This window comes from Pagrus pagrus (assembly GCF_965226575.1).
Source record: "Pagrus pagrus genome assembly, chromosome: 7".
Classification (NCBI taxonomy): domain Eukaryota; kingdom Metazoa; phylum Chordata; class Actinopteri; order Spariformes; family Sparidae; genus Pagrus; species Pagrus pagrus.
The window spans coordinates 10,848,044-11,091,836 of record NC_140191.1 but is presented as its reverse complement, the minus strand read 5'-3'; the positions used below and the strand labels follow the sequence as shown (position 1 = coordinate 11,091,836).

The following is a 243,793-nucleotide window of genomic DNA, read 5'->3' as shown; positions in this document are numbered from 1 at the left end:
TCTTCTCAGAGGAAAATAAGGTCCCCAGAACCCTGATTGAAGCCAGAGAGATGGCAGAGCCGCCCCATATAATCACATTAAAATCAAATCAGCTTTACTTATACAGCCCAAAGTCACAATCACATCGCCTCAGTGGGCTTTACACAACATCTTCTGCTCTTAGACCCTTGATTCAAGTGAGGAAAAACTTGCCATATTGAGAAAAAACCTCAGGAAGGAGGGATCCCTCTCCCAGGACGCAACAGATGTCGCACGTACAGAGCAGAATAACAAAATCAAATTATAAACAAAGTATATAAACAAAGTAAAAACAGTATGAAATTGTGTTGTCCTTTAAGATCAGTTTGTTAATGAAGATCCCCAAAACTACATAGTGCACCTTTAATGCAACAGTCTCAAATTGAGTTAATGCCCCAAATTGGCTTGTAATCACCAGACCCACTGTTCTCTAAAGTGCAAATAGCACACCCTGGAAAATTTCAGATTAACTAATGTGCTTTTTTTGTGCAAGAAACCCTGTTAGACTTACATTTGAGGCTCACTGAACACTTCAGTTGCAGGAGTGGGGACGGAATACTGTGTGACACCGTGCGGAAACCAGCCTTTAAAACTGTTAACTTTTTTAAAAACTCGTCGATATTTGACGTATTAAAATAAACAAATACGTAACAAACAAAAAAATCACGTGTTATCAGACACGTAGTCCTCGCTGATTTTTCTTTAAACTTTAAATCTTTACTTTTTTTTTCATCCGCCGTGTGATGAATCGACCCCGAGCCCTTTTTTTTTCTGGATGTGTACTTCCGCGTACAATGTTTTTTTCCCACTGACACACGACAACTTTCGAACAGGAAACCTATTAGACGCTCCGACTGTCGTTTTCTCTCTATTTTCGGGTGAGTAAATTATCTTTACACCATGTTGGCGAACACTACGAGGAGCTTGAAGTTTTCACGGCTCCGTGTGCTAATTTTAAAGTCGTCATGGATATTTGTTTTACCGAGAGAAATGGCTTATCTCCCCCCACCTCCTCCTCCTCGTCCTGTAGCCCGAGCTGCAGACGGTCTGGTCCACATACAGGAATGCTGCTGCTGCTGGCTGCACTACATCGTCCTCTCTGGATTAAAACAAGAAACAAACTAGTCGATGATACGCTTTAATTAACATTTTTTTTAGCGACAAATACTCGTGTTTAGCGACGCAAAGTGTGTCAGAAGTCGCGTGGAAGTAGTTTTTGTAGGTGACTTCAGGTAGCTTCTGTTTGTATTTCCTGACAAAACCATCTGGGGTTTTACGACCAGACCTGTTTTTAGGTCTGATCCCAAAGTACAAATCACTTTAATATTCTCCAAGGGAGTTGTGTTGTGTCATTTGTAGTCAGCAGGGAGTTTTATAGCTGGTGACCTTGTGAAAATTTTATGTATTTTTGTCTTCTTTGCAAGAGTATCCTCCTGATATTTATCACACGAGGGCTGTTGTTGTTTGTCATAAAGACAATACACATATGTAATGTGTTTTTTCCTTTTTCATTGCCCTTTTTTGGGGGTGGGGTTTGTTTTCATCTACGTCCAAGCCTCTCAGACAGCAGTGGAATTACAGAGACTGAGATAATTAGTGCCAAGTCAAGCTTTTCAACATTTAATCTTATTTAAAGTTTTTGTAGATAAAAAAGAGGCGACAAACCTGCACAGAATGACACTACCTCCCCCCTTCCTCCCCTCTTCCTATACCCCTCGCTCATCTGACCGGCACATATAGAGTGGAGGGGGGCTTCCACTGCAGACAGTTCAGTAATTAGTGTCTGGATATAATTGATTACCCATGATGATTTTGCCTTGTGAAACATCGCCTGTGCAGTGTAGGCGAGAGAGTTTCCTGCGCTCACAGGAAACTGCAATTACTGTACATCTAGTGCGGCTTCATTATCTCACTGCAGTCATTAACTAAAGATAGGGGGCTGGAACAGTGTGGGCTGTGCTTGCCAGTAAGCTGATATATTTTCATTAATCACTCCTCCAAGAACAACAACCTGTCTTTTTTTTTTGGAGCCAACTTGCCGGGCCAGTTTGTCTCACTCCTCCAAGGTTTGAATCTGCAAGCGAGAGCCACGTCTAAACAGACCCGCTGCACGTTAATGACGATCGTTGATTATTAGACTGTGCCATGTGTGTGTTAAGGGCGTTGCAGCTGGCGGTTTCGGAGACTGTGACGTGTTCCCCAGCCAGCCGCTGCACCCCAGAGGCCCCATGTGAAGCAGGCCCTGCCACTTCCTGTTACGCTCTGCTAGACCAGAGGAGCACCGCACTTGTCATTTCTCTCTCTCTCAACGTTTTACAAGTGCAGGCTTGTCTGGAGCCCAAAGGCTACCTTCTCTTCCTTTTAAAGGAATGTTGGCTATAATCTGAGTTGCTGTGCCGCTCTCTCCCTCCCTGTCTCTCACACTCTCTATTGTCATAGACCCTACGTAAACTCACCCACATCCACTGCCTCTCAGAGGGTAGGAAGATAAACTCGGATAGGGCTACAGCGAGGCGTAACAGTGGTTGTTAACCTGTGTGAGAGATACCCAGCAACTGGAATGACAGGTAATGGCACCGACAGTGGAACAGCCAGGGGGTGTCCTAAGGGCCTAGAGCTGAGTACAGGGCAAAGCTAATAATTTACTGTAGTCAGGCTCGGACTTCAAAGGAAACACAGGTATTCTTCTCTGGCTGCAGTTGGATTGACGCACAGGCAGCAGATAATGAGAGACAGAGCGGACTGGGCCGCTCTTCTTCTCTCTGCGGGGCAACAGTGAAATCTACTGATTCCTCCTGAATGAGCGCAGTGGGAGAGGTCGAGTGAACTTACAAAAGTCTTTGTGTGTGTGTGTGTGTGTCTGTGTGCATGTGAACATGTGCATAGGAAGGGGGTTATGCTGCACAGCACCTCTGACACAAGTATACCTGAAACCACAGCTAATCTCAGCACTGAGCAAGGCGACACACTGTAAGGTGACACTGTTTCAGCACTCATGGGCATATGTAACGTGTTATTGTATACAGTATATGAAAAGTGAGAAAATAGAGTTTCTATTCCTTCAGTATCTACAGATAAATAAGTGATCAGGATTTCAATTTGTATTATTTAAGGTACATCATCATGCATCAGTGTGTCCAAAACTACATGGCGCCCCTTTACAGGGTAGTCTAAGACACAGATTCAAAACTAGTCAAAGAGGCCAAGATATCCCAACTTTTAGTCCCTAGTATTAGTGCAGCTTGGAAAACATTTGATCCTACATTTCCCATGATGCAACATGTTAAATCCAGATCCGTAGCTTCAAACACACATCTTGGATAAAGTTTAAGTGTCCAATAGAGCATGAGTAGAGCTGGGCACGGTGCAGAGAATAATGCGGAAATGCTGTCCAGGTTGGTTTTGGTTACGTCAATTGACAAGTTCTTTAATCGAAAATATTGTGTAAAAATAGATGCGAACAGTTCCTTTTCACAGTTCTCTATACTGGACATGTCTGTAGGTAGTGTTAACACAAACTCAGTGCTGCGTCAGGGTTGAACAGAACACCTGTCCTGTTCGGGTCAGGCTCGGTAACTACGCTCTCGGACAGAAAAATGCAGCCTGAGTTGCACTCAAGTGTCCGAACACAGGCCGAGATAACCCTGATGACATCACTATGAAGTCATCAGGGTTATTTTCTTATACTTTAGAAACTTTGCTGCAGAGCCACTGAAGATGTTTTGCAATTGTTATTGCAGGCAGAGTATCAGAATCAGAAACGGTAGGAATTTACCCTGATATTGTGGTGCATAACAGTCAGAAAATATACAACATAAGAGAACGAAAACAAGTACTGTTCAAGTCAAGAAAAGAGTCATACATATAAAATGAAATTTTAGAAATGAAATATGTAAAATATACTGTATATATTCTAAATGCAGACTTGTTCAGTGTTTAAAATGAAGAGGAGGAAACGTGCAAAATGTTGACGCTAGACAAAATTGGAGATGGGGACTTGATGCTAATGTAACGTGTAGTGTAGAGTAATACTTTCCATAAGAAGTAAACTAACCAATATGTGTACAGTTGGTGGAATACCCCTTTAAGAATCTAACATAATATTATTCGGGCCTTGCAGCTCTTCTGGCCAACAGAATCCCACATTGACGCTCATCTGCACTGACTCGTTCTGCCTCTTGTCATAGCTCACAAAGGGTTTTTAATGCAGACAAAACAAACATTATACAGCTACAACACATGTGCCACTGTACTCGTATGTTATCAGCCGATTCACAGGACAGTGATTTTTAAGTTAAAGCAGCTCACACAGGCAGCTCAGTGTATTCACCTGCCAATCTCTCTCTGTCATCTCTCTCGCCAGACCAGGCTCCCTACTCGCAGTATGTGCAGTCAGAGTGTGTGCATGTGTGAGACATATGAGTCATGTGTGTGGAGCTGTCACCAACCCCCAACAACTGAGTGACCCCTGAAATGAATGCAGCCAATCTCAGTTTGAGTGTTTACATGCTCTCAAATGCGATGATGACGAGGGTTTTGTGAAATTATAACCTGGGCTGCAGCCGCTTGTTCCTCACAAGGTAGAAAATGGAAAGAGTTACATCCGTCCGTCCAAATGTGAGTCAGAGAGAGATGGCTGGAAAACTGAGAGCGAGAGAGAGGGAGGAAACAGAGAATGAGCTCTTTCATTTGAGGGTCGGGGTGGAAAAAGCGAGAGTAGACTCCATAGATGATGTTTACTCTTGAGGAGCGTAAGATGGGGGGTATGGTGGGGTGAAAGGTCCTCCAGTCTGAGTGAGTGTGTACAGACAGCGTGCTGGCTGTATGTCAGCACTCAGGCTTTTAAAAACAAAAGGAATCTTGTATTTGTCATATTGTAATAACACTACAGATACATTGATAGTCACACTTTTATAATTGTACTATAACTCATGATAATTTCCATTGCTATTCTGAATAGAGTAAATAAAATACATCATTAAAAACCCCATGTTTGAATTATAAAGTGTTTATGTGTGTCTCAAAAAGGTGGTTGCTAACAACTGGCTAAATGCAACGACTGAGTTTGTCGGGGACATTAACGTTATAACACCAAATGTGGAGACTCATCTACTCAGTAGTTCATCTTTACAGGCGGGCTTTAGTTGCAGACTGTTCTAAGTCTACAGGCTCCAGGTCGGACATGCACCCAAAAATCTGTCAAGTGCAACTAAACATTTTCATTGGTCGCTCCGGTTTTACATAGTTTGTGAAGTAATCCAATTTAAATGAGTTATTGGTCGCACCAAAATGAAAATACATTGCAGACAAGTGCAACCAGCTTAAAAAGTAAGTCTAGACTAACTCTACTCTTGAAGTAAAAATGCCCCAAATTTGCTGCCCCCAACTTTGTAATTGTGAAGATTTGCAGTATGTCTGTGTACGATGTGATAGTAAATTGGCTGTCTTCAGGGGCTGAATAGCTTTTTTGGGGGCAGAAAAAGCTATTTGAAAATGTTAACTTGAAACTGGCATTTTAAACCATTTTCTGACATTTCATTTAATGGAGAAAATAATAGATTAACTGATAACAAAGAGAAGAGAAGCACAATTTACTTTTTTTCATCTTGCATATCAAGTCAATTTGTTTCTATAGCCTAATATCACTCATTTGTCTTAAATACAATCTGTGCAACATAAAAAACCCTCTATCCTCAGACCATAGAGAAAAGATAAGATTAACAGGAAACAGAAGAGAGAAACCTCAAGAGGAACAATCAAGGGTGAATCTTGCTTTCAGGATAGCCAAAGTACAATAGATGAAGAGTTGTAAATCTGCACATGCAGGAAACGTATGATATTTTTTTTGGCACAGCATGTACAATCATCTTTCTCTTGCATTTCCCAGTGCAGGTTAGTATTCAAATCTTCCCTGTGACGTGCAGTAGTACATTACAAAATGTGTTCTATCAGTGTGACATACCAAAAATAATTTGGATGCCTCTCGTGATGGATAGAGTCTAATTTTAAAGCAGCCACCAGCTGGTGCTGATAAGTGTACTAATGCTACAACTAGCTGTTATTTTCATTGGATAATAGATCATTGGTCAATAAAATGTCCATCAGTTTTCAAGTATTCACATTAGGGTGTTAAGGATTACTGCATATGTGAAAAAAGCTAGTGTTTTTCGTGCATGTCTCGAAACAGCCAATCACCAGCATTATTAGATCTTGGCACAACAAGCATGCTGCATGCTTATTGGCTCACTGACGTGGATGAGATTAACTCCTTTGGTTTGAATGACGAGACTTTTTTTGATCCTCAACAGTTTGGAGGCAGTTGGGTCAGTGCCATAAAAGTATCAAAGTTCAATACCCAGTTATAAATAGCTGCTACTAGCAAAACACACCTGAATCTTTTATTGAACTCTTTGTGGTTCAGTTGCATGTTGGGAAATGTAGGCAGCAGGTTGTGACAGGCAATGAAAAAGACTGGGATAAAACCGGTCGAGTACTCTTATAACTTGAATATTATGACTGTACACTCTTAAATATTGATTTTATCAGCTCTGTTGTTTACCTTATCTTGACTGTTGGCTAACCAATGTTGGAGTCATTACTGTATCGTAGATATGACTCTAATTTTTGTAATTTAAGACCATCTAGGGCTGCACAATTAATCAAAATATTATCAAAATCACATTATGGCCGAGTAAAACATCCAAAACGCAATGATATTTTCTGTTATTGTGCCGCCCTAGGCAGATCCTTAAAGACAGGGAGAAGAATGTTGCATGTCTGGATTGCACACTGTTGGCATGAGGTTAACATTATGAACCAAGGTGTGCTCGTGCGCAAGTACAGAGGCATTTTTGGCCTCCGTGACTTTCTGGGCAGACTAAATTCCTTCCAAACATATTCAGTATCAGCTTATTGTTGCTGCTTTGTTTGGTAACAAAAATCAGAAAGCTAATGGACATTGGACACACATAACCACAACAACAGACTTGTGAATGAATGAGATGTGTTTTTTGTCACAAAATCAGAGGTTTCTGTGTTTGGCCTCAGCAATTACTGCTCCATCAACACACACACACACACACACACACACACACACACACACACACACATGGAAGCAGTTAGGCCAGGCTGGAGGTTCACTGTGAACTGCCAATCCATGCCAGTCGATTGGCCCCGACCTATCAACTGTTTCCATGAAGCCAATGACCTCTATATGGGGACATGGAGCAAGCGAGAGAGAGAGGAAGGATGGTGGGGGTGGGTTTGGGTGGGGGTGGCACTTTTTTTAGCAAGAGAATGAAGTGTACTTTGGCTCTGAGGAGAAACTAGAGAAAATGAAAAGACGTTGTGTTAAATGTCGGTGAATATGCATGGCCGTATGCACGAAGAAGGAAGGAGGTTAAGCTGTAGCTTGTTATACCTTGTTTAACATCATCCTCGATATGCTCTGCCGAGGTTGGGGTGGGGGATGGGGATTATCCAACATCGTTAAAAACCTCTAAAAGCAATGTCTACTCAAATGAAATCATATGATGAGAAGGTCAATGACTCTACAGTGTTTCTTTCCAAATAAAGTCATATCAAGAAAAGGTCATTGTAGTAAACAAGGTTTTGTGGGTCCTTAAAAGTCTGAAAAGGGCAATTTGTTAATATGGCCAGAATTTTTAGTTTAAAACAAAAAAAAAGAACTACGCAAGAGGTGATAGTTAGAAATCAATACAGTTTCAGCCGTTGGATGTGGTGAGTATGTGACAAGAAAGTATTTTTACACATTTTCCTTACTAAACAGAAAAATACCTCCATACACCTTCTGAATTCAAATTTCTCTCTTTTACTGAACCAAGATGAGCTTAATTGCCTTGTTAACACATTGTAAAACACACTTTTTATCTCGACATAAAGTAGATAAAACTCACCAAAACAGTCATGTACATGCAAACTATCTACTGGAGCACTGCCACATTAGCCCACACACCACATCGTGACACACGATGTGGTGTGTGGGCTAATGTCCAACATCTCCAAATCTCAAAGTTGTGCCAAGTTGAAGCCTGTTGAATAAAACGCATTTGAAGCCCACCAGACCTTGTGCAAAAAATGCTTGAATCAGGGTATAAAGGCATTGGGATTGCATGGGATGTCAGAAATATGTAAAGCTGCCATGACAAGCCCTCAGCAAACGCCTGCTACAACCTAGTATTGTTCTGTATTCACATCGGGAGCATCACCAGAGTCTTGCTCCAGCACTAACAACTTTAATTCATGCAACTCTGATAAGCGATCTCCTGTAAGTGGGTAGGGGTTGGTCCAATTCTGTATACTGTATCCTAAAAAGCTGGAATATGACAGCTATGGATGTACCTATCCGATACCACGAAATGTATTAATTAGAAGCGCGACCCTGCTACTTTTCCAGCAGTGTGTACCTGTATCAGGATGGGAAAAGTATATTGGTACATCTCCATTTAGGGTTCAGGGTTTTTATTGCCAGTATGGACATGAAAAAGGCCTTTAATTGCACCAATATTGGTCTTAAAAAGGCTTAAATTTAACTTGTTGAAACCTGCAGTGAAAGCCTGAGTAAAACTCTCAGAAGAGACATGTAAGTGGTGCAACAAGTCCTTTTGAAATCAGAAAACCCTGAGGGCTTCAACAATATGATTCCTTTGGACTTATAGCTGAAAACAATGAACAACATGTAAGGTGGGATCCAGTGAAGCAATGAAAAGACCTGCCTGTGTTTTCCCTTCGCTGTTGGCCATAATCTTATTTTAGCCACTACGTAATGGTCGTTAAATTACATAATTGGCCCTTGTCTGCCGGCCATGAATGCACTGGCTGTCTTGGAGCGATCGCACAAGGGGCCGCTTTATTTAAGGCTGAAGGTGAAGGGAGACGAAGAAGGGAGGTTAAGAGAGAGACACAGGAAAGCGAAACAGAAGATGTGGAGAAATGTAATAGACAGAAGAGAAGGGATGTTTAGGAGAAAAAAGGATGTGGTAGTCAAAAAGAGGCGGAAAACAATGTTTCAGAGGGCATGTTTCTTACACTTTCACCGCAGACGAGCCTCTGCCTCTCTCACGCATATGCTGATGTCACTTCCCTTGTACACACACTGTGCTGTGCTGCACTATCTTCACTATCTCACAGTGCAGCTTTGCTTCTGTTGTTTGCTTACCGTCAGTGCAGTGACAAGATTTCTGGGATAAGTTTGCCCTCTGTAATGCCCAGACCGCTGTTCTGTTGCCCTTTTACCTTGTAGAACTAACATGCAGACATTCAGTCACGTTAAGCCGCGTTATCTTGAAATGTCTTATCTCTGTGAATTGATAAAAGCCTTATCTTTAATCAAGTCTTTGTTTATAGAATAATTTAAGTTATACCTTTGATCCAGCTTTCTTTTGGTTTGTTTTGCACATAAAATAAGTTGGTGTGCATACAAAAAGACAGATTTTCAAAAAGATTGGTCAAAACTGAAGCAGCAGAGGTTGAGATGTCTTGACTTTCACCCACTAACATGGGCAAGCACTTCCCACAATGCAACACCATACCCTCTATCTCTTGTAAATGCTCATAATGCAGGCTTTTTGTTGAGACTTTTAAAGTCTGGAGCCCAATCCATCATAATCCTGATGACGCCATTTGGGTTATTTTCACAGATTTTTAGAAAGCTTCATCCCAAGCCACATTATACATCTGTTTTCACAGCCTGAGTCATGTTTCCCATGACGTGTAAACTGAACTTTAGGTATTAAAGTGACATTTCGTTTGGAAAGTATTGGTGTATTAAGCTAGGTGATGAACTGCTGTGGAGGGGGACAGCAGCAAAACGTACATTAGCCACCTAAAAGAAGGCCTACCTAAAAGTATTCATATCAATTTGTGTGCTTTATTTAGAGTATTTTCACCGCTTTATGTTGCTGTCAGACGGTCCTTTCGGACAGGAAACTGGAGCCGTCGTATCCGTCATTGACAAAATCATGTTTTACCTCACAGAATATGATAGTTGCTGGTCTACCGCTGTCCCCATCGGTTGGTTTATTTGTGTGGCTTCATTGTTTTAAGGAGTAATTTAAATTCACGGAAGTCACACACACACACAAACAAACAAATCGATTGAGGAAGCTGTAGACCAGCCACTCCCAAGTTCTGTGAGGGGGTGGGGTGGGCCGTCCACTATTTACTGTAGTCGGGCTTTTCTGTACACATTGGCCAGCTTGGTCTGGTTTGACTCAGCACATCAGGGATTTGTATTTCCACTACAACCTGGGCCACCTGCTTGAAGGTGTGTCTTTAACTGATAACACGCTTGTCTTGGGTAGAGGTGAAAGTATACTCCTCCTCCCTCGGTACTATTGAAGAATAGACTCTAAAAAAAAGCTTCATTAATTCGCTTATAAACATGTTTTATTTGCTGTATCTTCTTCACAATAAAAATACCCTGTTATTAAGTTAATAAAGAGCTTATGAAGCAGCAAAATCAGGAAATGTTGGGTGTTCACCAGCAGTAACTTAACACGACTTCTGAAACAGCTGAACGCAAACATGATGAAACAGTAAAACACATCAGAAAGTACAAATGTCAATACAGAAACTAAAGGGATGCAATTAGCGGGAGCAGAGACTTTTAAAAACGTCTTTCTCTCAGGTTTTCTGCACAGACATGAGTTGAGTATCGCATCACATGTTTGTTTGAGGGGTAGATCGGGGGTCATCAAGGGTTGGCCTCAGCCACAAAACATCACAGCAGCCCACTTGGAAGTGGGGCGGGCCCACTTTGGACCTACTCCAGAGATGGTCCATCTTCGGTGCGGCTTGGCTCAACTTGGCACGATAAAACGGGTAATGGGACTACAAATCAGCTCGGCACGATTTGACTTTGCGCAGCCAAAAGTGTAGTGGAAAAGCCCCATAGGTAATACACTGGATAGGATATGGATAGGTACCTCATACACCCCACTTCAAAAAACCTGAACTATCCCTTTAAATCAGTCCACTGTCCTTTTAGAACAGAAATTTGATGGTGTGATTAAAGTTTTAGGTCACAAAATACTTGTAACTCCAACAATTCATGAGTTGTGCGTTCAAACAAATGTCAGAATATTAACATTTCAGTTCTACAAACTCATTCTTGTTGTGTAATTGCAAAAAGAGAGGCCTGACTAGTTACTTCTGGATATTTGCAGTCAAGAAATTGGTATACAATGCCTTCCTGTACATTTTAAAGTTGAATTTATAGTGAAATTAATCATACTACAGAACATGTTTCCACTGTTTTCACTGTCAACGCTGCCAGCTGCAGCCTAAAACAATTTGGTCAAGGCTGTAACCTTTCAGGTGTCGGCCGTTGCTCAAACAAAGTTTCTGGATGCTTTTATGCCTCTTAGAATTTCCAGAGTTTCTCACACTATTTTCCATGGCCTGTTTTTTTCTTTCTTTCCACTGTTACTGCCTTGTTCTTCATTTCCTGCTGCAGTGTGTCCCCTCTTTTAATTTCATCTCCACGCTCCTCCTCCTCCTCCTCCTCCTCCTCACTAGGCCCTTTCCTTTTTTTCTCTGTTTAGTCTATAGGGTTCATATAGGCCAATGCTTGCAGCCACCACTCCTAGTAAGTCCTAGATGTGTATGAAGGTAATACACAGACTTTGAAGTACAACAAATTAGTAAATTTTCTGGTTTTGGAATATTTATAGGTTCTGTGAAAATTGTGGAAAAATAATTCGCTGAGGTACAAGTATGACCACACTTTCCATGTTGCTGAGGATCACGTGTTTATTTCATTTCTACGTGTCCTGGTATAACCGTCTCAGAGCCATTATACTATCAGAAAGATGTCTCTCTGGCATTCAGAATGCTAATGTTTGCAAAATGTGCATGTACACCCTGCAGTTTTAGGCCACCCTCTCCTGTTCACTCTTTTTGCATGAGCTCTCTGTTCCTCATTCTTTCATCACTTGGTTTGGGTCATGCTGCGCAGTCACTTCCTTTTCTGGTTCCCACGTGAACTCAGAGCCGAGTGGCACAGGAGGTTTCTTTGATGCACTTTAGTCCTGCTTATTTTTTTTATTTCTCACTCGTGCTGTCTTTCTCGCCATCTCTCCATCTCTCTGTCTCGCTTTCTCTTTCCCTCTCCCTCGTTTCATCCGATAGGTCATACAAGAAATCGCTTTGATAGCTTCCTGAGGAAATAACACCCACTTCCTGTCTATGTGCCTCCCCATTTGCCACCTTCCACTCCCCCCGTTTTTTTTTCTTTTTCTTCTTCTTCTGTGCTTAGTGCTGGAGATGCAGTGGTGCTCTTAGGAATCCCCCAGTCACTGCTAATGAGTCTGTGGCCTGATGAGAGTGCCAGATAAACAGCAGTACAAACACAGCAAGCTATAGCCATTAGCTGCTGGGCTATTTTTGGAGGCTGCCCTCATAGCATATAGAGGACAGGACGCAGCCTATTGTGACCGAGTGTAAGAAGAGAACCGTGACCTATGCTTATACAATGGATTCTGTAGCCAGGTGCATGTAGAGATTGTGAATGAGAGAAGCTCTAATTTTAGTGTTTTTTAGGACAGGAAGATATATGCTGGGTGTTCCTCACCAGCTGGTACCTTTTTTCTGTTTTTTTTTCCCCTGCTTGGGTTTGTTGCTTCTTCTTTGGCGAGCTGATCAACAGCAGAATTGCTTTACACTTTCTTGAGACATTGTTTTCCTCTTGAGAAACCATTCACAGCATTATTTTCTTTTTTAATTTTATACCTTGTCGCTGCACTTCTAATATTTGAACTTTTTATGACCTATGCTGCTGACTTTTTTAAAGATGTCTAAGCAAATTATCATTGACCAGGAAGCCCCAAGAAGTTTTCCGACGTATTAGTCCATTATGAAGCCGCTATGTGTGCAATTGGTGCACGGTTGTCACATCCTTAAGATAATACTGAAGGTTTTTCCTTTTTGTTGAAAAATTAGACCATCTTAGTGAAAATAGAGTGAAAGTACTGTCTTCTATGTGCTGAAAGCAACACGTTGATTTCATCTGTCTTTCTTTTATAATACAACTTGTGTACTAAAATCAGACATTTTAAAATTATACACTGAGCTGCTTTTAAAGACAGACTTAAAACAGTTGGGTGAAAAGCAGACTATCACTGCCCTCTTTGGTTGAACTACACCCTGCATCACTGATGGATGCTGTCAGAAGTGCGCTCTTTCTGTCTGCACACACCCAACAGTTGTGAAGTGTGAATAATGGCCGCTTCATTGAAATAGGACACATCTTGTGTCCAGCAGTTAACCTTTTAAAATAAAATGGATTAAAGGTATTAATATGTAGCTGCATCAATGAGTCAATTAATCGATGAGTTGATCAAAAGAAAATTAACTATTTTGATACTTGATTAGGGTTAACTGAACTGATTTCTGTCATTTTAAGCAAAAAATCTGAAACATTTGCTGGTTCCAGCTTCATAAATGTAAGGATTTGCAGCTTTCTTTGTCATTTATAAAAGTAAATAAAGAGTCTTGAAAGTTGGTTGGACAAATGACGCAATTTGAAGACATCACTTTGGGCCTTGGGAAATTTTGATGAGCAGTTTTTTGTAGATCAATTAATTGTGAAAATAATCTGCACATTAATCGCTAATGAGAAGAATTGGTTAGTTGCTGCTGTAGTTGTGTGGAAAACGTCTCATGGTTCTGAATCTAACATCATCTTGTTTTCATGTCATTGTGTACTGTACTTTTGATCCAAGTATGTGCAATGATTTGCTTGTTTTAGATACCACTGTTAATGGCACTCGTGTCATCTGCCTGAAGAAGACGATATAAAAAAACAGGTTTCAACTGTTGTGCAACAATAAGCTAACACATTGTTGGCCAGTCATCTAAATGATAAACACTCTGTAGCTGCTTCTGAAAAACATGATGGTGGCGCACTTCAAATCATTGATTCAACACTTTGTGGTGCCCACTGCATGATACTGATATTGCCGTGTTGAAGTTGTTCCTGAAACATCACAATTAATGTCTTTCTAGGACCTATCACTGAAGCGAACAGTGAATGATTTAATGGAAACAAACAGGATATGAACAGCTTTCTCCTGAGTGAACACCCTGTACTTAACCAACTCAGCCTTTGTCGCTGTTTCGTAAGTTGAGACATTGTTCCAATTATTTTTATTGAATGTAACACAATAAACATAAACCCTGGAGCAACAGTAATTATGATGTTGTTGGAGCAACACCAACACGGTGAATACAGATACACTGGTGCCCGTTGTGGAGCATCTGTATGTAAAGGTACAGTATCATCCGACGTGATCTCGGTGCACTAAACTCATCACACTCCCCTCTGACAGTCACTCATCAACAGGTCTGGACCCCACTGGTGTCGCTATGGACGCTGAAGACGCCCACTTTGGGGTGAGGCCACAGCTCGACTCGTCCTCTCTTCTTGGTCTGAGGGGTTTCACTAAAACGGCTGATTGTTTTAATGGTTTCACAATGGATGTGGGGTTTGCATAAGAGCTGATGTAACAGTGACTCAGTTATTATTAGGCTGCTGTGTAACCTCTTAGTGACCTGGTGGATATATGAAATGCTAAACTGTGCTGCTGCTGCTCCATCTAAATGTTCAAACAGGTGCAGTTTTTTTCTTTTGCTTATGTACAGTATTAGAGCCCGGCATGGGCGGCCGAGAGAGGAATGCTGCTGTAAAGACCAGTTGTCATATAACACACACACACATTCGCACACGTATACACACATATACACACACGTTCACTGGCAGCTCCCCACAATCACATAGGAATGGCCCCCTCCCACATACGTGCTCAGTCTTAACCCACACACACACACAAAGGCACGTACGCTTGATGGCTATCATTGGATTGATGCCACCTGACACTTAGTTAGTACTGGAATGTGATGGGAGGGAGGGGGGAGGGCAGGGTGGGGGGCAGCTGCCGACTCTCAGGAGCACCGGAGCTGATCTCTGCACCTCTGGGACGCTCTGTTCAAATACTCAGATCCTCGTGGTCTTTCTCCCTCTGCTAGTCTGTATCGGTCAAGAAAGACCCTCACAGTTCGGAGCTTATGCCAGCAGCGATCATGTATTAATGGAGGTAAAGGGTTACTGTTGAGACTCACAGACTGTCTCCATCTGTTGTCTGAACTGTGCCATATGCTGGAATGTACCACTTGGCTCCGTCTGGGGCAGAGGAGGCGCCCACTCCTGCCCCTCCACACAGTCCTATGCGCTTTAAATGCAGAGCAGAGTTGACCTTCCCTACTTCCCTCTGAGTAAGCGCAATTAGCTTCCTCCTGACCACTTCAATTTATCTCAAGAGTATGAACATTTATTACAGTGACTCTGATCTCAAGGGATCTGCTTCAGCATCTCCTGTAATGAGGAGGCTGAGATCACGAGTGCAACTTAGGGGCAGCAATGCTTTTACAGGGTTTTACGAGCATCTTCTGCTTTTGCATCTTAATGGAAGTGTGTCAATTTATTGAGATGGAAACAGAAATCATTCTATTTTCTTTTAGAGCTGCAACGCTCAGTCAGTTAACCGATTACTCAGTCAGCTGTTTTCGCTATAATCGATTGATCATTACTTTCAAGTCATTTTTCAAGCAAAACTGCTTGAAGTTTGACGCTTCCAAGCCCTCAAATTAAAGAATGTATTACTTTTCTTGGTTTTACGTTATCGTAAATTGAATATTTTGTTGTTTTACACAAAATATTTAAATTCAATGACATCAGCTTGAAGTCTTGGATACTGTGAAGGGCTTTTTTTACTGTGTTTTGAGATTTTATAGATCAAACAATTGATTAATCAAAAAAGTAATCAGCAGATCAATCAATATAAAAATAATCTTTACTCACTCAATTTAGTATTTAGTTTACCCTCACACTTAATGTCAACAGAGAATTTATCTGCAACTGATATTTGACTCATTTATCCAAGCAAAAACTTTTACAGAAATTTCATTGACATTTTTCAGACATTTCACAAACCAAACAACAAATCAATTAATTGAGAATGGAAACAGTCGTTAGTTGCAGCCCTAACTTCTGATTCCTTCTCAGTTGTTAATCTTACGCACCTGCTGTTAAGTCCGTATGTTGTGAAAGAAACCAGTTTTCTCTTCAGCCGTGACAGTGCAGCATTTTATCTTTCCACCAGGAAATGTCTTGATCTGCTTTTGCAGCATTAGTCAGTTATCAGTGTTGTTGTTGTTGTCATGGTGACATAACTGTGTTTGTTTGGGTTAAGGTGGCGTTGGCGGGTTTCATTTTGGGAAGGTGCTCGGTGGCCAGTTGTGTGTGCGGTTGTGTGAAAAAGAGGAGGTGTGTCTCGGTGTGTCTGTCTGTGTCCCTGTGAGTGTGTATGTCCTGTGGCCTGTGTCTCTGTTTGTCTAACCCCTCCTACGCATGTTGCTCCAACACTGGTCTTTCTCAACCCGCAGCCCACTGGATATGACCATGAATGAACACATTCTCTCTCTCTGTCTGTCTGTTTCACACACTGTCTTTCTCTCCCTCGACTATCAGCTCCGCTTCTCTCTTTACAAGAACTCACCTTGACCTCACAGCATTTATCGGCTCGCCTAACCACTGAACACACACACACACACACACTAGCACAGACTGTGTTCAGGCCATGAATCGTATCGTGGTTGTTTACACAGTCACATTTCCTTAAAAAAAACCCAACCACTAAGTGATTTTTCAGTTGTACTTAAAACAGGTCGATAATACATAACCACACATATGATTAAACACTCAGTGAACATGCAAACATTCACAACAGCGCTCTCACAGTTTGAACGACGAAAACAAAAGACATAGTTTGTTGGTGTCGGGTAGTTGTGTGGGATCATGGGAGATGTTGTCTTCATTGTTAAACAACCACCGTTATGGATGAAAAAATCTACGTGACTGAAACAGAAAAGCTCATGGAGTCTAGTTTTATTCACGTTATGTTTAGTCACATTCGCCGACTTCCTCCCTCACTCTCGTCGCACCTTCTGGTTTTTCCTCCCTCAAGTTATAGCAACGGGCGACTACATAAAATGCATCATAACTGTTAGTAAAATCACTGATTTTTCTAGTTTTGAGCATTGTAGGAAATATTTTTGATGATTTAAGTACACAAATCAATAAAATATATAATAAAGATCTAGACATTTAAATGCTGGAATGTTACTTAAAGGCCAAAACACAATCACAATAGGGCGATAAAATAAAAGAAGAATTAAACAAGACGGACTGGAAACATGGTGGTTAAAATGATAAAGGATAAAGCAATAAAGAACTTAATTAAACTGGCAGTAGAATAGACAAGTTTGTTGATGGCACAATGTAATGGATATATAATAATAAAACCAGTAACAGTGACACCAACAATAATACCACTTGGAAATGCTAGAGAGGAAAGTTGTATGTTGCCACTTTCACTAACATCAGGGGAGGAATATTACCTCTTTCACACTGGCCAAAAAAATCCACCAACACCTGCTAACATCTGGCTTTTGTCTTCACCACTAAGAGTACACAGACTCGGCTCAGCGCATCTTTTCAGGCAGATCATTCCAGGTTTTTGAAGTCTTTACAGAATAAAGACTCACCCCTGATCTTTAGCTTTGGGATAAATACGGTGAGAAGACACCGCTCAGGGATCGTATGTTACGTGGAGCTTCACATCGTCATGCCGCCCAACCCTGTGCTTAATGATGACCTTGAGGTACTGTGATTCAATACCGTCATACAGAATATATGTCAAGCTACTTTAGAAACAGTATTCATAACCCTGAATCTATAAAATAACTCTTCACAAGGCTCTTCTTAAGGCTTTTTTTTCCCTCCACTCACTTTTTCCTTTGACTCATACTTACACCTCTTTGACCCTGTACTCACCCTCTGTACTCACCTAGCAGGGGACAATGGTTAGTGTTGCTGTTGGGCTTTCAGATGTGTGTGTGTTTGTGTTTGTGTGTGTGTGTGTGTGAGTTTGGGTGTTCCCTGGTAGCGTCTCTGGGTCTGCAGCCTTCAGAGAACTGAGTACAGTACATGAGCTATGTGTTATTTGTGTGTTTTGGGTGTGTATGCGTGCAGGGGAAGTGGTGCGGGGTGTAGAGGGTGGGGGTAAATTGGTCACCCGCTCTGATGCATTTTTTTCCCATTCATGGATTTCAAAGGCAGGGATTGGCATAAACCTCTAATTTCAGATTAGTTGAGTTACATTTTTAGACCTGGAGGGTTTGCATCATGGTAGCTGGAGGAGATTTTTCCTCTTGAGCTTGTTACTAAATCAGAAAAACTATTTGCAGTGGCAGAATTTGGCCAAACTTCAGATCGAAGATGTTGTTTTGCAGTGCATGTTAAACACATTATTCCCCAGTGATTTCAACACCTAAACTAAATGTTTAAGTGTGGCCTGAGGGAAGAGGACTCCAGCATTTCAGAGAAAAACCCTCCAATCTTTATGAAAAACTAAAACTTACTTAGTTAAAAAACCTTTTTAATTGCTTCATTATCAGTTCATTATCATTTTTATCGGTGTCCCTTCCCCAGTCGCCTCATGATTTATTTCAAGAGAGAATAAGCTCTTCTGAACGCAAGTAAATATTGTAAATAATGCATGCTTTGTCATTAGAGCAAAGTTAGCGCAAAACTTTAGCATTCGCTTTTTATTCCTTTGCCTTGCTTGGCTCATATTAATGTGATCTTACTTACTCCATTATGACACATCAGGCCTGAGGAGGTGGGATTGGAAGCTGGGACGTTTTCCCTCTTTCCGCTTGGTGTTATTTTGCACATGTAAAGTTCACCGTGTCCAAACCCTAATCTGTCGTTATGTCTGGCTCTGCTCAGCGGGGGCTCAGGATGTCAAAGAGGTAGCCTACCGGTTCAAAGTTATAGCACATAATGTTTGCTAATTGTCTTGTTTTCTTCCTCCTCCCCCCACTTTTTCCCTTTTTCCATAGCAGGGCGTGTTTGGGGCTCAGTGCTCTAACCCAGCCATGAGCATCATCGGGGCCGAGGATGAGGATTTCGAGAATGATCTGACTGATGTGAGTGAATAAGAGTGGCAGCTGAAATTAATGTTATCATCACTTCTTACATTTCTTTTCTGTTTCACTTGTTTCTTGGCTCTATTTGTGTATTCTCTCTCTCTTTCAGGTGGTTGATGACCAGTGCTCATGCTTCAACAACATAGAACAGCTGAAGGAACGGCCGGCCCACCTGCTGGTCTTCATGCAACATGTCATACTACAGTTTGACCCTGCTCCCCTGGTGAGATATACAACTTCTATAATGCAACACACGGTCGATACAAAATGTATGGACAGTCCATCTCATGCAAGTCTAATGGATCAGATATGCCTCTGTTTTAATCAATACAGCCTTAAAGTTTGAGCTGAAGTATGTTTTCACTGCACGGTGAAAGCAGACTGTATTAATGAGAGTGTGTTTGTGTGTATTTCTATACTACTGCTGAAACAACACTCAACTTAAATGTTGTTTAAGTGACAGTTCACCCCTAAATGTTTTCCTCTTACCTGTGATGCTGCTTATCCATCTAGATTGTTCTGTATCTGAGTTTTTTTGAGATATCTGCTGCAGAGATGTCAGATGATTCTCTCAAATTTAATAACGAGAGGCACGTACTCGAGACAGAACGGGATGTAAACATTAATGGCGTCCTTCTCGGCTCACCTGTACCTTTAGCCAGCTCAGTAAGCTATCTAAGTTAGCTTGGCTCTTGTCCATGAGTAGATGCGCGCTTTCTTCTGCATGGTGATGCAGTTGGTGGGGGGAGTTTGGTAGACAAAAAATGTGTTCCTCCGTGAAGCTGCTCGCAACAAGGTCTATGGATTATCTAAAGTAACCGGGTTGTGATTTATGGAAAGAGGGGTTGCTGTAATACCAAAACAATCTAGATGGATAAATAAGACTATATGTAAGAGGAAAAATATGTATTATATGATTTTGGGTTGGAATTTCCTTTTTAGGTGTTGTTCAATTAGAAGATTGGCAGAAAATCAATGACAATGTTGAAAGACATTAAAATTATAAAAGATATCAATCAAATAATCTGACTTTTGGTTCTGGTTATCTTTATTTTTGACTTTGTATATACTTAGCAATTTATTAATTCATGAAAATATACATCTGTATGTCAGTTGATAACAAAAATAATTGTTCCAGCCATATTATATATGCATTTATACAGAAAGATGGCCTGATAAATTTAGTCAGATCAGAATTAGTCAGTATACAGTATTTTTTTTCTAACAAATAACCCAAAAATGGCCATTTTCCTGTATTTGATAGTAGGGACGGTTATATGGTATTTCATGTGGAAATTCACAGAACTGATATCCTAATTATTTGATTGTTTCATGCCATACGAGGAGTCAGACAGATTCTAAAGAGGTCCTAGTTTGGACTTTTAAACTCAAGCTACTAAAAGTAGAACAAGTTGTTCATGTTCCACGCCAGATTTTATGTGTAGTGACAAAGCTTTGCCTACAGCCACCCATGTTTGGGACACGAGTTAATCACAGCTTGCTCAGAACAAATAATCAGACCGATAGTTGAACAGAGAGTGCTTGATTCGATGCATTGAGAAGAAACTGTAAATACAAAGAGTTATTATTTCACCTAATAGATATTATCTAATCATGAGAGCCAAATCATGATAACATGACAAGATTTATGAGATAAGGCAAGGCAAGTTTATTTGTATCGCACCATTCAGACACAAGGCAAAAAGTAGAAAAACATTAAAAATAAGACATTGAAGTGATAGTTTGGGTCTTTTGACGGACATTGTATGGTTAAGGGAATGTAGTGCCAAAGGTAAAGGCCTTTTTGACGGTGATGTAAAGCCTCAAAAATGTTCAAAACATAGTGTACACCTAAGCGGATATATATGGACTAGGGATAAGTATCTCATACAACCTCACATCAAAATACCCAAACTGTCCCTTTAAGCTAACATTTAAATTGCTTTAAAAACAGTGAAAACAAAACAAAGATGAAAAAGATATAGTATTAAGAGGACATAAACAACAAGAGCAAACAAAAAAATAGCTACAGATTAAAAGGAAGTTAGCATCACAAGTAACAGCCTCCTGACTTTGACGCACCAGATGAGTTTGTGACCTTTTTTCATAGTGATATCAAATACACAGAAACTTTGGAGTGCATTGATACAGCATGCAGGACATTAACGCAGTCACTGACCTTCTGTTCGTCTCCCTCCTCTCTCAGCTGTGTTACCTCCATTCTGACCTCTTCAAGAGCTTCAGTGCCAAAGAGACCAAGAAACAGTTTGTGGAGTTCAACAACACTTTCTTGGACAAGGGTGCAGTAAGTAGAACACTACACCACATTGGCTGTAAGAGATTGACTGTATACCAGTTTGAGGTGGATGCGGACGGCACCCTGATTATCACGAACACATGAATACATTTCTGATTAATTGTAAACTTATGGTAGAATAATGTTCACTCTTTAGGATTGTGGCCTTGATTTTTCCACTTGCTGACAGTTTTTGGAGATCACCCACCAAAGCCCCAGATTGGTGCTCGATTTGATCGCTACCTGTGAACTGTTCAAAGACGATACCCGAGAGCTCGCCAATGCCTCGCAAATGGCCCAAAGATTAAATATCTGATGGTTGAGGATGAGTTGGGGAGTCATGCAGGGAGCTTAAGCTGATTAAGAGCAGAAACTCCTCTGCTGTCATTTGCAGCAGCTCTTTGAACCCGGTCTTGGCATGTCTATTGGTAGGGAGGGGATGCAATTATATAGTTTCTATCAAAATTCATTAGCCAGCACACAAGCTTCTCAATATTTGTAACCTTGTTGTCCTCTCCGAACCACAATATGAGCTGCATATGGCAGCTATGTTTTTATTGCAAAATATCTATTTACCTCCTACTCTCACCTATAGTCTTTTCTATTTTTACGTCATTTTTCACTGCAAATCAATGCACAAAATACTTGGACTGCTTGTCTTTTATGTTACTTGTCGCTTGCGGGTTGGAGACCGTAATACTTGTCGGGGATTCTTCCTTGTGAAAGATCTTATAATGTGTGAATCCCTGTCACCGATCCATCGTATAGTGCGCAAACCACAACGACTTCCGATTACAAGACAGAAAGTTAGAACAATACAGCGATCTGATCTGATCTGATCTGATCTGATCTGATCTGATCTGGCGACTTTGAAATTCAGGTCAGTCAAGAATACTGATGTGAGTCAGAAAAAGGAAAGGAAATTGTCTGATGCTCGGAAACAAAAACACCACCAAGTTAGCGGGCAGAGAGGGAGGGACTTCACACTGATAACATGCCGACACATGCAGTGTGTTATTCTTATGCAACTTAGATTATTACGAACGCTATTTGTGAGCATGCACTATATAGTGATCGACTTGTAATGGTCACTCACTTCTTTGTTTTATATCAGTGATTTTAAGCTTTGGAGAGTCTTGTCGGTTGATGGTGTGCATCATACAAAAATCAATTTAGAAGAACACAGCAGCCTTTGCAATATAGATATAGATCTGAGACACTGTACAGCTGCAGTCTGCACGAATGTGTGTCGGCTCTGTTAGATCTGTCTGTCCTCTGTGTCTGTGCAGCATCCTTCAGTTTCTGCCTGTCCTCCCTGTGTTTCCCTCCCTGTACACCTGGCCTCTGTCTCTCCTCTGTTATATTTCCTCTCCACAGCTCATCCTCTGTCCATGTCTGTCACTCGCTCCCTGTCTTTCTGTCTGTCTGTCTGACCCCACTGCTTCCTGTCAGGATCGTGGGAAAGCCCTTTAGGAGGAGTCTTCCTCTATTAGTGTGTGTGTGTGTGTGTGTGTCTCTCTCTCTCTCTGTTGTAAACCCATTGACTTCAAGTCAGCCCATGTGGTTATTTTCATGTCAGTGTCAGAGCTGTGTCTCTTCCCACTTGGAATATATGTGTTTTTTCTCTCTTGGTCTGTTTATTTCTGATGTTTAAATGACCCCTTGTGGTGAGATGTAGTTACTGCACTCTTTATTTGGATTCTTCACCACTGATACCGGCACACACTGCTTTCTTGGGTCAACACATAACAAAGAAAGAATACTCTATGTAGGTGTAGAGCAGCAACGGTTAGTCGATTAAACGATCCGTTAATTTACAAAAAATGATTTTTGATAATTGATTAATTGTTTCAGTCAAACATGTGTTTGTCCCTGCTACTTAAATGTAAATGGTCTGGTTCATTTTTGATTGTTAATTGTAAAGTCTTTGGATTTTAGACTGTTGCTTCACCAAAAGCAGCAACTTGAAGATGTCACTTTGGCCTTTGGGAAATTATGAAGAGGAAGTTTCTGACATTTTATGAACTGAACAATTTATCAATTCACAGAGGTGTTGATTGGACTTTATGGTCATTTTGGAGGCTGTAGTTTGTGATGGTGTTAAACTGTACCACATTTTGTAGAGAGTTGTTCCTGTTAGCCTGCCCATTATTGACTCAATAGTGTGGACAAAATAATAGAAACACCCTGCCTCAGTATAACAATTAAACAGCAGCACAATCTGACTCAAAAATGAACATAAAGTGGAATAAACACCTCTTTGAAACAGATTCAACAAGAACTTAACCTTTGGTAAGGTTTACTACAGGACTGTTGTATTAGACTTTATTACTTTGAAACACTGATGATTGATGTTCCTAATAAAATGTCAAAGTAATAGATCTAAGCTAAAATAATATTCAGTCTTCAGTTGTAAATTCTTAACATAATTTCTGTTTCTATTTATCTTTTTCTCCACAATATAGATTCTCAGAGTGGTAGCACCAACTAATATAACCTATGATTTGGGTAAGTTATTTTCATGTGGTGTATTAATTAAATATCATTCTATATTCTAAGCTATATACACACACAGACATCATCCTCACATGATGTCTTCTTCCCTCTCTTTCACTCACTTCGCCTGTCCCTCCCTTCTCTAAGACCGAATCCGTCCAGATCTGCTCTCCGAGGACACCCAAAAACGTTATGCTCAGGAGATTCAGGCCCTGCAGGCGGCCGAAGTGGCCAAACAGCTGGAAGATTTCAAGTGAGAATCCACATTCAGATTTCCATTCAGCCAGTCAAGAATACTCCCTATAACACCCCAAATATTTATTTAGTAAATCCACTAATTTTGTGTCAGTGAGTGTGTTTGAGATTTGAGATTTCATTTTGCAAAAAAAGAAAAAACGACACTAAGTACCTTTAGTCTTTACATATATTATAAGTCTGGAGAGACATTGATGTAAATTGCCTCTTGAAGATTGTATTGAGGCAAACAACCGTGAAGCAGTAATTCTAGTTTGCTTTGAGTTGTCATTAAGAGGAAATCAGAAAACTAGAGTACTAAAGCAATAGTGTGGTGTTTCTCAACACAGTTTAAATGACCAATGTCTCAATTTGTGCATGCATTTCTACTTTCAAGACATCATTTGGCTTCAAGTCGTAGGAGTGTGTATAGAAATAAACCCATAGACCTTTGAAACTTGCTTGAGATGAATAACTTTTCCCAGAGAAGGATTATTTAAGTGTTCATATTTGACACATAATCATGATTTCCGTGTAATTTTAACATTAACAGGCTTTGGAAGTGAAGAATTTCCCAGATTGAGGGATCAATAAAGTCTTATCTTGCTAATTTGCTTCATAATATATGTTAAACATCTGACTTTCATCCCTTGCAGCTTCTCAACTAACTTGTAATTATTGCTATTGTGTGCAAATAATGCTCAAATTTAGATTTATACAACTTTTTACATCTGCTAAAATCTAATTACCCAACCCTACTTTTCTTCGAGATTTACTTTGGCTCCTTCAAGATTAAAGTCAATAAACATTTGTCTTTGCTGGAAGGCTTTTACTGTGATTAGCAGGAGCATGAAGACAAGAAAAGGTCATCTTGATCTCTTTCTTACTTTGTTTTTCAATAGCACTTTGTTTTAAATTGTACAAAATAACTTTTAGGTGGGCTGCCTTTGCTTTAGATGCCCAGGGAAATGACTTGATCGTAGATTTGAGAGTGAGCTGCCAAAAAACTAGGAGCAATATTTTCAGTTAATCAAACCTTAGAAGGCACAAAATAAGCTTTTTTGGTTATCATGGAGAGGATAATGAGACTTACGTTGTTTAATGAATAATGAAGGTTTGTTCAGCAGCTGCTCTCTTGGAGCCGTCATGAATAACCATATTTTAGTCATGGTAATGCACTGAGCAGCCCTCCTCATCTACAGTCTGCTCGTAGAATTTCGGAAAAGCTCATCAGCGTACTGTATCAGTCCTTTGTTTTCATTATTAATTTAGCCAAACGCCAACTTCCTTCTGCTTTGTCTTTCACAGGCAGAAAAGGATGATGGGTATGACCCCCAACGAGGCTGAGCTCCTGGACGTGGAGAGTCACTATCCCACCGACCGCATCCCGATGGAGATGAAGGAGAAGTCTGTAGCTGAAAATCTTCTGGACAAGATGTCTGAGACACAGTGAGCGTTCCTCTTTTCTTCTATGTCTCATTACACCAAAATTAAGCTTTTCAATGTTCACACCAGGAAAAGCTGCTATAGACACTGGCAGGAATATTGTCGACCGACTAACAGATTAGCAATGAGTTACTTTGAGTGCACAGGGTTCCTGAGGTACAAGTCAAATTTCTTTCTGCATAGACATTGTTCCCTCTCACGCAGGCGCAGACCGTACAAGCTCGTTGACCATCGGCTGCTGTCTTTGTGGCGTGCTTAAGTGCAGATTTTTGGTCGAGACACAGGCGACAGTTGGCTTTCATTGCCACTGGTTTTTTGACGTAGGTCTGGATCTGTCTGGGCCCATAAGTGACTCACTGTTGGAGCACTTTAAAAGCCTGCATAGACATAAAACGTACCTAGTTTACTTATATTAGCAGAAAATTAGCTGCCTGAGAAAATAACTTTCTCTTTGATTAAAAAGTCAAAGGTGTGCAGGCTTTTGTGCATAAATACGTACTGCTAAAGGTCAGCTGTGACTCCCAAGGAACATTTTTGTTGCTTACATTGCTAACAGAATTTTGTAGAAACCTGGTACTGTAATACATTCAGCAATTTAAATCAGTGCATTGTGGGTCAGTGTTTGACAACAGTGGCAGCCTTTTAAATTTGATTTGCCAAAGGAATAAAACCATGAACTATAACTCCCTTTTGTGCGTTCCTGTTTGCATTTCCACCACATCTGAGGAGCTGTGGAAATCAGTCGAATTAGACCAAGGACTGATCCAATCAGTGCAATTTTCACACTCAAGAAAATGACAGCAGAAATGTCATGAATATATTAAAAGAAAACTTTCAAATAGTGACTGGACAGTGATGAAAAAACACTTCAGTCTTGTCTATACGACCTGCTGCTCTATGCTTCTAGCTGAGAAGGTGGTTGATCTAGCACATAAGTCTGAAAAGCAGCCAATTTGGATATGTGTCCTCTAAAGTTGGCACTACACTTTCTTTAAAGCTCTATAGAGAGTATATTCAACGTTAGCTGTGCACATGACCAATATAGTGCAAAGCGAACAGAGACAAACGCAGAAGGAGAAGGATAAAATCAAGCTGAGTGGACTCGAGAGCCGGAGAGGGAACCGTGATTGGAAGAGAGCACAATAGAGCAAGAAGGAAATGAAGAGGCAGAGAGGAAAAGATGGAGTCAGCAGTGCCACGCTGGCAGGAAGGCTCTCCCCTGGCATTTTGCCAACCAGCGGGAGGGATAGTGGTGGTGGTGTTGTGGTGGTGTTGGGTGGGGGGGTTACACAGCGGAAGAGAGTAGGGGAGAGAAAGGGCCAGAGGGTTATCGATGCTGGATAGCTCCTGCCCTGGACGCGGTTAAAGAAAGAAAGCAAGAGATCTGGGGGAAAGTTAATCTATCCTTGACCCCGTGGCCAACTACAATGTGTTATCCCCTACACGAAGTGAGTCAGACAGACAGAGAGAGAGAGGAGAGGCCAGGGAGAGGGCAGAAGACTGTCTAACTTCATCTTGTCAGAAGAGAGAGGAAAAACATGAACACCAGAAATGAACGGAGATGCACTCATCCTGTGGATATAACCGCGCTGTCAGTGAAGAAGACACAAAAAGCCTACAAAGCCGACTGTATCAAAACGATGATAATTCAGCTTTTGTCTCCCTCAATTACGATCACACAGTTGGATCTGTATCTCAAATGCACAAACGATTCATTCAGTTTCTCTCTATTCACTCGCCCTGACAATCATCTCTCTATTCCCCTCATCTTACATTCTCCCACACTCTTGCACCCCGTCACCCCCTTCAAACGCCCCCCACCACAGTGACCTCGCCCCAGCTGTTTCCCATTGGTCTCTCTGGTGATGAGAATGAGGCAACCGGACCTTTTGATTGGATTATGCAGGGAAATCCCGGGGAAACCCCTCCCACCCTTTATGTTCAAAGCAAAACATGAGTATCCAATTTCCAGTCTTGCCTGTGTGTTGCATCAGACAAAAACAGAGTTAAATAGACATTTCCGCTGTGCTGGAGCATTTCTGACTTTGCAGACAGCTTACTACGGAGACGAACCAGAGCAGAGAAAGTTTTAGGAAGTCCGGAGACAATAGACATTTAGTTTGCAGATCTTAAAGAGTGCAAGTTGATTTTAAAATTGATAGAGCGTGCAGAGGTGCAGCTTTTGATGCATCTTTTACTTTTTTGATCTTTTTTGTTTTTATTTTTTTTTTTTCCACTTTTTTGTTCAAATTTTGGAATATGTTCAATAGCTTCTGCTCTGAACACAATAACACAACAATCAGCTTTGAGTTGGATCAGGAAAAGCTTAGTTGCTTCAGATTCCACCGGCCCAAAACACACTTAACAAACAGTCGAGCAAGAGAGAGGAAAAATGCTACTTAAAAAGAAGAGGTGAGCTTGATGCTGCAAGAGGAGTAAGTCTGTTTCTGCTTTTGTATCTTTCTGACCGTAACACCACTAACACCTGTCTCTTTTCTTTCAGACCGGCAATTGTCTCGGATGAAGAAAAATGGTGAGTACAGTTTTTTGTCGATAAAGTTTAAAATATTTGCATTAGAGTTCTGTTTGAGTCTTTATTTGTGGATGTGGACTGATTTGATGTGCACGCTTTTTCCAAGCCTGGGTGTGGTCAAACCACAGGAATTTTGCATACTGGCTCACATGCACCAAATACACAACACTTATTTCAGTTGACTTTTCTATCGGGAAAAGTTCCTTCTATGTATCTTTTATACTTTCTTTTAAAAATTGTCACTGCACTCCATAACAGTATCTTGCAAAGTGACCGAGATGCATTCTTAAACTTTTCCTTCTTGATTAAAGTGTTCACGTATAGAAAATGATTTCTCTGCCTTGCCACACATCAGGTTTTTCATTATTTTCTCTTGGCAGTTCCGGTCCTTTGTGATTCAAGTTCTTTATGTTGCAGTCGATGTATTCAGACAGCATGCTCTGCAAAACTGTGCGCTGACTGGTGATGCGAGACACTTGTACTTTTGTTGTGTGCACATCCCGGGAGGCTCCTCCTGTCTTTTTTTTCCCCTCTTATTTTCCTCTGCTCCTCCTTTGTCTCTTTCTGTCATCCTTTTTCTCTCCTCCTTCAACTCCTCCTTCTCCTCCCTTTCTGGACATCATCAATGCTCCACCTCCCTATTCCCACATCTGCATCTGCACACCCCCAATTTCAACCTCACACTCTTCTCTCATTTCGATATCAGTGATGCCAGAGACTATGCAGACACTTTTATGGCAGCCTTTAATGTGATGCCTACTAAGGACATATGCATCTATATAAAAAATATGACCATGAATTTTAAGTTTAATTTATTCAGATAAAACAAGCCTGCATAACAAAACATTTCCATATACTGTGAGTATTAAAGGGACTGGAAGCCAGTTAGTGAGCTCCATATCTAAACGTTAGCTACTGTTGCTCTCTGTAAGCAGAGTGGAGAGATGCACTGAGACGAGACATTTGAGAGCAGCAGCATTAAACAACTTAAATCATCCGAATGGCTTGTATAGGAAACCAAGAACGTCACAATCAGCTCACATATGCTCAGTAAAAAAGTGATTAATACATGTAAATTGCTACATAGAGCCCCTTTAACGATGATTAGATATTATTAATAACTTAATCATTAATACCTTTTTCTAACTTCTCCCATAGCCAATCCATCTTCACAGCGGTGGCCTTCTACATGAAGCACCTCGGGGTTAAAACCAGGGCAGTCGACAGTAAGAAGTCGAGGGGAGGCTTCTTCAGGAGACAGCTGGTCAAGGTAAGCTTCCACCATCTATGTAGAAGGACTACATACACTGCATACTGCACTGTCCTCATGAAACTTTTAAGGGGATATTTGTGTGTTTTTGCAGCACTTAGATTGCATTCGTATTTACATTAAACTTCTCTCTTACTCCACACCTGTGTTATCTTTCCAGAATAAGAAGGATGAATCCACAAAGGGCAAGCCCAGAGGCGTGTTTCCTGGCATCCCCAGCTGGATTGCAGGCAACAGTATGTATTTGCTTTTGAGCCTCATCATGCTGACCTTTTTTGAATGATATTTTCAAGTTTTTACAATCTTTAAATCAATATTATAGTGGCTTATAAAAGAGCTATATGTTGCATCTTTAAATATTCATGCCCATGGATGCTCTGGATATGAGAACATGTTGTCCTGCCCTTCTTTCCTGTTACAGCTGAGGTCAAACCTAAAACGGAGGCTGAAGGTACTAGTCGTCTAGAGTCCCTAAACCCCCCTTTTAATTTGTAGAATGGTCACATCCCTACTAATCAACCCATAAGCATGTTTGCATGTCCTAAATCAAACTGGGAGGGGAGGTGGGTGGGGCATTGTTTAGTTGATTTTGTGTTTCAGGGTGGTCGTGAAAAATTAGAGGTACTATATACTTTGTAATCACCATAAACCCTCACACATTGCATACTCATCTGCAGGGTTGTGGGTGTTCACTTGTACCAAACTAACCCTTTCATTTACTACAGATGATTGCACCGTACTTATCCTGTCTGTTTGTTTGTCATAGTCTTTGTCCCTTTTTCACTGACTGAAGTGCCTTTGGGTCATTTTTTCTGCGTCTGTATGTCAGTAGATATGTTCTGTAATATTGGTTGCACTTTTCCCATTCTTCAGCGGAAAAGGAGAAACCGAATCCAGAGCGTAAGGGTCCAACACCGGGCAGAGGCTCTTTGACCGACCCTGCAGCCCCGTCCCTCCCCAGCAAGAAGTCTGGTTCCATTGGAAGCCCCGCCTCCCTGACTGGGTCAGAGATCAGCGATGGCTCCAGCAACAACATCAGCACCAGCAACAACCCCGAGTCTTCACACATCGATGGTGAGACTTATCATTGTCTAGTCTGTGTTGAACAGAGTCTGACTTCATAGACATCATAATTAGTTGATAAACTGATGAACGAAATAAGTCAACTTACACACTCCTAGCCCTGTGAGGTTGAACTCAACTGTTTTGAGGTAAATGCTAATGTTAGCACGCTGCTTTGCTTACAGTAAAAATGCTAGCATTGCTATTTAGCAGGTATAATGTTTACTACATTTACTACTGTGATATTTAGTACTGTATGAGTTTAGCTTTTTACCATGCTAACATTAGCTAAATATGGTACATTTCATGGCAATCTGTCCAACATCCTCTGGAGACCATGAATTTCATGACAGGCCATCTAGCTGTTATTTAGATATGCATTATTTATTATTGTAAAGAGATATACATTTGTTAATTTACTGGAAGTAACCAACTCATTGTCCTAAGCTGAAAAAAATAAGATACATAACCACTCATTTGTTCTCTCGCCCCCTTCTCTAATCTTCCAGGCCTGTTAAGCAATCGCTTAGAGCCACCGACCTTCTCAGACGCGGGTGATATGTCCCCTGTCGGGTTGGGAGGAGGGCCGACAGTTGGGGAGCTGGCCACACCCAGCGACACTCCCACAGAGGAAAATCTGGAGAAAGACAGGTGAGGAGGATAGAGGTGGTAAAAGACCATTAGCTTCCAGGGAGTGAGATTATAACTCCAATGTAATGACTCAGTAATAGAGTATAAGATATTAACAGGATTAGAGACTGTATCAGATTATAATTAGACTGTATGGGAGGTGCACAGTGTAAAGACTGTATCGATTCAAGGGAAAGAGGGAAGTGAAACGTGTCTGAAGTTGCTCCGGCTGAGGGAGCGTGGTAAAACTCCCCCAGCAGTCTGTCCCTGCTGTGTGCAAGCTTTTGTCGTGCTGCCTGTTGCTCGCTAGCTAACAGAGCCTGCAGTTTTGAGAAGAACCCTCGCCAGGTGAACTCCAACCCAGTTCTCTCTTCCAGCCCTTTGCCTTACTTCCCCCTCATGCCCTCTGTCCTCTCTCTTCTCACAATGGCTTGTGTGCTCTCTTCCTGATATCATTCTGTCCTGTTTGTGTTCTTTGGTGTGTGTCCTGTTGTGCATCTCTTCTTGTTTACAACAGAGCTTCATTGCAGTTTTTGTTGCATATAGGCAGCGTTTTTGCAGTTCTGACTATACTGTGTTTTTTTTTATTGGATTCAGGTTAATACACTGGTGATTTCTACTAGATTTGAGACACTTGTAACTCTTATGGTTATATGGCACTGAATTATAGATGAGCCTTGCTATGCTGCAACTTTCTATCCAGTAAACATGTTTGGCATTTAAGTCAGAAATGTTAGGATAACGTAGAAATTTGTCGAAATTAGATTGTGGATGCCTTCAAGAGTCGTCAGATTGCGCATCCTCTGTCTAAACTTTGGCTAAAGCTTTAAAACCTTTGAAGATTTAGTCAACAGCTAGGTATTAGACAAAGTCACTAGTTTGTTATTTAGTGTAATGATATATTTTAGTTTTTGTTGCTCATCCCATGTGCTTCTCAAGATGTCTGCGTCTGTCGTGGCCAGGGCCAGTCCTCTGTCCTGCTTGTCTCAACAGTGTGTGCGGTTACATGTTGTGCCAGGGGGCTTATTTGGCATGCTCTACTCTGATGGTGGTTAACTTGTTCAGTTCATCATGTTGGGGTTTGCAGTTGCATGTTGTGGTTCTTACTGTGGCTTACAATAGCTTGTATGAAGGCGGGCGTGTAACAATGTGGTGTCCCGTGTTTTTACAGACGGAAGACAAGGTGGGTGTCAGCGCCTTGACAGCGTCACGGACATACTTCAGGCCTTATACTGATCACACAACAAACACGTACAAACACTTGACCTGATACATAACATAACACACTTCATGGCTAAGTATCATGTACCTGTTTGTGAAGGAATTAGCTTGATTGTTGAGATCATTTGGATTATTTTTGGTTGGCGTGAATGCACATTGTGTGGATTGAGAGAAGTGTTTGTTGACATAACTTACATTAAAGTTGTCTTACTGAAATCTCATGGTACAGACATTATGTAGAAGCAATGCATGGCGACTTTCTTAACATGTAAAAAGTGTTGGCATTCAAGTGCTACATTACATGAAGCATACGTTTCATTGTCTAACCAGTATATGCATGTCGTACGTCATGCATTTTCACTTTGTACTCACTGATTTTCTCTATCTTTTATTGATGTCATTTTTCATTTTGAACAACTCTCTTTCTTGTATGTATCCCCTGCTGCTGTACCTTTTTAACCATCTGTCCTCTTTACCCTCATAATAAACACAAATGTCTGTGCACACTGACTGCACATGACTTTTATTCTTTCTCTCCTACTGTCCTTTCCTTAAAAATATATTTTCACTCCCTTTGATATCTCTATCTTTGTTTCTTCCTTCAATACTTTGTTCCCATTTTTCTCCTTCTTATCCATCTGTCCCTTCTTGCATTTGTTCCTGCCTTCTATTTCTGTCATCCCTCCCCCATCCTCTCCCACCTTCCCTCCCTACAGTAGGAAAGTGGCACGTAGCGAGAGTGCCCGCGTGGACCGGCACTCCTCTCGGCGCCGTGGCTCATCCCGGGCCAAACAGTCTCGCTCCCGTAGCGATGTGGATCTGCAGCCGCCCTCTACCATGACAACAACACCTACCCCGTTCACCCCCCAGCACCTCCATTCGTAAGATGGACACAATCCCCTCTTTAAGGGTGCACAGCAGGGACAGACTGTCAGATCTGACAGAGAAAACAGAATGAGTGCAGCTTTCCTCAAATAACCAGAAAGCAGTTAAATAGAGTAATTGGTAGAATATTGATGGATCAGTCCCACACGGCTCATTCAGAACTAGGACATAGGAATTAATGTTTGTGTAAGTAAGTTATTTTTTAAGGCTCCATTGTCTCCCGAATCAATCTGACTGACCGGTTTACTGACTCATTATTGATGGATCTGTCTCTAATAGTTGACCTGTGCTGTGACTGACGGGGACTGACTAACAGTTTAACAGCACTCTCATTCTCAGTGACATTTGGCTCTTTAGGGGAATGATTATTGGATGAGGTCACTGTTGACCGTTGAGTAAGCATTAGGTGCCAACCCTTTACTAATGGTTAATTCACTTGTTGATGGTCAACTATAGATCCCAATGCAGTCAGTTGTACTGTCAGGAACCAGATGGGGATGTCTTTAAAGTCCTGAGTAAGACAACAGAAGTCCAGTTCAGTCAAAGACATTTCCGTTTGTAATTTCTCTTGTATAATCCTTACAAGGACAGCTGCTGTCATCATGGAGGTCCAGTGGAGAGCAGCTTTGTGCTGTGGATTATTTTGAGTAACAGGCTCATGATTACTGGCTTTGATAATGCTTAGAGTTTTTCAAGTGTATTTATTTATTTTTTGCTCCTTGAGCATCTCAAGCCGATCACCATGTAGTTCCATTATATTCAAAAGAAGGCAGTTATCTCTACAGCCAATATCTCCAAAACGTTACTCATACCAAGACAATCTAGACTTTGATTTTGGAGTGAACTGTCCCTTTAACATGCAACTACTTGTTGCTATTAATGTGAGGCTCTACTTGTAGCTAAGCTAACATGGCATTGACAGATAGTTTATCTACTAGATACTCTCAGTAGCTATTTAACACCCTCACCTTATCTAATGTTGAGAAATCCCTGGTGCACATTTAGAAACACAACCAGCTGTTCACAGTTACTGTTGTTCCACAGCCAACAGCCTCCACTAGAGCCCCCAGACTGTGTCCCATTACCTGATAGCCACCTGGGTCATACTTGAATTATGTTGTAGTAACCAATCCAAATGAATCACCCTGCTTCCTTCGTTCTTCAGTTTTGAAGGACCAGTTTTGGCTCCTGAAGTGCCCGGCCTGTCCCCCACCTGCCCCTTCCCACAGCTGGAGGAGATGGACCCGCGCCTCCTGGAGTTTGAGCAGGACTCGGCCAACTGGAGGGAGCTGGCCTCCCCTGAAGCCCTGTCCAGTCTCGGCAAGAAGGAGACCAAGAGGCAGGAGGTCATCAATGGTGAGGAGAAGGAAAGATGAAGCAACATTTTGGGGTGAAATTGACTCTCTTTCTCATTTCGTGTCTTCTCCTTCTCCCCTTTCCAGAGTTGTTTGCAACTGAGCATGCCCATGTACGGATGTTAAGTGTCCTTCAGATGATCTTCTCAAAGCCTTTAGAGAGAGAGGAGCTCCTGACTAGCACTGAGCTGGCCGCCATTTTCCCCAACCTGGATGAGATCATTGATATGCACCGTGAGTGCTGCTGCCTTTCTTGACTTGTGTTTGTATCCTTCCAGAGTCAGACACATGAGGAAGTGGTCTCCTTCCACACAACAAGCAACTCTGATATTCCCTCAGTGAATCTAAAAATAAACAGTTTAAAGCTGCTTTTTTCCGTTTATTGTCAGTGATAAAGGTAACTGCACACACAACCTGTCTATATAAACAGGATGTCACTGGATGCATAGACGAGGATAGTACAGAAGTAAAAATCAATGGCGTATCTCACAAAAAACATCCTTTTTTTATTAATTGTCCATGACAGAGAACAATGTTTCTTAGCTTAATACATGTATTGTGTTGAGAAGAGTTGCTCACTATAATTTATAAGTGACTTGTTTGTCTCTGGCTCTGATTCCAGATAACTTCTACGAGAACCTGAAGAAACTGCGTTTGGATGACTCCTTCATCGTGAAATCCATCAGCACGACGGTGCTCAACAGAGTGAGTCATCATAATCTTTCTCTTTATATCATCCTGTTTCTCTTTTCTCGCCGTATTTATGTTGCTTTCAGGAAATCCCTGACTGATATGTGCTGACAATCCAATTAAACATAAATTGGCAGTAATGGTGCCAAAATCTGATTTTGTTCATTTGACGAATGCTTAAATGTGTTTATCTAATGAAAGGGAAATATTGGTTGTAACAGCTACACCATCATATTGTCTGTCTTTACTCTGTACCTTTTCCAGCTCTTTCTCCATCTGCCAATCTCTTTATTCCTCTCATTCTTTACTTCTGGCTAGAACAACACAGCGCTGATTTTTGTGTGTGTGTGTGTGTGTGTGTGTGTGTTTATGTGTTTGTTCCAGTTTGGGGGCACAGAAGGGGAGTGGTTCCAGAAATTGACAGCTCGTTTCTGCAGTCACCAGTCGTGGGCCTTGGAGCAGATCAAGAGCAGGCAGAAGAAAGAGCCACGCTTCAACTCCTTCATACTGGTACCAAAGACACACACACACACAGATAAAGTGTCTCATAAATGAATTCTTAAAATTTAACAGAAAAACACACATGGATGCACTCACAGATGCATTGACGTACAAAAATTTCACATAAGTGGTCCCATACATGAGCTCCCATTCTGACTTTGTGTGTTCGTGTGTTTTAATCCCAGGAGGCAGAGAGTAAGCCCCAGTGCCGCAGGCTGCAGCTCAAGGACATCATTCCCATAGAGATGCAGAGACTGACCAAATACCCGTTGCTGCTGGAGAATATTGCCAAGAGCACAGGTGTGTGTGTGTGTGTGTGTGTGTGTGTGTGTGTGTGTGTGTGTGTGTGTGTGTGTGTGTGTGTGTGTGTGTGTGTGTGTGTGTGTGTGTGTGTGTGTGTGTGTGTGTGTGTGTGTGTCATGGCTGTTTATGGATCACTTTTTGTGAAAGTCATAATTGTAATCATATTAATGACATTTTATGTTATTACTGATGCCAGGTGACTTGATTCTGCTAAAATGTGAAAAGGAATGACCAAAGTTGACAAAATCCACAATTGTGTTATATTTAACTTCAAATCACATTAGCGTTATACTGTATATTGTGATATGATACTTTTTTTGGCATTTTTCAAGACATGGGTAACTTTGCCTACAGTAGTCTAATACATCAACAAATATATATAGGTATATTTTTTTATTGTTTCATGGTATGTTAGAGCTGCACTGATTAGTTGTATAATCAATGAGTAGATCAAAAGTTAATTGCCAACTGTTTTGATCTTCAATTAATCGCTTCAGTCATTTTTTAAGCAAAAATGTCAAACGTCTGCCGTTTCCGTTAAATGTGAAGAGTTGCTGCTTTTCTTTGTTGTTTAAGGCAGCAAATGAGGAGTTTTGGGGTTTTGTGACAAAAGAAGCAAATTAAAAACGTCACACAATCTTTTTGACATTTTATAGATCAAACGACTAATCGATTGATCATAAAAATAATCACTATGAATCTATGATGTAAGTAATCGTTAGTGGCAGCCCTATTAAATATCATCATAAAGCTTTATATTTCACATATATATCTGGGTTTGTTACAGAGGACAGAGGACCATCGACTCCATGTCTGGTGTTATGTAGATTCTGTAAGCTGGTACATGGCATATATTTGATATAATGATCTATGTTTATGTAAATTGTGAGTAAATTATTTTAGGTCAAAATGCAGAAGATGGTTCATCTGCGTCAGAACAACGTGGACAATATTTGCACAACTACCTCAAGCACACCAGCAAAACACTTAAACGATCGATCGCTGTCCATCCCGGATGTTTGTCCACACTCGTGATTTATGGCTTTTGTTTGGGCTCTGCTGTGAAAGCTGTATTTTCCTCAACTCTGTGTTTTCTGTCTCTCCACAGACAACCCGACAGAGAAGGAGAGGATCCAGCAGAGCGCAGAGTGCTGCAGAAAGATCCTCAACCATGTCAATGAGGAGGTCAAAGTGATGGAGAACCTATTGGTGAGAAACACACAATCCATCACTCAACACACTGTTATGTAGTGATTGAGCACCAATTGGAGTCGAGTAAATTCATTTTGAGACCTCTGAAGGTCTCTGCTTGTTAGACGACTTCTACTTCACTGTCCGTCCTCAGTCTGACCCCCGAACCTTTCTCTGTGTTCCCAGACTCTGAAGGACTACCAGCGTCGATTGGACACATCAGGGCTCAAACCCAGTAATGAGCTTTATACTGAATATAAGGTAAAGTTATTTTCAACAAAGTTTGCTCACACTGTTCACAGATTTTAGTTCTTTGATGCCTTTACTGCAAGAAATGTGCAAGAAATGTTCTCATTATTCTGCTTCTGTCTTTTCTAGAGCATAGATCTGACTCAGAAGAAGATGCTTTATGAAGGCCCTGTGACCTGGAGAGTCACAAAGGAGAAGGCAATTGGTAAATAAATGCTTGTGTGTACATTACATGCATACAAACTGCCCAGGGTCATCAGGAGAGCTTCAGCGATCAGTTAATTAAACGATTTGTAGATCGACAGAAAAATAATGGACAACTATTTTAATAATAGATCAATCCTTAAAGTAATTTTTCATGCAGAAGTCGCAGAAAAAGTTTTTTTTCATTCTCTCAAATGTTGAAATGTTCTGCTGCTTTCTGTCTTATGTCATATCAAACTGAATCTTTGGGTTTTGGACTGACTAAACAAGACACTTAAAAACATGATCTAGGACTTTAAGAAACTGAAATTGGACATTTTTCACTATTTTCTGACATTTTATAGATCAAATAATTAGATACATATAATCAACAGATTAATTAATGATTGTTATTGTTTATTTATTGTGCCCTACTTGTTCTGCTTGAAAAAAGACAAACATGCCACAGACATTTAAACATCTGCTCATCCCTTTATGAACATTTATAAATAAATCAAATATTTTTTCAGGCCAGTCCTGCTAAACACAGTTAAACATTTATTATATTTATGAGATAAAATGAACTTTGTATCTGATTCCAGCATGCAAAGTCCGTTTTATTTGGGGATGTTGAGATAAATAGTATCACACTTGTCTGTTTTCAGTTCCCTTTTTCAAATGTGTAGAATACATCTTGCTATAAAGAGGAAACCCAGCTGCAATGCAGATGGTTTTTAAGACCTAATTGGCACCTTAACTTCCTTTTTTATATCCAGTTGAGTTCAATAAACTAACCGTTAACTCAACTGTATTTATACCTATCTACATCTGCATGCAGCAGTTCGCCGCCTCTTTAAACAGATAGAGATGAGAGAAAAAAGAAGTACTAATGTTTATCACAAAACTAAAACAATCAAGGCTGTAAGCTTTAGAAACTATGGGGAACTGGTAATAAATACATTAGTTAATAATTATCTTAAAGAAAATAATCTAAAGTAATGAAAACGCATTAAAAATGATCTATGAGGAACTGAGAGAACTCTTTATCTCACTCTCTCCCGTCTCGTCCTCCCTGTCCTTTCCACTTCACTGTCCTCCCCCATCTCCTTCCCGTCTCTCAGAGGTGCAGTGTGTGCTGCTTGGAGACCTGCTGGTGCTCCTGCAGAGGCAGGACGACAAGATGGTCCTCAAATGTCAGAGCAAGAGTAACATAGCCATGCAGGAGGGCAAGCAGATGCTGAGCCCTATTATCAAGCTGGACTCGGTCTTCCTACGCGAGGTGGCCACAGGTCAGTTGCGCACCGTAGTTTCACAGGATATATACGATCACTTCTGTTGTGAGACCAGTATCATTCAACCTTCCGATTGCTGTTTTTTCCTTTTCCGTCAGATCGAAAGGCCTTCTATGTGATTTTTACCTGGGATAGCGGTGCTCAGATCTATGAGCTTGTGGCTCAGTCTCTTGGAGAGAGGAAAATGTAGGTGTCGGAGAGAAATACATGGACCAAACATGTTTGTTTCAGGCGGTTAATCATAGGATGAATTGTAATGTGTAATTGTAATTGTGTGTGTTCACAGCTGGACTGAGGTGATAAAAACAGCAGTGGATGATCTGAAGAAGAGTGGAGCACCCATGAGGTTGACACTGCCTCCTGGAACTGGAGGAGCTCCCTTCAGTCCCTCCGCGTATGTATCAGCTTGTGCGACTGTGTGTGTGCTTACTTGCAAGATATATTCATCGCCTGCCAAAGTTCACCCATCTCCAAATATCTAATTTCTTTTGTCATTTTCTCTCCATCAGGCTGGCCCCATTGAGCCCGACAGAGAATGGGAGTTTGAAAAGCAGCAGTGGTGAGATCGCAGTGTTTTATCAGCTGAACACTTAATAAAATAATACAAAACTGTAATTGTTACACATTTCTGAAAGCCCGAGCCAAAGTTAAGCCTTGTGTCTGTCCGTAGATCGAGATAAAGACAGCTTGACGGATGAGAAGTCTTCAGACCCGAGGCACAGGCTGATTGATTTCCTGTCAGAGAAAGGCTTTGACGTGATAGGCCACTCCAACAGCTATCAGGAGAAGGTGGCAAACAGTGCTTTGGATGAAGGTGAATGAGGGTCTTCCATGTACTTCTATAGATGATTTTTATGTGATTATCTTTCTTTTTCAGCAGCTTGACCTGTCCTTCTAATGAAACCACCGTATCTGTCTCCTGTGTTAGTCATGTCGCTGAAAAGGCTGTTGGTCGGCAGCATCAGTCTGTCAGAAGACTCACAGGACGATGAAGAAAACGGAGAGGAGCAATCGGAGAGGCCCAGTCAAGAAATGGACAGCTGTCAGTCGACGGGTAGGTTTAGGAATAGTTTGACAATCAATCATTCAATATCTGGCAGAGAGTTAGATGAGAAGATTGATACCACTTCCACATCTTTAAGTTAAACATGAAGCGAGCGCCAACATGCTGTTAGTTTAGCTTAGCAACAGCTAGCCTGGCTAAAGGCAAACATGTTATATCTTGTTTGTTTTATCTGCAAGTTAGCATAAAAAAGCCAGTTTTTCTTTCACCGCCGTGATGTTAACGTTACCTGGGCACAGCTCACAATCAAGATGTAGTCCAGCGTTTATCTGTAAAACTGCAACATCTTTTCCCCCTTTTTTTCTGCATGGATAAAACAAACTAGATACACATGTCAATCAGCTCCTTCTATTCTGTTCCCAACACACTGCCTGCGTGTGCAGCGCTTGTGCGTGGCAGGAACGTGTTGCTTTTCATTTCAGTTTCCATGTAAACTGCTTAGGAAGACACACTGCGAGCGAGAATAGCGCGTCTCACACGGGTCAAGTGAGGCTGCAGCGGCGCGTCATCAGTCTCGCCTATTTTTACCGCGACACACTTGCATTGCTTGGTAAAAATAGCAGTCATATCGACATCATACCACCATTTCACAACAGTTTTTTAATGTCTGTATCTGTAGAATATGTCACAGACATAAGGAGAATACACACAAGGGCAGCTTTTCCCAGTGCACTCTCTTTTTCTTTCTTTCTCTCGCTCCCTCCCTATTTTTTCCTCGCACTTTCTTTCTCTTTCACTGGAGTCAAGTAAAATCACATCATCATTTTTATTGATAATTATCAAAGGCAAACTCCATGTAAAAAGATAGGGTGCTGCAGCAGCAACACTGCCTGTGTGGCAAAAGACACACGAGTGAGCTGCAACAGTTCAGCAGCGCAGCTGTCATGCACTACACAAGCAGACGAGCGTAAGCTAAGCTGACAGTCTCCTAGTTGTAGCTTCATATGTAACGGAAAGGAGTGAGAGTGGTGTCAATCTTTTTATCATATACTAGGCAAATAAGCGAATGGATGTATTGAAACATTTTGTTTAGTTCTGGTTGTATAGCTTGTTAGCCTCGATAGACTTTCTTCTTAAACCCGCCTGCATGCATTCCCACACTCAAAATGGTTATTAAACGTGAATAGTGCACTTTAACATTCCCCCAAAAGAATGATTATGACAATGACAGAACCCATTTTCTTACTGTTTATTCTAAAAGTAGGATTTTTAGACCTATTTCATCATAAAATGACATTACAGAGAAATTAATCATAATTGAGAAGCTCTAAAACAAGGTTTTACTCGTTACTAGTTACAGTTTTGCTGGTCAGAATTTACTTCAAAACGAAACTGACTCATGACACGTCTAAATTGAGACTTTCCTTCCACAGAAGAAAGCCAGAGCACAGACAGGGGAGCGGAGGAGGAGAACGATAACTCTTCTGAAAAAGAAGGTGCGGGGATGAAGGGAGAGGAGGAGAGGAGCATCAGTGCACCACTGGTGCTGTCCCAGGAGAGGATGGAGGAAGTGTGCAGGAGGCTCCACAGTCTGCAGGACCACCTAAAGAGACTACAGGTGAGGGGGAGGCGAACAGAGGGAGAGAGAGATGAGAATATAGAAGAAAAAACTGTGAGCAGGGAGTATGACAGGGGCAGATAAAGATGAGAGACATAACAAAAGATAGGAGCCGACTGGAAAGAGACACACGGTTGGGCATCAAGGATTTCAATGAGGATAACTTAAGTAAGGAGCGAGCTGCGGTATACTTTGGACAAATGGGGCCAAAATGGCACAAAAGAGAAACTAGAGAATAGAAAACCATTTAACCACTGCTGTTATTGCTTGGCTGAAAATTGCCTTGTGAAATTGGACTTTTCTGAAAATGGCTATTATGTCCAGCGCTTGCAATGGGATGTGTCAGAGAAGCAGCGAGGGAGACGAAGAGAGGATGTTAAGAGGAGGTTGAAGTGTGTGTGTGTGTGTGTGTGTGTGTGTGTGTGTGTGCGTGTGCGTGTGTGTGTGTGTGAGGGGGTGGGGATGTGAGTGTCTGTCCTCGGTTCCTAAGGTGATATTGATTTTGTGTGTTGCAGACTGTAGAAGATGAGCACCACAAGCTGCAGGAGGCCCTTTCCAAGTTCTCACTGGAGGGGGGAAACTTCCAGTAAGACACCATCACGCCACCTGCTGGCCACTAGGTGAGAACATTCAACTAGAGGTTTAAATTGACACTCAAGTATAATTTAATCTAAGTATTTGATTCTGTATCATTATTTGTTATCAAGCGCGTAGGTTCAGTTTGAGACGTGGGGAGACACAAAATGTTTTTCCACAGCTAATGTAATAGCTATTTCCTGCATCCATCGAATAAATAAAACATTTCCATGATTTCCAAAAAATAAAAACAACAATAATAACAAATGCAGAAAATTAAGTTAAATGATAAAGTACCAACAGTAAAACAAGTTAAAAGGGGTTAAATAAATAATCAGTACAGATAAATCATATAGGAACTAAAATGTTAAACATCCTGTACATGATACTGAAATTATAATTGTATTTTTCTGGTTTTAAGTGGGTTTAATGCATTAATAAATCAGAAATGTACATGTTTAGTTTACTTGATAGAGACTTCTTGGTCACTTTTTGCATCTTTGAGGAGAATATCAATTAAAAATATTGATTGGATTATTTGTTTAACCTAAAAAACATGCACAGGAAGTGGAGGGCTGCATGTATGTAGCCTGAGAGGCGAAGCTCAGAGTAAAAAGGTCTTTTTCTTTGCTGTGACTGTAAAGACTATTGAGACTCAACCTTTTTGCAGCTCCTCTCTAGTCCTACCTGGATTTCAGTGGCTGTTAAATCAGAGGATACAGCTTTAGAGATTTTTGTAACTAAGGTCTAGTCCACAAGTACACTTATTATTTAAATTATTTTGGGAGATAGGTTTTTTGAAAATACAATCCCAATCTAGAAGAGCGTTTTATCAGTGTTTCAGAGATAGTTTCTGCCCATTGATAAGTGCTCAATGGAAACAGACTTTCTGAATATTTTCTGCAAGGTTTTTTCAAAAAGGTTCATTCGCAGTGACATAAAATGCTGTTTTTACTTCCAAATCACATAGTAAAAGCTTCATTTTAAGAAATACCCATGTCTGTGGGGACAGGGCCTAAATCAACTTGTCAGAAAAAAGAGGGTTTTCAAAAAGTGGGAATTGTGCGCTTGCAAGTCATCATCTCATTACTTTTGCAAGTTGTTATCTAACATTCAAACTTTCCCTCGTCTTTTCTTCTGTTTTTAGATTTTTACTGGTGCTGGTTTGGAGTGCAAGAGTTACTTTGAGAAGCTTCCCTGGAAATTCCCGAACCCTTGTGCCTGAGCCCTCGCTGCATTAGCGGGCTTTATGCACAGTGCAGTGGTTCAATGTTGGAACATGGGAGGTGTGTGCATGTGTATGTGTGTCTGTTTGCGTGTGTGCGTGCATGCTTGATAGAGAGGTATACAAAGAAAAAAAAAAAAACATCCTACTTTTGAGTGGGAGGTTGTTTTTGCGGAGAGGTGCCAAAAACAAAAAAATGAAGCAATATTTTGCTGTGAGAGAGATGCTGCCTAACAAAATGTAGTGATTGCAATCTGCTGTAACACACATACGCACACCAGAGACATGCACGCTAGAAAATAATTTACATTGTTGCCAATAGCAGATGTACAGTAAAGGAGAAATCCTGTGTTTGCCTGCCAAGTTAGCTTTAACCAGGTGGAAGCCTTGGGGGGCCAGTGTAGCGTTTGAAGATGTATTGAAATACTACTGCTGATATATAGTGTTAGTTCTATTACGCCAAAGTACCACAGAGATGCACTTTTTTCTCATCAAAACAAGTTGAGCCCACACTGTTTTTGCAAAATTTATGACATTTATTCTCTATACAGTACACTTTTTGAAAAGTTGGGCTTGTTATTGAAAAGATTGCATGCTAGAAAGTGTGTGTATGTGTGTTACAAAGTTTTTAACAAAGGATGTGCTTTTTTGGAGGGTTCTTACTGTCATTAGGTCGCATAGAAACATTTATAAATAGTGGCACTATAGGTAATCATGCTGTTAATAATGGAGACTTGTTATTTACCGCTTTTATTTATTCTTCTGAGTTCTGTCGGGTCAGTGAGTTGCCTCACCTGCGTGAAACTGCTACAGCACTGGGCCCCAGAAGAAGATCAGCAATGTGTTTGAGAAACAGAACAAAACATAAGAAGGCGAACATAGAACGTGTAGCAGAGATCAAGGTAGGGAGTGAAGAAGAGAGATGAAGGGATGGGGAGTGAGTTCAGAAGTTGTTGTTGTTTGTTTGGAGCCAGCCCAAACCAGACGGTCACGGGAAGATGTGTAGAGAACATGAGACGAGGATTTGCGCTCGATGTACGGAAGAAAAATGTAGACACACCATAAACACACACACGTATTCACCTACAAACAGGGAGAGCCCAGTGCTACAGCAGTCTGTGTTCACAAAGGTCAATCAGTGCCAGCGTCATTTCCACCACCAGATGTCGTTGCAAAATTGTATTACACAGCGTTAGATTCTTGTTACATTAGTAAAAATACTATTCTTCCCTGGTAGCAATATTTGTATCAAAATTGAGCTCATCTTTGTATTTTATTCAGCAGTTGATTGTAATTATAATTATGATGATTTAATTTCTGAGTAGTGGCATAACTGTGGCCGTGCGCACAGGACCAAAGACGTAACAAAGCACCGTTAGATCCTCATACGAGCTGTAATTTTCTTATTGACACGCTTCATCTGTACAGTGTAATAGCATGTTACTTAACGCTGATGCTTTTAAGCTGCTTTTCCTCTCCTCAAACTCCAACATGTGGCAACTTAAGTGAAGGGATTTCTAAAGCACATAGAAGAATGAAGCATTGTTTGTCAATAAACAACTCATGGTTTTGGACTAAATGTACAAGTAAATACCGAGATGAAGAATGTTGGACCAAACCCAAACAGAATCTTTCGATCTGAGATTTTTCTTGCGTCTTCAGAGTCTGTTCGGGTCAATAACTGTACAAGTGTAAGTAAAAGCCAGTGTGACTGCCACAAGCTGTTCTTTTCTGACCTGGACAGAGGACTGTTAACACCTCTGGTGCTAAATCGAACACACGGGACCTGTTCCAGCAGCAGAACAAGGACGAGAAAACAATAGAGTGAAGCCAGATGAGGACACAAAGGAAGCGCTGAAGGCATAAGAGGAAGGAAGACTGCCGTCTCATTCCAGCGTCGCTCTCACCAGTACTGTAATCATTATCACTTCCTGATATGCATCCTCGTAGTTGTTGCTACAACAACAAACTCTCCCTTTGGCTTACTGAACCTCAGTATGAAATTATGCAGATGTTGGTTCCATGAGTCGCAAGTGTCACAAGTTGCTAAATTATGTACGTTTGTGTTTCACTGCCTTTACTGCCCGTGTCTTCCTCATAGAAATTGTACATAGATGTCAGCTTGAAGGAAAAAAATGTAGAGTGCATAAATTCACCTCCCCTCGCCATTTTTGTGTTTATTAAGCGTATTAGCTCCATGCACCTCTTGATAGCACCCTCACTTGTTATAGCATGATCACCTTTTCCTACTGCACAGTTTTACCATATGTTGTTGTGTATTTCATTTGATTTACTTAAACGGGTCGGGGAGGTTTTTTTGTTACTTTTTGTTTCAACAAGCTCTTGTAATTATGAACTTTGCATTTGGCCATAACGGTGAGAGAGAGGGGACGTGTCTGTAACTTGTCTATGCATGAATGGATCGAGCAACTATGCAAATATGTTTGTGGTGTACACATCACAGCGCAAACTAGCTCTGGCAAAGCGATGGGAAACATTAAAGTGGATCATCTAAACCAGAGATTATTTTTTTTATTATCAAATTGCAGGTGAAACCCAGTTAACACCGGCTAACGGTGATGCCTTCACTGACTGGCTGGACGACTGCTACAGGCATTTCTCTTGCTCTCTCTCCTCCAGATGCCTTTCCTCATGCATTCTATATACAAATACCTAGATGTATAGAAAATGTATTTATAGAGTGGTGCCTTGTTTTGACGATCAAGTTGTTTTCTTCATAAAGGGCAAATTGTCTGGGCTGTCTTTATTGGAGGACTGTGACACCGAGAGACAATAAGCATTGAGAGATCATCCCACGATTCTGCTTTTGTGTCCACCTCCACGACAGCTTTAGATTTGAGCCCCTCCACCAACTCAGCCAGCCAGTGCCCCGTATAATAGAAAAGACTTTGCTCCTTGTCATATACAGGCATCTGCCTTCTGGTCTATATATAAACAACGAATATGCAAGAACTATACTGTGTATTTGGCTTTTGATTTTTATTGTATAAGAGGCTCTTTAATGATGTATACTTCAGGAAATTTGTGGTACGTTGTTTTTTTTAATTCTTCATTTTTTAAATAAATTGGGGAAATAAATTCCTGGTTTGTCATTTTATGTAGTGTTGAGCCAGTATCTACTTTAAAATAACTTGTGGACAAATGGTTTTGGAAATTAAGGTTTGTATATATACACGGGGTTTAAGAGTGAATGTACTAGGTTCTTACACATGTTCATTTCATAAACCACAGAAACTAAAGCAAATTCTTGCGTCTGTGCTCATGGAATAAAAATAATATTCTTCATGAAGAAATCAACTCAATGTTTCGTCTAAATGCATCCAGATATAACATAAATGCAAAATGTGGGTTTGTCCAAATTCATTCAAGCGTAAATCCTGACTGACAGAAAAGAGACACCTTTGTGTTTGTGCAGTGACGGCAAAGACTTGGACCAGAAGTGTATAAAAACTTCATCTGCATTATTTCAATACGTTTTTGATCTCTGGACTAAAACGCAATGGGGACGATTACAAACTTGCTCCTCTGCAGCTTTGTTGGTGAGTCAGATCAACTTATTTAAAAATATAATTACATCTTAAATAGTCATTATATAATAATTATATATCATTTTAATCATTTATATTTATGTAGTTGTAATTATCCTCAGACACTTGTGGAAAATAGGATCTTTGTATGTTTAAGCAAACTGTGTATCTACTTTATATCTTTTTTTTTATTTTTTCAGCATTTACAGTAGCTCTTTTGCGTTCTGCTTCAGTGAACCATGTCTCCTGTCAAGGCAGATGTCAACATTTTTTCCCAATTCATTTTGGTTGATTATGCTCTGCATTTACAGTTCAGTGTATTTCTTTTTTGTTATTCAGCTTTAAGACCTTTTATGTCCATTGATAATACAGGTTAGCGATTATGATATAAGCAATCTTAATTTAATAATTTGACAAATGATTCTTGAGACTTTGGCAAAAACATGTCAGTGCTAATTCCGTTGAAAATAAATAACATTTTGTTATTTAAAATAATCAGGGTTGATCTTCAGAGGGTCTTTTGCAACGGATGTAGCATCTTAACACGTTTGTTTTTAATTTAATGAGTTATATGAGTATATTCACGCCCAGCACCCACAAAACCCTCAGACAAGAGATTAACATTTAATTTGATAATAACTGTGAAAAAATAATTTAAAAGGTAGAATAGATATTCCAGATTGAAAAATATATTATAACACCTCTATAAAACCAAGTCTTTTTTCTTTCTTTTTTAAAACAATATTTATTGTTATTTTTGTGGTTGCTGAAAATGTATACTAAGTTTCTGTCAACACTGTCATATAAAAAAGCATTAAAATCAGGCATCCACATGGTCATCTATATTCCAGAGGACCCTTTTCCACCATCCACATTAGCTAAATGTAACAACGATGAAAAAGTTCCTATAAGTTTGCACTTTCTTCAATAATTTCTAATATTTTGTTGATGTTGCTACTGTCACAACCATGATGAAACAATTTAATAATACATAAACATACATAATAAATAATAATGTACAAGCTCTAAATCTATGTAAGGCGTTTATTACGGTATCGACAAAAGTAATGACAGGAAAAAAAGCATTTAATGAAAGATGCACACAATCAGGAGGTTACACAGAAATATTGGCTGATTGTATAAACATATGACTTTAGATTTCTTAATATTTACATTTGTTCTTTTCGAAATGAAAACCTGTTTTATCCAAATTCTCAAGAATCAGTTAATCATGATAATATATAACAACATGCTATAATGGGTGCTTCCTCCACAGTGGTTGTAGCTCCTAATGAGGTGGATTTAATGCCGGACATGCCCTTTTTGAGGGTGGAGCTCAATAAACAAGCTACCCTGGAATGCTGCACCAAAACGGAGCCACTGCCATTCCAGTGGATCAAACGCAGTCATGTTCACAACGTCACCCTGCCTCCAGAAAATGTGACGTCTACAGATCGTGTGAATGTACAAAAAGAATCTGACCAGCTCTGTGGCACCCTGACGATCAAGTCAGTCGAGCTGGGAGACTCTGGGCTGTACCAGTGTGTGGTGCTGAACCGCAAATCCATCACACACGGCACCTACCTGCAGGTCTACAGTGAGTGGTTATGTGTGTTTAATGGTGGGATGGGCCCAGTCTGCACTGTCCAGTGGGAGTGGGAGTGTGTGTTTAACATGGAGAGATGGAGTCAGGCGAGCTCTAAGCACTGCTAACGCCTCATAAGCCATAAATCCTGTTAACCTTAGTCTACCTAAGAGCTGTGTCAGAGGCAGCATCGTTGCCTATCGCAGCTTAGTTAATCTTCACATCAACAGGATGGTCTCATTACAGTCTGCTGCCCAGCCAGCCTTGTACTTTAAATAGCACAGAATTAACTCGCAGTCAAGCTAATGTGTGGAGGAGCTGAAATGTTGTTTTGCATCATAATCTCATTAAATACAGACGCTAGATGTGGAAATGTAAAACACCCACTAAAGTCCTGTGGGGATTATGTGTGAGATAACCTGCATTAGTTTACAAGAACACCATTACTCACAATCAAATCAATTGTTAATTCATGTATTTTATACATTAGGCCGTGTTCTTTATGCAAAAAGGTACAGTTATATAAGGAAACAGTCCATCTTAAAAAAAAATCTCCTAAGAAGTCTGTTATGTAATTATTTAGTTAGCTCGATTCTTCCAGATAATTCAAATATATGCTGTCTCTTGCTGGAAAAACAAGATCTGTCTGTTTGTCTAGAACCACTGGAGAAGACAATAAACCTCAGCGAGAAAACCAAAAACAAGATCCTGACAGCAGAGGGAATCCTACTCTTACTGTGTGTGCTTCTGCCTGCTACCACTCTTCTCTGCCAGGTCAGAAGGTCACATTATTATGACTGAATGAACATGACTACACACTGGTCTGTCAACTACATTCATAGCATTCAGGTCAAAGCGATGATTACTTTCCAAATTTTCTCAATAGTGGTATTTCCTTATCACATGTGTCACCGGAAATGATGCAGTCTAGAAGCCAGCCCTTCTTTGACTTTTCCAGCCACCTTGAAATTTCTAAATCGGTTATTGTTCATGGTTTTTCTTGCCTCAACAACTTTTTTGTTCCCCCACACAGTCAAAGAAACTCAATGACCTGGAGAGGAAGAAAGGACAGAGGGAAGAGGAAAACATCTATCAGGTTACCTTTAAATGAGTCAAGTCTGAGTCAAACACATGTCATGGCAGAGATAAAAGAAAAACTTGTGCAAGTCACTTTGCTGGAAGCACAAGCAAAGATGGTTCTGTGCCACTAATCAATTTACCATGAATATGTTCAATTGATTTTTTGAATGTTTTCTTGATTTCCATCTTCCTTATCTCTCACACCAGGGGCTCAATCTGGACGATTGTTCCTCCGCATATGATCAGATCGAACGCTCGCAGGCACATGGCCCTTATCAGGATGTGTGCAACGTTATAGAGGAAGAGGAGGAGATCCAGCTGGAGAAACCTTGAAGGACAGTGGAAAGAAAGGGAAAAGGAAAGGAAGAGAGGGAGTGTTGAGTGTGCTGAAGTTTAAATGTGTGATATCTTCATATATGGTTCATCCTTTGCCACACGCATTTTAAATTTAGAGCTTTGTACACTGCAATTACAGTTGTTTTATTAGCTTCTTTGAACATTAATTTTTCACCTTGGAAACAGCAGTTGACAAACTAGTCTTACCACCAGGTCCATTCAGTCAGGGCTGTAGCCAGGAATGTAGAAACACTGAGGTTAGAAAAGAACAATTCAGTGTGTTTTGGCATTTTTATGATATTCCATATTTCTCTGAGTCCTCTCCTGACAACGTTAGTGAGCCATGCTGTTTACTGTTTGTGTTTCTAAACTAGAATAATGACAAATAATGATATATGATTTTAAACCTCATATGATACCCTCCATAGCTGTTTTGAGCTTTTAAACGTTAACACATGCTCCTTCTAATGTCCAGAATGAACCTGGTGGTGATAAAGTTTTGTTGTCAGCTACTTTAATGTTTTGGGTTTTTAAAAAAAATGTTTTTTATCTGTTCTGCTGAAATTTTGATCAGAAGAGAAAAATCTTTATCGTGTGAACTTTTTATGCCTTAACAAACTGAATAAACAAACTGACCTTAAAGGACAGCACAGTTTCATACTGTTTTACTTTGTTTATATATGGCAGACCCTGCCACCTTTCTAGCTTCAAACAGTGTTCTGGGGACCTTACTTTCCCCTGAGAACAGCATGTTAATCAGTTAAAGAAAAGATTAATATTTATGAGTTTGCATTATTACCTCATTAATATTGTAAATATTAAAATTCTGAGTTTGAATTTCTTCTCTATAACTACATGCTGCCGCTTTAATGATATGTCAACATTTCTATCCTTTCTGTCATTTCTGTGAGTGCTCAAAGAATAAAGTTGTGTTAATAAAAACGAAATGCCCCTTTAATCTGTCCTGAATAAACCAGGGCTCACTTTTCCTTTGCCAAGTTGTACAGCAAAGCAACAGGGCGGGCGCTTATCGATTTTCGAGTGTCGTGATTGGCTACTGGACCGCGAGGCCGTCATTCATTGGCTTCCATTTTTGGCATGGGCGGGGCCTCGGGCAGGTATGAAGGAGCGATGTGAGAGGCGGTGCGTAAACAGAGGGGGCGAAGATGGCGTCGAACAAGAAGAGTAGTGGGAATAGCAGATTTGAGAAAAGTGTGAATGGAAGACGCTCGTCGAAACACAAAGAAGGTCCAGTGGGTGAGTTTATCTGTCGCGGTTAAACCTCGTCACGACCCCTGCTGTCGCTTATCCCTTTAATAACGTCCCTTTTTTTTTTTTTCTTGACGCTCCTGAACTGTCAGCCCCCGCTAGCGGGCGTTAGCAGCTACGCTAGCTTGCCTCGGGCAGCCGAAGTGAACAGCTAGGATTTAAGCCGCTGTTGCTCAGCTGCCCTCAGCTGCTTACAGTAGGTCTTGTGATTGTTCAATGACTTGAAAACGACGAGGCACTCAGGAAGCCTATGCATAGACTGCCTACACGTCCGCTGTTAACCTCCTTCGCTTGGTTGTTCAGAGTTAGGAGCATCCCCTGTCACAGCCGTTATGTGTACCGTCAGTTAGTTGTAGCGTTAGTAATGCCCCCCCGTAGTAGACTTTAACCACCAATATATGTCCACGATGTGTATATGTTTACGTTTTCACCTTCTGCGCCCCTAGTCTCAGCTGGAGACACTGACAGGAACCACCTGAACAGGTACTCCAAACACAAACAAGTGGGCAGAGGAGGGGGAAGGAGTGTGATTATTAGATTAACCTTTAAGAGTGATGTATACGGAAGTGCTGTGCATAAATGGGTTAAACCAATTCAAAGGTTTAGTTGTGACTCATGATGGGCAGCCTGTGAAAGAAGGCAGCAGACCTGAGAGGATGCTGCCTGCAGGCACTGTGGACCTACTCAAACTCCCTCTTTTGCTCTATTGTCCTTATCATCCAGTCTCAATGTCACTGGATCATGTATTCTCCTTGTTAAGTAGTCTTAATCTACCTGGGACAATCCATTTAGTTCCAAACCACCACTACTTTAAAAAGGCTTAATTAGCTTTGTTAGGAGCCTAACATTATCCCATGCATTGTCTGTGTTGTTGCTACAATAATGAGATATATCTACATACCTATTTATGAATACAGTCTCGAATTTTTACCTAATCTTACTTATGATGCAAGGTTGCCAACACAGTTTTCATCAAACCTGAAAATCAGATTTAATTTAAGGCCATATATTATAAAACTGAAGGGAAGCTTTACAGTATGTGTCCCATTTCTTTGTAGGGGGTGTGGAGGCTCATTGTTGCTAGTTTCCTGTTGTTCGGTTTGGCCTTGCGTGCATGAAGGTGCTCTGTCTGGGAGAAGGGTCAAAGCCTGCTAAAACACAACACCACAGATCCCCTGTTGTTGGCGCTTCCTCTTGCCCGTGCACTGCACAAGTTTGCTATTTTTAAAGCCTGCTTCCTATAGACATGACATTTTGGAGGGTATCGGATATCTGGCAAAGTTCAAAAGACTGACCTGATACCATATCTTGTAGAAGGAAACAAAAGACCTTTAACTTTAGTACTGTGTGGTCTCAACATAAAATACATTTTCAAGACTTTCTACTTGCACAGATAGATGAGGTCATCCACGTGCTGTTTGACTTCAAGGAACAGCCACAATGTTTTTCTATCCTTGGAATTATATTTACCCAGACATGAAATTTTCTCAGAATTGGTCTGTTTAGGCTTGATAAAACAGATAAACATCACGCCATGAATTAGAAACGACCTACACAAGATCAGCACAGTTTCCACACTGACTGTTCTGTACCTCTGTAGCTCAGTGGTCTCGACCATTAGGGAAGACAAAAGGACAACCCTTCACTTCTCTTTGTACAGAAGTTACACTTTGGAGCAGGATTGATATACAGTATAGTGACAATAAATGAGCCTGACTTTTGTATGTATACTAAGTAGTATAGTATACTGGGAACAACAGAAAGATGGTATGAAATTGAATCAGTGTCAGATTGTTTTTTAGCACTGAACCTTCCTGGATCACACAAAACTTAAATTGTCAAAGATATGTTTCAACGACAGACAGTTTTATAAATACATTTTTGACCCAAACTTACCTGCGTGAGATCGCAACAAGTAAGACTCGGTCCATATGGACTCATAGACAACAATTGGATACAGGTGCCCTTTAACCGGCAGACATTTTCATTGGTCATAGTTGTTGTTACTGATAACAGTAACGATTGCGCTGCTCTGTAGAGTTTTCCAGTAAGTTATGATAGTGACAGTGAGCCAGCATGCGCAATAGCACCATCCTGAAATAGAAGGAATTCTGTATCATTAATTTTATGTTGTACACCTTTGCATTTCCTTTTGTGGCATATCCAATTGTAGGCTAGTTCATGAACCTATAGAGCGGTGGTTTTCAAACTTTTTGTGTCCAAGGCACATAAAGGGCAAGCAAAAGCTCAAGGCACACCATGCGAAATCGCCTCTATAACGTGTTATCTAATCACTTTGTATTAGGAAGTGAATGTGTACATAAAGAATATAGTAAATTAAAAACTCACTCAGTACTTCTATAGTTGTATATTTCAATAATATTCTATGGTTGTATCTTGTAGATGGAAAACAAAAGAGTTTTAAGTTGTATACTGTCTGATCTCAACATAAAAGAATTCTTGAGACTTTCTACTTGCAACCATGTTTTTTATACTTCGAGGAACAACCACAGTTTTTATATGCTAGAATATATAATATCCTAAAGAGTCACATTTACCCAGACTCCCAATTTTCTCAGAATTGATCTGTTTAGGCTTGATAAAACAGATAAACACCACGCCATGAATTAGAAACGGCTCAGACAAGATCAGCACAGTTATCACACTGACTGTTCTGTACACTGTAGCTCAAAGGTCTCACCATTAAAGTAGACCATTAGAGCAGACAAAAGGACAACTCTTTGCTTCTCTTTGTACAAGAGTTGCACTTTGGCGAAGGATTGATATACAGTATATTGACAATATATGAGCCTGCCTTTTGTATGTATACTAAGTAGTAAAGTATACTGGGAACCACAGAAAGATGGTATGAAATCTGTGTAAGATTGTTTTGTAGCTCTGAACCTATTTGGATTACACAAAAATTCAATTGTCAACAATATGTTTCAATGACAGAAAGCCTTTTAGTACATTTTTTACCCAATCTTAGCTGCGTGAGATTTCAACAACTAAGACGGGGTCCATATGGACTCATAGACAACAAGTGGATACAGGTGACAACAAGTTCTTTACAGATAAGTGTACAAAAAATGTGTTCCCTGGGTTTTACCAACTTTCTTTAAGGTATATTTACAGGTTATCTTGAAGCTAATAGGCCCTTTTAGATTGGTCATAGTAGTTGGAAAAGCACAGGTGGTACTGATGAAAATAATGATGGCGCAGTTCTGTAGAGTGTCCCAGTGAGTCACAACAGGCTATTTCATGAAGTAAGCCTATAGCAACAAGTGGGACTGAAAACACTCATGGGGGAATTAATAACAAGAGAAACAACAACAAATGTCCTTAGTGAAAAGTCTTAGTTACATCTGTGTCTCAGTGTTCCTGGGTATGTTTGTCTATCTCTCTGGGTGAAGTGTCTCAGTTCCTTCGGGTTATGGGACTGTCATCTGTGATATCAGCCAAGAAGTCTAATCTAAGGTCATATTTTCCCCTAAGAACATTTTTCTGAGTTTTCACCCTCTATTTTGGGTGTGCACACTTTGTCCATGATCTGCAGTCATTGCCAAACAAAATAATATTTCTCAACAGTTGGCACAGTACAGTACATTCCTGCTCTATACACAAACAACAAATAGATGTTCCAAAGGTGCTGCTTAAACTTTGTTCAAAAGTCTCACATAGCCACCCGTTGGCAAATGAAAGCAGTTTAGTATTAGTTGCAGGTGCAGGACTACCTAAGTAGGTTTAATTGAATTGATCAAACAGTCGATTGTGACGGTTTTGATTAGCTAACAGTTGGGGTTTTCCAAACATTTGCTGGGCTGGTTACAGCAATTCATTAATTTTTTTGAATACTGTTATTGCAAAAAATAGAATAATAGATTCAGTATCACGTAAAAACAGCCTTTTTTTGTGACTGTGAGACGAAGTAAGGTCTTTTTAAGACATCATAGTCGGCTCCTATAACTATTGCATTCAGGTTTTTTTTTTTACCCTTGTCTCGTGGTCTTATACTAAATTAAACGAAGAACTCGATGTAATAACAGAAAAAGGCCACAAGTAAAATATTGTTATCATCTCAAAATCTCACAGTTGAGACTATGCCAATGTCTGCTCAAGTTCTGCCAATTAGGTTGAAGGTCACAGGGAGGTGCAGGCTGAACCACCAATAGCAAAATAGCCCACTGTCACAGGGAGAAAGTCAACTGGGCTGGGGTTGTCTGTAGCTTCCCTTTTTTAAAAGAGACATGGGAGGGAAGAGCAGAGAGGAAAGAAAAGGACAGCAAATTGCCTCTGAGTAGAATTGGCTATGACAGGCTGACATACCGAGGTTGACAGGGGAAGAGCCACATCGTGAAGACGAGGGGGTGACTGGCAGCGAGAGGGAGAACAAGACCAACTGGAAAACCCTATCTCTCCTCTCTCCCTCCCTCCCTCTGTTTCTCTCATTCTCTCTTTCTTTTTTCCCCTCATTGCTGTCGTGGAAGAGAGGAGACAGACAAGGACAGAGCCTTGAACTCAGACACTGGTAAACCCTTTTACTTTCTTTCACTTCCAGCTTTTAAATAGTTACTCCATGGCATCAATTTTATGCTACGCAAGAAGCAGCCTGCAGGTATTTTTATACAGACGCTCGTTTCACACTGTATGTGGGCCCAGCAGGAGTCATTATATTTCTGTAATGTCACTGGTGTTGCTTGTTGTACATAACTTATTAATGCCCACTCTCATCCATTTTTAATGTGGAGAGACAAGGTGCAACTTAATGGTTACAGTGGGCTTACTGTCACAGACACGGGAGGGGATGATGCTGAAACAGGTTGCTCGGTATTGACATAGCTAGAGGGGGCCTATTGTAGATATGTAGAACACTTGCTGATGCACAAAAAGCAGAGGAGATAAGGCGAGAAGGTGAGTTATGTTTTGTCCTTTGGATGTTATATGAGAGCTGTAGTGGTAGCTTTTATTGTTTCTCTGTTTGAGGCTTTATCTTTATAGTCAAACAAAGGTGGGACCCTCACCGGGCCATGCCATGTTTGAACTCTGAGTGAGCTCTCGATAACATTGTACTGGTTCACATAAGCGTATTCATTAGCATTATATTTGCATATGCAGTTAGATAGGGGTGTAATGTTCCCTGGCTTCATTATCATTAAGCAAGTTTTAGAGCAGCTTATGCTGATCCAGGGGTTCGTAAAGTTCACGCCTAGCTTACTCTGTCAACATAAGGCCTATTGGCCTGCCCAGCTGAGAGAGTTGTAGCCCCCGTTCTAATTAAGCAATGTAATTTTAATTTTGGCTGTTCGCCCAAACTGGTTTGGCTGCTATATCTGGTCCTGCAGCATGGTGTTTGGGTGCCTGCTTGACCAAAGCAGTCATTGTGTCCCTGAAGGCAGATGAATGTGTATTTATAGACGTTCTTTGTGTGCGTCTCTTTTTGTTTCCAGTTTTATTCTCACATAATGTGCTGAGTTGTTGCACATTGAGTAACTGTTTCCTGTGTTGTCAGATTCAGAACATTCACACTTAATGTGTAATCCACTTGTTCTTGGCCAAATCCTGAGATGGAGCAACAATCTCAGAATTGTATGCGTGTGTCGTTAGCTGTTGGATTATTTTGACATCTGACACGTGCACATACTGTATGCTTCCTATAAAGATCGTTATAATGCTTTTGTTTACATATCAGGGTGAGATTGGAAAACTAATCATGTTATGTGCCTCCCTGATCCTTCTCTCCTGCTACATTTTTGCAATCTTTGAGACTTGAGTAAAGGTAACATCCATTCACATTATATTCAAAATCCTTTTTTGTTTGGAAGTCTCTTGACGATGTATTGCAGAGGGACAAACTATTGCCATGCTGCTTCCATGACAAATCCTAATGCTCTTTCAGAGACAGTAAATGAGAGCTGCAACAAATAATCGATTAGTTGTCAGCTATTTTGATAATTGATTAATTACTTTGAGTAATTCTTCAAGAAAAAAAAATAAAAATTTTCAGTCTTCAGTATCTTCAATGTGAATATTTTCTGGTTTCTTTACTCCTCTATTGCAGAAAACTGAATATCTTTAGGTTATGGACAAAACCAGATACTTCAGAACATCATCTAAAGAAGTCAAAGAATCAACCTAAAAAATTAAAGTCTTGATGCCCATGAGGCATCTTTGGTGGCGGTTTGCTATATTTGCAGATTATAACCTCACTATCCAATACCATTCGAACAGCACAATGTAAATTCTGTTTTAGTGTGGAGTCATGGGACAAACTCATGTCAGAGTATTCTCATGGTTCACATGGTTGAATTATTGTGAAATTAGGCCCCAAGCCGCTTCATCAAACTTTGCTTTGGCCTATCTTGGGCCTACCTCTAAACCCTGAGCTCAGAGTGCCTGAGGAAATGGGACATTCATAATGGATTTGATGGCAACATCACACATGTGTACACACACACTTTGCAGATAATGTGAACGATTTCCTTTTGGCAGAAATTGCGGCCATGTGGCTATGTGACACAACAGCATATTTCTGAGTGGTCATTGATTTTGAGTACGTCAGAAAAACCAACACCGTAACCATTTGGGTTTGAGGTTGGGTTTGTTCAGATTAGGCACTCTTTCAACAGCTCGAAAGCATGCCACACTAGATTGGTCATGCTTTCTCATCCAATTTTTAATGCTAATGCTGAAGGTGGCAGTAATCAGCTTTGCCAACGCTATGGCTGGGTGATATGTCCTTAAAATAATATTGCAATATTTTAAGGCTTTGTCACAATACACAATTTATCACTCAATGTTTTTAAATCTCCTGGAAAGCACTTCATACATGCTAGGACTGGACGACAAATTCAAATATCACAATATTTTGACCAAATACCTAGACATCAACATATATATATACATATACAACATACAAAATATTCACACAATAAGATTTTTGATAAATAATCATTAGCAGTATTAGTAATGTGGATATAAGGGCTGTCACAATATCAGATTTTCACAGCAAGATTATCGTGGCCAAATGAATTAACAATAACGATGCAACCACAATATCTGTAGGGAATTTTAAAAGAAAGAAAGAAAATGTCAAATGTAGCTTTCACTTTGTTTACCGTGTTTTTTTGTCTCGTTTTTGGCAAATAAATTACACTTTGATATATGTGTAGGGAGGTAGTGAGAGAGTCTGTAACCATAACTGTACAAAAGTAAAAAAACAACAATTATACTTACACAAAGGTGACTAGATGAACTGATTTAAAAAAAAAAAAAATAAAAAAAAATCCACTGAGCCTTACATCTGTGCTTGATTATTATCATTTGTGTTGTATTAACATCACATCAGTGTTTAATTTTCTTTTATCACGGTTATCATCAATATCGACATGTTGCATCACCCCAAGTGGATATAATGACTCTGTGGGTGAATCAAGTAGAACATTCCGGTAAGGTCCAGAAAAAGTTGGGTGCACTAGTGCAATGAGTGTAAGAACTTTGCCTGGATCCCTGCTCTACTGTCATGCAGCCTTTAAAACCAGGAAAAGATGACACTTAAGCATATCACGATATAACAATATCCAAAATCTGATGTATAGTCTCATATCCAGATAATGGTGTAATATCGATATAATGCCCAGTCCTAGCCAAATCTTTGCATCAGGATTCCACTATCCCTTGCTTAACCTTTATCCAGACAAATTGGCATTCAATATGGAAACATTTTCCTATAAAGGGGCGTCTTGCCTTGTAGGGCATGGTTGAAAAGAAAAAAGCTCTCGCTGAAAAGAGAAATGGAGTGCGAGGCAAAGACAAGATGGGAAAATGAGAAAACGGCCAACGGCTGAAGTGATTCTTCATGCAATATGTGTGTGCGTTACAAGTCGTCTGGCTGATAAATGTCTCTTCCCAGATGTCAGGGGGTTGTGATTCCTCCCAGCAAACTGAAATTGCCTCTCCCATTACTCTTCCTGAATGGCATGGAATAGCAAAATAATTGTACGATAAGGGCTCCATTATATGATTGTTCACTCTTTAGCAGGCAACCTCTGCTCCACATCCCAAGATGTGGCTCGGGGGCTCTGTGCTGTTTCTTGAAATGTATGTATTTTTATTGTATTGATTTATTGAATTAACCTTACTTGAAGTTCTAATAGCAAAAGTTTGAGGTGTGCTAATTCCAAGTGCCACTGATGCCATTTGGGATGCCCGATAGGAAAAATTGGTTGAATTAAATATGATTTTAACACAGCAGAGTCTTTCTTTAAGAGTAACTGTGAGCTTATCATCATCTATTCTCCATCTGTAACTGATAAATGTGCTTCAGCCCTGCAAGGTAATTGGTTAACACCCATCCATAGCAAGGAAATTATGTTCCTTCCCCCATGTCTGCATTGCTCCAAAGATGATCCTTTTCTCATCTGTTGGGGAGGCACTGCTGTCTCTGTTCCTTTTATGTTTTATTCTCTGCATGTCCACCATCTCTTCTCCTGTTTCCTCTATCTCTCAGCATGGCAGTCACCCTATACAGTAACTACCAGCAGGCTCCCAGACTGAGGTGTTGTGGAAACAAAGGTCTCAGGTGACTTGGCAGAAGAGTTCAGTCCAACAGCTGGAGTCCAACTGGGACATAGCACTGAATCTTTGTTTTGCTGCATTAGGGCACACTTGATAAACACACTCAGCTGTGTGTTGTCAGCTATATACCTCCCTTTGGGAGTCTTATGCGAGTGGGTTTCTGTGTTTTCGTCAGTGTATGACTCATCTGTGTTTGTTCCCAGCAGCATGACGTTAGCAAAGGGGCCTCTGCCTTCTCCTCCTGCTCCATGTATCTCTTCCTAGATCTCTGTGGATTTTGGCTGCTTAGCTGGATTTACATCATTTAATTTCAAGGCTTGCTTAACACGTCTCAATCAATGGACTTCTATGCGCCAGGCTATGGGGGATTAGTTAATAAGAGTAAGAGAACATTATGTAGGATATATCCAATGATATCCCACCTGATACAGTCTACATGCTGATAACAAGTGTGAGAGTGGTGCAGAATAGAGATGCTGCTTTTTATGGTGGCAGGACCAGATGCTTAGCTTTCATTCAAGTTTGAACAACTATAGAAATAATGTCTTTTAATTCGATATGGGGTCAGCAAGGTGGCGTAATTAATAGTGAGATCAGTGGGTGTCAAAATACAAGCCATATCAGCAATCCTCAGACAAATGAAAAAGATAATTTATCCACGGAGAATACATAAAGAATCAAATAAATAATTTCACTTAAAATATTATTATACTCAAACACTCTTTCTTCTCTGTCTCGCTGCTCTTAGTGATGGACACCAAGGCAGTGTTCGCGGCCCTGTACAGCGTGTGCGAAGAGAATGCCACTTTCTTCTCAGGGGGAGCCAAGGGGTCGCAGGGTGATGCGGCGCGGCGGCTGGTGGATGTCATGAAGCTGATCCAGGAGCATGCTCGCAGTCTGGAGCCTGTTATCTCCGGCTTTGCTTTAGTTTACCACCATTTCGACTTTGACCCGCACATACCTGCTAATGGATATCGTTCCCTGGTCAAGGTAGGCTGTGGGTTGTTTCGAAGTCTTGAATCAAGCTCTTTATCGATGTCAGTGTTTTTTCAACCAATTGCAGCTTTGAGGATAACAAGCCCGCATACTGCAATACATTCTTATCAGTATTCTCTGCACACCGTGAGAAACTGCTCACCAACCCCTGATATTTCTTTGTTTCAAGGTCAGTCCATTTGTTTTACAAATTGATTTTATGTTGCAAATCAGGTTAGATAAATTCCTCCAGCTGCAGAGTATCTCCACCTACTGTACCCACTGTATTTTATCCTCTACAGTTATTGATGAAACATCATGACCTTCAGTGGCTGCAGCCCACCACAACTGAACGAGTCTAGCCGAGCAGCAAATAAATGCTGTTCTGTTTTCCAGCCTCTCGATTGCAACATTTATAATCCTTCTCCTCCCCACAGTGCTACTTTTACCAATCTGTAACACCCTGGTAAAGCGCCGAGCTTTTCACGTGATTGCATCCAGACATGCTATCAGACATTGTAATTTTTCCCTCAAGCTTACCACTCTCATCTTAATTACAATTTAAGCACACACAGAAGACATTGCCCTTTTCAATGACTGCACAATTAGAAAAATACATTTTCTGTGGTATAACACAAAATGCTATGTATTAATTTTTAGAAATGAAATGATAGCCAGAAGTTCATCATTCAGTATCTCAAAAGTACATGTAATTTCACATATCATTTTGTTAAAACTCTGTCCTTTTATTACTCAGTGATTTGCTTGTAATTTAATTAAACTGACCTTGCTTTGTTTAGGTAAGCACGCTCATCTAGAAGCTGGCATGGCGCGGTAGACACCACATTTTAAAATGAGACTCACCAATTTTCCTTAAAATTCTTTAGACATATTATTCTTCCTGTTTTAGGTCGTGCGCTGCTGCCTTCTCCACATCATCCAGAAGGGTCGCTACATCACCGCCAATCGCCGCAGCATCTTCTTTCGAGTAGCACACAATGCGGGGGAGATGGAAGCTTACTGCAACGCTCTGTGCCAGCTGCGGGCCTTGCTCTACCTGGCTCAGCGCATGCTACATGACAACAGCCACGGCAACCTTTTCTTCCAGGATGAAAGCGGGCTCAGCGAGAGCTTCGTCCGCGAATACTCCTCCATGCACAAGGGCTGCTTCTACGGCCGCTGTCTTGGTTTTCAGGTGAGATGAGCTGGGTGGAATGGGCATAGGTAGTGGGAATGAAAGAGGGTTAGAATAAACAGCACAGCAAGTTTAATGGTCTGTAGCAGAGTTGTTGTAGTTTTTTATTTTTCATTCGTTTTTATTTTCATTTTTTTTGTCCGGGGCAAGATTTAGGAAGTTCAGAAAAGGCTTCACGATAGAAACACAACACTTGACTATACATCCACATACTTGTGTTGACGAAAAAGACTAAAACTTAAGACATTTCCTGTATTTATTTTAGTTTTGTAAGTACACAGTTGAAATAGAGCCACTGAGAGGGTGACTAAGGGGCAAAATATAGAGTGAAACAAAGTCATGTCATGACTTATGTAGGCAAAATAGTTTGTTGATGGTATTGTGCTGTCCTTTATTTAACGAAAAATCAACTAAGATCCTTTTCTATTAGCTGTTTCCCCTTTTTAGATTTTTAAAAAGAAAAATTGTTGGGTGAATGTGAACTTTTTAGGCTATTGAAGAAGGGGAATGCCAGAAAAGTTTGAGAACCACTGTGCTGTTAAAAGAAGTGATCGGTTAGCGTTAGAGGACCAAACCTGTGCCAAAGGCTAGTTTGTCACCAGGTGCTCATACACTACTGACATCTTAAACTAGAGGGACTGACCCTGAAAAGAGAGCATGGTGAGAGTTGTTCTATGCAAAAGTCAGGAAAGCAGGAAAGGAATACAGAACTGCAAATGACTCCTGCTGGTCAAACCTGCAGGTAAAATCAAGTGAGCAAAGGATTTGAATGGATGGAGGGAAATGCTCCTCTCTACAGGGAGAGTCTCTGTTCTTAGTTGAGCTTAACGAGACGGGCTGAACCCCAAGCAGACAGAGGTCAAAATCAAACTAAAGGGAAAAAATGATGAAACCTCTCTAGTACTGTCAGCATTAATTTATAATGTCTAAGACTGATCTGATATTCTGGTATCCCATCGTCTGTGTTTTACTTTCTCTGGTTGAATGATTGCAGTTTTAATTATATTGTGTTTCTTGTTGAATATGATTTAGAATCTCAAGTCTGTCTCTGTCTTTGTTCATCCCTCTCTCCAGTTCACTCCAGCCATCCGACCCTGTCTCCAGACCATCGCTATCGGCCTTGTGGCCTTTGGAGAAAACTACAGGCGCCATCAGTCAGGAATAGGTCAGCATCATCTTTTCTGCAGCTGTATCCTCTCATCATCCACCCACTTTATTCTCATTCAGAGATTGTACTCATCCACATGCCTCTTCTACATTGCTCCTTGGCCCCTGACTGTGTACCTTTTGATGTTGTGTGTTTGTATTGTAGATGCTCTTTCATCCTTTTTGAATCTTGAGGGCTAGCTGGCGTGCTTCTTCTATATTTCAGAATGTTTTGAACATGCTCACTGTTATGCACAGAGGCAGAGAAAGAAAAACATGCACCATCATATTCAAATGTTTGCCATGCTCGCACCCACACACAGACACGCACGTAAATATTTAACATTCAAAAAGGAATCCTTCGACTCTCATGGTTTCTTGTGCTCTGTGCTGCATCACAGTGGAGGCAGGCGGTATTGCACCATATGGTGAGTGTAAAGGAACTCCCTCACCCTTTCATCCTAGTCCTCTGTGGTGACCTCAGACTATATGACTATGTGAAGAAGTTGCTTCTGTCCTACAGCTCCTATCATCCTATATAGTTCTGTGCATTTCGCTGTTAGCTGCTGTAGCTGCCCTGTGTGTTTTTTTTAGTTTGGATTGCTGTTTGAGGTCATGGTATCTGTAAGTGCAATTCCGTCCCTTATTCTTTAAAGCCCATTTGACTCCTTGCAGAGCAGTGAAAACATAGTAGAATTTAATTGCAATACCATGAAATGGTTCTGCTTCAACATCGAATTGGCAATAAGAGAATGAGTACCGGTACATACAGTCCCGGTCAAAAGTTTACATACACTTTTTCTGTGATGGAATGAGAGAAACACATACTACTTTGTCACAAAAAACTTTCATTAAGTTGGCTTCAAATCTGAATTTATTATAGGTCTTCTGAAAATGTGACCAAATCTGCCGGCTCAAAAATATACATACATTAACTTGAACAATCAATTTTGGTGATTATAGAAAGTTGTGTGAATCAAATTTTCTTTGCAGCATGGCCTCTTAACTTCTTCCTAGTGGTTATGATTGATAATGGCTGATGACTTTTCTGGTCCCATTTTAAAATGGCTTGTCTGATAAACCCATTAGACTCAGCCACATACACTGCAATGTGAAAGTCTAAAGAGCTCAGCATTGATCTGAAAGAGCCCATTATTGATTTGAACAAGTCAGGAAAGTCACTTGGAGCCATTTCAAAGCAGTAAGAGTCCCAAGATCAATTGTACAAACAACTGTTTGTAAGTATAAAGTGCATGACAAAGTTTGTGTCATTGCCACGATCAGGACGAAAACGCAGAGTATCACCTGCTGCTGAGAGAAAATTGGCCATGATGATCAAGAGTCAACCAAAAACCACTTAAAAGCAAGTCTGTAATGAATTAAAAGCTGCACGTGTCATGGCCACAGTCAAGTGTGTTTTGCAACAACATGAGCTGATGGGCTGCTATGCAAGAAAGAAGCCCTTGTTCCAGACATGGCACCTTTTTTTAAAGCTCTTCTGAAGTTTGCTGCTGATCACATTGACGAAGATAAAACCTTCTGGAGGAAAACTCTGTGGTCAGATGAAACAAAGGTTTAGTTGTTTGGCCACAATGAGCATCAATATGTTTGGTGGCGAAAAGGCGAGGCCTTTAACCCCAAGAACACTGTACCTACTGTCAAGCACGTGGTGGTAGTATTATGCTGTGCAGCTTTTGCTGCCAGTGGATCTGGTGCTCTGAAGAAAGTAAATGGAATAATCTGGTGCTCTAAAGAAAGTAAATGGAATAATGTAGAGGGAGGATTATCTCCAAATTCTGTAGGATAACCTAAAATCATCAGCCAGAGGAATGGCTTTTGGAATGGTCTTCCCAAGTCCTGACCTGAACCCCATCAGAAATCATTGGAGCTGGAGACTGCCTTGATATACATTTTCTTTTCAAGTGTATGTAAACTTTCGACTGTATAAGAGAATTCACTCTGTTGACTTTGACGATTGTTCTCAGGGGCCACATCTTTGAGGTTTGCCATTTTTCACTACTCTATTTCCTTCTTGACTATCTGTCTTTTCTTCCGTCCTTTCACCTACTTTCTTCAGTGTGTTTTCAGTAACACCTTACATTCAGGTGTGCATATTGAAGGGGCTCTGTGGAACTTCTGTGTTGTGCTGGAAGCCGGTTGTTTGATCATGTTAGCGTTTCATAAAGTCCGGTCAATCTCCCTTAATAACACCTAATGTACATGGTGTGTTCTATAAAAACACACAAAACCAAAGTGTTAATAGAGTCCAAATAAAACTTTGACACTTAATAACCCTCACAGGTTGTACTAGTTATGGGACCTCACAACAATGTGGGACAAACTCTCAGTTTAGAAATTAAGACCTTAATTTAGAGTTATTTGGACACTTTTAACACTTTCTGAGTTCTGTTACAAAATAGACCATGTATATATTATGTGTAAATGAGGGAGCGAGAATCATCTCATAAGACCACTACTGAGCAGAGTATATGAAAACTGTAATACATGTACAACAACTTGCTCATTTACCATCAATAAGCAGTAATTAGGAGGTAATTGAGGGACCTTATAATAACCACTAAAGAGTAGATATGTTACAAATATGCATTCTAATAAGTGACTAGTTAATGGTTATTATGTGTACCCTAATATAAAATGTTTTTCTAATGGTGTTGTTTTATGTGCCAGGGTCCTGTCTCTTACTGGAGAGGTGATGTTCCTGCCCTCCTTTCTGCTGTTTGTGTTTTTGTGAAATTACTGTTTTCATTCCAATGATCCTGAGCTTTTGTCTGCCAGTCACAAACACATTCTTCCTTCCCTTTAACTCAATTACTCAGTACTCAATTTCTTTTGTTGCATTACACTGTCTCTGGTGTCTCCTACCCATTATTTTACCCATCTCATTATGTCGTCCTTCCTCTGTTCCCCAGGTGTTGCAGCCAGCTCTTTCTTTACCTCAGGGAAGTATGCCATCGACCCAGAGTTGAGAGGGGCAGAATTTGAACGAATCACGCAGAACCTGGACGTCCATTTCTGGAAGAGCTTCTGGAACATCACAGAGACCGAAGTCCTGTCGGTGAGTAGACTGTTAATGGTCCTTTTCTCTCTCTCACTCTCACACACACACACACACACACACACACACACACACACACACACACACACACACACACACACAGACGAATATGCCCCTAAGACGTCTGTAATCTACCCCTGCTGTCAGCACTAACACACCACACAGATAAGGGTGCTGTTTTTAATTTTAAACCTGTATCGGTGATATTTTACTTTCCTCTGATAGAAATACCTTTCTAACATTATGCATGTCGGCCTACAGGCCGTTGGTAATAATAGAGTGGAATTCAATTTATTCAATAGGGTTCATGATTTATTCATCCGGTTTCTCTTACTGTTCAGTGACCTGGCTCGCTCTGTAACTTGCACTCTTCTCTTTCTCTTCTCTCTCCCTTTCTGTCTCAATTCTTTCTCTCTTTTTCTCTGTCGTATTTCTTTCCTCCAGAGTCTTGCCAGTATGACATCCACTCAAGTAAAGGTGAACCGGGCTCTTTCTGTGCCCCCTGTGCCCTTTGACCTTCCCCTGGCAGCCAACCACAGAGCATCTGTTACTATAGCTCCTCCATCAGCGCACATCGGCCCAGCTCCGGTTCAGATGAGGCTCATCTCTTATGACTTACGTGAAGGACAGGTATTTAAATCATTATTCTGTTCACACTATAATGGCACAGTGGAAAATGCAATAAAAACCTTCATGATCTCAAGTTTTGTGCACAATTAGAGAGTATGAAGTATTTGTTGTGACCTAGTTTATAGCCATTTCCCTCTACTATCTCTTTTAAAACTACTTTGCATATACCAGTCATACAAATTCTTAAAATATTCTAGCAATGTGTAATAGCATATCTGGTATTTTTCCCGAGCTAGTAAACTGCTTCTTCGGCTCATCCTCATGGACATAATCCCCTTCATTATGTCTCTCTCTATCTATTTCTCTGTCATAGGTATCACTCTCACTTTTTCTACTCCTCCTGCCTGCCTAATTCTCTCCAGACACTCACTCTCTCCTTCCAAGCTTGTTCCCCTCCTTTCTTTGTAGCCTGGCACTTAACCAGACGTGCTATCAACAAACACTTTCAGCTATTGATCATGCTCCAACGAAACAACAGCTTCCTTTTTAATGTCGCAAAATACAAGTCTGCATCAACGGAAGTCCTCCCTCACAGACGCAGCTTCCCCTCCCTCCTTGTCTGTTAATGAATGGGAGTTAGTGTGCGTTCATGCAGGCGTGGGGAAGGCTGGCAGCAAGCTGCTGCAGAGCAGCTAGTTAATTCCTCTCTCAAAGGAGCCCTGTTGCTACCACTCGCAATAAATATATTAACAATGAAAACAAGGCTTTGTTTGCAATGCAGACAGTCTGTGGGCAGTAATGCAAACATTACGACCTGTTATCATGGGATTTTTTTTTTAACTCTTAGACCAGATCAACTGATTTTAATTATTCTGTCATTTTTTCTCTCTTTTAAGAATAAGAATATATATAATGAATCTTTAATTCATTCCTCTTTCTCCTCCTCTCCATCTCACTGCCTCCAGGACAGCGAGACTCTGCTATCTCTCTGCCGCTCTGAGGGGGGAGCCATCTCTCTGTCGCTGGGGCTGAAGACCAAGCGCCTCCCCTCGTCTCCCTGCCTCCTGATCCACTTCCACGGGGGAGGCTTTGTCGCCCAGACCTCCAAGTCCCATGAGGTGAAATGGTTGTCTCCAACTAGTATATACTTTACACTGACTATAAAAGCACTGGACTAGTTGTACTTTGCAAGAAAATCTGACTCCAAAATACTATATATTTATATCATATAGTATTTGGATTCATGTCTCTATGTAACTGTATTTATAATGAAAAAGTTGGTTTAAGTGCAGGATACAGTGGTGTAATATGTCATGTGGCACCTACATATGCAAATACTGACACCACTACACCTCCACCATTAGACACCTGGCTCAAATTTTGTTTTTCCAGGATTTGAGCCAGCGGTTATCCAGCTAAGTTCACCTTCTCATCTCTTCAGTGCTTCAGCTTCTGACTGTGTTTACTTAAACAAATTGTAATGGAACCCAAGTTAATTAAAGTGTTGAGGGGTAGTTGACAGCACAGGAGCAGAGGGGGTTACCAGTCTGAGTCTCTTACTATGTCAATAGTGTGGCACTTAATAAGCCGTTGAACTAATTATATTGTAATTAATCCCTAAAAACTTAATGGAGACAGTTTGCCCTCCCTCCATGCCCTCTTTACCGGCAAGGTGCACACAAAGCTAGCTCTTCTCTTTATGTAAATCATTGCTTCCTGTCATTCACTTCATCCTCATCCCCGTTTCTTTATTATAGAGGAGGAGCCCATGTCCTAGATTTAAGATCTACATCGCTCTGATGGAATAAAAGGGACTCCAACACACACACATAAGCTTGGAAGTCATGTCTTAAAATTGTGTTGGCTCTTTCTTGTCATTGCTCTCAAATGAAAATCTTGTTTTGTCAACCAGTTTTGTTGTAAGCTTATATAAGAACCACGATATGAAATAGCAACTGGAGAAAGAAATCAACCTGTTTTCTTAATCTTAATGAGAAAGCTTATTTTAACATGGTTTGTGCCCACTCCTCTCCCTGTTCGTTTATACACTCATCTGGTCATCTGTGGCTGTGTTTGGTCTTTATGTGGCATCAAGCTACTTATAGCTACCACAAGACAGAACTCTGTGAAATCGCCAAGGACATGGGCATCCTTGATCTGCAGCTGCGTAGCAACCAGAGGATGAGAGGGAGCAATCAAAGAAGGGGGTGAACAGGGCTGTCATGTTGAATTAACGGAGAACTGTACAACCCCGCAGAGAAAGATTACCCGGGGCACTAATGGAAGACTTGTCAGACTATCCTTCTCTCTTCTTCTTCTAGGCTCTCCTTTTTTATTACATCCTCCCTCTCAATCGTTCTAATATCTCACAAAATCCTTTTTGCTCACTTAGTGTCCTTCACTGGAAGGAGCCTCTGCTCTCTGTGCCCAATGATGTTGAGATCACAGGAATGGATGCGCTGGCATCTGTGCATTTAGCAACTTGACCACACACACACACACACACACACACACACACACACACACACACACACACACACACACACACACACACACACACACACCGTGTTTAGCCAGTTGAGGTATAAGCTTGCAGATTAACTGTGCCTGTCTGAGAATGAGTGGGACTGCAGCTCCCATTAATTCCTACTTTGAGAACAGATCTGGAACCCTCTGTTATGGTGTGTGTATGGCTTTTTCTTTGTAAATATGATATGTGTGTCTATGACAGGGTTTTCCTGTGTCATGTAAAATGAACCAGCCTTGGTCTCAGCCCAATAAAAACACACGCACAACATGTGCACGTGTACTTCTCTGCCAGGTGGGCCATTTGCTGTATTTCCGTTGCTCCTTTTACTCGTGTTGACATTCATTGTAGCCAGACAACAATAGCTGTTATTTACACACAGTTGCACACACATGCATACAGATTGCAGATTTGTACAAACCCACACCGACCTGAACAGTGCTTGAACTGAATGCACACTCACTTGTCAGCAGTCTCACTCTAAGATTTCTTGTGACGGGTAGGGCTTTGAGAAAGCACAGCTGACTGCTGGAGCTGCTACTTTGTGTTTTCTTCATACTAATTCACGGGTCGGTGAGGCGACATGCAAACATACACACTGTGTGCTTTAGCTGGTATTGTGAACGGAGAGCTGTTGCTTTCGCCGCCAACCCTGTCATAGCAATGTATAGGGTGCTGGGAGAAGATAAAGACAGAAGAGGAAAGGACGAATGCTTTGTGGACAGAATATTTTGCCATGACAAGTTTTGATTCCTTTCTCACATTTCAAGGTCACTGCACTGCAGTTTGAAAGTACAGCACTTGCCTTAGGTTGGCATGAGAATAGTAAACACTTAACCCGACTGTGGCAACAAGGAAAGGGAAACACTCAGCATTCTGACAGTGAGTTTGTTTGTGCAGTCAATCTCTGAAAATCCACACCATCCCTTTGTCTTTATCTTTTTCCTTCATAGCAAACTAGGACATGTGGGAACCTTCTTGTTATTACTGTATGAGACGGGAAGAAAGGAAATGGAGGTGACCGTCAGAGCAACGCTCATTCTGCCTTTGTCTAGACACTAAGCCAGAAAGCAGACAGATGACATCAGAGGGACACATTATTTTCATAACTTTTCATCCTCGCTTCTTAATGTTCACCCCCACACGTCTCTCTCCCACCACATTTCTTTTTCTCTCTGTCTCCGTGCCACTGCGTTTTATTGTGGCTGCTGTTGTTTCTCATAAATTTTACAACATAGAATATATTCACTGTGAAATTGTGAGTGTTTTTCCATTCATAAATTCAACCCGGCATACTCTTGTCTTCTGTCTTGTGCAGCCCTATTTGAAGAGCTGGTCCCAGGACCTGGGTGTCCCCATCCTGTCAGTGGACTACTCTCTGGCCCCTGAAGCCCCTTTCCCGAGGGCCCTGGAAGAGTGTTTCTACGCCTACTGCTGGGCTCTGAGAAATCACCACCTACTAGGTACACAGCATTGTTTACTCCAGAGCATTGACTTTTTATCTCCTCTGTACATTTTCTGATTCATTTTTTACTGTCGTGGGAGAAGTTGCAGTTGAAATGATGTATAAATTAGGCAGGTAAAAGAAAGTAGTTGATTAGAATTAATGCATAGGCACAACTAAATGGGTAAAACTCACCCTCAGAGTGAAGGTGTCCTGTGGACTGCTTCTGCAAATCCTCTCCCACAATCCCTATATCTCTCAGACAGATTCATTCATTACTTTGAAAGTAATCATGCTGCAGCAAGGTGTCTGGCACTGTACCTATTGTTATGCATTATCACACATGCTCAATATTCAGGCAGAAAACAAAACAAAAGACGACCGGTCGGTCTGGGGTACATCCGACCGCTGAAGCACACTGTGTCAAATTAACAGTGATGACAATGTAATATGTCTGTTGTAGTACAAGAAAACAATATCACAGCCTTGAGGCAGACAGTAAGACAACAGCCCCTCAAAGCAGCCACATATTCAGCACTGAAGAAAAGAAATTCTGTTACTTGATGTCTGTGACACTTTTTTTTTTTTTTTTTGCATCTCAGTGGATTTCTCTTGGATGCAGAAAAAAGGCTTTTTTTCTCGTCTCCTTTTGTTTTGTGTGTTCCATTTTCCCCACTGAATTCTGTTTTGTTTTCTTTCCCTCTTTTTCTTTAGTTTTTTTCATCACTGTCCCATTTCTATCTTTCCAGGTTGGACTGGAGAGAAAGTATGTCTGGCCGGCGACAGTGCGGGAGGCAACTTGAGTGTGACGACATCTATGCGCGCTGCTGCCTTTGGTGTGCGAATGCCAGATGGCATCGTGGCAGCCTACCCGGCTACCCTGCTGACTGCCTACGCTTCACCCTCCCGTCTGCTAACACTTATGGATCCCCTGCTGCCGCTCAGTGTGCTCTCCAGGTGTCTCAGCGCCTACGCTGGTAGGCGTGCGTGTGTGTGTGTCTGTTTGTGTGTGTGTGTGCGTGCGCGCCTTTTTTAAAAAGAGAAATCAAGCCAGGATTTTTTTTCGTGTTTGGTCCAAGTTGAAAATTAAGTTTAGATCTATTTTCTTTCTGTCGAGCATTTCTGCATGTCTCTGCTGACTGCCTCTTCACATCATTCATACTCTGAATATAATGGTCTGGACTGTAGTTGCAGGTCTGTAAACAATAATGATTAATAACCTAATCATGTATGCTACTAGTGTAGCATAAATTATGAGGTTGTTACCTGAAGTTAAGATGTTGTTTTTCTTCATCCATTTTCATTATCAACTAATCTATTCTATTCCTATTCTATTGATTAGCGTGTACAATCATGGAAACTTACTTACTTAACTTCTTACCATGTCTGACCAGCAGCTAAAACATTATTCAGTTTATGATGAAAAGCAAGCAGCTCTGACAACAGCTCACAGCTAATAATCAATTATTCAGCTAATGTCTGCTCTGCCGATCTTTTGATTTTAGTACAGAAATAAATGACCATATAAATCATCTTGGATTTGACTGTGGTCTAAATTTCTGATGTAAGACATAAATCTATAAAGATGACCAACAAGCCTTCAGTTGTATATTTATTTAAGAATGAACTAAATATTCACAAAGTACTAACTCTCTGAAATACTTGCTCCAGTATCATCCAGCTTGTATTGTGTATAACAACAGCTCAACTTATCAGCAAATGGATTTTTTTTTCATATTGTGTCTATCCTGTTTCTTTTTCCAATAACTGAACTAAAACACTAACAGTTTTCTATTCACTCCTACTGTCATCACTATGTATCGCGGTCAGTGATACAAAATGCTTTGTGGTAGTATTGAACCCACTGGCCGTGGTTTTCTTTACTTTGCTATTATTCATCTCCTATTATCTGTTGTTACTCATTCATGCTTATAGAAGAATGACAAAAACACTTGTAGTAATCTCTGTAGTACATCTTTTTTTCCTTGCTAACCTTTCATCCATACCTCCTTCGGCAGGCAATGAGCCGCAGACAGAGACACAGGTAGAGAAAGTGAGTACACTGAGCCTGGTGAGGAGAGACACGGCGCTGATGCTCAGAGATTTTCGACAGGGAGCCTCCAACTGGATCCACTCTCTGCTGGATTCCAACAGAGCCTCGGCCTCCCCCAGCACAGCTGCAGAGGCACCACCAGGAGCCACTGGTATACCACCGACTGCGACTGAGTGCATGAGTGTGTTTGTGCGTGTGTGTGCAGTCAGGTGTTAGCTCAGATGTGGGTGGCATAAATGTGTTCTGCTTGGCAGCTATTGTGTTCAAAGTTTTCTATAGATGCAATCTGCTCGTGTCTACAGCTCAGATCTTGGTGTGTGTGTGTGTGTGTGTGTGTGTGTGTGTGTGTGTGTGTGTGTGTGTGTGTGTGTGTGTGTGTGTGTGTGTGTGTGTGTGTGTGTGTGTGTGTGTGTGTGTGTGTGTGTGTGTGTGTGTGTGTGTGTGTGTGTGTGCGTGCGCACGTGCGTGCGCGCGTGTGTGTGCCACCCTCGTTTTCAGTGTGTTCATTAAATCACTTTATTTAAGTATTATGAGTGCAACAACATCAACAGCCCCAAAGTTCATTACCATATGGAGGAGTTTATTGACATGGATCCCCTTTATTCAGCATTTAACTAACCAATTATTGCTTTATCCCGCCCTGTTGTGTAACACTCCTGCTGCCCCATTCATATCAATTCACCTCTTTGGAGCAGCCGGGCTTTGACAGTAATTGTTAATTGTAGCCACCGTAAATCTGGTGGCGAATCGTAATTTCCCTGGTGTCCCCTTAGCTAAGGTGACACCCCCACAGCTGCAAAGCCCAAACTAATGAGAATGTCATTGGTGGGTGTACATTATTAAAAGGCCATCATGGTGCTGAGATGGTTCATTATTAAAGAGATTGGAGATAGGTAGCGCTTTGAGAAGAGACCAGCCAAGACGTCTCTTCCAGCTATGTTTTGACGGCTCGGGGCGGGCTGATGATATCACCATGACAGCACCATTTGAATTTCCCCCACCCACTTCTCCTCTCTCTTTTCTGATACATCCCAATTTGCATTTTAGGCTTTTAACTGTTGGCTGTCAACCAGAGGACATATGATAAGTAGAAACTGTAGTAGAATAAGTGAAAGTGGTTGTGTACTGTTTGCTTATTTTTTCCTGTGTCCTCCAGCTGCTATCAACCCAAGTACATTTGAGTATCCTCTTTATCTTATATAAACTATCTAATGTACTTTGTGTGGCTACTGGTTATTTTTTAAAACAGGTCATATTATGCAAATGTTCAGGTTCATACTTTTATTTGGACGTCCTAGTAGAATAGCTTTACATACTTTAATTTTCAAAAACACATTATTTTTCTCATGGTGCATTGCTGCAGCATCTCTTTTCACACTGTGTCTTGAACGCTCTGTCTTAGCTACAGAGTGAGACATCTCGCCTCTGTTCACTCTTTGGTGAGAGTTGCATATGCAAATTACTTAACGGGCAGGATGTAGCCAATCAGAGGCAGAGTAGGGCAGGTCATGCTGAGCAAGGTAGTGTGATATAAAATTACGCTACTACAGCATCAGCAACTGTTATATAGCGACGCACATAAGTCAAGGAAGTAAAGGCTCCACAAATCAGGCATTTTAGAGAGAGAGTTACTCCCTTTTGCGTGGACTTTGGGCTTTTTTACTTTTCAGACCTTTTACATGCACAAGAAAGCTACATAAGACAATAAAGGAAAGGCAAAAACCCGAAAAGCACAATATGATCACCTTAATGCCTTTATTTTGTATTTATATTCTGTTTTCCCAGTTGTCTCATTCATCTCTCTATGTAATTTCTTAGACACAGTGAGGAAGAGCATTTCAGAGGCATCCATCTCCTCTCCTCACGCTGACCCCCCTGTACCGTCAGAGCCTTCAGAATTCCCCAGCAGGAAATTATCTGTGAAGAGCCAGACTTGCCAGGACTTGGGATCCCAGCACAATGCCACCTCTCACAGTGCACCACTGCTCTCTGAGCGCACCGTATGTCACGCTTGAACATGTTTACATTGAGATTAGCATGCTCTCAGCTGATGCTCTTATCCAGAAGTAGTTAACAGTATTAAACAGCTCACGGTTGTTGCTGCTTAAAAGAACACTGGATTGTTAGTGGGGATTGCCGTGGGATTTAAATCCTGTGATTTAATTCCCACAAGGTCTTTAAATGTTTGTAATTTGATGATTATTATTTGCACCAATGCCATGAAGAAAATTCAAACCAGCCTCATCTTTGAGCACGTTATATCTACTTTCATACCACGTGCTTTAAAAAGATTTAGCACACAGTTGTTGCCTTTGTTAAGAGGTTGAACAGTTTATAAGCGTGAAGATTTTGGCCCTCTGTCATATGATGCTATATGCCCTGCAGTGATGTGAATGTGTCATCTTGTTGAACTCAGCTGAGATTATGTCACCCATGCTTCGCAAACAGATTTACTCATAAAATGCTGACTGAATATCAAAAATTTTTGGTTACGTGGATACTGTCAAGGTAGTTCAGATTATCCCTTGCATGTGTTTTCACACAGGCAGACTGGATTAGTGGAAAAATAGCAAGCTGAGGTGATGTAAGATTTTAAACATGCTTTTCCTCCTTGAAATGGGAATCATTCAGCCAAGACTCAGGCAGTGAGCCAAGTTTTTTTAGAAGATTTTTACAAGGACAGTGCCGGTGTGTGTATTTCTAATCAAGTTTGTTTTATTTCCCTGCCATTAACCTCTCCCTTGACCACTCAGTGCTGTCTAACCTCACCTAAATATTTTCTTATCTCTTCTTTTATGTAGCCAGAAGATGTGAATTTCTTCCTCGCCAAGGATGCAGATCCCTTCATGTCCAGCAACCTGTCTTCGGTGGCCATACCACCCCCTGGTGGAGAGGAGGGTTCAGAAAATGAGCACCCAAGGGAGTTTCCCCTGGGGTTTGAGCCGCTGCGTTCAGTGCAGCAAACAGAGATGAGGTTGCAGAGTTCTCCAGTGGTCAAGGATCCTTTCTGCTCTCCTCTGCTGGCTCCTGATAGCATGCTGAAAGGGCTGCCACCTGTACATATAGTGGTAAGAAGTAGCTACAGTAGGATGATATTAAAGGGCCGTCCACACCAAGATAGTGACAACTATACATATAAATAGACGGATCACTTTAGCTCAAGTGAATGCTGGAAGACGAAGACCACACCTCAACTTTAACGAATGGCGAATAATATCATTGGGATCACTGTTGGAGTGATTTGACGACTGATAGAAATATTGAGAGCCAATCAAAATCCTTCTGAACTTACAGGGCGTCACAGTCACAATTTATAAAATGCTTATATAATCTAATATCAGGCTGCAAATTACACATAAAAAATGTCCTTTTACCTGAGACATGCTGCCATTTGGGTTTTTTATTTACTGATGTCCCCAGGATAAAGTATGAAACGACGGCTCTTGTAACAGAGTATTGGATTCCCCTAACTCCTCTAATCTTTGAAGAATTTTGTAAAACCCATTTCCTTCCTTTCTTTTTGTCTCTCTGCCCAAGTTACAGCAGTAACTGGTCATCGATATCCATTTTCCTAAGCAGCTGACACAGCTAGAGCGTGCAGTGCATGCTTGGCACCACTGTTTACAGAAGGTTATCTTTAATCAGTATGGATGCTCACATCATTATAGTTAACTTTACAGTTATTGTTCTTGGTGTGGACGACCCTTTTATACAGTTAAATACACTCAGGTCAAAGGTTGATCTCAATTTGAGTTTTAAGCTTGAGTTTTTAAGTCCTTGTAACTGACTGCATTTGGTTGCATGTACGATCCTCTGTAAGAAAGCTGATTGTTCAAATGTTTCTTCCACATGTTTTAAAATGAGCAGATATGATAATGTGCGAGCATGCAGACCATGATTAGGAATGCTAATGGCGATGGGAGGAGCAGCAAGGGGGTTTGAGAAGTAAAACAAGGCAGCCTCAAAATGTCAAGGGATAGAGTACCAAGACTTTACACTGCTTACATTGTTGTATCAGAGTAAGACAGAGTGTGATGGGAGAGATGGGGAGGGGGGGATGAAGCCTGCCTGCTCTCTCATGTGAGAAGGGTGTTAATATGAAAATGGGGAAATTGGTGCTGATTTTAAAGTGGCTGGAGTGAGTCAGCGAGAATGTAAAGAAAGCAGGGACAAAAGCGAAGCTGGGACGCTTGGCTTCCTTTTCTTCATCCCTTAATTAAGATTCTTGACATGTCTGAAGGGAATCCTAATTTGCTTTTCACCATACCCCCCCCCCCTCTCTCTCTCCCCCTCTCAGGCTTGTGCATTAGACCCCATGCTGGATGACTCTGTGATGTTTGCCAAGCGTTTGAGGAACATAGACCAGCCTGTCACTCTGTGCGTGGTGGACGACCTCCCCCATGGCTTCCTCAGCCTATCGCAGCTCTCCAGGGAGACGAGGGAAGCTGCCAACGTCTGCGTGGAGAGAATTCGCGCTGTCTTCACCCAGTCCGACACACCCCCTGAGCCACGCAAGCACCGCAAGCTGGAACGGACCGATAGGGGTGTGTCGGCCTCTTCTGGGGAAGCAGGTACTCTCTTCGTCGGCCCCATTGAGGGAGTCGAGCTTACAGCCGGGAAAGGAGCTAAAATTGCCGATGGGGAGGACTTAGTTGCCGTGGCGGCCCAGAATAACACCGACTCTGGTGGGCCTTTAAATAAGGTTTAAAAAAGAAAAGACTGCAGTCACCCAAGGAGTGAAGAGAGAAAGAGTAAATGAAAGTCAGACAGATTTAGGCAGTGCAACGCCTAAAAGGGAGAGAGAAAGTATCCTGAAAAAAAAAAACAGAAGGCGGGAGGAGGAGGGGGGTATTCTAGGAGATTGCCCAGATTTTGAGTGACAAAAAACAGAGGAGCAATGCAATACAACATCATCTGCTTTACAATTCTTGCTGCTTGTCAGTGCACCATCCTGCGCCGATACAAATCTGGCAGACAAAACGAACACACCCACAAAAGACAGTCATGTTTTAGAATAAAATGGTAATTTAGCAGCTACTTAGATCAAAGCACTCACCCACACACGCAGCACACATACTTAACAGAGTTGCCGTTAGGCAGCTGAGGCTCGGACATAAAGCAGCGCAGAAGATTCTTGAGACGAGGCCTGAATGGGTGATTCATCTAGGCCATGGCAGTCATTTGAGGCCCCAATCAGACAGTGGTAGGAACACTATATGCTTCTGTATAGAGTCATCCCAATCCAAATGGCCACTTGTCCTTTACGGAGCACTCTAAATCACACTTAATAACTCCACATTGTGTTCTCCATTACGCCAGTTTGGCAGTCAATACAGCCCGCTTTGTGGATAGTAACTCTGTTGACTCTCTCCCAAATAGAATTACAGAGCTAAAACACAACAGACTGACGGGCCCTAAACTGGATGAATTGATTCACTTATCTTTTGAGATTCTGTTACAGTTTTTAATCATATTATAAACCTATGCAGTAGTATTACTTGTGTTATTTATATCTTTTTTTTTTTTCTATTGCTGTATTTTGATCCTTGAATCATGACACGTTTTTTCTGTTGGTTTGTACACTATATTGTTTGTTTAATGTAATCTTATGTGATTTATTCCACATTTGTCAATGTGTTCAATATTTACCTCTGCTTCTTTGGCACAGCTGCTCCGACATACCTGGCCTTTCCAATTAATCTCGTATCCTACTCGTAGTAATGCATACCGATGGGATTAAGTGTAGAATATTATACAGGAGCGCAGCACTCCATCTAGATGCCGCCTGGTGTTTTTGATAGTGTGGATAGTTCTAATGCAAACATTGCATTTTAGTGATTGTTAGTGAATTTTGTGACGATGCACTGAAATACATTATTTTATGAAGACAAGTACATGCTTGAAAGCCTGGTTCCCACCTAAATAAGTCTTTTTATAAACACTTATATCTCTCAGATGTCTGAAAGAGGCAAAATAGCTTTATTATTTCAAGACTGGAAACACTTGCTCTCCTCAAGAATTGAGTGAGAGAGAAAGGGGCAGCCCACCCTGAGCTATCAATACACATTTTAAACTCCACTTCGCTGATTTCCTCCCAGGTCGTCCCTGCTCCTCGCCAGGCGTTATTGCTCACTTTCTGTCTCTGCACAGTATGCAATGTGTCAAAGTACCACTTCTCTTCAGCCAGGGTCTTTCCTCCCAGACAATCTGTTACTACAAATCGGAGGCTTTTAGGCAAAGCTCCAGGACCCTTAGCAAGAAAAGATTTTGTATGAGTGCTGCTGTGTAAAAGCCACTGAACTTGTGTTTGGCCGATTGAAAGTGGCCGGTGGTCCAGATTTCTTTGCTCCCCACCATCACATTCTGGACTTTGTTTTGGATAACATGAGGACACTCCTCTGAGCATGTTGCCACTGAAGCACTTTGAAGTACACAAAAATGTCCTTTGGAGGGTCAGTTCCTCGAACAGGTCCAACTAAATATAGATGCCAACAATGCTGGCACTGTCCTGCCCTTGCCTGGTAACAGGGCCAGGGTTGCCAAGTCTGTAGAGAAGGGATGCTGTGTGATGAATAGGATTTAGCTGAAGCTCCGAGTGCGAAATCCTCCCCCCGTAGAAGAGCAGGATTTTCAGCAGCAAAGTCATGCTACAGGATTAGCCCATGCTCAGTTCTGTCAGCTCGCAGTACTTACTGCAATATTTTTAGTCAGATTGATGGAGAGAACCACGGCTGTGAAGAGGAAGAAAGTAATACACTCATCCTCTCGGAGATGCTGGGCTGAAGTTTGTACTTGCTTTACTAGCCACTGTTTATGCTCACTCTGCACTTTTGCAGGAGTTGAATTGTCGATCCATGCAAGTGTATTTTAAGCTTGAGCTTGTATATTTTTATTTCTTTACTGGTGCCTGTGTGTGTGACTCAAGTGGAGTTTGCATGTGCTCATTCACGTGATCACGCCAGTCTCTGTGGTGCGTGAGAAACATGAGCTCACACAGGGGCGTGTCCTCATTGTTTGTGTTCACATAAAGACAGGAACGGCACTTTACAGTCAAGAGACTATTCAGAGTGTTAATCAGCTGTCATCCATCTGTTGTCTTTGATATGCATCGACTTCTTCATCAGCACTGAAAACACCACCGCCTATGAAGCCCTGCGGGGTTGACTGGTCATTTGCACTTTGTTGTATAAATTATGAACGACTAGAAAACTTAAAAATTCACCAACTTGTTTTTTATTGACCTCCATATGCCTCTCATCCTTTATGACCACTCATGCATCAGCCTAACCTGAGTGCAGGTGATTGACCCAGCGCTGCAAACTCATCTGTGCAAAACACCAGATGGGCTCTCTGCTCAGTGTTATAGTTTACCCGACCCAACTGGCAGTTTCGTGCTTCCATCTCTGCTTATATGCTGCCTTCAGTTCAGAGCTGAAATGTTTGATTTTTTATTGTTTTAATTAGCGTTGCTGCCTAATTAGAGTGTCTATTTCTTGACCATCCACAGAGCAACTTTATAATCACAAATTTTCCAAACTTGTGTAATCATTCAGTTTAATGCTGCTTTTCTTTGATTGTTGAATTATCAGGTTGTACAGCATACCTCCACAGATTTACTCATCGAAAACTCTTCTCATTGGAGCTCTTCCTTGCTCCATGCTGATTTTGGTGAAGTGCAATGCAAAGTGCAATGCTGCTACAAACATGAGCTTGCTGCTTTATTGATGAGGTTTTAGATAAAACTATGCAGTTACACACCAGCATCATGCCATTTTTGTTTTCAGTTTTCAGTCTTCAGTCTTTTTATTATTGTACTGCTTGAATCATCTCAAGGATGGACATGATTCTTTCACAATTGTGTCAGTGAGTTCAACTGACATGAGCTGCTCCTCAGAAATGTTTCCCAACCAGCAATACTTTTATCTATCAGTCAGACATCCCATATGTATGGTAAAATGTTGTTTATTGTTGTATAGTTATGTGTTTGAATCACCTCAAGGATGGACTTTGCTGTTATCAACCAGTCCATATACCACAACAGCTGTTTGAAATGAAACATGATTCCTGGAAACGTAATTCTTTCACAGTTGCGTCACTGTCTTCAATGATGTCAGCTGCTCCTCAGAAATGTTTCCAAGTGAGATATACTATATTTAATCTATCATTTAGACTTCCTACAGGTATGGTCAACGTTTCAAGCAGAACCAGAGACTGCAGCCAGAGTTTTGTAACGAATGTTTGGAAGCAAATGAGGTTCATTGATATTTTGAGCTTGTTAAATGATGCTCACAAATGATTTGACAGCCTGCGGCTGTATCTCATCTTTTGTGTGCAGTGAAAGAAAAAGTGCGTCCTCGAATCTGAAAAATTATCACAAATTCAAGTTTGTGATGTGCAAAGTTTTGTGCACACATATAATGTATATTTTGTTATTTTATCTTAATTCACAAATTTAGATAAAGTACATGTATGTATTTTATCACATGCAAACAAAAGGTATTATACAACAGCAGGGTGTGAAAGAAAAAGAAAAAATATACAGTATATGTATATATGTTAACAGCCCTTATTTGCTTCCATAAAGATGTGCTGTCCTTGCTGTTTAGTGTTTGCTGTTAACTGGCATCATTGAAAATGCAGGTGCTACCCAGTGTCATAGCCCGTCTGCGCTCCGTATGCAAATCGCTCCGCACTGTAAAATGCATTTCTGATGTAGAATATGATTAGCCTTTTAAAAGAAAACAAGCCATAGACTGGAAACAAAGCTGTTTTAAGTTTACTTGTTTTTTTACTTTTGTTCGAAACACCACAAGTGCAAACCTGTGAATAGAAAAGAATGTATATGAAACATTATATGATTCATGTAGATATTTTTATTTTCAGATGTGTTAATCTGATTGATTGATTGATTGACTGCAGAGTGATTGATTTTGACTGCATTTTCTTTGCAGGTTTCATACATAAATGTAATTTCAGAATCACTGCGAGTAGGCTGGTTTCTTCCTTTGTTGATTTTTATCTAAATAAATATATTCTCCCATGAGTCTGCTGTTCTGTTGTGTTTTTAGCTCATGAATTAACCTTTTCTTTGCATTGATCAAACTAAAGGTTAACTAAAAGTCACTGAGGATAAAGAAGAGAGATTGTCAGCAATCTATCTGGCCAGATATTCTTGGTATATCTGATGGTTTTTGATTTTTTTTTTTACGATTTGTGATTGCATTTGAGAATCTGAAAAACTCTTAATTGAATTTTACCAATATCTTGATTCAGTCAGGACTCAGGCAAAGGTCAATAACAAAGCTGACCTTTTGTAAACATAAAAATGTCAGATCAAATTAAAAAAATACACAATGCAGAGACCTCTCTGTATTATTATTAATTTATCACTGTTCGTCTGCTCAGAGGAGTGGAAAGTAACCACTTTGATGCTATTTCATACTCCTATCCTGCCACAGACATTTCAGAGGCAAACATTTATTTACGCTCCATCATATTTTATCTGACAGCTTTAGATACTTTGCAAATGAAGATTAAACACACTGAGGCTATAAAATATGGTTTTGTGTGGATTAAACTACCCAATGATATAGATATTGTAAAACTGCCTCCACTTTGAGCATCTACAGCAATAGGATAACTAAAATCCAGTGATATACATAAAAAATATAATACTTTTGATATTTAAAGTAAATTTTGTTGATATTTCAGTACTTGCTTTATTTTGAAAGCATATATTGTACTTGTATTACCTATGAGTATTTTACATAGTGCTAATAATAGCTTAAAGATGCAGTAAGTAAGAATTGGCCACCTGTTGAGTTCATACTCCCAACACATGGGGGCAGCATATCACCAGAGTAGCTGCTAATGTCTTGTTCATCCAAAACCTGTAACTTAAACCTTGTAGAGCTGCTCCTGCATATTAGCAGCTCACAGAACTGACAAATTCTCCTTTCACATAACCGCAGTTGTCAATATGAGCAGATTTATTGTGGTTTTCATCTTTGTTAGTACCTCTTCTGAGCCGAGCTGGCGGCCATGTTGGTGTTGGTGACCTGTGTTGTGCGAGACGATGAAGTTCACGGAGCGGTTTAACACAAAACCAGATGATATTTTACTTTAATTACGGCAGAATTGATTGACTTGGAAAACTATCTTTTAAATTGACAATTGTGTGATTCATGGCACAATTCAAGCGGGATCAAAATGTGTCTTTCTCCTTTAACTACAATACAAAGTTTTTCCTAAATAAATTCCCATGGAGTCCATCGGAAGGGCCGTGACTTCAGCTCTCTTCAACATTTAAAAGATAATTTTCCAAGTCAATCAAGTTGCAGTTTGTCATAATCAAAGTAAAATATCATCTAGTTTTGTGGTTAAGGTCACCAACACCAACACCGCCGCCAACACGCTAAAGCTAAAAAAGATGAAACTAACAGTATATCTGCTCATATTGACAACTGCAGTTATGTGAAAGGAGAGTTTGTCTGTTCTGTGAGCTGCTAATATACAGGAGCAGCTCTACAAGGTTAAAGTTACAGCTTTTGGTAATGGATCAGTGAGTCGACGTCACTAACGCGACTGTTGGCTGTGTAGTCTTCATCTGAAATAAGGTCCCATGAGGGAAACTGGAGGGGTCATAAAGTTGTTATTTCTTCACATTTTAGTTCATTTTTCAAAATCTTACACATTGCACCTTTAATTAAAGCTTCTTGAGTACTCCTTCCACTGCTGCGTTCACATCCACAGGACAGGAGTGCAGAAAAAGTGACATAGTTTCAGAAAAGTCAGCATTGATGCGGCAATTAGATGCCAACCCTGCTGATATATACCCCGGTGATTAGTGATGCAATAATATGAGCCAGGAGGCCAGGTATCATCTGTCCCGGCGCTACTTCATTAAAGGTGTGTGACCTCTAATGAAAACATGATTGCAATCAGTGATGGCATTTTTAATGTGTGGACGTGTCGCATTCTCAGAGGCACGAGCGGAAGCGGGAGCGCGCACTCTGTTAACCCTCCCCAACCACAAACACACACACACACACACACACACTGCATCGTCTATCCAGCACCAACTGCTGGAGGGGGCCACAGGCAGTGAAAGCACCGTCGTGGACGCGCTCCGTGGCCGAGCCGTTCCTCCGTGCGCGCTCCCGCCTCAGAGACAGGGCTCGTGGAGAGCCCAGAGAGCAGACGAGCGACAGCGGGGGAGAGAGAAAGATGGAGGTGAGGGTCGGGGAGAGACTCCTGTGCCTGGCCGTGCTGTCCAGCGTCTTCTTCGTGGACTCGGTCCTCGGGAAATACGTCAAAGGCATCGTCAACACCAAAGAGGTGAGCGCTGCCGGCTTCATTTCGCTCTTTTGATTAGTTGCGACAATGACACCGTCACAGACCGAGAGCAGCGGGGAAGGGGACTCGACTACGCAGGTGTCTCTGTGACAGTACCGCGGACAGACGGACACACAGACGGAGAGCCGGTACCCAGAATCCGGCGTTAAGTTGCCTCGGATGTTCACACGCCGCCGTGTGAAGCGCACTCACCTCTGTGCCGCCGTGCAGTTGCGCGCCATCTGCGTGTGTGTCATCTGCGGCGTATATTTCACCCTCATTATAGTCTTTGGCATCATTGTAGCCCCACTGAGCGGCATCCCACCAGTCCACCGCAAACAACCCAGCACCCCAGTTGCGGTCTCACATCACGTATTTTTTTTAAACGTGCGTGGTGTTTTTTTTTTTTTTTTGCCACGCTTAAATGTAAATGAGATGCGTGTTTATGATGAGGAGCCGTTACAGGTGTGCGTCATATGGCTTCTGTTCTGGGGCGCAGCGCTGGATGTGTGGCGGTCCTCCGAGAGGACAGACACACCAGCATCCGACATCACCTCCGAGTTGAAAATGTTAAAACTGTGCAGCTGGGCAGATACACGGAGCTCTCGTGCTTCAGGAGGCTACCACCTGCTGTTCCTCACACCCCCCCCTGCTGATATTCTCTCGAGTTCGTGGATCAAGTTTGTATAGTGCCGAAGCTACCATTTTTTCTTGTGAGTTCAACAAGACAGGCCACTGTGCAGACAAAGTAGGCTGCATAACAATACCGTCAAACGAGCCTGATTCATCCTCGTTTAGGACATTGGGGGTAATTCTGGTGGGATTTCTGCAAAAACACATGCAGCAGAGGTCTCATTTGTCTCTGTGAAGCAACAGGGGACACAGCTGACCTCTCAGTCTGTGAGGTCAGCTGTGCCCAGAGATTCAAACCCTGGGGTGAAAAGAAAATTAATTCAAAGTGCTATGTCGTAGGCAAATGGACTTGTGAAGAAGCCTCTTGGATGGGAGCTGAAACGTCTTCAAGAAAGTCCAGTTGCCTTCGATATAGCACTTAGGATTGCCATGACCTGGTTGACTGCGAATCTTCATCAAACATGAAAAAATATACATATGACTCAAACTATTTCCCACAGCCAAAGTTGATGTGCATAGATTTCTTTGTTTGCCTGACAAGACAAGTCAGTCGAAAATCATGTGAATCATAGAAAAGCAGGGAGAAGCTAAAACCAGCAAATGTTCGGCATATAGGTGAAATCCCGCCGCCCCATGGGACCTTTTTTGGGGGGAAAAAAGTTGGTGCAGTAGTCAATGACATGTGCCATGAATCACACGTGATGTTTGTCAGTTTAAAAGATATTTTTTAAGTCAGGAAAATCAAGCAAAATACCATTTAGTTTTTTGTAAAACTGCTAAATTGTCTCGCTCAATATACGCTGTTTCAATCCCCCCCAGATAGACTTCAACCCAAAAGAGGTCTAACATAATCAACGAGTTCAGCTGCAGTTAAAATAATGTTTAAAGTTCATTAAAGGGACCATAAACCAACTAAAAATAACCCAAATATTCAAAACGATAATACGGCCAGAACGCACCAAAGAAGGGCAGCCATCCGTCGGAGCGGTGGCTAACCCTCTACCCTAACACATTACCAACAAACTAAACTGAACTAAAACAAAGCTGCAGAAATAGCCCTACTGAACCCATCGAATAGCCCCAAAAGAAAACAAAAACTCAACCACTGTTAGGTCGGAAGCTGGAAGAGAGAGAGAGAGCGAGCCTAGTTCCTGTCTCCTCTTATTGCTTTAGTGTCGATGAGCCCGGAGTAGTTACACCTGAGAGAAAGAAGGACAAGACATCATTCAACATTCATTCATCATAACCAACAGGGAGGGAGGGGGAGAGCATATTACAGCGTCACCGACACTGACGTGGCCGTCTCCTCGGCACAGAGGAAGTTTGAAAAATAGGTGGAAATCACAACAAGTCTGCCACACTGACAGCTGCGATTATGTGAGCCAGTGAGTCAGGAACGGCTCTACAAGGTTTTTGGTTATGGGCGTGACAAAATGACGTCACTGTTCTGTTGGGTGTGTCGTCTTTCTAGTCCAACACTTGATTTATGACAAACTGACATCCTCGAGTTGCCTCTCTATTGTTGCTCCATAACTGAATTATACAATTGTTATTATTGAATTGTGAAGGAGACATATGCTAATTTTCAGGTTCATCATTTTATTTTAGGTTACTACTAGAATAGATTTACACACGTATTGCTCAAAAAATGCATCAGTTTTCTCATACTGCCCCGTGCTGCAGCTCTGTGTTCCCCCTCGGTCTGTTTTAGCTCCTGTTTCTTTAAGGCCCCTCCTTCTGAATACCCAGTCTGCTCTGATTGGTCAGCTCACACACGCCTGAGCCAACAGAGGAGTCTCTCACCGTGTCTCTGGTCGGCTCTGCCACGTCTTTCGGCTTCCAGTTAGCTTCACCTCCACTGTGAATATAGATACAAACTATGCAAATGTGTGACATGGTGACGTGGTGTGATGTTAAGATGTCACACTTCAGGAGCAGTGTTTTCTGTGGGAGAGAGGAGCTCCCATTGGTGCAGACGTTTTACCTTTCAAGACCTTTTGCATGAACAAGAACATGTAAAGGATACGACAAAGCCGAAAAAGCGTAATAGGTCTCCTGTAAAATCTCTATCATGAGCGTCCTCAGGTGTTGATACCTCCTGCTCTGTGACCAGCATGATTGATGAGGAGGTGATTATGTTGTTTCACGCTTCGGCTCAGGTCGCATTGTGATGGTTGTTAAATGTTGTTGTTGTAAAAAAAAGAAAAGGAGGGTGGCACGTTTAGAAATCTCCCTCCATTGAAACACAGTGGAAACATTTTGCGCCAACATGCGCACTCAGGTGTTTGGTGCACCACAGATTTTTTTGTGTTGCCAAAATGCAACTTGACAGCAAAAACAATGAAAACAATGACACTCTCAGCCACTGAGCACCACTATATCACCTTACTTGTAGATCACCTTACTTGTCTTCCCACCCCAGAAAACGGAAACCAGAATCTATCAGACACCAGGCAGTTTGAGCCAACAAGCTTTAATTCCCGCTCCTGCTCACTGACTTGTTGTGCTCACATTCCCCGAATTGTGACGACAGTAAATCTAAAAAAAATGCGTCAAGAACTGAGAGATTGAAGTCACCGGTTTGAATCCCCAGGATGACGACGGGGGATCTGAATGGATAAATTGAACAGGAGTCACTCAACCATCCATCACGGCTGTTCAGATGCCCTTGAAGGCAGCGCTGAATCTGCACCTGCTCCAGTGGAGCTGCTCAGTGGCCGGCAATAGGTTGCACTGGGCAACTTCCAAGTGTGTGTGTGTGTGTTTGTGTGTGAGTCTCCTGCTCTTGAGTAGGAGTGTATCAATTTATCGTTACCTCTGCAGCAAATAAGAATATAGCTTTAGTCAACCTGTCCTGTTATATAAGGATGCAAATAATAGGTTTTGCATAATAGGTTAATCGTGCACTTAAACTGTATCGTAGGCTGCAGCTGACAATTATTTTCATTGCTTATCTTCTTGATTATTGTTTTAGTTTGTATGTCTTCAAACTTGGGCTGCAACAAAGGATTACTTTCAGACGTGGCAAAAATACACACAGTCTTTAATTTAGTAGAACGTAAAAGTAATCCAATTACAGGCTCTGACATGCACTCAAAGTATAAAAGTGAAAAGTATAACTCTGAAGGACATTCCTACCAGCCAGTTATGTGCAAAGCTAACTGAACCTCCCGTCATATTAACATAATTCAAAGACTTTTAAACTTAAAGGTAGAATCAGTGGGATTTGTCCGAGCTGTTCGTAAATGCACCAGAAAGATAGTTGATTGTTCATTTTTCATTCCCAGGATGTCAAATACTGACATTTTGGATGGTAAAGCCTCCCAAGCAGCAACGAATTGAGAAAATAAGAAAATCCAGGCAGATGGCTGCAGGGTATCTGCATATACAAGACACTAACACGCCATTCGAGTCTCCCTCTCTGTCTTTTTTCTGTCTTGTTACATCTTTTAAGTCGTTTCTTCTTTGTACGTCTGCTGTACGTGATATGCGCTGGTAGGTTTAACTCAGTCTTGTGATGTTAGGAAAGGGGCCGTGTAATGACACCAAAAAATGATTCCCGTCAAATGCATTGAAACTAAAGTAACAAGTCTGTTTTGAAAATGGAAGGAGCAGTAAGTTCAGATATTTGCATTAAAATGAAGGGAGTAAAGGTCAAAAGTTGTCAGAAAAATAAATACTCAAGTACAGATACCTGAGAAATCTACTTAAGTATCACCTCTGATTATTTTCGTTTCATTAAAGATATTTGGCTCATTATCATAAAAGGCTAAAAAAAAACAGTTAATATGTACATTTGAGAGGCTGATGCTGGTGGATTTTGGCCAATTTTCCTTGAAAGATTACTTAAACCATTGCCAAAATAGTTAAAGATGGATTTTCTATTGATGGATTAATTGATTAATGGAGTCATTGTTGTATTTTTACTGTATTTTTGGAAAGAAAATGCGTATTTCTTGCCTTCATTTTTCTTGAACCTTGCAGTTGCTTTTCTTACCTTGCTCTTGTGCTTTTGAGCCGCTCAAGGATCATTTGACAACCTAAGCAAAACAACAGAGCTCACAGAATGACATCAGGCAACACCTGACTTGACATATTGATATTTTGTGTCAGTGTGTCTGTTTGTGTGTGTGTGTGCGTGTGTGTGTATGTGTGTGTGTGTGTGTGTGTGTGTGTGTGTGTGTAAATCTGCGTGAGAGGGGATGTGCATTAGAGTTGGGGGACAACCTTGGGGTAGAAAGGCACGAGCACGAGTGATGAAGTGTTAACAGTACACACCGAGCACACACACACACACGCGCACACGCACACACACACACACACACACACACACACACACACACACACACACACACACACACAAACACTCCCCTTCAATCCCACGATGCTGTAGCTTTCGGTGTCTGCAGAGGTGAAGGCAGCGTTAGTGCAGAGCTGTAAATTGACAAATGTAATTTACCACACTGGGAGGGATGAACTGCTGAAACCTGTGGTGAGGCTGGAGCCAAACAGAGAAACACAAGCAAAGTTATCCAAAGGCATCAGTGCTTCAGACTGGTCAACAGCTTTATTCGGGCTGGTCGATGTGTACAATTGGCTTTAGTGGCTCGTGTGGAGTCACTGATAAAATGTCCCTCGGTAGCGGCTTTAAGGTCAGGGGAAGGTCGGCGTATTGAATCCAGCTCTGGGAAACAAAAAATATAACGTTGCAGCTGACAGCACAGGACCCCTGAGCAAGGCAGTAAATCCACACTGTGCTTCAGCCTGGCTCCCCTGTGTCAGTGTCCATAAAGCTGTGCTAGTTTGCCGCAGACTGATGTTAAACTTCTACAAAAGCAAAGTCCTTGTCTGACCTCAGGATGGCCTGAGCTGTTGCTCAGTAACATGCATTCATACATTTGCTGGTTTGCTTTAACAGTTGTTAAACCTCTGTTTCCAATTAGGGCCGTAACTAATGATTATTATTATCATTGATTAATCCGTTGATTATTTTCATGATTAATCTTTTAGTCTATAAAATTTATTCTGCTTCTTTTGCTTCTTTTGTCCAACCAGCAGTCCAAAACCCAAAAATGGTTCACCTACTGTCATAAATGACAAAGAAAAGCTGCAAATTCTTAAATTTAAAGGGGCAACATGTAAGATTTTCGGTTGAAAACATTCAAAAACTAAATTTGTAAGCAGAATGTAAATAAATAGCAGTAAGGCCAATATGATGTTGATGTATTGTGTTGCACAGATGCTAATGAAGTTGGCATGCTAACGAGCTAGCCCCTGTCCTACCTGCTCCAAAGCTCCTGTGCTAGCAATGTAAACACTAACTCCCCCGGTCGGTCTCCAAGCTCTTTTTGCTGGAACAGTGACTGACACGATTAATCCATTATGAAAAATAGCTGGCAACTAAATCGATTTATCAAAATATGTAATTGCAACTTACATTGTGATATTGTGATTGCAGTTTAAATTGTAGTTATTTTGTATAAATCAAACCACATGGCTGTACTTGGTTGACATAGTATTAAATAAGGTCCAGAGATGCACGATAAAATTCAGCCTGATAAATTATCCGATAATTATCTGGCCAATAAATAGAGTTGATAATATGATGCCAGATTGCTTTCATTGACTGAGGAAGTGCAGCATTTTCACACTTTGTTTGTGATCTGCCAATAAACTTAGAGAAGAAGAAATGCAGCAGTTGTGTTGTGTTGTGTTGTGTTGTGTTGTGTTGTGTTGTGTTGTGTAGAGACACAGTGTAGACCAAACACGATTCCAATTTCCAATACATGTTCTGCAAGTGTTAAGAGAGGACGGAAAGTCTACGAGTTTAAGTACAACAAATCTTAGTAGAGCTGTGGAATATTAAATCATCCATCTTCACTCAATTCATCGTAGCCTTTCCTGACCTCAGGTGTGCATGAACTATAGGTTATGAACTTCCTTTAAAAATACAAAATGTGAAATCTATGGTTATCTGATTGGTATCGGCCGTGACAAGCAGGTTATTGTCAGTTATATATTGTGAATCCCTAATAAGGTCCCTTGTTTGTGCCAAGTATAATCCTGATTTGCTGTTGTTTCAGCATGAATAGTCACATAAACAAATAATCATTAATGCAGTTGCTAAATGTTTAGGTTGTCCCAGACTTAAAGTGAAATTCTAAGGTAAACTTGAATAGTGATCTATAGAGAACGTAAGCCCATGTAGTCTCCCACATGCTGTCCAAGTGTGAAAGACATCAGCATGCAGAGAGTTAATTTTACCAAGATGAAAGTTTCCTTTTTTGTTGTTCAGCCAACTCAAGAATAGACATCTGCTTAGTGAAATAAGTCAAAGAAGTGCATTCGCCCGCTTCAACTTAGTTTCTGAAGCTTGTTAAGAAACTTTTGGGTATATAATTTATACTCAAAATTGGAGCTCTTTTAAATTGCGCTGTTGATATTAAAAATAATCAATCACTCAGCCCTAGTTTTCTGCATTTTCTTGGGAATTGATGACATAGAGAACCAGAACTGAACTGTTACTTAGTAAAAAAATGTGGCTGTGGACAGGTTAAAGTGTCTTTGGTCTGTGGTTTCTAATGAAAATTTGTGGATTAGACCAGAGAGGTCTTTAAACTTCTGTCTTTTGAAAATTAATGAAAATGAACAGATGCCCTTGAAAGTTCTTTTTCTAATTTAAAAATCTAGAGCCCATAATTCATCAGCGTGCCCCAGCTCACTGGGCCCTTCTCCATCCTAAAATCAACATCTGACGTCCTGAGGTAAAACACAGTGATGGATGTTGGCGTTGATACAGCTGCCGTTTTAAAAAATGAAAGATTTCACCAGGATTTCTGGACCTAATAGGAACCTGAGGTATCGAGGCCTTGTAAGAGATGTCTTATTTTAATTAATGTCATGTCTTATCTTAAAATATGCCTGTTCTAAATTCTTCAATTTCAGCAAACAAGACTTTGAAAAAGTCGCTGTTAAATACTTCAAGTTGACATTGACGCTTCTGGGAACCCTGCATGCATAGAACTTCCAGCTCAATCAGTTTCCCTGCATCTCTTTTTAATGAGGACATTGTGATTAGATACGGGCAGCGTGTGTGTGCATGTGAGGGAGTGTTTTCATGTGTCCGTATGCTAGCTTCAGTGTTTGTGTTTGTGTGCGTTCGCATGTCTACAAAGTCTGTGTGTACCTGTGCGAAACACCCCAAGAAAGAGAGAGAGAGGGGGACAGAGTTTGAGTGTGTGTGTGTGTGTGTGTGTGTGTCGCTGTGTGAGTGTGTTTATGTGTCGCGGCGTTGTGTAACCCCGACTAATGAATCATTGAGAAGCCCAGCGGTCCAGGGGTGACTTGACTAGCTGATTGGTAATTAATTGTTAATGAGGCTTAGCAAGCAAACAGGGATCTGAGGAGAAAGAGAAAAAGACAGAAAAGCTTCAGAGATGAAAGGACCGAAACTGTGCAGAAGAAACAAAGAAAGAGACACGGAGAGAATGAGACGGAGAGATGCTGAATTGACCGGATACCGCAACAAGGCATAGAAGTTGATTAATGGGGTGTGCGCACACACACATACACGCACATGTGCAAGCACGCACACACTGCTGGCTAGGAGGCTGAGTGATTCTGCATCACAATGCAGCGGCCATGGGGAAATAAGAAGACTAAAAGGGGATTAAGGTAGACACCTCATCCACTGTTGCTGTTCTCCAGGGCTCAGTCTCTTTTCCACCCTCCACTGACACCTGACACACACACACACACGCACACACACACACACACACACACACAAAGCTGCAGAGGGCTAACCAGCGGTCCACTTGGTTTAGTTGTTGACGTTGGTGGAAAAGCTTGAACCTAAAGGTGAATTGTGCTAACAGCTATGTGAGCGCCATGCTGGCTTGTTGATGCTGTCTTGGCCTTGTTAGACTCAGTTATCTCTGGAAGTGTGTTCACAGGTGTCTCGCAGCACATCATCTCCGTTTAGCCCACTGATGTGTCATAGTCCGCCACGGCAACACGTGTCATCGGGTCCTCCAGCGCGAATTTCTGGAAGAAGAGCGCTTGTTTCCTATCTGTTCATTATCATGTTAACATTTAAACCCAGCAGGACTTGTTCAAGTAGGCTAACTGCATATTAGAAACAGTACATTCATTGTATCATGTCATCCATTCAAAATAATACACACACACACACACAAATACCATCATATACTATGTACCCCGATGGAAGGTCAGAGGGAGCTGCGTGAAATCTGATAATTTGCCTTAAGTGATGTCATTTGAGTTGGCGTTCATGGGAGCTGGAGACTAAAAATTAAAATGAAGAAAAACTAAAACAATCTGGATGTATGTTATGTGACTAGCATAACACACTAATATCTCAGACCAAGCTGTTGGCGTCAGGTTGCATTGTGGGGAATGTAGGTGCCAGGCTTGGACAAGGAATAAGAATGGACAATCAGTTTTAACTGTTCATTTTAGCTGTCCATCATGAGTCAATGCTAAATCAATGACAAACTCATGCTTCACATGCTACTGACTTGTGTCAATTGTGCAGAGATGTGTGTTTTATTCTGTAGGGCTGCAACTTATGATTATTTTCCGTATCAGTTAGTCTGCCCATTATTTTCAAAATGTAAGTAGAGGCTGGATTTGGAGTGTATTTGGTATGTTTGCTTCAAAAATGATAAAGTCGCCGACTGTTTAATCGACTTATGTTTCTTCTTTTTTAGTATCAATGAATCCCTCAGTTATCTATTCAATAAATTGATTATCATATAAAATGTCTATAATAAAAGAAAGTGAAAAATGCCCATCACAATTCTCTGGAGCGCTTGTCTTCAAAAAGCTTGTTTAGCATTTTTTATTAACATTTTTGACAATCAATAGGACTGGGGGATATGAAAATCTGTATGCAGATAAATCAACAGGTTTACCTGTGAGGATAAATGAAACAATGTTTTTACTTTACATCAGGCAATATATGGTCTGTTTTGGTGTTGCTTTCACTGACTATTTGCCTCCCAATTATTTTCTCAATTAATTGACTCGCTGACAAGTGTGTAGATGTGTGTGTGTGTCACATTTTCCATGAACACTGAACACTGAACACTGAAATACTCAGTTCTGTTTGAACTCCTCACGTTAGAGAAGCTGAAAGTAATGAATGTGCAGCTTTTTACATTGAAAATGAACCAAATGAATAATCAATGGTCAAAATAGTTGGCAATTATTTTTCTGCCGATCAACTAATTGGTGAGCTAACATCAAGGCAACACGTGAGAGTTTTCCACTCATCATTTCAGCTCAAGTGTAGATCCCTTCAAGGGAAGCTGTGTCTGATATTTCAGACGTTACTGTGCTTCGAAGAACAGTTTCTGGGGAAGACCCTCTTCTGTTTCAACATGACAAAGCCCTCCATGAACACAGCCAGCTCTATAAAGAAATTGTTCTCTGAGTTGATTGAATACTCCACTGGCCTGCACAGAGCTCTGACCTCAACTCCACCAAACACCTCTGGGATGAACTTATCACCCAACATCTGCTCCTGACCTCAGTGATGCACTCGTGGCAGAAAGGGAGAAAATCCCTGCCGCCTGGTTTGAAAGTCTTGTGGAAAGCCTTCCTGGAGACTGGAGGCTGTTACAGCAGCATATTAATGTTCACGGGTTGGAAATGAAATTTTCCACCATCTCATTTACAGTTCTTCTTCTGATATTAGCTAGTGCTGTTTAATCACAGTCCTGTGTGACTAGTAGAGCTGTGACAATTACAAAATTAGTCGATGAAAGAAAAATTATGTGCCAACCGTTTTGATAATAGACTAATCATTTCAGTCTTTTTTTAAGCAAAAACCTCAAACATTTGCTGGTTCCAGCCTCTTAAATGAAGGAATTTGCTGCTTTTCTTTGTCATTTGTGATAGTGAATAGAGTCTTTGAGTTTTCGACTGTTTCTCGGATAAAAGAAGCAATTTAAAGACGTCGCTTTGGGCTCTGAGAAATTGTGATGAGAATTTTTCACAATTTGTTGGCATTTCATTGATCAAACGATTATTTGATCATTCAAATACTTGATTTGAATGCGATATTTAAAAATGAAACATGTATATTGCGTTAAACATACACATCATAATATCTTGTATATAATCTAGGGCCTCTTAGATAATTTCTGTTTCTCTCTGTTCTTGCTTTGTCATAATAGATGGCAGTAATGGACCTTAACGCTGGTTGCCACCCGCCATAAAACAGAAAAACTCATCAAATGTAATTGTTTTTATGTGCAGATTTGAACAGTTATGGTTATAGACGCTCTCTCCCTCCACTTATTATTGAAGGTTATTAATGTTTTTACTAATTTGTCAAAAAAGAGACAATAAACAAACTGATGATATCGCATAAAATCGTTATCGTGAAGTCTTTATGCCATGGAAATCTAATATCGTGATAGCCCCAGTACTAAATATTACTATATTGTTTATTATGATGATGTTCGGCGTTTTCTTTGTTGTTTTCTGGCAACGCTGTGCTGCGCTTCTCTTGCGGCCCTCTTCAACTTTATCAACCCTAGTTTTTAATGTCCATGTTTCGACAATTTTGTATGGGTGCAATGTTTGTGTGTCCGCATACTTTTGGCCATTTACATGGATTTCCTCTCTTATGTTGGCTCACTTCTGACAGTTTGCTTGCTAAGTAGTATAAGATCATGGACTTTTGGCAGACATGTTGGTTGAACTTCCGGTTAGATGTTACTGGTTGTTAACTGAAAATTGTGACATGAACAAACTTGGTTCATTAAGAGATTCATAATGTTAATAATTAATCCAATTTGTTTTGAAGTCCAGCCCCACTGATTAATTTCCTTTCTGTTTCATTAATCAGCTGTTACCTCTTTACCGAACGCGCAGAAAGTTTGTCCAGAAACTAGTCTGGTGAACGCTCTGGGCTCACAATCAGCAGCCACATGTGTCCTATTTGGTGTGTGTGGAGCTCTAATAATTGGCTCATATATCAGGAAGGAAGTCTGACTAATTATCTGCTTTGAACACCATTGTTCACTCGGAGCTGTATACTGCTGCTGGGATTGTTAGTTGGTTATTTGAAGGCCGAAGGTACGAGACCGGGACAAGAGTGTGTGTTTGAATGAGCGACTTGGCCTTTTGATGTTTCTATGGCAGCTGCAAACTAAGGCATGCTCTGGTTTCTATGACAATAATGGGGGCTGCGGAAAGGGGGGGAGGGGTGAGTGTGGATATGCATGTGTTTGTTTCAAGAGTGTGAAACAGATGCTCATGGGTAATTGTGTTTGTGCGAGTCCAACAACAAGGGGGTCTTTTACAGTCCTAGCCGGTAAGTTAAATGATACCTCCCATCATCCAAAGCAGACCACCCCTCTCTCCTCTCTCCAGGGATTCATCTCTGGGTCAGCGCTCCCCTCCGCTGCCCCGGTTGTCATGGTCACCCGGGACGACGCACACGGAGGCGGGAGTGAGTCTCGAGCTTCAGTGACTTTTGGAGTTTGCCATGAATTATAACCCAGAGGCTCCGGGGGATGAAGCTGGCTGGCAGCGTCTGAAATATGGCTGCGGTTTTGTTTGCTGTGATATATGGAGGCAGCGCTGCTAGCCACGCTACACTGCTCTGGTTGCATTTTATTCCTCAGCACAGAAATTACTGTGCTTGTTTATGTAGGGAGAACGTGGGCCAGAGGTAATTACAATATAATGGCGCACGGGGAGTTTTGCTGGTTGGGTGGAGATCAAAAGTTCATAACAAACCAACCTTAAGGCCCGTTTTAATAAGAAAGAGAGGGATTGTGCATGAATGCTTGAAGAGGCTGAAATGTGCAACAGATTTGTGTGTGTGGATGCAGTTGTGGTTACGTTTTGGATCCGCTTGTTTTAACATTTGAAAAGTACAATTGATTTTTAAGGGAAATAAACATTACCTGATGTAATAGAACTTGGAAATACATCAAAATATATCATATCCTGTTAGGAGAGAATATATCGTTTCCTTTTTTCTACACTTTGTGATTTCCTGGCCTTAAGAAGCTACATTGCAGTGGAATAAGTTACTGTCCAACCGACCGTTCTATGTGAAATGATAAATGAATGCCTGTTTTATCATCATTTACAGATAAAGTATAGCACGCCAGTTAGGACTGAGAAAACACGAGAAGTCATACATCATTATTACAGTCACGAGTAGGGCTGAATATTGAAGCTCAACACATCCTCGTTCTTAAACGACTGAATAGGTTGATTGGAAAAGTGACCCCTAAAACAATAAGGTTAGTTTTAGGCAAGACTTGTTTAGGTCAGGAAAACATCATGGTTTAGCTTAGAATAGGTTATGTCTGCAATTTACGTAAGTTATGTAATATGTGTTTCTGAGTTTGCGGCGGTGTGTAACCCTAACGCTCAGTCCGTCAGGCAGCAGTTGCTCATTAGCTCACCACTGACTGCAACCTCTAACTGTCTCACCCAGGAGAGAAAACAGTCTCCAGGCACCACAGACATCCATCCCTGTGCCAAGTTTAAAGGTCCTTTTTGGAGGACGCTTTGGGATTGTAGGTCGGATCGGTCGGCATTCTTAAGTGTCACTATTTGAGTAGAAAGTTCGGGAAACCAAGTGTTTGACGAGCTGGGAATGAATCTCAACTTTCTCACAAATAGCACCTCTCTGTCTCTGCACCACATGTCCGTAACATAGCTGTGTTCAGCCACGAAGCTTGACACAAAGATGGATTAGTAAGAAAATAATAAACGGGATATGGAGACGTAATGTTAGTGCGCTGAGCAGCAACAAACTTCTTTTCATTTCCTCTCCCACATGTCACAAACAACAACAACTCCTGCCCCACGGCAACTCTGAGGGGGCAAACTACTTTATCGTGCTCTCTGCTGAGGGACGTTTTAAATCACAGTGTTACATTGGTCAGGGCTCAGTAGACGATAGCTGTCAGCCACCGGCGATTGACTATGGCATTGTTCATTGGCCCAACCCCAGTGCTTGTTTGACCCAACCATCCATCTCCAGCCTCCTCCCTGGGCGGACTTGTTGCTGTTCATCCTCCATACAAACATAAATATGGGTCATAATAAGCTGCTTTCACAGTCGCCCGATATGGCCGACTTTCTGATGAGAATGGCCTGACTTTTAGAGCACTGACCAAACACTGCCTGTAGCTTGTACGCTTGTTCATTTATCATCCATTTTCTGAGCCAAACCTTAAAAGGAGGGCAAGTGTTCATTTGCATTTTATTTCCTTGATTAATTGTTTTTTGTTTTGGTCTGTTAAATGTCAGAAAATAGAGAAAAGTGCCCATCACGGTTTCCTAAAGCCCTCTGGGAAGTCTTCAAATTTCTTTCCAATCCAAGCAGCAGTTTAAAACACAAATATGTAAAGTTGCTCAGACAAAAAAAGCTGTAGATCATCGCATTCGAAGGCAGGAACCAGAGAATGGCTGAATGTTTTAATCAATTATCAGAATAGTTTGAAGATTATTGTTTCGTGGTTTATTGATTGATTGTTTTAGCTCTACTGTAAAGGCTTATTGATCGTATTCTTGGTCTTGTTTAGTGTAATCCGATATTTCCTCATCTACAGTAGAAAGATAAAGTACTGAGCCCATGTGCAAACTTACTTAGTAAAAAGTATTGATTATTTAATTCATATATTAATATACCTCAACACTTGTTGAGTACGGACATAATTGTATCAGCAGTATCAAAAAAATTTCATTTATTTACTTAATTAAAATCAGAAAATGATTAAATGTCATTTAGTTTTAATCCGGCAAAGTTCTTGTGTGGCTGTTTGCTGTAGAGGTTTGGGGCATTTAATTTATTTCGTTCATTACAGATGAATATGTGATTTTTCTTCCTGGATTAATCGATAAATCATTTGTTCTATAGAAAATAGTATAATGGAGCCAAAGCTGACAGACACAACTGAGAAAAGCAGCATAAATGCACCCACGAGAAGAAGCAGGAATTTTGGCATTTTTTCCTCTCACAAAACAATCAGTTAGCAAAACTGTTGCTGATAAATGTTGGGTTGTTTCCTGTTAACTCAAAGGCATTTACCCCAAACCTCCAGTATTTTAGATTGTAATCCAGCCTCGGCCTCTCTCTACTGTCATTTGTCTACATAAGTCTTGTGTCATTAGTTTCCAATTTGCGAGACTAACTATTACTTTTCCTAAAGATGTGATGTCTCATTCTGGGTTAGGACTCTTCATTTACTCCAGCTCCCTCAGCAGGGCCTGCTCACACCGGGCGGCCCTCCAGATAAGAGAAGCTGTGTGTAAACAACATATAAGTAATGTGGTGTTAGTGCTGTGTTCAGCACTATGATCCATATCTACTGAATGTGCCTGCCCACAGCTGTATAGAATATATATATATATATATATATATATATATATATATATAGACCACCACTGACTGATCTGTCATGCTGGTGCTGCTGCAGTGCCTTATGTAAGCTGAGTGAAGTACACCATCAGCACTATTATCTGGTCTCATGCTGCCAAGCTTATAGCTGAATAATATTAAGGCCAGATTTTCTCTTTTTCTTCACCTCTTTCCCTTATTAAAGTGTTCAGCAGCCCCTTAATGCTCCTCTGTTTACCCTCTCTAGAGTTAACCTCTTGGCAAAACTTCCCTCCTCTCTACCTTTTCTTGTTTTTTCCTTCCACCTAAACCAGTTTATAAAATTTCTCCCCCTCCTCCTCTTTTTTATTGGACTTTTCTGAAACTCTGCCCTTTTTTTCAACTCCCCTTCCCCGTCGTCTCTCTTTCTCTTCTTTATTGCCCCGTTTATGTCCTCTCCAACTTTAATTTTCTTTCTTCTCTTCCTTACTGCTCTATCTCCCTCTTCTACATCTTTAGCTTTCATGTGCTTCTCCAGAACCTCTACTTATTTGCCAAGATGTCATGTTTGTCGGTCTGTCGTTGTGTTGGTCAGCTAGTTTACCATGCGGCCCAGACTTAAATATCTCAACATCTACAGGATGGATTTATGTTACATTTTGGTACGGATAACCATGGTACCCAGAGAATAAATCCAAATAACCTTGTTGCTCCTGAAGCTCCTTTTAAAGTTTTCACTTATCTTGAGCACTATCTCGGTGTATCTTGATGGATTGGCACAAAAATCGGCATAGACTTTTGTCTGAGGCAATAACTGCTACTGACTTTGGTAGTCCCCTGACTTTTCCTCTTTTCCTTCCACAAGGCTGCTATTTGTGGTTTTTAAGTGAAATGTCTCGACAACCATTAGATGGATTTGAATGGAGTTTGGCACAGGCATTTTCTTTTCAAGATGAACTGCAATGATGATTTTGACCATGACTTCCATCAACCTAAAAATCAGACTTCAGATGTAGAAATTCATCCGTTGGACAACGATGTTTAGTTGTTGATTATCGCATGATTGATTTTGATCGGCGCATGAAGGTGCAGCGGCCGTAGCTTCTCCAGCAACATTTTTGTTTTTGAACCATGATTTTTTTCAGCTTTGTTGCTGAATCATGTTGCCCAAAGAAGAAATTCTGTCATCGCCATTGGAGAAGAAACTGGGTGTTTTGGATTAAGAGCAGTGGACCATCACGCCCCACAGCATCTTTTGACCATCCAAACTGACCGTTTGGACCATCCCAGTGAGGAAGAAAGTCGGAATAAGAGCCATGCTAATCCAGCTTGGTTCACAGCTGCTCCTCACAAATGTCTGGTCACAGGAAAAGAAAATGGACAAAACGGGACGGGGGTGGTAAAACAACTTGAAATCAGAGACTGTCGTGCCAATAGAGACCTGTCTCCACTCAAGCATCTCGGATCAAGCTGTCGCACTCGACGGGCGGATTGTACTCTGAGTCGACTACAGCAGGACAAGGAGAGATGGACTCTGTGTTTACGCAGATTCATGTATATTTGTATTTTAATAACGAGTTTACAAACTTTCCTTTTGTTACGCATCCCTGTGTTGTATGATGACGAATAAATTACCTTGTACCTTGTACCTTTACCAAGACTACCTTTCCTCTTCAAAGAATTCAACAGTTACAAGGACATTTTATTTGCGAAAACTGGCAAAGAGTCCAACAATACCAAAGTTTAGGCCTTTTGAAAAAAGCAACACTCATACTTCTACTAACTAGTTTTTTCCACTTTGCTTGTTAAACATTGAAACATGGTAGTTCTGAGTTAGCCTTGAGGTTGTCTGGCTAACTTTTTAGAAATGATGTATTATGTTAGGCTGTCTAACTAAATATAAAGGCAAAATTGCGACTGGCCTTACACTACAGACCAGTCTAAAATATCTCTGTGACAGAAGAAGAATCTTTTTCATGTCACATATCATACATTGTACAACATGGTGAAATTTGTACTCTGCATTTAACCCATCCCGAGCGAGCAGTGGGCAGCGTACAACCTGGCAGAAACCCCTGTAAACTCCCAGTGGGTTACACTTCGGGCTAACCTTCATTGCTAACAGTGCTAACCACTGCACCACCATGCTGTCCAAAGGCTGGCCCAAGTGGGAAAATTGCCTACCTGCAAAACAAACAACTTTTCCATCAGCCACAGCTGTACTTTTGCTCAAAACACCATTGTTCTAAGCACACCCGCACAGATCTGCTAGCATGACTGTAGACTCTTTTTACCTTGCTTCATTGGTGTAATCTTTTTTGTTTCACTTTTTTCCCTTCTCTCTTCTCTTTCTTGACTCCAGGACTGGGTTTTCCTCACTCGCTTCTGCTTTCTCACCGACTTCGGACGCCTGGACTTCCGGTTCCGCTATCCAAAGGTAGGACGACTTATTGTCGCTGTGTCATGTCATGCGTTTGTTTTACATCTATTATTTTAAATCAGCTTTCTCCGGCAATACAAGTTTTACTTTCCTTCTTTCTTAATCCTTTTTTTTCTTTACTTCAGTGTCTTCCTCTCAACTACTTCTCTCTCTTTCCTTCCTCTTACCTTATCTAAACTGATGCCATCGCTCGTTCTCTCCTCTCTTCTTCCTCCGGCTGTTCTTGCTGAACACGCCTCGTCCTCTTTTTCCATCTCCTCCTTCTCCTTTGCTCTCCCCCGCTCTATCTTTCTACGCATCTGTTTTGTTCTTCCGCTCTGTCTCCTTTTACCCATTCCTTGCTTTGCTGTCGTTGCCTGCAGTCTTTGGAAACAATTTTTGTCTTATAAATCTCAAACCGTCTCTCTGCCTCCTCTCTGATCTATGCACTCTCTATGCTCTCTCCCGTTCTCTGTCACTCCTCTGTGCAGTCCCGCTGCTGTCAGAACATATTGCTCTACTTTGATGACAGTTCTCAGTGGCCAGCCGTGTACAAGAGGCCTGAAAAGGTGAGATACCGACACCCTCTGCATCATGTCTTGCGACAAGCCGTTATTAAAGCAAAACACAGCTCCATTTACTAATTCTCATGTCACCGGTGTAATGAAAACGCCCTGTGACTCCAATTTAGTTAATTTTCACATTTTAACCTGAGCTAAAGGATCACACGCTGCTCATGCTGCTCAGAGTAAAACAAAACTGTCTTTTCTCGGTTCCTGAAAGACTTTTCACTCTCAGGCATTGATATTTTATTGATGATACATGCAGTGATCAAGGATGGTACGATCCATATTTGCGAACAGAGGGTTTTGCCTGAACAGGAAATGGCAACAGGAAGATTTTCTGCAGATACTTGTCTATTTTTTATTTTATAGAAAATTCTATAACATATTTTTGTTGTTTTGGCTCAGTAGTCCATCGAGTAAAAGGGCTTACAATCAGCCTTGATGTGAGGATTTTTACATCCATATTGGATGCGCTGTTCAATATCAGGCGAGTTGATGTATAAAAAATGCTGTTATCGATATTGTTCACCCAACAATATCATTGGATGAACAATACATGAACACCCTTGAATCTGATTGTCAGCACTTTCGCCTCGAGGTCATTGTTTTATTTCAAATCCAATTTGAGCACAGAGCTAAAACATCAGGAAATTATGAAATAATGGCCACGCGTCACACAGATGTCTTTTGAAGGTTTAGTTTTTGCTCTCTCTTTGTGTTACTTCAACCGTGAAAACAACAAAATAAAATACATAAAAGTTTCAGAACATACATCTCCCACTCATTGTTAACGTGTCTCAAGGTAGTGTCAGTTGATAAGTCTGAAGCACATTATGCATTTAACAGAAATGTGCTGCAATCAAATAAAATGGCCATTGTCCATGTAAGGGCACATTAACAACATTATACATTAATATGAAACAAATAAAAAACAATTACCGTGTGCGCATCTTGGACAACATGTAGAATAACGTTATTTTGGAGCTGTATGGTCTTCCTCTGCAGCCATGTTGGTTCTGACCCATAAAGCTACTGACCCATTACATCACCACACAGCATCATTTCCCACAATGCCCTCAACTAAATAAAGACCTTACATAAGATTAATACACTTTTAACCAAACCAAAGTACCTTTTTACCTTTATAACACCTTATTTATTACATTTTAATGACCTTTTAACGACTTTATGAGCTCAAATGTTTATGAATCTGTAGCCCTATGTAGTATTATAAGGGACTTCATGTGATTTAGAAATTACCCTCACACCTGTGTTTCATTTGGCACATTCAGTCTGTATTTTGCTCATATTTACTGACGCGGTCTCCTGGGTACGTTGTCAGCTTCAGTAAAGAAATGATAATCACAGATGTTAACTTCGAGGATCAAATAACTTCTAAGCAAACGATGCCTCATTCATTCAAAATAGACGATGAGCTAAAATCAAATTTTCATCCAAACAAGCTGGACAAAAACATGGGGACCTTCTGCAAAATGCAGCACCGAAAAACGAAAATATTCACTAACTTTTACTAAAATGACCTCACACATCCGTGCTCTCACGTTGGCTATATTACAGAACTTGGGGGATTACAGTGTTTTGAATTTGGAGTGATTCGTAGACCATCTCTGCACACTTCCTCGACAGCTGGCTGCATAATAACCTTCGACTGCTTCTAACACTGTCTGTCTTATCTATTAAACATCAGTTTAGCCGATCACACTGCGCAGCTGCCGACTGCTATTAAACATGTTATGAGCTGCTATCGAAGTCTATAACAGTTTAGTTGTCTGACAGCAGAAAAAAGCGGTTTGAAAAGAAATAGACCCCTAAATTGAAGATATGCCACTTCACAGGGACTAATATTATCACAGGACCTTGTTGTTTGTTGAAAAATGATCGGTAATATTCCGTTGAATTTGTACTTTCACAAATTATGATGATCATTATGAAGGCAGATTCACATGGAATTAAGATCACAGATCCACAGGTAGCACTAGTTCTGCGTTCATAGAGCTTATGACTGCAAAATACACAATAAACATTACGATGACACTGCCTCTGTCTGCATTTAGAGTAAGTCCTACATTCCGTGGGTCAACACACTTATTCTCCCATCCATGTTCTATGCAGTGTACATTTAGCATCTCGAGTTTTAGTCTTAGGTCTGAGATCTTCGGCTTTTAGAGTAGAGAGAGTGGACTCGTATTAGCTTCTGCTGTACATACTGTAGTAGTAGCGTGCATGAATTCTTAATGTGTGTTGTATTCCTCTTTATATACCATGAGATACAGTATAACATAATGCAGTCTATAAATTCAACATTAAATAGCTTTCACAACCAATGAATTATGTATAATGCGACCATTTTACTGTGGGTGGATGTCCTTCACTCACACATTTTACAGCTTAACCAGCTCAGGCTTATTTTATCAACACGCAGCATCTCATTTAATAGAATCCTGTGTTGAGTTTCTGTGTTACAAACTGTTTACAACAGCGTTATCAGGTGTTGTCTTTATAGGAAAATCCATGCCAAAATAGTCTAGCACTTTAAATAAATACGAACACTGACCAAACAACTTTCATGTGTCGGCCCACGCAGTCATGTGTTGGTGTATTCTCCTTGCTGGCATGTTTTCAGACGCAGATGTGACGTGGTGTCGAGGTATTTCCAGCACAGCTACAAACGGCACACTATTTCTCAGCTCTCGGGCAGACTTTGGTGTCACTTTCACAGATTCAACTAGTACGGCCTTCATTCTCCACTCACCGTTCTTGCACTAATATTCAGGAGTCCCAGAGAAAGAAATCCATCACAGCAGAGACAAAACATATCAATTTGAATTCAGCTTACAGCAGCTTCAATAGACCAGAAGGCAATGTAGCCGTGATTTCAATTACATTTTGATGAAACACATTTAATTTCATGCATTTTCCGGACTGGAAAAATGGTCTCTTAGGCTTTCACTGCCGCTCTGTTATTAGTTAATATGCATACAGATGAACGTAGTTGTAACCCGCAGCTGAATGCAACAAGTTTGGGTCCTTCTTCTAAGCTTTATTGAAAAAATATTTTGCAAAGACAGAATTAGATGGAAAAAGCCTGAGGGTATGACAAAAAATGTAGTTCTGAATGTTTAAAACATTGTTCCAATTTTGATTTTACTGCGTCTTCTCCTGCCAGAATTGCTACCAGAAGGAAGCGGTGCTGAGGCCAGAGAACAATCAGGTCATCAACCTCACAACACGGTACACCTGGTCAGGCTGTGTGGTAAGGGCAAACAAAAACACAAATATACACACACTTTACATACTGAGCTGCACCCTGTCTGTGATGGACTGAAACTGCCAAAATAAAAGAATAAATGTATCATTGATGTACCGTTAAATGCACAGTATGTCATTTCTGCTGCTAAGAGTCTCTCAATCAAAACAAAACAAAAGAAGTGGGATCATTGGAGTTGTTGTCTTCATCGTTAAACAGCCACCATTGCCAATGAAAATCTATCACTGTGACTCATGCAGAAATGTTTCACGGACGAGGTAATGTTTTAAAGTTGGGAGTAAAAAATATCCATAGCGGATATGATATATTTGGGTTCAGGGATAGCCTTAAATGGATATTCGTTCTGAGGGTTAAATAGTCACAGATCGAGAAGTGTCCTGCAGAACTGGCATGACATTACACTACTCAACTTAAGGCATCACATCTCTTTTCTCACCTGGGTTGATCAGATGACCGAAAATTCAGTTACAACAGCTATCTTTCAATAAAATTATGGATTTCTTTGGGTTTGAACATTGTGGATAGTGTAAGTGTACATTACTCAACAAAATACAAAACAAAGGATGCAGAAATGTAACAAATTCTAGCCTTAAATAATATAGAAAATCAAGAAGCAAATTAAAAAAGGAAATATCTGTTCACTATAAAGTAAGGAATCTCTGTCTGTCTGTGTGATTTGCATGTCTTCAGAACCGTTCATGCGATCTACTTCACACATGGCAGGTTTGTTGCTGAGGCACCAAGGAAGAGCAGTGTCAAAATTGAGATTTTCTGTCAAGTTTCTGTCAACAGTTGTATGCTAGTTAACTTGCGCCTCAGGAGCCAGGATGTTTACCGATGCTTGGCAGCACCGTCAACTGCTCCGGGACACCTCTCCCATTGATTGTTGTGGTCCAGCTTTGAAAACACTGATGTTGTCATCCAGTTTTTAAATCATAAATATCAACATGTTTGATATTATCGGGGCGGCCCTGATGAGTCTGAAAGCTTGAGACTGGATCTGTAAACCCCTCACATTAGCAGGTAATATTTGCCGGACAACATATTTTGAACAAGCACTGCGCTCGTTTCATAAATTAATTAATGCCTACATTTATTTTTAATATTGTTTTTGGTGCATTTAAGGGCCTATTTATTTATCAGACACATGATTTATTCATTCCTTTGTTTATCTTTGGTGGCTTCAGTCCTCCATACCAGTCCCTTAAGCACACACCTAATCTAAAGCAGGGATATTTTCCTGTAACTACAGTTGACCTCTGACTTCTCTGTGTTGTGATATGTACTGTATTACAAAGTATTACATTATTCCTTTTTATCATTAGATACTTGAACTTATTTTAATCTTTCTATTGCATATTCTTTTGTAATGCAAAAAAGAGGAACATAAATATGGAAAAGAGATAAACAAAAACAGAGGGAGAGGAAAAGAGGCAGTGAGAGCTAATGGTCTGTAATGTGTTTTTGCAACATTTTACTGATTCACACATTTGAAGGTGTTGATGATGCTTCCCAGTCAACCAGAAAAGGTCCAAAAGATCGTTTTCTCCTGTAACACCTTTTTCTTTTTAGATATTCCTTTTGCCTCTTTTTCAATAAGCAACACATCGTGTTTGTTTATCACATTAGGAAGTGTGATTGCCAGCATGACTCTGTTGTTGTGGCGGTTAGTGGATCTTGTTGCCACATTTCAGGCTATATTGGGGTGTGAAATATGTTTGTATCTTGATATATCAGGCTCTCACTCTAGTGTGATAATTCAATGTGTCTCTGAGGTAAAAAGCGCTGCATTTTTCGGATAACAACATCCTCTGCGCAGACCCCCCTCCGTTCATTTCTCTCTCATATCTCTCTTTCCCAGGTGGAGGGAGACGGGGATGAGGAGGTTCTCAGCTGCGTGGGTGGCCGTAGTTTCCGCTCGGTGAGGGAGAGATGGTGGTACATCGCTCTCAGCAAGTGCGGGGTAAGCACTGACCCCTGATGGCCCCTGACCCCATTGGCTTTTCCTCTCTTCAAGGGCAGGTGTACCAACAAACAAGACTCTGAGGGCTCAAACATACCCGTGTAGTCTGTGTTTGTTTCTGCTGCTCTTCAGATAAACAACATCATCATCATTAACGTCATCGTTATCGTCATCTGTCCATCAAAACTGATTAATTACTCCTCAGGTGGATTATTAATACTTGTTTAAGACGTCTACAAATGTATTGAAAGCAGGAAACCAAAGGAAAGAGCTATTTTAAACCATATTCTTAAAGTTTTTGCAGTCAAGCAAAAAAAAAAAAATTCAGGTGCAAGCAGCAGCATCAGATATTAAAATGTGAAGGCTGAGGCAAAAATATACCCAGCGCACCCTGAGGAAAGATCCGTGCAACTCTGGATGTTTTAAGGCTACTTTTTGTGCTGGCTCCCTTTTTAAATTTTTAAATCAACTTGGGCTTAATTTTTGTCCCAGCATGTGAGCTTTTCCATTCAAGGATTTTGCACCAGGCTACCTTTCAAATTCTAGGGATAAATAGGCAAAAGTAAACCCTGTGATTCACAGCACTTATCCAAATGAGATAAAGATTGCAATTTAGAAAACTGATATTCTACTCTGAGACCAAAATGGCCCTTGTACCCCCTTTCCTCTACCTCCTTCACACGCTCTAGCTGATCTTGAATCTCTGCATCTCCCTTTTAATTGCCCCTGGACACCGTGAAGCGCTTTTATCTCTCCACCATGCTACACGGCTTTGTTCAACAAAGACTCTTAATATGCGACTCTGTTCTTAAACTGTGCTAACCATGCCTTACAAGAGCTCTGCTGTTGCCTATTGATTAGCTAGCTTCAGGGACTTTTAGGCATTGTGTTGTTTTTTAATGGGACTCTGTTGCGGTAATGGTGTGCCGGAAGGAAAAAAAGCAAAAAGTGGTCGCTGCTGTCGTTGTGTTTGTTTGTTTGTTTGATGTGAGTCTGGACTGGGGTGCTCGTTGGAGAAATCACAAGTTCGTATAATGATGGCTCTGCTCGGTGATGATACATCCTCCCACACCGAGGGCTTCAGTCAAGGACGAATCACAGAAAGAGGTGTTTGTGTTGTGTTTTGTTTTTTTAATGCGTCTAGTGTTTTCATGTTTGTGAAAGTGGTGGAGGAAAAGGGTGAATAAGTACGATTTCTCTCTGTATGTGAATCACTATGTCTGCCTGCCTGTCAGTGTCATATGCTGGGTAACATCAGTGTCATGCTCCTGGTCATGATCCTGCGTGTATCTGTGTGTGTGAGAGATTTTTTCTCTAGGTTTGTTTTCATGCAGTCGGTGGAGAGCGCTCGCTGAAGAGGGATATGATTAGAGCGGATGCTTCCTGCGGAGCGTGGTTTAGTGTCACGCCAGCGTCCGCTGATAGACACGCTGCCTAATGCTGTTGGACTAAAGTATAAAAGCTCGTCTCCGCTCCCGGGGACATATGCACACCGTGCCCCGGAGCCAATTTCCCGCCGCTCGCCTTCTCGTCTCCCTTTTGCTTTCACACCTCTCTGTCTTTCCTACCTCTGTCGCTCACAATCTTTGGCTGCGTCCTGCTCTCTTTCAACTCTCTGTCACCAAGCTGTGACTCGCCCCACGCCATTTCATATCTATTTACCTCTCCGTCTCCTGCTCCTCTCTGTCAGCCTGTCACTAATTGTGTTTTTCCTCTCCATCTCGCCATCTTGCTGGGCTCATTTCTTCTTTGCCTCCCACTCATTCCATGCATTTTTCTGCGCACCATCACTTTTATGTGCCACCATTTTCCTCTCTTTGTCCCTGTTTCTCACCTTTAATGCACTTTCCATCTCAGTCTTTACCTGTGGGTTTAAATCTATATCAGCTCATAAACCCTTAAAATCAGAGGACGTCTGCTCTCAATCTCCAGATGTAGACTCTCCTGCATGAAATGGTAAAATGTGAGGTTATTTAACATTTCCAGGCAATTACACTTGATTAATTTTAGCAGGGAAACCTCAAGGCAGTAAATAACCATTATTTCATCAGTGGCAAAAATAATAGACAGTCATTATAAATAAAATTCAGGTCATCGCAAATTACAGAGTAGAGGACCTCTGGCGGTCAGCATAAAGGTTTTTCAGACAAGTAAATTGCAGAGAAACCAAAGTTCATTGAAATCAGCAGGCTTAAATGCTGTCCTTTCTCCTGCGGATGCACACTGATGGTATTTTCCTTGATAATATATAACATCAAAGACTTTTAAAAGCTGCCCTTGTCACACACACTTTACATTCCAGCTCTAGCTGCATCTGTGAAACCTTGTGCAGCTACAAAGTTTAGAAAAAAACACTTATTTCTGTAGTATTGCCTTTTTTGATGGGTTACAGTGATATAATTCGTAGGGCTGAGCTGATTGAACATAAACAGAACAACTCAATAACGTGGCTTCATTGCCTGCCATTGACCCCAGCAACTGTTTTCTGTGCATTAGTTTGTGAGGCATTCATCCTCATGGTGTTTCAAAAGGAAGTGGACTAATGGAAAGTTTTGAATTGCCGTCATCAACCTCTCTTTATTATGCTGAGCAAAACTGTTGTTAATGAAACAAAATTTCCTCAGCAGGGATCCAAGAAAGCACTGAAATTAGACCGGCTGTTAATGGGCGCAGGGCGGGCCGCTAAAATGGCCAAAATTTCTCACTTGTCAGCTCGGCCAGGTGACTCATCTTTATAAAACAGACGGTGCAGAAACACACCCGTATCTGCTGTGTTTTGTCCAGGACTCACTCGAAAAACTATATTTCTCATAAAGACCTGTAACACAGTCACATAAAGAAGAAGGATATTCACTGTAGAGCCAGTTTGGACTTGAAACACTGCACTTCTTAAATGTAATAAATAAGAAATAATAACAGGAGTATTCGACAGTGTTGCAAGTCTTTTGGGAGAGGTGCATTCCTTTTATGGGAAATGAACAGGCCTGATGATTTGTCGTTTGTTTTTCTCACAGTGTGAACTCCAAGTACAATACTTTAGTGTGTGATTCTGCTGGAATAGTCGTATTTTTTTTGTATGGCAAAAATAAACTTTGTTAGGGCTGCAATTAACAATTATTTAGGGTTGGGGAGGTTTTTCCAGTTTTGCCGTCCTTTCCAGCTTCAGCCAGTTAGATTTTGTGCCAACCGACTGAACTAACGTCAAGTGGAGAGAACTAGCGGCATGTGGCTGGATTTCAGGAGCCCGGGGATATCCGAGTAGCTCAGCTTATGTCTTGTTATGATGTACAAAAACTGAGTGTTGTACACACAATGCCACTATGCTACTCAGACCAACTTCCACAAGAGAGAACTCTTGTGGTGGTGCAGGTTATGCTGCGTTAAAAACACAGTTTTTGTAGCCTGCAGTACGAAGCCCTGGTTTGATCTTCTGCTCCTGTTTGCGCTGAAAGTTACTGCATTATGCTGTTTATGCAGTGTTTCAAATTAAAAGCCCTCTAGCGTTAAAGTGGAGAGAAGCCCTCCATTTCCCTACAAGGCTTTTATTGTGAAACTTTATCAGGAACATGTTGTGGGAAATTCTCCAGTTTCACTCAGCCGAAGTCTTCTTTTATTTATCATTTGATGCTCAACTTTAGAAGAGGACAAGTTAAGATAAATGATTGTGAGAAATGAAAACACAGCGTGTTGCAGTTGCCCTGATGGACTGTAGTGCTGCTACACTCTCAATCACTGTGGCTCTCAACAGTTATTGTCATTATCAGGTCAGCAGACCGTGGAGGAAAGTCCATGACAGTCAGCACTCCTTGGTCTTCTTTGCTCCTCAAATATTTCTTGCAAAGCTTTGAGGCGTGTTTGGGCTCAGTATCCTGCTGCAGTATGACGTGAAGTCAAATAATGGATGCACTAAATTTTTCTAAGGGGGCAGTGCACTCTAAAATGCTTTGCAGAGACTGAATCAGTTGTATCCAAAGCGTGACCACACCATGAGAAGATCAATACTTTGAGTTTAGTTCCCTGAGAGTTAGAAAAGCAACATTACAGATACATCATTTTCTAACTATAAATGCACGACTCCAATCAGCAGAAATCCTGTTAAGAAAAGGCTGTCTTGTAGAGTCCTCAGAGGACGAGTAGCAGTTTCTAAACCACTTCACAGGAGGTGAAACTAGGCCAAAACACTTGAGGTGGGCTAAGAAATACCAGAATTTCTCAGTGGATGAAAAAAAGTCCTTTTTACTGATGAAGCCACATTTGAGATTTAAGTTTCTGAAGAAAGGTTTATGTAAGGAGACACATAGGAGAGGGAAAGAAACCACAGTGAAACATGGTGGTGGGGATATTCAGGTACCACTCCATTCTTCAGTGGCATGCTACACCCTCTGGCACTGCAGCATGATCAACTTTTCACTAAATGTTAAGCTGATATTATCATTTATAATGAATGCATTAGGCCAAAAGTATGTGGAAAGCAGCATTTCTTCATACCACTGGTGAAATGTACTAATGTATATTTACTCAAGTACTATACTTACCATAAGTAAAATTCTAGGTGCTTGTTCTTTACTTGAGTATTTCATTTTTATGCAACTTTATGCTTCTACTCCGCTTTACTGCACCACAGAGCGAATATTGATTATAATTTTACAACTTTAGTTCCTTGTTACTTTTCAGACCCTTTAGGCTTGACACAGTGGTCTGTGTTCCCAGTGATACAACGTAATCGGACATTACGTTTACTCATATCAATTAAAAGGGAATCCTGACTATGTTACTGAGGAAAAAAAGAGTTGGTTACCTCACTGAGAAGTTGGAGGTGTGCAGCCTGTCGCCTGCAGCTCTTCATCCAACAGCTCCGTCTTGCTCCGTTACTCACGAAGGCTGAATAAAACTACTCCCTATTTCAAACTTATCGCCGTCAATGATGCGTCTACAGAGTGAAACAATGATCTCTTTCAACATTTGTTGACAGCAGATAAGTGATGTGTGACTGTGACGAGCCTACTTCAAAATAATAATGATAAGACGACTTGTTTCGCCAGTTAAATGCTATTAATGTGAAGCAGCAGCAGTATGTCCAAATTTGTTGATTTTGAATTTTCATTTTCTTTTTTTATAAACTGAAGTGTTCCTTCAAGGTACAAGCTAAATTTACTGTCACTGTCAAGTGTTTAAAAAACAAAATTATGTTTAAAGTCCTTGTGTCCTGCTACATTTCTTTTTACTGGCAGTGGATTGTTGAGGATGAGTTCAGGAGTCTCACAGCCTTGAGAATGAAGCTGCTCTGTAGTTGTGATGGTACGGAAGCAGATACTTCTGTATGTATGTAGGGTGAACAGACTGTGGCTGCGGTGGGTGTTATCTTTTGATATCCTTTGGGCTCTGTGCAAACATCTCACTTCACCAATGTCAATGATGCTCTGTAGTTGTGCGTCATCGTTTGAGCGAAATAAATGATATATTACTATTTATTTGGATTAGTGGATTAGAAAATGCGTCATCACAAAGCTGAAAACAGGACTGTTTCTCTGAGCTCACGGAAAGTCGATGAGAAATTTGGCTCTCACAGGACCGCAACACTACAAACAAATTATGATCTTATAGAATACGATGTGTTGCTGTAGATTAAACTGAACTGTAAGCTACAACCGAACACTTAATGTTTCAGAGACAGGATCCACACTCTCTCCAAAGACCCTAAGAAGTCCTTTTTAAATGCAGTTATCAGCAGCCCAGGGGAGCGCAAGACGTACAAGCCTGTTTGGGAGAGAACCCCTTCAGTGTGTGTCATATCAGTACAGTACATCAGACGCGGATGCCTTTTACACCTGAAACCAACAAGCAAACCCCCAAAATCATCCTGTCAGTCCCACAGAGGGAGAGAATCCCCGCTGTGTGAAGTGCCACCTCATCGCTCCTTTCTCTCCTGCATCCATCTCTCTTTCCCTCTTTGCATTTGCTCCTTCTTCTTCATTCTGCCGTCCTCTGTACCTGTTTTTTTTTTTTTTTTTAAACTTTCTCCGTCTCCACATCTATCACTCTCTTTATCTCTGTCTCCTTGCTCTTTGTGTCTGTATTGATTTTGTGGCAGTGCACGCTCCATGCTTCTCGCCCTTTTTGATGGAGGGAGTGAGATGGAGTCTCGGGCTGCCAAATGAAATCAAAGTCTTTTTTCCCTTCCCTCTCTCTTCTCCCTCGCTCCACCGCAACAAGCGCGAACTCCATCGGCTTTGAACTTGTGTGTGTGAAATGAGCTCTCTGTGCTCTGATTGTCAACCCATCTCTGCCCCCCCCTTGTTCTGTGTTCCCCCGTCTTTTTTCTCACCTCCCAAATTCACTTCAGTTTGTCACTTTTCACTTGTGTCGCTGCCAAAAAATTAACAGCATCATCACCAGCTGTGGTTTACCACACATGTGTGTTCATTTTCTCTGCGGTATTTTCTACTTTTCTGCATGTTTACCTAGCCAAATATTCCCTTTCATGACATTAAAATGGAGAGCAATTATATTTGATCAAATTTTAATGAGCCTAACAAATTATTGATGTCTGTCACACTCTTAATAATAAAAAAAAAACAAGACTTCTCTGTATCAAAGCAGAGAAAACTGTTGCTATGGATATGATCCACATCCTGCCTGCCTGTTAATTTGGGTCATCTTCTCATTGGCAGCACAGGAGGCTGAACAGCCTAGATATTTTTTATTTCTCTACCAACTTCCTCCACACACCTGAGGGATCCCGAGGCACTTTTCAGGCTAGCTGGGGGACTGACTCGCAATATGGCACAATTACAATGAGCAGCTAAACCAACAGTGTGTCCCTCCCCAAGGAAGATTTGGATGTTTTTTCTTGTAAAAGGAAAAGTTGGATGAAATCTGGGCTCTGTCAAGAAAGTTGTGATACAGTAGGCAGCAATTTCATGTTAAAATACAAACACAGAAGAGCAGCCCGTCCACTGGTTTGGTACATTTGCAGTGAACCTAAAGGTCCTGTAGTTCTCCACTTACAGACTTTTAAAGAAAAAGCAAAATGTCACAAGAATAATGTTTTAAAAAACAAGAGTAACCTCTCACTGACATTTCAACCTGCAGAATTGTCCAGTGCGGCTTTAAGCAATAATGTATATTTTGCACGGATCACAAAGCTTGTCAAACTGTAAGAGACGTCTCACCTGCCTCCTCGCTTTCTCTTTTTCTCTCTGTGTACTTTGGCTCCCCTCCCCTCCTCTCTCGCAGGGCGATGGCTTGCGGCTGGAGTACGAGATGAAACTGACCAATGGCCAGTCTTTCTGGACGCAGCATTTCTCTGCAGATGAGTTCGGTAAGAGTGATTAGACAGAAAGAGAGAGATTATGGAACGAATCGCTGATGGCACGAGCCAACACCACTTAGCACGGCCAATAAAGCACACTGAACTGAACAAATTACAATAATGAAGGGACGGCTGAATGAATTAATGATGATAGATGAACTGAGAGGAAGGGATGAAAAGAAGAAAGAGACCCGAGTAGCTTCTAAATGAATTATTCCTACATCTCCAATGTTCTCCCCTCTCTCTTACTGTAACTAACTAATCCAATATCCTCATCTCCCACCTGCCTCTCTGAATTTTTCATTTGTTTTTCTACTTTTTGTCTTCCTCTTTCCTCCCCCTCTCTTATTTTCTCGATATTCTCTGAACTTCTTTGAATCCTTTATGTTCTGGTCCTCCTCTTTTGTACATTTTGTTTCTCTTTTCTCACCTTCCCCTGTTTCTTTCTCATCAATTATTCGCTCCCACCTCTACTTCCTCCACCTTCCTTTTCACAGGAATCCTGGAGACAGACATCACGTTCCTGGTCATCTTCTTCATGGTGTTCCTCCTCTCCTGCTATTTTGCCTGTAAGTACTGCCTTTTCCACTTACTCCATCGCTCTGTCTCCATCTTCCTCCACGAACAAGCCACTTTCTTCTGACTTTCAAAGCCTGCAGAAGTCATTAAGTGCCCTTCTCCTCAGATCCATTTTAAAATCTACATGTTTTCTTGATGGGATGCGAGTAACTCTTCATGTTTCCTCTGATAAGTAAAGGTGGAGCATGTGCCTTTTTTCTCCTTGGGGCCGGGGGTTTGTCAGAACAGAGCATGAGCAACATGGCGAAAGCGAGGTCTGGTTTTTGTGTAAAGGTGAATGGTTGAATGGAGAGCCTTAAGGTTAGTGAAGCGAGTTTGTCACACGAAGGTCACAGCTCAAATAACCGGAGGCAGCTGAGAACAAAAGCTCTGCTGCAGTGGTTTATAGCCCCTACAAATTAGCCAGTGGCCACGAATCATAAGTTCAGACTTTAACGTTGTAGATGAGTTATGAGCGGTTCAACCAAAGATCGTGAAACTGAACTTGGTGTAACCGAAATATTTTTTCTTTCTCGTTCATTTAATCAGCATTTGAGGGTTTTCCAAACCTTCAGATTGAGAACTACTATGCAAATAGTGTTGGTTTTATTAGTCAGGACATTGAGAAACCTGCATTTTCTGCAGCCACCGCAACCTACATAATGTTTTTTGTAGTTGTTTTACGTTCATTAATTTAAATGAGTCACAGATTGCAATTCTAAGGACTTAATCTTGCAATCAAGAATCAAAGACCCTGAAAAGACTGGAAGAGTCTAACTTTGTTTATTGGCATGAAGGCCAAAATCTTACACGTCTAAAAATCTGAGCGAATAAAGTCCATTTTATCTGCATGGCTAGATGCGACAAGAGGTACATGAGGACAAATGTAAATTTGGTAAACTTATTTTGTTGAAGTGAGAGGAATCTGGATATTGAGCTCTAAAATTGCCCTAAAATATCCTTCAAAATCCTCAAATTGACTTCTGTTGTTATATTTATCCAAAAATGAGTACATTGGTTGGAAATGGAAGATGGAGCTGTTTAAATAGAGAGGGTTACGGGAAGGTTATTGCTTCGCTTGCCACATTGCAGGGGAATAAAGCCACATAATGAGGTGCAAATACGTCTTTTGACTGGTGGATTCTGCTGAAATCTTATTGTGATTTTATGCAGATTGGGCGAAGGCCGTGAATGAACTGCTGTATCTTCTTCTCCATGTGTATGTTGCCTCTGCCAGCTTCAGTGGAATATTCTAGGGATGTATGATATGACATTTTTTCAGTCGGTGCAATGACTGATAATTACCTGCTTCCCATTGGCTGATACCAAATAAGATTACGGATAATGTCATATTTAAGTTCCTAACCTGTAGTTTATGCGCACCAGAGGGTATAAAGGCTCAGATGTAGTTGGCAAAGATTGATGATTTATATTCTGTAGCTCTAATAAGATTTGTTGTGATAAAACTAAAAACATGTAAAAAAGACCGTTGTTATTCTGCGCTTCAGCTGCCTGATCGTTACTGCACATGTGCAGCACTCAACAGAGATGAGAAAGATGCAAGATGTCTCGCTCAGCTCGGGAAAAATGATATGTTTAATTCAGAATTTTATTGATTAAGACTTTCTAAACATGTTTAAAGTCTTCTGTACCCTGTATTTCTACTGTTGCCTCTCACACAAGGGGGAAAAAAACCTGAAAGGCAGACTCCTGTTCTGGCAACACCTATTTTTAGCAGGTTTACCTGTGTTTAAAAAACTGCCTAGTCATGCAAATTTTGGTGTGAAAGTAGTATTAATGCTGGGTCACGGGCCAGAAGACTATGCCCATTGTATTGTATTATATTACCTCACAAAATATAAAACTGCATACATTACAAACACATTTTTTGAAATTAAAACACCCGGCAGGCCAACTTATGGCCAGTGATATAGAGGATCCCTAATTGTTCATATATTTTTATAATCTTAAAGCACGACGGGCAGAGTGACAATAGACACTGATGGGATTCTAGTACCATTTCGCATCTTAACAGTATAATTGGTGTTTGCTTTTGGCCCGCCAGGGGAGAAGGTGTGTGCCCCCCTCTTATAGACAGTTGTACAAGGAAGAGGCCGGGCGAATAATACTCCTATCCTGGAAATCGCTATCTACCCTATCATTCTCTGCCTGGCTGAAGGATATGATGTCGTTTTTGCACCTAGAAAAGATAGCGCTTTCTAAAGAAGTGGCAACCCTTTGTTTCCTATTTTAATGCCTTATCTGTTCTCCCTGCTGACTGATGGCCTGATGTGTTTATACATTATCATCAGCCTGCAGCAGGCCCCTGAACAATGTATTCCTTAACCCCATGGTCAGTTATAAACAAGTTGAAGCTGAGTTTTTTTTTTTTTTTTTTTTTACTTTGTATTTTGCTTTTCTTTACCACTTTCTTTTTCCTGATTTTTTTTTTCTTTTCTTTTTCTCTTTTTTTTTAGTGTGTGTTGTTGGGTTTGAGTGTGGAATAGAATTGGAAAGAAAATGTGAAAATGGTGACGTGGCGTTGTGTTTTTTTGTTTAATTTTGCTTTTCACTAATACAAACTATTAGTGAGTAAGGGAGGAAAGAAGGAAAAAAAGACCTTAATTGATTCATGACAGAATTAGGACAATCTTCACAATGTCCTATGCAGATTATGAATTATTTCTTAACCTATACAACACTGAAACCGGGAGAAGATGACAGGATTTTCATTTTCGGGAGGGATGTTTGTTTGACAGCCATCATTACCTTTGAGGGGAAACCACAGGAGGATCCAGCAGCATTTGTCTGGCCAAGCCTGTGTTACACAGGGCAGCAGTGAGAGTGTGTGAACGTTTATGGCCCTTTCTCCCCTTGTAAATTTTCCCCTGGGTGACTGCTGTTTGTAGGAGTGTTTTGGCTGTAAAATTGCCTGCTTAAATAGGCATTAAAAATATTTCCTCCCAGATTAGGGAGAGAGGATGGAGAAGATGTATACGGCGTCATCAAAAGACGGATGCATACTAATGGTTGCTCCCCTCGTTTATCTGGCCCGTTCCCTTGTTATTATTTTTTTTTTCCCTCTCACTCTCTGTACCTCTCTCACTCTCCTCCGCCATCTGTTAGCATATCTCCATCCTTTTTATCTCTATCCCCACCAACAAACACACACACACACACACACACACACACACACACACACACACACACACACACACACACACACACCTCCATCACCTCTATCTCATTCCTGTGTTTTTTTTTCCTCCCTGCAGATAATCTAAAGGGAAGACAGCTTCTTCACACAACCTACAAAATGTTTATGACGGCGGCAGGTGTAGAGGGTGAGATCATCTGTCCCGAACAGACACACACAAACCATAACACACACACACACACTCACACTCAAGATAACAATGAGCCTCTCGCATGGCTGCAGCATCTCATACCTTAATCCCAACTTCAAGAGCCAAGATATTATCGGCCTTATTAGCCTCTGAATGGGAACTATTGCAAACAGCCGCGCTGCGTTACAGTGTTCAGTGGAGCGTGCTGTTACCGCCTAACACCCCCCTCACTCCTCTCGCCCTCACCCCTCCCCAGCGTTATCTCGATGTCTTCCTTCTCGCCTGCTTGTCCCCACTCCAAATCCCTTCTCGATTCTCCTGCCACCTCTAAATTCTCGTTCTGCCTCTCCTCTCGAGCCCTCTGCTCCTTTCTCATCTCCTTTTATCAATTCTTTTCGGTCTCGCTGCTCTTCTCCCCCTCTCCCGCCCCTCCTGCCCTCTCTTTCTTCCTCATTATCATCTCCCTGTCGTCTTTGCTATTTATCCTTTCTTTACCTCATCTCCTTGTTTTTACTTTTACTTCTTTCTCCTCCTCTTCTCCAACAACCCTCCCTCCCCTGCTCCTCTGCTGCTCTCCCATCTCATCCCTCCCCTCTCTTCTCCTTCTGCCTTCCTCTTATTTATCTCCTACCTGCATCTTTTTCACTTGGCAGTGCTCAGCTTGTTGTTCCATTGTGTCTACTGGGGCCTGTATGCCAGAGATGGAGTCGGCAACGGCAGCCTGAAAATACTCGGTGAGTTCTTCCCCTGCAACGGCCACTCACTCACTGACTGACTGACTGGCTGAATAACTGACTGACTGACTGACTGACTTGCTGACTGACACTAGCCTCTGCACCGGAAAATCGCTCACTACCCGAGCAGAATGATTGAGTGGATGATGATGGATGTGTGCGCAGGGGTGAAGAAGTGCAATATAAGGTTTGATGGGCATAGGCAGGATCATGCATGAGTTTGTGTGTCTGTGTGTACCCCTCTGATATTACAATTTGGGAAACCACAGTCTAATTACCCCCTCTGTCTTCTCTGTCTGTCCCCTCTTCTCTCACTCTCTCTCTCTCCAGGGAAATTACTGTTCTCCGTCAGTTTCTTGGTGTTCCTTCTGATGCTCATATTGCTGGGCAAAGGTTTCACTGTCACCAGGTGGGGGTTCGCAGGTCTTGCAGCTTGTGTGTGTGTGCGTGTAATTTCTTTGTGTGTGTCTCTGTTTATGCCAGCCTGTCACCTTGTGCCGGTGTGTTTGCGAAGCCACTGTCTGTCTCACTGTCAGGCCTCGCTGTCACACTCATAACACGTTGACATGACAATGTTAGGTGTCAGTCAACAAATCCTTTTGTACGCTCCGTCTGATAGTGAGGATGAGCGCCTGATACATCTGGGGATAGATGGATGCTGCTCTGTTGTGAACTAGGTCTGTGCGATATTATACCAATTTAATCATTATATCCACATCACTGATGACTGAATACATATTTAGATTGGATCCAAGATATTTTAAGGCTATATCGTGATACACAAATATATCTTGATATTTTGAAATCACCTCAGAAATGCTTGCACCGGGTGACAGAATCAAATATTGCAATTTCTTTTTTTTTACCAAATACCTCGATATAGATTTTGTAACAATATTGTAGGGATGCCTTTCAGAAAATACAATAAGAGGATTTTTGAGAAATAATCATCAGTAATGTGAATGTAATGACTAAAGGTTGGTGGTTAAAGGCAAGTATTAGAACAAGTAGACAGTCTGGTAAGTTCAGAAAATGACATCACTTTACTGTAACGCAGCTTTTAAAATCAAGAAAAGACGACACTTATGCCATATCACGATATGATGATATTCGTTAGACTCTATATAATCTCATATCACGATAAGGGTATAGTTTGATATATTCCTCAGCCCTACTGTGAAGATTGTTTTTGTATTTTGTGCGTTGGCTGGAGGCTTGTGTTCTCGCTGCTGACGAAGTTTTGGTTCGCTCACAGTTTTTTGGCAAAATAGCCCACACAATGGATGATTTAAGAGTGTTCTCCTTTGCTGGAACATCAGCTTGTATCCATCTCACACCTGACTGGACAAAAGCCCTACTCGCCTGACTGTCAGTGGTCTTTCCAGTTGTCCAATTCCAATTTGAAAGTCCAGTTATCAAGCGTGCCAGCTGTTTCTGAAATGTGGTGAAATTTCTGCCAGAAGTGGGTTTTCTTCATTTTCATGCGAGAAATTGGCACAATGACGATTTTTAAAAAAAAATACAAACAGCTAATACAGCCCGTTCACGAGGATTTGACTCACCGTGACTCATCACCTCAACCGCTGCTCATAGTATGAAGATTGATCCTGCGTCTGGCCCAGTTGAATCACTGTGGATAATTTCCAGACTGAACTCTTGTTGCGAAAACTGAGCTTGCAAGATTTTTAAGCAGGCTTTTTCGACTCCAGGATTACATCCTCCTGTGGGTTCAGGAGATTCTGTGATCTCTCTCACTTACTAAATCCTCTTAAAACCCCGGTGAATAAACTTAAAACTGCATCACCATCAAACCAAAAACACATCTGTTTATCTGGAGGAACTGATAAGTTGACAGTTTGGAGATAACTACCCCACAACCTTGATATGTTTTCTCTGGTGTGTGGCGATGAATTAGTCTGAGCAGAAGGATGTTTGAAATGCTGATGAAGGCTTAACGCGGAAATGCTTCCATTTGTTGAATGCCGCTGAGCAAATAAAGAGGCATTAATTTTTGCTTTTGTTAGCGCGGACAGCCTTTTTCACAGCCTGCCGTGTCCGCGAGTCTGCAGCCAATTTTATATATAGAAAACTCAAGAGTGGAGCACACCAGTCCTTTGTGCCGGTTCGGGTTGAATAGCCGCTTATAGATTAAGCTGTCTTTGCTCCGAGTGTAAAAAACCAAATGCATGATTTGTTTTTGTGTGTGTGTGTGTGTGTGTGTGTGTGTGTGTGTGTGTGTGTGTTTGTTTCTTATCTCTATCTAACGTCTGTGTGAACTCTAACCCTCTGTACGTGTGTGTGTGTGTGTGTCAGAGCGAGGATCAGTCACAGCGGGTCGGTTAAACTGAGCATCTACATGACCGTCTACACAATAACCTACGTCATCCTCTTCATCTACGAGGCAGAGGTACAGCACCACACACACACACACAGACAATACATTACCCGCTAGGGATTGACCAGTATGTTTTTGTCAGTGCTGATAACAATTGTTAGTAACCAAGGTGACCGATATGTACTGTACATCACCTGGCCAAAAAAAAGTCAGCATCTGGATTTAACTTAGCAAAAAGGTAAGAGAGGTGGATGAAGTGATGCACCCATCATGCCTAGTGCCTACTGCACAAGCCTGTGGGGGCAGTGTTAAGATCTACCTGAATATACTGAATGACCAGTTTTTTCCATCAATTACACATGGATTGGCCACCACAGAGTCCAGACCTTCACAGATTCCCCAGGTGCCGAAGTTGACGCCTTCAAACCCAAAGAAACGCTTACGGTTTATTTATTTATTATCAAAATTGTTGTTGATTCATTTCCTCACCAACTGTCATGTGCCACATTCTTGTTTGGTTGTTTTTCCTGTAAATATGAGCTGCCAACTGGGAAAAAAAACCCTGTCACTCATAAATACAAGTAGGACCAACAACATCAACAACAGTCTTGATAATAAATTATTTGATTCCACTGGTTTCAGCTTCTCAAATGTGAAGATTTGATGTTTTTCTATCTGTTATATCACATCTATTATATCTTGAAAAATTTGACTATTCAGTTGACAGAACAAACAATATAAAGCCTTCAGCTTGAGCTCTTGGGGAATTATGATGGGCATTTTGAAAACACTTCATAAGCTGTGTTTCCAATAACTTTTTTTATTATTATTATTATTATTATTATTTTATGCATGTTTGAAGTATTGCATTAAAAAATGGTGATGGAAACAGCAGAAGTTGAAAAGAAAAGTTTCTCAGTTTGGCAAAAAGTTTTTACGCTTGCTCGGGGTGGTTTGGGCCTTTTAAGGAAAAGAGTGAATACAATTAAAGGGAGTTAATGACTCACATGACTGATCAGCTGTTTTTGCGTTGACTGAAGAAAAGAAAAATAGCGTCAGATTAAAATAAACATCTCCTTATCCCTCCACACAGATCTGATGTTACCTTCCTCACATTAATACATGAAACAAACAGAAATGTTATATTTCCATTGTGTTTTCTACAGTTTTTCATTGTTTGAGGTTCGATCCTAACTCCCTCGTCTTCTGCAGTGATTTCATGGTTTTCTGACTGGAGACCAACCTGTTTCTTATCTCCACTAACCAATTACCAATAATTGCATAACAGTACCTTGTGAAAACAAGCATTCATTTGTATTTTCTTTTGCAGATTTTCTTGAAATTTGGTTAAAATTTGCTAAACATTTGGATGGGAGCCTGGCTGTAGACAAAGATTAATCAATTAACAGGGGGAAGTAACTGACAGGATAATCAGCAGTGAAAATAATCTTTAGTAGCAGCTTTAATTTCACGTTAAGAAAATCATCTGCAGAGTAGTTACTACAGTAAAAGCAAAATCTACTGCAGTTTGGTTAATTTACATTCAGATCGCAGCTAGTTAAACATGTGAACAGTTCAGAGTTCCTCCTCTTCAGATGTGACTTGAAAGCAGCGTCTGATATTACACCCAGGATGACGGGGTGTGAGATTTCTGACTTGACGATGCTTGACGCAGTATCAGCACTTGTATTATTGCTCTCTTTGGCTCTTTTTTATTAATAATTTCATAATGATTCATGGAGGAGTTGGTCCCACAGATCAACGTGGGCTTTAATGGCTTTTTCCTGTCAAATTACTCATTACATTGATACACTGCTAATTATGAATATGCATCAAGCTGATTGTTAAGGGAAACAAATCCTTGATGAGTTACAAATTGCAAATTATGGATTCTGACAGGCTAAATCCTGAATAGAAACACAGCTACGGAGGTCTGCAGTACTTACCACTGTACCTGAGATCATAAATCTTAAATCAATGACTGTTTCTTTAAGGTTTCCAGGGATTGGAAAGTTAGACCTACTAATCAGCACACTGTGAGAGCTCCACTCTCATTAATTATACTGTGTCTCTGTATGTGTGAGGACGGAAACAGATTTCACCAGGTATGATGTCGAGCATACGAGCTTATGAATTAATAACACACTTGGGAGTGTTACAGTTACATACATCTCTGCATACTGCAGACGCTTCCGCACAGGCAGATGTAATGACGGCACATTCAGGGCCAGTGGATTACAGTCTTTTGAATACAGCGCGGTAATGACCAAGTGGGAATAGTGCAGTGGCAGTATCCGTGCTATATTTAACGCTGGAGCCTATAGCCATCTCTCACACTGCAATATGTGGATCTGAAGCAGTGTAATTTATCTGCAGCCTGCCCTCTTACATGGTCCCTGCTATTAAAGAGCTCCAAACTCAAGGGAGCAACTGCTAAAAATACGCCAAACTGGGTTACAATTGAAACTGAAATAAAGACCTGGAGAGTGCTCCTGTTACTGGGCCCGCAACTGAGGGTCTGACAGGCCAGTTGGCTGGATGGATCCCAGGAAGCTCCACACCGAGCCGTCAGACCTATACATTATGTAGCAAGGGTAACCCTGTATGGTGGCCAATGCTATCCAGCCGCTGGACTGTGAAATAGAATCTAGTGTCCGCAGATGCAACACACACACACACACACAACCTTGTGCACACACATCCAGGATGACCTAGTTGTGGAGAAAAAGTGTCAATGTCAAAGACTCGCGCAGAATGCTACAAGCTGAGCTTTGGCTCGGTCAGCGCAGCGCGTCAGCCGAACCACGAGCAATCCATCTTTGTAATTAGAGCAAAGACTACAATGTGAAGTCAAGCCAATAGATGCTTGGTTTCTAATTTGTGTAAAAGTTTAGCTTGTTCAAATGTGTGTGCCTTCTTTTTGGCATAACGTCTCGTGTTCCTGTGCCAGTTCTTTGACCCAGGTGAGGTGCTGTACGCCTACGACAGCCCTGCAGGATATGGACTGATGGGCCTGCAGCTGCTGGCCTACGTGTGGTTCTGCTACGCCGTGCTGGTCTCTCTGAAACACTACCCAGAGAAACAGCCCTTCTACGTCCCTTTCTTCACCACGTACACACTATGGTGAGGGCCCACACAGATTCCCCCTCTGTGGCCTCGCTGCGGGATAATAGCACCTGAGCGAGAGATTGCAGGAGTCAGAAAATACACAATTCTCTGTTTGAGGTCTCTTCAATTTGAATAATTTATGCCGCTCTGTAAAAATGTGCACGAGCTAGCTGATGCTTTAGTGGTCCGGGAATGAAAAGTTGTTTATTTTACACTGTCCTTTTACAACATTGTGTGCACGACCTCTGCGCTCTACCAACACTACAGATAATTGTATTTGAGCGAATGATTGCTAGAGGAAAATATCTATTTTTACTCAGCTGATGATGAGGTTTCTTCTACTAGAATAATTTATGGTCCCACGTGCTTGATATTTTAAAGCTTTAGACTGGAGAGTAGCGCTTTTAATTCACCAACCCTGAGCAAAAAAGTCCTCTACGTACACAGCTCAGCTTCTCTGCCCTTCACTCACTGTGTATAATAGCTTGAGCTTGAAATAAAGAGTCGATTACAAAGACTAATATTATCTCTGTATTTCTCTCTCATTGCTGCCTCTATCTCCCGCCTCATTATCTACGCCTCTCCTCTCATCTCATCTTTATCATTCCCTGTGCTTTACATCTATTTCTTCTCTCTCCGCCTCCCTCTCCCTCTCTCTCATCTTTCCTTTTAATGTGTTTTCTCCGCGCCATTATCCTAAATCTGCTCACTTGTCTTCCTCAGGTTTTTCGCAGTGCCTGTCATGGCTCTGATCGCCAACTTTGGGATTCCACGTTGGGCCCGGGAGAAGATCGTCAACGGCATTCAGCTCGGCATCCACCTCTACGCTCACATCGTCTTCCTCGTTCGTACCACACACACACACACACACACACACACACACACACGCCCATGCAGACCCTTGCACTTTAACACAGTTCACATTATTCAAGAGTCATTATTGCCACTGTCAGTCATACATTATTCACTATCCTCGAGTCATAACTGCCTCATGCTGATTGTCTCCTCCACACATCATTATCTACCTCCTCGTCACCTTCGACACATTGTTCTTTACTAATGGGCCATACTGCGCACGCAAACTCCTTTTATATTCCTGCTCACTGCATGCATTGCAAGTCCCACCTTTCACTTGGACCTTATATTCACATATATCTGTGTTAGCTACTATATATACTGTTGCACATAGATTATATATGTAAGAATCTGCAGAGATCATCAGGTCTTTTCATCCTTTTGCCCTTCAGATTATCACGCGACCTTCTGCAGCCAATAAAAACTTCCCCTATCACGTTCGGACGTCCCAGATCGGGATCTTGCTGTCCAGTCCGAAAGGAGGCGAAGGGGGGGAGAGTTTCCCGCATCACGCCTATGGAAATAGCTCCTTCCTGGGAGACTCGCAACCAAACTTCACTGAGCTCTTCTCCATCCAGTCAGTAAGTTTAAATGTACATGTTTTTGGATGCAAGCTTCATATCCTGGATTGAAGTTGTTGAAGCTGAAGGCGAGGCAAGTTTATTAATATAACATCATTCAGACAGCAGGCAAGTCAGAGGGCTTTAGAGAGACTTGTAAATGCATTAAAACTAAGATAACATCATCTAACATTTTAAAATTGCATTTAAAAGACAATAAAAACAAAGAAAGCTATTATATTTTTAAAGGAGTTAAATATCTAGCTTTTTGTAAAGCCACAGTAAACAATATGTTTAAGCCTTGCTTTAAATGAGCAGACAATTTTAGCAGAGCTCAGGTAGTCTGGAAACTAATAGCTGCTTCACCTCACTTGGTTTTGATCCTGGAAACACTGAGGACCAGATGACCTGAGGGGTCTGGATGCTTCTAACGTACACGTAAATCAGAGATGTATTTAGGCCCATTTAGTGTTTAATAGACAAGTAGTAAGATTCTTACTACAAAGTCTGTGCTTTGACACACAGGAAGCCAGTGCAGATATTTAAGGGCCGATGTAATGTGCTCGACCTACTTAGTTTTAGTCTGTGAAGAGACAGATGAGCAAATGCTGTGTCTATGCACATGAATGAACAGACAAATGAATGTGAAACAATCATTATTAATCATTAATCTCTCGTGGTGTCATGGCTTTGATTCTTAATCAAAACTCGATTTAAATTAGCTTAAAAACTCGATCAACAAAATCAAAAGCAGGATCTGCAATTCTCCCAGTATTTTTGTTTTCTATCCACCCTCGCCTACTTGTTCATGTCTTAAGAAAAAAAAAGAAACCACTTCAAAGATTACACAGCTAGCTTAGGGGTGGCCTGCAGCCGCACTTCCAGACATATAACGTGCGTGGAGATGATCAACCGGCTGGTACCAGAGGTACCTCCGACAGCAGAGGTGTTGTTTTTACTAAAAAACTGAATTTCTATCTTTTGTTGTTTATTGTTGAGTCACTTAATGATGGTACTTTTTGTTGAACTCTGGAATCTTTATTTTTGGTGAATATTATTTGAAATTGCCTCACTCTAACCTGCAAAAAGCCTCCAGGAAGGGGTGAAGTTGTTGTTGTAAATTACCAAAGTGTTTTTTTTTTTTTTTTAAAGGGGATTTTGAAAGTTGTCTGGGGGAAAAAAACATCCATCTCAGATGTGATAGTCAAGGAATTGCATAGCTGTCATTGCTGGGGGAAAAAAATAGTTTAAATCTAATCCATAGAAAATGGAATTGAATCGTGACCTTGACTTGGAAAGCCTAATGGAGTCAGGGATTTGGAGAGTCGTGACACCTCTATTAATATCTATTAAATCTGCCCCATTCGTGAACAAGTAAATGAAGGTGCAGGCAGAGGTTAAAGGTAAATCAGGGCAGTACTGCACAGTATAAAGTCTCCCAACCATCTTTCAGCGCTTGCTATATGTAATTAGATTCATCTAAGTTGTACTCGTGTTTTTGATGCTTTTAAAATGCAAAGTATACGGTGTCAAACCTAGCTTGAAATTAACCGCTGTCTCATCTAACAAAGACGCCTCAAATTAGAAGGCATCAGTGTAACGATGCAGATTGCAAGGGGAAATGTTTTTTTAAGGATTATTTTTTTGGCGTCTCTTCCTGTGGGCTTCGGGTTAATGACAGTGAGCACAGCGTAACATAGCGCACGCGGTGATATGAAAACACTTGGGCACCAGGAAATAATGATTAAATGGAAACTTTGACAAGACCAAATTAAGGTGTCGTGTTTGCCGTGATGAATTGTCTGGCGCTGGGGAACTTTCGAGTTGGTAGAAGTTGCTTTTTTTTTCACACTGCACGGAAATGAGTGACAGAAGAAGAGCTGTGAATCTCTGCTCTGGTACAATGTGCAGACACTAGCAGGAATAATACAACACGAAGAGGCAACCCAAATACTGACAAGGAAAAGACAAGTTTACAAGTTGCAGCACCTTTCAAACATGGAGAGAAAATGTTTCTTGCATAAAAAAGCTTTAAAACTTAAAGACAGTGGATTTAATTAAGTTACATGGCAGTTATTATCAGCCCAAAATGTGCAGAAGAGAAAACAAACATCTTTTGAAGTTGAAGTAGGTTTGGTTGTGATGATGTAAGCCGTTATGTGTTTTACAATGGAGTGCTGGCAATCAGAAATTAATTGTCTAACTTCCTGGAAGCCAGTGTGAAGAGAAGTAATCTGCTTAGTTCTCCTGGTTCTTGTTAGAAATCGAACACCAAAATTGCTGCATTTGCTGCAGACATCGAAATGGAAGACATTAGGGAGACTACACAAAGAAGTACAATGAAACACCTTGATTTTCAACATTGCTTTTAGTTTCTTACTCTGGAATCAAGGTGGGGAATAAGAGTCTCAGCTCTTTTTTGCACTGAGTGAAGGGAATGTCATTACTTGCATTGTCACAGTGAGTCTATTGGAGGGTCGTTTGGTGAAAGAGCAAAGTAAATCTGAGGGTGGCGCGCACTCTTTTTGCAGTATTTGGCCCGAAGGATGAATTTTGAATGCACCAGAGCCGTCTGTGTGCTATAAAGTGTTCAGAGGCCACATTGAAAATTGTCTAGCAAACAATTTAGTCTTTTCAAGATAAGCACAAATCTCAGACAGTATAAAATACCGCTTTTAATATAAAATCATCTAAGCTGGAGGAGCTGAAATCTGTAACTGCAGGTTTTAATAACTTTGAGTAAAAAAATGCCTGATAAGCCACTCGCGTGTTGCAGCACATGAAATGATTGTTACTGAAAACAAAGACATCTGATTACATTAAAGACAAGTGAGAGACTGATATGGACACTTTCCAAATGATGTGGATTGTTCTACACAATCCACATCATTTGGAAAGTGTTTCTAATAGTTTAGTTTACGACAGGAAGCAATTACTCAAGTATCGTTTATCAAATTTCAACAGAATCACAATAAAGTAATCTTATGTTGTATCTCAGAAAGTCGCCACTTGCAGCCCTAGATTTTGCGTGATACACATGTATATTGAACCTGATTGTACTGAATAATATGAATATATTAAAGCTACTACATAAAGGCTCTGACCCCACTGAATATTAGTGATTACTGTATTGCAGTTTCTGTAGAGTGAAGTAATTGAACTGGAGGTCAGGAAACTTGGTACATGTGTAATTTACCCCGACCTATATAACCTCCTGAGCATCTGTGAGCTGTAGAGGAAGCTGTCAAAAAGTGATGTATGGTGTGGTGTTACTGACACAAGGACCCACTTTCTGGCAAGGGCAACACATTTCCGTAACGTACTGAAAGGAAAATTACTTAAGCCGAGGGTCGGAAGAAGTTGAAATCAATCAGGCAAGAAGTTGTTTCTTAGTTTGGGCTGGTTTGTCACACGCGTGGTCAGAGTCAGAGTGGACAAAGTACAATCGGGATCTAATAAATCTGCCTGAGCTGAGTGTCTTTATCTCATCTCAATCAATTTTTTTGGCTGTCTAGACCCTTGTAGCTCTTCACATACACATGAAATGGAGTCAGTCTTGAGTACAGTACCAACATATGAAAGTGTATTGAAAATCAAAAAGCTGATATGGAATAATTATGATAATACAAAATATAAAACATATTAAATGTGATTATCTCAGGTCAGCATACAAAAACCAAGTATCACCTTCATTCAGAGGATCATCAGACCGGGTCGAAAGTGTAAAACTATCTTCTTCTTTCCAGGACCCGGTGAAGACGGTGGAGGAGACGGTGGCACGTAAAGGACCCGAGGTGCCGAGGAACAGCGAGCAGAAGATCATCACCACTGCTGCTGACCTGACAGCAATATTGCCCCCTCCTCCGCCTCCGATACCCCCGCGTCCGGCCGCACGCTCACCCCCGCTGCCACCCCGGCTCCCGTCTTTCACCGAGTATTTCAGCATGCAGAGCGGAGGAGGAGGAGGAGGGTTCGGGACGAAGGCATGAGATGGAGATTGAGACGGAGGGCAGGCTGGAATGGACTGAATGACAATACAAAGTTAAGGAAGAGTCAAAGAGGAAATTCAAGGTGTTACTGTTTAAAGACATAAGGGAAAAAGTTTGGATGGATGAAGAAAGGTGAATCCCTTTTCACCTGTGAATGGAAATAACCCGAATGGAGGCTGTGAGATAAGAATGCTGAGCTTGTTAAAGAATAAAGAAGCAATAAATATTTGATGTTGACCAGTAAAAAGGCACAGAGGGAGAAAGATGACAAAGTGGATGTAGCCAGAGCAATAGAATGATAGCTGTGCACGAGGCGGAAATGAACAAAATCCTTGAAATACTTTTATTCAAAAATTCATGAGGCGTTGATGGTGTGCCTGGAACGGTTTGTAAATAGCTAAAACTGGAGGGGAGCTACGGCTCTGTATACTTCTGATTCAAAGGGAGGAAATTTGTTTTCATGTTTTCTTTTTTCCACGTCATTTAATTCCAGTTGGTGCTGTGACCATCAGAAGAATTTCATGCCATTACATTTATCCAGTTCATGTAAGAAAAAAAAAAAAAGGGAAAAAAGAAAAACTTTTTTATGTTTGACACATTTTGATAAATGATAGATATTTACTCTATATGGAGTTTGATGGGTTAATTTATATTCTTATATGCCTTCATCGCAGCTGGTTATTCTGGATTGATATGCTGATGTGTAAATGTAAAATGTCACGTTTACTGTGGGCACTTCTAGGTACTCGTAAAAACACGCATGTTTGTGTTGTATTTCCCGTCCGAAAAGCTGATATGTGTACTCCACGTGACCATAAAATATTCGCTTATTGTGTGTATTGAAATCTATACTTTTGTAAATACATACAATAGGCTTTGGTATATTTTTGACTGGATAAATTCTGTTCCTTGTTACTCCAATCGAAACTTGCGCTGTCTGTCTACGCAATATAAGACCAATATCTATCGGTTTCAGTTGAATTTCCACTGGAGTGCAGAATATGCCTGCTGACAAATGTCATTTCTGTGTATGTAGACGTTGGTGAATGTACTGATGCAATACAGCACAAGGACAGGGGTGATTTTCAAGTTACTGCAATACTAAAGCGCACCTTTTTGTCGAATTTCATTTTCTAAAGCTGCAACACATCCATTTAAGATTCAAGAACGGGCAGTTGTTTCCAACACGAGTAACTTCATCCTCACCCCTGTCTAGTACCCGAAACGTGAATATTTGTCGACTTTATCTCACTGTAACGTTCGAAGCGTGCGAAAAGCCGAACAAATGTCACTAGTTTTGTATCCCCTACCATTGAGCTATGACAAAAACAAAACAAAAAAAAAAAGCCTTTTGTCTGTCCTGCATGGAGCACTTTAATGTTCCTGGTCTTAGTCTGTTTATTCGTGATGATGTCACCTTATAAGACTGCTTTGAAACCTGTATTCACACCACATCGAGTAGTATTCCAGATGCATACGCCTGTAAATACAGTCTGAAAATGTCATCCGACTGTCCGGGACATTTTTGGGGAACGTGTCATGCTTAGTCAATGTAATTTAACATTGAGTTACTGACGTTGTAATTCACTGAAACTGAGTTTACCACCAGCTTCCTGAAAAAAAGGACACTGACGAATTCTCCAGTTTTATCTTGTTGTTTTATTGATTTCTGGTTCATAAAAGTGGTGGTACTCGGCTAATAGTCCGCAGATTTATCAATGGCAATCTTGCTGTAATGGAGTACTTTAGGATGTTAGGACCGTGGTGTGTAACTTGTAAGAGTGTAGTCAAGAGGTGTAACTTAGTCTGTGAAACAGAATGATACTTGAATTAGAGTACTAGTCGTTATTTCTGATTATGTGTCTGGTTTATATTAAGGCATGTCTGCCATTTTGTCTGCTGTTGCCTATTGTTATGGTTGCCATGACTTGACTGAATAGATGCTGGGTGACTCGACTAACAGACACGGGCCTACTGATACTGTATCACTGCTTCAACCTTGTGTATATTGACATGCAATTACAGGACTGAGACACACACTTGGGGGAGAGAAGTTGAAGAAAAAGAGATTATGTATGCATGACAGAAAACAGCACAGCTTTTAGGCGACTCAGAGCGATCTGGTTAAGAGCACATCACTGAAGCACTGTTCAAATGCATTTTAATGGTGTCAAATGACAATTCTAAATACGCTGTACATATACACTTTTTGCCAAAATAATAAAAAATATGGTTTTATTAGAGGTGTGTGGATTATTTCTCTGCTGCGTCTTTGTTCCAGGTAGGACAAGGGCATGTGTCCAAAGGAGTCGATCTAATATCTGTAAATCACATTTAGAATTTGTTCTCATTACACGAGTCCATTAAAGTAAAACACCGCAGGGACGGAGACTCCAGGCCGCTTACAATCTGATGTAAGCTAGCCTAATTATTTCACAGTCACTGCCAGTATCCTGCTCTGCTGGAGTGCAGAGTCACAACAAACTGTGCCCCGTCTGTGCTCGTTCTCCAGCGAGGGTCTAAATCTGCAAGCGGCTTTCAGCCTGATCGCTGCCAGAGTCTTCAAGAGAAATTCAAGATTCTTACATTATTTGGTAACAATCTGTGATGTGCAGTTCACGACATACTTTGAGATGATGTGACAAAATAATTTGGCCACTTGCTCTTTTTCATCCGTCTATATCTGCACACAGCATAATAGAGCTTTTTCATTCCTGTGTCACAAAGGATTTCTGCTGTGTTGATTAAATTCACAACCCTTTCCGGGACCGCGCTGAATGCAAATTAGTACCTTTTTCACAGTCACACCATTCAAAGAATGACTGAACGCCAGTCGGGACGAGTATTATTTGTCAAATACATGAATGTCTTGACATTTATATAAAAGTTTTGTGAGAAGTCCCAGATGTTTATAACAATTCCTACTGATGTTATTAATCAGTTAACATGACCTGGACTTAAACAAGTAGCAGAAATAAATGGATTGGTTCTCAAGAGTTGATTAGCTACTGTAGCAACCAGACATAACAGATTGTACTTCTCTGCTGGTGCTTATGGAAGCCCACAGAGGACTAAATTAAAATAGTTAAAATGTAATTCTGCAATAGCACTATGATTATCCACATATGTATGTTATTTGATTAAAAATAAAAATGTAATGATTCAATTTGCATCATCGCTTTCACATACTTGCATGGGCATTCTGTGGCTATATTAAAATGAAAATGGAAAAACTGTTCGGCATTTAATTTACAAAGACTTAACCTGCTCTACTGCCCAGCGTATTACATGTACATGGTGGTGCAACAGGGCAGACTCCCTCTGTAGAAATAAAAGACTGATTCTAAGGTAACAAACACCCAATGGTACTTAGTTTAAGGTTATGATATGGAAATTAAAACATAATTATAAATATTTAACTTTCCCCTAAAGCCGACACATTGGACCTTTAATGTGTACTGGGGCTGAGCTGTTAACGTGTTTAAAGAAATGAAGCAAAAAATTGTTACTTTTGTTAAGAAATAATATTTATTAATACATAATTGTCATAAATTTCCTTTTACAGAACTTTTCTTCCCATCAGTTGACTCCGGAGCTGAACTGTTGTTTCTGTGAACATATGTATCAGTCTCTGTAAGCCATAATCTGCAGCGTCTGCAAGTGACTCATCAGAAGCGTCTCAGCACCCAGCCATCACCCTTCAGGGACCACTATCACTGATCCAACACCAGGATGGTTTTAATTAAGCTCTAGCAGCTAACTGTTGTGCCCTGTCCTCTCTGTAGCCTTTGAGCAGCTGGTTAATGAGAGACAGTTCATTCTCCTTTTTCACAGGATAGAGAGGCGGGAAGGGGTTGCCTTTGTACTCCAGGACGGCCATCTTAGCTCTGTCCAGGTTCTGTCTGTTGGGGATGCGTGCCATCCGTGTGTAGCTATTTGAATGAGTTTCAAAGCGTGGAGCGAGGACCTTGAAGAGCTTTGGGATTAGATCCTTTTCCTGTAGAGAGGAAGAAGACTTCACTTAACACTCGCTTCACAGACTGTTTAATATTCAGAGGGACACAGCGTGAAACAGTGCACAGTTGAGAAGAGCTGCAGAAACGTACCGTCAGCCAAAAACTGGCCATTTTCATCGCCTTCTCATCGGTGTCTCCCTTTTTGGCGTAGTCAACGAGCTGGGAAAAACAAAACAAGAAAACACAGACAGTCAGAATGATGTGCCTGGAAGACAGAGAAGTGTTTCATATCTTTATCTTCACATAAAAATATTTTTGGTGAGTGCAAATACATAAAGTGAAACATTGTGGGATGAACATTTTGGGACGAAGCTAAATCAAGCTGACACGTGGTCCAGTGATTGTCACACTACGTCCCTAAAGCATCCTGAAGGAGGTCCTGGGGGTTCAGAAGGAATATTTAACTTTCCATTCATTGAAATCAATCAGAGTTTGTACCATGCAAAAACATTTACACGGTGTACTGTAAAATGGCACTCAGTAGAGTGTATACCTCGAATGCCAGGCGTGTAATTACTTTGTCACGTGCTGCACTGCAGCCCAAAAAGACTTTGGCCCATAAGCCAACATTGTGAAAGAAGGGTCTGTAAAGCGGCGGATACATTTTTTTGAGCATCACAAATCCAGTGAAATGACTTGTTTCACTGTCATAACTGGAGCCATTCGGTCCAATAACATTTGGAAAGTCTAGAAGAGCCGCACAATTAAATTATTTTATCCCCATTAAAGTTAGCCATGTGCCAAGTCTCTAGTGTGCTCACTTCAGAAACACATCCAGGCATGTCATACGTCTGCAGATAACAATAACCAATCAGAGGGCTTGTTACATCGGCCAGTTTGCATTGTTTTACCAGCTCAAGGACCAAAATGTATGAACTATTTATTGATGGATTTATATTTCATTTTTAAGCTCTATTAATTCCTCTTTTTATTGCCTATTAAAATATCAAATAATGAATTAATTTGTAAATTAGTCTATTTATTAATAGATTCATACATGAATTTGTGAACTAATTTATTAATGCCCATATTTATTGTACAATTAGTTAAATACTTTATTACTACTTCCGTGACACTTGTGGTCCTCCACAGTCATGTGATCCAGCGACTCCAAACCAATGCTTTTTTATTTTCAATTTTTTTAATCATAATTTTCACTTGTATCATCAGTGAATGTCCAATATCCAACAGAAAACTAACTTCACTTCACCACCACCTGTCTGATATATATCGTGCATCCCCAGGTGAAACACTACTAACACAGCTAATTTAGAGTAGTCTATAACTTGATACAATGAAGATTGACTGTAGATGCCTTTTATCAGTCCAATACATTTGGGGAATATATAATTTACAATGTATTCTTTTGTAACTGATCATTTGTATATCTTTTTTCATATATTATTTTCAATGTCAATATGCACTTTAAAATAACTATCATTATAACATTAAACCATGATGAAATATTAACCAGACTCTACCTGAAGTTTCATACATTTATATTCATATTTAATAGCTTTTCTTCGACCACTCTCACAACTCAGAAGCTTCACCGCAACAACATTTCAGCACCACAGATGTAGTTTCACACTGTTTTCATTAGTAGCATTAGCTTTCTGTTAGCTAGCTAGCTAGCAGCACCAGCAGCAGGTCTTCGTTACCTTTTCAGCGTAGAAGCGGACCTCATCTGCTCGGGCCTGCGTGGTTTCTATCCTCTCGTGTCGGACCAGTCCTGTCAAGATGTTCCGTAGCATGTTGATTCGGGACTGCGGACCCAGACCCATCCTCCGGGCCACCCGGCCGTGGGAGATCAGCATTTGCAGCGTGAGTCGCATCTTGTCCGGTTAAATTCCGCGACGGACGAACGGAAAACCAAACTACAAAAACGGGGGAAGGTTTCCGAGCGAAGCGTAACAACTCATTAAACTCGACTATACGTCGATAACAGAGCAGTTACCTTCATATAAGAAACAATCCTGAGGTCAGTTGAGTCAATGCGCTGTGGTTGACATTGGTGGTGCGTCGTCTAATCTGTCCGACTTGCTCATGGACCGAGGGAGCGACAGTTCCGCTAAATCCACTTCAACCAGAAACAAGAGCAAACAATAAAAACCAAGAAGAACTACAGCAAAAAATATCAAGACATTATTTTTATTTTTATGATTATTGAAAATAAGTGATAGAGGCAACTGACGTCCCTACATATCTTTATGACGTTGTTTATTGGATTATTAATATCATAAACAGCTCTTTTTTCAGTGTTTCCTAATTTATACAGACCTATTTCTTGATTCTTTTGAACACCATTTCTTTATGATTTTGTTTTATTTTATCTCTTAGGCCTATTGGTTAATTACAATTGCATGTTTTATAATTGAATCAAAGCTCAGGTTACGTGAGACATCAGGTAAAGTGGGACAGATATGAATTGTGATTATTTAAGTTTGCAAAATCAACAACCAATCACCAAAACAAATCTTGAATTATTGCCAGAACACTTCATGCCACTAATCAATGGTTTGGATTGGTCTGACATCATCAGCGTGGGCGCGGTCTGTCTTTACAGGAAGTGTGTTCAGTGCATACACATGTGGCAGATAACATTATATTTCTCAGTGAATACATTTAAGCAACAACCTTCACTACGGGGTCATAATGAGGTGGTTTACCCATTGGTTGAAGCTCACAAAAAAGTGTAAAATGCCCAAACATTTTATGTAACTGTCCCACATTACCTGAACATATAATGTGGGACAGCTTGAGGTAAAGTAGGATGCCATTTTATGCTATACGGCTATAATATAATCAGCTGTCATCAGCTGGCCCCACACCTGATTTCTACCACACACACCGCAATGTAGTAGGGCCTCAGAAACCCATGGGATAGAACCAATCCAGGACAACATTGCTGTCTTTAGAGGCTGTGGCCCACTCATCTTTTAAGCCAGTGCGAAGATTGTGATTTCATGTTAGACAAGACAAGCACAGGCATCCATTGATACCAACCATGTCATGTTAGCTTGTCGGGAAATAGGGCTAAATAATGAGAAACAGAGAGATGAAGTGACAAAAAACAAAAAATGTGGGTATTACACATGATTTATTTCAACCTCCATTACAACAGGCACAGCTTCGTTGACACAGGATTGTGCAGTAAAGAAACAGCTGTAACAGGTGTGATTGGACTGAACTCAGTAAGTGGCCATGGTGCTCTGCAGCCAATCTGTGAAAATGCAGGTCTGTTGGAAGAGAGAGGGAAACATAAATGTAAAAGGCATATTGAAAACTTTACGTCACAGGCTTTAAGGAAATGTTCTTGCTATGAAAGAGAAATACATGATTGCTGTAAGAAACAGTTTTTTTTCACCTTGGCGTAGACACCGGGGTGGTTCTTCTCAGCGCACCCAAAGCCCCAGGACACGACACCCTGCAGCTGACCATCACACACGACAGGACCACCAGAGTCACCCTGAGAGTTGGGAAGCAAAGTCAGTCGTTCGCTCAAGTCTAAACTAAGTGCTGAGGATACAAGATAAGTAATGAAGGCTTTGTGCTGAGGGAAAGCAGAGAAACAAACCTGGCAGGAGTCCTTGCCTCCCTCCAGGTATCCGGCGCAGAACATGGCCTCGGTAATCATGCCAGGGTAGGAGTTGTCACAGTCCTCATCAGACAGGATGGGGACGTCCAGGCACTGCAGCTTGTTACTGTCAGCAGCTGTTGAGATGCAGAACCAAAGATGTACAAATGTAAAGTGAATCACAGGAGCTTTGTGTGTGTTGGATACTCACAGGAGCTCATAGTAACACCCCATCCAGAGACTGTGCACATGGTGCCAGCTCGGGCACAGCTAGTTGGCAGAGCCACAGGCTGCACGTACTGGTTGATGGTGGCAGGTTTGCTCAGCTTGATCAGCATGATGTCGTTGTTGACCAGCCAGGACTCGTAGTTGGGATGAGGGATCACACGGGCAGCGGGAATGGTCTGTTCGTTGCCATCCATGAACCAACGGTTGTGATCGCCAAGGACAATGTCCATTTTGCTGAAAGAGAGGGAGAGAATGGAGGTTGAGAGGAATGGCTTGTGAGAGATTTTGTGTTGTTTTTTTTTAGTTTTGGAGATTATGTTTAAGGAGCACCCACGATTTGTAGCAGTGAGCAGCAGACACAACCCAGTTCTCGTTGACCAGGGAGCCACCACAAAAGTGGTAGCCAGAGTTCAGAGACACCTGATGGGGCTGAGAATGAGGCTTGCACTCATGCCCTCCAACAATCTTGTCATCCTCTGTGGCAACTGTAAAAAAAGGATATATTTATATTTCTAAATGTTCAACATTTAGACTCTTTTCTGCCTTGTTATGTGCCATACACTGCATAAAACTCATTTTGTTTTACATACTTTTGAAGAGGCATTTTTTCCAATGTAGATTTTCTATGGCAGATAATTAACCCACAATCTTTAAGACATTGTATTCCCCACACAAAACACACTCTGAGCTTGTTTCTTAATGTTGATACTTTTACTTACATACAGCTCCAAGGAGCAGAGCAAAGACCAGAGACCTCATGATTGGATAGAGATGCAAGACTTTTCCTGGACCCGTGCCGGGCTTTTATTGACTGCTTCAACCTGCGCCAGCTGTCGAGATACACCCCTGGTGCTGCTGACCAATCAAAACCCTCAAAGTGTGCTGATTGGAAAACTTTTGTATACTTACTATGATTATAAAATTCTGTAAAGTTTTTATGTGACCCCGGTTGTACAGCCATGTCCTAAAATGCCCCATGAAACCGTGTGCATGATTTGTGTTTGCTCTGATGTTGCTCCTGCCTGGTTTGAGTGCAGCACAGTGTGTTTTGTACAGGTTGTAATCAGCATCCTGACCTTGACGTGGCCCCTTGATGCAGCGCCAGGTGTAGCTTCTCTCACAGACTCACTCGCAAATGGAAAACTGCAGGGAAAGCTCTCTCGTACAGAGCAACCGCTTCGAAATGTACATATTAATTATTTCTCTCTATTCAGATCAATACAGTTCGGTTCAGCAATTTTATTGACGAGATAATGTTTCATGGCAGGAGAACACAATCATCAAAGTGCTGAAGTGAAGAATGAAGTAAAGAATAATGACAGTACTTAATACAACAACTCATAAAACAATTCAAGCAAATGCACAAAGATTAAATAAATAGATGAATATTATATCTGGGGGGAAAAAAAAAAAAAATGTTTTTAGCGAGCCAGTTTTCACATTCAGTGAGATGTTCTTACTGTGGCTTAGTTTATGACATACTATACAGTCACATGTTGTGCATCTAGATATGCTATCAGATAAGTTTTCCACAGTATTTGACTATAAAATAATGATATCTGTCACATTCTGAAAGCAAAAGTGTTTCAGCCTCAGTCCAATCTCTTATGATTCTCTCTCTCGCTTTTTTTTTTTCAGGTTTCTTGTACTGCCTGTGTCTTCTCGTCTTGTTGTCCAGACTGTGTTTACTCATACTTTATTTTTATCCACTCAGCGTCTTCAGATGTCTATCAGAGAAAGGATTTTCTGCTACTTTATATTCTCACAATTATCAACGTAACGACGGTACGACAGTTTTCTTTTCTCCACTCTACTGTCTTGCAGAGCTGATTATGTTTGACAATGTTTCTGGTAATTCTGACCAAAGAAGGAGAAGACTCAGATATACTGTAAGTTTTTTTGCAATTTTAAAATGACAATGCATCAAAGAATAGAGAAACAAAAAAACGCCCCAAAATTGAGTGTAGAAGTGCAACATTAACACCAATAAACTGCTACATGCTGCATGTTATATGGTATATTTTTTTTGTAATATTAAGTTTGGTCATTTCACCAGTTTGGATGTCAAAATGAAGTTGATGCAGGAAACCAGTAAATATTATATTGACCATCATTGATAAACGGTAAATTTATAGTTAACACCATTTTAGTTAATAGTTATTTCACAGACAATGAAATGCTTTATAAACCATTAAATAAGCAAGTGTAAAGGTTTATAAATATAAGCTGCATCTTTATAATGATCATTCAGATAATGTCTATAGATGAACTACACATTATTTATTAACTATTTAGAAAGTATTATAAACATCAGTTGCAACTTCACAATAAACAGTTGATTGTGAAATGAGCATTTCAGTGTTCCTAACTGTGAAATAACTATATAAAGTTTAACTGTAAATTTACCGTTTATTAGTCTTATCAAAGCATAGCTGTGATCACACTGTGGTGACACTGCCATGATGTAGAAGGACACAGGCAAAAAACAGAAAAACCTGAAATTAATATTCAAGACTTTATTGACTCAGATGGAAAATGGCTGCACATTTACAACAATGCTGTTGTTTGAATGATAGAAGAAAGGCAGCAGAGTGAGATGGTGATCACAGGATCAGACTTAATTGCTGGCCATGGTGTTCTTCAGCCAGTCGGTGAAGATGCAGACCTAAAAACGAAAAAAAAAAAAAAAAACAGTGTTAGAACAGTAAATAAGCATAACACTGCAGTACAGGCTGACAGAATTAACGGGATGCAGCATGTTGATTTAATATTGTCTACTTAAGGTTACCTTGGCGTAGACACCAGGGTGGTCCCTCTCAGCACATCCGTAGCCCCAGGACACAACACCCTGCAGCTGACCGTTGCACACAACGGGGCCACCAGAGTCACCCTGAGAACAGAGAGGGTAGAGAGTGTTAAATAAAAATGTAATCCATAACAGGGCCATTTTATTCCGGGCATTAACTTTGAAATACATACCTGGCAAGAGTCCTTGCCTCCCTCCAGGTATCCAGCGCAGAACATGGCATCGGTGATCATGCCGGGGTAGGCGTTCTCACAGTCTCTGGTAGACAGGATGGGGATCTCCAGGCACTGCAGCTGGTCGCCGCTAACAGCTGGAGATCAAGAGAGAAAAGAAAGACATTGAACTGGAGTTTACTTCAGTAAAACATAGATGTTGAGAGCACAGTGCAGGAGTTATGACTCACAGCTCATGGTGTTGCCCCAGCCAGAGACCAAGCACATGGTGCCAGCGGGAGCACAGCTGGTGGGCAGAGCCACAGGCTGCACGTATGAGTTGAGGGTGGCGGGCCTGCTCAGCTTGATCAGCATGACGTCATTGTCGATGTTCCAGGAGTTGTAGTTGGGGTGACGGATGACACGGGAGGAGTCGATGAACTGCTCGCTGTTCTCGTTGCGGTAGATATCATGCTCTCCAAGACGCACCTGAACACGACTGGAGAGGACAGAGAGGATTAGTGGCAGCTGAGCTTCATGTTAAAAGCAAATGAATCCCAAAATGCAAAACTTTGTCTTTATAATATCAAGGAGTGACATACGACTTGTAGCAGTGAGCAGCAGACACAACCCAGTTCTCGTTGACCAGGGAGCCACCACAGAAGTGGTAGCCAGAGTTCAGAGACACCTGATGGGGCTGGGAGTGGGCCCTGCACTCATACCCTCCGACGATCTTGTCGTCATCCAGGGCAACTGAAAACACACAAATCAAATTATCAGCAAACAAGTGAACATACAGTGATCAAAACCAATGAATATGAGAAGAGAAAAGTGGGCTTACAGGCAGCTCCGATGAGCAGAACGAAGACGAGACACCTCATGGTTGCTGTGTGATCCTGTCGATGAGAGGACTTCACCTGGAGCCCTGGTTTATATCCACACTCAGGAGAGCTGCCCTGCTCTCCGCCCGTTCTAATTGGTCAGTGAGGAGCCAATCACTGTAGGTAGATGCTGGGATTAAGTTAATAATTTTCAGAGTTAAAGAACAAGGTGACGATGCCTTTCCTTGTCAGCAAATTTGGAAAAGGATAAGGGAATGTATGATGAATCATCTTTGCTCCTGGATTATGCTCCTATTTACTAAAGTTGAATTAACTTTAAAATTACCATTAATTAATGATATTCTTGTTCTCTTGTTTCGGCTCTATTTTTTTTGAGTGGTAAACTGTCGAAAACACTGCAGTGCAATATAGTCTTAAAACTGTGATGTCAACAGCATGATGTAGGAAGAAGACAGAAAATCTTGTTGAAATGAATTTGTAAAACTTTATTGACTCAGATGGAAAATGGCTGCACATCTACTAAAACACAGTTGTTAGAATGATAGAAGAAAGGCAGCAGAGTGAGATGGTGATCGCAGGTCCAGACTTAATAGTTGGCCATGATGTCCTCCAGCCAGTTGTTGAAGATGCAGACCTGTGGATGGAGACAAAGCGAGGTTTATGAGCACAGAGAGCAAGTGGCAAACATGGTTAAATTCAATTGGGCATGCACAATGTGAAAGTTTAATTTCAGATAGCTATATATTTTTAAATTAATTTTATGAAGCTACTTAAGGTTTACCTTGGCGTAGACACCAGGGTGGTCCCTCTCAGCACATCCGTAGCCCCAGGACACAACACCCTGCAGCTCACCGTTGCACACAACGGGGCCACCAGAGTCACCCTGAGAACAGAGAGAATAAGAGCAATAAATAGGATGAAATAAAAAAATATTATTTTACTGAATTTCAACCCTGAGACCAGAGAGGGTGAATGACTTAGAAAATTACAATTATTCTTAAGCCATAACAAGGCTATCCCATACCATAATTGCAATATTCTTGCATTTACAGTGAATGGCATACCTGGCAAGAGTCCTTGCCTCCCTCCAGGTATCCAGCGCAGAACATGGCATCACTGATCATGCCGGGGTAGGAGTTCTCACAGTCCCTGGTAGACAGGATGGGGATGTTCAGGCACTGCAGCTTGTCGCCGCTAACAGCTGGAGATCAAGAGAGAAAGATTGAGTTAAACTGGAACTACACTGTAGTAAAACATACATGTTGACATGTTGACAGTACAATACAGGAGTTAATACTCACTGGAGCTCATGGTGTTGCCCCAGCCAGAGACTTTGCACATGGTGCCAGCGGGAGCACACTTGGTGGGCAGAGCCACAGGCTGCACGTACTGGTTGAGGGTGGCGGGCTTGCTCAGCTTGATCAGCATGATGTCGTTGTCTGTGTTCCAGGAGTTGTAGTTGGGGTGGCGGAAGACACGGGAGGAACTGATGAACTGCTCGGTGCCCTCGTTGACCTTAATGTGGTGCTCTCCAAGACGCACCTCAACACGGCTGGAGAGAACAGAGAGGATTAGTGGCAGCTGAGCTTCATGATGTCGGTTGAAAGCAAATGAATCCCAAAATGCAAGGCTTTATAACTTTATAATATCAAGGAGTGACATACGACTTGTAGCAGTGAGCAGCAGACACAACCCAGTTCTCGTTGACCAGGGAGCCACCACAGAAGTGGTAGCCAGAGTTCAGAGACACCTGATGGGGCTGGGAGTGGGCCGTGCACTCATACCCTCCGACGATCTTGTCGTCATCCAGGGCAACTGAAAACACACACATGACAGCAACAAGTTAGTAGTTTACTTAAAGTACTCTCTACCAGCAAAACAGATATTGCTTTGAATGCAGAATGTCCTTAGTCGAGCCCCAAAGTCTTCATTCGATACTGAAGATTGTTAGAGATCAATCAGCCATGCTCAGATTCAAACCCCGTTTTAGGGAGATTCTTTGGTTACTCTGGACAAAGTTCTGGGATAAAGGCAGACAGACTGTCAGCAAATAAGATCTGCTGGAGAAGCTCTTCACACTCACAGGCAGCTCCGACGAGCAGAACGAAGACGAGACACCTCATGGTTGCTGTGTGATCCTATCGATGAGAGGACTTGACCTGGAGCCCTGGTTTATATCCACAGTCAGGAGAGCTGTCCTGCTCTTCGCCCGTTCTCATTGGTCAATGAGGAGCCAATCTCTGTAGCTGGATGTATAGATTAGGTTATTCATTTCCAGAGCTACAGAAAAAGGTGAGGATGGCTTTTCTTGTCAGCATATTTTCGATAAGGAAACATATGAATAAGGATCATTGGCTGCTGGGTTACTGATTCATTTATTTTGCTAAAAGTAAAAAAAATCTCTCATGATCTGTAATAGCCAAACAATTTGTTAAGTTAAACCTGTTTTTGTTTTGGTATTTTATATTATCAAGCTAAAATAAAGCATTCATGTCAGATGAAACATTGCATATCTCTTAATGGCCACAAATTACTTTTTGACAGAAATGTTTTTTAATCAACTTCATTTATCTATCGGCTGTAGTAACTCAACTGAATTATGGTGTCGAAGCAAAATTAATTATATATTCTAAAATATGATTTATAGCAGTTTAACTTAGCACCACTTTGTCCAACTCATCTCTTTATTCATACATTCATTCATTCATTCATTTAACCTTTATTTTAATTTTGAGAAATCATTGAGGGCAAGCCCTGATTTTCAATGATGTCGAGACAGCAGAAACAACAAACAAATCACAGAGTGAAAAAACAGAATGGGTATATAAAACACCAGTGCACGTATACCAATGTGTTAATATCACATGTGAGTTTCTGATCCAACCAGAACCCAAATATGTGTATTCAGAAAGCCATTCCATACTGTGTCCTGTTAGAGTGGTAACATGCAGACAGATGTCTGCAATATCTCTGGCTCCAGAGCATATAATAAATGTGGTTTTGTTTACATTGAGGACTTATTTCAGGTTAAAAAGAGAAACTTGCAGTTTGTCAAAAGCTCGCTGGAGAATTGTAATGGCTTTCTGTGCTGTTTTAGCACAGTAGTACAGGACTGTATCATCAGCGTATAGACGGAGGTTACTGTTTATTATAGAAGATGTAATATTGTTAATATATGTTATCAAAAAAAACAATTTTTTAACAGCCTGCAAGAGAACCATCATTCACAATAATTACTTCTACTACTACTTTTTTTACTTAAAGATTTGAATGCAGGCTTTACTATTCTTACGTTTTTTGTAAAAGTTTGACTCCAACCCACCACTGGTTGAAATGACTTGTGTTTATCTAGTCACATAAAGTCACCTCTATATTGAGAGGTTCAGGTAATTCTGATTAAAATGAATGGAAATTAAAACATTTGTTTTTCTTAAAATCTTAAATCTTAAAATAAGAATTTATCATAAAACAAACAAAAATAAAAGTACCCAAAATTGTGTGTAGTATTACCAACATTTAGCATTTAGCCACATTATCCTATGAGCATATCATTATAATAGCATGATGTATAATTTAAGTTCAGGTACTACCTGACAATTTGCATTCAGAGTTCTTTTCCTGTGAGGCTTGTAAACCAATTTTAACACGAGCTGCAGTATTTTAGTATTAAAGTCACACACTGAATCTGTAAAAAGATGAGGTTTTATTGGATTGCTTGTTGGTTTGTGCAGGACTGAACTGTGCAGCTGAACAAGCTATTCTGGTTTGAATGGCATCAGTTAACTCTGAACTGTTACATGCTGCAGCAGCACAGTTTATGGCCTATTTTCGGAGCAACAAAGTTTAATTTCACCAGTGTGGATATTAATATTATGAACAGAAGATACAGGATGAGCAGTAATCCCCTTGTTTCTACTGTATGTTTAAGAGTGGTAAACTATTAACACTGAAGTGAAATGTGGTTGTGAGCACTGTGATGACAATACAATGATGTTGGAAGACAGGCAGAAAACAAAGACAAATGATGTTGGAATAAAGATGTAAAACTTTATTGACTCAGATGGAAAATGGCTGCACATCTACTAAAACACAGTTGTTAGAGTGATTGAAGAAAGGCAGCAGAGTGAGATGGTGATCATAGGTTCAAACTTAATAGTTGGCCATGGTTGTCTCCAGCCAGTCGTTGAAGAGGCAGACCTGTGAGTGGAGACAGAACAAGGTGTGTTAGCACCGACAGCCAGCGGCAAACATGGAGAACTTTAACTAGTATAAATATAATATTGTAGGTTCACCTTGGCGTAGACACCAGGGTGGTCCCTCTCAGCACATCCGTAGCCCCAGGACACAACACCCTGCAGCTCACCGTTGCACACGACGGGGCCACCAGAGTCACCCTGAGAACAGAGAGGGTACAGTGTGTTAAATGAAAATGTAATCCATAACAGGGCCATTTCATATCTTGCATTGCCTTTGAAATACATACCTGGCAAGAGTCCTTGCCTCCCTCCAGGTATCCAGCGCAGAACATGGCATCAGTGATCATGCCGGGGTAGGAGTTCTCACAGTCTCTGGTAGACAGGATGGGGAGGTCCAGGCACTGCAGCTGGTCGCCGCTAACAGCTGGAGATCAAGAGAGAAAAGAAAGACATTCAACTGGAGCTGCACTTCAGTAAAACATAGATGTTGAGAGCACAGTGCAGGAGTTACTACTCACAGCTCATGGTGTTGCCCCAGCCAGAGACCAAGCACATGGTGCCAGCAGGGGCACACTTGGTGGGCAGAGCCACAGGCTGCACGTACTGGTTGAGGGTGGCGGGCTTGCTCAGCTTGATGAGCATGATGTCGTTGTTGATGTTGTAGGAGCTGTAGTTGGGGTGGCGGATGACACGGGCGGATCTGATGAACTGCTCGGTGCCCTCGTTGCGGTAGATATCATGCTCTCCAAGACGCACCTCAACACGGCTGGAGAGGACAGAGAGGATTAGTGGCAGCTGAGCTCCATAATGCCTGGTGAAAGCAAATGAATCCCAAAATGCAAAATTTTGTCTTTATAATATCAAGGAGTGACATACGACTTGTAGCAGTGAGCAGCAGACACAACCCAGTTCTCGTTGACCAGGGAGCCACCACAGAAGTGGTAGCCAGAGTTCAGAGACACCTGATGGGGCTGGGAGTGGGCCGTGCACTCATACCCTCCGACGATCTTGTCGTCATCCAGGGCAACTGAAAACACACACATGACAGCAACAAGTTGGTAGTTTGCTCAAAGTACTCTCTACCAGCCAAACAGATATTGCTTTGAATGCAGAATGTCCTTAGTCGAGCCCCAAAGTCTGCATTCAGTACTGAAGATTGTTAGAGATCAATCAGCCATTCTCAGATTCAAACCCTCGTTTTAGGGAGATTCTTTGGTTACTCTGGACAACGTTCTGGGATAAAGGCAGACAGACTGTCAGCAGAAAAGATCTGCTGGAGAAGATCTTCACACTCACAGGCAGCTCCGACGAGCAGAACGAAGACGAGACACCTCATGGTTGCTGTGTGATCCTGTCGATGAGAGGACTTCACCTGGAGCCCTGGTTTATATCCACACTCGGGAGAGCTGCCCTGCTCTCCGCCCGTTCTCATTGGTCCGTGGGGAGCCAATCTCTGTAGCTGAGTGTATAGAATAGGTAAATTATTTCCAGAGTTGCGGAAACAGGTGAGGATGACTTTTCTTATCTGCAATTTTTTGGATAAGGAAACGTGAATAGACGTGGCTGCTTGGTACTGATTCATTTATTTTGCTAAAAGTAAAATAAATCTTTCATGATCCATAATATCCAAACAATTTGTTAAGTTAAACCTGTTTTTGTTTTGGTATCACTTTGTTTATATATTTTCAAGCATTTATCTCCTATCAAACATTACATGTCTCTTAATGGCCACAAATGACTTGTCTCATAAGATTAACACTCACAGCCCAGTTATTGTTTTAACATCAGGAGTGACTTTTGTGTTGACCAACATGGTGACAGAGAGGATTAAACATCATGATATACTTTTTTAGAAAATTTCTGGTTAAGACCTAAGAATAAGTACATTGTACTTATGTGCAGTCTTGAGGTGCAGACACTGTGCTAAAATACAGTGATAGTCACACAGTCTTTATACTGAGAAATGTTTTTTTAATCGACTTCATTTATCTATTGGCTGTAGTAACTTGACTTAATTATGGTGTCGAAGCAAAATAAATTATATATTCCAAAATGTGATTTATGGCTATTATGCAGTTTAACTTAGCACAACTTTGTCCAACTCATTTCTTTATTTATTCATTCATTCATTAATTCAACCTTTATTTAAATGTTGAAAAATCATTAAGGGCAAGCCCTCAATTTCAATGATGTTGAGAGCACAAATAAAAAAACAGAATAGGTGCAAAAATGTGACAACAAACAGTAACAAGGAACAAAATCACAGTGCTAATAAACATAATGTGTATATAAAGCACAAGTACAAGTGTACAAGTATGTTAATATGAAATTCAAATGTGAGTTTCTGATCCAACCAGATATCCAAATATTCGTATTCAGAAACCCTTTCCATACTGTGTCCTGTTAGAGTGGTAACATGCAGACCAATTTCTGCGATAACTCTGGCTCCAGAGAATATCATGAATTTGTTTTTGTTTACATTGAGGACTAATTTTAGGTTAAAAAGAGAAACTTGCAGTTTGTCAAAAGCTTGCTAGAGAATTGTCATGGCTTTATGTGCAGTTTTAGCACAGCAGTACAGGACTGTATCATCAGCGTATAGACGGATGTTACTGTTTATTATAGAGGATGTAATATTGTTAATATATGTTGTAAGAACATCAATAATTAAACAGCCTGCAAGAAAACCATCATTCACAATAATTACTTCTACTACTAATTTTTTTACCTAAAGATTTGAATGCAGGCTCTACTATTCTTACGGTTTTCGCAAAAGTTTGACTCCAGCCCACTACTGCTTGAACTGACTTGTGTTTCTCTGGTCACATATAGTCACCTCTATGTTAAGAGGTTCAGGTAATTCTGACTAAAATGAATAGAAATTAAAACATTTGATTTTCCAATCTTAAAATAGGAATTCGTCATAAAACAACAAAAAATTACCTAAAGTTGAGTGTAGTAGTGCTTACATTTAGCATTTAGCCCCATTATCCTCTGAGCATATCATAATATCATGATGTATAATTTAAGTTCAGGTACTACCTGACAATTTGCATTCAGAGTTCTTTTCCCGTGAGGCTTGTGAACCAATTTTAACACGAGCTGCAGTATTTGATCATTGAAGTCACATACTGAACCTCTAAAAAGATGAGGTTTTATTTTACTTATGCAACACATGATTGATGCTTTTTATTGGATTGCTTGTTGGTTTGTGCAGGACTGAACTGTGCAGCTGAACAAGTTATTTCTGGTTTGAATGGCATCAGTTAACTCTGAACTGTTACATGCTGCAGCAGCACATTTTATGGCCTATTTTTGGAACAACAAAGTTTAATTTCACCAGTGTGGATATCAATATTATGAACAGAAGATACAGGATGAGCAGTAATCCCCTTGTTTCTACTGTATGTTTAAGAGTGGTAAACTATTAACACTGAAGTGAAATGTGGTTGTGAGCACTGTGATGACAATACAATGATGTTGGAAGACAGGCAGAAAACAAAGACAAATGATGTTGGAATAAAGATGTAAAACTTTATTGACTCAGATGGAAATTGGCTGCACATCTACTAAAACACAGTTGTTAGAATGATGGAAGAAAGGCAGCAGAGTGAGATGGTGATCACAGGTTCAGACTTAATAGTTGGCCATGGTTGTCTCCAGCCAGTCGTTGAAGAGGCAGACCTGTGAGTGGAGACAGAACGAGGTGTGTTAGCACCGACAGCCAGCGGCAAACATGGAGAACTTTAACTAGTGTAAATATAATATTGTGGGTTCACCTTGGCGTAGACACCAGGGTGGTCCCTCTCAGCACATCCGTAGCCCCAGGACACAACACCCTGCAGCTCACCGTTGCACACGACGGGGCCACCAGAGTCACCCTGAGAACAGAGAGGGTACAGCGTGTTAAATGAAAATGTAATCCATAACAGGGCCATTTCATATCTTGCTTTACCTTTGAAATACATACCTGGCAAGAGTCCTTGCCTCCCTCCAGGTATCCAGCGCAGAACATGGCATCAGTGATCATGCCGGGGTAGGAGTTCTCACAGTCCCTGGTAGACAGGATGGGGAGGTCCAGGCACTGCAGCTGGTCGCCGCTAACAGCTGGAGATCAAGAGAGAAAAGAAAGACATTCAACTGGAGCTGCACTTCAGTAAAACATAGATGTTGAGAGCACGGTGCAGGAGTTACTACTCACAGCTCATGGTGTTGCCCCAGCCAGAGACCAAGCACATGGTGCCAGCGGGAGCACACTTGGTGGGCAGAGCCACAGGCTGCACGTACTGGTTGAGGGTGGCGGGCTTGCTCAGCTTGATGAGCATGATGTCGTTGTTGATGTTGTAGGAGCTGTAGTTGGGGTGGCGGATGACACGGGCGGATCTGATGAACTGCTCGGTGCCCTCGTTGCGGTAGATATCATGCTCTCCAAGACGCACCTCAACACGGCTGGAGAGGACAGAGAGGATTAGTGGCAGCTGAACTCCATAATGCCTGGTGAAAGCAAATGAATCCCAAAATGCAAAACTTTGTCTTTATAATATCAAGGAGTGACATACGACTTGTAGCAGTGAGCAGCAGACACAACCCAGTTCTCGTTGACCAGGGAGCCACCACAGAAGTGGTAGCCAGAGTTCAGAGACACCTGATGGGGCTGGGAGTGGGCCGTGCACTCATACCCTCCGACGATCTTGTCGTCATCCAGGGCAACTGAAAACACACACGACAGCAATAAGTTACTCGTTTGCTTAAAGTACTCTCTACCAGCAAAACAGATATTACTTTGGATGCAGAATGTCCTTAGTCAATCCCCAAAGTCTACATTCAGTACTGAAGATTGTTAGAGATCAATCAGCCATTCTCAGATTCAAACCCTCGTTTTAGGGAGATTCTTTGGTTACTCTGGACAACGTTCTGGGATAAAGGCAGACAGACTGTCAGCAGGAAAGATCTGCTGGAGAAGATCTTCACACTCACAGGCAGCTCCGACGAGCAGAACGAAGACGAGACACCTCATGGTTGCTGTGTGATCCTGTCGATGAGAGGACTTCACCTGGAGCCCTGGTTTATATCCACAGTCAGGAGAGCTGCCCTGCTCTCTGCCCGTTCTCATTGGTCAGTGAGGAGCCAATCTCTGTAGCTGGATGTATAGATTAGGTAAATTATTTCCAGAGTTGCAGAAACAGGTGAGGATGGCTTTTCTTGTCAGCAAATTTTTGGATAAGGAAACGTATGAATAGACGTGGCTGCTGGATTACTGATTCATTTATTTTGCTAAAAGTAAAATAAATCTCATCTCTCATGATCTATAATATCCAAACAATTTGTTAAGTTAAAGGTGTTTTGGTATCACTTTGTTTATGTATTATCAAGCTGAAATAAAGCATTTATGCCAGATCAAACATTACATGTCTCTTCATGGCCACAAATGACTTGTCTCATAAGATTACAACCCAGTTATTGTTTTAACATCAGGAGTGACTTTTATCTTGACCAACATGATGACAGAGAGTATGCATATTTCAATATTCTTAATTTCCCTTGAACAAAAACTTGTGGCTAAGAATAAGCACATTGTATTAATGTGCAGTCCTGAGGTGCAGGCACTGTGCTAAAATACAGTGATAGTCACACAGTCTTTATACTTCGAAATGTTTTTTAATCAACTGCATTTATCTATTGGCTGTAGTAACTTGGTTGAATTATGGTTTCGAAGCAAAATTAATTATATATTCTAAAATATGATTAATTGGTATAAAGTAATTTGACTTAGCACCACTTTGTCCAACTCATCTCTTTATAAAAACATCAAAAATTAAACAGCCTGCAAGAGAACCATCATTCACAATAATTACTTCTACTTTTTTTACTTAAAGATTTGAATGCAGGCTTTACTATTCTTACAGTATTTCATAAAAAGTTTGACTCCAGCCCACTACTGGTTGAACTGACTTGTGTTTCTCTGGTCACATATAGTCACCTCTATATTAAGAGGTTCAGGTAATTCTGACTAAAATTAATAGAAATATAAAAATTTGTTTTTCCAATCTTAAAATAAGAATTCATCATAAAACAAACAAAAATAAAAGTACCCAAAATTGAGTGTAGTAGTGCTAACATTTAGCATTTAGCCCCATTATCCTCTGAGCACATTGTTATAATAGCATGACGTATAATTTAAGTTCAGGTACTACCTGACAATTTGCATTCAGAGTTATTTTCCCGTGAGGCTTGTAAACCGATTTTAACACGAGCTGCAGTATTTAAGCATTAAAGTCACACAGTGAATCTGTAAAAAGATGAAGTTTTACTTTATTTATGCAACACATGATTGATGCTTTTTATTGGATTGCTTGTTGTTTGTGCAGGACTGAACTGTGCAGCTGAACAAGCTATTTCTGGTTTGAATGGCATCAGTTAACTCTGAACTGTTACATGCTGCAGCAGCACATTTTATGGCCTATTTTTGGAGCAACAAAGTTTAATTTCACCAGTGTGGATATCAATATTATGAACAGAAGATACAGGATGAGCAGTAATCCCCTTGTTTCTACTGTATGTTTAAGAGTGGTACACTATTAACACTGAAGTGAAATGTGGTTGTGAGCACTGTGATGACAATACAATGATGTTGGAAGACAGGCAGAAAACAAAGACAAATGATGTTGGAATAAAGATGTAAAACTTTATTGACTCAGATGGAAAATGGCTGCACATCTACTAAAACACAGTTGTTAGAGTGATTGAAGAAAGGCAGCAGAGTGAGATGGTGATCGCAGGTTCAAACTTAATAGTTGGCCATGGTTGTCTCCAGCCAGTCGTTGAAGAGGCAGACCTGTGAGTGGAGACATAAGGAGGTGTGTTAGCACCGACAGCCAGCGGCAAACATGGAGAACTTTAACTAGTGTAAATATATATTGTAGGTTCACCTTGGCGTAGACACCAGGGTGGTCCCTCTGAGCACATCCGTAGCCCCAGGACACAACACCCTGCAGCTCACTGTTGCACACGACGGGGCCACCAGAGTCACCCTGAGAACAGAGAGAATAAGAGCAATAAATAGGATGAAATATAACTTAATCATGTCACTGCTGTAATTGAACAAATGTGTTAAGTGGTCCAGTATAAGGACCACTGCAGACTCCTCTTGTTACACACCTGGCAAGAGTCCTTGCCTCCCTCCAGGTATCCAGCGCAGAACATGGCATCGGTGATCATGCCGGGGTAGGAGTTCTCACAGTCCCTGGTAGACAGGATGGGGAGGTCCAGGCACTGCAGCTGGTCGCCGCTAACAGCTGGAGATCAAGAGAGAAAAGAAAGACATTCAACTGGAGCTGCACTTCAGTAAAACATAGATGTTGAGAGCACAGTGCAGGAGTTACTACTCACAGCTCATGGTGTTGCCCCAGCCAGAGACCAAGCACATGGTGCCAGCGGGAGCACACTTGGTGGGCAGAGCCACAGGCTGCACGTACTGGTTGAGGGTGGCGGGCTTGCTCAGCTTGATGAGCATGATGTCGTTGTTGATGTTGTAGGAGCTGTAGTTGGGGTGGCGGATGACACGGGCGGATCTGATGAACTGCTCGGTGCCCTCGTTGCGGTAGATATCATGCTCTCCAAGACGCACCTCAACACGGCTGGAGAGGACAGAGAGGATTAGTGGCAGCTGAGCTTCATAATGCCTCGTGAAAGCAAATGAATCCCAAAATGCAAAACTTTGTCTTTATAATATCAAGGAGTGACATACGACTTGTAGCAGTGAGCAGCAGACACAACCCAGTTCTCGTTGACCAGGGAGCCACCACAGAAGTGGTAGCCAGAGTTCAGAGACACCTGATGGGGCTGGGAGTGGGCCGTGCACTCATACCCTCCGACGATCTTGTCGTCATCCAGGGCAACTGAAAACACACACATGACAGCAACAAGTTAGCTTAAAGTACTCTCTACTGGCAAAACAGTGTAAGAAAGATATCTCTTTGATTGCAGAATGTCCTTTTGTGTATTTTTAATTAAACTCCAAAGTCTGCATTCAGTACTGAAGATTGTTAGAGATCAATCAGCCATTCTCAGATTCAAACCCTTGTTTTAGGGAGATTCTTTGGTTACTCTGGACAACGTTCTGGGATAAAGGCAGACAGACTGTCAGCAGGAAAGATCTGCTGGAGAAGATCTTCACACTCACAGGCAGCTCCGACGAGCAGAACGAAGACGAGACACCTCATGGTTGCTGTGTGATCCTGTCGATGAGAGGACTTCACCACGAGCCCTGGTTTATATCCACAGTCAGAAGAGCTGCCCTGCTCTCTGCCCGTTCTCATTGGTCAGTGAGGAGCCAATCTCTGTAGCTGGATGTATAGATTAGGTAAATTATTTCCAGAGTTGCAGAAACAGGTGAGGATGGCTTTTCTTGTCAGCAAATTTTTGGATAAGGAAACATATGAATAGACGTGGCTGCTTGGTACTGATTCATTTATTTTGCTAAAAGTAAAATAAATCTCTCATGATCTATAATATCCAAACAATTTGTTAAGTTAAACCTGTTTTTGTTTTGGTATCACTTTGTTTTTATATTATCAAGCTGAAATAAAGCATTTATGCCAGATCAAACATTACATGTCTCTTCATGGCCACAAATGACTTGTCTCATAAGATTACAACCCAGTTATTGTTTTAACATCAGGAGTGACTTTTATCTTGACCAACATGATGACAGAGAGGATGCATATTTCAATATTCTTAATTTCCCTTTAACAAAAAAATGTAGTTAAGACCTAGAATAAGTACATGTACTAATGTGCAGTCCTGAGGTGCAGGCACTGTGCTAAAATACAGTGATAGTCACACAGTCTTTATACTTAGAAATGTTTATTAATCAACTGCATTTATCTATTGGCTGTAGTAACTTGGCTGAATTATGGTTTCGAAGCAAAATTAATTAAATATTCTAAAATATGATTAATTGGTATAAAGTAATTTGACTTAGCACCACTTTGTCCAACTCATCTCTTTATAAAAACATCAATAATTAAACAGCCTGTAAGAGAACCATCATTCACAATAATTATTTTTACTACTACTTTTTTTGCATAAAGATTTGAATGCAGGCTTTGCTACTCTTACAGTATTTCGTAAAAAGTTTGACTCCAGCCCACTACTGCTTGAACTGACTTGTGTTTATCTGGTCACACATAGTCACCTCTATATTAAGAGGTTCAGGTAATTCTGACTAAAATTAATAGAAACGTAATCATTTGTTTTTCCTATCTTAAAATAAGAATTCATCATAAAACAAACAAAAATAAAAGTACCCAAAATTGAGTGTAGTAGTGCTAACATTTAGCATTTAGCCCCATTATCCTCTGAGCACATTGTTATAATAGCATGACGTATAATTTAAGTTCAGGTACTACCTGACAATTTGCATTCAGAGTTATTTTCCCGTGAGGCTTGTAAACCGATTTTAACACGAGCTGCAGTATTTAAGCATTAAAGTCACACAGTGAATCTGTAAAAAGATGAAGTTTTACTTTATTTATGCAACACATGATTGATGCTTTTTATTGGATTGCTTGTTGGTTGTGCAGGACTGAACTGTGCAGCGGAACAAGCTATTTCTGGTTTGAATGGCATCAGTTAACTCTGAACTGTTACATGCTGCAGCAGCACAGTTTATGGCCTATTTTTGGAGCAACAAAGTTTAATTTCACCAGTGTGGATATCAATATTATGAACAGAAGATACAGGATGAGCAGTAATCCCCTTGTTTCTACTGTATGTTTAAGAGTGGTAAACTATTAACACTGAAGTGAAATGTGGTTGTGAGCACTGTGATGACAATACAATGATGTTGGAAGACAGGCAGAAAACAGAAAGACAAATGATGTTGGAATAAAGATGTAAAACTTTATTGACTCAGATGGAAAATGGCTGCACATCTACTAAAACACAGTTGTTAGAGTGATTGAAGAAAGGCAGCAGAGTGAGATGGTGATCGCAGGTTCAAACTTAATAGTTGGCCATGGTTGTCTCCAGCCAGTCGTTGAAGACGCAGACCTGTGAGTGGAGACATAAGGAGGTGTGTTAGCACCGACAGCCAGCGGCAAACATGGAGAACTTTAACTAGTGTAAATATATATTGTAGGTTCACCTTGGCATAGACACCAGGGTGGTCCCTCTGAGCACATCCGTAGCCCCAGGACACAACACCCTGCAGCTCACCGTTGCACACGACGGGGCCACCAGAGTCACCCTGAGAACAGAGAGAATAAGAGCAATAAATAGGATGAAATATAACCTAATCATGTCAGTGCTGCAATTGAACAAATGTGTTAAGTGGTCCAGTATAAGGACCACTGCAGAGTCCTCTTGTTACACACCTGGCAAGAGTCCTTGCCTCCCTCCAGGTATCCAGCGCAGAACATGGCATCGGTGATCATGCCGGGGTAGGAGTTCTCACAGTCTCTGGTAGACAGGATGGGGAGGTTCAGGCACTGCAGCTGGTCGCCGCTAACAGCTGGAGATCAAGAGAGAAAAGAAAGACATTCAACTGGAGCTGCACTTCAGTAAAACATAGATGTTGAGAGCACAGTGCAGGAGTTTCTACTCACAGCTCATGGTGTTGCCCCAGCCAGAGACCAAGCACATGGTGCCAGCGGGAGCACACTTGGTGGGCAGAGCCACAGGCTGCACGTACTGGTTGAGGGTGGCGGGCTTGCTCAGCTTGATGAGCATGATGTCGTTGTTGATGTTGTAGGAGCTGTAGTTGGGGTGGCGGATGACACGGGCGGATCTGATGAACTGCTCGGTGCCCTCGTTGCGGTAGATATCATGCTCTCCAAGACGCACCTCAACACGGCTGGAGAGGACAGAGAGGATTAGTGGCAGCTGAGCTTCATAATGCCTGCTGAAAGCAAATGAATCCCAAAATGCAAAACTTTATAACTTTATAATATCAAGGAGTGACATACGACTTGTAGCAGTGAGCAGCAGACACAACCCAGTTCTCGTTGACCAGGGAGCCACCACAGAAGTGGTAGCCAGAGTTCAGAGACACCTGATGGGGCTGGGAGTGGGCCGTGCACTCATACCCTCCGACGATCTTGTCGTCATCCAGGGCAACTGAAAACACACATGACAGCAACAAGTTAGCTTAAAGTACTCTCTACTGGCAAAACATTGTAAGAAAACGATATCTCTTTGAGTGCAGAATGTCCTTTTGTGTATTTTTGATTAAAGTCCAAAGTCTGCATTCAGTACTGAAGATTATTAGATTATCAGATTCAAACCCTCGTTTTAGGGAGATTCTTTGGTTACTCTGGACAAAGTACTGGCATAAAGGCAGACAGACTGTCAGCAGAAAAGATCTGCTGGAGAAGATCTTCACACTCACAGGCAGCTCCGACGAGCAGAACGAAGACGAGACACCTCATGGTTGCTGTGTGATCCTGTCGATGAGAGGACTTCACCTGGAGCCCTGGTTTATATCCACAGTCAGGAGAGCTGTCATGCTCTCCGCCCGTTCTCATTGGTCAGTGAGGAGCCAATCTCTGTAGCTGAGTGTATAGATTAGGTAAATTATTTCCAGAGTTGCGGAAACAGGTGAGGATGACTTTTCTTATCTGCAAATTTTTGGATAAGGAAACGTATGAGTAGACGTGGCTGCTTGGTACTGATTCATTTATTTTGCTAAAAGTAAAATAAATCTCTCATGATATATAATATCCAAACAATTTGTTAAGTTAAACCTGTTTTTGTTTTGATATCACTTTGTTTATATATTTTCAAGCATTTATGTCAGATCAAACATTACATGTCTCTTAATGGCCACAAATGACTTGTCTCATAAGATTACAACCCCGTTATTGTTTTAACATCAGGAGTGACTTTTATCTTGACCAACATGATGACAGAGAGGATTAAACATCATGATATACTTTTTTAGAAAATTTCTGGTTAAGACCTAAGAATAAGTACATTGTACTTATGTGCAGTCTTGAGGTGCAGACACTGTGCTCAAATACAGTGATAGTCACACAGTCTTTATACTGAGAAATGTTTTTTTAATCGACTTCATTTATCTATTGGCTGTAGTAACTTGACTTAATTATGGTGTCGAAGCAAAATTTATTATATATTCCAAAATATGATTTATGGCTATTATGCAGTTTAACTTAGCACCACTTTGTCCAACTCATTTCTTTATTCATTCATTCATTCATTAATTCAACCTTTATTTAAATGTTGAAAAATCATTAAGGGCAAGCCCTCAATTTCAATGATGTTGAGAGCACAAATAAAAAAACAGAATAGGTGCAAAAATGTGACAACAAACCGTAACAAGGAACAAAATCACAGTGCTAATAAACATAATGTGTATATAAAGCACAAGTACAAGTGTACAAGTATGTTAATATGACATTCAAATGTGAGTTTCTGATCCAACCAGATATCCAAATATTCGTATTCAGAAACCCTTTCCATACTGTGTCCTGTTAGAGTGGTAACATGCAGACCAATGTCTGCGATAACTCTGGCTCCAGAGAATATCATGAATTTGTTTTTGTTAACATTGAGGACTAATTTCAGGTTAAAAAGAGAAACTTGCAGTTTGTCAAAAGCTTGCTAGAGAATTGTCATGGCTTTATGTGCAGTTTTAGCACAGCAGTACAGGACTGTATCATCAGCGTAAAGATGGGCGTTACTGTTTATTATAGAGGATGTAATGTTGTTAATATATGTTGTAAGAACATCAATAATTAAACAGCCTGCAAGAGAACCATCATTGAGATTAATTGCTTCTACTTCTAATTTTTTTACCTAAAGATTTGAATGCAGGCTCTCCTATTCTTAGGGTTTTGGTAAAAGTTTGACTCCAGCCCACTGCTGGTTGAACTGACTTGTGTTTCTCTGGTCACATATAGTCACCTCTATGTTAAGAGGTTCAGGTAATTCTGACTAAAATGAATAGAAATTCAAACATTTGTTTTTCCAATCTTAAAATGAGAATCCATTGTATAATGACAAAAAAGTATCCAAAATTAAGTGTAGTTGTGTGAACATTTAGTATTTAACCCCATTATCCTATGAGCATATCATTATAATATCATGATGTATAATTTAAGTTCAGGTACTACCTGTCAATTTGCATTCAGAGTTCTTTTCCTGTGAGGCTTGTAAACCAATTTTAACACGAACTGCAGTATTTTAGCATTAAAGTCACACACTGAAGCTCTAAAAAGATGAGGTTTTATTTTACTTATGCAACACATGATTGATGCTTTTTATTGGATTGCTTGTTGGTTGTGCAGGACTGAACTGTGCAGCTGAACAAGCTATTTCTGGTTTGAATGGCATCAGTTAACTCTGAACTGTTACATGCTGCAGCAGCACATTTTATGGTCCATTTTTGGAACAACAAAGTTTAATTTCACCAGTGTGGATATCAATATTATGAACAGAAGATACAGGATGAGCAGTAATCCCCTTGTTTCTACTGTATGTTTAAGAGTGGTAAACTATTAACACTGAAGTGAAATGTGGTTGTGAGCACTGTGATGACAATACAATGATGTTGGAAGACAGGCAGAAAACAAAGACAAATGATGTTGGAATAAAGATGTAAAACTTTATTGACTCAGATGGAAAATGGCTGCACATCCACTAAAACACAGTTGTTAGAACGATGGAAGAAAGGCAGCAGAGTGAGATGGTGATCACAGGTTCAAACTTAATAGTTGGCCATGGTTGTCTCCAGCCAGTCGTTGAAGAGGCAGACCTGTGAGTGGAGACAGAACGAGGTGTGTTAGCACCGACAGCCAGCGGCAAACATGGAGAACTTTAACTAGTGTAAATATATATTGTAGGTTCACCTTGGCGTAGACACCAGGGTGGTCCCTCTGAGCACATCCGTAGCCCCAGGACACAACACCCTGCAGCTCACCGTTGCACACGACGGGGCCACCAGAGTCACCCTGAGAACAGAGAGAATAAGAACAATAAAAAGGATCAAATACAACTTAATCATGTCAGTGCTGCAATTGAACAAATGTGTTAAGTGGTCCAGTATAAGGACCACTGCAGACTCCTCTTGTTACACACCTGGCAAGAGTCCTTGCCTCCCTCCAGGTATCCAGCGCAGAACATGGCATCGGTGATCATGCCGGGGTAGGAGTTCTCACAGTCCCTGGTAGACAGGATGGGGAGGTCCAGGCACTGCAGCTGGTCGCCGCTAACAGCTGGAGATCAAGAGAGAAAAGAAAGAGATTCAACTGGAGCTGCACTTCAGTAAAACATAGATGTTGAGAGCACAGTGCAGGAGTTTCTACTCACAGCTCATGGTGTTGCCCCAGCCAGAGACCAAGCACATGGTGCCAGCGGGAGCACACTTGGTGGGCAGAGCCACAGGCTGCACGTACTGGTTGAGGGTGGCGGGCTTGCTCAGCTTGATGAGCATGATGTCGTTGTTGATGTTGTAGGAGCTGTAGTTGGGGTGGCGGATGACACGGGCGGATCTGATGAACTGCTCGGTGCCCTCGTTGCGGTAGATATCATGCTCTCCAAGACGCACCTCAACACGGCTGGAGAGGACAGAGTGGATTAGTGGCAGCTGAGCTTCATAATGCCTGGTGAAAGCAAATGAATCCCAAAATGCAAAACTTTATAACTTTATAATATCAAGGAGTGACATACGACTTGTAGCAGTGAGCAGCAGACACAACCCAGTTCTCGTTGACCAGGGAGCCACCACAGAAGTGGTAGCCAGAGTTCAGAGACACCTGATGGGGCTGGGAGTGGGCCGTGCACTCATACCCTCCGACGATCTTGTCGTCATCCAGGGCAACTGAAAACACACATGACAGCAACAAGTTAGCTTAAAGTACTCTCTACTGGCAAAACATTGTAAGAAAACGATATCTCTTTGATTGCAGAATGTCCTTTTGTGTATTTTTAATTAAAGTCCAAAGTCTGCATTCAGTACTGAAGATTATTAGAGATCAATCAGCCATGCTCAGATTCAAACCCTCGTTTTAGGGAGATTCTTTGGTTACTCTGGACAAAGTTCTGGGATAAAGGCAGACAGACTGTCAGCAGAAAAGATCTGCTGGAGAAGATCTTCACACTCACAGGCAGCTCCGACGAGCAGAACGAAGACGAGACACCTCATGGTTGCTGTGTGATCCTGTCGATGAGAGGACTTCACCTGGAGCCCTGGTTTATATCCACGGTCAGGAGAGCTGTCATGCTCTCCGCCTGTTCTCATTGGTCAGTGAGGAGCCAATCTCTGTAGCTGAGTGTATAGATTAGGTAAATTATTTCCAGAGTTGCAGAAACAGGTGAGGATGGCTTTTCTTGTCAGCAAATTTTTGGATAAGGAAACATATGAATAGACGTGGCTGCTTGGTACTGATTCATTTATTTTGCTAAAAGTAAAATAAATCTCTCATGATCTATAATATCCAAACAATTTGTTAAGTTAAACCTGTTTTTGTTTTGGTATCACTTTGTTTATATATTCTCAAGCATTTATGTCAGATCAAACATTACATGTCTCTTAATGGCCACAAATGACTTGTCTCATAAGATTAACACTCACAGCCCAGTTATTGTTTTAACATCAGGAGTGACTTTTGTGTTGACCAACATGATGACAGAGAGGATTAAACATCATGATATACTTTTTTAGAAAATTTCTGGTTAAGACCTAAGAATAAGTACATTGTACTTATGTGTGGTCTTGAGGTGCAGACACTGTGCTAAAATACAGTGATAGTCACACAGCCTTTATACTGAGAAATGTTTTTTTAATCGACTTCATTTATCTATTGGCTGTAGTAACTTGACTTAATTATGGTGTCGAAGCAAAATTAATGATATATTCCAAAATATGATTTATGGCTATTATGCAGTTTAACTTAGCACCACTTTGTCCAACTCATTTCTTTATTCATTCATTCATTCATTAATTCAACCTTTATTTAAATGTTGAAAAATAATTGAGGGCAAGTCCTCAATTTGAATGATGTTGAGAGCACAAATAAAAAAACAGAATAGGTGCAAAAATGTGACAACAAACCGTAACAAGGAACAAAATCACAGTGCTAATAAACATAACGTGTATATAAAGCACAAGTACAAGTGTACAAGTATGTTAATATGAAATTCAAATGTGAAGTTTCTGATCCAACCAGATATCCAAATATTCGTATTCAGAAACCCTTTCCATACTGTGTCCTGTTAGAGTGGCAACATGCAGACCAATTTCTGCGATAACTCTGGCTCCAGAGAATATCATGAATTTGTTTTTGTTTACATTTAGGACTAATTTTAGGTTAAAAAGAGAAACTTGCAGTTTGTCAAAAGCTTGCTAGAGAATTGTCATGGCTTTATGTGCAGTTTTAGCACAGCAGTACAGGACTGTACATTAAGCGTATAATCGGATGTTACTGTTTATTATAGAGGATGTAATATTGTTAATATAAGTTGTAAGAACATCAATAATTAAACAGCCTGCAAGAAAACCATCATTCAGGCTTTACTATTCTTACGGTTTTCGCAAAAGTTTGACTCCAGCCCCCTACTGCTTGAACTGACTTGTGTTTCTCTGGTCACATATAGTCACCTCTATGTTAAGAGGTTCAGGTAATTCTGACTAAAATGAATAGAAATTCAAACATTTGTTTTTCCAATCTTAAAATGAGAATCCATTGTATAATGACAAAAAAGTATCCAAAATTAAGTGTAGTTGTGTGAACATTTAGTATTTAGCCCCATTATCCTATGAGCATATCATTATAATAGCATGATGTATAATTTAAGTTCAGGTACTACCTGTCAATTTGCATTCACAGGTCTTTTCCCGTGAGGCTTGTAAACCAATTTTAACACGAACTGCAGTATTTTAGCATTAAAGTCACACACTGAAGCTCTAAAAAGATGAGGTTTTATTTTACTTATGCAACACATGATTGATGCTTTTTATTGGATTGCTTGTTGGTTGTGCAGGACTGAACTGTGCAGCTGAACAAGCTATTTCTGGTTTGAATGGCATCAGTTAACTCTGAACTGTTACATGCTGCAGCAGCACATTTTATGGTCCATTTTTGGAACAACAAAGTTTAATTTCACCAGTGTGGATATCAATATTATGAACAGAAGATACAGGATGAGCAGTAATCCCCTTGTTTGTACTGTATGTTTAAGAGTGGTACACTATTAACACTGAAGTGAAATGTGGTTGTGAGCACTGTGATGACAATACAATGGTGTTGGAAGACAGGCAGAAAACAAAGACAAATGATGTTGGAATAAAGATGTAAAACTTTATTGACTCAGATGGAAAATGGCTGCACATCTACTAAAACACAGTTGTTAGAATGATGGAAGAAAGGCAGCAGAGTGAGATGGTGATCACAGGTTCAAACTTAATAGTTGGCCATGGTTGTCTCCAGCCAGTCGTTGAAGAGGCAGACCTGTGAGTGGAGACATAAGGAGGTGTGTTAGCACCGACAGCCAGCGGCAAACATGGAGAACTTTAACTAGTGTAAATATATATTGTAGGTTCACCTTGGCGTAGACACCAGGGTGGTCCCTCTCAGCACATCCGTAGCCCCAGGACACAACACCCTGCAGCTCACCGTTGCACACGACGGGGCCACCAGAGTCACCCTGAGAACAGAGAGAATAAGAGCAATAAATAGGATGAAATATAACCTAATCATGTCAGTGCTGCAATTGAACAAATGTGTTAAGTGGTCCAGTATAAGGACCACTGCAGAGTCCTCTTGTTACACACCTGGCAAGAGTCCTTGCCTCCCTCCAGGTATCCAGCGCAGAACATGGCATCAGTGATCATGCCGGGGTAGGAGTTCTCACAGTCTCTGGTAGACAGGATGGGGAGGTCCAGGCACTGCAGCTGGTCGCCGCTAACAGCTGGAGATCAAGAGAGAAAAGAAAGACATTCAACTGGAGCTGCACTTCAGTAAAACATAGATGTTGAGAGCACAGTGCAGGAGTTACTACTCACAGCTCATGGTGTTGCCCCAGCCAGAGACCAAGCACATGGTGCCAGCGGGAGCACACTTGGTGGGCAGAGCCACAGGCTGCACGTACTGGTTGAGGGTGGCGGGCTTGCTCAGCTTGATGAGCATGATGTCGTTGTTGATGTTGTAGGAGCTGTAGTTGGGGTGGCGGATGACACGGGCGGATCTGATGAACTGCTCGGTGCCCTCGTTGCGGTAGATATCATGCTCTCCAAGACGCACCTCAACACGGCTGGAGAGGACAGAGAGGATAAGTGGCAGCTGAGCTTCATGTTAAAAGCAAATAAATCCCAAAATGCAAAGCTTTATAACTTTATAATATCAAGGAGTGACATACGACTTGTAGCAGTGAGCAGCAGACACAACCCAGTTCTCGTTGACCAGGGAGCCACCACAGAAGTGGTAGCCAGAGTTCAGAGACACCTGATGGGGCTGGGAGTGGGCCGTGCACTCATACCCTCCGACGATCTTGTCGTCATCCAGGGCAACTGAAAACACACACATGACAGCAACAAGTTAATAGTTTGCTTAAAGTACTCTCTACCAGCAAAACAGTTATTACTTTGAATGCAGAATGTCCTTAGTCGAGCCCCAAAGTCTGCATTCAGTACTGAAGATTGTTAGAGATCAATCAGCCATTCTCAGATTCAAACCCTCGTTTTAGGGAGATTCTTTGGATACTCTGGACAAAGTTCTGGGATAAAGGCAGACAGACTGTCAGCAGGAAAGATCTGCTGGAGAAGATCTTCACACTCACAGGCAGCTCCGACGAGCAGAACGAAGACGAGACACCTCATGGTTGCTGAGTGATCCTGTCGATGAGAGGACTTCACCTGGAGCCCTGGTTTATATCCACAGTCAGAAGAGCTGCCCTGCTCTCTGCCTGTTCTCATTGGTCAGTGAGGAGCCAATCTCTGTAACTGGATGTATAGATTAGGTTATTCATTTCCAGAGCTACAGAAAAAGGTAAGGATGGCTTTTCTTGTCAGCAAATTTTGGGACAATCACAAGGAAACACATGAATATGGACCATCTATGTAAACAATTATGTTTTTTTTATTTTTATGCTTATATATAGTATCCCCCTCTCTCTATATATATATATTTACACACACATTACCATGATGAACTAAAACATTCATGTCCTTTCCTAACATTACCAAACTGAATTACCACATCATTATTACATGTCTCTCAATGGCCACACACAACTTGTCTCGTAACACTCACAGCCCAATTATTGTTTTTTTAACATCAGGAGTGACTTTTATCTTGACTAGCACGATGACAGAGAGGATGAACACTTTAATATTCTGTTAAGAACACTTCTGGTTAAGACCTAAGAATAAGTGAATTGCACTTATGTGCAGCATTGGGTTGCAGACACTGTGCTGAAATACAGTGATAGTGATACATATATTTCAGACAGGAATGTTGTTTTTTTAATAAACTTAATTCATTGTTCAGCTGGCGTTTCTAAAATTATACCTTCTAAAATATGATTTATTGCTATTAAGCAGAGTTTGACTCATCAACTCATCTCTATGTAAAAACACCAGTTTTTAAAAATCCTGCAAGAGAACCATAATCAAAAATAAGAACTTCTACTACTTCTTTTTTAAATTAAACATTTAAATGCTGGCTTTAGTATTGCAACTTTTCTTTGGTGAAGGTTTCTCACTGCACAGGTACAGCACAGCGGTACCTCTTTCTATATTTAGAGGTGTGTGAACACAGTGGGCTCTATCTTACACACAGCTCAGCGCAAGTGTTATTGTTAGTTTCAGACTGAAGCAGGTGTCATTTTCACGCCCAGCACCCACGTTGTGTGAGTAACAAAAGTACTCGGGCACCCCTGGATGTGTTGGTCTTAAAGTGAGGTGTGGTCAGGTGCACTGATGGTGCATGCAGCAGAAAGTGACAGTGCCGTATACCAACACAAAGCTGGTCTAAAGGCAAAGGCGCAGTATTTTTCCAGCTATTTAAAGGACTCATTATTCAGATAGTTAGATGGACCTACATAGACGGGGTCATAACGTGCCTACACTCAGCTTTGATAACTAGAGAGGCTGCTGTCAGTTGTTTTCAACATTACTATGCGCAGTAATGTCACTGCAGCAAATAACCTGGCACATGTAAGCAGCTAAACTAAAAGCGGTTGTTATAAACCTGACAGGACAGAGGAAACTCTCCACAAGGAACAAAATTAATTAAATTTTTGTCTTTTTTTTAGACATGATTGAACTCATGATATACACTATCAGTTTATTTAATGTATGAATCTGGATTGTGTGTGCGTGTGACCTTTTGATGTGTAGAAAAACACACAGGACATTTATTGACATAAATCTTTGCCGATCCTGTCTGAGTTTTAAATACTCAATGAGATTATCTGCTGTTCCTCATTTGTAAATGCGAATATTAAGCGAACACATTGCTTATATTATGGATAAGAGAAGATTTATTTTAATCTAAAAAAAAGGGACAAGCAGTGAATGAAATACAAAAAAGGCTATGACAGTTCAGAGTTACCTGATGTCCAACAAAGCAGAAAGAATTTGTTCAGCAGCTCAGTTCAGTCCTGCACAAACCGACAAACAATCTGAGAACGGCATTGATCATTTGTGACGTAAATGACATACAAATTCATCCTTTCAGGCACATAGTGTGTAACCTTAAGCTTAAATACTACAGCAAGTTTTAAAAAGCCTCACGTGAACAGAACTCTGAATGTAGAATGTCAAGTAGTACATGATCTTAAATGTCAATTTCATTTATGACATGCTCAGGGGCAACTAGGGCTAAATGCTAAATGTTCACCCGACTACAATTACTACTACACTCTGCTATCAATTTTGGGTGATATATATATATTTTTCATTTTATGATGCATTCTCATTTTTCAACATGCAAAAACGTGTCTTAATTTCTATACAGAGGTGCTGTGTTTACCTGTGCGATGTGACCACATCAACACGAGCCAACAAACAACTAACAGGTGGAGTGAAACCTTCAAGAAAAAGTCACAATACTAAAACCTGCTTTCAAATCTTTAAATAAAAGAAAAGTAGTAGCAGAAGTACTCGTTGTGAATGGTGGTTCTCTTGCAGGCTGTTTAATTATTGATGTTTTTATAGAGAGATCAGTTGGACAAAGTGGTGCTAAGTGAAACTTAATAGGAATAAATCACATTTTAGAGCACAGCATTTATTTTGTATCTAAACCATAATTCAATTGAGTAACTAGAGTATTGCTGAGTATAAAATTGGTGTGACTATCACTGTATTTTAGCACAGTGCCTGCACCTCAGTATTGCACATAAATACAACGTACTTATTCTTAGGTCTTAACCAGACGTTTTCTTATAAAATAAAAAATTATAGTGTTCATCCTCTCTGTCATCATGTTAATCAAGATTAAAGTATGTCCTGATGTTTATAAAACAATAACTGGGCTGTGAGTGTTAATCTTATGAGATAAGTCATGTGTGGCCATTAAGAGACAAGAAAAGCCATCCTTACCTTTTTCTGTAGCTCTGGAAATGAATAATCTAATCTATACATCCAGCTACAGAGATTGGCTCCTCACTGACCAATGAGAACAGGCGGAGAGCAGGGCAGCTCTCCTGACTGTGGATATAAACCAGGGCTCCAGGTGAAGTCCTCTCATCGACAGGATCACACAGCAACCATGAGGTGTCTCGTCTTCGTTCTGCTCGTCGGAGCTGCCTGTGAGTGTGAAGATCTTCTCCAGCAGATCTTTCCTGCTGACAGTCTGTCTGCCTTTATCCCAGAACTTTGTCCAGAGTAACCAAAGAATCTCCCTAAAACGAGGGTTTGAATCTGAGAATGGCTGATTGATCTTTAACAATCTTCAGTACTGAATGTAGACTTTGGAGTTTAATTAAAAATACACAAAAGGACATTCTGCAATCAAAGAGATATCTTTTTGTTACAACATTTTGCTAGTAGAGAGTACTTTAAGCTAACTTGTTGCTGTCGTGTGTGTTTTCAGTTGCCCTGGATGACGACAAGATCGTCGGAGGGTATGAGTGCACGGCCCACTCCCAGCCCCATCAGGTGTCTCTGAACTCTGGCTACCACTTCTGTGGTGGCTCCCTGGTCAACGAGAACTGGGTTGTGTCTGCTGCTCACTGCTACAAGTCGTATGTCACTCCTTGATATTATAAAGACAAAGTTTTGCATTTTGAGGTTCATTTGGTTTCACCAGGCATTATGGAGCTCAGCTGCCACTAATCCTCTCTGTCCTCTCCAGCCGTGTTGAGGTGCGTCTTGGAGAGCATGATATCTACCGCAACGAGGGCACCGAGCAGTTCATCAGATCCGCCCGTGTCATCCGCCACCCCAACTACAGCTCCTACAACATCAACAACGACATCATGCTCATCAAGCTGAGCAAGCCCGCCACCCTCAACCAGTACGTGCAGCCTGTGGCTCTGCCCACCAAGTGTGCTCCCGCTGGCACCATGTGCTTGGTCTCTGGCTGGGGCAACACCATGAGCTGTGAGTAGAAACTCCTGCACTGTGCTCTCAACATCTATGTTTTACTGAAGTGCAGCTCCAGTTGAATGTCTTTCTTTTCTCTCTTGATCTCCAGCTGTTAGCGGCGACCAGCTGCAGTGCCTGGACCTCCCCATCCTGTCTACCAGGGACTGTGAGAACTCCTACCCCGGCATGATCACCGATGCCATGTTCTGCGCTGGATACCTGGAGGGAGGCAAGGACTCTTGCCAGGTGTGTAACAAGAGGACTCTGCAGTGGTCCTTATACTGGACCACTTAACACATTTGTTCAATTACAGCACTGATATAATAATGATAATGATGATATAATAAGTTATATTTCATCCTATTTATTGCTCTTATTCTCTCTGTTCTCAGGGTGACTCTGGTGGCCCCGTCGTGTGCAACGGTGAGCTGCAGGGTGTTGTGTCCTGGGGCTACGGATGTGCTGAGAGGGACCACCCTGGTGTCTACGCCAAGGTGAACCTACAATATATATTTACACTAGTTAAAGTTCTCCATGTTTGCCGCTGGCTGTCGGTGCTAACACACCTCCTTATGTCTCCACTCACAGGTCTGCCTCTTCAACGACTGGCTGGAGACAACCATGGCCAACTATTAAGTTTGAACCTGTGATCACCATCTCACTCTGCTGCCTTTCTTCCATCATTCTAACAACTGTGATTTAGTAGATGTGCAGCCATTTTCCATCTGAGTCAATAAAGTTTTACATCTTTATCCTTATTTGAACATCATTTGTCTTTCTGTTTTCTGCCTGTCTTCCAACATCATTGTATTGTCATCACAGTGCTCACAACCACATTTCACTTCAGTGTTTATAGTTTACCACTCTTAAACATACAGTATAAACAAGGGGATTACTGCTAATCCTGTATCTACTGTACATACTTATTTTGCCATCCAAGCTGGTGAAATGACAACATTGCTTTTCCAATAATAATCAATACAACATGCTGCTGCAGCATGTAACAGTTCAGAGTTAACTGATGTCCATTCAAACCAGAAATAATTTGTTCAGCAGCACAGTTCAGTCCTGCACAAACCAACAAGCAATCTGAGAAACAGCTCTGATCATTTGTACATAAATCACATCCTTTTAGAGATGCAGTGTGTGACGTAAATGCTTAAAATAATACATCTAAGGTTACAAATTATGTAAGGAGGATAAATGCATTGTTTCTGTTGCTGGATGATCACTGCAGGTAATGCCATTGATATATATATTTTCCTAATTTAATAATTAGATAATGAAAGAAAGATCATTTTTATGACCCGTCCCACTTGGCCCAAGGACTGAGATCTGTGCACCACTATTATACACATAGGGACGCACAACAGCACTCCTCTTCCTCCTCTTCTCCAGTTAAAAATCTTTGTATTTTACTATTTTGCAGAGTGATGATTGTGAAACGACAAGGCAGCTGTTTAATATCAATGCTCCAGGCCCTGGTGCACCTGGCTCTTAGCACCCTGATTAGTTTAATTCATGTCGCCCCCTTATAGCCCACTATACAGTGAAACAGGGCCCAGTGGTTCCAAGCTGTGTGTTTCAAGTAAAAATACAACATTCTACTTGAATAAAATCATTAATACTACCATGGAAAATGTACTTAAAGTAGTAAAAGTACTTCTTATGCAGAATGGTCCATGTCCTTGGATTGCTTTTGCACAAATGAGTTCTGTTGTGGGACGAGTTACAACTTTATCATTCTTATTAGTGCATGGGGACGTCATGTAAATCCCAGATTAGTTTTGTACGACTCCAACCTTAATATGTCTAATCAGCCAGATCACCAGGAAACACCTGTATGGTGTGCATCAGCTTTTATCTATAACAATGCATCATTTCTAAGTTAATTTTGATAGCAAAAGTAGCCGCAACACTTGCCTTTGAAATGTAGTGGAGCAGAAGTATAAAGTAGAATACAGTGCAGATACTCAAATAACGTAAATGTACATCAAAATTGTACTTAAGTAAACTTGACTAATGTATTAGTTACATTACACCACTGGTAAGCAATTTGCTTTCAGTCTCAGTCTGGCAGCTGCTGGGATTATTTTATTTTTAGGTTTCCTCGTTTCTTGTTTTGTGTTCATTCAGTCTGTATTTTTATCAGCTGAACGAATGTCTACTGTGTCATTAAGAACAGTAAACTGTTAAAACACTTCAGTGGAATATCAAAGCATGCTTGTAACACTGTGATGACAACACCATGATGTAGGAAGAAACAGAAAAAAACAGAAAAAAACTTGTGTTGAATTGAATATTTAAGACTTTATTGACTCAGATGGAAAATGGCTGCACATTTACAACAATACTGTTGTTTGAATGATAGAAGAAAGGCAGCAGAGTGAGATGGTGATCACAGGATCAGACTTAATTGCTGGCCATGGTGTTCTTCAGCCAGTCGGTGAAGATGCAGACCTAAAAACGAAGAAAAAACAGTGTTAGAACAGTAAATAAGCATAACATTGGGCTGACAGAACAAACTGGATACAGCGTGTTGATTTAATATCGTCTACTTAAGGTTTACCTTGGCGTAGACACCAGGGTGGTCCCTCTCAGCACATCCGTAGCCCCAGGACACAACACCCTGCAGCTGACCGTTGCACACAACGGGGCCACCAGAGTCACCCTGAGAACAGAGAGGGTAGAGAGTGTTAAATAAAAATTTAATCCATAACAGGGCCATTTCATTCCGGGCATTAACTTTGAAATACATACCTGGCAAGAGTCCTTGCCTCCCTCCAGGTATCCAGCGCAGAACATGGCATCGGTGATCATGCCGGGGTAGGAGTTCTCACAGTCCCTGGTAGACAGGATGGGGAGGTCCAGGCACTGCAACTGGTCGCCGCTAACAGCTGGAGATCAAGAGAGAAAAGAAAGAGATTCAACTGGAGCTGCACTTCAGTAAAACATAGATGTTGAGAGCACAGTGCAGGAGTTACTACTCACAGCTCATGGTGTTGCCCCAGCCAGAGACCAAGCACATGGTGCCAGCGGGAGCACAGCTGGTGGGCAGAGCCACAGGCTGCACGTATGAGTTGAGGGTGGCGGGCTTGCTCAGCTTGATCAGCATGACGTCATTGTCGATGTTCCAGGAGTTGTAGTTGGGGTGACGGATGACACGGGAGGAGTCGATGAACTGCTCGCTGTTCTCGTTGCGGTAGATATCGTGCTCTCCAAGACGCACCTGAACACGACTGGAGAGGACAGAGAGGATTAGTGGCAGCTGAGCTTCATGTTAAAAGCAAATGAATCCCAAAATGCAAAACTTTGTCTTTATACTATCAAGGAGTGACATACGACTTGTAGCAGTGAGCAGCAGACACAACCCAGTTCGCGCTGACCAGGGAGCCACCACAGAAGTGGTAGCCAGAGTTCAGAGACACCTGATGGGGCTGGGAGTGGGCCCTGCACTCATACCCTCCGACGATCTTGTCGTCATCCAGGGCAACTGAAAACGCACACGACAGCAACAAGTTAGCTTAGAGTACTCTCTACTAGCAAAACGTTGTAACAAAAAGATATCTCGTCAAGTGCAGAATGTTCTTTTGTGTATTTCTATTCAAGGCCCAAAGTCTTCATTTGGTACTGAAGATTGTTGGAGATCAATCACCCATTCAATCAGATTCTTTGGTTACTCTGGACAAAGTTCTGGGATAAAGGCAGACAAATTGTCAGCAGGAAAGATCTGCTGGAGAAGATCTTCACACTCACAGGCAGCTCCGATGAGCAGAACGAAAACGAGACACCTCATGGTTGCTGAGTGATCCTGTCGATGATAGGACTTCACCTGGAGCCCTGGTTTATATCCACGGTCAGGAGAGCTGCCCTGCTCTCCGCCCGTTCTCATTGGTCAGTGAGGAGCCAATCTCTGTAGCTGGATGTTGGGATTAGATTATTCATTTCCAGAATTACAGAAAAAAACTTAATTGTAGAAGTAATGACGTTTTTCTTGTCAGCGAATTTGGAAAATCACAAGGGCCAGTATGACTATGGATCTTATTGGTTCCTGGTTTATGTATTTATCAATTTATAATGCTAAAAGTTCAATGATAATTATGTGATTCATAATATATAAACAATAAAACTGTTTTTTGTTTTGTTATCACTTAGGTTTTTTTGCTACATCATTACTACATGTCTCTTAATAGCCACACAGGGCTTGTCTAATTAGATCAACACTCACAGCCCAGTTATTGTTTTATTAATATCAGGAGTGACTTTCATCTTGATTTGCATGATGACAGAGAGGATGAACATTTTAATATTCTGTTATATTACTTCATATCAATCAGCTACATTTCAGATAGAAATATTGTTTTTAATTGAATTCATTTATCTGTCGGCTGTAGTCACTCAGCTGAATTATGGTTTAGATTCAAAAAAAATTATACCCTCTAAAATATGATTTATTGCTATTAAGCAGAGTTTACCTTATCACCACTTTGTCCAACTCATCTCTATATAAAAACATCGATAATTAAACAGCCTACACGACAGCCATCACTCACAATAAGTACTTCTACCACTACTTTTCTTATATTTAAAGCGTCCTCCTTTGTTTTGGTAAAAGTTTGATTCCACCACCTGTTGGTTGAAAGTTGGCCAGTGTTTCTCTGCTCACATTGTTCTATATTTAGAGGTGTGTGGACACAGTATCTCTCAGCTGCGTGTTTCTCAGCACCTGTTACCGAAAAACTAAGGTCATGAGGTGGTCAGGCCGCCTTTGAGAAACACATAATAATCTTTATAATATATTTACAAGGCACTTTTCAATAAATAGGTAGAAAGCAGCGCTGGAGGAAGTACTCAGATCATGTACTTAAGTGAAAGTATCAATGTGGCCTTCATTTAGGGTCACCGCCTTCATCCAGGAAGACCCTGATGAAGCTGCAACAAGTTGGTCTAACAATAAAGTTGTTATATTCTACGAGTTGTGATGAACTGGCAACTCGTCCAGGGCGTACCCTGCTGCTCTGAATGTCAGCTGGGATCGGCTCCAGCTCTCTGGCTCTAAGCAGTCATGGACAGTGGATGGATGAACGGCCAAGTGTTGCTGGAGTTTTGACCTCTTTAACCTCATCTTCCCTGGCGAATAAAACAGGATCTAAGACATCCAGCTATTATTAGTTTGCTGCAGTAGCCTATAGCAGATTCACGAACGTGCGCAGTGAATGAAAGGCAACCTGCTCTGTAACACACAGCAGCTCCAATGAGCAGAACAAAGACCAGAGACCTCATGGCTGCAGTGTGTGACCCTGTCAGTTCCACTCCAAGCTGCCTGGTTGGTTCAATTATTGCCACTCAAAATAAAAGCATTAAAAACGATATTACTGTACCGACCACCAGATGGTTCATTTCAGTTGATTGATCTGTAAGTCAAGCAGTCACAGGCCTGTGATCCAATAAGATTCAACCCAATATGGCCGAAACAGCTGGATTATTCACATGATGCTTTCACTCAAGGCTGAGTCGATTGATCAGTGTTGGAAGAGCACATGAAACTACTGAGCGTAACATAAAAACTGTCTTACCTCACAGTGAAAGTAATTCACCTCTTAATCTTGGTTTCTATGTTCAACTTCTAATCACTGTTTGACCATCTATTTAACTGATATGACATAAAAAGGGGCACTACGTAGTTTTGGAGTAGAAATTCCAACTCATAATTTTGAAATTTACAATATTAATGAGGTAATTATTCAATTTTTAATCCGTAAGTGAATAAGCAAGCAGTTCTCAGAGTAAAATAAGGCGTCTGAAGCTAAAACATTGTCATTTAAGAACATCGATGAAAATCGTAAAATGTCCGAATCATATTCTCGGACTGTTAACGAAGAAAATACTGCAGTGGATTATAAATCCTTCTTAACACTGAGTGGATTTTGAATGTTCAGACTGTAATTATTGAGAAATCGTGCACCTGTTCGTGTTCATCTTCCACTAATATCCATGGGATTCATGCATATTTATCAGTAGAAAGCACTTTGCAACAAGAAAATGTAATATCATATTTGTGTAAAAAAAAAAACAGAAGGAGGTAAAAAAAATTGCACAGGGAAAAGATGATGGCACAGACTAATGAATCAGCACAAAACAAGGTGAATACGTTTTAGGGGAAATAAGAGACAAAGCAACTCAAACAAAATGAGGAAACATATGAAACAATTAATATGGATAATGATACAAGTTTGTTTGAAAAGTAAGTGAAAAGACCCGCAGCATGAGAATCACATGCAGGTTGTTTCACAGAACAGATGTCATTTCACATAGTACTATCACTATAATACTTTATTAACTTAATATTGTGAAATTAAGCATTTTGAGACGTTTTTATGTCAAATTTGTTATGTTCAACTTGACGATCTGTTTAATGGCAATGACATCTAACAGTCGCTGGAACAGAATGTTGAGAACATCTATAAAAGAGCGGAAAAATACGATTAATATTATATAAACCCAAAACTTTTAAAGCAACATTATGTAGAAATTGGCACTTTGTATGATTTGGCGCCCCCCACAGGTCTGTAACAATTTGTCAGATGTAATGTAGGTGCTAACTACAAACAAAAGTCATTATGTCATGACAATGTCATGTGTTGAAAACTTGTATGTTGAAGTAAACGTGTGTAACGCTGTGATCCTACGCTCTCACTGAAGTTAGACAAGTGATAGGATGCGGATATTAAATCCTTCTGAACACTGTTTTGTTTGTGTTTTGAGTCTTCAGACTGTGATTATTAACAAATCCTGCACCTGTTCTTGTTAATCTTCATCTAATAATCATGTGATTCATGCATATCTATCATGTAAAATTGCAGCAGCTCTATTATAACATCTCAAATTCCACTTGTGTAGACTTTTTTGATTTGTTTTTGATTAATATGTTGTCAGTTTGTACTTTTTATTGTAACAATGTTATTAAAAACATCATCAGAGAACCTTTTTAAGACCAAAAAGTGCTCTCACTGATGATTTCATACGGTAATTCTGCGATTAAACGACTTTGTGTCTGGGTGTTGTCTCGTGTCACTTCACAGAATCAACATCTTTTGATGCGTCCCATCTAGAAACACGTGGGCTGGTTTTCCTGTGAAAACCGCATTCAACAACTGTGGTTGTGAACAAGGCCATCTGCAGAGCTGCAACCAGGCCTTCACAGCATAAATCCATCCATGTCAAGGTTAATCATTTCCAAATAAACTCTGTGCTGAATATAGATGCGATCCATCTAAAGTGTACTCTGCAAAAATTCCATGTGGAATATTATAGTTTGGAAATAATCACATGTAGACAAGCTAATGCAAAGATAGCAAGAAAGAGTGTAGTTTTTGTTCCTCATAAGTGAGCTTATTGAAGCACTCAGATCAGTAAATGCATGTCATATAAATAAAGCTTTTCAGACAAACATACACATTTTCTAAAATGAATTTTAACATGCACTAAATATTTGTATACCTGATGTCCGTCCTTTATAACGGCATTCATGTAAAAGATTGACAAATAGTATAATTTCACCCATGCAGGTTGTCAGTACAAACACTTCACTGCCAACAAAATGTTTGCTTTTCCATTTCCCAGAAATAATTTTTCCAGGATCCTGATTGATCAAAAATACACTTGGGGGTGTGTTCAGTGGGGGAACGAGGAGAGGAACCATTCTATATAAACCAGGACTCTACTTCGAGTCTCTCATCGACAGGATCACTCAGCAACCATGAGGTCTCTCGTCTTCGTTCTGCTCATCGGAGCTGCCTGTAAGCGCACATCTGTCTTCTTGTACTCATTGGTTCTGATCGCTGAATTAAAATAATGCTCTCTTGGTTGCTGACTGTTTGACCTCTTGTGTGTTTTCAGTTGCCCTGGATGACGACAAGATCGTCGGAGGGTATGAGTGCAGGGCCCACTCCCAGCCCCATCAGGTGTCTCTGAACTCTGGCTACCACTTCTGTGGTGGCTCCCTGGTCAGCGCGAACTGGGTTGTGTCTGCTGCTCACTGCTACAAGTCGTATGTCACTCCTTGATATTATAAAGACAAAGTTTAGCATTTTGCGATTCATTTGCTTTTAACATGAAGCTCAGCTGCTACTTATCCTCTCTGTCCTCTCCAGTCGTGTTCAGGTGCGTCTTGGAGAGCACGATATCTACCGCAACGAGAACACCGAGCAGTTCATCGACTCCTCCCGTGTCATCCGTCACCCCAACTACAACTCCTGGAACATCGACAATGACGTCATGCTGATCAAGCTGAGCAAGCCCGCCACCCTCAACTCATACGTGCAGCCTGTGGCTCTGCCCACCAGCTGTGCTCCCGCTGGCACCATGTGCTTGGTCTCTGGCTGGGGCAACACCATGAGCTGTGAGTCATAACTCCTGCACTGTGCTCTCAACATCTATGTTTGACTGAAGTGCAGCTCCAGTTCAATCTCTTTCTTTTCTCTCTTGATCTTCAGCTGTTAGCGGCGACCAGCTGCAGTGCCTGGACCTCCCCATCCTGTCTACCAGGGACTGTGAGAACTCCTACCCCGGCATGATCACCGATGCCATGTTCTGCGCTGGATACCTGGAGGGAGGCAAGGACTCTTGCCAGGTATGTATTTCAAAGTGAATGCCCGGTATGAAATGGCCCTGTTATGGATTACGTTTTATTTAACACTCTCTACCCTCTCTGTTCTCAGGGTGACTCTGGTGGCCCCGTTGTGTGCAACGGTCAGCTGCAGGGTGTTGTGTCCTGGGGCTACGGATGTGCTGAGAGGGACCACCCTGGTGTCTACGCCAAGGTAACATAAAAAAACTACATTAAATCACCATGCTGTGACCAGTTTATCCTGTCAGCCTGTACTGCAATGCCATTCTGCGAATTTGCTGTTCTGACACTGGTCTTTTTCATTTTAGGTCTGCATCTTCACCGACTGGCTGAAGAGCACCATGGCCAACAATTAAGTCTGATCCAAGTCCAGTGAAGCAGCTCAACATCATTTGCTGTTTATGTTTCATCTTCTGTATTGGACTATATGAAAAAATAAACAATTAAAAGCACATCATTTGTGTCTCCTTTATGTGAAATCATCCAAATTGATTTTAGACTTAGTCCTTTATTATGACCGACTTCACCAGTCAACCACAATGCTGCAACATGCTACACCAAGTTTGAAAGCCTCTGAATTTTGGCCGTGAAAGTTATAAATGTCCATTGAATTCACATTCACATGTTTTCATCTGACATTGAAAATGATCAATACTCAACAACAATGACATAAAAACTAACCAAATTCAGCAAATAGTTTTGTTTTGATCTAAAGGTACAATATGTAAGAAGTGGCCATGTGTCAGATTCAAAATAGAGGGTAGCATATCACCAGAGTAACTGCCAACCGTAGCTAGTTAGCTCAGCTAGCTGCGCAGCTAGTTGTGAGAACATTACCATCCGACACTGTTGCTGCTGGTCATATGTAAATAGCATATTATCCGCTAACTGCTGCTCACTATTTGCTGTAGCTATCTTTCGCCCTAGCTAGCTGTTGATAGCTAATTAGCACAGTCATCTGTCGAGCTAGTGGCCCTTTAGTTGTGATCTCCTAATGTCTCCTTTCTTGACATTCTATGAGTTAACGTTTCTGTCTGTTGTGACAAGGTTGAAAACAGGATGGAAAAAACTGCTTAACGGAGGTCATGCATATCCGGATAAAGGGACAGAGCCAGGAATTTTGTCTTAGTTTCTTTGACCTTGCCATAAATCTGCCATACTCAGGTGACTGGTATCAACGGGTGAGCAGTTATGGGTGGTTTAAAATTCAGAGTGATACAGAGCTACCAAGGTTGATATTGGATTAGGCTTGATTGAATTAAACTGCCGGGCCTTGTGGGAGGTATGCGCTCTACTGAGTGTCATTCTAGTTTAATCAAAGGCCACATCGAGGACTTGCTCTGTTAAAACAAACGTACATCTTCCATGTTCAGTGACGAAAAAGGAAACAAAAAGAGGATAAAAACTCCATCATCCACATCCATGATAGTTAAATCGCCTACAGTTTAAGAAAACAGGTAACCTGTGACGTTAGGGAAAATAGTGGGGACCCAAATGCAAGACACTCCGGAGGCAGGCAGGGTTAAGAACAAAAAGCCGGCTTTTAATAACAAGCTGAATTCCAAAACCCTTGAATCCCAAAACCAAAACGTGCAAAAAATACAAAGAAGTAATCAGAATCAAGTTTATTTGGTTTTCAAGTTATCATTGACAGTATAACTCTAAACTATTAACACACTTAAAGGATCTATTTGTGAGAAAAACCATGTAATCCATTACCTCTCAACCCTCTGAAAGCTATTATTATTATTATTATGTAAAGTTTGATTGGATGTACAATGCAGCTCTAAAAGGACCTGTGAAAGGACTGCAGGTACGTCTACATTATGCAGCCATAGAAGCCTCACAACTCATTAGAGGAGGGATGTCTGCTGTGGATGTTGCCAATTAATAATTCAAATTCATACCCCCGCATTTGAATCATGAATATATTAATTATAAATGGATATGCAAAATGATTTTTAAATGGGACTTTAAATTTTACATTTTGTCATCCATTTACTAATCTGTCTCCCTGTCATATCCCATTCCATCACCGCTTTTTTTGCATCTTGTTTCCCTGTGATAATGATGAATCCTGGACAGGGCAGCAGGTGCGTTGCAATCTTCTCTGTCCGTGGAAAACAGATGGAGAGATATTTCTGTGCAACTGTCCATCGATTGATTTCAGGCAGTCTATTTCTCCCTGCAAATGTGTCAGACGTGTGCTGTCACTTTCGGCATAGCTGACAGCTGATGGCTGATTTTCAACACTTCGACTGACCTTTCACGGACAAGAAAAACAAGGCAATTATGGCGAGCATGACATTTCTTTTCTTCTTGGAGATTAAAGGTAATTGCAGTGTTTTTGAGCGTCATAACTTTTTACCTGAATGGTGACGGTGGTTTAAGATGGTGTTTTTTCTTTTTGTTCCTACTGAATGATGCTTTCAAATGATCAATCAAAAACGTGCGACTTCAAGTGTGTGTTGCATCAGTTACCCCCTTTTTTCTACTAAGCCTTGAGTGACTTAAAGTGCTTTTTTTCCTCTATTCTCACAGGATTAAAGCAGCGTTACAGCATGTAGAAATTGGGAAAGTAGAGCTTTCTGTGATTTTGCGCCCCCAACAGTTTCTGAGTGCGACACCACTGTCGTAATGTAGGTGCCAACTGCAAACTCATTACGTCATAACAATGTTATGTGTTTAAAACTTGTATCTTGAAGTAAACATGTATGTAACGCTGTGATCCTACCCTCTCACTGAAGTTACATAGTGCAGATACAAGTGATAGGGGGGCGGAGTGGCCGAGACAGAGACACCATTCACCCTATTGCAAGACTATGTATCATCAAAATGATTTTGAGGCTGTTATTTTAAGGTAAACAAGTTACATAATGTTGCATTCCAATCAATCAATCGATCAATCATTTAATAAAATATATTTCGGATTGGATATTGCTAAATAAATGATTGTTTTTGGTTTAAATGGTTGTTTTGTTTGGACTAAACTGTGATGATGACGGCGCATCTACGGGTTTGGTCGACCCCAAACTGCACCAGCCTCCCCAAATCCACATTTTAGGAGTTAATATCTTCCTGGCATGAGCACACTTTTTGTTCATAGCTGAAAGCAAAATCCTATTTTGAAGACAATTGACTTTGACCTTTAAAACATTTTCATCACTTCAGACTTGTCAGAATAAAGGAAAAAATTTTGGCAAACAATCAAATAGCCTCGCTGAAGAACATTGTGATGGAAAGAATGAAGGAAGATTGTGTTCGAGATTTCAGGAAAAAAACGTTCTTTTCTTTGATTTTTGCCTCTGGAGATTTGTTAAAGGACTCGCAGCTGAGTTTCTCAGTTCTGAATTGAACTCATTTGACAAATTTCACTGGAAGTTGAAACTCCTTTTCAGATTCTTGTACCATACTGACGTTGATAAATGGGCTGTTGCAACATCTGTGCCCTTCCTTTCCAGGTGCATAAAGCTTTCTGCACTCAGGAGACAGAAAATCAAAATGAGGCCAATGTTCATGTACCCAGAGAAAACTAAAGGAATGAGAAAACCTCCGGATGACTTGACGAACTGCTTTCGAATGCTAAATGCTATTCACTTTTTTCACACTGTTAATAGATCAAAGCAGCAGTTTGTGTTAGTGTGTATGTCTCATTTTGATGAAAATCTGGCCTGAGTAAATGTAAATGTAAATGCTGTTGGTAAATGTCACCACTGAAATTTAAATCAAATATTCAGAAAAGGTTGTACAGTCGCCCAAAGACATCTGCACAGGGAGCAGTTGCAGCGCTACAGTATTGTCAACTATAACAAACACACTGATGCATCACAAAATTTGTTTGATTTTTATTGATTCTGCCCTGACTAGAAACATCTCACATCTCCTTTCCTCTCTCTTTCCGCTGTTTCTCCTTGTGGCTCTCTCTCAGGCACCCTCCCACTGCATTTCTTCCTGACACCACCCACCACAACCTCTCATCTCTGTCTCCTTCAATCTCTCTCTGGTTTCCCCTCTCTCATGTAGTTCTGTGATGGGAGATCACAGTCTAGCTGTATCTGGCAAGAACATCTTCAATCCAAGGCATCAGAGCGCAGACTTTGGTGTAAACGCCTGGGTAGTTTGGCTGAGCGCAGCCCTGGCCCCAAGAGACAATACCCTGCAGGACTCCGTTGCACACCAGAGGACCGCCGGAGTCACCCTGATCAGAGCAAGAAGAAAAAATTGTTTATCCAGTGCATTATCTCGTCATATTAAATGTTCTTTTTTACATGCGAACAAACCACCAAGCCTTATTCTATCTTCTGTGTGACTGTGTGGAAATACCTGACAAGCGTCCTTGCCTCCCTCCATGTATCCAGCGCACACCATGCGCTCAGTGATCATGCCGGGGTAGGAGCGATCACAATCCGCATGTGAGACGATGGGGACTTCCACACACCGAAGTTCGAAGGGGTTGAACACTGCAGAGAAAGAGCAAGAAGGAAAGATAAAGAAGCATCACCAGAGAATATCAGACCTCTCTAACTCTCTCCAAAATGTCAACTTTGATGGAAGTTAGACAGTTATTTAACACTTATCTTGTTTAAAGAGGCAATATGTAAGAATTTTAGTTGGGAACTTTCACTATGGGTCAGGCTCAAAATACTTAGACCTGTTCCCAGACATGGCCTGAAGATATCGTCCAAGTTTTATGATGATTGGACCAATTGTTATTGAGTTATAGCCTATCTAAGCCCCGCCCTCTGTGAGGATACTTCGATCGATGGTGGCCATGTTTTTCCTACGATGCTGTATACCAAATTTGGTGTTGATTGAGTCAAATTTGAAAAAGCAGATGTCACTTACTGTTTTTCAGTTTATGCCAGTTAGCAAAAAAAAAATCCATCATGGCGGATTTATATGATCCCATAGGCTTTTTTGTAGAGTACTTTAATGTAATCTAATCTAAACTTATCTGTCCAACTTCAAATCAGTCAGACTTACTGACACTTTCTTCAGGTGATATCATCACAGCAGAATAAATATTCTGTTATCATCAGCAAAATGTTTGAAGGTCTTTTAAAATCAGGTGCACCTCACCTGAATCAGTGTAGATGTTTCCCCATCCGGACACCATGCACAGATCACCAGGTGCGGGGCACTGTGTGGGCAGTTTGACTGGACTGACCCATTCGTTGATAGTGGCGGGGTGCGCCAGCTTCATCAGCATGATGTCGTAGTCCAGGGTCTGGTAGTCGTAAAGCTCATGCCAGTAGATGGCGTCCACTGACATGTACTGCTCCGTGTTCTCGTGCATCCAGATGTGGTGGTCACCCAAGATGGCCATCAGGGAATAGGGGCTGAAATAGAGGCAAAGAACAAAATGATCAGAATTCTCTTCAACGTACGATTCAGGCATTAATGTGAATGCATTAATACAAACTTTTGCCAGCAGTGGGCAGCAGAGGCGATCCACTGGTTGTTGATGAGGGAGCCGCCGCAGTAGTGGTAGCCGATATTGATCGACACCTGCCAGGGCTGCGAGTTGTGTGTGCACTCGTAGCCACCCACAATCCTGTCATCCGTAGGTGCTGCAGCTGTGGTGTCAAGAAAATACAGAAATCTTCATATTTATCAGTTAGTTATTTTTTTTACTACCTTAAAACCATTGTACATGCACATGTGCTTTACCTGCAGCACCCAGGAGCGCGAGAACAATCAGGCCAATCATCTCGTGGCTGACACAAGCCTTCCTGCGACCAGAGTGGACGAGAATAACCCATCAATCCCTGCATTTATACCTTTACTCGTCCGTGTCCTTCCATGCACCACCGCCCCCCTGCACACCTCCACACCTCCAATTCTACCCACCCACTCCTCCTGTCCACTCCTCCCGGCCCATTTCCCTGCCCTGATAAATATCCTTATCTTCTTGTGTGCCACGTTCATCCTTTCAGTTAATAAGTGAGCCACATCTTACATGTTTTTTGGCCTTGGAGTGTGTTTGGTGTTCTCTGTTCATTTTGTGGATTTTCTGCAGCTAAATAAATGTGTCTATTGAAACATTTGTAGCCCCTTCTCAGCAGACACCACGATAAATTATTGTAACCAGCCATACAAGATTTATACAATAGGATAAAATGTTTTTTTGATTTTATTTGAGGGAGTTTTTCATTTTCCAAATCTAGGTTCTAATGACAGGTTATGGTGACATATGCTGTACAGATAGTTAAGCCCCTTGAGGAAATTGTGATTTGTGATACTGGGCTGTAGAAATAAAACTGACTTGATTTGAAGCTGCACTCATTAGAGCTCAACAGCTATTGATTACTATCCGACACAGAAAAAGCCCACACAGCATGTTGTTTCAGCTTTCTGCATCTGAGACTACAGATGATTTCTTTCTCACCTCTTTTGGCTTTTAATCAAGGACAACCAAAAGCAGAGCTGTAACAGCAGCACAATTTTCTATTTCATTTCTTTCTTTAGCTATGATTCATAAAATATCTGCCTATGAAGTCTCTTTCTTGAAAAACAACAATTATCGCTGCAGTTTTCTTCTTTTTTAAACCCTTTTAAAATTCTGGACCAAGTCGAAAAGATATTGTAGCTTGCCAACAATGAGTGACCCATGAGAGAGCCTTAAACAGGTGTTATATGTGTGGAGACCTTGGCCAACATTTCTTAAAGAGGCGCACAGATGATATAACCACAGGTGCTGTGGCACGATGGGGCAGAAGTGGGCAAACATGAAAATAGGAGCGTGATAAGAGAGTAGATTTGGGTCGACACTTAATGCCAAGAGGTAAGAACAGAGTGTGAGGAGGACACAGATGGGGTCAACGGAAAGAGGGAGGAGTGGAGGGGGGAGCGGGCCGAGCACAGTGTGGCTTTTAGGATATAAATATGAGCGGAGGTGAGTCCAGGTGTCTTCTGATCATTCACTTGACACCATGAGACTGCTGGCTCTGCTGCTGATGATCGGAGCTGCTGGTAAAGACACAGATATAGACACATGGACAAGGATACAAGCACACTTACATACTTAGACATATGAGAGAACAGCTGTCTATGTGAACTGTAATGTGATGGAAAGTTGTGGTTGACGATTACTCTGAAACACAAACTGTAATCTTTCTGTTGCCTTCAATCTCTTTCTGTGTGTGTGTGTGTGTGTGACAGCGGCAGTTCCCCGCTACGATGGCAAGATCATTGGTGGGTACGAGTGTTCGCCTCACACTCGTCCATACATGGCCTCCCTCAACTATGGTTACCACTTCTGCGGTGGGGTGCTCATCAACAAGCAGTGGGTGCTCTCCGTTGCCCACTGTTGGTACAAGTAAGTGTGCAGTGATGGAGGAAAAACTGCTTTCAAATATCACATGCATCGTCCGTTCTGTTTCTTTTACCACTTGTCTTGCTTGATTTTGATGCTTTTTTTCCCTTTGAGATAAAAAATGAATACAAAAAACATCTGTAGGTGGAAGACTAATGCTTTTCAATCTAGTACCATATGTCGAGGACATCTGTTAAATCTCAAAATGAAAGCATTCCAGCTGCTGCAAAAAAATAATAACATTGAGAGATTAAGACAAGAATTACAAGAAATAAAATGCTGACATTTTTTCTGCCTCCACATTTTTCAAGCATGTTTCTCCTCCTTTCTCAGCCCCTATGCCATGCAGATCATCCTGGGAGACCACGATCTGCGAGTGTTCGAGGGTACCGAGCAGCTCATGAAGACCCAAAACATCATCTGGCACCCTCAGTGAGTGAATAAATGATGGATCCCGTCTGATGATTGGTTCATTCAGTGCAGAGAAACAGCTACATTGCGCAACTTATTTTATATTTCCCTGTGTGCAGGTATGACTACCAGACTCTGGACTATGACATGATGCTGATCCAGCTCTACCACCCAGTGGAGGTGACTGATGCAGTTGCACCAATCCCATTGCCAACAGGTTGCCCAATGGGAGGACTCCCCTGCTCTGTGTCTGGCTGGGGTAACACCGCCCCTGATGGCCAGGGTGGGTTGTCTTCTAACTTTTCACTTCAGAGTCCCCAGAGTCCAAACTGGGTAGGGAGAGGGAGGTGGTGGCAGCATGCATAGCTGTCTGTCGATGTGACTTTTTATTTAGGCTTCCACTGGGCAGTGTCAAAGTCAACCAGTTTCAAATTGTTTATCTTGTATATCTTATCTTGTTTATCTTATCTTGTATCTGAAAAGATACACATTTGTCTCTAAAAATACACAATTTAATAATCAGAGGCAATCCAGGCACTCCAAACAAGACAAAAAGAATCAAAACGAGTGAGGAAAAATATTCAAAGGGCTTTATTATAGTGGCTAAATCATTAAAAGGCTCGTCAATACAAAATCCAGCATGTTTAGACCATTAAGTCTTCATCAGGACTTTTATAGTTTAAAAACATAATAATACAAATTTAACGATTAAGCCACTATAATAAAGGCTTTCCTGTCTTTAAGAGCACCTGATAGAGTTTTTATCCAAACATAATTTTTAATCTTGTTGAAGTAACTTCTGGATTTTGACAAATCCAGCCTGCCGTGGTCCTGCTTGATGTAAACTGATACAATAATCATTATTACTCATATTTCCATTTTTCTTATTCTTATTGAGTAGTTTTTAGAAGCCGCTACGATTATCAACATTAAATACAATACTATTATTATAGCAGTTGGTATTACTATTTCTGTTGTTGTTGCTGTGCATCTCCATGTCTCTTTCTCTCTCTCTCGCCCACTAAACTCAACCGGTCAAGGCAGATGGCTTCCCACCTCGAGTCTGGGTCTGTTCTCTGTTAAAAGGCATTTTTTTTCATGGGGGAATGTAGTCTATAGTCTAGACCCACTCTAAATGGAAAGCAACCTCTTATTTTTTTAAAAGGTCAGTAGGAAGTAACAAATAGGCTTAGAGCTGAGAGCTGAGAGCCACAGGCAGGCTGGAGAAGTGAGAAACTATTGAGAAATGGACTCTCCTGATATTGTCGACACAAAATGCACAACAATATGGAATACTGTAGGCCTTATCCTTTAATATCATTTACCTACTTACCAAAGCTGTCTCAGAGGCTCCTCTGACTATCCCTGTTCTGCCTGTTCCAGATCCTTACATGCCCGTCAAACTGCAGTGTTTGGACGCGCCCGCATTAAGTGACGCTGAATGTGAGAAAGCCTATCCTGGCATGATCACACGCAGGATGTTCTGCGCCGGACACCTGGAAGGAGGCAAAGATGCATGCAATGTGAGTTTTACAGTAAATGCTTCCCCAGACTGCTGTGTATATATGGACAAATTCATCTGTGACTGCTCATCATACCTGGTCACACTCTGTGTTTTTGTCAGGGTGACTCTGGAAGCCCCCTGGTGTGTCTCGGAGAGGTCTACGGCTTGGTGTCATGGGGTCAGGGATGCGCCCAGCCCAACTATCCAGGAGTCTACGTCAAAGTGTGCGAGTTCCTCTACTGGATTCAAGACGTCTTTGCAGCCAACCCTTGAAGAAATTAATTTCCCACTTCTTCACTCCTCCCACATGTTCCCCTCTATTCTCTGCCCGTAATGACCACTCATTCCTGTTTTCTCTTACAGCCCTAACATCTATTCTTTCTCTGGTGCCTTGTCTCCTTTGATGTTTCCCCTCTCATATATTCAGGCTCAACACACCAGAATGTAGAAAACAAAATAAAACTTGGTATATATTCACTTTTTATTTGTCTGGTCATATTTTCACAAGACAATAAATCCCACCAAATAAAACTAACGAAAGGCTCAAGTATGTGTGAGTTATAGGCTTTATTTGTTTGATTTTAGGGTCATTTAAAACTGTTTGATGGCGTTGTTAAGTTTTTATTTACTCACATAACTTATTAAGAACAAACTTGCAGTATGGGTTAAATGACGAGGTAGCACATTTCTATCATCTCTCTTACACTCACTCCCATTTCCCTCCTTATTTGTCCACATAACTACACTTTGAAATATAAAACCCTTCATTACATTTCTATTATTTCATGACAGCTCGGCAAAGGCTTTAATTATGAAGAAGGACTGTGTGTGAGACAATACAGTATTTAAGAATCAGTACTGAACCTGCTGCGGAGGTAATGGAAGTGTGATTATTGAACAGTAGGAGGCCTCGCTCAGCCATTTTCGTGCCAGTCCCACCCACTCATCTCGACTTCAGCAGCGCAGCAGACACACTTACAGTTAAACATGACACCAAAAACTATTTTTACATTCACTGAAGCCTGGTTTGTGGATTTAATATATTTTAGTTGACATGTATCTCTCACTTTATTTAAAGAGTCTCTAGATTGCAGAGGTTCTGTCAGGACGACATTGTTCTCGTCATCTCTGCCAGGCCACGTTTGTCTTTTCTGAGCCCTGCTGCTCTCCTTTCCTCGCTCTCCTTTTGTCTTCGTCTCTGTTTGACAGGGCTGGAGGGTCTGAGCCATGCTGCTCCGCCTACACACAAACACAAAAAGAAGTCTTACTGGGATGTAGCATTCACATGAGAAATGAAAAAGTCTAAGGAGGTTGAAAATGCAAACTCATATTGCACAACCTCCGGCTCTGCTGTGGAACAATAATGTTTGATTTTAAAGTGAGATATATCAACTTTTCGGAAGGAGTGATGAATTCTAGCATGAGACTTGTATTAGATTGTAGGTTGCCAATAAAGTTTTGGGTGGTAACTTTGCTGGAAATGTGCAGAATTAAGACTTAAAGGATTAATTCACCCAAAAAAACAAACTGATATAGATGGTGACTTTTTACTTTTAAACGTAAACGTCTTCTACAGTTGTTTAGGAGAATGCTGCAACTCTGTTTCGCTGTGAAGCTCCAGAAATGTTTTGTGGACTATGAAAATTAACCTGAGTAGATAATGACTGATTTTTCATTTTTGATGAGCTTATCCTTTAAGGCTGAATGCTTACATAAGTCTTTCTCAAATTAAGGAGTATGCTATTGTTGTAGAGATGAATAGACTGAAACATTTTTACCCGTCAAACAAAGGTGCTTAAATTCTGATTGAATTCTGCAATAATTGCTGGAACTGAGCCGTCATTAACGTTATCAGTTTCACTTGTGCTTTTCTGCAATGATGTCAAAGTGTCTGTGAAAGGAGTATGATTATGATTCATTTGGGAACAATAAAGTAGAGTTGTAAGTACAAGACAGTCAGGACTGACTTCAGAAAGGGAAGAAAAAGAAAAACAAGCATTATACAAGTCCTGTTTAAGCTGAGACATTAGTCACACTCAACATAAGAAGCCTGTCTTGCTCTGGAGTTTACTGTCAATATAGCAACAGAGTGTGTTTCTGTGTGTAAAAACTCCAAGAAAAGAAACATGGAGTTCATAGTCCAAATAATGTTATTTCAATAAGAAAATGCAGCTGGATTGTTACTTGTTGTCAGTATTCTCATCTCTTGATAAAATGCTATCAATTTAGGGAGGCTTGAAATGTCCACCTCCAAAGGGAGGTGTGGCAGAAACAGTTTTTTAGGATAATCTCACTTACAGTTGAGGACACAAGCTTATAACATGCAATAACTTACTGTCAACACTCTTCTGAGAGGAAGAAGAAATTGTTTCGTCATTTAGGAATTCAGCACTGTCAAAAACAGAGCATGAAATTAGCTGCGAAACAAAAGCAACTTAATCAAGAATGAGGTGAAAAGTACTGGTTCATTGCAAATTCTCTCAATTGAGACAGCTGCCACTCACCTGAGGGAGAGCGGGTGTGGCTGAGGCAGTCTCAACCCACCAAACCCCTCGTCCTCACTGCTGTGTGGCTCCTCCCCCTGATGCCTAAATACAGTGGAATGGGCATAACACATTTATATACAGAGGCTAATGGGAATAAAGAAAAGAAAAAGCTAAATGCACAAACAGCAGCAATCCCCTATACAAAAGTTACACTACAAAATGAAGCAAGACATTATAACCACAAAACACTCAGCAAAACCAGCACAATTTGCAAAATCAATTACCTCTTATGACATGCTACATCTTTGCACAGTTGATCCAGATATTTAAAGTCACCTCATGTGTCCCTAGCATTATGCTTAACACTTGCTAGAGGTTAGAGTAACTTCTGTCAAGTGTCAAGGTCCATATCTAAGTAGCAAGAAGTCGCTCCAATACAGTGTTAGCAGAACGTTTAGACTCAAGTATGTTTCTAGTGTGCATGTCGATAACTACAGCATTTCCCCCCTTCACTGCTTTGTTTTAAACTGTGTCTCACCTGTTTATGTGTTTGTGTTTGTGTCTTCTCCGTGCTTCATTACCACCGTGAGCCTGCTGAAGAGATAAAATGTCACAAACACCGTGCAGGCATCAGCTACAACACACTCTCACACAATACAGCTGGTGAGTCTCTGCAGTACTGCGCATGAATTACCAATCCTCAGAGTTGAGTGTCTGTGAGGATGGAGAGAATTAACACATCACACCAACAATATGTAAATAGCTCGAGTGTCAGTGGGAACTTACTGAACGGGAGTGGGAGTGTTTGGCCGCCGTCTTGGTTTCTGATGTCTGGGATTGGCTCAACGGAGATGGACAGCATGGGGCAGTGCTGTTTTTAGGGGGCAGAGGTGGACCAGTGTGGTGGGAGCTGGGAACCTGGTAGTCCAAACTTGAGAACTGCTGAGAGAAAGTGTAGGCAGTCAGTGGGTTATTTTTTTTTTTTAATTTCTTCTTCACTGGCAAGCATTGCTTTCAAGCCACAGGAGGAAAATCGAGAGGAGGAGAGAGTCTGAGGATGGAGGGTTTCATGTGCTGTACAGATCCAACAGCCCCTTGAGACAAATCTGTGATTTGTATTAGTGGGCTGTACAAACAAAATTGACTTGACATGTTGCAAACGACATGCCCAAACAGTAACGCATATACAGTCATTCCTGCTAATTCATAGGACTACAAGCATATAGACTGAATGAGTTTAAAGCACATAGAAACAACACTAAGAGTCTACATACCACATATTTGTGAGGCTTCACATAGGAGTGGTTTCAGCCAAATGCTAATGTCAACATACTAACATGCTTACAATTACAATGCTAATATGCGATCGTATATTGTTTGCTGCTCACCGCCTTAGTTAAAGCTATATTTTTAAAAGAGTAAAATTTAAAATTAAGATTTTGACCTGATGATTGCGCTACTGGTGGAATCACCAAAGTTAACACAATTCGCCTTGGCGTGACATGAACTTCTGTACCAAATTTCACAACATTAGATCCAATAGTTCAACCAGTCAGTTCAAACTGATAAGCTTAAACTTTGACCTGCTTGTGGCGCTGTTTGGTCGACAGACCTACATTGCCATCGACTAAATGAATGCATTTATATTCATAATGTATTCACGCACCTTCCTCAGGGCAGCCATTTCCTTTACCATCAGTTCAATGTCCTCGTGGGTCTCGTCTTCTGCATCGTCCTCACACTCCTCCTCCCACTGGCCGCTGCCTGGCAGGTAGGGCTCGATGAGGATCGTGTCTGTTCCTCTGATGTCGCAGCGACAGTATGGGCAGGTGTTGCCAGCTGACTTCTGCTAGATAATCATCGATGGCAGGTCATGGGCAGAGTAATGGAAACATTAAAAAACGGTAGCCGCCCATTGACTTGATGCCTTTTGAACTGTGTACAGTGGAATATGTTGGACTTGTCATCAAAGGAAAAAAACACCACTTCTTCAAAAGATCAAGGTGGTGGAAAGTACATCGGTTAACGGTCACAGTAGATTGTGGTGTTCTATAAATGAAAACCAGATTGCTGTAACATTTTACTTTTTCTTTCAAAGCTCCAGCATACAGGTTTCAAGTGTCTCCAGGTTTTTTTATGCTCATATCACATGTTCTGCTTTTTGTAATCCTGTGACCACAGATCCTTTTTGCAGATCGGGTCGGTTCAGGATTTTTAGATTGCTGCCCTTGCCTATTTTACAGTTTGCAACCCTGCAATTCGAAAAAGTATTACTTATTTCAAACTCTTTTATATGCCCACATTGCATTGAATCGTGAAATAAAACTAAATAAGACTCTTTGGTATTCAGTGTGTGCATATGCCTTTGTTACATCAAAGGTTTAACTGCCTGTTCTTTTCTTTACACTCATCAAAGTAATTGTATTGTAGTGAAAACTTCACCACAATCTACTCTAACTTACAACTTTTCCATTGTGGTCTGACGTCCACAAAGCATATCTAAATTTCTTTTCCTGTCTGCGTCCTCCTCTCTCTGTCTCTCTCTCTCTTTCTTGTCAAAGAGAATGAGACTGATACAGTTAGAGGAGGATGTGAACCTGAGCTCACACAGGAAGTCTTGAGCCAAATGTCAGGACTTGCTACTCTGCACTTTTGCAAAGACTTGAAGACCTCCTGAACAGATGGGAGAGTACTGGCTGGCCGACTGAAAGATATAGTAGTGGAGCGTGAAACTGTAATACGCCAGCTGCAGCTTTAATTCTGATTGGTTATTTTCTATGTCATGATTGAAAGAGGAAGTAGGAAGTCGGGGGAGCCCCTGAGGAACATAAAAGTGCACACAGGACACGCTGTCTTTGCTGACTACATTTTGACAAACTCTTGGCCTTTGCATGCAATCTAAAATTGGCTTATGTAATTGATTTTAATGAATGACCACCGTGTGATATTCTGTGTATCTTTGATATTTAAATGATGTGATCAGGCTTAAAGTCCCATTATATTCCCCGTCTTCAATTTTACAGTTGTCACTTTACATGTGGAAAGCATCTGTCATTGATATTTATGGTTCGTTTCACAGCAATTTTCTTTTTTAACCCACTGAACTGAGCTTCATGCTTGTCTCTCCAGTGAGTTTTCAAACTATTTGCTCTGGTTTAAGAGGGTTTAAAGGCAAACTCCACCAATTTTACACATTAAAGTGTGTTTACAGGTCCTGGGGATTGCTGCTGGATATGTGAACAATTAGTATGAAGCTTTTCTTGGCTCCAGAGAAAACTGCATGTAATCTGATAAATTATGTACAGTGATGTCTCATTGAAGGTAATGTAGACGCCAGAATAGAAAAGGAAGAAGAAAGTGTGGAATAGAAAAGGTGATATCTCTGGTTCTGCTGTGTGGATTTTGATCATTTGTTTTTAAACTGTCCATAATGAGCTTTTCAGAACCTGGCTCCTACATTACCCACAATGCAATTTAGCCACTGAGTGACATCACTGCAGGCAATTTATCAGATTACACTCAGCTTCCTCTGGAGTCACAAAGGGCTTAATACTATTTCTCACATATGCAGTAGTAGTACTTCCCAAGACCTGTAAACACACTCATGTAAAATTGGTGCAGTTACCCTTTAAGTGTGTCATTGTCAGCACTTTTTTTTTGGCCTGGGAGACCTGTATTTGTAACACATTTGTGGATAACATGTGACCTAATTCACAAGTACAGGTGTACTGAATATTTCTTGTGAGGTTCAACACGGCTGACTGATACAATGTGACTACACAGTAAAAACAGAAGTAGGATAGGAAACTGCTCTCTTGACCTTAAGAGGCAGCGTAATAGTTTCACACTTACTTCAAAGAAGAATATCTTGGTGTAAAAGTGCATGATAACCATGGAGGTCGCCTTATAGAAGCCTTAGCTCATTTATTAGAAAGTGTTGCACAATTAAGATAATTTTTTGTGAATTCAATAAAAACTCATGCAGGGCAGGCAATAAGGTAAGAATTGAGTTTCTTGGCTCAAAATGAATCGTTGAGCATTGATTTGTGAGGATTATTATATATATATATATATATATATATATTATTACGTGTATATCCCTTGCATACTTTGTTGAACACAGAGCGTATTTTTGACGTCAACCCCAAACCACATTCAAATAACCAGCATTGTTACAGGATGGTGGGGCTTCAACCAAAACCAAACCATGGAGACGCTGATCTACAAACAGGCCTACAAAAATAAACCCAGTTTAGTCGACCCAGACTGTTACACTCCACTGAACACACTGTTACGGTAATTGCTGCTCGGTTTAACATGCCAGTATTTAGCCTTTTTTTTTTTTCAGCTGGATATACTGTACAGCAGGCTACAATGAGTAAATGGATGGGGGTTCATACCTGCCAGCCTCTGAGGCAGGGTTGGCACAGGAGATGCCCACAGGGCTGGATACGAGTGTCCTTATCCCTCTCCGCACAGATCTTACACAACTGGAAGGTGCTGCCGATTTCACAGTAGAGCTCATACTGCTCCTGTTGGGGTACAGTGGGTAGACAGGCAGACAAGGCAGAAAACAATAAGACAACATCTCAGGATATTATCTATGTTTTGTCTTTTGTCTAGCCTCAGGATGCTGTTGGCAGTTTGATAAATTGATAACGAGGTGTAAAGTGCATCATTTACTTCTGTAACTTTGACTTTGCCCCTCTGGGCCGGTTCACACAAGCTCGTCAGGTCGGGGTTCACATCACGGCCATCTGGGTAAAGGTAGCTGCAGGCACAGAAACACACAGCACTTAGAGAGAGAAGACATAAAGAAAAATAATAAACCCGAGACCTGTATGTGCGTGTGTGTTTGTGTGTGTTTCGTCTTACCAGCCTTCCTTGAAGCCCTGAATGAGCGCCTGGTAGAGAGGTGTATTCTGGGGAATGGTCTGGACAATGCTACCTTCAGTGGTCACATGGCCGATAGCCCACTGGCCCATTCTTGTGCAGCTCAAACGAAAGATATAGCTGTGGGGGAAAGAGAGCCTTTTAAATCACACTTGTTTATAAGACAGAAAATCATCAATTGACATTAAAGTTCACAGTTTTTCTGTGTCATTGAGTAAAATACAGTTGCCTTGGTCTGTATTTGTTTCTGTATTCTCTGTAATTGAGCAATTCATTCCAGTAAAATCCCTCTCATTCTTAAAACAGCTATAATATTCATTAAGCTGCACTCAACATAACAAGAACATAATCTCTCGAAAGCTAGATGGAAAGCTGAAAATCTTGAGTCTGATGTGCAATGAAAAGTATGCCAAAAACTCAAGAGGGTAATAAATAGAAGGTACTTCAAAATAGATTAAAATGTAATCATGAAGCCTCTTTGCTCCTGAATTTTTAAACTTTTCCTAATGAATAGAAAGGTACTGAAAGTTTCTGGAGTGCCGTGGGTCTGTGTTGCTTCAAGGACCTAATTTCTTACAGCTGAGATCACTTGCCAATTTGATTTAACTCAAGCACTCAACACCCCCTCAGTTTGCTTTTCTGAGAAGTGCATTAGTCAGTTCCTCACCTCCCAGGTCTGTGCAGGTAGTGTTCCAGACGAGCTATAACCTGATCGTAGGTAAGAAAGGCCATGTAGCCTGGATGAGTCACTGCTAGCTGGTTCCAGTTCCTAATGAGTGACTTCCAGGGCTAAAATAAGAGGAGAGGATGTAAACACATGTTCATCATGTCTCATTATTAAAGTAATAGTTCAACATTTTGTCTTCTAAAGAGCCACTTTAGATGAAAAGATATCTCTCTCGTGTCTGCACACTAAATAAGAAGCTACAGCCAGCAGCAAGTTACCTTAGCTTAGCATAAAGACTGTGAATAGGGAGAAACAGGTAGCCTAGCTCTCTCTATAAGCTCGCTAATTCTCACATCTTGTTTCTATAAAAGCGTACAAAAACTGAAGTGTGAAAATAACAATTTGTGGTTCTATTTCTTGGCCAGGGGGACGTAACTTCCTGGAGTCATGCCATCAGTGTGAGGTTGAGAGGCAACCAGTGGAGAGACCAGGAAATCACTGTGCCCACTCAGTAAATGGTTTCATTACAACACCAGTAAAAACCACAACTTGTTGCTTTTACACTTTGGTATGTATCCTGAATAAACGAGCAAGACACAGGATTTTTTGTTCCCTTTAGACTGAGCTCGGCTAGTTGTTTCCCCTTGTTTTCAGTCTTTATGCTAAGCTAAGCCAACCAGCTGCTTTCATGCAGATATGAGAGTTGTATCCACCTACTCACCTAACTCTTGGCAAGAAAGCAAGCGTGTTTACCGAAATGTCACACTATTATTATTTTGTTTAACCATTTATAACCTTTAATAGGTAAATGTCACCTGACCTGAAACAGTCTAGTGAAGATGTCAAACTCAAACACGGAGATGTGATCATTGCAGGTGAGATCTATAGTTGACTTCAGAGCCATGGACTCCATCCCTTCCTCAAATGCATGTACAGTCTGCAGCTGCTCCTTGAAAGTATTCCACTGCACTATACACCTGTCAGAACACATTATTAACATGTGGTAAATGTTGACAGACTCAAAAAAAAAAAAAGGCTTTCATTGAGTCATTAAGTTTCCCACACTCACTTGTTACCAAACCGATGCCACCAAAACCCCTCGGCCTCTGTCTTGGTCACCCTGTAGGTGTCGCCCTGAAAATCTCCCCCCGGAAACATGGCCTTCAGCTCCCAGAGCATGTGGCTGAACAGCAAGGACAGCTTGGTCAAGTTCCTCCTGAGAATGAAAAGGCAGACTCTCAGTTGTGGTTGTAGAAATAGAAATAGGCACACACTGCTCGTAAATGATATGTTCTGGTCCAGTGGTGTAGAAAATATACATAAAAATACACAGTGAAAGATTGTTTGTGATAATGGTTTGGGCTCTCATGGGAATATATAAAACCATCTTGTGAGCCAGCAACTCATTTGCCTCAAACTGATAACCCTCATCTCACACGCCTCCTTATAATATTCTTAAAAGCTCAAAGTGTCAAAGACCAGGGACCTTTATTTAATGGCACTATTGCTTTCTACTTGTGGGCCTTGTGTTACTTTAAGTTTTATGTGATGTATCAGTGAGAGTTAAGCGTTAAGACTCTAACTTGCAGTGTAGGTGTGAAAGAACAGGTGTGAGACATGATCAGCAGTGAGTTGGCTATGAATAGTAAATAGCTGTGAATAGTTTGTGTAGAACTTAAAAGGAAGACGTTAAAATTAAATTCTACAACACCTTTTTTTGGGGGGAAACATCGCTCTAGCTATTGTACATTTGATGCTCTACTGCTTTGCTTCGGTTGAAACAAGCCATGCACATACTTTCCATAGATACACACACACAAACACGCGCAAACACACACACAACAGGTAGTCCAGCTAACAAACAGGATGCTCTCTGCTGTATGCTTGACTGTAAATACCACAAAATGTTCCAGTGGGCAGTGTGTCACCTCAGGTCAAACTTTAATAGAGTTTATTCTCCTTCTATGTTCTTCTGTGGTCAGTAACAACTTAATAGTCATTTATCATAAGAGTACAAATGTCAACTTTTGTGTTGGCTTTTTAAAATACGTGTAACACAGCGTGCCAACATACGGCTTACTACAACAGTTGGTCTCACTCAAAATTGTTTAAAACTACTTTGTCATCAGCAAAAAACATTTTTCAACAATAACACAAAACTGTAAAGAAGTAAAAAAGTATCATTTAGTCTTTGAAGTATCTAAACATCCCTTCCAGACATCGAGGAAACATAAATAAAAATAATCTGCTGGCACATTTCACAGGTCAACCTTTCAGGGTTTAAGTAACAATAAACAAAATACAGGTTTGAGTGAAGGAGGACCGTGAACGTTTCTGTTAATGAATCAAAAATAGATCAAACATGCTGCAATATGCTTTAATGTGCTGTTTATTATAAATAAGCCATTTTTATTTGGGGCTGCGATGATTCATTGATGAGTTGTCATCTACTCAATTAATCACAGACTATTTTGGGATGTGGTAGATTAATCAGTTTGAGTAGTTCTCTGATTCAAGCTTGCTTCTTCACTCCTCTATGACAATAAACTGAATATATGTGTGTTGTGGACCAAACGCTGAGGACCTAATCTTGGACTTGTGATCAACATTTTTCAATCGACAATGAAAATAATTGTAAGTTGCTGGCCAATTTACATTTTTTGACTAATTTCAAAATACACAAACTACAGTATGTACCACTGTTATAATACAAATGCAGTTAAAATTGTACATTCATATATAGAGGGGGTATCTACTGATTCTGAAACCCAAAGACAGTGTACTGTGTAACAATTCTAGTTAATCATATCAATTCATCACTATTACAACATAGTTCTCCTTTTGTACTTTTGATGCAACTCTGAAAATCTTCTACAGATCAGTCCAGGCATCGAGCATTCATTTAAAGGCACATTTGTCTGTGTGGGTCATAGACTTAGAAAAACCTCATTGTTGTTGAGGAGGGGAGAGTAAGGTAGGAGGAAATGTGTAAGCCACATCTCTCGCTTTGGCTGACCCTGTGTATATAAAAATATCATCACAAAAGACAAGACAAATGGTGGTGAAATTTACAGTAAACACACCACTGCAAATGTTTTTTGGACACAAATGGCTGTAATATTGTGTGTATTGTTTAACAGTTAAACTGATTTATTACACAACTGATGTATTTAATAAATACAGTGTATGGTGTTATAAAGTGTTTTTCTTATGCTGTTTCTGCTCATAATTGTAGTCGTATGTGTAACTGAGTTGGCACATTTTGCATGTGTTTCTTAAATTCCAGTCAGAGGAGGCCAAAGCCATCATAACGTCACAGTCAATAATCTTCCATCCGCTGAACCTTCCACCGCCTGTTTCTGTCGCCTTCACCTCTCAGTCTTATCTCAGTTCTGTTTTTAGCCTCGCATGATAGCCGGCCCAAATTTCACTTACGGAGGCGAGGATATTATTCTGACCATCCAACAGTCAGTGTTATTAAAAGTGGACGGAGTACCTGCAGCTTACTGTCCTGACATTTTTGCAGAACATCATAAAAACACCAAAAAGGATATTTGCACAATTCATCCTGGCATCTAAGCCACAATACACGTAACACTGTGTGAATTTGCCACATGACTGCCCATGCGGACCAGGCTGTGGTGAAAAGGCCATCTGTTTGTCATCTTATCTGTACAAAAGATTCTTGAAGATGATGTAACAAATCTTCAAATAAGGCATATTTGATTGTCAGTTTCCGCTGAAATAAAACAATAGCCTCTGTAACAATTTGCATACAATTAGTGAAATTGTACAGCAGAGGAGTGAGAATACTTTTTGCGATATAGATGTATGGAACAATATGTTAAGTAACGTCTCATATAAAATGATAAATTTTAATCCTTACAATGCAGCGTACTGTATTTCATTGTTATCCCTTAAACTGGAAAAGCCTCGCCATGTGTGTAAAACAAGAAACCACGATAACTCACTATGTTAGTATTTAAATATAATCAGCAAACATATTGTAACGATAACATAAATAGAGACGAGACAGCGACCGAAACTCGATTTTTGGGGCCGATCACAGCTGCCGTGATGCCCGTCAACGTGTTCGCTTTCTGATATACGTAAATACTCAGTCATTTCTGAATTATTTCATTAGTATTCAGTGCTCATTGGTCTGGAAACAACCATCTTTGAATGCCTTCATTGATCTCAACGGCACATCTGTCAAGCTTCGTGACTGTATCTTGCACGCTGAGAAATATCTGTCATCAGACAGACAGACAGGCGGACAGACACATGAACACCTGGAAAAATAACCAAAATTGTGTCTATGGTACTTCCCCCCCACACACACACGCACACACATGTTGGATGGATGGATAGACAGATAGATAGAAGGACAGTGCCTACTATTTCGACATATAGCACGTCTTCATTTGATTGAAAAGAAGAAAAGTAAAGATTGAAAACTTTTTAGGAGTGGTAGAAACTTCAGTTGCTGCTCTTTATTACAAGGCTAAAGGATTTATTATGTTGTATACATCTGCAGTAAATACAGCCGAGTTGTAGGTGAGTAAAATAAAAGCAGAGGATATCTATGTATACCCCGTGGATACAACTGTTTGGACATACACTTAAAAAAAACGTCCATTCAAGGCCAATCTCTCTCCCAAGCTCCTCACATACTGATGTTGTCATTTCTTTTGCCCAGTTCCACCACATTAGCATCACAAAGACGCAGGTTTGGCCCCTTTTTCCACCTTCATCATTAGTAGTCCCAACAGCAGCAGCGGCCGCAGCCCGAACTCCAAATAAAAAAAGTCACTCTTTTTATAGCGGCTCCAAAATATCCACTTTAGCCGAACAGCAAACTTAGAAAATATAGTCACTGTTTTTATCTTGGTGCATAGCGAAGTCTATATTTGACTTGAGGGAACCGTGGAAGTTATTTTACATCACCGCATCGTCTACAGATGGTTTAAAATGGTTATTTCATAATTTAATTTAGCGTCCAGCGAGGGGTCAAGGCCTCTATCATAACTTTAAAGTATTAAGTCAGAACTCTTTCATCCAGTTATGTAAAAAAAGAAGGCTATTTTGGGATTCATGAAGAGCTCAGGGCCCAGTCCCATGGTACTGGATCAAGATTTGAGGGATGTGTGGCCTCCTTCTGACCCAATAGTCAGTTCATTTGTCTCACAGCGAGGTCACTGAGAGGAACTTGTCCAAAAAACATGATCTGGTTGAGTCAAAAAAGAAATGGCTTAAGGCTGGTTACCTCGGGCGATACTGCGACACAGACAGTTTTTTTTTTTTTATCAGGTTGTGAGGTCTCGGGCACTTTGTTTTTTTTTATTATTTAATTTGTGCTGCTCACAGAATTTTAAAAAATTCAACAACAGAAATGGAAATAGCTAAAAAAAAAGTTTCCCCCATTACTCAGAATAATCACAACACCTTTCATGGGAATTAGTGAGTCCCTATTAAAACAGTGTGATCTGCAGATTATCCCAAATACAGAGACTCTGTCTCTGGAAAGATATTTTGCTGTTGAGTGTATTACTTATAATGTCTCATTGCTGTGAGCACTTAAAATATACTTTCATTCAAACTGTCTGCTGTCGTACAATAGGGTTAATATGTTGTGTTTTTCATTTTTATTTGCAGGAACCATCGCTTTAAAAGTAGAAAAATATGATAAATATTTATAGCTATTAATCTCTAGATTATCTGTTAGATTAATCAACCGATTATTTAGTCTATTAAGTGGCAGAAGTAAGAGCCCGTTCTGAGAGCCCGAGGCAATGTCTTTTGTCAACTGACCAAAAGATTTCAATTACCAAGAATACAAAACACAGAAAACAGCAATTACTCAGATTTAAAATGCTACAACAAGCATATTTTGTCATTTCCAGTTGGATAAATGGTCAAATTTTGTGCTGATTAATTTTCTGATTTTGAAAAAATATGTACTCCAAAATGAGAAACACGTGAAAGTGGGCCTACATGACAATAAATATTTTAAACAAGACAGAGAACAAAGGTTTGGTCCGCTGTCCCTCTTAAAATAACTGACCATGGATGAATGAATGAAACATGAAATGAAATATTCACACAAATGTTCTTTTTCATTAAAATGTAATGTTTCTTATAATCAAACACAGAAGCTAAAGATTGTCTTTAAAGACATTTTTCAAAACCAAACTGTCCCGCTAACACGTGCTTCTCTTGTGTATATGTATATAGATGCCAGAGATGCTCTTACCTGAAGCTGGATGTCTCCTCAAATATCTTCTCCCGTCCCTCTTTAAACAGCAGCACGGCCCTGTCCGTCTTATCCAGCAGGTTTCTGACATGGACCCTCAGGTACTTGGCCTCGTCTCCCCGGGGAACCTTGGCGCCCGTCACCCTCGAGCCTCGATAGGGCTCCCAAACCTGTACGAGCAGCGTTGTCGACTCAGATACCAGCTCTGGCAGGTACGGGGGACTGTTCCTCAGGCCCAGCCGGGGGTTAGTGCACAGCTCGTGAAGCTTTTCCAATTTTTTGAGGGCCTTGTCCACCAGCCGCCGGTCTGCACTGGTAGGGGCCTGGGAGGCTGCCGAAACTGCTGCCGCCATAATGTCACTGTTGTGTGTTTGGAAGTGATGTGAATCAAAAACGACCTTTAATGTCAGTCTGTCTGTGTTTCTGCGTGGGGGCGTGACAATAAATAATAATGGGCGTGCTGTTTTAAGAGATTCAAAAGCTTTTGAAGGTGTGAATGTTTATGAGCGGAAATAGGAGCTGCTGTGCACACAGGCTCAGGTTTTTGAGTGTTTAAGCTTTTTGTCCTTAAAACGATTTTTGTGAGTTCCCAGCTTCATCTGAAAGCCACACATCTTAGCCTCCCCAAACAGCATCACCCGTTAATCCATACAGTGATAATCCAGAAGCATTTACATTATCCAACAGCGGACGGCACGTTCAATTACGGCATCACTTTAAATGCACTCGAAGCTACTCATTTCCTCCCAAAACACTCCACTCCTGTTCGTTTACAGCTTCTCATTCCTCTGTCAGATCTTCAGAAAAATACAAAAAAACAAGATCTGTTACACAAAGCCACAAAACAGCCATACAACATAAGAGGCCAACAATCGGAAAACAAACGAAGTCAGGGTTCGAGACTGACACTCAGCCCTTGAAACAGTTCCAACTTTTTAAAATCTGTCTCCAGTCCATCCTAACTCTCTCCACCTGAACACACTGAGTCTTTCTCGCCCCCTGTTTAGCATGCTTACCAATATTCATGCGCACATCTCAGCAGCACAGCAGTCCCACATTGTCAAGGGTCAACAGAGCTGAGACGTCAACTCACAGCACAGCCGGAAACATGTTCTCTGTCACCGGCTGAAGAGCTGTGGCTTCTTCTTTGTCTCTCTTTTCTTGGTGTCACTCTCTCTCTCTCTTGCTCACTCCTTTTGGTGCACCCTTTGATTGGTTTCCTGGTTGCAGCCAGACGAACAGGTTTGTTTTCTTTGCTCTATTGCTCAGGCAGGCAGGCAAGCAGAGAAAGAGAGAGAGGGCGAGAGAGAGAGAGAGGAAGAGAGAGAGAGGTGTGGACTAAAAACCAAACATTTACCAAGAATGAAAGCAGAGAACAAGACTTGAGTAATTCTTAGTATCCACACAGGTAAGACTTCTTACGAACAGGAAGTGCATTCAGCTCAGGGGTCAAAGCTCAACAACTCCATAAACTTCTCCAAATGGGATATAAAAAATCATGTTCACCTGACTGTTTATATGTTTATTAAATAGATTTAGTTGGCATTTCACCAGGATGAAGCCCAATGACTGTGGCGATCCCCTGACCTTTACTGCAGCGCCACCATGAGGTTGAAATTTGTGGTTCTGACGAAAGCATATCATTAAACTTGAACTAAGATGATTTCATGTAAACTTTGATGATTCACACACTTTCCCTTTAGGGCCATCTCCTGGTAAGAATCGCTCTACCTGATATTTTGCTTCATAAGCAAACTAAGACATTTCCAACAGCTGTACTTTGTGTTTAGTGCTGATGAGCAGTAGTGGAAAAAGTAGTCAATCCTTTGACGTAACTAAAGCACCAATAGAACAGTGTAGATATACAGTTTAACTTGAGGGGAAGTACAAAACGATTTGCAGCACAATGTACATGTGGTCAGCAACACCGGGGCCCCACAGGGGACTGTCCTCTCTCTCTTCCTCTTCACCCTCTACACCACGGACTTCAACTAGAGACCTGTCATCTCCAGAAGTTCTTGGATGACTCAGCAATAGTTGGATGTATCAGTGAGGGTGCTGAGGACGAGTAGAGGACGACTGTGGACAACGTTGTCACATGGTGTGAGCGGGACCATCTACAGCTCAATGTGACAAAGACCAAGGAGCTGGTTGTGGACCTGAGGAGGACCAGGGTGCCGTTGACCCCTGTTTCCATTGTGGAGGATTATAAGTATCTGGGGGTCCACACTGATAACAAACTGGACTGGGTAAAGAACACTAACGCCCTCTACAGGAAGGGACAGAGTTGTCTCTATTTTCTGAGACGGCTGAGGTCATTCAACATCTGCCGGACTACGCTCAGGATGTTTTATGAGTCTGTGGTGGCCAGTGCTATCCTCTATGCTGTTGTGTGCTGGGGCAGCAGGCTGAGGGTAGCAGATGGCAAAAGACTGAACAGACTGATCTGCATGGCCAGTGACGTTGCAGGAGTGGAGATGGACTCTCTGACGGTGGTGTCAGAGAGGAGGATGCTGTCCAAGGATACATGTCATCTTGGACAATGGCTACCATCCACTCCATGATGTGGTGGTCAGCAACAGGAGTACCTTCAGTTCTAGACTGATCCCACCAAGATGCACCACAGGAAATCATTCCTGCCTGCAGCCATTAAACTGTTCAACTCCTCTCTGAGTGTCAGACACCCACAATAGGAGGACTGTGGACGTTTTGTTTCTCTCTTATGTGCAATAATTAAGACAATGTTCAATAACCCATATATTTTCAACTGCAGCATTATTTATTACACTATATATACACAGATATATTCTAGTAGAATTTACATTTCTTGTATTTTTGTTCTGTTTTTGTTGTTCTTGCTGATAGTTATTCTTATCATTAATTTCATTTTTTCCCACTGTCTTTTTTCCCCTGCATATTTCTGGACTTTGAATGGGAGCAGCTGTAAGGAAAGCAATTTCCCCTCGGGGATCAATAAAGTATTTATTTTGATTCTGATTCTGATCACTGTAGCTGGGTGTCTCTTCTCCCTCAACATCAGCATGGTGCAGTCTCTCCAGCAGGTTTCAGGCCTACTTACCTGAACACTCCTGCGGCGCCATCCTCAGGTCACAATCTTTATCTGTCTAATATTTCTTAATTTACGTTGTAAATTTAACTAATTACATTTTCATAACCCTCACCTAAACTTTGCATTAATGTTAATTAGCGAGTTACCAAGCTAATGCGCTGGCTAAACTACGGCACGATGGTTACATTTAAGCTAACACTACTAGCTGGCTAAAAATCAGTGCGTTAGATTAAGGACGTTTTTACGAGCATGTTAGCATGCTAAGGCTAACAACCGCTAGCTGAAAACACCGTTGAGGCCGAAAGCCAGCTGCTAACGTGGCTGTTCAACCAGAGTTAAAAGTCCCATATTCTACTATTTTTAATCAATTTCACACAGCTGTCAGAGGTCCAACACCACTGTATTCGAAATGTACTGCCCCAAACCCATCCGTGGTCCTGAATTTCAGCTGTCTAAAAGTCGCTCAAGTGAGCTCTACTGAGAGCAGGCTGTGTCTGTGACTGCACCTTTAATGCTAATGAGCTCCGTCCTGCTACACGCCCCTCTCAGGGAGGGGATGCCGCTTAAGCCACCCGGCTCCCATCCCCCACTGACCTGCAACAGGTAACATCTAAAAACAGCTAGCGAAAGCTGTTTGTCTCCAACACAGTCTCCAAACTCTTGGACACTGTTCGCATAGTCTCTGTCTCCAGTCTGCACATGTTTCCAGACTTTTTACTGTGACAACAAAGCTCCCTCGTAATATTATTAACATTAAACTCGCTTCAAACGCCGTTGCATAGCGACCGAAGCGGAGCCAACTAGTTAGCCAATTTCAAGCTGACGTCACCATACTCGTAGGCAACTGTAAATACTATCAAAACGTGGCGACACTTACCTGTGGCTCGGGTGCAGTTGTGCTATTAGCTTCCAGAAAAATAAAAAAAAAGCAGAACCATAGTGTATTAATACAAGTCAAGTTACAAGTAAAAGTCAAAGTAGGCTACTCATGATGTAGAATAGGCATATCTGAATAAATGTACATTTAATTGTTTTCTTAGTTATAATTGTTGATGCATTAATGTGCAACTTACATCATTAATACTGAAACTGGTAAAGGTGGAGCTACATTTAAGTACTCTATAGATTTACAAAATGCTGGGTATCTTGTGGATTTTGTATATTATATATATCTGTATTACAATATTACATCATAATTTATGTTAGGCTATTTATTAATGTATTATATTGTGTAGTATTGATTAGGATCTGCAATCTAACTAGTAACTACAGTTATCAAGTAAATGTGGGAGTAAATACTACAATATATGCCTCTTAAAGTGGAGTAGTATAAAAGGTAGTGTAGTAGTAAGTATAAAGTAGCATGAGATGGAGTAAGTAAAGTTCAAGTACCTCGAAATTGTACGTAGAGTACTTGAGAAAATGTACATAGTTACTTTCCACAGCTTGCAGCCACTGCTACTCAATGCTGACACCCTTCACTTACATAAACATAAAATAATTCAGATATAAACTTATAAGATAAACATAATAAAAACACTACTAGAACCTTTGTTTATGACATATTTTAAAATAACTGACGTGCATGACCTTAATTAAAAAATACTGTATATAACATAATATATTCAATATAATTTAACATATTTTGTGTCCTGAATTTGTTTTATTCATGCAGTCATCAGGTGTTTTCAACATCCCAGTGGACAAATGATTTATTTCTATAACACCTTGAGAAAAGGATGCATCTGTCAGGGATGTTGCTCGTATCTTGTTGTGTCAAGAAAGAGGAACTTGAGCCTCCACAAGAGGGAGACACTAACTCAGACACTGCTTTACCAGGTTTGTGTTGACACTGAAATCTGATTATTGTGCACCATTACATGTCACTTCCCAGCTGTATTTACTTTAACTGCAACTATTAATAACTACTTTAAAATCGTATATATGACTCAACAAAAACACTTTTTCCAGTTGTGCATGCTGCAGCTTGCTGCAAAAGACACATATCAAAGCCACTTACTCAGCAGCCAAAGACAGAAATAGTTTGTACTGTACTGTCCAAATGTATCTTCCCTTGATCATTATTCGAGTCTAGTTGCACCTTTGCTCTCTTGCCACATGGGGGCCTCATTTCATTGGCTATCTGGATATCTGTGTCACTGACGGCTGCTCTCTGCAGTGATCATGCATCATTGTCTCAGAATACCAAGCCCCCAGATATTAAAAGGTTATAGTGAATTTTCTGTTTACATTTTAAGTGTGTGCTCTTATAGATCATTAACCCCTCAGTCAATGTTTCATTCATTCAGCTTTCATTAAGCTCTGTCAAGCATGTGTTCAGGTTGAGACTGGCTGTAACAGAGGTAGGAAGGCCTGTGTTTTTCCATACACAGTGATACCTAATGTTAGAGGAGACCATAATGGTTGAGTGCCTTGACAGCTGCAGACATGTTTGTGTAGTGCTAGGGTCTTTTAGGGACTTTAGACACCAAGCTTGACTTTCTGTTGCCAGCTCCACACTTCAGTGGAAAGAGGAAAGTCCCAAATTGACCCTGGTAATCAGAGCCTTGGTCTGAGGGTGGAGTAGGATAAGATTAAAGTCAAGGAGATGAGGTGTGATTTCTGTATGTGTGTGGGTGCATATGCATTGATTGTGTACACACATTTATGGCTTGTACGTGTGTTTGTGATCAGTTAATCTGGCCGCATGCAGAGCAACAGTGCCACGGCATCAACCGATCAGTCAGTCAGATTCTTAGTATCTTCTCTTTCAGTTCTTCCTTATTCTTCTTTGAGGGAGTTCAGCTCTGAGTGTCCTGCCTGGTCACATATCACCAACCTGTGGCAACAGAACAACAAATACATAAACGATCTGACTGACACTGTGCATGCGATGGTCTGCAACATGCAAAGTCTGTGTGCAAGTGCTAAACGATCTGGAATTAAGCGTCAGGCTTACCTGAGGCTCCATATATTGTTTATTTATCATGTTATCAGTTCACAATTTCACATTTCTGACTTTAACAGAAAGCTGTGATTGCAGAGGAGTACAAGCAGCTGTAATGTGCCACAACTGGGACAATATTGTCCGTTATAAAGTTGATTCATTTTTTTTATTTTTATTGATTCCTGTAGGGAAATTCATTTTCTGCATTCAGGCCATCCCACAGCGAGTATATGAGGAGCAGGAGGCAGCCACAACTCCACTTCTAAGCCTCGGTTCAAATCAAATCAAATCAAATCAAATTTTATTTGTATAGCCCAAATTCACAAATCACAGTTTGCCTCAGAGGGCTTTACAATCTGTACAGAGACGACACCCTCTGTCCTTCGACCCTCGATTCGAGTGAAGAAAAACGGTTAAAGGCACTGACACGACGAATAAACTGTAATAAGATCAACAAAAAATAGGACATCGGGTTATTGTTTTTGATGTTAAGATCAGCATTATGACTGCTGACCTGAGGCACTGAAGCATGTGATCAAAATAACATAAAAAAAAAATCCCTTCCATGACATCATTAAGAGAGAACAGAAAAGTTCAAAAAGGAAGTCGTCTCAAAAACGGTTATAAATACGGTAATACACCTCATTTTGTAATCAAAGTGTATAATTCTTCACTGCATGTTGTTAAACCTTCTGATCTATATAAAGTGGAACAGCCTGTTGGGCTTTAAGAATAAAGGAAAGATATGCACTTTTTTGTTAAACTAAGGGAAGGTTTTACTCTTTCTGCATGAGCCATGCTCTTCATGCTGTATGAAACTATATATAAACTGCTCCAAGTTTGGAAACAGGAAGGTTTGCCAACAGTAAGAAAAAGAAAAGTACAGTGAAAATAAAATAAAAAAACCTCTCACAGATTTCATGTTGTCAGTGTCAACATCTAAAGTTCAGATTTAGTCCTGTTTTTCTGACCTGCTGTTATTTCTGCACAGCCCCAAACAGTCGCACCGACAAAAGCATCGACCCGTCTTTCCTCTTTGAACTTCTTGAGAAATTCAGCATGAGATGTTTTGAACTTTCATGCAAAACAGACAGATGTCAGAGAAGTCGGAAATGCAGAAATTATTGTGAATTCAAAGAAGTGTTTTGTCTTCTCTTCCCTCACTCAAACTCAACAAACTCGGTCGCGTTGTTTCGGTTTAAAGAGGAAAGCACCAAGTGTCAGTGTGAGCGCTGGCGCAGCTGCAGTGTACCTGCAGTTGTTACCATAGGTGGCAAGGACGCACATCATCCTCACCAAACCTCCGCCGGCTCTTCCTCGAACATGAATGGCTTTGAATGTATTCAATGAATTTGAACGCGTTATCTAAAGACACACAAGTGACACAAAAGGAAACAGGGGTGATGATTTGATCGCTTCCCATTTCATCTCATGGGGATGGGAATTGCGCACTAGTGGACACTTTGGATGGACTGATCTCCTCCAAGCTGTCACTGAACGTCTTGGAGGTCGCCTTTTACGCGCACGCACCTGAAACTTCTTCAGCTCCTGCGCGCCTCGTCCCCCGGTTGATGCCGAGGATCATGACCATGAACGGTGACCAGCAGTCGGTTGCCACGGCGCCGCTGGATCTGCGCACCACTCACCGAGAGCGTGGGAGCGCCGGCCCGGGGACTCCTCCGGACTGCAAAGGTAGCGCCGGGGACGCTCGTGTGACGGGCGGCTCACCTGCACCTCCTGCGAGCACAGGGACGGACACCCTGGAGATACGCTGCCCGGTCAGAGGCGCACTGCCGGGTACAGAAACCGGCGCTCCTCGCAAACGACCAGCGGACAGATCCTCCTCCTGGCTTCCTTTTAGGAAACGCCGGTTTCATGTCGAACCGGAGAGCCAGAGGCAGTCACCGGCTCCAGCACAGAGCGAGGACCGCTGTTCCCCTGCGGTCGGAGCGGACTTAACATCCAGGGGAAGTTTTCCCGATCGAGCCGCGGATGAAAGCAGAGTCAGCGCAGCACCAGTGGCTCCCAGGCGGAATGAAGAGCCAGCACACAGCCCAAATGGTTTTCCCATACGCATTTTGCACCCCTTTGATTACGGTAAGCGTTCATTTTTTTGAGCATTTTAAGCCCCTAAATGCAACAAGAACAATGTCTGAACTTTGTTAGGCTGCAGATTTTTGCAGATATTTCTATAAAGTTCTCATCTGATGTATTTTATTTGCTTATCTGCTTGCTTTATTTGCTTTATCTGTTTTCCAAGGAAACTCTTATTTTGTAAGAACAACTAATCTATCTACAGGTGACATTTATATGCATACGTGGTGAAGGGTAAGACTAAGTTAGAGACACAGTTGAGAGTTCAAAGACAAACACACAGGCGCTCTCTACATGATATCTCTTGTATTACTTGCACAATGTTAAAGCTATTTTTACAACAGTCCAGCACAGCTCACCCTCCCCCTTCCTCAATATCTTAAGTCATTAGTGTGTGACAGATGTAAGAAATGACAGTGGAGTTGCAGTTCATGTTGCAGTTACTCTACTGAATCAATGAGAAAATGTCCAGTCAGCAATTCTGCAGCCATTCTCCCTCAATCAGTCTCCTGCACTGACAAAACTAGCTCACTCATAGCTAAATAGGATGCATGCACACACGCATGCACAGATAGACAAAAAATAGACTTGTTCGCCATGCCAGCCTTTTCATTTGTCATGCATCTAAATCATTTTCTTCTTTTTTTCTTTTTTTGTCTTCCTCTTTGCCTCCCACTTGTCTGTCTCTGCCTCTGTCCTCCTCAGGTCCCATCCCAGTCTACTGTTTGCCGCCCGTCCCAGAGCCGAACCACCCTCTGGCCCACCAAACCGAAAACCTGCTGGCGGGCATCGCTCTGGCCACGCGTCAAGATGAAGATGGAGACACGTATGTTGATGTTTTTGGGTTGGAAGTTAGGACATCAGTCTTCTTGGTGTATAATTTAATCACCGCTCACATATCCAAGCCACTGATGCATAAAGTAAACTTAAAAGATTACTGTGATTCATCCGCCTCGCACATCTTCAAAATCGTTTCATGCCGGGCTGCACTGACAGGCGACGCGTGGCACAATTCACACATTTGAAATCATCAATCAAATCACACATTCATAAGTATTTATAAGATTTCCCAGCTCACGTTTGAGCCACTGTACATAATGAGCCAGAGATTAATAGTTTTAGTTTAATATGCACAAAATTCTGCTTGGAAGCGGTGACGCACCAGTTGCAAACTAGCTAAATATGAAAGTAGCACACAGCTTAAGTTAATGCTTCAAAGAAAGGTCAATTTCAAGGTCTAAGCTTGATGCATATTGTGTAAAAGGTCAGACTTCTGCTTTAAACTGAGATACATATCTATCTGTACCTTGATGTCCTCGGTGGTGACAAGAAGTAATTGGATATATGTTTTCACTACCATAAAGATGGAATGTGGATGTGAATAGCGGGACAAACATATCTTAAACATACTACAAGGAACTTTTAACTGGTTCTGAAACCGTCTCAATTTGATACTAATTCCTCTATTTTACCTCTTTAAGCAAAAGTAACTGCTCTGTAGTCTGCTGTACCGTACGGCACTTAAACAAAGTTTGCTTTGTTTCACAATCGTCATCTTTTGTCCAAAAGGCTGCCAGAATCAACAAATAATGAAAGTTGTAGATTTAAACGTGCATTGTTTAAGATTTGGCCACCTGTCGAATTCATAGTCCAAACACACAAACGCATATCTGCAGTGTAATTGTTAAGCGCTGCTAACTGTAGCTGCCGTTCATTTAACCGCACTCATTTAACCGCGCAGCTAGCCGTTGTATTACTAATAGGCAATTGTTATTAGCTGTTTCTGTCCAATCTGGACAGAGTCAGCTAATAAAGATTGTTGGTGTTGTTTACTATTTGACGACCCCCTCTTGAGGTACAATGTGGCTAGGAGCTAGCTGGTTAGCATGCTGACTTCAGTAGATATCCCTGCAACACAATACATGGACATAGAAAAAGTATGTCTTCACATTCACTTGATAATTTTATGTTAATTTTTGAATGTTTTAAACCAAAAACCGAACATATTGCACCTTTAACCTTCAGTAACATAAAAAAATGGCAGATTATATAAAATGTCAATATTTGTACAGTATTTCAGCTAACTTCCCAGTTTTCACACACAATGTGTGCTTGTTTGCCGATTCTTGCATCTGGTAAGTGTTTCTGGAGCTGCATTCTCAAATTGGTCCTTGCATGAACCAGTAAGCCTTTAATACAGCAGATATTATGTCTTGTAGAAGTAGCAAGTGACAGAGACAGAGTCTTTGGCATGTTAAAATGTCCTGCATGAAATAGTCCAATGACATTTTAGTCTGTATCATAGCTTCTTACCAGCCAATGACAGACTGTAAATTATCTTGAAGCTGTTCCCAATGTAAAAATGTGATCAGACCTGTGCCAAGGCCAATAGTTGCTCTACCTTAACATTCAAATCTGCAAGCGCAAACTTCACAACCAGAATTATGCTTGTTGAATTATGCTTGTTCCTGTGATCCTTCATCTCTCGTTAAGTTTTCCGGGTTTTCCCATGAATACACTGTCCCCAAGTGTACTACTTTACTAGGCCAAATGCGGTATCTCACAATGTTAACGAAAGCGCCCCGTGATTCGGATCTGCTCCAAAACTTAATGGGTTCTTCCTTGCCCCATGCTCCATCTTAGTTAGCATGAATATTGTTGCAGTATGTTTTCTGTAATCCTGACAAACAGACAAACCAAAAAAACAAACCAAACTGAAAACATAACCTCCTTTGCTGAGGTAACAAGTGAATACAAGTGACTCATTGGGTTGGATCCAAACAGCACTAGTCTCAGCTAGTGACGGTCTGACCTCATAAACAAAGCGCTTGGCGTTGCATAACCTGGATGTGGTTTGTGAGACGTTTGTGTCGTCTGAGTTTATTTGTTATAGTCTCTGTGACTCACCTGGTTCTGCAAAGTGAACAGGTACAGTCAGTGTCCCTCAGATGCCAAACCAAATTCTTTGCTGTTGTTTCACTTCCTATGAGGAAAGCTGGTTTAGGGTAGATTAGGAATGATTCCCTGGAAACCAAAGCACTTGAGTCTGAGCTGCTTGATTAAATAGACATTGCATGTATGTGTGTGTTTGTGTGTTTTGAACAAACTATAATTTTACGTCGACTAGTATCGTAGGGTGTAGGATGGTTGGGGGGGGGTTAGGGATAAGAATACTGTGCACAAGACTCTGGAGGAGTTTTCAAGACCACATGAAAATGCAAATATTAAACTTTAACGCATGATTACTTAAATCCACCCACACACTAACTGTAATGTCAAACTGATACAAGAAAACACAGACACACACACACACACACACACACACACACACACACACACACACAATCATGTGACTGAAAACACAAGCATGTCCAAGAATTAAATGGCACTTTGATGTTGCGGTTTCAAAAAGTATCAGCATCATTTGCATCCATTTGACAAAAAACTCGTGATGACCAACATTTAGCCGAGCCATAAGTCCCGTGACATGTCACAGCTGCTCATTGTCCCTTATCTTCTTCAGAGACTCACAATCACTGGGAGGTATCGGTTATTAACAGACAGAGATGAGTAAAGAAGGTGAAAGTAATATATGTTGACTCTTACTTTTTATACTGGCCAAGGTATGAATCTGCATATTTTTCAGACCATGTGGCGTCTTTAACACTGCTGCCCAATAGCCAGATTTATTTTTCATCTTCAATTGCTGTATCATTACAACTAAGTGTTGACACTCCACACTGGAACATTGTATAAGTATGTTATCCAACTTGACAGGGCAGACATAAAGCTGAAATAAATAAATGATATGAACATTTTCTCATTAGTGGTTACAACAAGGCTGCAGTGCAGAGCCTTTTCACAAAATCTAACCCCTTTGTAATGAAGCCGAGACTGTGGCTAGCCTGTGTAGGGCCTCCTTGTTGCTTTGCGGTTGTTTGAAACTTTGTGTAAATTCTGCAGAAAGAAACATTCTCAGCCCCCCTGTCTTTTTCACACTGTCTTTATGTATATGAGTGTATGTGTGCGTACATGCGTGTATGCATAATTTGACTGATGTTGTCGAGCACGCGCCTGCTGACGTCAATTCGTCGCTCATCCTCGGTTCTCAGCGTCTCTGAGCCCCTTTAGTTTCGGGAAAACCAGTGAGTGCTCAGTTTTTAAACACGATTGCGGTTTTTCTCAGGTGTCTCTGTCTCTCTCTTTTCTTCACTGTGTTTTTAAATGAATGGGCTCAAAAAACCCAAACATCCGCTCCTCACTTCCTCATTTACCGCTTTCTTTCTATCAGCTTCATCTCTCTCTCTCTTTCTCTCTCTCTCTCTCTCTCTCTCTCTCTCTCTCTCCATTTATGTGTCACTTGCACACACAGTCATTCGTACTTGTGTGCAGATGTGTGTGTTCAGCTCCTACAAATGAATTTCTACATGCTTCCAGTCAGTCAGTGCATTTACCTGCACACAAACACTGAGCTAACAAACAAGAGCCTGGGAGAAACATCTTTACTGGGTCATCATTTTACCTGCTGACCTAGATCATTTCAGATTACTATGGCACATAGTTCAAATGTATGTCTATCAAAAATACTGTACAATAATCATAGTGTTGGGTATAAATTCTTTTACAGTATTTTAATTCTGCACATGTACTAACCCAGATGTAAACCTTCAACTTCTTTTTTTTTTTTTTTTTAAAGAAAAATACAAAAACAAAAACATGACTAAAGGTCACACCAGTGACTCTGTGAGGTTATGCACAGCCATAGTGATGCTTTGAACTGAATGCTAACATCAGCATGGTAACATGATCCCAATGATAGCGTTCAGGTCATGATCTTTAGTGGGTAATGTTTTGATGTCATTCAAAAAATACACAAGACGCTGGACAGAAGCAAAAGTCAAAAGTAAAAGCAACAGTCCGCACACTAGATAATGCTCCTTTTGGGCTTAAACAGATGTCATTTTCAGACAGCCCAACGTCTGAAGACGGACTAGGGCGCAAAAGGTCACTCATGGAGGTAATAATTGTGCATGGGAGCATTATCCAGAGTGCTCTGTTTTTGTACTTTTAGCAGGTAATGTTTACCATGTTCACCTAGCGCGTTGGCCACATTATTATCATATACGTTTTTTTATGTTTACAACAGGCCTCTCATTCACACACACTCACACACTGATGGCAACAGAGCTGCCACGCAAGTTGCTTACCCGTCCGTCAGGAGAAGTTTAGGTTTAGTGTCTTGCCCAACGACACTTTGACATGTGGTGTAGGAGGAGCTGGGGATTGATCGAGTGGACGGCCCACTCGACCGCCCTAGCTGCAACTGCCCAAAGGTTTTGGAGAAAAAAAAAACATTTTGGCATGATGGAAAGTCAGGGGATCACCAAAGTGATTCAAATTCATCCTGAGCCATTTGATAGTCAAATGCCGACCACATGCAGCGCTAAAGGAAAAGTCAGGGGATCACCAAAGTAATTTGAATTCATCCTACAAATTCCATGACAGCCCATCCGTTTTGATCTTCATCAAGGAGGTTATGTTTTCAACCATGTCCGTTTGTTGGTTGGTTTGTCAACAGGATTACACAAAAACTACTGGACAGACTTCCTTAAAACTTGGATGGTAGATGGGTCTTGGCCCAGAATAGGCCCTAATATCTTTTGGTGCAGATCCAGATGACAGGACGGATCAAGGAGTTTTTTTCTCACTTACTTAATGTTGCGAGATAAAGCGTTTTTCAACCTTTCCATTAACTTGAGTGCAATTTGATGTTGATTCTTGAACCGATGAGTTGAAGCAGTCAGGGGTTGTTGAAATTTAGAGTGATACAGGTCTATCAGGTTTGATATTGAATTTGGCTTGATTGAATTAAAAAGGGCTGTTGGGCCGTGGCAGAGGTATGTGCTCTACTAGGTGACGTTCTAGTTTGTGAAATGTCCTTCTCCGACATGTTTTGCTGTCACCCAACACCGTCCGACTGATGTTTGGAAGAATGAACATGAGTCAGTACTAACTATGAACAGTATTCACTTGTGAGCCCAAGATTTCTGTGGACCTTCACGACATGATATTTACAGATTAATGATTCATATCTTCCGAGCACTGAGCTCAACTGATCCCCCATAAGGGAAGTTCAACAAATAGTTGCTTTTAAATAGGAGCTTTGGAGTGGCATCACAGATTCGACGCACTCAACTATGGGGCAGTGTTGAATAAATAAAGGTAAACAAAAAAAAAACAATTGTCTGACTGACTCAAGGTTAAAAAAGATGTTGCTGTAGATTGCACTATGATAGCTATGTAGACTGTTGTAGATGTGACCCTTATGATGAATGTAGAAAACAGATCCCACAAAACAATAAACTGCTCGCTCCAGGTTTGCTCGCACACATTTCCCCCATGAATACCTTTATCTCACCATCTTTTTGCGACGAGTATGGCAGACAGTACAATGTGACCGAAGCCGTCATTTCTTGTTAACTGGACTGAGGTGCGTCTGCTTCTCATTTGTTTACTATTCACACACATGCACACACACACACACACACACACACACACACACACACCGAGACATCACCTCATGCTCAGCTGGTCCACAGACCACAGGATATGTTAGGCTTCAGTCTGATCATGTCATCTCCCGTACCAAAAAGGATACCGCATGAGGCTGCCTTCTCTCTCTGGCTTCTCTTTTTTTCTCACTGTCTCTTTTCTTCTCTCTCTGTGTTAATGCTGCGGGCTCGGGACTCCTGTCTGCGTCAGTGCTGCTGTGCTTGAGGTTATCTGGGGCTGTGGTCTGCCCCACTTCCAGGAACTAGAAACAGTACAGTTTCAACTTAAGAGAAAAGGAGAGAGATGGATGCAGATAGAAGAGAGTATAATGAGAGAGAGAGAGAGAGAGAGAGAGAGAGAGAGAGAGAGTCATTTTAGGCCTCTATGAAGGTAGCTATTGAAGATACTAATTGAGCTCAGTGCTCAGCAAGATGAGCTTTGATTCAGCACTTGTTCACACTGAAAAACTACAGTACAAGTTGACTTTCTGTTGATCAGATCATATAGTCATACCTGAACACCCTGCAACCATATCTGACTGTGGATAAACTGTGTCATGATCGGTCACTCCAATCACTGTAGGATTTATTGGTGAGACACTGTTTTTTTATAGGCTGGTGACATGTACAGTAAATTATGATAAATATAACTTTGATGATGCAGATTCTGTCACTGTGCTGAGCTCAGTTACAGGAACAGGGACCAGCTGAGGAAAGGGCCACCACGCTCACTGCTGTTCCAACGTACACTTCTGCTTTTTCTGCTGTTCGCTCTGGCGTCAGGAGCAAATCATATGATTGTTTATTGCAGTTGCAGTTCCAACATGCAGTAGCACATCATTTTTTGTTTTATTTTCACACACACTGCAGAGTCGATGCCTATGCCTGCTCATGCATGTGCATAAGAATGCATGCATGCGATTTGCATTTCTCTTTAATATCGTTTAATTATATACACAGGCAGCAAGTTTTTTTTTCTCTGCAACCACCAAGCGAAGGTTGGCATGTGCTTATCCTTGAATTGAAGAGACCACAGGCATTATTCTGTTCAAACTTGCCTTCATGAAGCTGTTAAAGAATTTGAATATAGAGATTGTGTAAGCTGTTTTCTTTGATTGGTGAGATGATTAGAGTAATGTGATACTGTGATAAGGTAGATGGAGAAATATGTAGATGCGTACATACATATGTGAAGAACATTTCCTTGGACTGCACGCCAGTTTCGATAAATGTGCAGGAAACTGTAGAAAGTGTGTGACAATGTAGAACGTAGCATGAGTGTTTTCTCAGAGAGGTTTTATTAATTTTTTTTCAGGCAGGAAATTACCGCCGTTAATGACTCCATGTCACTGGGACACATCGCTGAGAGGAAGTGTTGCAAATGCTTTTGTCATTGTAAGAACGTATTTTCTGACCTCAAATTCTGTGCAAGGGTACTTTTAACTTCTCTAGAAGCGTCCCTGTTTCCTGTCGCACGGTTTGTACTGTATGTCTGATTATGACTTATCCATTGGATGAAGCTAACTGAGTGAACCTACAGAAAGCCCCTGTGAGAAACCATACAGCTTAATGGCTGGATTCTCACAGCACACACAGCAAGATAAAGAATGCAGCCATTGTTACTGACAACAGGAAGTGACATAAAACCAGTCGAGCTCTTACTGGAAGCTGCTTCTTCTGACAGAATGAAGAAGAAAAAAAAATTAAAACTGCTACACTGTTTTCTATAACATGCCCTCCCCCCTGCTTTTTTTCTGCCTTTCCCTGTCCTAAACTTTGGCCTGTGTTTGTTCTTTCGCTTCACGTAGAGACCGCAGATAGTGGTTTCCCCCTTAGTCTTGATAAGGGTGTGATAAGAGCCCTGTGAGTCATGCCTGTACATCTGTGGAGCTACTTGGTACAACTGTCAGCAGGATCATTTAGATCAAGTGATTTCGTAGAATCTGCTGCTTCTGATCACAAAAAATGAAGTTTTTCACACGTTAAGTTTAAAGGCCATGATGAAAATGTGTGATTTTCATCTGAAATGAAAGTGAATAATGAATATTAAAGTGGTAGTTCAATAGCTGCTTGGCTTAGAATAACCAGAAATGGGGATCTGGCCTGGCTCTGTCTAAGGTAACAGAATCCTTCTTCTAGCACATGAAAAGTTAACTTATGAAAAAGGATTATGGGCTGCTCTATCAGTGGTGGCAAACTACAACTCTGGAAAAAATTTAATGTGAAATACAAAAGCCTTTATTTCACGAAGACTACCCTTGTCTTAGACCATAGTCCTGGACATGTAGAGGACCAAGATGTTCGCCAGAAGTGGATCAAGTCATTATTGATTAATTATTATTATTATTATTATTATTATTGTTGTAATTTTGACCCTCAATTTGACCTGCACTTGGCATTTTGTTACCTGGTGATTAATGAAATAATCTTGAATATATCTTTCCTGTGATGAGTAAATGCTGTTTTTGATTGACTATGGTATCTAGTACAGTAACAGTTGTATATTACAGACGTCATCACATAAAATGTGTCTAATATATAAAATCTGAATAATGTTAAGATAACCATACATATAAGGTACCTTCATCAGTAACTGAGGGCCACTGTCTAACGTCTTTAATCCAACTGCCCATGCTGCTGTCACTGTCAGCAAGCAAGTGTAAAAACGAAAAAAAAAAAACGTCACTGTGAGGTCGCAAGGCAACCAGCTGAGACTCCATGAAGTCTCTGCTCTGGGACCACAAACAGTCCAGCACATGACCCCCGTATAACCACAACCTGTAGTTCTTAGACTTGTTATACAAAATGTGACATGGGGCGACCTGTAGAGCACGACTGACTTTATTACTACCATAAGGGAACGTTATTTGTAGTTCACTGGGTTCACAGCAGTTCACAGACGCAAGTTTTGAACAAAAAGTATAACTGCCATCGTCGGTCATGCAGCACATCCTCATAATCACATCACCAGTATCTCTGTGTCAGAGATAGGTGACATAGGTCAGTCATTTTCTACCTCAGTCAAGAAGTAATTTCCAAGAGTGTCAGTGGGTCACAATGTCAGGAAAATCTGTGACCCAGTTAAATGCTGGTTACTTAATTAGTTAGTTAGTGGGAAATTCTTTATCTGTCTGTTTGTTTGTGTATTCATTACAGAGCTCTTCATATAGCTGTGGTGCAGGGGGAGTTGACCATCGTCTACAAACTGATCCAGCTCCTGTTGTGGGCTCACAGAAGCCTTGATATCTACAACAACCTCCGTCAGGTAATGCAGTTGACAAATTTGTCACATTTCTGTCCATTAAAGCACAAATGCAAGATCTCACAGCCGCTATTATTCCTTTTACAGATGTCAGAATTCAAATCAACAGTTTGAAATTTGACGCAAAGTTTTGTTGTCCTTTTTCAAACGTGGCACCCATCCAGTCCACAGAAAGATTTCTTCAATGTGTCAGCTCAATTTGTAACACGTATGAAAGAGGTCTCAGCATTAGTCAGTGTAACATGATGAAAGATAGACGCAGAATAGAAGAGCGAACGGGGACTTCTGCCCCGTCAACCACAGCATGTAAAACACATTCCCCTGCCTCACCCTTCTGATAACAGTAACATGGAAAAGAATGAAAGAGGAAGTGCCTTGGTTTCCTCCTTGCCTTGCAGCACGTTATCGCATACTCTTACAGTCAGGGCGGCTGATGGTTATGCAGTGGAATTCACCCTTCCTGGTCTCTCTACCTGTACTTGCCACAAGCCAAAGCCATACACATGCTGGGAAGGGCTAATCGTCTTTTCCAGCAATCTGTTTTGTTTTGTACATGGTTTTTCTAGTACTCAGTGTGCCTATAGGAAGGGGTTTTTCAGGGTTTGCATGCTGGATTTACAATATTGTGAAATTCAAAGGAGAGAGTCAGGATGATTAAGCTGAGCAAACTCCCATGAACTCTCATGAACTCTGCAGTCATGTCTCACGTCTAAAACCACATGAACAGGATGGAAAATTACATGACAAAGGTTGCAAACATGCCACTTTTAACTCTACTCCAGCATATCATTTGCTTTTCTCTTGCATATAAACAGTCTGCAGTCTGACTGAAGCTCTTCGCCCAGGGCAACTTTGGCAGTTTGCAATGATATTAATGGAAAATGGACTGACTGAGGTGACTAATGTGACTCTGCCCTTCAACTTCCTACATAGTAACCTCAACATAAGGGAGAAAGCTAGAGTGGTGCTTGATGGGAATGTGTACAAGAAATTATCTTGTGTTTCACAATTCAGGGCTCTCCAAACCACTGACATTAAGTCAACACTTCCACATTATCTTTGCCTCCATCATATCCACTAGGTATGAGAATTTTTAAGCAATATCCATATTTGAGTACTGGCATTAAATTATTATCAAGTACTTGACTACACGCAAAAAAACCCCAGGGTAGGATGTGGTCCGAAATGAACAAATAAGATAAGGGTTAGGGGTAGCAACACATCTTAAACACCCCTGTGAATAGTAACGGCAGCCTTGTCCCCACTTTGCGGCTCAGCGATGCGCTTTCCTCACACATCTTCTCATCTTTAGTAGATGTTTTTCCCAAGAAACACCATCAGCTCGCCGAAGCAAATCTAAAGCCACCATTTCTATGCTGAGCTGGCTAATCTTCTCTGTCCTGGTGGCATCACGATGAAGCGTGCTAACATTCCTAGCAAATGAGTTGATGAGAGATTGCATGTTATCGGTCTCAGAGTTCCTGTTGTTACGCGGTGGTCGGACATACACTGATTACATAACTTGCCCACTGCCCCAACTGTTAATTAGCTTTTTTAAAAATCGATACTTAGTCAGACGACGGACATTACAATTACAAATTGCTGCAGGCGTCGAGTCAGTGCAGCAGCAGAGTCGCAGCACAGAGTAACAGGAGTCATAGTTCACTTGTAATGTGAAGAAAGTGAGGATAGTTGACGAGACAACAGAGGCGGAAGATTTGTTGTCAGAGCGAAAAGCAAAAGCGCCTATTTGGCAATATTTTGGATTTAAACCTAGTACTAATAGGGAACATGATAATGCTTATGTGGGAAGCCTGTCGCAGCAGCTCTTCGTCTAACAGCTCCTTCTTGTTCTATTAGTCACACAGACTGAAGAAAACTACAACCTAACACATTTTAGATTGAACCGCTGTCGACACAACCGTTGTTTTGCTCTGTAGACACATTTATAGACACATCCTGTGACTAGGCTACTTCAAAATAAAAGTCAAGTTGTGTTTCACCAAGTAACTGCTTTTAATGCGAAGCTGCAGCTGTAGGACATGTTCAGTTTGCATTTGCAGTACATTAACACAGCGCTCTACAGATAGTGAGCGTCTTTTCTTGTAAAAAGCCTGTGACCTAGCTATTACCCTTGTTGTCACAAGCTTATTAGTCAGTGAGAAAATTTCAAACACAATGAAACACAACTTTAATGTTATAAAGCTTGCACTGCACATTAACGGTAGTTATTTTGTTGAAATTATTCTTCAAAAAACTAAAAACATCACTCTTATACCTGCTGGTTGCCATTCTGCCTGTAACAGCAGGTTGAGTGATGCCTGACCGAAAACGTTGGATATTACTAAGCGCAGCTCTATCATGTTTTCTATATGGATCTTTGTGGACATCATAGATTGCAGTTGGAGCACTGTGCCCTGTTCAGAAGGTGTAAACGTTTAATATAGAGCAGGGTCTGTTTACTTTTGTATTTATTATTCAAAAAAATGTGATTACACTTATACTTGAGTACTCATGCTCATCCCTAGTCTCTACCTCCTGCTCTGCATTCTGCCAGCGTTCTGTCTTTCATCCTTCAACAGAATAGTACCTGAGTCGTGCAGAGCTTTAGTTCTCAGGGCTGGGGTTTCACACCACACAGGACACCACGGGCTCGCTTACCAGAAATAACGCTGGTGCTATCATCGGCTGTCGTCTTTCCTCATCTCTGAGGCTTGACAGCAAAGGCTTTTGATATCCTGTGTGTGAAAATGCATGCACGCGACACACATACACAGACTCACTTTTCACACACTCACATGTATTATGCCAAATGCAGTTATCACCAAAAAGGGAGATTTTCGGGCTCAGGTCCCGTCACAGTCATTTGCCTACCAGATAGTGTGGTTTTAGCTCAATACGAGGTAAAAAGACTTCATCAAAGTGAGGCCAGGGAACTTTTTTTTTTTCATTTTTCGAAACACAAAGTTTACCAGACGGACCCGAACACATTTTCTGGCACTGGCCAACTTCCCAGAGACCAACAAAAAAACAAAATACAGCTTTTTCCAATATTGATGACAAATCCTGAGTTTCTGTGGTTTGCATAGGGAACTTTCTGACAGAGTGTTACTATCAGTACCGTAATTGAACAATAGTGCAAGTGTCAGTGCTTGATTTGCCTTCCACTCCGTGCACTACTATGATGATAGAGACAGCTGTTTGATACTCCCACACTGGTCATGCATTCAGTGTGGCTGCACAAACACACTCTGTAGTAGTTTTATTTTTTCTGTACTTGCTACAGCCTATCGTGCAGTGCAAGGCACTGACACTAGTTGCGTTTGGGGACTGAATCCCCAGGGGCCACCCACACTAAAAGATGCACTAATGATCATGTGATTTAGATTAAAAACATTCACTTAAGTGCACGTGTTACTGCTCCAATGCAATATGCAGATGATGCGCAACAATTCACTAACAGGAGAATGGTTCACTGTGCTGTTGAAATCTTTTAATTCAGATTCATGTCAGTTCATATGAAACTCTCGCATTGTTTATATGCATGCTGCTGGTGTGTGTGTGCGCGTGTGTGTGCGTGTGTGTGTGTGTGTGTGTGTGTGTGTGTGTGTGTGTGTGTGTGCGTGTGCATGTGCATGCACAAGCAAGACATCTGTGTGTGTTTGTGTGTGCTTTAGTATCCTTGTTCCGAGAAGTCACATGACCACACCCCCCCTCCCTACTTCGCTTTCGGCTGTTTCTCAACATACCTTGTGCTGAGGGTAGTTTACAGGGACTTTCCCTTGCTTGCGCGTGTCTCTCTCTCTCTCGCGCGCTCTCTCTCTCTCTCTCTCTCTCTCTCGCTGTCTCTCTATCTGTCTCGCTCTCTCACTACTGTCTCTTTTTTCATATCTCTCGCTGCATTAATCGTGTGAGAATTTAAAGTCCTTAACCATAACTGATGAACTGGCTGATGCTATCAGTCTAACTGTCAACAACACTGACGTATGAGGGTATGACGTTTATTTGTGCATCAGCACTGGCTTTACCTTGTAGTGTTCACTGCAGAAGAACAGCCTCTGTCTCTAAGTGTTGCCTTCCACCTTCCTTTGTGTTTGGCACTGCTGACTGCCCCGGGCTGTTCTTCATGCCCAAAAAAACCCTCCTCTCTTCTCTCATCTTTTCACCTCCTTCATGTTGATCCACTCATTTTGCAGGAATGCAAGTGTGCGAGGACAGACCCAGGGGAAAGAGAAGGGATTTTCCCTTGTTATCCTGTCTTTCCCCTGTACTCCCCTCTGCCATTTCCGTTTCTTCCTCATTCCTCCGTCTCTCCACCCTGTTCCCCCCCTAACTCCCTTCCCAGCCTTCCTCTTATCTTTGTTGGATTTTTGTTTTAGTCACTCTGAAATCCTTTACAGGAAGCCACAGCTAGACTCTGCCAACTCTGAGGGGTCTATTTTGAAGGCCTTAAAAGGCCTTATTGTGGAAGGTGATTTGTTAAGTTCTGGAAATTAGGTAGAGGATACTACCATACAAGCTTCATTAGTGTGTTGTGGGGTCAGAATAGTAGTATGGCTTTTTCACAATGTTGGTTCAACAGTGAATGCTGATTATAGGAAGTCCAAAGACACATTTTACAGGGGAATGTGTGTGTGTGTGTGTGTGTGTGTGTGTGTGTGTGTGTGTGTGTGTGTGTGTGTGTGTGTGTGTGTGTGTGTGAGTCACAGGATTCAGGGAAACAGGAGCTGAGGGAGGAACACTGGCATTGACACACTGGAGGAATTCCACAAAGACGCTCTCCCACTGTTAAACTACTTTTTTTAATAGTCTTTACTGGAACCCCTTACGCACACTCGCGCACGCACACACACACACACACTCTTGTACAGTAGCAATATAGCAAAAGCGAAACTCGGAGTAACTATCTGTTCCTGATTGCTGGGTTTATTGTGTAACTTGAATAAAAGCTAAAAAGTCCAGGTTCAAAGACTTCCCTTTATGACTCAAGTTCTTTGTTCACCATTGCTTAATTTAAACAGCAGGTTGTCAATGACTCCGTGGTCAGAGCTGACATAATTATCAACAGGATGATACATGCTGACCTAGCCCAAAGGAACATCCTATATTGCTCAAATTATTTCATTAAGCTTCATCCAGGCAAGCACCCGGTGAACTGTTTCCTTCTCAGAGCAGGTTCCTCCTTCTTTTGCATTAATCACACAGCCTCATGCGAGGGTTGTTGCTGTTGTTTGCTCTGTGAAATACGGTGCAAAGGTCTCATCTGTGACAGTCAGTCACTTTGGTTTAATCGCTAACAACTTTAAATTTTAGCACTGTGTGTGTGCATGTGTTACTGTATATGTGAAGATTGCCACGTAATACCTGTGCCCACATCTCATGATCTGATGTGTAATAACGACAATCGTACAAGACACAGTTCCTTGTTTATTTTTGTTAGGCGTTGGCCCGTACTTACCGGCATTGTTTCTCTGACCTTTAACCCGTCAAACAGGTTGGAGATGAAGGGAGGCCTTTAGTAGAAATAATAAAACTCTTCCTCCAATCTCAGTTACAAGATGTTGGCAAGATGTTTTGCAAGTTTTTTTTATTTATACCGTGCCACATTTCCTGTCAGGTATTCATTATTTTCCCCGTATGGGTTATGTTTTTGTTATTCTTAATTTGTCTGTCTGTCTGCCAGCAGAATATCTCAAAAACTGAAACGCTCCCTCAAGTCAATAAAATTGTTTTTATTTTTGTCCCTACACTTAAATGTTAAAGCTTCACTGTGTAGATGTATGTGCAGAGTTTGACACTAGAGGGATGTGTTCACTAGGCATAGGACAATAGGAAAAGTTCATGTACATGACCAAAATAATTGTGATTGACGATATTATCATGATAATCATTAACATATGCTTAAAACTCTGAAAAATGGCACAAAAACTGGAATCACCTTACCTTACATTACCTAAGAAAAAATATTTTGATTGTATGAAAGACAGGACACCCCTCCATATCTCAAAATGAATCAAGAAAGCAAGCCACTTCAAGTCACTCATGTAAGGATGTTAACAAATAATTCCGATAATGGAAATTTATAATAATGGCTAGAGACTTCTAACAGTATAGGACAGCTAGCATGGCTCATCCAGAGGTAACGAAATCCACCCGCGAGCACAGAGCCCAAAAAAACTCTAGCAAATGAGGTGACTTGTTGTTTTAATACATTCAAACAATATACAACGTGTCAATTAGTGAGCTTTGCAGGTGCTAGTAAATTAATTTTGTAATCTTAAAACCGAGCCAGACCAGCTGTTTCCACCAGTTTTCAGTCTTTATGCTAAGCTAAGCTAACTATCTCCTGGCTCTTGCTTCATATTCACCATACAACCAATAGTGGCACCGGTCTTCAGATTTCACGCTCCGTCAGATAACAAATAGGTGTAGCTAGCCAAATGTCAAACTGCTCCTTTGATCGATTTGCAATTTGGAGATGGTCAAGGGACCAAATGATTAGATTTGGTGGAAATCCGGATCTGGGATTTCCACTATTAGATGAGCATCTTTAGTCAGAACAATGACACTAAAACAGACACTTGTTTCGAAATAATGACATCTATACAGGATACGAAATCTATTCATCTCAGATTTTAAGAGATAGGAATGATGTCTTTGATGGAAGTGGTGAGTGGGAGCATTGTTCAACATTAGTGGGGGGGTTCACGCTTTGTGAATGCAGTGTAGTGTGTGCTGCAGTGTGAAAAATGAAAACTATTTTGAGAGACAGTGTATGGCTTTTTGTGGTTATGGACCTCAATACACTGTTTTGTCTAAGCTGTAATTTTCTCTCTCATCCTCCCCATCAGACGCCCCTTCATCTGGCAGTGATAACCCAGCAGGCAAACATGGTGGAGACTTTGTTGAGGGATGGGGCCGACCCAGCTGCCTTGGACCGTAACGGCCAAACAGCGATCCACCTCTGCTGCGAATACGACCAGCGTGACTGTCTGTCTGTTGTCCTCTCCCACTCCTCATCCTCCATATGCCTGGAGATCAGAAACTATGAGGGTAAGTTGTGGTCTGCTGAAGAAGCATCTTGGTATGTATTGTGTTGAAGATGTTATTGACAAAGATCTGAGATGACTCATTAGCTCTTCTCGTGAAGTTATTTAATCACACAAAGCCTTTTTATGTTTGTAACCATTTCCTCCTCAGTGATTTCCCTGTGATTAACTTAATGAATACATGTCAAGTCATTATCAAAAGAGAGTTTGGTACATTGGTATATAATAAAAAGACATCTCAGCATTGCTAATATAATGATATACAAATAATTGTGACCCAGTTTACATTTACATCTATTGCTTTTATAAGAGTTGTTTGCAATACATTTACAAGAAGTAAAATGATAAAATAAGTCAGCAACCATCAACATGGTGATAAAACCACTCAGACTGTTATAACAAAATGAATTGCTTTGAAGACAATGATCCTCTATCCAGTCTGGTAACATAATAAAGTGCTACAGGAATGAGTCCTAAAACCCGGAACCCTGTTAGCATTTTTGCACCTCCGGTTCCTGAGTGTCATTTTTGAATTGGTTTTTGGTTAGATACCTAAATTAATGTTAGTGATTGTCACGTTTTGTTCTGCAACATAAAATACATTAGTCTTATTAGTACATTAGACTACAGAAGTCGTAGTCTTCGGGGACATTAAACGTTATACAGCCTAGCTTTGGCTTTCTACTTCTGGTGATCACATTTACGCTTCACAAATCATAGAAGTGGTATTCATAAGTGAAAAGGATCTTCCTGATCATTATGTGTAACTATCATAATCTTTTTCGGCAATAAACTGAAATCCAATGGAAAAATCTCACTTTGGTCCAGGGTACAAGGGCGATGCTAACTTCCAGGTTAGCCTACAAAAATATGTCATCCCTGCAGCACTCTATAACGACAACATAGACTGCCTTACTAGTGTTTATGCATAACAGTGTGTTGGGCGATATGAGAAATGTGAACCCTCTTTCAGGTACGTAGCTTGTTTTGGGTGTGTAGGCGGACAGAGAAGAGGGCACGTCCTTCCTCTGTGGTTTGGTGTAACGTCACATCTCAAATCTCCTTTGTGTATCTGAACAGGAGACATTTTTACTGTGAAAATAAGTGTGGGTACAAGAGAAAGCCCCCAGAATATACACAGGCTGTGTGTCTACAATGAGTACTGTCTACGAGCAGTTTTGGGGCTGAGTTGTATGAGAGCAGATGTGTTAACGTGCCAGACACAAACAGAAATGTGGTTTGAGTGACAATATCCTGCAAATTCTCTGGTATCTCAAAAAAGGACTGACAAAGATGAAGACAAATGAACATATCACACCATTTCTGAGCTCTCTAGACCAGCCTCCGGTGTGTCATATGACTGAATTTTGGATGCTCCTGCTGGTCTGCAAATCTTTCAGTAGAAGACATCTCTCGGCCCCTCGGGTCATCTGCAAACCCACAAAGTCACAGAATTAAAGGGGGGGCTACTGATGAAGTGTTTCAGGCACTACAGGAGCAGTGTGTGGGAGAGAGGAGCTTTCGTAGGTGTGGACTTTGGCCTTTTTTACTCTCAAGATCTTTTGTACCTACAGTATATAAAACCCTCAGGAAAAAAACCCTCCTTTAAATGTCTCACGCTGTACTTCATCCTCTAATACTTAAGGAAAGCAACTAATTTGCCTTTGTGTAAAAGAAAATGCTATATACCGTCTTGCCTATGCCCCAAAGAGTATATACTTTGTGTGGAGTTAGTATAGTATACTTTATCGACAAACAGTATGTATAAGCTTGTTTTTGCGTGTGTTAAAAAGTTCTGCTTTGTCACTGTTCTCAGGTTTGAGCCCTCTTCACTTGGCTGTGCTGCGTGGCCGCAAAGATTTGGCCAGAATGCTGCTGGATGCAGGAGCTGACATCAACGCTATGGTCAGTCCCTTTGTTTCACTGACTCACCTCTGACTAAGTTTCACAACATCAACTTTTTTTTTTACATTTACCGTCTTCGCATCCTCTGACTTTTCCCATGGTGCTTTTTTTTTCTAATCAGGACATCAAAAGTGGTCAGAGTCCTCTCATGCACGCGGTGGAGAGCAATAAGGCAGACATGGTCCACTTCCTCATTGAGGTAACAAGGGTGTGTGGGTAGGGAGGAGGGAGGGGAGATACGGGTTGTGACTCAGCTCTATTTGATATGTTTGATTTTCTCTTTCCAGCTCATCACTGAGTTTGCCATTCTTGTCTAGCTTATAGATAAGACCTTCAAAGAACCGGAGCAAAAATATTCATACTTCAGCTTTATTATCAGAGCTTGGGAGACATGTTGTTCATGGGCAGAATTATCTTTTCTCCTTCGTTCATCTCCCCTATCTGATCTAAATCTCCTTGGATCTATCTTTGGTTTCACTTTCCATGCTGAAACTGCGTCCAGTCTGGTTTTCTTTATGAATCACATCTGTGTCAGCTTCTCTGTTTTTCTGTTGCAGAGTGGCTGTAATGTCAACAGCCAGTCGTATAGCGGGAACACGGCCCTGCACAGCGCCTGTGGCCGAGGTCAGGTGGACACGGTGAGGTTGCTGCTGAAGAGCGGAGCAGACAGCAGCCTCAAGAACTACCACAACGACACCCCCGTGATGGTGGCCAAGAACAAGAAAGTGAGCAAGGAGATGACAGAAAGGGAAAATATGCATTATAAAGCATTGCACCTTGCTAAAACTAACACTTTTACTCTATTGTTTGTTTTAGTCAAAAAGCCTTTGAGTCTACCCTTTGTGACTGTCTTGAAACAATGATGGAAAATCCCATTTATTTTCTACTTCACTTACATCAGAATGAATGCAAAGAGTTGCAAGATCTGCTTGACTCAGCTTTGATTAGAATAGTGGGAAGGAATAGTTAGAGCCATAAATGGAAAGTAAATGTGCATACCCTTCCCTCTAGAGGTCAGACCTGGATGGTGCAGTGTTCTCTCCACTAGTAGGAGTATTTTTTTTATTGTAGATCACTGTGACACACAGACAAGGTTGTAACAGAATGTAAATATTTTGCAGATAGCAGATGTGTTACGAGGGAGAGGCTCCAACCAGATAAGAGCTCAAGATCAACTCTGTGTGTCCATCTCACCACATGGGAGTAACTTAACGGAAAATGGTAAGAGCATGCACAGAAGTTCACACAATGGGTGGGCGGATCAATCCCCAAAGTGTTCATACTACCGATGTGCACTCTTGTTTTGAATAAAATGGATCCATCACATGTTATATCGCTTTCTCTGCACGTGTTAACTCTGCGTAGTGCTGCAATATTTGCATCTCTGCTGCTGTTGTGTGTTGCGCACATTGATCACTTCTTTAGTTCGGATAAGTCACATGACGAGCATTTGTTATTCATCATTAAAAACTGTCTTGATAAAATGTACTACAAGGTGTGTAACAGTTATTTATGTCATTATCACAAGATATCAAATATTGTTGTCCTGAGATTACGAGATAAATTAATCCAGTGTCATGAGAAAACAAAGGGCCATCCCTCTTATTGCTTATAGCTTAATGTTTGTATGATGTTAATGTTATCTGTGATAAAGACATAAAAAAAATTGTATTTATCACGGAAATCAATGGAGGAAAGAACATGTTTGACCCATGATGGTTTAGGGTTTCCATAGATAACTACGATCCTGGCCCTCGTACTTGGTGTCAGATCATAAAACAACTCTGTGGCGTGTCCACTCCTCGTTCACACACAAGCACACGGTCACTAAAATCACAGTATATCATTTGTACTCTTTGTGTCTCCCTCAGGGTCCCCATCTCCCAACCATAGCCGTGGATGTTCACCTTTGACCACACCACACACCCTTAATCGTAGCTCCTCCAGCTCTCCAAAGACTCCATCGCTTTTCCATCCATTTTTCTAACACAAAGTTATTGTCCAGCGCAACTCGCAACTACCTCCACACAGCCAACCACCAAAGAGGCTTCACTGCCTGAAGGGGACATTCGGGAGAGACGGTTCAGCCAATGGGATGAAAAGCCTGCACCTGGTATTCGACTTCCCTACACGCTGGCTGTCTTTTCCTGGGCTGCATGACAAGAGACAGTCATAGTTGGCAGCTCTTCTTGGGTATCGATGCCTGGACAGAGTGTGCCTGCATCCTGCCTGCTCATCCAGCTGCTGTTGTGGGCACTCCACTAATGACTGGGAGCAAACTGGTGACCTACAAGCTGCTGCAGCGATCAGCTGGATTTCTCTACATGGACCAGAAATGTGCCACTGCATGCAATTAGGGCCGAAAATAAAGAACTGTTTTGGAACAGAAATGATGGACCTAAGCCCTTTAAAGTGTTTTGACCTTTACTTCAGTAGAAAGATAGAAGGAAATGAAGGGATCACATGCAAGAAATGTGCCAACGTGGACTAGAACTGGGAAAGTTTTGTCTTTTAAATATCCAGTCTGCTCACTGTAAGGCTCGCTGATGTACATAACTTTACATGCTTAATATTGCACAGTTTAATGCCTTTCTTTCTGCTATTTTTTACAATGTTCGTCAACATTATCTACCAGGTCTGTTTGTGTGCATGCGTGTTGTTGTATCACTGTATAAAGTTGAAGATATTTTTTATATAAAAGTCGTCCAACAGGTTTACTTGTGGCTTGTGTGTTTTTTTTGTCAGCTCGTCCCACAGGAGCGTTTGGGAATTTGAAAGCAGGGCTGTGATTGGTCAGTAGGAGGTCCTCGGGCGCAAACAGCCAGCCCAAAAACGAACGCGCGGCCATGTTGAATTTCCGAGATTCTGAAAGAAGAGACAAAAGAGCGACAACTCGGTGGATTTCTGGAAACAGCGAGTATCTACCAAACTTAATGAAACTGCCGATATAACGTAAAGCAACGACACAACGAGGAAGACATTGGGCGGATGTAGCAAAGCGAATGTAGCATCTTACTCCGACTGGGTAAATAACCATTTCTCAAGCATATCGATTAGCGTATCCGTTGATGTTAGCACGCACGAGCTAAGCTAACACTAGCATGCTAACTTGGTCGTTTGGTCAGGATGAATAAAAAGTTTTGAACCAACAGCCACGAGCCGTGAATACACAGAAAAGGCTGCTTTGTGAACAACGCCTCTCGGTTCACCGTCTGAAAATAAATCTCTACCTCTCAAACGCACATAAGACCGAACGATTAGCCACTTGCTAACGTTAGCCAGATTGTTAGAGCCACGTTGCTATGCACAAAGTTTTTAACGCCGCTTCCAGACATGCTAATTGACTTCTTTAAAGCTAACTTTGCTGTCGATTGGTGACAACGAAGTGTTCATGAAAGAATACCCACCGATTAATGTACTCATGATTGATTTTACTGTGTATTGTGTTCAAAAAGTTAAATGTCCAGTGGCTAACTTTCAACGAAACTCAAGTTGTCGAGTTGAGCTACCAAACGCTAGTACGTTAGCATTAGGTCAAGCTAGCTCTCACCCGTGGGATCACAACAAAGCCACACTGGCAGGGTTTTAATCGCCATTTCTTGTCAATATTAGCATTTGACTCGGTATTTTTCACTATTTTAATATTGCTGTTATAAAGCTACCTGGGTAACGTATTTTGTTTTACTTTTAAAACTAGTTTTGTTGTTGCTGACATTTGATGGTTTGCTGAATATGCTTTTGTGTGTGTTTTGTAGTTTGTTAAAGGTGTACAAATCTAAAAGTGTGTTTTTAGTCTTCTGTGATTTTGACTACCGTTAGTTTATGTTGCTGATTGTGCTTTTGTTTATTGGTTCGCTTGTTAATGCTCTAAAATTAATTGTTTGTTCCCTGGCAGGTAACCTGGATTGTTTGTTGGACTGGCAATCCCCAAAGCACTTTGCAGCCTGCCATCTCAACTGTTGCTGCAGAACAGAAGGAAACTGGAACAAGTTAACCACAGACATTTAAAGTGGGCTGTCCATGATTTCTGGAGTGATTTTTCTGAGCCAGTATTGAGCCCCAGCAAAGACATTTGAAGACTTTCAATTTCCGAGGAACAAATTATAAGAAAAGTGTGAGACGTGACCAAGCAGATCCTATTGCTTCTTGCTTCTCGCCATTTTGAATGTATAAACCTAGCACTGGGACTTAAAAAGCCAAGCAAAGATACCTGAAGAACACAACAACATTTCTGGATCATCATTACAGCAAGGATCAAAGGACTCTTGACAAACTATTTGAAAGAAAATAAGAGGTTATTTTGGTCACATATTTGATTTATTTATTCATATGAATGTTACTTTCTCCCTTTTTTGGAGAGTGGTCTTGTAAATAGACAGAATTCATACACAGACTTCTTCTTTTCAAGAGGTCTGAACGTCAGATTGTGTACACAATACATTCTTAAGAGAGGAAAGAGAGAGAAAAAGTTTTATTTTTTCAGCTTTTAGGGTTTTTTTACACACGGGTGCATTAATCAAAACAGTTGAAAGAAATAGACGCACATATAAATATAACACACTGAGGGAAAATTGCCAATCGAGACGTTGAACCCATGGCTACAGCAAGAACAGCAAACCCAGCGCCAATGATTGGATTGAATAAACCAGCAAATGGGCAGTTCAGAGGACAGACTAAGCCAGCTGGGCAACTGCCAGGACTCCTTGCACCTGCCCAACAGCCCAGCGGCCCCATGAGAATGACCGGCATTCCTCAGAGCAGTGGGGGCATCAAGTAAGACACTGGTTCCATACATTCTGTCACTGCATCGAAAGAAATTTAGATTAGTTAGATTTTGTGTCAGTTAATCACTTATGCAGTTTCACTACTTGCACTGGAAATCAAAATGTAATTCTTTACATTACATTTCTTTACATGACAAAGCTTCGAATAAGTATTTCTAACACAAGAAGGTTGAACACAAATTTTGGGAAATTCCATTAGTTGTAAAGGTAAAGAATAATTGCTAACGCCTTTAGGGGCTAGCGTCCCAGGCTCTGATTTAATATACATGAAAAACAGTTCAGGGGTTGAAGACCCTTGAGTTTGTGGTTTAGTATATTTCAAAGCTGCTTTAAAAATGTTATGTTATTTATTGAGACTTGACAATGTTAATTCTTACCCTTTACCAAGGTTTGGTGATGACTGGAAGAAGTGCCTGGAGCTTCCTCCAAAAGATACCCGGATGAGAACTTCGGTAAGCCAACTTAGATTCACTGTTTATAAGTCATTTGTCTTTTTAATTGATTTGGATTCACTAAAAGTGGGGTTGGCTGCTAATGCTGTCTCATCAGCAAGGACTTTCATCCTTTTAAATGGTAATGTCCTTTTTCTGCTCTTGTCTACCAGGATGTGACATCAACCAAGGGAAATGAATTTGAAGACTACTGCCTGAAGCGGGAACTTCTAATGGGGATCTTTGAAATGGGATGGGAGAAGCCCTCCCCTATCCAGGTAAATGAATCAATGAGAGCTGAGTGCAATCTTGATTGTGACGTGAGCTTCATTTGTGAGACACCTTGAAGCTGCTTTAAATCTACCAACAGGCCATTTTCACAAATCAGATTTATTAAATTAATTACCATTGCTTTATTTCAGTTCAGGATTGCAGTCACTAAGATTATGTAGTTATTCACTCTCCTAAGATATTTGGCTATACTGCTCACCAACCATTTTATCTTGCATCTAGCGATGCTACATGGGCTTGATTTGCAGCATTCTCTAACCACCCACAGGATCCCATCACTCCAGTTTAACAACATACTGCTTTCCCTGTTAAATCTGAACAACAGTTTGCGCAATCGTGTGTGTGTGTGTGTATGTATGTGTGTCTTGCGCATTGTACTAATTGGACTTGTCTGTCTGCCAAAAGGAGGAAAGCATCCCCATCGCTCTGTCAGGCAGAGATATCTTGGCTCGGGCAAAGAATGGTACAGGAAAAAGTGGAGCCTACCTCATCCCTCTCCTGGAAAGAATAGACCTGAAAAAGGATTTCATCCAAGGTATGTTTCTGCCGCCTCTGCCAGATGGTGCCATTTTTGGAACAGTTGCAATGTGACAGATATACATTTCTGAAGGGCTTATTTTTGCGTGTTGTACTTGAATATTATATTGATGTTTATGGAGTAAATATTTTAATTTCCTTGTTCAACAAACTGTAGTCCATGACCACTGCTCTGTTCTACTGCATACCCAGTTCTCTCTACTGTCTACTGGTAAAAAGGAACTGAAATGTAGTTGTGAGCATCACTTTAATTTCCCCCATGCATCCCACCAACCCTTGCATTTCATCAGCCCTTCCCATTTTTGTCTCATTCCAGCCATAGTATTGGTGCCAACAAGAGAGTTGGCCCTACAAGTGAGCCAAATCAGCATTCAGATCAGCAAGCACCTTGGAGGGGTCAAGGTCATGGCTACCACAGGTGGCACCAACTTGAGGGATGACATCATGCGTCTTGATGAGACAGGTACTTGTCATGCTATTAACGTTCAAGGAATTGAAAAGGGCTGTTTCCATAAAGAAGATTGTAGATAAGTGTTCATGGGATGTTTTAAATCTTGTCACTCTGGCTCATTTGCATTTTTCTTTGAAATTGTTTTTTGCTATATTTTTTTTTTTATTAAAGCCATTTTTATGTCAACAACATTACTCCACATGCTGAATGACAAAACCCTTGTTGACCACAGTTAAGCATTAGCATATTGAACTGATGTGCTGTTTGTACCTCCTTCTCCCTAATAGTGCATGTAGTGATTGCTACACCAGGCAGGATACTGGACCTGATCAAGAAGGGTGTGGCAAAAGTGGAGAGGGCCCAAATGATAGTGATGGACGAGGTGGGTTTGACTCTTAATCTCAGAATCCACTTTTCAATATGGCTGACTGTGTTTTTAACATGCCTTACTTTTAATATCTCTTCAGGCAGATAAACTGCTGTCCCAGGACTTTGTGGTCATAATCGAAGACATTATCAGCTTCTTCCCAAAGGAACGTCAGATCCTGCTTTACTCTGCCACTTTTCCCATCAGTGTGCAAAAATTCATGGTGAGAACTTTAAACAGCAATTTGATTCTCTGAAGAGGTGAAAATTATGAATTTTGTTTGCACTTCATTATACACTTTGAATGTCTTGTCCAGAGCAAGCACCTGAAGAAGCCTTATGAGATCAACCTGATGGAGGAGCTGACATTGAAGGGCATCACTCAGTACTATGCCTATGTGACTGAAAGACAAAAGGTCCACTGTCTCAACACACTCTTTTCGAGGGTGAGTGTTCAGTGCCTACCAGTTGCATACTGAGAGCCTTAAAAAACTGCACGATTTTAGGCATTAACTCTATACCTAGCTGCCCTCTCTGGTAAAGTGATTTTATTCATACACTGTTGATTTGAGTTTGACACCAAAAAAGTACAGAATCATGATAAAAAGATGGCTCTGTAAAACTGCACATATTGTAATTTTTAGTGATGGGACTCTATCCATATTGCTAACAATTGCAAAGTATTAAATTCTCTTTGAGAGAGATTGTCTGTTTATATTAAGGCAATGATTACATACAATATAAATAAAACTTGATTAAAAATCAAAGACAACAGAATAAGAAAAGTGGATCCACATGCAGTATATTCAGGCGAAGAACCAAGGATGTGCATGTGGCCTGCAAGCTGACGTTCGGCCTCCCTAGCATAAACTGTAGCTTTGGTAGACCCATAGCATGCCTGAGACGAAGCATTAAAAAATGTATTATTCTTGAAGGCATCAATAATCATAAATCTATATCTTTCTATTACAGCTTCAGATCAATCAGTCGATCATCTTCTGTAACTCCACCCAGAGGGTTGAGCTTCTGGCCAAGAAAATCACCCAACTGGGCTATTCTTGCTTCTACATTCATGCAAAGATGATGCAGGAATACAGGAACCGCGTGTTCCACGACTTCAGGAATGGATTGTGCAGAAACCTGGTCTGCACAGGTGGGTGAAGAGGGTTGTGCATTTTAGAAAATGAAGTGGAAATTTAAATCATGCGTGGCCAGCCGGTTTAACATTGTTTATAATTTTCATAGATCTTTTCACAAGGGGAATCGACATCCAGGCTGTGAATGTGGTCATCAATTTTGACTTCCCCAAAAGCGCAGAGACCTACCTGCACCGCATCGGCAGATCAGGTGAGACTTTCAACAATAAAATTAGGTTACAGCTATTATCAAGGACGACTTCATGACAGTACTTAATACCTACATTATGTCTCTTCTTCCTCAGGGCGTTTTGGTCACCTGGGTCTGGCCATCAATCTGATAACCTCAGATGACCGCTACAACCTGAAGAACATCGAGGATCAACTGGTCACTGAAATCAAGCCCATCCCCGGCAGCATCGACAAGAGCCTGTATGTGGCAGAGTTTCACTCTGTTGACCCAGACGATGATGATGATGATGGCGGCATCGAAGACGGAGCCAAAATTAAGGAACTGTGAACAGTCTGAATGGTCAGTGCTTCAAACAGCTCAAAAACAGCCATGACTGAAAATAAACTATTAAGATTAAGTGTTTTGGTAATCTTAATTAAACCATCTTTATTGTTGGTCACATCTTCTTTAGAGCAGGAGGTTTCTTTACTCTTCTTAACACCCAGTCTACACAGGTCACTACAGCTGCAATGATTTGTCGATTTTAAAATGAAAATGACTGCCAGCTGTTTAGGTAATAATAATTAATCGTTTCAGTCATTTTTCACACAAATATATAAAATATTTGCTTGATTTACTGCTTGATAATAGATGTAGAGTCTTTGGATTATAGACTGTTGTGTTGGACAAATGAAGCTATTTGAAGACTTCCCTTTTGTGCTCTGGGAAATTTATGCTCATGAACATTCACTAGAAATATAAAGGTTACAAGTTCATTATGTGGTACAAAGGTGAATAGTTGAAATTGTAAAATTTAGGAGAAACTGTTTTCACTACTGTTCTGACAGTGTTTGTGTGTATGTGAATGAGAGCATTAAACTTGTACCCAGTGTATTCATAACGCTGGTCTTGGCACTCCTGCTTGAAGGAGAGCAAATACTAGCAACCTTGCTAATGGATAATATCCTCTTTCATCAAGCAGATTAACTTAAGTTTCAAGGATTTAAGGGTGAAGGGTTAACCGTTGTCCTTGGGCTGCACAACAGCAGTCAACATAGATTTGTACAGAGCTGATCAGCGCAAACAACCAGCTGTCTCCTGCGCGTTTGGTAAAGCTGTGACTCATTCACATGGTGGTGATTAGAAAGTCTAACTTGGCTTTTGTGGTTTGTTTTTCAGGTGAAACATGGCGCCTGGCATTCGTCACACAATACTTTTGATGCATCACACAAGATTCCAAGTGGAAATTTCTGTTCCCCACTTTGCCACCAAAATGGTCTAATTGAGATATCTTGTCATTTCAAGTTTGAGTTTAAAGCGGTCTCCAGTTCTGTCTGTGCATATGCTACTAAACTGCTATCTTCCCAACTGAAAATTACACTATACTAATGAGCTGTACTTTCTGCCATGCTGCCAGAGATGGTCTTGTACATGTGGTATGGGCTACTGGTGAAACTATCATTTAACTCAGCAACTCTCAAAAGATATGTATACTGTGATTAATGATTTTTGTACTACGCTGTTGGAATGATATGTGAAACCAAAGGTAGACTTGGAGGAAAAGCCCGACTCATGTCCTTGCTCTGCAGATGACCTTAATATGGCCATGGTCACATCTTGTTGACATGCCTTTTTAAGCAGATGCTTTAACAAAAAAAAATCTACATTTTAATACTGGATCATAATAGCTGGAGTTTTGGGGGGATTCAACAAGGTCCAGGAAACATTCCTTAGAGAGGCTGGTTTATGTTGACATGATAATGTCCTGCAGTTGCTGCTGATTTTTTTTAAAACTCGTCTCAAATATTTTCTGTTGGATTAAGATCTGGTGACATGGTCGCCAACAAAAAGACTCGCATTTAAATAATCATCAGTTCATACTAGACGGCCTAAAGTGTGCCAAAAAGATATTAATACCTTTACACTGCCACAACCAGCCTGAAATGTTAATGGATTCATGTTGTTTACACCCAATTCTGACCATACGATCTGTGAGAATCAAGATTTGCAAGACTAGGCTACATTTTTCCAATTTTCTGCTGTGAAGTTTTGGTGAGCCTGTCTCACCAGCCTCAGTTTTTCCATCTGCTGTTCAAGTGGTTATTTGTTACTGTTGCCTTCCCACTGCTCGAACAATCATTCCACAGTTGTAAGTCACATTTTTTTTTTTTTTTTTTTTTTTTTAGCTTTGGCTGTCTATTCTGTTTTCCCACCAAATTAAAATCCTTCAAAAGGGAACCAAAGTTGGAAGAGTAGACAAAAAGTTGAGTCAGAATATGAATGGCTTCAGACACCAAAATGACCAAGAGGGCTGCTGTGGTGCTCCAGCACAGATCACCAGAAACAGTGTTGCTGATAAAGAACTTGCTAGTCTTTTTTGTATTGAAGTGTTTACTGCGGAAATAAGATATTTAAAGATGACAGTGTAATGTCAGTGACACTGTAGTGCATTTTCTGAAAGCGCTGTTTGATATTGACATCAAGTCCGTATTTCTTGTTCCCTTTAAAGCCATAGCAAGCCAGGTCAGGTCAGGTCTTGAGGTTGTCGGTAATTAACATGACAGGATGAGCGGGGCGTTGGTTAGCATTACCTCAAACTGATCAACTTGTTCAGTCATGTTAATGTAGTTTCTGTGTCCCTGCTTCCCTCCAAAGTGCCTTAGTCTAACGTCAAACCTCTACATTGCCCAGGCTCTTGTCCCAACGTTGTGTTGTACTTAAAATGGCACCCAGTTAACCTTTTAGTTATTCAGTTGTGAAAGAACAGTGACAGTCTGAGATGTGAAGTTTTCCTTGTTTGTAACGGATGCATTTGTCTTACGAGATATTGTAAGTATGACCAGCTACAACTGCTCCTGGTCTCTGAATGTATTACAGCCTTGGTGTACTTGTCTGACCACAATGTCAGAAAAGATGTATGGCTCGAAGTTAAAGCATAACACATAACATAACTGCCATGCACCAGCAGAGAAGGGACCATTCAGTGTGCCCTCTTCTAAAGCATCTGAAGTAGTCATTAGCCTGAACTTTCTTCATGTCTGACTCTGGAGCACCCTTTTTGATGATGGATTTTGGTTCCCCAATTATTTGGCCTCATTACAGGCGACACTTGAATGAATACATGTCATGTGATAGAAAAAAAAAATTGAACATTTTCTGAGTGGGTTTGTAAGCTGGGACCATTTTGTCACATCACTGCATTCTGGAGAAAGAAATACACTCATGACTTGATGACCAGGTTCTTTAAGTAGAAAGACAGACAGGCAAGAATTTTCTGTTAAGTGTGTCAATGCCAGCGCCTCAAACAAAATAAAGTCCAAATGACTTACTTCTGTGTATTTTAATGTGTACATTTAGTAGGTAAAATGTGACCCAATTGGAATTACTCATACACTGGTGCAGCTAAGGGTATTAGTCAGCGTAACAGTTGTGCCCTTTTTAGTTGGGGCCATGTTTTGGGTTTAGGTTTTCCACCTAATTCAAATCCAGTTGACTTAATGTTATTGCTTGGTGAGACAGGAAATGGTTTGAAACCACTAATATTGCAGTTCTTATTTGCATGAAATTTAACATAGCATCTTATGAAGTATACTGGGGGTTTTAAAGGTCTGGGACTGGGCCTCCCCTCTGACAAAGATCGGAAAAACATACCCTTTCATCTTCCCAGAAATTACATTTAAATGTTCTCAGTTCCTGGATACGTATGGGACCATGATTGTCATTTGATCCAATAGACACTATTTTTGTGTGCCTAGATTATTACGGAATATTGCTGTTTAACATAATGTCAGATTACACCAAATACATACAAAGGTCTGTCCTGAGGCTTTTAACAGTTTCTGACTGTGAAAGTGCGAAAAACAGTGGAATTCCCCCAAACTACTGCATCTCTAAACTATTTCATTAAGTAATAATATAACCCAGGGGCATTTGAAGTTAGCCACAGTTGGGGTCCTGAGGGGTCAGTCTATATAACGACGCCATAGTAAATGGTGTGTGGCAAAATTTTGCATTGCAACACAGACAAATCTGAGCACCAATATATTATTGGTCAGAGTAGCCACAACAAACTACAGTCAAAAACATTAAGGCGATTAAAAGAGAGAGAAAAATGCCCCGGACTCCCTTATAAAATCTGTCAATTTTATGAGTTGTTCAGTTAGGAGAAACTTTATAAACTTTGTGAAGCGCTGTTTCTTACAAATTCTTAATTGTCTGGGCCTTCTTGTAAATTCGGCATATGTCACAGCCTCGTCCCCGCATCCATGATATTAACTAGTGTAATATTTGTTTTCACTTCCATTCACTGAGCTTGGTGACCTGACTCCCACTTTGAAAACCTCTAAATTATTTATTCGAGTTGGTATAAATGGCCCTTCTCAGCTTTTAAATGTCCTCAGAATGCACACGCATACTAAGCTTTATGTATATAACATTTGTATATAATTTTAAAATGATAATCATACGCTCCGGCCCCTGAAACAGGTGTACCCTTGGAATGTCATTCAGTAGGAGATTGAATGAAACGAATGGTAAGCGAATGAACCCCGTCATACGTCATCAGCAGCGGGATGTCCCAGCAGGTAATTCCAGCCAATGGCGTTTAAAGTTTGATGTACATTAGCCAATCCATGAGCGTCTCACTGGAAGTAGGCGGGCGGTTGTCAAACTACGGTCACGGACGTTGTCGTGAACTTTACCGGTGTTGAACTACCCCTGGACCCAAACCGTAAACGTGAGTACCTAAACCATCATATTGCATGAGTACTTTTATAAGAAAAGGATAGTTGATGGTGTCAGTTCCTCTTTCGTCGTATTTCTGATCACCGTGTTTTCCATATAACGACCAGAAGATCTCGTGGTCCTCTCCACATGGCTACCTAGCCACCCAGCTAACCAACCAACCAACCAACCTACCTACCCTGCTAGCTTCCATTAGCCCCAGGTTTAATAACGTTACTGCTGGCGCATAGTTGTGCCGGCTTCTGGCTAATTTCCAGGAGCAGCAAAACACAAGTTGCAGTTCAGTATATCTGGTGGTTACCTGCTTGTATTGTTATGTGTTATATATGTTGAGAGTCTGACTACACTGGGCCTCAGCTACAACCAACCTACTGTTACTGTCAGGACAGTAGGACAGATCACTCACTGTAGCTAGCTTAGATACTGGTAGCTTAGCTGAATGCTTGCGAGTAAGCTAACTGAACCCAAGTGCATTAGATATACCGTTTGAAAAGTAGGCATTTCTATGCTAAGGTTAATATTAATGCCCTTCTATCAGACCTTGCAAGTCATGCAAGTCGATGTGTGTTAAATGACACCTCCAATTTTGACGTGCACCTCTCCAGAGACTCGTTAAACAACCAGTAGCCCGCAGCAGTTTGATTATATCGCATTGCTATAATTAATTACTTAAATGAATTATTCATCCACTGACATTCATCTCTTTCTTAGTCTGTTACAGGCTCAGAGTATGGGCAGTGTGTTGGCTGCCGCCTCCCCCAGTCCTGCCCCAGCTGCGGCTGGAGGTAGTCAAGGGGTCCCAGGGTTGGTGTCTGTCCCTCCAGGGTTCACTATGCCCTCAGTGTCTTCCGTCCCTCCAGCATCTGGATCAGACACAGCAGAGTCAGACTCCTCGCTCCCAAACCCAGGCACATATGAGGAGTGCCACCGCAAATGTAAAGGTAAGGAAATCTGTTAAATTACTTGATGCACATGTCTGACAGTCCACCACCGATGTAGTTCATTCTTCATGTGTGTTCAACTCTCATGCAATAACCATGGTATTGTAATAACCATGTAATATTTTTATGATGGCATGTGATTAAATAACTGAGTTACATGGATCTCTTTTGTTGCTCTTTTGTTACAGAGGTGTTCCCTCTGCAGATGGAAGGGGTACGGTTAGTGGTCAACAAAGGCCTGAGTAACCACTTCCAGGTCAGCCATACTGTAACCCTCAGTACCATTGGTGAATCTGGCTATCGGTTTGGTTCCACCTACGTAGGCAGTAAACAGACTGGACCAGCAGAGGTAATGATCATTTTTGTATCACTTTACCAAACTCCTAAACTGAAGTTGACATTTTTGACCTTCGGGTTGTAAATCTTCTTGATCTGGTAGAAGTCTGAATATTTTCTGTTTTTGTATGTATCTGCATTTAAGAGGAAACGGGAGAAGGAAAGAAGGCATTACGCAAATATAAAACATTTCTACATGACTAATGCATGTGAAGGAGCAGGAAAAATGAAAGGATACAGTATTACGCTTCTCATTGGCAATAGTTAGTTCAGCTAGACTATTTTGAATTATCCGTTTCTTCTTCATCAAGGTTCAAAACTGAAAAACATACTTCAGTTTTATGCTTTGCCATCAAGGTGCACACACACAACTGATGAATACAACTAAACAACATTCTTTTTAATACAAATGTTAAGTTTTCAGATGTTATCCACATGAACTGAGAGCTGAAGAAAGTGTGTGTTGTTCCCCTTAGTCATTCCCAGTAATGGTTGGAGATATGGACAACACTGGCAGTCTGAATGCCCAGATCATCCACCAGCTTACGTCTGCTGTACGCTCCAAAATAGCCATCCAAGTAAGTAGATATGTAGACGAAACAGCCTTTCAGATGTTTTTTTGTTTTTTCAGCGTTTACAGTAAGTGTCACTGACACTGTTGTTGTTTTATTTTTAAAAGTGTTTTATTCTACTGTGTTGCAGACTCAGCAGCAGAAGTTTGTGAATTGGCAGTGTGACATGGAGTATCGTGGTGAAGACTTCACCTCCGCTGTAACGTTCGGAAATCCAGACGTACTTGTTGGATCTGGTATGATTATTTTCACAAAACTGTCACTGATGGTTTTGTTTAGCATGTGACTAAATCCTCATAACGAGTGTAGCAAATGTCTGAGAGTAACAACAGTAATGGAATATAAAGATTGTTTACAGCTGGGTGGTCTGTTTAATATCAATATCACAATGTTAATAAGTGGGGATATCCAGATTAATTTTTGGCCTTTTATAATATAGAGTATCTGTTGATCCTGAGTCCAATCTGGTACAAAAGGCCTACCTGAATGTTGGTTGAATATTTATGTCACACATTGAAATAAAAGCTGTAGCTCCACTAAATCTGACAAACCTTATTTTTCACAAGCAGCTTGAAAATATAAAGTTTGCAAGCTTAAATTACTGATATTGAATGAAACTGTAACTGGGAGAATAAGATTCCTGAAACTGATGTGATGTAATCAACTAGAGAGACGATGTCTCACTCTGTTGGAGTTGTTGGAACTACAGAAACGATGTGGTTGTACGGTAGTGTTACATTGTGATGATTTTTCCCTCTCAATCATCTTTGGCTGAGTACAAACCGCCTGCAGAGAAGGCTTTAACCTGACAGCTTCACTTTGGCTTGATGTCAAGTTACAAGCGGGCTTAGTTAATTAGCAACAGGTGATACGACCAGCTATCAGCAGTGTTTGTTATTTTAACCTTTGACGGCTACGGTCAGTGTCGGCTTACAAAGAGAAGCAGCAACCTGAATGTTTTGTACACTGTTACACTTTGCTAATAAGAGAGAGACGGCATAGATTCGCTAGTGTCGGAGGTGAGCAACACTCGTATGTCGTGAAATGCTGGGTGTGTAGACACTGGTTGTTGTAAAGGATGGCACACTGCAGCACTAGCAGGCTGAGATGGACAAGTAGGAGAGTGACTTTATTTTAAGCCAACACTGATCCATTAAAATCTGTTTTTCTGCCATCAATATACTGTGAGTCACATTATGGGAAATTCTGTTCAAGGCTTACATCAGTAAAGGCAGATGTAGCCCTATGTTGGACATTAACATCAAAAGGAAGGGATAGGATAAGCTGATCAGACTGTATATATAATGGAAGCTCTTTTACCACTTTCCCTCAGGCATTTTGGTGACCCATTATCTCCAGTCTATCACACCAGCACTGGCTCTGGGTGGTGAGCTTGTGTACCACAGGAGACCAGGGGAGGAAGGAACAGTCACCTCCCTCTTGGGCAGGTACACAGGTAAAATCCACATGCTTAAATTCAGACTTTACACACTTGCTTTGTTCACTTTGTAATAAGATATGTACCCATCAATTGC

The 243,793-nt window shown here is 41.0% G+C and overlaps 22 protein-coding genes across 37 annotated transcripts in view; 10 read left to right on the top strand and 12 right to left on the bottom strand.

Annotated features, from left to right (window-relative positions):
• Positions 1 to 754: 754 nt before the first annotated feature.
• arhgef1 (Rho guanine nucleotide exchange factor (GEF) 1) lies at positions 755 to 46,444 on the top strand. Of its 5 annotated transcripts, XM_084356454.1 has the most exons (33): positions 821 to 896; positions 14,367 to 14,430; positions 19,000 to 19,086; positions 19,196 to 19,309; positions 21,293 to 21,391; positions 23,848 to 23,890; positions 24,026 to 24,131; positions 25,421 to 25,561; positions 28,062 to 28,091; positions 29,250 to 29,361; positions 29,522 to 29,597; positions 29,783 to 29,812; positions 30,235 to 30,435; positions 30,933 to 31,074; positions 32,225 to 32,236; positions 32,991 to 33,155; positions 34,325 to 34,515; positions 34,602 to 34,748; positions 35,137 to 35,219; positions 35,589 to 35,714; positions 35,891 to 36,005; positions 37,117 to 37,217; positions 37,386 to 37,460; positions 37,578 to 37,653; positions 38,753 to 38,920; positions 39,022 to 39,109; positions 39,210 to 39,317; positions 39,433 to 39,482; positions 39,594 to 39,737; positions 39,852 to 39,977; positions 41,360 to 41,544; positions 42,060 to 42,164; positions 43,268 to 46,444. In XM_084356454.1, exons 2-32 carry the CDS (start codon positions 14,404 to 14,406, stop codon positions 42,132 to 42,134), a joined length of 3,243 nt encoding a protein of 1,080 aa, XP_084212580.1. In that variant the 5' UTR covers positions 821 to 896; positions 14,367 to 14,403; the 3' UTR covers positions 42,135 to 42,164; positions 43,268 to 46,444. The 5 variants fall into 5 exon arrangements, with proteins under 5 accessions (XP_084212581.1, XP_084212582.1, XP_084212583.1 ...); XM_084356456.1 differs by lacking the exon at positions 14,367 to 14,430 and having other exon boundaries at positions 805 to 896; XM_084356457.1 differs by lacking the exon at positions 14,367 to 14,430 and having other exon boundaries at positions 807 to 896; positions 19,003 to 19,086.
• Positions 46,445 to 46,799: 355 nt separating this feature from the next.
• Positions 46,800 to 50,541, top strand: cd79a (CD79a molecule, immunoglobulin-associated alpha). The gene is made up of 5 exons (XM_084357138.1): positions 46,800 to 46,905; positions 48,170 to 48,490; positions 49,137 to 49,252; positions 49,512 to 49,574; positions 49,766 to 50,541. The coding sequence occupies exons 1-5, from the start codon at positions 46,866 to 46,868 to the stop codon at positions 49,889 to 49,891; spliced, it is 666 nt and encodes a 221-aa protein (XP_084213264.1). The 5' UTR covers positions 46,800 to 46,865; the 3' UTR covers positions 49,892 to 50,541.
• Positions 50,542 to 51,013: 472 nt separating this feature from the next.
• On the top strand, positions 51,014 to 81,766 carry lipeb (lipase, hormone-sensitive b). Of its 4 annotated transcripts, XM_084357069.1 has the most exons (14): positions 51,111 to 51,151; positions 55,651 to 55,691; positions 60,486 to 60,727; positions 61,623 to 61,907; positions 62,982 to 63,072; positions 65,984 to 66,129; positions 66,574 to 66,759; positions 67,665 to 67,817; positions 70,545 to 70,689; positions 71,420 to 71,647; positions 72,689 to 72,874; positions 74,542 to 74,723; positions 75,525 to 75,791; positions 77,021 to 81,766. In XM_084357069.1, exons 3-14 carry the CDS (start codon positions 60,488 to 60,490, stop codon positions 77,429 to 77,431), a joined length of 2,520 nt encoding a protein of 839 aa, XP_084213195.1. In that variant the 5' UTR covers positions 51,111 to 51,151; positions 55,651 to 55,691; positions 60,486 to 60,487; the 3' UTR covers positions 77,432 to 81,766. The 4 variants fall into 4 exon arrangements, with proteins under 4 accessions (XP_084213193.1, XP_084213195.1, XP_084213196.1 ...); XM_084357067.1 differs by lacking the exon at positions 55,651 to 55,691 and having other exon boundaries at positions 51,014 to 51,151; XM_084357070.1 differs by lacking the exons at positions 51,111 to 51,151; positions 55,651 to 55,691 and adding an exon at positions 51,368 to 51,646.
• Positions 81,767 to 83,853: 2,087 nt separating this feature from the next.
• Positions 83,854 to 132,340, top strand: tmem145 (transmembrane protein 145). Its single transcript, XM_084357927.1, has 15 exons — positions 83,854 to 84,060; positions 101,427 to 101,501; positions 101,975 to 102,052; positions 105,237 to 105,323; positions 107,200 to 107,301; positions 114,538 to 114,622; positions 115,111 to 115,182; positions 118,447 to 118,515; positions 119,172 to 119,252; positions 119,583 to 119,661; positions 121,566 to 121,659; positions 124,538 to 124,710; positions 125,419 to 125,539; positions 125,943 to 126,131; positions 129,857 to 132,340. The coding sequence occupies exons 1-15, from the start codon at positions 83,950 to 83,952 to the stop codon at positions 130,097 to 130,099; spliced, it is 1,659 nt and encodes a 552-aa protein (XP_084214053.1). The 5' UTR covers positions 83,854 to 83,949; the 3' UTR covers positions 130,100 to 132,340.
• A 1,268-nt stretch (positions 132,341 to 133,608) lies between these two features.
• mrpl17 (mitochondrial ribosomal protein L17) lies at positions 133,609 to 136,153 on the bottom strand. 2 transcript variants are annotated; one of them, XM_084357929.1, is made up of 4 exons: positions 136,073 to 136,153; positions 135,777 to 135,992; positions 134,206 to 134,274; positions 133,609 to 134,096 (listed from the first exon to the last, which is right to left on the bottom strand). In XM_084357929.1, the coding sequence occupies exons 2-4, from the start codon at positions 135,948 to 135,950 to the stop codon at positions 133,842 to 133,844; spliced, it is 498 nt and encodes a 165-aa protein (XP_084214055.1). In that variant the 5' UTR covers positions 135,951 to 135,992; positions 136,073 to 136,153; the 3' UTR covers positions 133,609 to 133,841. The 2 variants fall into 2 exon arrangements, with proteins under 2 accessions (XP_084214055.1, XP_084214054.1); XM_084357928.1 differs by having other exon boundaries at positions 135,777 to 136,146.
• A 1,117-nt stretch (positions 136,154 to 137,270) lies between these two features.
• LOC311259739 (trypsin-2-like) lies at positions 137,271 to 138,679 on the bottom strand (the record flags this gene model as incomplete). The annotated part of the gene is made up of 6 exons (XM_084357031.1): positions 137,271 to 137,354; positions 137,483 to 137,584; positions 137,693 to 137,829; positions 137,904 to 138,154; positions 138,255 to 138,405; positions 138,640 to 138,679. 6 exons carry the CDS (start codon positions 138,677 to 138,679, stop codon positions 137,307 to 137,309), a joined length of 729 nt encoding a protein of 242 aa, XP_084213157.1. The 3' UTR covers positions 137,271 to 137,306.
• A 1,737-nt stretch (positions 138,680 to 140,416) lies between these two features.
• Positions 140,417 to 143,849, bottom strand: LOC311260099 (uncharacterized protein). The gene is made up of 12 exons (XM_084357611.1): positions 143,804 to 143,849; positions 143,385 to 143,535; positions 143,022 to 143,272; positions 142,785 to 142,921; positions 142,502 to 142,603; positions 142,319 to 142,354; positions 141,720 to 141,837; positions 141,481 to 141,631; positions 141,130 to 141,377; positions 140,900 to 141,036; positions 140,709 to 140,810; positions 140,417 to 140,585 (listed from the first exon to the last, which is right to left on the bottom strand). Exons 1-12 carry the CDS (start codon positions 143,841 to 143,843, stop codon positions 140,538 to 140,540), a joined length of 1,521 nt encoding a protein of 506 aa, XP_084213737.1. The 5' UTR covers positions 143,844 to 143,849; the 3' UTR covers positions 140,417 to 140,537.
• A 1,898-nt stretch (positions 143,850 to 145,747) lies between these two features.
• On the bottom strand, positions 145,748 to 147,348 carry LOC311259737 (trypsin-2-like; the record flags this gene model as incomplete). Its single annotated transcript, XM_084357029.1, has 6 exons — positions 145,748 to 145,917; positions 146,013 to 146,114; positions 146,204 to 146,340; positions 146,435 to 146,682; positions 146,793 to 146,943; positions 147,213 to 147,348. 6 exons carry the CDS (start codon positions 147,346 to 147,348, stop codon positions 145,870 to 145,872), a joined length of 822 nt encoding a protein of 273 aa, XP_084213155.1. The 3' UTR covers positions 145,748 to 145,869.
• Positions 147,349 to 149,544: 2,196 nt separating this feature from the next.
• LOC311259736 (trypsin-2-like) lies at positions 149,545 to 151,029 on the bottom strand (the record flags this gene model as incomplete). Its single annotated transcript, XM_084357028.1, has 6 exons — positions 149,545 to 149,600; positions 149,696 to 149,797; positions 149,887 to 150,023; positions 150,118 to 150,365; positions 150,476 to 150,626; positions 150,894 to 151,029. The coding sequence occupies 6 exons, from the start codon at positions 151,027 to 151,029 to the stop codon at positions 149,553 to 149,555; spliced, it is 822 nt and encodes a 273-aa protein (XP_084213154.1). The 3' UTR covers positions 149,545 to 149,552.
• A 1,591-nt stretch (positions 151,030 to 152,620) lies between these two features.
• LOC311259780 (trypsin-2-like) lies at positions 152,621 to 154,234 on the bottom strand (the record flags this gene model as incomplete). The annotated part of the gene is made up of 6 exons (XM_084357111.1): positions 152,621 to 152,751; positions 152,846 to 152,947; positions 153,075 to 153,211; positions 153,306 to 153,553; positions 153,664 to 153,814; positions 154,099 to 154,234. 6 exons carry the CDS (start codon positions 154,232 to 154,234, stop codon positions 152,704 to 152,706), a joined length of 822 nt encoding a protein of 273 aa, XP_084213237.1. The 3' UTR covers positions 152,621 to 152,703.
• Positions 154,235 to 155,831: 1,597 nt separating this feature from the next.
• LOC311260529 (trypsin-2-like) lies at positions 155,832 to 157,411 on the bottom strand. The gene is made up of 6 exons (XM_084358415.1): positions 157,306 to 157,411; positions 156,884 to 157,034; positions 156,524 to 156,771; positions 156,293 to 156,429; positions 156,064 to 156,165; positions 155,832 to 155,969 (listed from the first exon to the last, which is right to left on the bottom strand). Exons 1-6 carry the CDS (start codon positions 157,343 to 157,345, stop codon positions 155,922 to 155,924), a joined length of 726 nt encoding a protein of 241 aa, XP_084214541.1. The 5' UTR covers positions 157,346 to 157,411; the 3' UTR covers positions 155,832 to 155,921.
• Positions 157,412 to 159,607: 2,196 nt separating this feature from the next.
• LOC311260043 (trypsin-2-like) lies at positions 159,608 to 161,175 on the bottom strand (the record flags this gene model as incomplete). The annotated part of the gene is made up of 6 exons (XM_084357548.1): positions 159,608 to 159,690; positions 159,785 to 159,886; positions 160,014 to 160,150; positions 160,245 to 160,492; positions 160,605 to 160,755; positions 161,040 to 161,175. The coding sequence occupies 6 exons, from the start codon at positions 161,173 to 161,175 to the stop codon at positions 159,643 to 159,645; spliced, it is 822 nt and encodes a 273-aa protein (XP_084213674.1). The 3' UTR covers positions 159,608 to 159,642.
• A 2,073-nt stretch (positions 161,176 to 163,248) lies between these two features.
• Positions 163,249 to 164,847, bottom strand: LOC311260525 (trypsin-2-like; the record flags this gene model as incomplete). Its single annotated transcript, XM_084358411.1, has 6 exons — positions 163,249 to 163,384; positions 163,479 to 163,580; positions 163,708 to 163,844; positions 163,939 to 164,186; positions 164,292 to 164,442; positions 164,712 to 164,847. 6 exons carry the CDS (start codon positions 164,845 to 164,847, stop codon positions 163,337 to 163,339), a joined length of 822 nt encoding a protein of 273 aa, XP_084214537.1. The 3' UTR covers positions 163,249 to 163,336.
• A 2,701-nt stretch (positions 164,848 to 167,548) lies between these two features.
• Positions 167,549 to 169,159, top strand: LOC311260524 (trypsin-2-like; the record flags this gene model as incomplete). The annotated part of the gene is made up of 6 exons (XM_084358410.1): positions 167,549 to 167,684; positions 167,969 to 168,119; positions 168,230 to 168,477; positions 168,572 to 168,708; positions 168,855 to 168,956; positions 169,051 to 169,159. 6 exons carry the CDS (start codon positions 167,549 to 167,551, stop codon positions 169,096 to 169,098), a joined length of 822 nt encoding a protein of 273 aa, XP_084214536.1. The 3' UTR covers positions 169,099 to 169,159.
• A 1,607-nt stretch (positions 169,160 to 170,766) lies between these two features.
• Positions 170,767 to 172,354, bottom strand: LOC311260523 (trypsin-1-like; the record flags this gene model as incomplete). The annotated part of the gene is made up of 6 exons (XM_084358409.1): positions 170,767 to 170,922; positions 171,032 to 171,133; positions 171,223 to 171,359; positions 171,454 to 171,701; positions 171,805 to 171,955; positions 172,219 to 172,354. The coding sequence occupies 6 exons, from the start codon at positions 172,352 to 172,354 to the stop codon at positions 170,875 to 170,877; spliced, it is 822 nt and encodes a 273-aa protein (XP_084214535.1). The 3' UTR covers positions 170,767 to 170,874.
• Positions 172,355 to 176,181: 3,827 nt separating this feature from the next.
• Positions 176,182 to 177,548, top strand: LOC311260528 (trypsin-1-like). Its single transcript, XM_084358414.1, has 6 exons — positions 176,182 to 176,261; positions 176,362 to 176,512; positions 176,616 to 176,863; positions 176,958 to 177,094; positions 177,183 to 177,284; positions 177,400 to 177,548. Exons 1-6 carry the CDS (start codon positions 176,222 to 176,224, stop codon positions 177,445 to 177,447), a joined length of 726 nt encoding a protein of 241 aa, XP_084214540.1. The 5' UTR covers positions 176,182 to 176,221; the 3' UTR covers positions 177,448 to 177,548.
• A 3,375-nt stretch (positions 177,549 to 180,923) lies between these two features.
• On the bottom strand, positions 180,924 to 186,169 carry LOC311260527 (trypsin-1-like). Its single transcript, XM_084358413.1, has 6 exons — positions 186,151 to 186,169; positions 182,762 to 182,823; positions 182,514 to 182,667; positions 182,171 to 182,430; positions 181,415 to 181,551; positions 180,924 to 181,289 (listed from the first exon to the last, which is right to left on the bottom strand). The coding sequence occupies exons 2-6, from the start codon at positions 182,799 to 182,801 to the stop codon at positions 181,137 to 181,139; spliced, it is 744 nt and encodes a 247-aa protein (XP_084214539.1). The 5' UTR covers positions 182,802 to 182,823; positions 186,151 to 186,169; the 3' UTR covers positions 180,924 to 181,136.
• LOC311260526 (trypsin-like) lies at positions 183,588 to 186,801 on the top strand. The gene is made up of 6 exons (XM_084358412.1): positions 183,588 to 184,063; positions 184,253 to 184,409; positions 184,740 to 184,838; positions 184,937 to 185,100; positions 186,201 to 186,340; positions 186,442 to 186,801. Exons 1-6 carry the CDS (start codon positions 184,024 to 184,026, stop codon positions 186,592 to 186,594), a joined length of 753 nt encoding a protein of 250 aa, XP_084214538.1. The 5' UTR covers positions 183,588 to 184,023; the 3' UTR covers positions 186,595 to 186,801.
• A 68-nt stretch (positions 186,802 to 186,869) lies between these two features.
• Positions 186,870 to 204,568, bottom strand: cblc (Cbl proto-oncogene C, E3 ubiquitin protein ligase). 8 transcript variants are annotated; one of them, XM_084358399.1, is made up of 15 exons: positions 204,285 to 204,568; positions 201,637 to 201,878; positions 200,621 to 201,417; positions 195,437 to 195,583; positions 195,188 to 195,344; positions 194,368 to 194,489; positions 193,683 to 193,820; positions 193,491 to 193,578; positions 193,208 to 193,339; positions 190,474 to 190,656; positions 189,594 to 189,749; positions 189,346 to 189,401; positions 188,826 to 188,909; positions 188,657 to 188,712; positions 186,870 to 187,560 (listed from the first exon to the last, which is right to left on the bottom strand). In XM_084358399.1, exons 3-15 carry the CDS (start codon positions 200,971 to 200,973, stop codon positions 187,424 to 187,426), a joined length of 1,809 nt encoding a protein of 602 aa, XP_084214525.1. In that variant the 5' UTR covers positions 200,974 to 201,417; positions 201,637 to 201,878; positions 204,285 to 204,568; the 3' UTR covers positions 186,870 to 187,423. The 8 variants fall into 8 exon arrangements, with proteins under 8 accessions (XP_084214525.1, XP_084214526.1, XP_084214527.1 ...); XM_084358400.1 differs by having other exon boundaries at positions 201,637 to 201,840; XM_084358401.1 differs by lacking the exon at positions 201,637 to 201,878.
• A 2,983-nt stretch (positions 204,569 to 207,551) lies between these two features.
• Positions 207,552 to 230,211, top strand: bcl3 (BCL3 transcription coactivator). Its single transcript, XM_084358408.1, has 9 exons — positions 207,552 to 208,734; positions 209,437 to 209,557; positions 218,439 to 218,547; positions 225,396 to 225,597; positions 227,410 to 227,498; positions 227,620 to 227,697; positions 228,056 to 228,223; positions 228,620 to 228,719; positions 229,370 to 230,211. The coding sequence occupies exons 1-9, from the start codon at positions 208,209 to 208,211 to the stop codon at positions 229,483 to 229,485; spliced, it is 1,509 nt and encodes a 502-aa protein (XP_084214534.1). The 5' UTR covers positions 207,552 to 208,208; the 3' UTR covers positions 229,486 to 230,211.
• Positions 230,212 to 230,334: 123 nt separating this feature from the next.
• ddx61 (DEAD (Asp-Glu-Ala-Asp) box helicase 61) lies at positions 230,335 to 238,994 on the top strand. The gene is made up of 13 exons (XM_084357492.1): positions 230,335 to 230,523; positions 231,394 to 232,271; positions 232,671 to 232,734; positions 232,887 to 232,991; positions 233,410 to 233,539; positions 233,858 to 234,004; positions 234,280 to 234,374; positions 234,460 to 234,582; positions 234,676 to 234,804; positions 235,331 to 235,511; positions 235,604 to 235,705; positions 235,800 to 236,026; positions 236,846 to 238,994. Exons 2-12 carry the CDS (start codon positions 232,093 to 232,095, stop codon positions 236,012 to 236,014), a joined length of 1,470 nt encoding a protein of 489 aa, XP_084213618.1. The 5' UTR covers positions 230,335 to 230,523; positions 231,394 to 232,092; the 3' UTR covers positions 236,015 to 236,026; positions 236,846 to 238,994.
• Positions 238,995 to 240,301: 1,307 nt separating this feature from the next.
• The window catches only part of tomm40 (translocase of outer mitochondrial membrane 40 homolog (yeast)), a 5,099-nt gene continuing 1,607 nt past the window's right edge, over positions 240,302 to 243,793 (top strand). Inside the window, exons 1-6 of the mRNA XM_084358293.1 lie at positions 240,302 to 240,401; positions 241,121 to 241,350; positions 241,539 to 241,699; positions 242,163 to 242,264; positions 242,389 to 242,494; positions 243,592 to 243,714. Coding sequence (XP_084214419.1) covers positions 241,140 to 241,350; positions 241,539 to 241,699; positions 242,163 to 242,264; positions 242,389 to 242,494; positions 243,592 to 243,714 — 703 coding nt within the window. The 5' untranslated portion in view covers positions 240,302 to 240,401; positions 241,121 to 241,139. The remainder of the gene's footprint in view (positions 240,402 to 241,120; positions 241,351 to 241,538; positions 241,700 to 242,162; positions 242,265 to 242,388; positions 242,495 to 243,591; positions 243,715 to 243,793) is intronic.

What these genes read in the sequence shown, in the direction of transcription:
- arhgef1 (XM_084356454.1), top strand. Translation starts at nt 14,404, where the DNA reads ATGGACGCTGAAGACGCCCACTTTGGG. An exon ending in AAACAGCTGGAAGATTTCAA is followed by an intron (nt 24,132 to 25,420) that starts GTGAGAATCCAC and finishes TGTCTTTCACAG; the next exon opens with GCAGAAAAGGATGATGGGTA. An exon ending in ACCTAAAACGGAGGCTGAAG is followed by an intron (nt 29,813 to 30,234) that starts GTACTAGTCGTC and finishes CCCATTCTTCAG; the next exon opens with CGGAAAAGGAGAAACCGAAT.
- cd79a (XM_084357138.1), top strand. Translation starts at nt 46,866, where the DNA reads ATGGGGACGATTACAAACTTGCTCCTCTGCAGCTTTGTTG. An exon ending in CACCTACCTGCAGGTCTACA is followed by an intron (nt 48,491 to 49,136) that starts GTGAGTGGTTAT and finishes CTGTTTGTCTAG; the next exon opens with AACCACTGGAGAAGACAATA. An exon ending in AAGAGGAAAACATCTATCAG is followed by an intron (nt 49,575 to 49,765) that starts GTTACCTTTAAA and finishes CTCTCACACCAG; the next exon opens with GGGCTCAATCTGGACGATTG.
- lipeb (XM_084357067.1), top strand. Translation starts at nt 51,061, where the DNA reads ATGGCGTCGAACAAGAAGAGTAGTGGGAATAGCAGATTTGAGAAAAGT. An exon ending in AGACCTCCAAGTCCCATGAG is followed by an intron (nt 67,818 to 70,544) that starts GTGAAATGGTTG and finishes TGTCTTGTGCAG; the next exon opens with CCCTATTTGAAGAGCTGGTC. An exon ending in GAGAAATCACCACCTACTAG is followed by an intron (nt 70,690 to 71,419) that starts GTACACAGCATT and finishes CTATCTTTCCAG; the next exon opens with GTTGGACTGGAGAGAAAGTA.
- tmem145 (XM_084357927.1), top strand. Translation starts at nt 83,950, where the DNA reads ATGGAGGTGAGGGTCGGGGAGAGACTCCTGTGCCTGGCCGTGCTGTCC. An exon ending in ACACCTGGTCAGGCTGTGTG is followed by an intron (nt 105,324 to 107,199) that starts GTAAGGGCAAAC and finishes TCTCTTTCCCAG; the next exon opens with GTGGAGGGAGACGGGGATGA. An exon ending in TTTCTCTGCAGATGAGTTCG is followed by an intron (nt 114,623 to 115,110) that starts GTAAGAGTGATT and finishes TCCTTTTCACAG; the next exon opens with GAATCCTGGAGACAGACATC.
- mrpl17 (XM_084357929.1), bottom strand. Translation starts at nt 135,950, where the DNA reads ATGCGACTCACGCTGCAAATGCTGATCTCCCACGGCCGGGTGGCCCGG. An exon ending in TCCGCTTCTACGCTGAAAAG is followed by an intron (nt 134,275 to 135,776) that starts GTAACGAAGACC and finishes TGTTTTTCCCAG; the next exon opens with CTCGTTGACTACGCCAAAAA. An exon ending in TGGCCAGTTTTTGGCTGACG is followed by an intron (nt 134,097 to 134,205) that starts GTACGTTTCTGC and finishes TCCTCTCTACAG; the next exon opens with GAAAAGGATCTAATCCCAAA.
- LOC311260099 (XM_084357611.1), bottom strand. Translation starts at nt 143,843, where the DNA reads ATGAGGTGTCTCGTCTTCGTTCTGCTCGTCGGAGCTGCCT. An exon ending in GAGGCAAGGACTCTTGCCAG is followed by an intron (nt 142,604 to 142,784) that starts GTATGCCATTCA and finishes CTCTGTTCTCAG; the next exon opens with GGTGACTCTGGTGGCCCCGT. An exon ending in TCTGCTCATCGGAGCTGCCT is followed by an intron (nt 141,632 to 141,719) that starts GTAAGCCCACTT and finishes GTGTGTTTTCAG; the next exon opens with TTGCCCTGGATGACGACAAG.
- LOC311260529 (XM_084358415.1), bottom strand. Translation starts at nt 157,345, where the DNA reads ATGAGGTGTCTCGTCTTCGTTCTGCTCGTCGGAGCTGCCT. An exon ending in TCTGCTCGTCGGAGCTGCCT is followed by an intron (nt 157,035 to 157,305) that starts GTGAGTGTGAAG and finishes GTGTGTTTTCAG; the next exon opens with TTGCCCTGGATGACGACAAG. An exon ending in ACCCTGGTGTCTATGCCAAG is followed by an intron (nt 155,970 to 156,063) that starts GTGAACCTACAA and finishes CTCCACTCACAG; the next exon opens with GTCTGCGTCTTCAACGACTG.
- LOC311260528 (XM_084358414.1), top strand. Translation starts at nt 176,222, where the DNA reads ATGAGGTCTCTCGTCTTCGTTCTGCTCATCGGAGCTGCCT. An exon ending in GCTGCTCACTGCTACAAGTC is followed by an intron (nt 176,513 to 176,615) that starts GTATGTCACTCC and finishes TGTCCTCTCCAG; the next exon opens with TCGTGTTCAGGTGCGTCTTG. An exon ending in ACCCTGGTGTCTACGCCAAG is followed by an intron (nt 177,285 to 177,399) that starts GTAACATAAAAA and finishes TTTTCATTTTAG; the next exon opens with GTCTGCATCTTCACCGACTG.
- LOC311260527 (XM_084358413.1), bottom strand. Translation starts at nt 182,801, where the DNA reads ATGATTGGCCTGATTGTTCTCGCGCTCCTGGGTGCTGCAG. An exon ending in GCTGCCCACTGCTGGCAAAA is followed by an intron (nt 182,431 to 182,513) that starts GTTTGTATTAAT and finishes CCTCTATTTCAG; the next exon opens with CCCCTATTCCCTGATGGCCA. An exon ending in GAGGCAAGGACGCTTGTCAG is followed by an intron (nt 181,290 to 181,414) that starts GTATTTCCACAC and finishes TGCTCTGATCAG; the next exon opens with GGTGACTCCGGCGGTCCTCT.
- LOC311260526 (XM_084358412.1), top strand. Translation starts at nt 184,024, where the DNA reads ATGAGACTGCTGGCTCTGCTGCTGATGATCGGAGCTGCTG. An exon ending in GCTGATGATCGGAGCTGCTG is followed by an intron (nt 184,064 to 184,252) that starts GTAAAGACACAG and finishes TGTGTGTGACAG; the next exon opens with CGGCAGTTCCCCGCTACGAT. An exon ending in GAGGCAAAGATGCATGCAAT is followed by an intron (nt 186,341 to 186,441) that starts GTGAGTTTTACA and finishes TGTTTTTGTCAG; the next exon opens with GGTGACTCTGGAAGCCCCCT.
- cblc (XM_084358399.1), bottom strand. Translation starts at nt 200,973, where the DNA reads ATGGCGGCAGCAGTTTCGGCAGCCTCCCAGGCCCCTACCAGTGCAGAC. An exon ending in CCACACCCGCTCTCCCTCAG is followed by an intron (nt 188,713 to 188,825) that starts GTGAGTGGCAGC and finishes TGTTTTTGACAG; the next exon opens with TGCTGAATTCCTAAATGACG. An exon ending in CTCTCAGAAGAGTGTTGACA is followed by an intron (nt 187,561 to 188,656) that starts GTAAGTTATTGC and finishes GTTTGTGTGTAG; the next exon opens with GCGGAGCAGCATGGCTCAGA.
- bcl3 (XM_084358408.1), top strand. Translation starts at nt 208,209, where the DNA reads ATGCCGAGGATCATGACCATGAACGGTGACCAGCAGTCGGTTGCCACG. An exon ending in TCTACAACAACCTCCGTCAG is followed by an intron (nt 218,548 to 225,395) that starts GTAATGCAGTTG and finishes CCTCCCCATCAG; the next exon opens with ACGCCCCTTCATCTGGCAGT. An exon ending in GAGTAACTTAACGGAAAATG is followed by an intron (nt 228,720 to 229,369) that starts GTAAGAGCATGC and finishes TGTCTCCCTCAG; the next exon opens with GGTCCCCATCTCCCAACCAT.
- ddx61 (XM_084357492.1), top strand. Translation starts at nt 232,093, where the DNA reads ATGGCTACAGCAAGAACAGCAAACCCAGCGCCAATGATTGGATTGAAT. An exon ending in ATACCCGGATGAGAACTTCG is followed by an intron (nt 232,735 to 232,886) that starts GTAAGCCAACTT and finishes CTTGTCTACCAG; the next exon opens with GATGTGACATCAACCAAGGG. An exon ending in CAGAAACCTGGTCTGCACAG is followed by an intron (nt 235,512 to 235,603) that starts GTGGGTGAAGAG and finishes TAATTTTCATAG; the next exon opens with ATCTTTTCACAAGGGGAATC.